The sequence below is a fragment of the Patiria miniata genome, unplaced genomic scaffold, assembly GCF_015706575.1.
Source record: "Patiria miniata isolate m_02_andy unplaced genomic scaffold, ASM1570657v1 HiC_scaffold_14, whole genome shotgun sequence".
Taxonomy (NCBI): Eukaryota; Metazoa; Echinodermata; class Asteroidea; order Valvatida; family Asterinidae; genus Patiria; species Patiria miniata.
The window spans coordinates 3,002,707-3,291,064 of record NW_024037052.1 but is presented as its reverse complement, the minus strand read 5'-3'; the positions used below and the strand labels follow the sequence as shown (position 1 = coordinate 3,291,064).

General features: G+C 40.9%; 16 protein-coding genes, 5 long non-coding RNA genes and 2 pseudogenes across 23 annotated transcripts; 10 read left to right on the top strand and 13 right to left on the bottom strand.

Annotated features, from left to right (window-relative positions):
* Positions 1-3,385: 3,385 nt before the first annotated feature.
* Positions 3,386-4,528, bottom strand: LOC119722215 (neuropeptides capa receptor-like). Its single transcript, XM_038192261.1, has one exon. The coding sequence runs from the start codon at positions 4,526-4,528 to the stop codon at positions 3,386-3,388; it is 1,143 nt and encodes a 380-aa protein (XP_038048189.1).
* Positions 4,529-9,127: 4,599 nt separating this feature from the next.
* On the bottom strand, positions 9,128-10,270 carry LOC119722214 (neuromedin-U receptor 2-like). The gene has a single exon (XM_038192260.1). It carries the CDS (start codon positions 10,268-10,270, stop codon positions 9,128-9,130), a length of 1,143 nt encoding a protein of 380 aa, XP_038048188.1.
* Positions 10,271-18,232: 7,962 nt separating this feature from the next.
* LOC119722213 (neuropeptides capa receptor-like) lies at positions 18,233-19,375 on the bottom strand. The gene has a single exon (XM_038192259.1). It carries the CDS (start codon positions 19,373-19,375, stop codon positions 18,233-18,235), a length of 1,143 nt encoding a protein of 380 aa, XP_038048187.1.
* A 1,158-nt stretch (positions 19,376-20,533) lies between these two features.
* LOC119722212 (neuropeptides capa receptor-like) lies at positions 20,534-21,682 on the bottom strand. Its single transcript, XM_038192258.1, has one exon. The coding sequence runs from the start codon at positions 21,680-21,682 to the stop codon at positions 20,534-20,536; it is 1,149 nt and encodes a 382-aa protein (XP_038048186.1).
* Positions 21,683-39,694: 18,012 nt separating this feature from the next.
* Positions 39,695-40,834, bottom strand: LOC119722211 (delta-type opioid receptor-like). Its single transcript, XM_038192257.1, has one exon. It carries the CDS (start codon positions 40,832-40,834, stop codon positions 39,695-39,697), a length of 1,140 nt encoding a protein of 379 aa, XP_038048185.1.
* Positions 40,835-46,771: 5,937 nt separating this feature from the next.
* On the bottom strand, positions 46,772-47,914 carry LOC119722210 (neuropeptides capa receptor-like). Its single transcript, XM_038192256.1, has one exon. The coding sequence runs from the start codon at positions 47,912-47,914 to the stop codon at positions 46,772-46,774; it is 1,143 nt and encodes a 380-aa protein (XP_038048184.1).
* An 8,243-nt stretch (positions 47,915-56,157) lies between these two features.
* LOC119721756 lies at positions 56,158-57,888 on the bottom strand (annotated as a pseudogene).
* Positions 57,889-62,270: 4,382 nt separating this feature from the next.
* Positions 62,271-63,413, top strand: LOC119722209 (neuropeptides capa receptor-like). Its single transcript, XM_038192255.1, has one exon. The coding sequence runs from the start codon at positions 62,271-62,273 to the stop codon at positions 63,411-63,413; it is 1,143 nt and encodes a 380-aa protein (XP_038048183.1).
* Positions 63,414-65,519: 2,106 nt separating this feature from the next.
* On the top strand, positions 65,520-66,662 carry LOC119722208 (neuropeptides capa receptor-like). Its single transcript, XM_038192253.1, has one exon. The coding sequence runs from the start codon at positions 65,520-65,522 to the stop codon at positions 66,660-66,662; it is 1,143 nt and encodes a 380-aa protein (XP_038048181.1).
* Positions 66,663-75,853: 9,191 nt separating this feature from the next.
* LOC119722207 (neuropeptides capa receptor-like) lies at positions 75,854-76,993 on the top strand. The gene has a single exon (XM_038192252.1). It carries the CDS (start codon positions 75,854-75,856, stop codon positions 76,991-76,993), a length of 1,140 nt encoding a protein of 379 aa, XP_038048180.1.
* Positions 76,994-82,846: 5,853 nt separating this feature from the next.
* On the top strand, positions 82,847-83,986 carry LOC119722178 (neuropeptides capa receptor-like). Its single transcript, XM_038192225.1, has one exon. The coding sequence runs from the start codon at positions 82,847-82,849 to the stop codon at positions 83,984-83,986; it is 1,140 nt and encodes a 379-aa protein (XP_038048153.1).
* Positions 83,987-87,560: 3,574 nt separating this feature from the next.
* Positions 87,561-88,717, top strand: LOC119721777 (neuropeptides capa receptor-like). The gene has a single exon (XM_038191735.1). The coding sequence runs from the start codon at positions 87,561-87,563 to the stop codon at positions 88,686-88,688; it is 1,128 nt and encodes a 375-aa protein (XP_038047663.1). The 3' UTR covers positions 88,689-88,717.
* An 8,810-nt stretch (positions 88,718-97,527) lies between these two features.
* Positions 97,528-112,901, top strand: LOC119721902 (cyclic nucleotide-binding domain-containing protein 2-like). The gene is made up of 17 exons (XM_038191841.1): positions 97,528-98,812; positions 99,380-99,465; positions 99,673-99,766; positions 100,085-100,159; positions 100,780-100,942; positions 102,427-102,503; positions 102,740-102,823; positions 103,429-103,499; positions 105,992-106,069; positions 106,342-106,402; positions 107,189-107,264; positions 107,703-108,049; positions 108,440-108,461; positions 108,630-108,697; positions 109,100-109,180; positions 109,339-109,473; positions 112,147-112,901. The coding sequence occupies exons 1-17, from the start codon at positions 98,408-98,410 to the stop codon at positions 112,294-112,296; spliced, it is 2,073 nt and encodes a 690-aa protein (XP_038047769.1). The 5' UTR covers positions 97,528-98,407; the 3' UTR covers positions 112,297-112,901.
* Positions 112,902-115,101: 2,200 nt separating this feature from the next.
* Positions 115,102-118,857, bottom strand: LOC119721901. Of its 2 annotated transcripts, XR_005270344.1 has the most exons (4): positions 118,803-118,857; positions 116,603-116,841; positions 116,262-116,396; positions 115,102-116,107 (listed from the first exon to the last, which is right to left on the bottom strand). It is a non-coding gene; the product is annotated as an uncharacterized LOC119721901 (long non-coding RNA). The 2 variants fall into 2 exon arrangements; XR_005270343.1 differs by lacking the exon at positions 118,803-118,857 and having other exon boundaries at positions 116,603-118,694.
* Positions 118,858-118,949: 92 nt separating this feature from the next.
* On the bottom strand, positions 118,950-124,693 carry LOC119721900. Of its 2 annotated transcripts, XR_005270341.1 has the most exons (11): positions 124,634-124,693; positions 124,237-124,417; positions 123,841-124,021; positions 123,440-123,620; positions 121,854-122,035; positions 121,460-121,633; positions 121,063-121,243; positions 119,876-120,056; positions 119,475-119,655; positions 119,167-119,254; positions 118,950-118,986 (listed from the first exon to the last, which is right to left on the bottom strand). It is a non-coding gene; the product is annotated as an uncharacterized LOC119721900 (long non-coding RNA). The 2 variants fall into 2 exon arrangements; XR_005270342.1 differs by lacking the exons at positions 118,950-118,986; positions 121,854-122,035; positions 123,440-123,620; ... (1 more) ...; positions 124,237-124,417; positions 124,634-124,693 and adding an exon at positions 122,652-122,670 and having other exon boundaries at positions 119,114-119,254.
* An 8,000-nt stretch (positions 124,694-132,693) lies between these two features.
* Positions 132,694-152,259, top strand: LOC119721899 (serine/threonine-protein phosphatase 4 regulatory subunit 2-A-like). Its single transcript, XM_038191839.1, has 7 exons — positions 132,694-132,897; positions 140,061-140,142; positions 141,219-141,389; positions 141,994-142,087; positions 142,416-142,887; positions 145,982-146,134; positions 147,362-152,259. The coding sequence occupies exons 1-7, from the start codon at positions 132,834-132,836 to the stop codon at positions 147,712-147,714; spliced, it is 1,389 nt and encodes a 462-aa protein (XP_038047767.1). The 5' UTR covers positions 132,694-132,833; the 3' UTR covers positions 147,715-152,259.
* A 1,325-nt stretch (positions 152,260-153,584) lies between these two features.
* LOC119721898 lies at positions 153,585-204,316 on the top strand (annotated as a pseudogene).
* An 8,319-nt stretch (positions 204,317-212,635) lies between these two features.
* LOC119722206 lies at positions 212,636-213,712 on the top strand. Its single transcript, XM_038192251.1, has 2 exons — positions 212,636-212,647; positions 212,770-213,712. Exons 1-2 carry the CDS (start codon positions 212,636-212,638, stop codon positions 213,559-213,561), a joined length of 804 nt encoding a protein of 267 aa, XP_038048179.1. The 3' UTR covers positions 213,562-213,712.
* A 4,835-nt stretch (positions 213,713-218,547) lies between these two features.
* Positions 218,548-230,984, bottom strand: LOC119721897 (mitochondrial substrate carrier family protein ucpB-like). Its single transcript, XM_038191838.1, has 6 exons — positions 230,798-230,984; positions 225,999-226,164; positions 223,584-223,723; positions 222,486-222,691; positions 220,114-220,279; positions 218,548-218,947 (listed from the first exon to the last, which is right to left on the bottom strand). Exons 1-6 carry the CDS (start codon positions 230,868-230,870, stop codon positions 218,760-218,762), a joined length of 939 nt encoding a protein of 312 aa, XP_038047766.1. The 5' UTR covers positions 230,871-230,984; the 3' UTR covers positions 218,548-218,759.
* Positions 230,985-232,285: 1,301 nt separating this feature from the next.
* LOC119721894 lies at positions 232,286-233,179 on the bottom strand. Its single transcript, XR_005270338.1, has 3 exons — positions 232,857-233,179; positions 232,528-232,662; positions 232,286-232,369 (listed from the first exon to the last, which is right to left on the bottom strand). It is a non-coding gene; the product is annotated as an uncharacterized LOC119721894 (long non-coding RNA).
* Positions 233,180-235,447: 2,268 nt separating this feature from the next.
* LOC119721896 lies at positions 235,448-236,240 on the bottom strand. The gene is made up of 2 exons (XR_005270340.1): positions 236,121-236,240; positions 235,448-235,968 (listed from the first exon to the last, which is right to left on the bottom strand). It is a non-coding gene; the product is annotated as an uncharacterized LOC119721896 (long non-coding RNA).
* Positions 236,241-236,962: 722 nt separating this feature from the next.
* LOC119721895 lies at positions 236,963-239,249 on the bottom strand. The gene is made up of 3 exons (XR_005270339.1): positions 238,824-239,249; positions 238,038-238,218; positions 236,963-237,051 (listed from the first exon to the last, which is right to left on the bottom strand). It is a non-coding gene; the product is annotated as an uncharacterized LOC119721895 (long non-coding RNA).
* An 11,244-nt stretch (positions 239,250-250,493) lies between these two features.
* LOC119721893 (cadherin EGF LAG seven-pass G-type receptor 2-like) lies at positions 250,494-260,780 on the top strand. Its single transcript, XM_038191837.1, is given in 3 exon segments — positions 250,494-250,863; positions 250,866-252,863; positions 259,975-260,780. Coding segments are annotated over 3 exon segments (3,036 nt in total). The 5' UTR covers positions 250,494-250,616; the 3' UTR covers positions 260,766-260,780.
* Positions 260,781-288,358: the final 27,578 nt, after the last annotated feature.

The window sequence follows — 288,358 nt, the reverse complement described above, 5'->3', positions numbered from 1 at the left end:
AGTATAGTTATGAATGTACTTGTTTTGCCATCGGTTGTGGTAATGGCCAGCTGTTGCATTAGATAACCCTTAGGACAATGGACTGTTATTGGCGCATGTTGTCCAGAAGCGATCATTGTGTTTTGCAGTGGGTCCGATAATCCCTTGGACAATGGGCTGTAATTGGCAGCGCACTCGTGAGTCCGTGTGTGGTCCGGAAGTGATCAGGGGCCGATAATCCTTCCGACAAATTAGGGCAGTGCAGCACGGCGGTAAAGGTTGTGCCCCGCACCTTTTTTCACCCCTCTCGACCAATCAGTAGCCAGCATTTTGGGGGAGTGTGAGGCGAAATATGGAGAAATGAGGATCCGTGTGGAGGGAAGTCAGAAGACAAGTTGATTACCGGATGTATTGTGAAGGGATTATGAAAGAGGTTGTTGTCATTATCGTGTTGATGAACGTCAATACTAAAGGCCCTTAAATTGATGAACAAAAGGAGTTAGGCAAAACCATGCATGCTGTCAATCACTCCACTGTATTTTTTGTCTGTATAATGTACGTATACTGTAAATGATTATATAATTCATTGATTGGTTTGTACAAAGATATTTTTTTTGTAACGGACGGTACCCGCTTTGCTTTCCACATGGTTGGGACAAACATGGAATTTCCTTTCTGGAGCTTTGTGTGTTCGTCAATATCCGGAGCGATCCCTGGTTTCTTGTGACCAGCGAAATGAGCAAATGAGCAACACAAAGAGCTACGAATGAGTAAATGAGTAGTTATATATTAAACGATTTCTTCCGTTTCTTGTCATTCAGAGATTAAACATCAAAGATTCGACATAAATGTTATTTCCGCAGTTATACCCAATGCTTGTCACCAGTGTGACAAAAGCTTTGGACGGAGATATTACCTATGGAGGCATGCAGAATATGTACATAATGAAGAGGAGTCTAAAATGGATGAAATTGACGATGATTTTGAAATTGAAGCTATGGGGGTGAGGTTAGTTTGGTGTATCCCAGCCCCAGATATTATGAATCCGGTTTCTGAAGCACATATAAACATTAACAATACACGTACTAAATGACGGGCAAGCATTTTAAAAATAAAAGCTAAGAGTTTTAATGACTCGAATCAAGACTTGACTCTACTGAGAGTCAATGACTTGACTGGAGTCGAGTCAAAGGCTAATAACATGACTTACGGTACAAAGTTATTAATGTTGGCACACGTACTTGGCGTTACCGTTAAGCTGTGGCCGCTTATCGCATACGAATATACGCCGTATCATAGACTCTTGAGTCCCACCTCGTGGTTATAAAATGTAGCGCACAAAGGAATATCCAGGAACCCGACTTTATTATGTTTTTTATATCTTCGGACAAAAATTTAAAATCTTTTTAAAAAAGACAGATTGTCCTGGTCAAGATAAAAGTTTTTAAAACTGTCCCTAAAGATGTGTCAGACAAAAGAAGATTATTATACATTATAAATAATTCATTACAATAAGATATATCAAATTAAAAGTATCTCCAAATTTGTGTTTTCATCATCGGCTTTGAACGGTTCTCTCTTTTCTGAAATGTATTAGATGATATTCAAATGTTAGTGACTCGAATTGACTTGAGCATAAATTTTACTCGACCCAACTCGATTCGACTCGACCATACGCTGTGACTCGCTCGACCACACGCTGTGACTCGACTCGACTTGACCAGACAATTTTTCACCCAATGACGTCGTGGGGAAGAGGTTGCTTTATACAAAACTCTGCTCACTTGCCCTGGGAATTAGCGTGAAGTTATTGCAGTAGAGTGTCTTGCTCATACTTTCGCGTAAAAGAAAATTAGGGGTGGCGTGGGTGGCTTGTGCGTAAAGCGCTCGCCTCTCAACAATGTGACCACGGTTCGAATCCTGGCCTGCGGATCACATGTGAGTAGAGTTGTGCGTTGGTTCTCTCCTGTGTGCCACGAGGTTTTTTTCCGGAAAAATCAAACACTTTCGATCTCAGGCTGTGCTCCGTGGTCATATATGGGTCAATGTGGCCGGCAGCCATAGGCGCCTTTACATGCCAGCGGCCCGACCACGTTGTCGCCGCGTTCTTAAGGCGAGTAAGGATGATTAGCCTCCCAAATTATTATTATTATTATTATATTATTCCTTTACAGTGCATAAACTTCCCAATGCCCTTAAACCATTATTTATATACGTTGTTCTGCTTGACACAATCATTATACTATTCATAAAATGATTTGCGTCGAAGTGATGGAAATCAATATTAATTTTGCCCTATTCTTATGGGTAGTTTAATTGCGGTACGCGCTGCTACATGTACATCAGATTCGAGCCAGCCAACCGATCTCGGTGGTCAAGTGGTAAGACGTCTTCACTGAGAAGCAGGAGGTCATGGTTACAAGTCCAACCCGAATGGGTTTTTTTTTCAAATTTCATTCAGGAGGTATAAATACAGTGCTATAGTAGGGCAAAACCTAATACTGTTTTACAATTATTATAGTTAGAAAGAGCCCGAATAAAAAAAGGACCCAAGAGTAGTACTTTTGGTGGTACTCTATTCAGCCTTATAAAGCCCGCCGCACACGAGAGCTACGTGCCGAGCAACAACTAATTCGAGGCCATTTGCTCAGCACGTAGCTCACTAAATATGCCCGTATGCGGTGAAGTTTTTGCTGAGTTTTCTGCCTCGCGAGGCCGTGAGGCATTATTATCTCCCCTGTTTGATTGCTTTCGCATCGGGAGGCGAAGAACTCACCGTGTTTGGACAGCCCGAGCTACGTACTGAGCTAAAAGAATTAACCAGCCAATGTAATCACGTACGCTGTACACGTGATTTTAAGATATTTTTGTGCAAATCTTCTAAAGCCCGCTGACGTTTGTACCCATATTTAAATCACACGACCGACAGTTGGCATGTTAATCTTTTTTTGCTCAGCACATAGCTCAGGCTGACCGCACACGGTGAGTTTTTTCGCCTCGCGAGGCAACAGAAATCAAGCAGGATCGATATTTACCTGACGGCCTCGAGAATCGGAAAGATAAAATTCCTGTATTTTTCTTCTATGTAAAGCTTCAAATCATACTTAATATATTCCATTACATACTAAAATTGTTACACCGGAACTTAATGTCAAATGACTTGAACCGAGATTTTCCGTTTAAATATACTGTAAATGCACCTATCGTATAATAACCACCATCCTAAAAAAAACAACGTTTCACCATATTAAGGCATATTGTACAGGTCAATAATGAAAATTCCTCCTTCATACACAAATCGACTGTAGTTTAGTAGGCGTGTAGTTGAAGAACCTAGTTAGGTAGGTAATTACAAAGTTTGTTCCCAATAGCACATGTTGATTTTTTCAATAAATGACCTCAGAAATCACAGTCTAGTTTCGATGTCCTCGTCAGTGGCTAAGGCTGTTGTCTTATTCTGTTCTGGTCCTCGCACTACAGAGACAGATGTATTTTGCCTTCTAGCTTGGCCTTTGCACTTGAACGCCACTTTGAACTCAGAACGGTACTCTGGGTTCACGGCACTGTAGATTAACGGATTAATCATTGCATTGATGTTCTGGGGAACAACGGATATCCATATGGTTCCTGATCCTAATGCAGCCCGAAATGGATCAGGAATCTGAGCAAGAAGACAGATCCATCCAGACAGGCTGAAGATACGATATGGGACCTGGCATAAGAAGAACACAGTGCCGTTTGCGACCAGCATTTTGCCAACGTGATTTCGGATATGAGTTGCATCATGATCTGTGTTTACTGTAATATTTTGGTTGGAGGTGCGTTTGTTGAGCATTTGTAAGATTCTTACATACGCGAAAACGTTAGCCACCATTGGCATAATCCAGGGAACATTAAGTAGGGGCGGAATGAAATAGTCTACCCAAGGTGACACAGGACCACAGTATGCATAGCTGGATGGGTAGTCCACAAAGGCGTCGACATCGGGCCATTGGAGACAGAGTACGTTGAGAACAAAAACTCTCGGAACTGTTGAAGTGGAAAACAATAATCCCACCAGCCAGCAGATTGCAATCATTCTATGGGTGCGTCTTATTCGTCCACGGATTTTGAGATGTTTCATGGGATGGCACAGGGCGAGGAATCTCTCAAAAGATACCATGGTAACAAAAGCAATGGATGCAAAGTAGCCAGTATTTATCACGGTGAAGAAAATGACACACTGGGCAGAATTCGCGAATTCGTGAAATGCTACGACGGATGCAGTGTACCTCCTTATGTCGTATATGGACCCCAGACACAAGTAGAGAAGATCAGCAAGTGACAAGTGTGCCAAGTATATGTTGGTATCTGATCTCAGTTTGCGAACGCGGACAATGACAAATAGAAAAGTCAAGTTAGTGATGAAACCAAGGCACCAGATGATAGGTTCGACGATGGTCAAAATAGAGACATCCAAAGCAGTATGTAGCCACGAAGAAACTGCCTCCTGACTGATATTGACAGCATCCTGTTCACTGCACTCACCTGATGTTATTCCTGCTCCCATGGCTATATGTGTAGTTTCTACAGGCACAGTTTCAAGAAAAGATCATCAATCTATCTTATTAGTAATTCAGTTCATCAAAACATGAACATCTTTACGACATTCTTCTGGTATATGGACTTGCTGACATTTATAAAAAGAAATCCTTCTTTAACAGGAATTGCATGTTGAGCATGAAGGTTCGAGCCACCTAGTGTGTTTGCTCGATATTTTATGTTCGCTTCTAAATTCAAGGCGTTGTACCCTCCTTGCATTGTGTCATATGAAACAGCCTGTAGCAGGATTTATTATCTGGAAAGTACTTGTTTGCATTTATCAAATTGCAGTCACTGTCGTGATTGACGTATGTTCCATCGCGGAACGGTGAACATAATCGTTCCCATGTCAGCGAATACTCTTGCTTGAATTGGATTGTTGATCATGATCAGTGGTTGGTTAAAATTGCACTATTTGTCTGTCACAAGATCCCCCTCAATCAGGAGGACCCCGGAATGGTACTTTAGATCAAACTCTGATGGTAAAGACTCAACTCCGACAAAATGAAAGAAGGACAGATCTGTATATAATTTCAAGATTAATTTAATTCACAATATCACCAATATTAACATACACTTAAATTTCATCCTACAAAGAAACTATGTCCTACAAAGATGTCTATCTCACTGTGCGGAGTTCCCAAAACCAGACGTTGCGTCCCAAAAACCCTGGTTTAGATTTAAGTACAAGTTGTCACCATGCATCTCTCTTACACAAGATTATTACATGCAACATCCATAGCAGTTTAAGCTCATTTAACATAGCATAAAATGCAATGTACATTTTATACACAAAACCCAAACAATGTGTTATTGCCAAGGCACATTTCCAATGTTTTACAACAGTTATACAAATACAAATTTTCACTTTTTAAATTCAGATTGAAAATTGTAATGCAATAATACTTACAGGTTATGGCGAATAACCTGGTCTACATTGTATTGACTTTGACGAGGAGATGAGGACGGCCGCAGCCTACCGACTCTGTGGGACTCATTCCCAACGGCGCAAATAATTGCAAACTCAGTTCACTAGGAACCTACAACTCCCCAATGTGGGTACACATGAGCATAACATGCCCTGACGTAGTGTCGGTCCTGGTCTCGCTTCCAAGTGCCTAGCCAACGCCCCAATCTGGATTTTATACCCAAGACTGATGGTCTAAAAGTATTTCAAAACCTCAGAACATGTTAAGTTAATCTACTGACAGGCACTGACTGCTCAGTTAAATCCCACCATTGTTAAATACTTATAGGATTAACAGCTTATACATTGTAATGCCAAAGTGTTCAACTGGAGTCAACTCATGATAAGATTACCCCAATTCCAACTTCGTGGACTTCTAATACATCAAAAAATTTAGGTTGTGTCTTTCCCTTAATACAATCACACAACAAAGTTTCACAGTATGTGAATTAGGTTGAGGTCTCTCCCGTAATACAATCACAAAAAGTTTCACAGCATATATATCAATTAGGTTGATGTCGCTCCCCCGTAATACAATCACAAAAAGAAAAAGCTATACAGTATAAGTCTGGAAATTAAATATTCACAAGACCTTTTAAAATCAACTTGTGACAGTGTCTGGACTCGGCATGCACTTTATTACTGTAGTGCGCAGATATAAGCCAGACATTTAATCAAAATAGACACATCCAAGGGAGTTTGTAGCCACGAAGAAACTGCCTCCTGACTGATATTGACAGTATCCTGTTCACTGCACTCCCCTGATGTTATTCCTGCTCCCATGATGGCTGTACGTACTTGTAGATTTAATATACAGGCACAGTTTCTAGACAGATCATGAATCTGTGTTATCAGTAATTCAGTTCATCAAAAGACATCTTGGGAAATGAAGATCTTTACGACATTCTACTGATATAGAGATACAGAGACTTGTTGACATTAAAAGAATCCCTTCTTTAACAGTACATGTAGTTGCATGTTGAGCATGAAGGTTCGAGCCACCCAGTGTGTTTTGCTCGTTATTTTCTGTTCGAGTCTAAATTCAAGGCGTTGATTATACACTCCTTGCATTGCCTGTCAAGTGGAAAAGTCTGCAGTACTTACTATCTTATAAGTATTTGTTTGCATTGAACTAATTGCAGTCACTGTCATCTTTGACGTGTTTTCCATCGCGGAACGGTGAACGTAATGGTGTCCATGTCAGCGAAAGCTCTTCTTTAATATGGAGTGCTTGGTTAAAATTGAGCTATTTGTCTAAACTCGTAATGGACTTATCATAAAACCAAAACAAATGCATGCTCTTAATTACTGTAGTGCGCAGATATAAGCCAGACATTTGATCGGTTTGTTTGTTCGTGGGAGTGTATTAAACTGGTCAATCACCCAGCTATATTAAAAGTGGGTGATGACACGAATTCATCAATCTGTGCTTTGTTAAAGCAAACTGAAAGAATCCCTCAAAATAATAAGATTATTCAAACAGGAGTGTGGTCATATTTTTGTCCCGTGAAATTCGACAGCAAGGGTCATACAGCACTTCTCTTTATCATTTGATGCATTGGGCCTAACGATTACTAACGATCTGACTGATGCTGATGAGAAAAAAAAGATACATCGGGAATGACGGTACCCTTCACCAAAATTTGTCAATGGTTGATCAGCAATGATTCGTAGCAATTATGCATACCGCGGGGAAAACATATATGTGTATTAAAAGCAACTTTAAATTTGCATAAGGGGCCTATGATTACAAGCTTTGCTTCTTAGTATAGGTTCCTCTACACTTTCACCATTTGTCTATAAAGTACATGTTTGTATTGATTATTATAACTAAAATATGTGACACTGGAAATAAATGAACAATGAATAAATGAACAATGAACAACATCAATTCGCCGCATCGTCCGCTCCACGGGGGGCGGGGGACAAACCTCTTAAATCGGCACACTTATATCCCCACACATGAAACCGGTAAGCCTGGTTTGCATTAAAAAAAAAAACGGCCGGCGAACAACTTGTGAACGCACAAAAAATACTAACACTTTAATATATACTTTCGAGGGCCAATACTGTTCCCTTCTTTTGTTCCTATTTTTGTTCCTTTTTGCTTTCTTATAGGTCCCATATGGCTTGTACATGAAAACTGCGCAGAACTTTCGCTGTGGTTCTTAGGGTTATTGTTATCACAGGCAACACTGTGGTCCAGACTAGCGCTCAGTCGTAAAGGAAAACAAACCTGCTTTCTAGTATAAGCATATAACTATTGGGGGCACGGGGTCAACTTGGGGGCGCTCGAGGCTTGTCCCCTTCCTTGTGTCAGGAATCAGAATTTAGGGGAAGATAAAAAAGAGCTTTTCGTTGTTAAAAATGAGTGCCGGCTCCCTCCACACAATGACCCCAATTAGCGACCCCACATATTGAACCCTCAGTTACGCAAAGGGACAGCAAGATGATACGCCCATGGTGCAATCCTCCGCATTTCTGTATTATGTCTACTATGACAAGCTTCAAATCGTACTTACATTCCGTTCCTGTTACTAAAATAGTTACATCAAATGTTATGTAAAATAACGGAAACCGAGATTCTCTGTTTAAATATACATTCATGAATGCCTCAGACAGTTTACCCATTCTTATTTGTCGAGAGCCGTTATGTGGGTGGTTTTAAACGGTTGATAAAAAACCGGATGTGTAGTTTTAAACACCTTTTCGGTTTCCATGAATTTTTGACTCCTATGAAATCTGGTCCCTTTATTGGTTGAACGTTCACAATCTTCACTTAGGCATGTGCAATACTACCAATGAGTCCATATTTTTTATAGCTAGAGGGGTTTTTCAAGAAACAGGAAGTAAAATCGTTGAACAAGATCGTTGGAAATTTATCATTTTGGACTTGCTTTTACTTTTGACCCAAATGTTGGAATAAATATGTGATTGGCCGGTATTAAACAAGTGTACGTTTAAAACTAGCTTGGAGCCTGGTCGCCGATAATGCCCCTCACCTTCGGCTCGGGCATTATCAAGGTCCGGGTCCCAATCCGGTTTTAAACGTACTTGTTTTAAACTGACCAAGCACACATTTAGTAAATATTGCACCATTTTTTCACCTTTAGGCCTATTGAAATTACAAGTAAAGCTTTTGAAATGTAGGCTACATCTCAATATGATAATTCCTCCTTCTTACACAAATCAACCAAGTGCTACCCAGTTTAGTAGGCATGTGGTTGAAAATCCTTTAGTTTTGTACACTCATTCACTCACAAAGTCGGCCACAGCCGAGCCCTGGCACGGATCCTCCATTCGTCACGATTCCTCATCTATGCATCTAGCTCATGTCTCTTCCACCCCTGTGTCCCTCTTAAGTGCATTGATGTATGTTGTCTTTGGTCTACCTCTGTGTCTTCGTCCATGTGTAGACTCCCAGAGTATTAGCTGGCTCGTGGGTAGCTATTAAGGATGACGGTGGCAATGTCCTGCTAATTCCATCCTTCTGCAGGCATTTTTTTAAGTTTTGTACATCATGGTATTTAGTTTTGCACATCATGGTATTTACAAAGTTTGCTCGCCTTCACATATTGATTTTTCAACTGACCTCATTGATCACAGTCTAGTTTCGATGTCCTCGCCAATGGCTGAGGCTGTTGTGTTATTCTGTTCTGGTCCTCGCACTACAAAGAGAGAGGTTTTTCGCCTTCTGACATGGCCTTTGCACTTGAACGCCACTCTGATCGCAGAACGGTACGCTGGGTTCACGGCACCGTAGATCAACGGATTAATCATTGCATTGATGAACTGGGGAACAGAGGATATCCATCTGATTTCTGATCCTAATGCAAGCAAAAATGGATCAGGAATCTGAGCAAGAAGACAGATCCATTTAGACAGGCTGAAGATGCGATATGGGGCCTGGCATAAGAAGAACACAGTGCCGTTAGCGACCAGCATTTTTGCAACTTGATTTCGGATATGAGTTGCATTATGATCTTTCCTTACCGTAATGTTTTTGTTGGAGGTGCGTTTGTTGAGCATTTGTAAGATTCTTACATACATGAAAACGTTGGCTACCATTGCCATGATCCAGGGGAGATTCAGTAGGGGCGGAATGAAGTAGTCTACCCAAGGTGACACAGGACCACAGTATGCGTAGCTGGATGGGTAGTCCAGAAAGGCGTCCACATCGGGCCATTGGAGACAAAGTACGTTGAGAACAAAAACTCTCGGAACTGTTGAAGCGGAAAACAGTAATCCCACCAGCCAGCAGATTGCAATCATTCTATGTGTGCGTCTTCGTCCGCCGATTTTGAGATGTTTCATAGGATGGCATAGGGCGAGGAATCTCTCGAAAGATACCATGGTAACTAAAGCAATGGATGCAAAGTAGCCAGTATTTACCACGGTGAAAAAACTGACACACTGGGCAGAATTCACAAAGGGACCGTGACGTGCCACGACAGATGCAGTGTATCTCCTTATGTCGTATGCGGTCACCAGACTCAGAAAGAGAAGATCAGCAATTGCTAAGTGTGCCAAGTATATGTTGGTATCTGATCTCAGTTTGCGAACGCGGACAATGACAAATAGAAAAGTCAAGTTAGTGATGATACCCAGGCACCAGATGATAGGTACGACGATGGCCTTAAAACAGACATCCAAGGGAGTGTGTAGCCACGACGAAACTGCCTCCTGACTGATATTGACAGTATCCTGTTTACTGCACTCACCTGATGTTATTCCTGCTCCCATGATGGCTGTACGTACGTGAAGTTTATACAGGCACAATTCAGAACGATCGTTAATCTATCTTATCAGTAATTCAGTTCATCAAAAGACATCCTGGGAAATGAAGATCTTTACGACATTCTACTGACATAGAGATACAGAGACTTGTTGACATTAAAAGAATCCCTTCTTTTAGGGTACATGTAGTTGCATGTTGAGCAGGAAGGTTCAAACCACCCAGTGTGTTTGCTCGTTATTTTCTGTTCGAGTCTAAATTCACGGCGTTGTTAATTCACTCCTTGCATTGCCTGTCATGTGGAAAAGCCGGCAGTATTTATCAGGCCAAAAAGTCTCCGGTTCTGGTATGGAGCTTGCCCCAAATAAAAGGTGGTGGGGCGACGCGAGTTTTTCCCCCTTTTTTATCTTCAATGTCAGCTGATGTTGCAGATGACGCTTTGGTCCCTTAAAATCCAGCTTTCAATCGATCGTAACCCTATCTTAAAACACGTTACAATTATTTAGCAGCAGGATTCTAGTCAAATCAGTGAGTTTGGCGGTTTTGAGACATCATCTGAGATTGATTTTCTGTTTTAATTTTGCCGACGCGCATGGCCACGATGATGTGCGCACAGACCGAGAGCTGGAGACTTTTGTCCTTGGCCTTATCTGGAAAGTCCTTGTCTGCATTGAGCTGATTGCAGTCACTGTCATCTTTGACGTATCTGCCATCGCGGAACGGTGAACGTAATGGTCTCCATGTCAGCAAAAACTCTTGTTCAATATGGATTGTTGATCTTGAACTACGTGTCCATACAATGGACCTTCCATTTAAAAAAATGCACCAGGCACTTAATTGCTGTAGTTTGCAGAAATAAGCCAGACATTTGCAGAGTTTTAGTCGAGTACTTTCCGAGTACCACTGAAGTTGTTTGTTTGTTGTTAGGTATTACAGGTCATTGACCTTAAACACATGGTTACACCATTGGGGTATTTCCGAAATTTCAAAGTAAAGGAAGGGTCGCAGTTTAGGTACAACATTGTCTTCAGGAATTAAGATTTTGTTTTAAATTTGTTCGATAGTTTACACTACTTTTAGTCAACTCCAACTTGAAAGAAGTCCATCTCCCACCGTACTATTTAGCTACTCAGAGAGAAAAAAAGCATTTTGTTCATCATCCCTCTGTATCCAACTGCCTGAACCAATTTGCTAACACTCTCATCTTAAGTTCTACTGGGATCTGACTTTGGTCCATATCCCGTTCAACGCACTCACATCTTGCACCGACAAAAAAGGTCTAATCTGATGGACAAGGCATTAACGGCGTCTTATCTCACACGATTAAAGTAAAGCAATCAACTTTCGACCAATATGGAATAATGATTTAGATTTGCGATCTGCCAAAACAGGAACTTTCCTACACGAGGACAGACGGCAGAAAGCTTTAGGGGCCCCAGTTATTCGAAGAGGTATTTGTTCGTTTTTCTTGGGAAAAAAATCCCGATGGGATAGTCCCTTTAATGTTACGCGTAATTGGGTCGTTTGTATAAAAACTAGCATTTGCTTTTACTTCCCATTTTTAAGTGTTTACTTGCATTTTTATGAATAAATTGAAGCAAATGCTTTAGCTTGGAAGCATTTGCTAAAAGCGAAAAGTATTTACTTTTACTTTTAAGCTTTTGCTAGACTTTGAGTCTTTACTTTATTTCGTATGAATAAAAAGGAGTTTAATGCTTCAGATTTCAAGCATTTACTGGTAATTTTTCAAGGCTGGGTATAGGAGATACCTTGAAAAAATCAAGCAAATACTTCTGCGCCAAAAACTGCTGTATTTATTAATATAAATTGCGTCAAAAATAACACTAAACAAAAATAGACTTCATATAATACTATAGACTTTACTTATGCGAAATTTAAATATATTTGTTTCATTATTAATTCCATTACTAGAAGAAACGATAATTTCGCATTTTGTTCACGATATGCGAAGAGTTAGTGTAAAGATCAGTGCGGCATAGAATGATTAAGGAGAAATTGTATGCAATGGCACCCTGGGGACAAAACGAAATAAAAGCATTGTTTAGTTTATTAGGTCACCCATCTTATTGTTTGTTTTAATATTTCAATAAACGAAAACCTTTGTGTATTGAATTTCGGTATGATTTTACCTGCTTTAACACGTCTGTGATTTTTTTTAATGCAATTGTGACGTCTACAGAACACTGTGGACCTTTACAATTTTCACGAATGATGAAAGTATACTTTCTTTATTCTGCAACTGGCGAAAAATGTCTTAATCATTTTTGTTTCCTAGCACTCACTTCCTAGCATTACTAGTTTTATACATACGACCCATTGTGTGACTTTACGCCAATTAGTCTGTGCCCTGTGGGCAAGACGGAATCACGTCTCATGAATTTTGCATCGTTGTTTAGTTTGGCTGAAGCCGTGGAGATGGTACGTGTTTAAGGTTGCAGGCCAGTAAATCGGTCCGAAATTGCCTGCGCCGGCAAAATCACGATTTGCATGCCCTCAAAATCTTCAGTATTTGAGCATGCTGTGGGCCATTAACTTGAGGGTTTGTAAAAAAATATGGATGGAAGCCGTGCACAGGACTGTGAGCTTGTAGTTCCGTTAAATATGGATGAAATTGGGGCCCTTAAAGCGCTCTATTTTGCAATGGAGTGTAGGCATCGTTTTTCAACATGGCGATGGGCTTCAGAACTATTTTCAGGGGTGATCATCTTCGGATGGAAATTTCTCCTAAAAGTCGTCAGTAAACCACCCAAAAATTGAAAAGAAAATGAAAGATGATGAAATAAGCTTTAATTGGATGTGTGTCTCGAACACCTTGAAGAGTTGTGAGTATCTTTCCCATATTTCTGAAGTGTGAGCATTTACCATTGGGGTCTACGGAAGTTTATTTACTGGTCTGCTGCCTCTAAATGAAGAAGGAAGGGATGGCTTGAACGTAGTCACCCAAGTGGTAGTCTATTGGAAGTTTATTTACTGGTCTGCTACCTTTAAGCCTCTATATAATGTGGGGTGCAATGACGACAGTAAACAGGATAGACTTGTCGCAGCCAGATCAGGATTGTCCACATTTGACTTGATAGAAATGTTAAATCGGAAATGGTTGGCAATGCCGTGTAATTGGAAGGGTCATTTTGCTCCAAAATTATCATACAACTTTGCAAAGGTTAGCTTAAAAGCATATGGTATCGAACGTCATCTCTTTAAAGTTTTAATGCTTTTTGACCTGGGGCTGCAGTGTCGACACAAAATTGGCCCACTGTCGACCTGCAGTTGGCCCGTTGCCAAAATTGAGTTAAGCCAATGTCAAGATGGGAGTGGCCTTTTGTACACCGGTGTCGATATACAGTCGGCCCGATTGAATTCGAACTAAAATTGTCCGTTGTCACCCTGAACGGTCTCAACCGGTCAGGGTTATGACTTGAATGAAAACAAGAAGTTTACTCTATTCAGATTGAACGAAACCTTCCAAAACCTCCCCAAACAAACGCATCCAGTCTCAATTTTCGAGAACACGTTAGTTTTAACAGAGGTTTAGAAGACATTCGAGCTGAAAAAGTACCAAAATAATACAAAATATTATCGTTATCACTCCATTATCGTGTTTACTTTATATTTGAAATTCAGCTGTCGTACAAGTATAAACTCCTGCGACAAACGTGTCACCATCTATTGTAATCCATGTTTACGGAACGGTAGCGCCAATTCGGGCGTTACATTATTGAATTGTGAAGACAGGTGTAAATTGACGCCTTCGCTCTCATTATTTGTGAAATTGCAGAATTATTTCTCTTTTCTCCTTCGTCCACGCGGTAATTTCTCGCGAAATGGGGCGCCGTTTTGTGAAGGCCGTCGGTATGTCAACCCCGTACGCCAATGTCTGTAAATTGGAAAACAACGCCGCTCTCGGCTCGGCTCCTGTCCCTGAATTATCGCCCCGAAATGGGTCGTGAGATTGTAATTTACCCGACGACGCACGTTTGTCTCGCTCTCTGCCTTGATCGGGCCCCGTGACTCGCCGTAATGGGTCGTGTGTATGAAAACTAGCATTTGCCTTTACTACCTATTCTTAAGGATTTACTTGCATTTGTATGAATAACAATGGAGCAAATGCTTTTATTGGAAAGCATTTGTTAAAAGCTTTTTACTTTTGAGAGCTTTTGCTAGAAAGGAAGTGTTTACTTCATTTCGTATGAATAAAAAGGAGCAAATGCTTCAGATTTCAAGTATTTACTAGTCATTTTTCAAGGCTGGGTTGGGGCTACCTAGAGACATGTAATACCATACACTTTATTTTGAATAACATTTATGCGAAATCTAAAGATTTTTCATTAGTAATTCAATTACCAGAAGAAACGATTCTTTTGCATTTTGTTCACGATATGTGAAGTGTGAGCGTAAAATCCAGTGCGGCATAGAATGATTGAGGAGAAATTTTGTCCAACTGAACCAAACAAACAAAATGAAATCATTGTTTAGTTTATTAGGTCACCAATCTTTGCAAACTATTATTTTTTTTGATATGTCAATTAACAAAAGCCTTTGTGTATTGAATTTTGGTATGATTTTACCCGCTTTAACACGTGTCTGTGACGCCATTGGATAAGATTTCTCCATTCGATCCCGAATTGAATTTTACGGTTACACTTCGCATATCATGAACAAAATGCGAAATTATCGTTTCTTCTAGTAAGGGAATTAATTATAAAAAATACGTAAATTTCGCATCAATGTTATTCAAAATAAAGTGTATGGTATTATAAGTATAATTTCTTAACGTTTTGTGTTAATTTTGGCGCGATTAATACGAATAAATTCAGCAATTTTTAGGCAGAAGTAATAGCTGTATATTCTCAAGGTAGCGCCAACCAAGCCTTGAAAAATTACCAGTAATTACTTAAAATCTGAAGCATTTACTCCTTTTTTTCATTTTAGTTTTTAGTAAATGCTTTCCAGTAAAAGCATTTGGTTCATTTGTATTCATACAAATGCAAGTAAATGCTTAACAAGTACCAAGTGGTACAACCCACGGCGGTTCCACGAACCGTACAACTGTGAATTTTGCAATGCAATGGGGTGTGATCTAATATGCAAATTAGACGCATGCGCATCTGTGTCACCAACCTGCAGGTATTCCATAGAAATTCACTGGCAAAGCTGTGATAAACGCGTGGCATGAAAACAGTATAACGGGCCGAGTATTAAAAGCGTCCACCAACCAACCCACCCACTCACCAACCAACCAACCAACCAGTTCACCGACCAACCAAATCACCAACCAACCAACATATTGCAGCTCAAGCCCACGGCGTGTTTCACACCGCCATAGGAAAATAGGTAGTAAAAGCAAATGCTTGTTTTTATACATACGACCCAATATTCTGCAAGGCTGCTCTAATTGTCCGAAATTCAATAAATTGTCCTTGTCTCATCTTCTGCCCCAGAAGTAGGAATTGACTCTTTCATGTAGTTTTACAAAAACGGCAATTCCGGGTAACAAAGGCCTTCTTTTATTAACGTTCTCCCGTCCCTGTTCTTTGCTATGTCTGTCAACAGACATTTCAAGCTGTAAACGGGCTGCCTCATTTGACATGATTAAAAAAAAAATACATGTCTGTCCCCGAAAACTGACCAAAATAAGCCCCCTTAGTTTCCAATAAAATATAACTACCAAATTGAAAATAAATTTCAAAAACAGGAAACAAAATCAATTTGATAATTAGCAAAATTGTTTGTAGACAATTCGCTAAGATATTTGTGAATAGTTTGTAAATGGAGGCAAATAATTATGTGCAGTAATTAAAGTTATAGGCAGGTGGTCTATAGCGCAGCATGATATTCGTGTGGAACGGCGGCCGGGCTTGTACGCACAATCTCCGGGCAACGTTACCGTCCGTTGCGCGGTGAAATCATTTGTGCCGTCGTGGATGGAACCCAGAAGCACTTGTGCATGTGCATGGTCTCGTCTTTCCATCTTGCCAGCCAGATATCACTGCCATATTGCGGAACCAGTATAATATCGTCGGGAATCGATCGCAAGATGACCGCAGCCACGCTCAGTAGGCTCCGTAAGTGGTGTGTACCAGCTCAGCTGAGATTAAGATGGTTTGGTATGGATAAAGCTGCATAATACAGACACTGGAAGTACTGAATCCCCATCAAAAGAAATGAAACATTTAAGACAATCAGAATCTTGTCCGAACTAAGCTTTTACTATAAGTTTTTACTATAATTAAGATATGTCACACTGTGGAAATAAATGAACAATATAATGAACAACATAAATTCTCCGTATCGTCCGCTCCACGGAGGGCTGGGGGCAAACCTTTTTTATCGTCACACTTATATCCCCACATATGAAACCGGTCAGACGGGTTTGCATAAAACAACAACCGGCCGGCGAACACCTGGTAAACACACAAATAATACTAAGATATTACATTTACTTCCGAGAGCCAAAAGTGTTCCCTTCTTTTGTTCCGATTTTTGTTTACTTTGTTGTATGTCCCGTACGGCTTATACATGAAAACTTGCGCTGTGGTTCTTAGGGTTATTGTTATCACAGGTAACACTGTGGTCCAGACTAGTGCTCAGTCGTAAAGGAAAACAAACCTGCTTTCTAGTATTAGCATATAACTCCGGGAACACGGCGTCGACGTGGGGGCGCTCGAGGCTTGTCCCCTTCCTTGTGTCAGGAATCAGAATTTGGGAGAAGGTAAAAATGATCTTTTCATTGTTAAATTTTTGTGCCCCCTCCACACAATGACCCCATAGCGACCCCACATATTGAACCCTCAGTTACGCAAAGGGACAGCAAGATGATACGCACATGGTGCAATCCTCCGCATTCCGGTATTCTGTCTACTATGACAAGCTTCAAATCATACTTACATTCTGTTACTATTATTAAAAAAGATACATCAAATGTTATGTAAAATGACGGAAACCGAGATTATCCGTTTAAATATACATTCATGAATGCCTCAGACAGTTTACCCATTCTTATTGGAAGAGAGCCCGTCATGTGGGTGGTTACAAACGGTTGATACAAAAAAACATCGGCTGTCTATTTTGAAACACCTTTCTGGTGTCAAAGTGTTTTTGACTCCTATGAAATCTGGTCCCTTTTGCCCTTTTATTGGTTGAACGTTCTCAATCTTCACTTAGGCATGCGCAATACTACCAAAGAGTCCATATTTTCATAGCAAGATGGGTGTTTTAAAAAACATAAAGTAAAATTGTTGAGCAAAATCGATGTAAATTTAAAATGTTTGACTTGCTCTGACTTTTTGACCCAAATGTGGGAATAGATATGTGATTGGCCGGTATTTAACAAGTATACGTTTAAAACCAGCCTGGAGTGGTGCTCGTATCCCCCCCCCCCCCGCAACCCCGTCCTGCAAACAGGGCGCTGTGAAGGGCTGATGAGCTTCACAGAATCTTTTGAAGGAAGTGGGGATGGCATTCTGGTTAGCTTATGAAGACCCTAGATAAAGACATCCAGCTGCAGCTGTTTAAGACCGCAGTTAGGTAATGCGCGCAAATGCTTTCCGAAAACGGTCTCATAGAAATGCATACATTCCATACCGGATGTGATTTCTTTTTTAATTGGGGACCATGTGGACGAATTTGAGAGTCGCAAATATGCAATTTGACCCTTCGTGAATTCGAAATGGAGCCTGAGCAAGTATCCGGGTCCAGATCCTAATCTAGTTTTAAAGGTACTTGTTTTTAAACTGGCCAAGCGCATATTTGGTCCCTTAACAAATAATGCACAATTTGTTCACCTTTAGGCTTATTTAAATTGTAGGCTACATGTAAATATGATAATTCCTCCTCCTTACACAAATCGACCAAGCGCTACCCAGTTTAGTGGGCATGTGCTTGAAAATCACATCATGGTATTTACAAAGTTTGCTCGCATTCACACATTGATTTTCAAATGACGTCAGAAATCACAATCTTGTTTCAATGTCCTCGTCCATGGCTAAGGATGTTGCTTTATTTTGTTCTGGCCCACGCACTACAGGGAGAGATGCGTTTTGCCTTCTGGCTTGGCCTTTGCACTTGAACGCCACTCTGATCGTAGAACGATACGCCGGGTTCACGGCACCATAGATCAAGGGATTAATCATTGCATTGATGTTCTGGGGAACAGAGGATATCCATATGGTTCCTGATCCTAATGCAGCCCGAAATGGATCTGGAATCTGAGCCAGAAGACAGATCCATCCAGACAGGCTGAAGATGCGATATGGGGCCTGGCATAAGAAGAACACAGTGCCGTTAGCGACCAGCATTTTCGCCACATGATTTCGGATATGAGTTGCATCATGATCTGTGTTTACTGTAATATTTTGGTTGGAGGTGCGTTTGTTGAGCATTTGTAAGATTCTCACATACATGAAAACGTTAGCTACCATAGCCATGATCCAGGGGAGATTAAGTAGGGGCGGAATGAAGTAGTTTACACGAGGTGACACAGGACCACAGTATGCATAGCTGGATGGGTATTCCACGAAGGCGTCGGCATCGGGCCATTGTAGACAGACTACGTTGAGAGCTAGAACTCTCGGAACTGTTGAAGCGGAAAACAGTAATCCCACCAGCCAGCAGATTGCAATCATTCTATGGGTGCGTCCTCGTCCGCGGATTTTGAGATGTTTCATAGGATGGCATAGGGCGAGGAATCTCTCGAAAGATACCATGGTAATTAAAGCAACGGATGCAAAGTAGCCAGTATTGATCACGGTGAAAAAGCTGACACACTCGGCAGAATTCACAAAGGGACCGTGACGTGCCACGACGGATGCAGTGTATCTCCTGATGTCGTATGCGGACCCCAGACTCAGATAGAGAAGATCAGCAAGTGACAAGTGTGCCAAGTATATGTTGGTATCTGATCTCAGTTTGCGAACGCGGACAATGACAAATAGAAAAGTCAAGTTAGTGATGATACCAAGGCACCAGATGATAGGAACGACGATGGTCGAAATAGACACATCCATGGGAGTGTGTAGCCACGAAGAAACTGCCTCCTGACTGATATTGACGGTATCCTGTTCACTGCACTCACCTGATATTATACCTGCTCCCATGATGGCTGTACGTACTTGCAGTTTTAATATAAAGGCACAGTTTCTAGACAGACCATGAATCTATGTTATCAGTAATTCAGTTCATCAAAAGACATCCTGGGAAATGAAGATCTTTACGACATTCTACTGATATAGAGATACAGAGACTTGTTGACATTAAAATAATCCCTTCTTTAACAGTACATGTAGTTGCATGTTGAGCATGAAGGTTCGAGCCACCCAGTGTGTTTTGCTCGTTATTTTCTGTTCGAGTCTAAATTCAAGGCGTTGATTATACACTCCTTGCATTGCCTGTCAAGTGGAAAAGTCTGCAGTACTTACTATCTTGTAAGTACTTGTTTGCATTGAGTAAATTGCAGTCACTGTCATCTTTGACGTATTTTCCATCGCGGAACGGTGAACGTAATGGTTTCCATGTCAGCGAAAGCTCTTCTTTAATATGGAGTGCTTAGTTAAAATTGAGCTATTTGTCTAAACTCGTAATGGACTTATCATAAAACCAAAAAAAATGCATGCTCTTAATTACTGTAGTGCGCAGATATAAGCCAGACATTTGATCGGTTTGTTTTTCGTGGGAGTGTATAAAATGGTCAATCACCCAGCTATATTAAAAGTGGGTGATGACACGAATTCATCAACCTGTGCGTTGTTAAAGCAAACTGAAAGAATCCCTCAAAATAATAAGATTATGCAAACAGGAGTGTGGTCATATTTTTGTCCGGTGAAATTCGACAGCAAGGGTCATACAGCACTTCTCTTTATTATTTGATGCATTGGGCCTAACGATTACTAACGATCTGACTGATGCTGATGAGAAAAAAAGATACATCAGGAATGACGGTACCCTTCACCGAAATTTGTCAACGGTCGATCAGCAATGATTCGTAGCAATGCATACAGCGGTGAAAACATATATGTGTATTAAAAGAAACTTTAAATTTGTATAAGGGGTCCTACGATTTCAAGCTTTGCTTCTTAGGGCCTAGTATTGGTTCCTCTATAGTTTCACCATTTGGCTATAAAGTACATGTTTGTATCGATTATTAAAATTAAAATATGTGACACTGGAAATACATGAACAATGAATAAATGAACAATAAACAACATAAATTTGCCGCATCGTCCGCTCCATATTGATTTTTCAACTGACCTCATTGATCACAGTCTAGTTTCGATGTCCTCGCCAATGGCTAAGGCTGATGTGTTATTCTGTTCTGGTCCTCGCACTACAAAGAGAGAGGTTTTTCGCCTTCTGACATGGCCTTTGCACTTAAACGCCACTCTGATCGCAGAACGATACACTGGGTTCACGGCACCGTAGATCAACGGATTAATCATTGCATTGATGAACTGGGGAACAGAGGATATCCATCTGATTCCTGATCCTAATGCAACCAAAAATGGATCAGGAATCTGAGCCAGAAGACAGATCCATTGAGACACGCTGAAGATGCGATATGGGGCCTGGCATAAGAAGAACACAGTGCCGTTAGCGACCAGCATTTTTGCCACTTGTTTTCGGATATGAGTTGAATTATGATCTTTCTTTACCGTAGGCCTAATGTTTTTGTTGGGGGTGCGTTTGTTGAGCATTTGTAAGATTCTTACGTACATGAAAACGTTGGCTACCATTGCCGTAATCCAGGGAAGATTCAGTAGGGGCGGAATGAAGTAGTTTACCCAAGGTGACACAGGACCACAGTATGCATAGCTGGATGGGTAGTCGACAAAGGCGTCGACATCGGGCCACTGGAGACAGACTACGTTGAGAACTAGAACTCTCGGAACTGTTGAAGCGGAAAACAGTAATCCCACCAGCCAGCAGATTACAATCATTCTATGGGTGCGTCTTCGTCCGCGGATTTTGAGATGTTTAATGGGATGGCACAGGGCGAGAAATCTCTCGAAAGATACCATGGTAACTAAAGCAATGGATGCAAAGTAGCCAGTATTTATCACGGTAAAAAAACTGACACACTGGGCAGAATTCACGAAGGGACCGTGACGTGCCACGACCGATGCAGTGTAACTCCTTATGCCGTATGCGGACCCCATACTCAGGTAGAGAAGATCAGCAAGTGACAAGTGTGCCAAGTATATGTTGGTATCTGATCTCAGTTTGCGAACGCAGACAATGACAAATAAAAAAGTCAGGTTAGTGATGATACCAAGGCACCAGATGATAGGTACGACGATGGCCTTAAAACAGACATCCAAGGGAGTGTGTAGCCACGAAGAAACTGCCTCCTGACTGATATTGACAGTATCCTGTTCACTGCACTCACCTGGTGTTATTCCTGCTCCCATGATGGCTGTACGTACGTGTAGTTTATACAGGTACAATTCAGAACGACCATTAATCTATCTTATCGGTAATCTAGCTCATCAAAAGATATTTTGGAACATAAACATCTTTACGACATTCTTCTGATATAGGGACTTGTTGACATTAAAATAATCCCTTCTTTAACAGTACATGTAGTTGCATGTTGAGCATGAAGGTTCGAGCCACCCAGTGTGTTTGCTCGTTATTTTGTGTTCGAGTCTAAATTCACGGCGTTGTTTATACACTCCTTGCATTGTCTGTCAAGTGGAAAAATCTGCAGTACTAGTAGTAGGGATAGTGGTGGTACGGGATCAAAATGGAAAATCTGTGGCAAGCCTGAACACGTCGCTCTCGTTTTAAAAATCCCCAGCGTCAAATTTTTACAAAAAATCTGATCAAAATCTCCCGATCCAAATTTTAAGAAATCTGATCAAAATCTCCCGATCCAAATTTTTACAAAAAATCTGATCAAAATCTCCCGATCCAAATTTTTAGAAAATCTGACGTCGGGTACCGGATCAAAATCTCCCGATCCCAATTTTTAGAAAATCTGACGTCGGGTACCGGATCAAAATCTCCCGATCCCAATTTTTAGAAAATCTGACGTCGGGTACCGGATCAAAATCCCTCGCGGCAAACGCCAGGTACCAGCCTTTACCCCTCCCCAATGACTCTCCGCCCCCTCCCCACCCCTTCCCTCTCCCAATATATCCCCCTCTCAATATCTCATTCTCGAAATCAGGCCAGGCTCTTCATATTTACACAACACAGACTCACAGCGACTGGTGCGCGAGCCTACAGTCACTTATAAATAAATAAACAAACAACGTTTTTTTTTTGGTTTACAAATCAAAGTTTCAACTTTTATTAAAAAACCGCAGTACTTTAACAAAACATTGTAATTCAAATTAGCTCATTTAAATAGCTCTCACATCCTAATATATACAGTAAAAAGCCACTCGGAGTGGCATTATGACATCATCGTTATATTTAGACGAAAGCCACTCAGAGCGGCATTATGACATCATCGTTATATTTAGACGAGAGCCACTCTCAGTGGCATTATGACATCATCGTTATATTAAGACGAGAGCCACTCTCAGTGGCATTATGACATCATCGTTATAGTGAGTAAGCGTTTTGGTCAAATTTTGGTACAATTCTGATCGAGGTTTTTAAGTGTATTAGCGGTATTTCAAAAATCTTGCTTGTGTGGTAAACCCGACGCAAAGTTATAAAGCAGCCTATCTTCTTTTTCACAGGTTGCGATGGGTGCATGGTCATCATCTGAAACAGAGGAAATATAAGCATTTACACTCAATGTTTGATCAAAAACATCACACACACACTAATGGGTGGCTAGACTTTTAGTGATTGTGTAGTATAGGTTGTTTTTTAAGAGAACAAAATCAATATGAAAACCTACATTATTGCCTTACCTTTTGGTTGGTGACTGCACGTTGAGCGTAGACGTCTGTACCGATCGACATATCATGTTGAAATGACGCAGCTTTCACTGAATTGCACAACAGACAGAAATTAATTGCGAAATATTTTTTCTGGAAATTTCCAAAGTGAATGAGTCACTGTGTTATACGTTTTGGTTTTGTAATTTATTCTGACGTCAATGACAAATGTGCGGGTACAATTACTCTACTGGGAATTTTCACTACAGTCAAGCTCTCATCGATTATGAAATAATTGATCGCACTCTAAAAAAATGAAAAAAAAAAAAAAAAATATTATATTTTTTATAATAAAAATGGAGAGTAATAATATGTTCAGACCGTCCGTCAAAGGATATTCTAAATGGAACAAAGCCACACTGCGTGATTACGTGCAGCGGTATCATATACCGCACAATAGAAATATTTATCTTAGTCGTAAAGTCTACATCAACGGGATAAAGAATTATGAAAGTCAATTTAAAAACTTGAGAAAACAGAGACTAGATGAGCTCAAACAGATTGTAGACAAACACAATCTAAAATACGTACCGACGGGTTATAAAGGACGATTTTTGAAAAAAGATTTAATCTCGGCGATTAAAACATACAGACAACCCGAAGACTTTACAGAGTCAGCTTTTAGAGAAACGAGAAGGTTTAAAAATTACTACAGAAACTGTGAATTAAATCCTAGACTTTATAACCACGATTTAATCAAGTTTTTTGATTCGCACAAGGAACAAATAGTCAATAAAATCAAGTCTGAATTGAGAGAGCTCAGAGGTTTAAAAGTAGAGCTTGTGATAAAAATAAGGTATCGAAAAATCAAACCGAACGATATCATCGAAACGACCGAAGCTTTTCATTATAGCAAGCCGAAAGCCGTTTTAAATCAAAGTCAAATAAAACGGGTTTTAAAAGAAGAGATCGATGAGCTATTTAAAAAGGATGAAAGGTATACAAATAAAGGATCGGGTTGGGTAGTCGATACAATACTCGCGTTATACATCAACATCAACAGATATAATCCAGCGAGAGGTAGTTCTTACATAAACCTACCCGAAAAACTTAAAATTAAACAGGCGATGATAAACATACAAAACAAAGACGACGAGTGTTTGAGATGGTGTTTGAGATCTGCCTTGGGGTTATACACGGACAAAGTAAAAAATCAAATAAGAAATAATCCTAAATATAAAATCAACGAAAGCAGACCGTCGATTTATATCAAAGACGACGGACTCAGTTTTAAAGGCGTTGACTTTCCGACACCGGTCGATCAGATACCCAAGATTGAAAGACAAAATAATTTATCGATAAACGTATACGGTTATGAGGGTGAGATATATCCATTATTCGTGTCTAAACATTTCGAAGCAGGGTCACGAGAGATTGATCTGCTTTTGATTTCTAAAGGTGACAAGCATCACTATTGTTGGATAAAATATTTTACGAGGTTGATGTATGACGTTACGAAACATAAATGTAAGAAATATTTTTGTCGAAGGTGTCTATGTCATTTTACCAATCAAAACAAATTAGACAGACATATCGCTGATTGTAAGGGTATAGATGCACATCCATCAAAGATTGTATTTCCGACAGGTAAACCAATCTTTGACGGGCAACCAGGCGAAAGAGACGTACCGATATTAGAATTTAAAAACTATAGCCACAAACAAAAAGCACCATTTGTCATTTATGCTGACTTTGAATCCATATTACAAACAACAACACCCACACAGACACTAACATCTAAACCTACTCATTTAGACAAAGAGACAAACACAAAAAAGATTAACGTTCACAAAGCAAGCGGTTATTCGCTAGTTGTCGTCCGATGCGACGGTAAAAATGTGTATCAAGAGACTTATAGAGGCAAAGATGCTGCATCAAAGTTTGTAAAAACTGTGTTAGAATTACAGTCAGACATCAATGCTATATTTAATCTTTGTGAACCCATGAAATTTAACGAGCGAGCTAAAGAACATCATGATAAAACAAACACGTGTTGGATTTGTGAAAAACCAATTTATCCCAATTACTCAAGCAACTGTCAGTGCCAGAAACCCAGAGAACCGAAGACGATAAAACAAAAGAAAGAATATCAGTACAAAAATAGTAAGGGATTTATCGAGTCTAAATGTCTCGACTGCGAAAAGAAGATTAATAAATTTAGGAAGGTGAGAGATCACTGCCACGTAACTGGTAAATATAGAGGTGCCGCACACGCTTATTGTAACCTCAAACTACAAATTAAACCCGGTTGTACACCGATACCGGTCTTTTTTCACAATTTACAAAATTACGACGCTCACCTGATCATGCAGGGAATGACAGAATACGATGACGAAAACGAAATACAAGTGATCGCTAAAAATTCAGAAAAGTATATTTCGTTTTCGATAGGAAATCTACGATTTTTAGACTCGTTTAGTTTTATGGCATCATCGTTGGATAAATTAGTGAAAGCTTGTCCAAAAGAGTCGTTTCATCTACTCAAAAAGCATTTTAAACATCCTGACTTGCTATTACATAAAGGAATTTATCCCTACGAATATATGAACTCGTTTGATAAGTTTCAAGAGACCAGCCTACCACCCATCGACAAGTTTTACAGCAGACTAAAAGACGAACGTGTGTCGCAACAAGACTACGACAGAGCTCAACGCGTGTGGAACGAGTTTAATATACAAAATCTAGGAGAATATCACGACTTGTACGTGACTACCGATACGTTATTACTTGCAGGCGTATTTGAAAACTTTAGAAGAACGTGCATAGAAAACTACGGGTTAGATCCAGCTAATTATTACACCGCACCCGGATTGTCCTGGGATGCTCTATTGAAACACTCAAAAGCTAAACTCGAACTGTTACAAGACGTCGACAAACACTTATTTTTTGAAAAAGCAAAACGAGGAGGCATATCTAGCGTAGGTGGAATGAGACATCACAAAGCCAATAATCAATATCTTGATGACTACGATTCAAACAAGCCCTCGAGTTATATCGCTTATCTGGATGCCAACAATCTGTACGGTTGGGCTATGAGTCAATATCTACCGTACAGCGATTTTAAATGGACACCCTCGAAACCGTTTACCGAAGAAAGGATATTAACGCTTAAGAAAACGTGCAACACCGGCTACTTTTTTGAAGTAGACCTCGATTACCCGCACGATCTACACGTCAAGCATAACGATTATCCCCTAGCACCCGAAAATATGGTCGTACCCCAAGCTTGGATGTCTGATTATCAAAACGAGTTATTGGATACCGAACCTAGTAGCAACGTACACAAATTAACGTGTACGCTTAATTCAAAACAAAAATACGTGTTGCACTACGTTACGTTGCAGTTATACCTCGATCTCGGTTTGAAACTAAAAAAGGTACATCGCGTGTTAAGATTTAAACAAGCGCCTTGGATGAAATCTTACATCGATAAAAACACGCAACTCCGAACAAAAGCAACCTCTGATTTTGAGAAAGACTTTTTTAAACTCATGAATAACAGCGTGTTTGGTAAGACGATGGAAAACGTTAGAAATCGAATAGACGGTTACCTACTGAGAGACAATAACGAGAGCGATCAAAAAAAATATCAAAAAATCATTAAAAAACCGAGCTATAAAACAACAACACCGTTTCCAGAATGTGGCCTGTCATTTGTCGAAAAGTACAAGACTAAAACCGTGTTAAACAAACCCATTTACTGCGGAGTGAGTATCTTAGATCTATCGAAGACGCTGATGTACGATTTTTATTACAACCGATTAAAAGACAAGTACAAAGATAAAATCAGGTTGATGTATACGGATACGGACAGTCTGTTGATTGTCGTTTACACTGACGACGTATACAAAGACATGCGATCTCACGGGCAACACTACGACTTTTCGAATTACAATGTGGATCACGAGTTATACGACTCAACTAATAAGAAAGTGATCGGTAAATTTAAAGACGAATTTGGAGGTAAGGTCATTCAAGAAGCCGTTTGCGTAAGACCTAAGATGTACTCGATTTTAGCAGGCGATAACATCACTCTTAAAAAAGCCAAGGGGGTCACAAAATTGGTCACTGATAAAAAATTAAAACACCGACACTACTACGACTGCATCTTTAAAAATAAATCTAAAACAGAAACGATGACTCACATTAGATCAGAAAATCACATCCTTTATACCTTATCGCTAGATAAATTGTCGTTGAGTCCGTTGGATACCAAGAGGTACATTTTATCGGACGGTATAAACACGCTCGCTTATGGTCACCGTAATCTTCTCAATTAGGCGGTAATTGCGTGTCTTCGGGTACGACTTGAAGCTCTTGTCTCACAAAACTCCTTTTTGGGCCGTCTTGCAGGTAATAAAGAGTAGGACCCGTCGTGACTTTTTTACCGTTAATCATTTTAAATTGACTCGTTCTTTTTTCAACGTTGAAGATGTCTACGCTCCAAATGGGATCTGTGGCTCTTCTCGAAGTTCCACCCTCTTGCTCGCCCGGGTAATATAAATATCTAACCATTGCGTCTTGCGGTAATTGTTGCTCTTTTGTTTTAACGGGGTTAGCCGGCGATTGCCGGACCTGTTCTAGTTTAACCGCCTCTGACGGTGCTTTAGCTATTAATCTCGTCGTTTCGTCATTTATTGCCTTGATCACGCTGGGTAATCGCTCGACCCATTGTGTGTTTCTACTCTCGGGATTTAACATTTCTTGAGCGTACTGATGACCAAACAGTCTCTCAGCTAGCGTTCGATTAAATCTTTCTACGATACCCTGCGATCGGTGGTTTCCGGGTTCGCCTACGATAATCTCAACGTTTTTTGAGGCCATCCATTTTTTAAATGGGCCTTTAAATTCGGTACCGGCGTCTACTCTCAACGTTTTAGGGTAACTCAAAGGCGACCTCGCGGAAATATTGACGATAGCATCCTGGGTCTCACCCGCCGTTTTAGAAACCAAAGGTTCTGCTTCGTGGTATCGACTCGCTACGTCAACAACCGTCAAAGCGTATTTATAAGTCTTGCGTTTTACTTTATCCCAGGGTAGGTATAGCACATCCATTTGGTGAAAGTCGTTTGGTGTTTCAAACTCTCGCGAAGTACTCATAGGCCTGGGTACATACGCAGGACCCGGTAGATAAATTTGCCAGATCGCTTGTTTTTTAAGCCAATCTCTGATTACCTTTTTATCGAGTTTTGTTTTATCGTGCAAATGATCGACGGCACTTTCACCTCTCCAATAACCACTCGGGCTATAATACAGTTTAGATAATGTTTGCATAATTTATAAAAGACGTTTATAATAATATGTCTGGCTTTGCTATGATGATAGGAGGCGCGATCGTCAACGCCTTAGCTTTTACTGGTTCAAACTTTTTATTTTCAAATCTGAAACAGAGTGATGCTGACGAGGAGCGTAAGAGACACGATTTAGCGATAGAACAACTCTCAGCCGCCAAAGATAAGTGGCAACGAGAACGAACGGAGTATCTAGATTTTCTCAACGAACGTATCAGAAAACAAAATGTCTCTAAAGAAACATTTTCCAACGTAGACCGAGCGTTGCGTTACTACAACGAGGTGAGTGGACAGTCTACCGAACTACCCGTAGGACTGCAACGCGAACCCAAACTCGAAGATTTTTACGAGCCTAGCGACCAACAAATAGAAAAAGAACTGGCGTTTATCGCGGGAGGAACGCTATTGGTGGGCTTCTTGGCTTACAGATACCTTTAAATTTAAATTTAAATTAACTTCTATAAATAAAATGAATGCGTATGGAAAAAAGCTCAATCCCAGCAGGCTATTAAAAGTACCCAGATCTATCAAGGGTGAAAGAAAAGAGGTGGTCATTACCCACAATCCTAGTAGTATATCGGCGGGGCAAACGCTGAGGGTCAAGTTTCCTCAATTGGGTGTAGACGACGTGATCGTACCCGGCACTTGTAAACTAGCTTTCAATTTAGAACTCGACGGTGGAAGCGACAACAATAGAACCATTTTTAGCAATTTAGCCAGAAATTTAGTCAGCGAAATCAGCGTCAGGCTTCAAGGTCACGAAATCGTGAGTTATCGTAACGCCGACGTGTATCACAACTTTAAAGATAATTGGCTCAACAGCTCGGCAACTCGAAACATGGCGTACTCGGGCATAGAAAAAGAAAACGTGTCTAAACTAAGAATTGGGGCTCAAGATGCTAACGCAGGCGCCAACAGCGGTAAAGATCAGGCTATCGCGGATGCCTATGGTAACAGATATTGTATTCCCCTAGACATTGACATACTGACTTCGCATTACCCTTTTTACCCCAGCGGTTTAAAACAACCTCTGACGTACGAGATAAAGTTTAACGATCACGATAAAGTAGTCAACAGTTCAGATACGGCGGCGATGTACAGTGTCTCAGACTTGTCTCTCGAATACGAAGTGGTGACCAACAGAGACCTAGCTATCACCATCAGAAATAAACACAAGGGGTTAATGCAATATCTGTTTGATAAAATCCACTCGCTAGAAGTTAGATCCGTCAACAAATCGGACACGCTTTGGAACGTCAGCGTCAATCAACCCATCAGGAGTCTCAAGGGTATTTTGTTTTTGTTTAAAGATCCCACGGAAAAAAGCCCGCAGCGATTTTATAATCCAAAAATAACCAAAACATCGGTGACTGTAGAAGGTAAACCCAATCAACTCTACAGTCAAGGCATGTTTCAATATCAACACTGGAACGAGGTTGGCAAGTTCTTTGGAGACAGCGATACCGAAAGCGGGCGCGGAGTAGCCAAAGACTTAAATTTGACGGGTTTTGACCTCGGAGATTATCTAAAAAACAAGTACGGTCTGTGGCTCGATTTTAGAAGTAACGACGACAATTCCGCTCACGGATCCGGTAGGAAACTTGGAGACGGAGGAGGCATCAACATTCAATTTAACAGAGAAGCCGAAAGTCAAGGTGACCTCACGATGTACGTATTTTTGGTCATGGATGCTCAATTGAACTTGGAAGACGGGAATTTTAAATCTCTGTTAAGTTAAAATGACACAACCGCATTGCGCTTTAATCGTCGGCAAAACAAATTCGGGTAAAACAAAATGGATTTTAGATCTGTTAGAGTCAGACTATAAAAACGTATTTGAAGCGATAGTCATCATTTGCCCTACCGTTTTTAAAAACAAAACGTACATCGAAAGAAAGTGGATTCAAGCAGATCCCGAGGTATACCTCTGCGATCCGGAATTGTACAAGATGACGCTCAACGAAGCGATCGATTTTTACAGGAAGGTATTCGAAGGTGTTGCCACGCTGTTTATCGTGGACGATTGCTCTTCAGATCAAGAGATTAAATATCGTAAAAAGACGTGCGCGCTAAGCAAGATGGCATTTAGCGGAAGACACTTAAATCACAGCTGTTGGTTATTGACTCAAAAGTACAACACCGTTTTAAAAGATTATAGAGAAAATACGGCTTGGTTGGCGTTATTTTATTGCAAAGATAAAACATCGTTTGATCAAGCGTTAGACGAAAATGACGTCGTACCCATTGAACAACGAAATTATATAAAACGACGTTTGAGAGATGTGAAATATAGTAAATTGGTCGTATACACCGAACCTCCGGTTAGTTACGAGCTACTTGAGTAGGGGTAAACAATAAATTAACGCAAAATGCTCTTCATAACGTTTTATTGTTATGAAGAGCATTTTGCGTTGAGATTAAAAAAGTGTTAGTTTTTGTTTGATTTTCTTTTAACGTTGCAACTTTTACAAGCCAACACACAATTACTTTTAACGTGCCCGATTGAGTTATCTAAGCGTTCTATCGTTGCCATATCGTCTCCAAAACTATCGTATTGTAAAACGACTCGGCAATCATCGTAATAACAATGTATGTAGTCTTCTGTAAGACCTCTTAAAAAATCGGTATCGATGAAAAGTTCTGGATTAAATCTATTTTTATCTTTATCCTTTTTCCGACAACCCAAGATCCATCTCGAAATAGTAAAGTCTATGGCTTTACCTTTGTTACTCATACATTCTCGACAACTATTACAAACAAGACCGTGCGTGCAGATACTAGAACCACCGCAATCTTTACATAAGCAGCGTTGTCGACCGTGTATACATATACTAGAACCACCGCAATCTTTACATAAGTAGCGTTGTCGACCGTGCGTGCAGATACCAGAACCACCGCAATCTTTACATAAGTAGCGTTGTCGACCGTGTAGACAGATACCAGAACCACCGCAATCTTTACATAAGTAGCGTTGTCGACCATGCGTGCAGATACTAGAACCACCGCAATCTTTACATAAGTAGCGTTGTCGACCGTGTGGACATTGTCGTTGTTGTTTCATTTTACTTCTACACTCAGCGCAGATTTTGTATTTTTCACCGTTTGGTTTGATGCTTAGATCGTCACTTTTACAAAACTTACAAACGTTTGATTTTGAGTAATATTTTTGTTTAATTTTATCCCTACACTCATCACACGTCTTATAAGTTTCACCGTTTGATTTTATACCAAATTGTTCAAGCTTGCAGGATTTATGGCACTGAACACAAACTTTTAACATTGTCATTCCTTCCATTTATTATGCGATAATAAAAAAAAAATTATAATTTTTTTATTAGCGATTTTGTTGTAACACAACTCAGCAAAAATAATAGCAAACTACTCAGTTGATTACAACTAACTACTCAGTTGATTACAGCAAACTACTCAGTTGATTACAGCTAGCTACTCAGTTGATTACAGCTAGCTACTCAGTTGATTACAGCTAGCTTTATAACTAGCTTTATAGTAAATGATAGCAATATTAGAGTATTTGCAGTTTTTAGCTATTATCGTCATATCGATTAATTTATCGTTTTACACATACGAATACCTTCGCTTTTGTAACAAAGTTGCAAAAGCTACAACAAAATTTAATTCGTTTCTAATTAAATGGAGGACCTAAAACTTACTTTAACGAACGAACAAGATCACAACGCAGAACATAAAGATCGTTTGTGCGGTGTCATAGCAGCCGGAAACTCTAGAAAGTACTTGGGAAAGGAATATACCGTTAAACATATCGAAGCTCTTGACAGTAAAGAACTCGAAAAGCTGTATCATCTGTACGAAACTAAATTTGGAAATGAAATTGTTCAAACAGTTGGTAAATATACTTTAAGTATATTTTCGAGAGTGTTAGCTGTTGTTACACCCGTACAAGTTTTAGGATATAACGTCACTATAGATTCTGAAGAAGAACTCACCAACGACTTGAGTTCTGATCCTATTATAAGCGCGAGTATGGCTGGTATGTTGAGCGACGTTTGTTACAAGTACGGAACTTTAATATCACCCCTAGTTGCTACGATAATCACAACAAAACATTTAAAATTTAACAAGAGTATAATAAATGGAAGATCAGAAAGCAGCGACAGCAACGCCAGCGGTTCAACCAGCAGAGACAGAGACAGAGACGCCTCAACCGATAAAAACAACGTCATCACCGACGGTAACGAGAGTGACCAAGACTAAAAATCCTAAACGAATACAGCAGGGTAAAGCTTTAGCCGAGCACAATAGACAGATGAAATTAAAATTAGCAAAAATGGTGGCATCAGACGAAGCTACGAGCACACCAGGCTACAACTCTTGGGCGCGCTGGGTGGAGTGGGGAGCTATAGCGTCGATAATAGGAGTGGGGTTGCTGATATTAAAAAGCAAGGCAACTGCGCCTGTAGTACAGCCAGTGCCGGTAGTAACGCAACCCACTACACCCAGCGCACCTAAAACTCTAGACATGGAATAAAAACAACAATTTTTAAAAATATTATATTAAAAACGATGAGTAACTTTGACACCAACGGAATAGCTAATACGATTTATCATGGAGCCGTCATATCGGGTCTTTCGATGGGATACGCCATGGTAGGAAATAAACTACTCAAAATGAAAGCGCCGGATTTAAGCAAACTAAGCGTAGAAGATGCGGGTAAATTGACGGGTATTATAAGTGGAGCTCTGGCCACGCAAAATTGGTTGGTGGCCCAGGGTATACTACCAGGCAGTATAATGAAAACGGTATAATTTAAATAGGTTTATTAAATAAATGGCTGAAGGAGGATTTGACCTTGACCCCGTTGATGATCACGATTACGATGATTATGAAGATGACGATGTAGCAGAGACCAATGTAGATGACGACTTTGAAACTCCTGATACACCCGTTACCGACATAAGTGTCGTTTTAGATCAAGGAAGAAGCGTGTTCACTAATGTTAGCGTTGATGAGTTTTACGAAACTTATAACATATACAATAAACCAATATCTCCGAGATACGAAAAATTTATTCTCAAAAAAGACGGTTTATTTTATGACACTGGTAAAGGCTTACTAAGGTTAACTGATCAAAGAAAACCAGACAGATTCTTGACTCTGAGGACTATAGAGATAAATGTAAGAAAGATGGGTCTAAACGGTAGAGATTTTATTAGAAAAGAATTAGGCTTTACGCATTACGCACGTAAGTCACTCAGTGACGATCAAAGTCAAAAATTGCAATCGATACAACCCGAGAGTATCCCCATGACAGAACTACCCAGAGTCACCGATGAGGTAATCGAGATTATAGACGATTTACAACGCGACACCGGCGCTCAAACGGAAGGATTGAATTACAGAGAACTCCAGGGTTTAGATAAAACGTTGAGAGGTAACCTAGAACTGAATTTAGCTCGTCTCACAGAACTAGACCAAGAGATAGCAGCCACGAGACAAGAACACGACGAATCTCACAGCGAAGAGGGTCGACGAGATTTAAACGATAAATTGAGCGACTTGAACGTTGAAAGATCCGCCAGATTAGAAGCCGCAAAAACCAACGAACGAGGGCTCAAAAGTCAGATCGCTAGAATCAAAGAAACGGTTGGTAAAATATTAGGCGACGACACGACTCTGGCGGAAAAGATTAGAACTCTGTTTAGAGAACAAGGTGTGACCGTAGTGAGTATTTTAGTCGCTTTTAGTTTAGCCATCAGCACCATAGTGAGCAGCATCGTCGCTAGCGTGAGAGGTGCGGGTGCCCCACCCGCGCCATCGCCAACACCTGCACCAACACCAACACCAAAAGGCGGTATCAAAGAGTGGATTTCAAAACAACTCGCTAATTTTGCATCTGCTCTTCAAAAACTCGGAGTGAGCGCGTTGGGTGCTCTGCCTGGTATCATAGGCAGCGTACTCAGTTGGATATTTAACGTGTTGAGTAAGTCCGTATCGTGGTTGGCCGAACACGTGTGGGCTTTGTTTTTGGGTGTGGGAGCCTTGGTGTTTGCATACCTGCAAAAACGATGGTAGTTGTAATCAAGTTTAAACACAAAAAAATAAGCCTTACCAACTCTTTAGTTGGTAAGGCTTATTTTTTGGTGAGATTAGAGTGTGACTTATTGCGTTGCCTCGTAAGCCAAAATACCCATGCCAACGATAGCTAACATTCCTACCGTCAACGATAATTTTTCGTCTTGGTGAGTTTGTAGTTTCGTGGGTTCTTGAGTTAAAACTGTAGGTGCTTGTGTTGGTGAGGGTGTAGGTGCTGGTGCTGGTGTAAGTGTTGGTGCTGGTGGTTCTATATCGTTCGTCATAGGCTCTGGGGGTGTAGGTGGCGCGACGGCATCGGTGTCATCAAAAGAGTCGTCCGGTTGAGGTTGTGAGTTTAAATCTGGCACCAAACCAGTTTTCATAATCTGGGTAGCGATTTGAAGATTGTTGTTATAGCCGTCGTGCGTTCCAACCCTCAAGTTCATATCCGATGGAATTAAATACAACCCCGGTTTCACGACAAAATTTAAAGGCGTTCTGGCATACTGCAAAGAGTCTTGAAATTGATTGATACTCGTTTCCATGTCGTCTACTGCATTGATGATATCTTCAACGATGACGTTAAATTGTCTCTGAGCGTCTAATCCGGTGCCCGGTGATAATACGCTCGTTTTTGTTTGAGCCTGCGCACCGAGTAAAGCGTACACGTAAGATCTGATCGATTCGTTGATCTTTATGATTCCCGCGGGGGTAAACGAACTCGTGTCGGGTATAAAATCTAACCAAGCCTTTTGTACCGATTCATTTTGTTCTATAAAGGCTACGGTATAATCGCTGTAACGCCCCGAACCCTTGGGTGGATCGTCCAAACCAAACCCCATTTTAGTTCCACCCATCATATCTTTACGATACCGACTATACTCGAGATTAAGGTCGGTTGTATCATAATCGTTTCCGGGTACGGGTACGTAAGACGTGTTCCAATAATAAGCTGTACCTAAACCGTTAGAGTTTGTGTCTCTCGTCTGTTTAAAAGACTTGTTTTGATCTATGCCAAACAACAAACAGGTATCGGTAAAAGCTCTGAGATTATAACTGTTGTCTAGAGCTTTAAATGCGCCATCTCCCGGTAAAGGAGCGGCAAAGTCGTACAGGATCTTTCTAACCGTAAAATATAAATGAAAGTTAAAGATGGCCCAAACGTAACGGTTACTCGCGTTTAAAAGATCAAATCCAACACCGCAGCCCGTAGTAGCGCAGTATATCGCAAAATTTAACTGATTTTGATAAAACGACATGGGGTGTGATTTCCAACGATCTACATCCTCATCCGTTTTGATGCGAGGCAATTTATAGTCTGAGGTTAAGTCGGAAAACAAGGTTAAAAACCCTTTGGTATTATTAACTATAACTTCCAGTTCACTGGGTTTAGTGCTGTTTAAAAACTTTGCTTGACTCATTATTTTAGTTTCCAGTTTTAATATAAAAAGACTTTAAAATAAATGCATTCGTTTCACTTGTTTCAAAATGAGCAGACGTTTAAATTAGAAGACGTTGTAGATAATCTAAACGGTCAAAAATCTGTACGCGTAAAAAGGGTGACGTTTAACCCCGGATATTTTAATATTTCCAGCGCCACGGAGATTGATTGGTATACGCATATAGACGGGAGACCAGCTGAAAGAGAACCTGTTGTTGGAGTGCATAGGTATAATTTAGACCCCGACGCACTAATAAGAAGAGATAGAGATTTTGTCAAATCGTTGATAGGTGATTTACCCTACGACTTTTTTTTTAACGACAAAAATACTTTCAATAGAGTTATAAACGATCTTATAGAAGCATATGGAGAAGAGAGACTAGACTCTGCTTTAGAATTACTCAAAGAAGAAGAAAAACAAATTTCTATAAAACAAGCACTTTTAATCGATAAATTGCAAATAAGACCAATTACAGGTGTACAACGCAATACGCTTAAGTTTTTGGCAAACATCTTATATGACAGATGGGGATACATCAATGAAGGTAGAAGGATAGCGCTAGAATATATCGAAGGTACAATAAGCAAACCTAGAGCGAGAGAAATTAGACAAGCTGGGGTGACAATACGGGGAAGTCTTATCGTGTCTGGTGATGATTTAGATTTTATTTCTCCGAGTCATCTAGTGCCGTTACCAGCCGGAGTCACCGGTTCGGTCACCATACCACCGGGGTGGTACGACGTCGATTGGTTCGATTTCATTTTAAACTCTATACCCGGGGTAAGTTTTCGAATATTTAGAGAATCTAAAAATGTGACGTTGGTGGTAACCGACGTAAATCTCAAATTGCGCTTGAACAGAGAAGTCTCTCGATTACTCAATTTACCCAAAGGAAGACTGGTACCCAAAGTGGTATATACGGGGTCTTACAACGTTAATCCGTTTAAATTTTTGTTTATTCGCTGCCCGCAATTAAGTACGAGTGAAAACTTTTTTGATGGTCGTCCGTCTGACATATTAAAAATCATACCCGTGGCTACGCGCAAACCCGAGCCTGATAGAGTCGAAGATTTCAAGAAACTTAAAAACGGTATAATCGACAAACTTACATTTTCAATCATAGGTGAAAAAGGACAGATCATCAACAACAAGGGTGTGAGTATAATGATAGAGTTGGAGATCTTTTAATTTTAAAATCTTTTTATATTAAAACATGAGTATAGATAGTAAGGCTTTATACCCCGATATTTCTGGAGATGTACTCCGATTAAATAGTAACGAAGAAACAAAAGTGTACAGACTTAAAAAGATTGAAGAGATTCGATCTTTAATCTTGAAAGAGAGAGACCATCGAGAGCGCACCTATAAAAAAAATAAAGAGAGTAATCGACACGATTAATTACGTAGAGCTAGGATTAGAAGGATTGGGGGCTATAGCGGGGGCTGTTGGTATTCCCGCTCTCTTGGGTGTTATATCAACCCCCGTTGGATTGGTGCTAGAAGGAACGTTTATAGGCGCTTTTGGTGTAGATATTTTGCTTAGAATCGCGTCTAGGCGATTATCCGCCAAGCTAAAAAAGCACGACCAGATTAAAATATTAGCGGACTCCAAACTTAACACGATTGAAGAATACGTGTCTCAAGCCATCAACGACGGAGATATATCGCACGAAGAGTTCTTATTGATTACGAGAGAGCTCGCAAAATTTAACGAGCTTAAGCAAAAAATTAGAACAAAGACCAGCACAAAGCTTCAAAAGATTAAAAACGATACAGACTTTGAAAAAGAAGTTAAAAAACGGGTAGACGAACGGCTGGCAAAGGAAAAAAAATCTCTTATCGAAAAACTTACAAGTTCAAATTCTCAGTAAATAAACATTATGAAGACGATCCACCGAGTTATACCTTTCCTCTTAGAGTGCCACCCTCAGCCCCACCTTTATTGTAGCGATCATCTGAACGTTTATCACTCAACCTTACAGATACGTTAGGTTAAAACATTAGTTGCTGGTACCTGGCGTTTGCCGCGAGGGATTTTGATCCTGTATCCGACGTCAGATTTCTTAAAATTGGGATCGGGAGATTTTGATCCGGTACCCGACGTCAGATTTTCTAAAAATTGGGATCGGGAGATTTTGATCCGGTACCCGACGTCAGATTTTCTAAAAATTTGGATCGGGAGATTTTGATCAGATTTTTTGTAAAAATTTGGATCGGGAGATTTTGATCAGATTTCTTAAAATTTGGATCGGGAGATTTTGATCAGATTTTTTGTAAAAATTTGACGCTGGGGATTTTTAAAACGAGAGCGACGTGTTCAGGCTTGCCACAGATTTTCCATTTTGATCCCGTACCACCACTATCCCTACTACTGTACTAATCACCTTGTAAGTACTTTTATGCATTTAACTAATTGCAGTCACTGTCATCTTTGACGGAACAGTGAACGTAATGGTTTCCATGTCAGCAAAAGCTCTTCTTTAATATGGAGTGCTTGGTTAAAATTCAGCTATGTGTTTAAACTCGTAATGGACTTGTCATAAAACCAAAAAAATACATGCACTTAATTACTGTAGTGCGCAGATATAAGCCAGACATTTGATCGGTTTGTTTGTTCGTGGGAGTATATTCAAATGGTCAATCAGCCAGCTAGGCCTATATTTAAAGTGGGTGATGACGATTTCATCAATCTGTGCGTCGTTAGTATAGGTTCCTCTAAAGTTTCACCATTTGGCTATAAAGTACATGTTTGTATTGATTATTAAAATTAAAATATGTGACACTGGAAATAAATGAACAATGAAAAAATTAACAAAGAACAACATAAATTCGCCGCATCGTCCGCTCCACGGGGGACGGGGGACAAACCTCTTAAATCGGCACACTGAAACCGGTAAGCCTGGTTTGCATTTTAAAAAAATGGCCGGCGAGCAACTTGTGACCGCACAAATAATACTAACATTTATATTGTCTTTCGAGGGCCAATACTGTTCCCTTCTTTTGTTCCTATTTTTGTTCCTTTTTACTTTGTTATAGGTCCCATATGGCTTGTAACATGAAAACTGTGCAGAACTTGCGCTGTGGTTCTTAGGGTTATTGTTATCACAGGTAACACTGTGGTCCAGACTAATGCACCTCACCTTCGGCTGGGGACATTATCCAGGTCCGGGTCCCAATCCAGTTTTAAATGTACATGTCCTTGTTTTAAACTGACCAAGCACATATTTAGTAAATATTGCACCATTTTTTTACATTTAGGCCTATTGAAATTACAAGTAAAGCTTTTAATATGAAGGCTACATCTCAATATGATAATTCCTGCTTCTTACAGAAATCGACCAAGTGCTACCCAGTTCAGTAGGCATGTGGTTGAAAATCCTTTAGTTTTGTACAACCACTCACTCACTAAGTCGGCCACAGCCGAGCCCGGCCACGGATCCTCCATTCGTCACAATTCCTCAGTATGCATCTAGCTCATTTGTCTCTTCCACCCCTGTGTCCCTCTTCAGTACATTGATGTATGTTGCCTTTGCTTACCTCTGTGCCTTCGTCCATGTGCCGGCTCCCAGAGTATTAGCTGGCTCGTGGGTAGTTAAGGATGACGGTGGCATTGTCCTGCTAATTCCATCCTTCTGAAGGCATTTTTTTTAGTTTTGTACATCATGGTATGTAGTTTTGCACATCATGGTATTTACAAAGTTTGCTCGCATTCACATATTGATTTTTCAACTGACCTCATTGATCACAGTCTAGTTTCGATGTCCTCGCCAATGGCTGAGGCTGTTGTGTTATTCTGTTCTGGTCCTCGCACTACAAAGAGAGAGGTTTTTCGCCTTCTGACATGGCCTTTGCACTTGAACGCCACTCTGATCGCAGAACGGTACGCTGGGTTCACGGCACCGTAGATTAACGGATTAATCATTGCATTGATGAACTGGGGAACAGAGGATATCCATCTGATTCCTGATCCTAATGCAGCCAAAAAGGGATCAGGAATCTGAGCAAGAAGACAGATCCATCCAGACAGGCTGAAGATGCGGTATGGGGCCTGGCATAAGAAGAACACAGTGCCGTTTGCGACCAGCATTTTTGCTACTTGATTTCGGATATGAGTTGCATTATGATCTTTAGGCCTAATGTTTTTGTTTGAGGTGCGTTTGTTGAGCATTTGTAAGATTCTTACATACATGAAAACGTTGGCTACCATTGCCATGATCCAGGGGAGATTCAGTAGGGGTGGGATGAAGTAGTTTACCCAAGGTGACACAGGTCCACAGTATCCATAGCTGGATGGGTAGTCCACAAAGGCGTCGACATCGGGCCATTGGAGACAAACTACGTTGAGAACTAGAACTCTCGGAACGGTGGAAACGGAAAACAATAATCCCACCAGCCAACAGATTGCAATCATTCTATGGGTGCGTCTTCGTCCGCGGATTTTGAGATGTTTAATGGGATGGCACAGGGCGAGGAATCTCTCGAAAGATACCATGGTAATTAAAGCAATGGATGCAAAGTAGCCAGTATTTATCACGGTAAAGAAACTGACACACTGGGCAGAATTCACGAAGGGACCGTGACGTGCCACGACCGATGCAGTGTAAGTCCTTATGCCGTAGGCGGACCCCATACTCAGGAAGAGAAGATCAGCAAGTGACAAGTGTGCCAAGTATATGTTGGTATCTGATCTCAGTTTGCGAACTCGGACAATGACAAAAAGAAAAGTCAAATTAGTGATGATACCAAGGCCCCAGATTATAGGTACGACGATGGCCTTAAAACAGACATCTAAGGGAGTATGTAGCCACGACGAAACTGCCTCTTGACTGATATTGACAGTATCCTGTTCACTGCACGCACCCGATGTTATTCCTGCTCCCATGCTTATACAGGCACAGTTACTAGCAAACTCACACATCTACCTTATCAGTAAATCAGTTCATCAAAAGAAATCCCAGAACATGAACATCTTCACGATATTCTCCTGGTTCTTGGACTTCTTGCCATTATAAGAATCCTTTCTTTAATAATAGTTGCATGTTGAGCATGAAGGTTCGAGCTACCCAGTGTGTTTGCTCGTTATTTTCCGTTCAAGTTTAAATTCATGGCGTTGTTAATACACTCCTTTCATTGACTGCCATGCGGAGTACTTGTCAAGTACTTACTTGTATCTATTGAAACTAATTGCAGTCACTGTCATCTTTGACGTATCTTCCGTCGCGGAACGGTGAACGTAATGGTTTCCATGTCAACGAAAGCTCTTGTTTAATATAGATTGTTGATCTTGTTCGGTGGTTGGTTGAAATTGTGTCTATACAAAATGGACTCGTAGTGCGCAGATTTAAGCCAGACATTTGATCGGTTTGTTCAGTTGTAGAAGTGTGTTATTTTGATCAATCACGAGCTATATTGTTGGTGATGACACGAATTCATCAACCTGGAGTACGTTGAAAGAGTAAATATGAAAGAATATGGAATTAATCAGATTATGCAAACAGCAGTGGTCATATCTGTCTCCAGTAAAATTCCACAGCAAGATTAATACAGCACTTCTCGTTATTATCAGAGAAAAAACTGACAATAACGATACATCAGGAAAGACGGTACCCTTCACCGAAATTTGTCTATGGGTTGATCACCCATTTATGATTCGTAGTAATGCAAATATAGGCAATAATCCACTCAACAGACATTTGCCGCCTCCTCCGCCTCACGGGGGAAACCTCTTTCATCGGCACACTTATATCCCTACACATGAAATCTGCCCCTCACGCGGAGATAAATGTACCTCCATATATGAAAACAAAAGTGACCCTCAAACGCAAACGTATAAAATCATATGATCGTGTTACAAATAAAATTGTCTCCTCTTTTACGCAAAACTGTCCCTTAAAATCACAAGATTGTGCAGCTTTCTCGAGATGGAAACCTGCCCCTTGAAAAAACCAAAACTCCTCTCGCATTAATAAAATTGCGCCCCTTAGAGATGGAAAATTGTCCTTCAAAAAAACGCTCTCCTCTCATGATATCTTCTCGAGATGAAACACTGCCCTTCGAATGCGCAATTATTGCTTCACTCACAACATTCAAATGTCGCCTCCTCTAAAGTTGGAAAAACTGTCCCCTTAATAATGATAATGCTCTCACGCGAGTGAAATGGTCACTGAAATGGCCATCGAAAGCAACACTGCCCCTCTCGCGATAAAAAAAAATGGTATTTCAAAAAAAGTAGGTAAAAGAAACACAAAGAGTAACATGGACAACTTTTCACCATTTGTTCATCGTCATATTATTTGTTCTCCTCGTCATATTCTTTTCCACAGCTTTCACACGGACGGAAGGTGCCCCTTTTTATGAGCAAGTTCCCCTTTTTGGTGTTGCCCCCCCCCCCCCGGTTGAAAAGCGTTCCGCTGCCCCTGCATTATTATTTATAATTGTCGTCAGTTGATCCAATTAGTATGTAACAATGGTAGATATTTAAATAATCAGAAGTAGGCCCTATGCCACTCAGTAGATTAACTTAACATTTTCGGAGTTTTCGAAATACGACCGATTAGTCCTTGGTATAAATCAGTGGTACGTTGATTAGGCACTTGGCGAGACAAGGACCGACGCTATGTCAGGGCATTTTGTAATCTATTTGCACCACCAATTTGTTCGGGATGCAGAGCCTAGGCATTAAGGACTGGGGAGAGAGATTCTCGCTCGTAATTCAGACAACGAATCCCCGTGACCCTTCCACCAAACCATCCAAATAACCCCATATTTCACCCATATCTCGTCCGCCCTTTATAGCCGTATCGTCAGTTGGAATGGATAGGTACAGTGTTGGTGTAAAGGGTATCGCCTGTCTATATTGATGCTTTTACAGCTCTCAAAAGACAGGTTATTGATATGTGTCAACTCGAAAACTCCATTGAGAAAATCTATAAGAACGCCTTTACTGTTTTATGGGGCATATTAACATGCGAGATTCTGATTGGGAGTCAAACAGCATGTTGCCTGGCGGAAGATACGCTGGTCATAGTAAAGTTATGGTTGACTTCACCTTGATTTCTCCCAATCTACGGTGGAAAAAGTATTCTCGACCTTTGTTTCATAAACAACCCAGCATTTGTTTGTAGAATAGAAGTGAAAGTTGGCACTTTAGAACTACGACGTCATTTCGATCAGACACAATTATGGACTTAGCTGTAGACTGGATTTCTTTCGTAATACAACGGCGGGGGTTAGTAGTGTAGGTAGTCTTTATTGCCCACTTTGACCTTTTCTAAAGATAAATGAAAACCTGACAGGACTATGTCTGGTATGATATGAAAATTAAACTATGGGGTTTCAAAATTGAGCACCTTTTGTATGGATGAGAATGAATATAAAAAAGGTTAGGGTAAAACAGTTTAAGTACAGTTTGACCCAATGTATGAAAAGATTGCATTACGTATGGTATAATTTTAATACAGTGTAGTTATGAATGTACTTGTTTTGCCATCGGTTGTGGTAATGGCCAGCTGTTGCATTAGATAACCCTTAGGACAATGGACTGTTATTGGCGCATGTTGTCCGGAAGCGATTGTTGTGTTTTGTATCGGGTCCGATAATCCCTTGGACAATGGGCTGTAATTGGCAGCGCACTCGTGAGTCCATGTGTGGTCCGAAAGTGATCAGGGGCCGATAATCCTTCGGACAAATTAGGGCAGTGCAGCACGGCGGTAAAGGTAGTGCCCCGCACCTTTTTTCACCCCTCTCGACCAATCAGTAGCCAGCATTTTGGGGGTGTGTGAGGCGAAATATGGAGAAATGAGGATCCGTGTGGAGGGAAGTCAGCAGACAAGTTGATTACCGGATGTATTGTGAAGGGATTATGTAAGAGGTTGTTGTCATTATCATGTTGATGAACGTCAATACCAAAGGCCCTTAAATTGATGAACAAAAGGAGTTAGGCAAAACCATGCATGCTTTCAATCACTCCACTGTATTTTTTGTCTGTATAATGTACGTATACTGTAAATGATTATATAATTCATTGATTAGTTTGTACAAAGATTTTTTTTGTAACGGACGGTACCCAATTTGCTTTCCACATGGTGTGAACAAACATGGAATTTTCTTTTCTGGAGCTTTGTGTGTTCGTCAATATCCGTAGCGATCCCTGGTTTCTTGTGACCAGCGAAATGAGCAAATGAGCAACACAAAGAGTTACGAATGAGTAAATGAGTAGTTATGTATTAAACGATTTCTTCCGTTTCTTGTCATTAGGAGATTAAGCATCAAAGATTCGACATAAATGTTATTTCCGCAGTTATACCCAATGCTTGTCACCAGTGTGACAAACGCTTTGGACGGAGATATTACCTATGGAGGCATGCACATAATGAAGAGGAATCTAAAATGGATGAAATTGACGATAATTTTGAAATTGAAGCTATGGGGGCGAGGTTAGTTTGGTGTATCCCAGCCCCAGATATTATGAATCCGGTTTTTGAAGCACATATTAACATTAACAATACACGTACTAAATGACGGGCAAGCATTTTTAAAATAAAAGCTAAGAGATTTAATGACTCAAATCAAAGACTCGACTTTACTGAGAGTAAATGACTTGACTGGAGTCGAGTCAAAGGCTAATAACAGTCCCAAAACTGTGACTTACGGTACAAAGTTATTAATGTTGGCACACGTACTTGGCGTTACCATGAAGCTGTGGCCGCTTATCGCATACAAATATACGCCGTATCACAGACTCTTGAGTCCCACCTCGTGGTTATAAAATGTAGCGCACAAAGGAATATCCAGGAACTTGACTTTATTTTTTTTTAAACTTATATCTTCGGACAATGATTAAAACATCTTTTTAAAAAAGACAGATTGTCCTGGTCTAGTTAAAAAGTTGTAAAACTGTCATCAAAGATAAGTCATACAAAAGAAGATTATTTTACAGTGACAATAATTCATTACTGTTAGATCAATCAAATTAAAAGTATCTCCAAATTTGTGGTTTCATCATCGCCTTTGAACGGTTCTCTCTTTTCTGAAATGTATTAGATGATAATCAAATGTCAGTGACTCGAATTGACTTGAGCACAAATTTTACTCGACCCCACTCGACTCGCCTCGACCATACGCTGTGACTCGCTCGACCACACGCTGTGACTCGACTTGACCAGACCTTTTTCACCCAATGACGCCGTGGGGAAGAGGTTGCTTTTTACCGAACTCTTCTCACTTGCCCTGGGAATTAGCGTGAAGTTATTGCTGTAGAGTGTCTTGCTCATACTTTCTCGAATTCCTGTACAGTGCATAAACTTCCCAATGCCCTTAAACCATTATTAATATACATTGAATAAAGATTATACAAATACGTTGTTCTGCTTTACACAATCATTATACTATTCATAAAATGATTTGCGTCGAAGTGATGAAAATCAATATTAATTTTGCCCTATTCTTATTGGTAGTTTAATTGCGGCACGCACTGCTACATGTACATCACATTCGAACCAGCACACCGATATCGGTGGTCAAGTGTTAAGACTGTGCATTTAGAAGCAGGAGGTCATGATTACAAGTCCAACCTGAGTGTTTTTTTTTCAAATTTCATTCAGGAGGTATAAATACAGTGCTATAGTAGGGCAAAACCTGACACTTTTTTTACAATTATTGTAGTTAGAGAGAGCCCGAATAATAAAAGGACCCCGGAATAGTACTTTTGGTGGTACTCCATACAGCTCTATAAAGCCAGCCGCACACGAGAGCTACGTAACAAGCAAAAACTAATTCGAGGCCGTTTGCTCAGCACGTCGCTCACTAATATGCCCGTATGGGGAGAATTTTTTGCTGGGTTTTCTGCCTCGCGAGGCCGGGAGGCAATTATTTCCCCTAATTGATTGCTTTCACCTCGTGAGGCGAAAAACTTACCATGTGCGGGCAACCTAAGCTACTTGCTGAGCTAAAACTAGCCAAGGTAATCACGTACGCTGTACACGTGATTTTAAAGAGGTTGTGGCATGCTTGAAGACATTTCCGTCATTTTTCGGGTATATGTAGCCTAAGGTGTGATGAAATAAAAACCACTATTGTGTCTGTCATGAAATGAGTACAAAAGGTACTTTTGAGAGCTGCTTTTCAGGTCAAGTTGCGACCCGAACGTGCAATTTGTGTAAAAGTTGTCGTTGGGGGCAGCAAACAAAACATAGTAAATCGTGAAGTAAAAAAAACAGGACTCGTTTATCCTACGCTGCATCGGGAGTCCTGTTCACCTCTTTAAGATATTTTTGTGCGAATCTTCTAAAGCCCGCTGACATTTATCCCCATATTTTAAATCATGCGACCGACCGTTGGCATGTTAATCTTTTAGCTCAAAACATAGCTCAGGCTATCCGCACACGGTGAGTTTTTCGCCGCGCGAGGCAACAGAAATCAAACAGGATAAATATTTACCTGACGGCTTCGAGAATCGGAAAGATAAAATTCTTGTATTTTTCTACTATGTAAAGCTTCAAATCATACTTAATATATTCCGTTACATACTAAAATGGTTACACCAGAACTTAATGTCAAATGACTTGAATCGAGATTTTCCGTTTAAATATACTGTAAATGCACCTATTGTATAATATCCACCATCCTAGACAAAAAAACCCGCTTCACCATATTAAGGCATATTGTACAGGTCACTAATGATAATTCCTCCTTCATGCACAAATCGACTATTGTTTAGTAGGCGTGTAGTTGGAAATCCTAGTTTTGTACTTCGGGCTAGGTAATTACAAAGTTTGTTCCCAATAGCACACGTTGATTTTTCAATAAATGACCTCAGAAATCACAGTCTAGTTTCGATGTCTTCGTCTATGGCTAAGGCTGTTGTGTTATTCTGTTCTGGTCCACGCACTACAGAGACAGATGTATTATGCCTTCTGGCTTGGCCTTTGCACTTGAACGCCACTTTGAACGCAGAACGGTACGCTGGGTTCACGGTACCGTAGATCAACGGATTAATCATTGCATTGATGTACTGGGGAATAACGGATATCCATATGGTTCCTGATCCTAATGCAGTCCAAAAGGGATCAGGAATCTGAGCCAGAAGACATATCCATCCTGACAGGCTGAAGATGCGATATGGGGCCTGGCATAAGAAGAACACAGTGCCGTTAGCGACCAGCATTTTCGCCACTTGATTTCGGATATGAGTTGCATTATGATCTTTCTTTACTGTCATGTTTTTGTTGGAGGTGCGTTTGTTGAGCATTTGTAAGATTCTTGCAAACATGAAAGCGTTAGCGACCATTGCCATAATCCAGGGAACATTCAATAGGGGCGGAATGAAGTAGTCTACCCAAGGTGACACAGGACCACAGTATGCAAGGCTGGATGGGTAGTCCAGAAAGGCGTCAACATCGGGCCATTGGAGACAGACTACGTTGAGAACTAGAATACCCGGAGATGTTGAAGCGGAAAACAACAATCCAACCAGCCAGCAGATTGCAATCATTCTATGGGTGCGTCTTCGTCCGCGGATTTTGAGATGTTTAATGGGATGGCACAGGGCGAGGAATCTCTCGAACGATACCATGGTAACCAAAGCAATGGATGCAAAGTAGCCAGTATTTACAACGGTGAAAAAAATGAAACACTGGGCAGAATTCACGAAGGGATCGTGAAATGCCACGACGGATGCAGTGTAACTCCTTATGTCGTATATGGACCCCAGACTCAAGTAGAGAAGATCAGCAAGTGACAAGTGTGCCAAGTATATGTTGGTATCTGATCTCAGCTTGCGAACGCGGACAATAACAAATAGAAAAGTCAAGTTAGTGATGATACCAAGGCACCAAATCATAGGTACGACGATGGTCAAAATAGACACATCCAAAGCAGTATGTGGCCACGATGAAACTGCCTCCTGACTGATATTGACAGTTTCCTGTTCACTGCACTCACCTGATGTTATTCCTGCTCCCATGATGGCTGTACGTACTTGTAGTTTATACAGGCACAGTTTCTAGAAAGATCATAAATCTATGTTATCAGTAATTCAGTTCATCAAAAGAGATCATGGAAAATCTTTACGATATTCTTCTGGTACAGAGACTTTTTGAAATTAAAAGTATCCTTTCTTCAATAAATGTTGAGCAGGAAGGTTCGAGCAACCCAGCGTACGTTCTTTCTCACTTATGTTGCGTTCGAATCTAAATTCACGGCGTTGTTAATACACTCCTTCCATTGACTGTCACGTGCAAAAGCCTGCAGTATTTGTTATATCTGGAAACTACTTGTTTGCATTCAGCTCATTGCCATCACTGTCATCTTTGACGTATCTTCCATCGCGGAACGATGAACGTGATTGTTTCAACGTCAGCGGAAGCTCTTTGATATGGATTGTTGATCTTGTTGAGTGGTAGGTTAATCAAAATTGGTGGGTATAGCCTAATCATAATGGACTCGATAATAAGCCACACATTTGATTGGGTTGTTTGGTCGCAGGAGTATATTAAAGTGACAAATCACCAGCTTTATTGTGGGTGATGATGACACGAATTCTGAAAAGAAAAACTAACGAAACGACACATCAGGAATGACGGTACCCGGCTTCACTGAAATTTGTCAATGGTTGCTTATCGATCTATGATTCGTAGTAATGCATATAAAGGCAACAGATATTCGCCGCCTCGTCCGCTGCACGCCCGGTGAACAACTGCTGAACACCCACATAGTTTTACATTTACTTCCGACGGCGGACCCGTATTGTCCCCTTCTTTTGTTCCTTTTTTTATTGTTTACTTGTTTGATATGTCCCCTATGGCCTGTACATGAAAATTGCCCTGGATTTGCGCTTAGGTCCTTTGGAGTTATTGTTATCACCGATAACACTGTGTTCTATCAGCCTGGTCCTCAGTCGTGAAGGGAAAAAATGCTTAATATTATTAACATTTATTTGTGTTGCTTCACATGTATGAGTATATAAAAAAGGCGACATCTTGAGACCGATTTAACATCTTGGCATTGTTATGTAAAATAGTAAGCTGTTATTAATCCAATAAGTATTTGTATCAAATGTAAAGATTTTACTAATCAGAAGTAGGCCCTTTGCCACTCAGTGGATAAGCTTAACATTTTCAAAATACTTTTGCCCCATCCGTCTTTGGTATAAAATCAGATGGACGTTGACTAGGCATTTTGAGGCGAGACAAGGGCCGACACTACGTCAGGGCATTTTGTAATCTATTTGCACCCCCAATTTGTTCGGGATGTAGAGTCTATGCTATGGACTGGGGAGAGAGATTCTCGCTCAAAATTTAGACAACAAATGCCACCCTTCCCCCAAATTCCATCCAAATACCCCCATAATCTCTCCCGTATCTTGTCCGCCCCTTATAGCCGTATAGCTTATAAAAAAATCATCAATTCCCCCCCCCCCCCCTCAGTGCAGAAGGCGGCACACTGGTAACTGACAAAGAGCAGATTCTGGAGCGTTGGGCTGAGCAATTCGCTCTTTTCACACTCCGCCATTGGGCATGCAGAGCCTCGATCTGGCAACTTTACGCAATAAAAATAGCCGGTTAAGTGATCTGAACCCTGACACGGGAATCGCTGAACCGGCTATATGTATTGTGTAAAGTTGCCAGATCGAGGCTCTGCATGCCGATGGCGGAAGTGTGCACGTCAGTGCAATGCCAGATGCCAGATGTGGCATGTGGCATGACAGATAAGCGCTGGTCAAAGACACTGCTCTTTGGCAAACTGTGTCACGGAAAGCGCTCGCAAGGTGGCCAGATGAAGCGTTACAAAGACAACCTAAAGGCCTCCCTCAAAAGTTGCAGCATAGATCTAGAGACGTGGAAGGTTGTTTCGCAACACCGTTCAGACTGGCTCAGTAATGTTGCGTTCGAATCTAAATTCACGGCGTTGTTAATACACTCCTTCCATTGACTGTCACGTGCAAAAGCCCGCAGTATTTGTTATATCTGGAAAGTACTTGTTTGCATTTAGCTCATTGCCATCACTGTCATCTCTGACGTATCTTCAATCGCAGACCGGTGAACTTAATTGTTTCAATGTCAACGGAAGCCTTTTGATATGGATTGTTGATCTTGTTGAGTGGTTGGTTAATTAAAATTGTGTGTGTAGCTTAATCATAATGGACTCGATAATAAGCCACACATTTGCTCGGGTTGTTTGGTCGCAGGAGTGTATTAAAGTGACAAATCACCAGCTATATTGTGGGTGATGATGACACGTATTCTGAAACGAAAAACTAACGAAACGACACATCAGGAATGACGGTACCCGGCTTCACCGAAATTTGTCAATGGTTGCTCATCGATCTTTGTTTCGTAGTAATGCATATAAAGGCAATAATCTACTCAACAGATATTCGCCGCCTCGTCCGCTGCACGCCCGGTTAACAACTGCTGAACACATAAACATAGTTTTGCATTTACTTCCGACGGCGGACCCGTATTGTTCCCTTCTTTTGTTCCTTTTTTTATTGTTTACTTTTTTGTATATGTCCCCTATGGCCTGTACATGAAAATTGCCCTGGATTTGCGCTTAGGTCCCTTAGGGTTATTGTTATCACCGATAACACTGTGTTCCATCAGCCTGGTCCTCAGCCGTGAAGGGGAAAAAATGCTGAATAGTATTAACATTTATTTGTGTTGCTTCACATGACTAAGTATATAAAAAGGCGATATCTTGGCATTGTTTTGTAAGATAGTAAGCTGTTAATCCAATAAGTATTTTTATCAATATTGCAGAGATTTTACTTATCAGAAGTAGGTCCTTTGCCAGTCAGTGGATAAGCTTAACATTTTCAAAATACTTTTGCCCCATCCGTCTTTGGTATAAAATCGGTAGGATGTTGGCTAGGCACTTGGAGGCGAGACAAGGGCCGACACTACGTCAGGGCATTTTATAATCTATTTGCGCCCCCAATTTGTTCGGGATGTAGAGTCTATGCATTAGGGACTGGGGAGAGAGATTCTCGCTCGAAATTAGACAATAAATGCCACCCTTCTAAATTCCATCCAAATACCCCCCCCCCCCCATAATCTCTCCCGTTCTCGTCCGCCCCTTATGGCTGTGTAGCTTATAAAACATCGATAAGTTCACCACCCCCCCCCCCCCCCTCCTCAGTGAAGACGGCGTCACACTGGTAACTGACAAAGAGCATATTCTGGAGCGTTGGGCTGAGCAATTCGTCACCGACACCACGAACTGACACCCGGTGGTCAGCGTTGCAGAAATACAAATCGGAGAAAAACGCTTTTAAAGGTTTGACACGAATTTACTCAGTAAAATATTCCATTTATCTTAGAGGTTTTAGTATCACTCAACGTAAAAATGCTTTCACTACTCAATTATAAACGTTACATTGTAAAAATCTGCTTAGTTAATTAGCAATAAAATGATTAAGATGGGTGTCAGTTCGTGAAAACCAAAATTTACGTGTTTTCGGAGAGTGCGCGCATGCAATAGCGTTAATGAGTGTCAGTTCGTGAAAACCAAAATTGACCCGTTTTGGGAGAGTGCGCGCACACACTGCGCATGCGTGCGCGCACTCTTCCATAACGCGTCAATTCTGGTTTTCACGAACTGACACTCACTAACGCTATTGCATGCGCGCACTCTCCGAAAACACGTAAATTTTGGTTTTCACGAACTGACACCCTGTGCAGTATCACTTCGTGGTAACCAAAAATACCAGAATTGACAAATTTCTTGAAAATTCATTAGTAAAATTCGCTTATTTTAGATGATTTCAGCAATTTTAACCTCGTCCTGTTAAACTTCATGATACAAACTGCTAATATGTGCAAAAAAAGAAAATTTGAATTTCTATTTTTTTGTGTACACATGTGATGCAGAGGGTGTCAGTTCGTGGTGTCGGTGACGAAATCAACAACGTTCTCAACCGCCCCTCAGTTATCAACGACGAAGCCATTGCACGTCAGTGCAATGCCAGATGCCAGATGTGGCATGCCAAATAAGCGCCGGTCAAAGACACTGCTCTTTGGCGAACTGTGTCACGGAAAGCGCTCGCAAGGTGGCCAAATGAAGCGTTACAAAGACAACCTAAAGGCCTCTCTCAAAAGTTGCAGCATAGATCTAGGGCCGTAGAAGGTTGTTTCGCAGCACCGTTCAGACTGGCTCAGTTATGTTGCGTTCGAATCTAAATTCACGGCGTTGTTAATACACTCCTTCCATTGACTGTCACGGGCAAAAGCCTGCAGTATTTGTTATATCTGGAAAGTACTTGTTTGCATTTAGCTAATTGCCATCACTGTCATCTCTGACGTATCTTCAATTGCGGACCGGTGAACTTAATTGTTTCAATGTCAGCGGAAGCTCTTTGATATGGATTGTTGATCTTGTTCAGTGGTTGGTGAATTAAAAGTGTGTGTGTAGCCTAATCATAATGGACTCGATAATAAGCCACACATTTGCTCGGGTCGTTTGATCGCAGGAGTATATTAAAGTGACAAATCACCAGCTATATTGTGGGTGATGACACGTATTCTGAAACGAAAAACTAACGAAACGACACGTCAGGAATGACGGTACCCTTCACCGAAATTTGTCAACGGTTGCTCATGGATGTATGATTCGTAGTAATGCATATAGAGGCAATAATCTATAGAGTCTATGCATTAGGGACTGGTGAGAGAGATTCTCGCTCGAAATTTAGACAACAAATGCAACCTTCCCCCAAATTCCATCCAAATACCCCCATAATCTCTCCCGTATCTCGTCCGCCCCTTATAGCTGTATAGCTTATAGAACATCATCAAGTTCCCCCCTCCCCCCCCCCCCCCCCCCCCCCCCCCCCTCAGTGCAGACGGCATCACACTGGTAACTGACAAAGAGCAGATTCTGGAGCATTGGGCTGAGCAATTCAACAACGTTCTCAACCGCCCCTCGGTTATCAACGACGAAGCCATTGCACGTCAGTGCAATGCCAGATGCCAGATGTGGCATGCCAAATAAGCGTCTGTCAAAGACACTGCTCTATGGCGAACTGTGTCACGGAAAGCGCTCGCAAGGTGGCCAGATGAAGCGTTACAAAGACACCCTAAACGTCTCCCTCAAACGTTGCAGTATAGATCTAGGGACGTAGAAGGTTGTTTCGCAGCACCGCTCTAACTGGCGTAACTTGGTCAAGCATGGCGTAAAGAACTATGAGAAGGGTCGCATCTGTGAAACCGAACAGAAACGACAGCTCCGCAAGAACAGATCAAGTTCCTCCTTCACATCTGGGAAGCCCCCAACTAACACTTGCCCTCACTGCATGTGGTTTAATATTGCGCGCGAGGATCGGCCTTATCAGCTATCTTCACACACAAGACTTTGTGAGGTCGTTGGTCAGCTTCGCATGTAAACCTCGTGATTACAGTTGGAAGCGTGCTTGAGTCTCAGGTATATAATAGGAGTACATAGACGTTGACTTACATTTGCAGACTTGTTATGCCGCCGAGTTTTTTATGTTTTTATGTAAAAACAAATCTGTCAATATAGGTTTTCCTGGCCATTTTCAGCAAACTTTCATTTAATTTAACGCCTGGCTTATTACCTCCGCCAAGGAGGTGATGTTTTCATCGGCGTTGGTTTGTTGGTTGGTTTGTCTGTTAACAAGATTTTTATCAAACATGGATGGATTTTTCATGAAAATTGTTTTTAAGGGTGGTCTTTGGTACAGGTTCAAATCGATTTGATTTTTGTGGATCTACTTCTAGAAGTAAAACACACCCCGTGTGCTAGACCCATGAACATGGCTATGCACATAGCCACGGATCGCTATCAATCAGTGGACTCGCGACGTATTTTGAAATACCCGGTTTCAACGAACTCATATGCCCAAATTGAGCCCATATGCACACGTACAACGTCTTTCGATATGGCAGCCATTTAGCATGTAAAAAGCATAACCCCAAAGCTGTGACGTCGTGTTATGCAAATCAATCTTGTCGTTTCTCGCTTATGATGCGGCCATAGCACAGGCGCGGTGCCCTTCACGAGTGTACGTTAAATTTAAGGAATGGGATGGAAGTCCAATGGATATGCAAGTATTTCTTTACATTGAAATTTAAAGATGACGCAGATCGTCATTCGACAATCCATCAATTTCACTACCCGAGCATTCTGTCGTCTTTTACCTTCACTAAAAGTATATTCACTCTATACTAGGGAACGTTACACTCTTGATGTATTGTTAAATAGCTGTTGAAAGTGAACCGATACCATTACGCCATGGGCCTAACTTTGTGATTTGGAAGAACCACTTTGCTTTAACACAAATGTGCACTGGTTCAAATTCAGCCATTGACCGTCCAAATTTCCACTACCTAACTATTGACTGCACAGTCAGTACACTTTCCCTATTCTATGTCGATTACCTCTTCTTTATGTGCAATAAAAGGGGTTAAAGTGCAACGGATGAAGAGGGGGTTCCCCACCCCGTTCAGCCACCGACTTATGTGCTACTAGTAAAATGGGACCAAACATAATAAATGGAATGTTTAAGTTCCTAAATTTATTCTCAAATTGCCTTATAATGCAAGAGGAGTTCCCCAGGGTATTTCCCTGGACCTCCCAAGAGGTCCTGCTTTCGGTACGTCTTCATCAACCTAATACACCCCCCCCTTCATATCACCCCCCCCCCCCTCCCCGCCTTCCTCATCCTCCACACGGATCCATACTTACCAACTTTCTTCTGATTGATCCAGGGGGTTGAAAAAGGAGCTGGGCACTACCTATACCGCCGTGCTGCACTACTAACGGTAAGGCGCCCGCGGAATGTTCAGAATTTCGAGGTCAAGATAGCATTTTTTTGCATAATTAATCGCCAAATAGTCGCTACTCGCAAAGCATAGACCCAATTTTTTTAATTGTTTGTGGATATGCAACTTGTTGAATAGCCTAGCGGAAGGGCATGGTAGCGCACTGTTCGAACGTCATGGGGGCCAATCCGGTTTCTGAAGCTCATACATTAAACAATACACCCAGTAAAATTTGGGCAAGCATTTTAAAGATAAAAGCTAAGGACAAATTAATTATTTGCATTTTAATGAACACAATAATCGCCATCTGTCATTTTCTTGAGTAATGTGCCCTCTAGTATAACATTATTCATAATGATAGTAATGTCATATGTATTATTCAACGTATATTATCCGCCCTCATTATCCCAAGGATAATAACGGTTCGAAGAATTAATTATTATGTGGTATTACCCTCGATATCAACCTGTAGGCCTATACGATTTTTTTCTGGAGTGCAATTAAGACAACAGAACTTGCATATGCTAAACAATAATGTCCATTACATTTATATAAATTTGAAATCTAATGGCTGCAAAGTTGATACTCGATCAACTGCATAAACAATATTCTGCACTAGGCCTATATGCTTAATTCCACAAATCAGGTTTTTCAAGCCTACGCCTCGACAAATTGCTTCAGTCCTGTAATTCCTGTAACAGGGCATAATTCCCCATGCCCTAAAACCATTATTTTTTGGTCAAATATAATGTGAAAAAGAGGCATACTATCGTTTTATACACACACGTTGTTCTGCTCTTTATTTTAATAATAATTCTTATTATTATTAGTTGTTACAGTACCTCCCGAGTGGTACCCCGGAAGAGTACTTTTGGTAGGACTCTATAGGACGGTCTCAACTCAGATAAATTTGAAGGAAGGAAGCCATCAAAAGTGCAATTCAACAAATAATTTAATCCACAATATCACCAAAATGTTTACATACACACAGAAATTATACCCCAAGATGGAATAAATAGATTGATTAATAATTACAAATCCTTCATTAGTTCTTAATCTGATTGCAACGAGGGTGAGCGGTAATTGAAGCAGTCCGGAACCCATAGACTGTGGAGCTCGAACAAAGTGCATGGTGATGCAAATTGATTACTATACACTCACACCCAACCCTTCAATGGAGAAGCCACCTTGCACCTTGTTGTGTGAAGCAACTGCCCTGTGATGTGACGGATTGTGTGGATAGCCGGCTTAATGCTTTCGCCATTGAAGGGGGCCTTCGTGATAGAAGTGACCGCGTGCCTAGATTGGTTGGCGGCACGGGGTGGAAATGGGGGAGCTCGAGGCTTGTCCCCTTCTTTGTGTCGGGAATCAGAATTGAGGGGAAGATAAAAAATGAACTTTTCATTTTTTGATCCCAAGCGATCCGCAAATGGACAGCAAGATGGATACGCACGTGATGCAATCCCCAAACATTCCTGTATTCTTTCTATTATTAAAGACTTTAAATCAAACACTTACAACAGAAATACTTAACAAAATATTATACCAAAACTTTATGTTTAAATGTACAGTAGATGCTCCTATCAAACAATAAATTGCAACAATCCTACGGTAAAAATTCACCACCTTTTTCACCTTAGTGAGCCTATTGAAATTACAAGTAAAGCTTTGAATCGTACAGGCCAATATGATAACTCCTTCATAACAAAATTCAACCAAATGCTACCCAGCTTAGTAGCATGTGGTTGAAAACCCTAGTTTTGTACATAGGTAATTTACAATTTGAACGCATCAGTATATGTAGGCCTACAAGTTGATTTTTCAAATGACCTCAGAAATCACAGTCTAGTTTCGATGTCCTCGTCAGTGGCTAAGGCTGTTGTCTTATTCTGTTCTGTTCCACGCACTACAGAGACAGATGTATGTTGCCTTCTAGCTTGGCCTTTGCACTTGAACGCCACTTTGAACGCAGAACGGTACGCTGGGTTCACGGCACCGTAGATCAACGGATTAATCATTGCATTGATGTACTGGGGAACAAGGGATATCCATCTGATTCCTGATCCTAATGCAGCCCAAAAGGGATCAGGAATCTGAGCCAGAAGACAGATCCATCCAGACAGGCTGAAGATGCGATATGGGGCCTGGCATAAGAAGAACACAGTGCCGTTAGCGACCAGCATTTTGGCCACTTGATTTCGTACGTGAGTTGCATTATGGTCTTTCTTTACTGTCATGTTTTTGTTGGAGGTGCGTTTGTTGAGCATTTGTAAGATTCTTACATACATGAAAACGTTAACCATCATTGCCACAATCCAGGGAATATTCAGTAGGGGCGGAATGAAATAGTTTACCCAAGGTGACACAGGACCACAGTATGCAAGGCTGGATGGGTAGTCCACAAAGGCGTCGACATCGGGCCATTGGAGACAAAGTACGTTTAGAACAAGGATACCGGGAATTGTTGAAAAGGAAAGCAACACCCCCATCAGCCAGCAGATTGCAATCATTCTATGGGTGCGTCTTCGTCCGCGGATTTTGAGATGTTTAATGGGATGGCACAGGGCGAGGAATCTCTCGAAAGATACCATGGTAACTATAGCAATGGATGCAAAGTAGCAAGTATTTGCTACTGTGAAAAAATGACACACTGTGCAGAATTAACGAAGGGATCGTGAAATGCCACAACGGATGCAGTGTAACTCCTTATGTCGTATATGGACCCCAGACTCAAGTAGAGAAGATCAGCAAGTGACAAGTGTGCCAAGTATATGTTGGTATCTGATCTCATTTTGCGAACGCGGACAATGACAAATAGAAAAGTCAAGTTAGTGACGATACCAAGGCACCAGATGATAGGTACGACGATGGCCTTAAAACAGACATCCAAGGGAGTGTGTAGCCACGAAGAAACTGCCTCCTGACTGATATTGACGGTATCCTGTTCATTACACTGACCTGATGTTATGCCTGATCCCATAATGGATGTACGTACGTGTAGTTTATACAGGCAGAGTTTCTAGAACGATCGTCAATCTATGTTATCAGTAATCCGGTTCATCAAAAGAAATCCTGGCATATGAACATCTTGTACCACATTCTTCTGGTATAGAGACTTGTGCCATTAAAATAATCCTCCTCTAACAGAAGTGGCATGTTGAGCATGAATGTTCGTTTTGTTGGAGTCAGTGAACTGATGAACACTCAGGTTTGTCATGGTGCATATATGCATTATTTAATGTGCTACCTGCTTTTTTTGTAGGAACAAAGGACGACGTAATTGATTTGGGCGTTAAAAAGCGCCTAAATGGCTACAGGGGTTAAAGAAACGGCGTAATATCGAGAAAAAAAGCAGTTTCTTCAAAGATGGCACATGTAGCAGAATAAAGAAAAATCCTGTCCCACTTGTTGGCTTGTTCAAATTTAAATTTGTAATGTATTTGTGTACACGTCCAATCACTCGTCAAGTTTTGACAATTTCGAGCCACCCAGTGTGTTGCTCTTTTTTTTTTGTCTGTTTGAGCCTTAATTCGCGGCGTTGTTATTGCACTCCTTGCATGTTGCCATGCCAAAAAGCCTGCAGTATTTATTATCTGTAATTCACCTGCTGGAATGTGTTTCCCTCTTGTCGTGTTCGGTCTTTCCGGTGAGGTTGGTGGTCATTATGATAAGACGGTCTATGCTGTGGAATCGTGGTGGATCTTCACGTCGAGGGTGACGTGAGCTTGGTTGCAATTTTTCACGCCGGGATGCCGCTTGTTTCAAGAGAATCACACGATTTCTCAGTTTTGTGACCTGAGCATTATTTTTTTCTGCTTGATGCCGACGGTTCTGTCGTGGAGTAAGCAAATCGCGGGTCGACCTGAGGCCGGCTTTAGGCTGCAGCTTTAAGTAACTTCTGTACAAGGTCCAGGTCTCACATACACACAGGAGACTGGTGAGAACAATGGCCTTGTATACTTTGAGTTTTGTGGACTGCCGGGTGTTGTGTTGGTTCAACACACTTTATCGTAGGCTACCAAGGGCCTGGCTGGCTTTGCAAATCCTGGCATTGATGTCCTTATCCAGGGAGCCGTCTCTTGAGATGATGCTGCCGAGGTATGTGAATTATAAGTCCTCTACTGGGGCGATACTCTGTTCATTCGATAGAAATTGACGAGGGTAGAGCAGGGGATGCAGGGCACAGTGCAGCATTACTTCTGTTTTGCCTAGGCTGATGGTGAGCCCAAAGAGGCAAAAGACTTCGGCAAATTTGTCGACAATTAGCTGGGGGTTGGACTCCTCATGTGTCATAAGGGCACAGTCATTCGCAAAGAGAGCTTTCAGTATTAGCCTCTCGACCGTCTTTGATTTGGCTCTCAGACAACAAAGATCGACGAGTGACCCATTAAGCACTTCAGGTACACTCCGTGTTATATCTTACTGACGGCGTGGCTGAGCACGCAGGTGAACAGCTTAAAAAGAACAGTAGCCAGCACACACTTTTGCTTAATCACACCATTTGAGATCTGAAAAGGCTCAGACCTTCTCCGTCAGAAGTCATCATCGAAGAGGCAGATCAGGTTCACAAAGTTTCTTGGGCCTTCGAAATATGACAGCATTGTCCAGAGGGCATCTCTATTGTCTGTATCGAACGCCTTGGCAAGGTTTTTGAAGAGGACATACAAGTACAAGTTTTGCTTAATACATTTCTCTTGAAACCTGACGAACAACAAAGATCACGCCGATGGTACTACGCCCTGGACTAAGCCAGATTTTTGCCCCGGGTAAACTCTCCTCTGAAATGCTGGTTATCAAGCGGTTAAGGCTGAGGAAAATGCCCCGGTTGTAGCCTCAGTCAGTCTTGCTTCCCTTATTTTTGAAGAGCGAGGCGATTGTGTCTTTCTAAACAAATTTGGTCCTGTTTTCTTTCTTTCAGATGCTGATAAGTAAACTGAGGAAGGCTTCGAGTGTCACTGTCCCTGCTGAGTTGAAGATTTCCTTAGGAATTACATCCATCGCAGTGGCTACCAGAGCTTGTCTGACTGATGGTTTTCTTGACCTCATCCAAAAACGGAGGAACGTCAAGACTGTCCACAATGGGCCTCTTAAGAATCTGGTCCAGGACAGCATTGTCGACAGTAGAGGGCCTGTTGAGAAGATAACTGAAATGCTCTGTCCATCTCTCGTTGATTACTATTCTTCTCCTTTAACAAAGTTGTTTCATCTCCTAAAAGAATTAAAAGAGGTGTGGTGCTTTAGTTTGGATGGCACGCAGACTGCCTCGATATCATTGAACATTTTGAGGTTTTGGTGTCGGCATATAGCGCTGGACATCATCTGCTTTTTTTTTCTTTCAACACTCAAACTGCATTCTTCGCAGTTCAGTCTGTGTCTGTTCCTGTAGATAGTGGTCGCGTGAAGAGGTGGAGGACATGTCGTTCTGCCATGCTAACATTCCGTTCTGCTTTTGTACTGGGAGTTTTGCGATGCTGTCATCATTCTCGTCGAACCAGTCCTAGGCCTGGTGGACTCTCTTCTTCAGTTCGATTGTAGACTGTAATGACTCCTTCACCAATGATTTAAACTGGTCCCACATTTGTATTTTACTCCTTGTCGGAGATCCATCAGACGTCGACTTGTCATCCAAGCTGGCTGCGATTTGATCAAGATGTCATGTACAATGTGCAGTGTGGGGGTAAACCTGACCAAACGGTGGTCGGTACAGCACTCCACGCCGCGCACGTCTTTGATGATCTATTGCCGAGCTAGCCTTGGTCAAGGCGTTCGTATTATATCCGTCCGTTCGGTCGGTGGCATTTCCTTGCTATGCAGTGCATTAAAATTACTGCGCGAACAGCGACCTCATGCGGCCACTAATTATGCAAATCATTGTGATCCGATCGAACGCCTTGGTCCAATTGTTGGCAAAAGTTTATTTTTTTTCTATATTTTACGCTAGATTTCTAGCGCACGACCTCATATGCGAATACAGATAAGTGTGGGCGGGGCTAATATGTTGAGTGTCCAATCACACCTAGGTAAATCCCGACGTCATCAAATTATTTGCAGCTATTCGCCTTTGAGGATGTTTATAAAGCACATTTTTTGTGCCTTGGTGCTGTGTGTAATGAGAGACATTGACACACAACGTGTGTGTGTGTATGTATCATGTACAGTACATGTCTCGCCACACCGCTCGCTAAGTATTATGCAAGTTTCCACGCAACGATTGACCAATAAGAAAACGACTTTTAAGGTCAGCTTAGGCCAATAGCATAATGAGCACCGAAACCTCACATGGACGATTGGACCAAGGCGTTCCTTCGGATCCAAACAATTTCCATAAATTGTTGCCGCATGAGGTCGCTGTTCACGCTGTATTTTTAATGCACTGCATAGCAAGGAAATGCCGCCGACCGAACGGTCGGATATAATGACGAACGCTTTGACCAAGGCTACTGCCGAGCCAGTCTTGGTGATGGACATTGAAATCACCCACAAGTATCACAGGTTGTGCTCCGAACTCGCTCATCTCGGGGACGACACCTGTATATAAACATGCAAGCTTATCATTGTTGGCACTGGGTGGTATATTAATGGCACCAATTTACAGTTTCTAAGACCAGAGAGAAATCGTGAACCACATGAATTCAAGGCCTTTTGGATCTCTCCTGCGGTTGTACCATTTATGGTTAAATTAACAACAACGCCCATACAAGAACTTTCAGAGTGCCTTCAATCCCCTCCCCCACACAAAAAAATAGCGAGGTGTTTAGATAATTTTCGCTTTGCTAATGAGTAGGGGAAAAGCGCCACCGCTATCACAATGACCACCAACTTCACTGGAAAGAGCGAACGACAAGATGGACAAAAATCCGGCAAGTGAATTACAGAATAAATTCTGCAGGCTTTTCGAGATGACACTTTGCCAGTATATACACACGGCCGTGACGTTAATAGACTCGAACTGGAAATAACGAGCAAACACAGGGCGTTTCGAAATATTGAACGTTTGATGAGTGATTGGAAGTGTACACAGATAACATCACTAATTTCAATTTGACTAAGCCAGTTTGAGGGGCAGAATTTCTTTCTTTTTTCAGCTACATCTGAAGTCTTTGAAAGAACCTCGTTTTTCGGGATAATTATATTACGAAGTTTGTTTAATTCTGCGAGACACCGAGGCGCTTTTTAAAGCCCAAATCAATCACGTCGTATTTGTGTCCCTCCCCCAAAAAGCAGGTCGCACATTATTATATTGCACAGAGTCTATTTATGCACAATTACAACGCATGAGTACGAATAGAAAACGCACGGGAAGGCTCAGTTTCCATCAGTTCACTGCCGCCAACACGGCAACAAACCTTCATGCTCAACATGACACGTGAGTTAGAGGAAGGATTGTATTCACGACAAATCTCTATACCAGAAGAATGTCGTAACTTAGATGTACATGTATATACGTTCGCCGGGATCTCTTTGATGAGCTGGATCGCTACACCAAATTGATGATCTTTTTTAAAATTATTCTCTTATACACTACACGTACGTACATCCATCATGGGAGCAGGAATAACATCAGGTGAGTGCAGTGAACAGGATACTGTCAATATCAGTCAGGAGGCAGTTTCTTTGTGGCTTTATACTCCCTTGGATGCCTCCATTACGACCATCGTTTTACCCAGCATCTGGTGTCTTGGTGTCGTCACTAACTTGACTTTTCTATTTGTCATTGTCCGCGTTCCCAAACTGAGATCAGATACCAATATATACTTAGCACACTTGTCACTTGCTGATCTTCTGTACTTGAGTATGGCGTCCGCAAACCACATAAGGCGATACACTGCATCCGTCGTGGCATTTCACGATATCTTTGTAAATTCTGCACAGTGTTTCAGCTTTTTCACTGTAACAAATACTGGCTACTTTGCGTCTATTGCACTGGTTACCATGGTATCTTTCGAGAGATTCCTCGCCCTGTGCCATCCCATTAAACATCTCAAAATCCGCGGACGAAGACGCACCCATAGAATGATTGCAATCTGCTGGCTGGTGGGGTTTTTGTTTTCCGCTTCAACATCTCCGGGTATTCTAGTTCTCAACGTACTCTGTCTCCAATGGCCCGATGTCGACGCCTTTCAGGACTACCCATCCAGCTATGCATACTGTGGACCTGTGTCACCTTGGGTAAACTCCTTCATTCCGCCCCTACTGAATCTCCCCTGGATAATGGCAATGGTAGCTAACGTTTTCATGTATGTAAGAATCTTACAAATGCTCAACAAACGCAACTCCAATAAAAAGATGACAGTAAAGAAAGATCATAATGCAACTCATATCCGAAATCAAGTGGCAAAAATGCTGGTCGCTAACGGCACTGTGTTCTTCTTATGCCAGGCCCCATATCGCATCTTCAGCCTGTCTAGATGGATCTGTCTTCTGGCTCAGATTCCTGATCCCTTTTGGGTTGCATTAGGATCAGGAACCATATGGATATCCCTTGTTCCCCAGTACATCAATACAATGATTAATCCGTTGATCTACGGTGCCGTGAACCCCGCGTACCGTTCTGCGATCAGAGTGGCGTTCAAGTGCAAAGGCCAAGCCAGAAGGAGAAATACATCTGCCACTGCAGTGAGTGGAGCAGAACAGAATAACACAACAGCCTTAGCCACGGACGAGAACATCGAAACAAGACTGTGATTTCTGGGGTCATTTGAGAAATAAAATTGTAGGGCGTACATGTACTAACGCGTACACCCATGTACAAAGGATTTTCTAACGCATGCCTACTAAGGCCAAAAAAAAAAGTCTCCGGTTTCTGGTATGCGCGCGAGTCGCCAGAGCCATGCGCGTCGGCGAAATGAAAAATTTTTTTTTCAATGAAAGATGATGTCTCAAAACCGCCAAACTCACTGGTTTGACTTGTCATCCAAGCTGGCTGCGATTTGATCAAGATTTGAGAGTAAACTTGACCAAACGGTGGTCGGTTCAGCACTTCACGCCGCGCATGTCTTTGATTATCTATTGCAGCGCTAGCCTTGGTCAAGGCGTTCGTATCATATCCGTCTGTTCGGTCGGTGGCATTTCCTTGCTATGCAGTGCATTAAAATTACTGCGCGAACAGCGACCTCATGCGGCCACTATTTATGCGAATCATTTGGATCCGATCGAACGCCTTGGGCTAATTGTTTGCAAAAGTTAATACTTTTTTCTATATTTTGCGCTAGATTTCTAGCGCACGACCTCATATGCGAATACAGATAAGTGTGGGAGGGGCTAATATGTTGAGTGTCCAATCACACCTCGGTAAATCCCGACGTCATCAAATTATTTACAGCTATTCGCCTTTTGAGGACGTTTATAAACCCCGTTTTTTGTGCATTGGTGCTGTGTGTAATGTGAGACATTGACACACAACGTGTGTGTATGTATCATATACAGTTCATGTCTCGCCACACCGCTCGCTAACTATTATGCAAGTTTCCACGCAACGATTGACCAATAAGAAAACGACTTTTAAGGTCAGCTTAGGCCAATAGCATAATGAGCAACGAAACCTCACATGGACGATTGGACCAAGGCGTTCCTTCGGATCCAAACAATTTGCATAAATTGTTGCCGCATGAGGTCGCTGTTCACGCTGTATTTTTAATGCACTGCATAGCAAGGAAATGCCGCCGACCGAACGGTCGGATATAATGACGAACGCTTTGACCAAGGCTACCGCCGAGCCAGTCTTGGTGATGGACATTGCAATCACACACAAGCATCACCGGTTGTGCTCCGAACTCGCTCATCTCAGGGGCGACACCTGTTTCTAGACATTCAAGTTTATCATTGTTGACACCGGGTGGTATATTAATGGCACCAATTAACAGTTTCTAAGACCAGAGAGAAAATGTGAACCACATGAAATCAACGTATATTGGATCACTCCTGTGGTTGTGCCATTCATGGTAAAATTAACAACAACGCCCATACAAAGAACTTTCAGAGTGCCTTCAATCCCCTCCCCCTCACAAAAAAAATAGCAAGGGGTTTAGATAATTTTCGATTTGCTAATGAGAAGGGGAAAAGCGCAACCGCTATCACAATGACCCCAACTTCACTGGAAAGAGCGAACACGACAAGATGGAAACAGAAATCCGGCAAATGAATTACAGAATAAATTCTGCAGGCTTTTCGAGATGACACTTTGCCAGTCTTGACACACGGCCGTGACGTTAATAGACTCGAACTGGAAATAACGAGCAAACACACAGGGCGTTTCGAAATATTGAACGTTTAATGAGTGACTGGAAGTGTACACAGATAACATCACGAATTTCAATTTGACTAAGTATGAGGGGCAGAATTTCTTCTTTTTTTCAGCTACGTCTGAGGTCTTTGAAGGAACATCTTTTTTGGGGATAATTATATTACGCAGTTTGTTTAATTCTGCGAGACACCGAGGCGCTTTTTAAAGCCCAATTCAATCACTTTGTATTTGTGTCCCTCCCCAAAAAGCAGGTCGCACATTATTATATTGCACGGAGTCTATTTATGCAACGCATGAGTACGAAAACAAAACGAACGGGAAGGCTCAGTTTCCATCAGTTCACGGCCACCAACAAAACAAACCTTTATGCTCAATGACACGTCAGTTAGAGAAAGGATTCTACTCACGACAACTCTCTATACCAGAAGAATATCGTAACTTAGATTTAAGTTCGCCGGGATCTCTTTGATGAGCTGGATCACTTAACACCAAATTGATAATCTTTTACAAGACTGTGCTTTTATATACTACACGTACGTACAGCCATCATGGGAGCAGGAATAACATCAGTTGAGTGCAGTGAACAGGATACTGTCAATATCAGTCAGGAGGCAGTTTCTTCGTGGCTATACACTCCCTTGGATGTCTCCATTAAGACCATCGTCTTACCTATCATCTGGTGTCTTGGTATCATCACTAACTTGACTTTTCTATTTGTCATTGTCCGTGTTCCCAAACTGAGATCAGATACCAACATATACTTGGCACACTTGTCACTTGCTGATCTTCTCTACTCGAGTATGGCGTCCGCATACCACATAAGGAGTTACACTGCATCCGTCGTGGCATTTCACGATCCCTTCGTGAATTCTGCCCAGTGTGTCAGTTTTTTTACCGTGATGAATACTGGCTACTTTGCATCCATTGCTTTAGTTACCATGGTATCTTTCGAGAGATTCCTCGCCCTGTGCCATCCCATTAAACATCTCAAAATCCGCGGAAGAAGACGCACCCGTAGAATGATTGCAATCTGCTGGCTGGTGGGGTTTTTGTTTTCCGCTTCAACATCTCCGGACATTCTAGTTCTCAACGTACGTTGTCTCCAATGGCCCGATGTGGACGCCTTTCTAGACTACCCATCCAGCTATTTGTACTGTGGACCTGTATCACCTCGGGTAAACTACTTCATTCCGCCCCTACTGAATCTCCCCTGGATCATGGCAATGGTGGCTAACGTTTCCATGTATGTAAGAATCTTACAAATGCTCAACAAACGCACCTCCAACCAAAATATTACAGTAAACACAGATCATGATGCAACTCGTATCCGAAATCATGTGGCGAAAATGCTGGTCGCTAACGGCACTGTGTTCTTCTTATGTCAGGCCCCATATCGCATCTTCAGCCTGTCTAGATGGATCTGTCTTCTGGCTCAGATTCCTGATCCATTTCGGGCTGCATTAGGATCAGAAATCACATGGATATCCCTTGTTCCCCAGTACATCAATGCAATGGTTAATCCGTTGATCTACGGTGCCGTGAACCCCGCGTACCGTTCTGCGATCAGAGTGGCGTTCAAGTGCAAAGGCCAAGCCAGAAGGCAAAACGCATCTCTCTCTGTAATGCGTGCACCAAAACAGAATAACACAACAGCCTTAGCCATAGACGAGAACATCGAAACCAGACTGTGATTTCTGAGGTAATTTGAGAAATAAAATTGTAGGGCGTACATGTACTAATGCATACACCCATGTACAAAGGATTTTTAACGCATGCCTACTAAGCTGGGTAGCACTTGGTCGATTTGTGTACGAAGGATGAATTAGCATAATATGACATGTACATAAACATCCTAAAACGTACAGTGGAACGTCGCTATACCGAACACCGCTATACCGAACATTCGGCTATACCAATATCGTCCTTGGCTCCCGATGTTTGTGTACAAAATGTACGAACATTGATGTTGAAAATTGTCAACATAAGAGTGACAAGTGGCTATTATTTCCCCAAGGAATAGAAGGGTAAAGCCACCCATTGCTGTAAGTAGTAAGCTTAAAACTGTTTAATTACATAGTTCAATAGTCGGCACGTGTTTTAAGTCGTCTTTCAGCAACTACCAGGGCGTGTAGGGTGAAGGTATGAAGGGCGCTATTTGTTGAAAGTGAGTTCCGGAGCACCGGCAGCTTAAAATCCTTATACCGAACGATCGCTATTACGAACAAGTTCTGTGGATCTTGTGATGTTCGTTATAGCAGCGTTTCACTGCCCTTGTAATTTAAATGAAGGCAAAAAAAATGGAAATGTTACTGTTTATAATATTCATGATTACTTAAGACATTTTACCCGTTCATATGGGACGAAAGCCCATTGGTTTGGTTATTCGATTTTGTACGGTTGATAAAACACTATTCCTGCACCGTTGCATTCCACGCCACATACCAGTATACGCGCCGCGCACATACCATAGACCTGGTAAGAGGGGCGTTTCACAAAACACGAGGTAAAATTTTTGTTGAACAAGAACGTTGGAAAATTGTGAATGTTTGACTTTTTGACCGACAGGTATTTATGAATGTAAAAAACATGTGCTTGACCGGTATTAAACCAGTATGTCTAAAACCGGCTATGTGTCTGCTGGTCGCAGTTTTGAACGGTTTTGAACGCCGTTTTTAAAACCAGCCAAGTACATAGTTATTCCCTTATTTAAATGGCGAATTAATATCTCAGCTCCCGTCATTTTACATGTAAATATGATTTAAAGCTTTTCATAGTAGAAAGAACACAGGAATGCGGGGCATTGCACCATGTGCGTATCAATCTTGCTGTCCATTTGCATAACTGGGGGTGCAATTTATGGGGTCGTTTGGGGTCATTTCCTGGAGGGGCACTCCAAAATTCTGTTTCCCGACAAAAGGAATTCGAACCAAATTTGACCCCGTTCCCCCCTGTTAAAGACCAATCCAAGCACGCGGTCACTTCTATCACGGAGGCCCCCTTCAATGGCGAAAGCATTATGCCGGCTAACCAGATAATCTGTCACTGGGCAGTCGCTTCGCAATGGTTATTCCATTGAAGAGAGCCTTGTGAGTCTGTAGTGATCACACGCTTCTGTGAAAAGGTGAAGAAATGAGAACATGATCTCGATGTTTCAGACAGTCTGAATTCTCCTGCAAGATTTGGCACCGTCCAAAATGTCGAGAATATACCAAGCAACTGGAATTTCAAAACTAACTCTTCCTGAAGAGAGACTGACGGTCACACGGTATCATCCGCAAGCTTCATTCTAAGACACCAAGCCTTTGTTTGAACAAACAATTTTGGTCTGTTATGTGTTCTCTTAGATAACTAGATAGGCCCTTAATGTTATTTTCAGTAAGCATTGTTGATAGGTTTACTTCGTGTTGCTGTCGTTAAAGAAAAGAATAGTCACTCAGAATTTGTACGAGAAAATCGACAACCCTGCTTAGAAAATTTGTTGGACAATGTACTTGCCCAAACCCATTTGAGAGAATCATCCCTTGTTTGGGGGAATTTCAAAACCAACATTTACATGCATTGCGAAAACGTTCATTGATCAACGCCTAAAGGCTTTTAAAAATCTCCCATAATCGATTAGTACTGTGCTTTATTGTACTTACCAAAGAAATCAAGCAGTTCGCATTTTTTGTCTTAATTGGTGATATTAAAAAGCAATATGGGACTCTTGTGGCATGCATTTTAAGAGCGGTTTAGGATTTCTGATGTAAACTCGTGTGATGTCTCTCACTCTCCGATTATCACGTATCAATTATACGTCCTGACCTGGTACCACACGATGATGTACGCAATACCGAATAATTGTGGTAAACTAAACGTCGCCATTTTCAGGAAATAAAAGTCAGGTGTGCTAACATTTTCAAGAAAAGTGGTTATTTTTTTATCAATTTCCAACGCTGGTCGGCCGACCATGCCAACATTGAAAAAAAATGACATTTTTTCAATTACTGCACCAAACGTAGTCCATATTTTCTTTGCAGTCGATTACATCTATGAACGAACGCGTACAAGCCAGCTAGATTGACTCCCTGACCTTACCCGGCGTCTATAAATTGCTCCGTTTCATAGCAAGTGGGGTCGGGCAACAAGTGCATGATTGTTTTGGGGCTAGGGGCTAGGGGGTTGGGATAAGGGTTAGAATTCAACTTACATGTATTTGTTTCCTGTATGGTTTTGCACGATTGCACAAGTTCATTCACAAACAGTAATGAGGTGCATGGTATATAGTATGAATATATATATTTTTTTTTAATGCAAACAAAATATAGGCCTAACGGAATGCCAGACGTAGAATGTGTAACCAACATCAATAATATAGGTATGGTTTGAAAGATACTCCTTTCCACTTTAAAATTAGATATCAAACGCTTGGCCCAATAATCCAACCTCGTCCCAAGTGCTTACCTTATTTCCAACCTCGTTTCCAAAAGTAAGTCCTGGACAGGAAACTTTATTCCTGTATCCTGATTCGATACCACAATTGGCTAGAAATTGATTTATATTGTGTACTTGGTGTTGTTATTCACAACGTGCAGTACGTGTTTTCGCGATCATTCGTCCACGCCTTCTTGAAAATATTCATTTACTTTCCAATGTGTTCATGTTAATGTGAAATGTGATACTGCATGTTGTCTCATTCAGATCGTAACAGTTTAATTAAAATAACATCGTGTTTTCGTAACTAACGCCATGCTTGCACTGTTACGAATTGATTCTGTTTTTACCTCAGACACCGCTTATAATAACAAACGAAATATAATGCACAGCCAGGCACCAGACTATACCTCATTTGCATACGTGTTCAAAAATCTTGCACATGCGAATGATCCAATACCAGGGGGAGAGAGCAGGTAGTGGTTGGCGCGTACTACTCGACACCCTGGGTACAAGGTTGCCAATAATCCGACTGGATTATTTTCGTCTACTTGCAGTTGGTATATAGCGCGCGCGCTGGCAACAGTAGAGGGCACTATCGGCGAGACAAAGCCGGTCTTGGGCCAAGACTACCTGGCGTGCGGCGTGCCGCGCCGCGTGACCATAGCGGATAAAGAGCCGCACAATGAATTAATTTGACGCCGTATAGACCGCTTGCAGACGCGTTCGATAATTGACGCGCGAAGGTGCGCGACGCCATGTTGTGGGACAAAATGTGCATGGATAGATATGCGCTTGTCCCACAACATGGCGTCGCGCGCCTTCGCGCGTCGATTATCGAACGCGTCTGCAAGCGGTCTATTGGTGAGACCGGTGAGACCGGCTGGTGATCTACAAAGGACAAGTTGCCATCTTTATATACAGCATGATTACTTTTGTAACATCGGGGTTCACTTGACTTATAATTTGACCACCACCACTGACCACGGTTTACAATTTCTCTAACGTCGTTGTTTACTTTTTTTTTAATACCGCAGTTCACTTTTTCGGTGTTTTGGAATAATAATCACTACGGAAATGTGTCCTTTTTACGAAATCATAATACGTGTACGTGACGTGACCAAAACGCGCGTCAACTCTTGATACAGAGCGCGCTGTATATACGCGTTGAACGTTCGTAAAATACGCGGCCATCTTCGTGAGACCGGGGGCGAGTTGGTCAATATGCAAATTCTACTGTGTGACTGGTGTATGGATATCCGCTATCCAGTCTTTATATAGAGTTCAGTGCGCGTGACTGACAGGTGAACGATCCATGTATCCCATCAGTTACTGGGCGAGAGTGGTGTTCAGTTGGAACATGGTTCAAGTGAGTTACACACGAACGGATGCCAAGAAGCCTCCTAAAGGAGTTGGAAATGACACCAAAACTGGGGAGTTGAACGCTTTCGCATCATTTTTTTATTTGTTATTGACAAGGGGAGTGTTTTTTTAACAACTATGCACGCAGTCTGAATGTGAAAATAAGTTTGGTAACAAATGCTAACGTTGTGAGTAAATCTTATTTACGGAGGTGGTCGAGTAAATAGGCCACATTAATTTTATGGGGCTAGGATGAAGGTAACCAATTGCCTCAGAGTATGGATAATTGCATGGCCTACATGGCGAATAAACACAAGTGTAAACACTTCCTAATTGCTATCAGTTTGTAAACATGTTTACATGCTGAACATTTTTAGCAATTAGGCTACCTTTGTCCCAATGCCTAAAATTGAAAACTTGGTCCTATGATCAATTTGGCCTCTCTTGGAAAATTACTCATAACTCTGTCAAAACGCAGCTGGGCTGGTGTAGTGAGAATTTCGGAACATGAAATACTGATTCGCTTGTAGTACATTGCGCATGCATACGTGAGGAATGTGAACGTTCAACCATGTGACAGTGGTCAATAAATTAATAAATTAATTATTTACTTGGCATAATAGTAGAAAAACTGAAGGAAATTGAAATATACATGTACTAAATTACAATATAACATTTGATTATGATGGAGTGTGACTTATACAAATGTGAATTATGGGTGCACGTCTTATATAATACCAGAAATAAGTACGTTTTTTTAGATATCTTTTGAATTTATGCACAGTCCGAAAGAAGGGTATAGGGGTAAGCTGATTCCAAAGAAGAGGGCCTTGGTGTCTAACTGTTTTCATGAATGATGCGGTCCTAGCCTTGCCAATGTGAATTTTTTTGGCTGATCTTGTGTTATGTAAATGGACATCTAGATTCCTCACAAACATGGACCTGATATTTATAGGTAGTAGTTTGCCTTCAAATTTAAACATTAGGATTCCTAGATGGTATTTGTACAGTTCAAAAACATTCAGTGTTTTTATATTGGCTAAAAAGGGGCGCAGAGTGTTCTCTGAAACCGGAGTTTGTGATGACTCTCATCAGCTTCTTCTGTACTATTAATAATTTATTCAAATAAGTACTATGGGTATTTCCCCATGCTAGAATTCCATATTGAAGATTGGGTAATGCAAGTGTATTATAAATAGAGAAGAGGACATGTCTAGGTAGTGTATGTCGAAGCTTACGTAGTACACCCAATAACTGGGAAATTGATGTGTGAACCTTTTGGCACTGTAATTTCCATGAAAGGTTACAGTCAATTATGACACCTAAAAATTTGAAATGATCTACTTGGCTTATCTTAGATTTATTAATATAAATATTAATTTCAACATCAATGTGCTTTTTTGAAAATAACATAAAACATGTTTTCTTTTTATTTACCGACAATTTGTTACATTCAAACCACATGGATCATGGAGACATTCTTAAGTTCTTTGTTTATAATTAAAACAAGCTCATTTAAATTAGAGTGACTAAGGAAACGGTTGTGTCATCCGCAAATAAAATAAAAGATAACAATTTCGAAGAGTTACAAATATCGTTTACATATATAAGGAAGAATAGTGGACCTAAGATTGAGCCTTGTGGTACGCCACAAGTAACTGACTGAAGGGTTGATTTATTATTTTTCCATTCAACAAACTGTGTCCTGCCACAAAGATAATTTCTAAACCAGTCCAGGGTCTTCCCCCTAACACCATATCTATTAAGTTTTAAAAGTAAATTGTCATGGTTAATAGTGTCAAAGGCCTTTGAAAGGTCTCAGAACAAGCCTATGGTGTGATTTGATTTGTCTATATATGAGCTGATTTTGTCAACAAGGTCAATAAGGGCCATCTGAGTTGAGAAATTAGCACGGAAACCGTACTGAGAGTCACATAGAATATTGTACTTAGTTATAAAGATTTCGAGGCGATTTGCAACTGCTCCGTTTAGAGCATGTGATTGGACTTGTCTTAACAAGTCCTTTGGTGACTGCAAAATTGTATCCGTATATTTTGTGATTGGCTGGCTGGTGTTTCCGGAGGGCTCGGTTGATCTGCAGGTGGACCTTGCCAGCGATTGAAATAGACTGAGCTTGGTGCACTGAATGATCTCTTTGACTTAGAGGAATGGGGCAACGTTAACCTAAGCACAGGACCCTGGTCTCTTTAGGAGACAAATATGTGACTCTGCTGTCTTGGGGTGGAATTCAGGCTTGTGGTACCAAAAGCAACCAAGTTATTATTAATGTCAGTTCGGCTAGTGGCGTAGGCACGCGCTCTGTCCATTTTGGGGGTCGTCTTATTGAATGAATAGTGCTACGGTCAATGCGTGCGTGGTATATACCGGACCACGCACGCATTTAATTTATTACTGTGCACACGTACATGTGTATCGTGGTCTCCACTGTCAATACCCCAAACGTGATGATACAATTGGAGGATTAATTTGCTGGATTCAACTCAAGCATTAAGGAGACAATCCAGGGTAAATCAAAGCCAATTAGTGCAATAAATCATGTGTGCAAAAGACCATTCATGTAAGCCGGCAAAATGACGACTTGGTTACGTGGTACGAAAAGTGTCCCTATACATGAATATTTCAAAGTTTAATTGACGTTGCCATGACAGTGAATTTATCCCTTCATTCATTGTGTTTTCTTTTACTATTACATGTTCGTATAGTAGATCAAGAGGCACGAAATGAGTGATAACACTGTTAGAAATGGTGGCGCCTTACCTTATCCATCACCTTCGGTATTAAACCGTAGATTGTGCTCTTTCTGTTTCCCATCGGAAAGATGCAAAAAACGTTATCTTTGCATGTCACGGCTTTCAGTGCTTCAGCCTGCTTTTCTTTTATCCCATAAGGGAAATTCAACTCAGCCAGGACAGCCAAAAGCGCTTTTTCAAACTTCATTTTCCGTTCTGAACTCAAAATGATCGACCACTAACAGCTATGCTTTCATGCGCCAGTTATAATAGGCCCCTAGACTGTAGGTCCAGTAAGAATATGCCAATTAAAATAGTTTCAAGTCTTGCATAGTCGACAAAATTGGCATCAATGTTTGCCATCGCTTTCCAAGAACATTTATCCCCGAGGCTATTGTCATATGCGCCAGGTATATGCACTATTTGGGGAAGTTCGACCATGTACAAATTAAGGATTCAATAAGATGTAAATTAGCATGACGATCTGTTGTGCTGTATGTTTATCCGTTCATTAATTATCCATTTCTATGATTAGTTTCCAAGACAACCAAAGATATTTTTAAAAGAGCTAATCATGAAAACTGACTTTGCTTTGCGGGATTAAGATCAGTCGATGTGTGCTCAGTGCTCAGGTTGTGGCGTTTTGTTTTTGCCCTTCCAATCCTAGTGTTCAGAAAATGCATTCAATAAGTGTCCTCCTGAGAGTACGCATCCCTAAATGCTCACTGTTACTATTTTTATTCCTATTGGAGTCTTGCCAAAGAATTAATAAATACCGGTGGCGGTAGGGAATGGGCTACACTGCAACCTCATCCCCATTGCTCACTTTATTTCCAATAATAAGCCCTGGATAAGACACTTTCTTCCTGTATCCTGATTGAATACCGCGATTGGCTAGTAATTGATTTTTATTGTGTACTTGGTGCTATTATTCACAACGTGCAATACGTGCTTTTGTGATCATTCGATCATTCGAAAACCCTCATTTCCTTTCCAAATTGCTCATATTAATATGAAATATGATACTGCATGTTTGTCTTGATAAGATCGTAACAGTTTAATTGTACAAATTCGCGTTTTCGTTACTCACGCCGTTTTCACGCTGCGACGAATTGACTGTGTTTACCCTAGACACCACATACAGAAACAAACGCTAATGTAACGCATATCCATGGCACCAGACTGTTCTTCATTTGCATACGTGTTCAAAAATCTTGCACATGCAAATGATCCAATACCAGGGTGAGAGGAGCAGGTAGTGATGGGCGCGTACTGTTCCACACCCTGGGGACCAGGTTGGCTACACGGGACCCCCCGTAGCCCACAGACTACTACATGCATGTAATTTTTTTCACCACACACCGGCTTCACTTTTGCATGCCCTGTGACATATGGGATCTGTACACGACGGATTCAGCGAGCCGTACTTTGACGTGTCTTTCAAGAACCAATACACAAAAATCGCACAAGTTAGATGGCCCATATCCGCCATTAATTACTAAGTCTTAAATCGGTCGATTTCATAAAATTACTACAGAAGTAAATGTTAACTTTAATACCAATCATTCACGGAGCTTGTCAACCATTGTTACATTTTGTAAATGTTTGGCAAAAGGGCAATTTCCGATGTGTCGTTCAATCATGTTTCTTGCAATAAAGGGTAGTGCTGGCCCAACCTTGCTCCAGAATTTCCCTAGAGAAAAATGAGACTGCTAACGTTTGCGCAATCTTGTTTTTGAGATTCTTTCATTCTGTCAGACGCTACAAAAACTCCAATTGGTTTAATCACGTGCAGGCTGCTGAATTCGTGTGTCAGTATAGCTGGTGATTGATCATGTTGGTACTCTCTCACGACCAAACAAACCGATCAGATGTCTGGCTTCCACGGTTACTGGGAACTACAGTAATTAATTGCATATACATTGATTGCATATGATAAGTCCATTACGAGTATAGATACACAGTTCAGTTTTAACCAACCACTGAAGAACAACAATCCGTTTTAAACAAGAGTTTTCATTGACACGGACATGATTACGTTTACCGTTCCACAAAGGAAGATACATGAAAGACGATGGTGACTGCAATTGGTTTACATGGCTACAAGTATCAAGAGTAAGAAAACCCACGAGAAGACTCAGTTCACATCAGATCACTGACTCCAACAAACCAACCTGCCCGCTCAACATGCAACTTCTGTTGGAGAAGGGATTATTTTAATGGCAAAGAGTTTCTATCAACCAGGAGAATGTCGTACAACATGCTAATGTGCTAGGATCTCTTTTGATGAGCTGGATTACTGATAAGATAGATTAACAATCTTTCTAGAAACCGTGCCTGCATAAACTACAGTCATCATGGGAGCAGGTATAACATCAGGTGAGTGCAGTGAACAGGATACTTTCAATATCAGTCAGGAGGCAGTTTCTTCGTGGCTACATACTCCCTTGGATATTTCTATTGCGACAATCGTCGTACCTATTATCTGGTGCTTTGGTATCATCACTAACTTCACTTTTTTATTTGTCATTGTCCGCATCCCCAAACTGAGATCAGATACCAACATATATTTGGCACACTTGGCACTTGCTGATCTTCTTTACTTGAGTCTGGGGTCCGCATACAACATAAGGAGATACACTGCCTCCGTCGTGGCATTTCACCGTCCCTTCGTGAATTCTGCACAGTGTGTCAGCTTTTCTACTGTAGCAAATACTGGCTACTTTGCGTCAATTGCACTAATAACCATGGTGTCTTTCGAGAGATTCCTCGCCCTGTGCCATCCCATTAAACATCTCAAAATCCGCGGACGAAGACGCACCCGTAGAATGATTGCAATCTGCTGGCTGGTGGGGTTTTTGTTTTCCGCTTCAACATCTCCGGGTATTCTAGTTCTCAACGTAGTTTGTCTCCAATGGCCCGATGTCGACGCCTTTCTGGACTACCCATCCAGCTATGCATACTGTGGGCCTGTGTCACCTTGGGTAAACTACTTCATCCCACCCCTACTGAATCTCCCCTGGATCATGGCAATGGTAGCCAACGTTTTCATGTATGTAAGAATCTTACAAATACTCAACAAACGCACCTCCAACAAACAGATTACAGTAAACAAATATCACAATGCGACTCGTATCCGAAATCACGTTGCCAAAATGCTGGTCGCTAACGGCACTGTGTTCTTCTTATGCCAGGCCCCATATCGCATCTTCAGCCTGTCTGGATGGATCTGTCTTCTGGCTCAGATTCCTGATCCATTTCGGGCTGCATTAGGATCAGGAACCAAATGGATATCCGTTGTTCCCCAGAACATCAATGCAATGATTAATCCGTTAGTCTACGGAGCCGTGAACCCAGCGTACCGTTCTGCGATCAGAGTGGCGTTCAAGTGCAAAGGCCAAGCCAGGAGGCAAAACACATCTCTCTCTGTAATGCGTGTACCAGAACAGAATATCACAACAGCCTCCATTGACGAAGACATCGAGACTAGACTGTGATTTCCGAGGTAATTGGAAAATCAACATGTGCTAATGCGAACAAACTTTGTAAATTATGTACACTAACGAGGATTTCGACACACGCCTAATAGCTGGGTGGCTTTGGGTCGATTAGTGTATGAAGGAAGAATTATCATATTGACTTATGGAGGGAGGTCGCTGAAAAATTTGCAATCATCAAGCCGAAGGACCAGATAAGATTCCGACTCGTGCACTTGAGGAGTGTGCTTCTAGTCTAGCTCAAATTCTCCGAAGCATGTATCAGAAGTCCTTATCCACTGGAATCCTCCCAAATCACAGGCGCAAAGCTTATGTCACACCAATCCATAAAAGAGGGACATCCGTGTAAATAGCATCCACTGTCACTCACTTGCATCGCATGTGAGCCGCTGGAACCTATCATACATAGCAATGATGTGAGTCACTAGGGAGATTCTCACTTCTCTGTGACAGACAAGGTAAGTTCAGGAGCGGACGGTCCTGTGAAACCCAGCTTGCTGGACTTGTCAACGACTTGACTCAGATCCTGGATGCCAAGATACAGATTGGACCTTAACTGCATCGTGGACTTCATCAAAGACTTTGATGTTGTGCCGCATCATTGCCTTCTGGCTGAACTTGTTTGGCAGGCTTCCTGGCCCAGACGGTGTCAAAAGGTTATAATTGATTGGTAGTCCTCATCAAGCCCCTCAGTAATCACTGGGGCAATATTCTGGCCACAGTTGTTTTTAGCTCAATTAATTAATCCAACATGATAATCTCATTCTCTACCGGGTTGTTGATTCAACAAAATGACTGTAACAAAAATCATGTTCAGGTCACAAAAATGAGAAATTGTGTGATTCTCGTGGAACAAGCGGCATATCTGCACATAATAATCGCAACCATGCTGTCAACCACGACGCGACGACGATTCCGCGGCTTATCATGTGACGTCTTCAAAATGGTCGTGCGCGTGTTGATATCAATCAAACGATCTTTCACGGCCACGTCTGTTCATTCGGCCGCCTTGATTGCTATAAAACTACACATTTGCCGCGTGCCGACTGCTACATATTGAACAGACGTGGCCGTGGAAGACCATTTGATTGTTATCAACACCCTCAATGCCATTTTGAAGAATCACGTCTTGGCTGCGATTATTATGTGGAGAATTGCCGCTTGTTTCGCGATAATCGCATGATTTCTCAGTTTTGTGACCTGGGCACGACCTTTGTGCTTCATGCCGATGGTTCCGTCGCTGCGCAAGCAAATCGCAGGTCGACCCCGGGGCGGATTTACACATCATGTGTGTGTCAGATATCAGTTTCAATATTGATGATAAGCGCAATCGACAAAAAACCAATGTTATACAACAATGTACATGTACAGTGATTGCTTTGATGTGTCTTTTGTTTAACAGGCCGGAATACCATGAGTAGATCTCTTGTGCATCTACTGTTAATGAATTTGCAGAACGAAACAGACCTCAAAGACGGCTTCTCAATGCAATTGATCTATATTGAGAACGATTATGTGTTAAGTTTATAAAAAGCCGCGGCATACTCCCTGTGGGATATCCCTCAGGGATTGTGCTATGACTTTGTACGTACGAAGCACGTACGGTGTGAAACGCTTGTATCGTTGTTACCCAAGCTATTTCCACCATGTTTTCACACATGAGTGGGAGCAGCGAACTAGCAGACGAGCACGCGACATGCCCGTGAGCTGCCGTTAGTTTGTCAAGATTATTGTGTTTACTGCCATTTGTTTTTGTTAGTTTTACATCAAAATCCAAGGAATCTAAGACAGAGGTATTACAAAACAATTGTCGACTGCTGTGATGTGGGATTTTCGCCTAGGGTGCTATGCGCCCCTCGGGTGTTCAAAACGTCATATATGCCACATCACAGCAGTCAACCATTGTTAATTGATTTTTGTCGATTGCGCTTATACCGCCGCATTCCTGGGTGTACAAGTTATCGTTTTACTGAAGACTTGGATCACCATGGTACCTTATAACAATAACCCCTAGGACCTGTGCTCAATTCGGTTCCTGTAAAAGCATTATGGGACCGTTAAAAACAACAGAAGGGAACTGTACGTGTCGTCCTTGGTAATGAAACAGTGGTAATATAAAACAATACTATATATGTTTGTGTTCACCAGTTGTTCACCGGCAATTGCTCATGTAAATGGAGTGCCGCGAAGTGGGACAAGGTAGCGAACACTCTGTGGATAAAATATTGTTCCCTTTATGTCTATAGGGAGCTGGAGAAATGAAATTGTCAGATTACTGTGACATAGCCTACTTAATTAAAAGCAAATTGCTGTACGAAACCACATGTTAACCCTAAAAGGGCCGGGTTATTTTGACCATCTCACAGCCGGGGGGGGGGCGGATTCCGCCCTAGATCTGGGCCATCGAGTGACAAAATTTTTTGAAAACTCGGTACATGCATAGAGCAACTCTTCATAAACATACCCAAGAAATTTCATGACTAAAGACCAAACGGTTTGGAATTATGGCTAATTAATTATTCGTATGTACGAATGGCAATTCTGCTCTGTGTATACGACGTAAACGGGAAAATTCAGTTTTCACGGCGCGTAGCGCCGGACATTTTTTTTCGATTTTTATGTTTTTGGTATCAAAATATGCGCAAGGCTCGAGGCTAAAAAGTCATAACAGCTCGGGTCGCGGACAAATTTTTTTCAAGGTTAACGCGGAAAAAGTTGAGGGATTCCGCCCCCGGCCCTTTTAGGGTTAAATCACAGCGCCTGGCAGGCTGTGATTCTTTTTAGAAAAAAGAATAACACTTCCAACGATCACCCGTATGTTGTTTTTTTCATTGAATAACATCCGTTCAGCGGCGCTTGCCGACTATTGACTTCTTTAATGCGTTCGATTACTTCCCCCGCGCTTACTCGTGCAAGCGTGACAGCGTTCGATTTACCTCTCACGTGACTTCTCGCGCTTACTCGAGCCTGGCCCAAGTAGCCGTCTCGCTGAGCCGGTTACTTGGGTAAGTATCCCATAAGGCCATGCAACATCCGGCGGGCGCCTCAGGCCGTTTCCGAAACGGGCTTCCACGGAGCATAGAGCTACAGACCCTATGTAGCTCTATGCACGGAGCTACGGCTACGAATTATTGTTGGCGCGTCCCCGCGTTTTTTTCAATGGGCGTGGACGTGCTCAATAGACAGTTAATTGATTTGGATGCGGCCTAGCCCGGGAAAAAAATGTTGCAACCTGACGCCACTTCCGCGATTGTGTACAAAGTCTATGGAGAGTCAAGAAAATTTTCTAAGTATTTCCTCACAAAATTGGAAATATTTCTCAGTCCCAGATTCATGTCTTATCGTAATTTTTGCAATGAATGGCCCTTCATTGAGATGATATATGAAGAAAAAAGTGGCGCCTGGAAAAGCAAAAAAAAAGGAAGAATAAAAGAGAGAAAAAAAAGAGGCGAGAAGTCATATTGGTTTAAATTTAATGGGGGCAAAATGTCCCTGCCCCCCTCTAAAACTGATAAATCGAGAATATGTTGAGAAATACAGGACGCCCATGTTTCCAGCTCTTGCACGAAACCTTACCCGAAACCGTTCGTTTATTTAGTTCCACTGCGCATGTCTGTTCTCAAGCGAGGAGCCAGGCGCGAGTAAGCTGAGGGAAGTATAGTAATCGAACGCTCTCCTTGCGTACGTTCGGTTTTAGGTTAGGTACATTATGTGATTTTTTTGCACGTCACAGCCGGCAAGCTCTCATGCTTGCCCTGTAACCAATGGGTTTTGTGCATGACAGATTCAGCGAGCGAGCTGCACTTCTGCGTGTTTTTCCAGCACCAAAGACACAAAAATTGAACAGGCTAGTAGGCCGATATCTGCTAATAATTACTAGTAGTCCTAAACTCGGTCCATTATAATATTGCAAATGTTACCAACTACATGTATCTTTAAATTAAACGAATCTTTCATCAGACTTGTCAACTATTGGCAAATTTCGTTACTACATGTTTGGCGAAAGGGTAATATCTGATGTATCATGTCTGTTTTTTGTAATACAGAAAAGTACTGCCTCAACTTTGTTCCAGAATTTAGAGAAAAGTGAGACGGTTTATGTTTGCACAATCTTGGGGGGGGGGTTGAGATTTTTGAAACGTAACAAAAGCACCAATTGGTTTAATAACGTACAGGCTGCCAAATTCGTGTGTCAGTGATCGATCATACTTGTACTCTCCCACGACCAAACAAAATGATCAGATGTCTGGCTTCCACGGTTACTGAGCAGTAATTGATTGCATGTACTTACGTCCATTAATAGACACATACACTGTAGTTCCATTTTAACCAACCACTGAAGAAGAACAGCAATCCGTATTAAACACGAGCTTTTGCTGACATGAAACGATTACGTTTACCTTTCCAAGATAGAATATATGAAAGACGATCGTGCCTGCAATTAGCTAAATGTAAACATGTACGTTCCTAAATTATGTCAAGTAAATATAAGCCACGACTTGCTCATAGTGTTAAAGTATCAAAAGGCCAGCACAAGATGCGTTCTATGCTCAATGACTGAGTTACCCCAAAATAGCGCAGGTTAAATTAACAACCACGCCCATACACAGAACTTTCAGAGTACCTTCGGCCACCCCCCAACTCCCAACCCCTAGTCTATGTAATGGACCATGGCATATGGCATGGTCTATGATATGTGAGCAGATTCGCTGATTAATTAGGCAAAAGACAACCGCCTCTTGACCTCTAGATTTTAACCATTCGGCGGACGCTTTCTAGATCGGGTCTTTGGTCATACACCCGTTGCGCGTCATAGACAATGGATTTAAAAAAAACCTGTCTCACGCACTCTGTTTCATGTTACGCGATAAGCGCCCGGCTGTTGTTGTATTACAAAACACTGCATTCGAATTGACCAATCAAACCATTTAGTCCTGATTTAGGAATGAAATGACGTCACGATCTAGTAAAAGCGACTCCGATTGGCTGGCGCGCGGCTTGCATATCTCTGCATGTCTAAACATATCAGACGTCATACTTGGCTCCGTGGAAAACGGGTCATACTCCGACTACCCTCCCTCTCCCCCTCCCCCTAAAAAAATAGAGCATGCATTCAAATAATTTTCAATTTGCTAACGAATAGAGGGAAAGCGCCACCACTTTCACAATGACCATCAACTTGACCGGAAAGAGAGAACACGGCAAGACGGGGAATAATCCGGCTGCAGGCTATTCGGCATGACACCATGTCAGGAGTGTTTTTACAAGCACGTGAGTTTAGACCCGAACTGGAAATGAAGAGCAAACACACTGGGCCTTTCAAAATATTGAACGTTTGATGAGTGACTGGAAGTGTACACAAATTCATCACAAAATTCAATTTGACCAAGCCAGTATGTGGGGCAGGATTTATTCCATTTTTTTCAGCTACACGTGCACTCTTTGAAGGAACAGCTTTTTTGGATAATTATATTACGCAGTTCGTTTATTTTTTCCAAGCCACCGAGGCGCTTTTTTAAAGCCCAAATCAATCACGTCGTGTTGTGTTCCTCCCCCGAAAAAGCAGGTCGTACATTAATATCGTACAGAGTCCATTTATGCACAATAACAACACACGTATACAAAAAAAGAAACGCGCGAGAAGGCTCAGTTCTCATCAGTTCACTCACTGACTCCAACAAAACGAGCCTTCATGCTTAACATACAACTTCTTTTAGAGAAGGGATTCTTTTAATGGCTGCAGCTCTCTGTACTGGAATAATGTCGTAACGATGTTCATGTCCCAGGAACTTTAAATGATGATCTTTTAAAAACAAACTGTGCCTGTATAAACAACACGTACGTATAGCCATCATGGGAGCAGGTATAACATCAGCTGAGTGCAGTGAACAGGATACTGTCAATATCAGTCAGGAGGCAGTTTCTTCGTGGCTCAGTACTGCCTTGGATGTTTCTATTTCGACCATCGTCTTACCCATCATCTGGTGCCTTGGTATCATCACTAACTTCACTTTTCTATCCGTCATTGTCCGCGTTCCCAAACTGAGATCAGATACCAACATATACTTGACACATTTGTCACTTGCTGATCTCCTTTACTTGAGTCTTGCGTCAGCATACAACATAAGGAGATACACTGCATCCGTCGTGGCACGTCACTATCCCTTTGTGAATTCTGCCCAGTGTTTCAGCTTTTTCACTGTAGCAAATACTGGCTACTTTGCATCCATTGCTTTAGTTACCATGGTATCGTTCGAGAGATTCCTCGCCCTGTGCCACCCCATTAAACATCTCGAAATCCGCGGACGAAGACGCACCCATAGAATAATTGCAATCTGCTGGCTGATGGGTTTTTTGTTTTCCGCTTCAACATCTCCGGGTATTCTAGTTCTCCACGTACGTTGTCTCCAATGGCCCGATGTTGACGCCTTTGTGGACTACCCATCCAGCTATGCATACTGTGGTCCTGTGTCACCTTGGGTAGACTACTTCATTCCGCCCCTACTGAATATTCCCTGGATTATGGCAATGGTGGCTAACGTTTTCATGTATGCAAGAATTTTACAAATGCTCAACAAACGCACCTCCAACAAAAAGATTACAGTAAAGAAATATCATTATGCAACTCATATCAGAAATCAAGTGGCGAAAATGTTGGTCGCTAACGGCACTGTGTTCTTCTTATGCCAGGCCCCATATCGCATCTTCAGCCTGTCTGGATGGATCTGTCTTCTGGCTCAGATTCCTGATCCATTTTTGGCTGCATTAGGATCGGGAACCAAATGGATATCCGTTGTTCCCCAGCACATCAATGCAATGATTAATCCGTTGATCTACGGAGCCGTGAACCCGGCGTACCGTTCTGCGATCAGAGTGGCGTTCAAGTGTACTGGCCAAGCCAGAAGGCAACATGCATCTACCAGTGCAGTGAATGGAGCAGAACAGAATAACACAACGATTGTAGCTGTAGACGACATCGACACCAGACTGTGATTTCTGAGGTCCTTTGAAAAGTCAACTTGTACATGTAATAATGCGTACAAAATATGTGTACCCCTGTACACAGCTGCGATTTTCAACCACAGGCCAACCGCTGCTGCCACCAGTTGTAACACTTGGATATTTCAAGGGGTAGTAGACGATGCCGGGGCTAGAGTCGCGGTTTCGGTTCCAGATAGATCCGATATACAAAGTGTATACACGTAGCCGGAGCGGACTAAAGAAATCTTCTGCTTTCGTATGATTTCTGGACCAGGGTGAACATCATAGTTACATTGGTAATGTGGTTACTTAAAGCCATTTGACGGTTTTCTCGTCTAGGGCTGTATGAGTTCCTGCTCGCCTTTTGGTGATCTGAAGTCAGGGCAGTCATGAATGATGTGGTTGATGGTTTGTGGTTTGCCGCACTGACACAGAATTCAGCTGGTAGCTCCGATGCTGTGGAGGAATGAGGCACTACGGCCCCAACCAATTCTTAGTCGATTGAGTTGGACCCAGGCCTCAAGAGGAATATCTCAGCCTGTGGGTCTGAAGGATGGAGTTTGAGTAAAGTCACGTAGTCTTGTTGAGGATGTTGACCAGGCATCCTTCCACCGATTCAAGGTCCATTATGGGGAGATAGTAAGAATGGCGATGATGCAGAGTGCTTTTGAAGAAGAATATAACCACTGTACAATGATAATCTACAATGTTTATTTGGGAAAAAACGGACATATATCTTTGACAGAGAGTTGGATTATGCTGGTAGCCGTTGAGAAGAGAGACTCAAGACATTTGGGGAGAGAGGGTGATCAAATACAATAATGAAGCACATGAGTTGTGCGTTACCTCATTAAACATATGGCGGTAAAAACTAGAAATCTAGGATATGGTTTATAATGGTTTCCAAGGTTCCATGATCAGGCCCCGTTTCATCACCAAACCAATGCAGACAACTGGGGGGAACTGTTTGGGTGAACCACAAAGTAAAATTTAAGTATCTTACATTGTGTCATCAGGGGAAGCTCGATATAGGGGCTTAATTGAAGAGAATGTAAATAGTATGTATAACCAGAACTGAGTGATTAAAAGAGATATTAGATCTAGGCATACATTACCGGTTGGTCGAATTGTGTTGGAAGGTGGAATTATCATATTGACCTGTAAATATATAAACCTTTACATGTTCTTGTAATTCAATTAAGGAGAACAATTTTGGCAAATTCTGCTGTAGGATAGTCTTCATGTTGTACATTAGGTGTATTTACTGCATAAATGTAATGGAAGAAACTCGGTTCCCATCACTTGAAATAACAATTTGTTGTAAATATTTTAGTAAGTAACGGAATATAAATATGATTTGACGCCTTTCTCAGTAGAAAGAATACAGGAATGCGGAGGATTATGTCATGTGGTAAATATATGTTCACATGCCCGTAAGTCTGACAGCAGTTGCAGTCGCGGATCCGGGAATGGAACACCCCCAGCTCTGGCTTATTTTTTCCCATAAAAAATTATAACAAATAATGTGAGCCCCTTCCCCCCGGCTCTGACACCCAAAAATCAATTACGAGAATTATACTGGTAATAATGTCCGCCTGTGCACAGCATTTGGACAGAGCCTGCTGGGGTACGGAGGTATTTTTTACACTAGCGTTCATGATCGTCGGATATGAACATTGCTTAAATTGAAAGTATGGTACGAGCCCCCCTCCCCCCCCCCCCCCCATTAATTTTACGGAGGCCAAGTGTCCGGAGCAAAATCTGTCTACCTAAGCATTGATTTGTATGATGAAAAGCCCCTCCCCTGCACAAATTCCTGGATCCTCTCCTGAGTTGCTGAACAATATCCACCCAGTACATACAAAATGTCCGTGGACATTGTTGAGATCATCGCCATGTCTTTTAAAATACATAGACAATTGTTAATTTTGGTAAACGTTGTCAGCAGGCCTGTTTACTTGGTGTACTGCTGTCGTTAAAGACAAGAATCGTCACTGACTCTAATTTTTTGCGAGAATTTCGACAACCCTTCTTAAAAATTGTGCAGTACTTGTCCAAACCCATTTGAGAGAAACATCCATGGTTTTGAGGAAATTGCAAAACCAACACTTTACTTGCATTGCCAAAACGTTGATGGATCTATTTGTCAAACCCAGAACGTTGATGCAGCTGCGTGGCCCATACTCTCTCATTTTCATCTATGACTGTCACAGTTTCTGCGCCCTACTTAGGTCAATAAATATTTTAACAGTGCATTTAGTTTAAACAACAACCTCATTCTGGCAAGTTCTGTTTGATGAAAAATAATCAAGCTGCTGCAAACTGCTCACTGACTGGATTGACCTGAAATATACACATCGTTCAATCACCATAGCACCATTGGCTTAAAAACACCTTAAACGATTCATACTGGGTTTTTATTTAAGAAATTGAGCTGTACATATTTTGAATTGGTAATAATAAGAAATGTGTGACTCCTGTTGTTTCTGCAAGTTAGCACTGATGAATTTTTTTCAGCGGTTTAGGATTTCTAATGTAGAGTTGTGTGATGTCCTTCACTTTCCGATCATCGCGTATCCAAATATGCTTTGACCCGATACCACACAATGCCGTGCTCATTAAGGAATTGTTGGAAACATCTTCACGAAGAAATGTCACGGTTTCAAAGAGTATGAATATTCATTATATGTAAATAAACTATGACGACACCGTCGTTTTAAAAGGGGTATATGTTGTTACAAATCGGGGTCCAAGTGAATTGTAGTTTTCGTGTGAAAACCTTATTTGTCAAATACATACGGTTACAATAACAACTTACTGCATAAGTTTCATATGTGTTTAAGGAATCTCCCATGCTTTCCAGCCCATATTGGAATCCGACGAACTTATGATTGGCCTGTATTGGCTAAGCATAGTTCCAATCGGGCAAGTGTAATTAGGGCGAAATACATTTCAAGTGCAGAAATTGGCCTGTTTGAGAGCTGAAAATTATTTTTAACCTCAACAAACAAAGTTGGTTGAAAATGTTTGTTGGTTCATGGCAATCATAAAACGGTTTCTGCATAGTAATTGACTAAAAGTACATTGACTACTTTATACAAATACGCTTAATGTATGAATGTTTTCTAGTAGGCCCATATGGTGGGAGGGTGGATTTTCTGCCTTGCTTTTTGTTGCATAACATTAATTCACTGACGAGGACTGTTTAATACTGATGTCCCTACTACCAGCAAGTTATCGAATTGTTGAATAGTAATGTAGTTTGCTTCATAAAAAGTGCTGTGCATGTCCCACTTGACAATGATTCTCACTCGATGACACCTACCATGGACAAGTGTATTCAGCCAACCAGACACCGTTTCATGAGAAAGTGTTAGCGTCCTTTAAAATCGAGCTAACGATTTTCTTCCCTTCTCATACCTCCAACCTGTGCATCACTTCCAAACTATGTGGAAACTCGGAACAATGACCTAACTTACACCATGAATTGATGTATCTCTTCATTCACATGCAGAGCTGTGCATGCACTTGCTGAAATTTCAGATTTAGAATTTTGTTTAGTAAATGTAGCCGTGCAAATTCCAGCATGGGATCAGGTATAACATCAGGCGAGTGTAGCGAACGAGATACTGTCAATATAAGCCAGTGGGCAGTTTCTGCGTGGCTGTACACTCCCTTGGATACCTCTATTACTACTATCGTCATACCCATCCTCTGGAGCCTTGGTATCATCACTAACCTGACTTTTCTGTTTGTCATCGTCCGCGTTCCCAAACTGAGATCAGATACCAACATATATTTGGCACACCTGTCTCTTGCTGATCTTCTGTTTTTGAATTTGACATCTACGTACTCAGTGTGGCGTTACGTAGATTCCCCAGTGGCCTACCATTTCCCCTTCGTGAGTACCGCCCAATGCATTTCCTATTTCACTTTCACCAATACCGGCTACTATGCATCCATTGCACTTGTGACTGTGGTCTCACTTGAGAGATACCTCGCCCTGTGCCATCCCATGAAACATCTCGCCATTCGCGGACGAAGACGCACCTATAGAATGATTGGCATCTGCTGGCTGGTAGGGCTACTGTTTGCTGTGTTCACATCGTTGAGCCAGGCAATTCTTCATGTGCAGTGTTTGCGGTGGCCGGATGATGACGCCTATCAAGACTACCCATCGAGCAGAGCATACTGTGCTTCGGTAGCACCATGGGTAAGCTACTACAATCCACCAGTGCTGAATATTCCTTGGCTCATTGCAATGGTGGCCAACAGTTACATGTATGTGCGCATCGTACACATGCTCAACAAACGTAGCGGTCAAAACTTGGTCAGTAATGGCCCCAACGCAATTAAGATCCGAAATCAAGTGGCCAAAATGCTGGTTGTTAACGGCGTAGTTTTCTTCCTTTGCCAGACCCCATATCGTATCTACAGCTTATCTGGATGGATCTGTTCATTGGTTGGTATTCGTAATCCTCTCTGGTTACCGGGGATCAGTGCCTGGATTGCCAATATTCCCCAATTCATCAACACGCTCATTAATCCGCTGATCTATGGCGCTGTCAATAGGCAATATCGCATTGCTTTCGTGCAGGCCTTTCGTTGCAAAAGTCATCACTCCACCGGACAACACTCGCCGTCACAGCCCACTTTTACAACGCGTGCAGCTAGTTCCAAACCCTCAACCGTTGAGGAGGATACCAAACTGTGAATGCTGTACTATAATTGTTTCATTCATGTTACAGTCATGGTTTTGGTAAAGTTGCTCTACCCGTGCTATTTAACATTCGATTTTTTTCCTCTTAACGAATTTTCAATATGTATGTTTCATTTAACTCGACGTTTTTCACCCTCTGAGAATACGCTTCTATTTTGGGTTACTTTGTGCCAATAAAAAACAAAAAACATACGCCTGAATTATTGTCTAGCTGCAAATCAATATTTCATAAACTAAAGTGGGCGGATTTGTTTCATTCAATGTTTCATTCAAAAGTGGATAACTTTGTATTGCTAGAACAAAAATGGCGATTTAAAAACAAAATCTATAGCACAGGGAGAGCATTTTTAAGCCATAACTAGTTTGAGATAATTACTTAAGATACAATTCGTAGCATAGAGTTTCATTTGGAAGGTTCAAATACAATTAACTTTCTTAAGTTTTCGTTTTTATAGAAGAGCTTCGGCTTTCGGTTATCCAAACAAATGGTACCTCTATTTGTTTGTGTGTACATCTAAAATTGGTATAGTTAGTGTTATATAAGGTTCCATTAGATTTTCAATTGGAATCGGTATAGGATGATCACTATCTTCTTTTTCTAAATGCGATTCGTAGTTTGCCATGATATTATTTGATTTGTATTTGACTCGGTACTGTAAATAATTCTTAGATATTTAGTGTATATAAACATAGAATATATTATAAAAAAAATTGTAATTTGTGCTAACCAACGAATCGTTTGGGGAGGGATGTTCGGGGTTGTTTTTTGTTTTTTGGGGGTTTTTTTTGGGGGGGGGGGTTGGCCGCACAATTTGTATTTCGTATTAAGAAGAGAAATAGTGCATTTATACATGAAACTCTCTCTATATATTAAACCTCACGACGGTTTAAGGTTAGATGGATTGTTAAGTTCAGATAAACTTTTTTTTCATTCCATTGACGTGGAATTTCCAATTCGATTGATGTCATTGATTTCTTTGAAAGTGATTCTTGTATGAGTATGATAACATTTTGAAACTATATGCTCATGTTATCCATTGTTTGACAAAATAATGTCCAATTTGATGACATCACAGCAATTGGCTCCCTAATATCGGAAAATGTGGAATAGGCCTATAGAGTGCTGTTACCATCAAACGTTGTTTGATATGAATCCCTTTAATATGTACAAAGTAATTTGTTACAGTCAAAACGGACTGCTTTGGTACACATTCTGACTCGTGGATTTCAATATTGACCACAGTTATAGCATCATGACTCAAAGGGCGCCCAGTAACGGCAAGGAGGAGAAAGTTCAAAATGGTTCAATTGAAAATTCAACCAATTTTTTGAAATGTGTGCAGAGAAACAATGTCCTTGACGGTATCAGACCGCAGTTACTGTTGAAGAATTTGAAATTGATTATTTCCACTTAATTGTACAGACTTACAATCGTTTAATATGTAACAGACAGGTCCATCTTTTTGTTAACTAATTAATATATCAATTCGAATTTCAAAACTAAGTTTCTAAGTGCTGTGACGTATCGTACTGCGTCAGTTATGGGTAAAACTCGATAATCTGTAACATCAAGTAATTCCGATTTACGCTCGCTTCCTTTATTTCATTTTGCATGTAATACAACAATAACAAATATACTATCTTCATTTGGCATATATTTAAATCCATGCCGATATCCAACCGGTATTCGTGTAAAGCATAACCTGTCAAACGAACAGCAGTCCGTTTCTGGTTGACAGTTAATTCAGAAGGCGGCAATTCGAATTTCTTATTTGTCACTGTAAAACGAAATACTGCTAGGCAAACATACCTAGCATTTTCAACCAAAACAAATACAAATCTGTCTGAGGTTTCCTCTGTTTTGTCTACTTCGTCCCCTCAAATTGAAAAGCGTTGTTTATAACTGCGATCGTGTCTACCACCGAAGCGTACGTGCAAGATAAGTCAGGTAGACCTTGTTCAATTGACTTGCAAATTACATCGAAATGAAGGGCAGAAATGCAGCATCCGGGTTTTAATTAATGGTGGATATAAACTACGAGAGTAAAACAAAGACGACAAGGCAGATATGAATATTATGTGCTCATTGTATTAAGACGGCAAGCTGCTTTAGGAAACATTATGCGTGTCCAAGAACTTTTTAAAAAACATGAGGAGATCTATGAATTAGACTTTCCAATTGACTGGACCAAAAAACAGCTGCAGTGGCTGTCCTCACATTGCGAAAACAATAGACCTAAAAGATAATGACGTCACGCTTTCTCTACATGTGCGGTTTTGTTAACTTGGTGATTCTCGTCGCTATACATGGCTCTCATAGGAAAGCGCACATTGAAACAAAACGTAATTATATCACTGGACTATTGCAAGACATGTTAGGCCTTTGGACTTTCGTTTGGTATGCACTTTAACATTGAGAACTACCACAGGACATCGTCACACCTCTTGCATATTTGAATGTGGTTGTAACCTGTAATGTTAGTAGTTCTCGACAAGTGCCTTCTTCAAAGTTAAGCACTTTAAATTAACGCGTGACGATGTCACGTTGGCGGTTCCCCAACAGTGCCTTCCCTTAGCGACGGAGTGTGGTGTGGTCGTTGGGGGCCATATCATAAGTCCGACTCCTCATAGGTCCAACGCTTCATAAGTCCGAAATGTCGGTCTTATGATGCGTCGAACTTATTAGGCATAAATTCCGTCTCATAGGTCCGACGCCTCATAAGTCCGACAATGGACAAACGCTGTTTCTGAATTATGAGGCGTAGGAGCTGTGAGACGTCGGACTTATGGGGCGTTGGAGCTATGAGGCGGAATCAATCAATTGTATGCCTCATACGTCCGACGCCTCTTAAGTCCGAAATTTCGGACTTATGAGGCGTCGGACCTATGAGGCGCGGACTTATGAGCGGACCCCTGTTCGTTTTATTTACATAAGGTTGTGATTCATTTAATACTGCTCATAACTAGTAACCATACGGTGGCTTCGCACAAGGACGCAATATTGTGTCTAATTTGTTGGAAGGCGCTGTTGCATGCATGCATATAATGACTCACTTTTAAGCATGAATGCGATGCCAAACTTCTCAATGGTATTGTTGACTACTTTGGTCCTATTGTATCCCGTTATAATGACTCCTAATGTTGAAAGGTCAAATATTTAATGTCGGAAATTAAGCCGAACATTCAGTGAATGCAGACCTAACTCGAGATCACTGTTGGCCGCGATCTTTGATCTTGCAACGTTCAACATGGACGTGAACATGTTTGTAATAATCTAAACAAGAACGAGTACCAATCACAAAGCATTTGTTTCAAAACAGCCTGTCTTTCGTTTTGAAGTTTTATCTTTGCAAAACCACCTTTAAAAAAAACTTACATTGCATGTTATATTTATCGCTCATTCTTCTTTTGCATACCGATTGTGCTTGATTTAAAGGTGTTTTTAACCTTGAATGTGTTTTGAACTAATTGAACCAGTCAACTTTAACCATAACCACTGTTTTTCCAAAAGTGGTTATGAAATAAACTGATGGATTTTTAAAAGACGTTCACAGAACACCTTGTTCTTAAGAAAGGTGTACCTGTTTTATTTTATTTTTGCGTATAACGTTATTTTGAAGAACTCCATTCAAAAAATGAGTTTTGTTATACTGTTTTACAGTATGATCTGAAATTACATATAAGTGAAGCTTTATTTAGTTTCTTTATTATAAAAAGACAGGCTGTGGTGTCTGGACAGTAAAAGGGTTTAACATGCATTGCTAGAATGAATGAAGAACAGTCATTTTCAAGCACTTTACATTGGACGGCCTGCTCAGCCTTTCTGCTGTCATTATTATGAAGAGATCACTTGCATTCAATCCTCTTCAGTGTGCAGAAACTAGATAGTTATTACAAGTGGTGTAACATGTAGAATAAATATGTTTGCTTACATAGTTGGGCCAGTTTTAAGTTTTAGCTTTTTGTGTATTTGTCTTGTTTAGTGATGTAACATGTACAATAAACTTCAAAACATTACCAGTGGGAAAATGTATTTGTTTACATAGCTAGGGAAAATGTATTTGTTTACATAGATTTGTGTGGATTTTGTTCTTGTTTTGTAATGTTGATAGAACGGAAGCTGTACATACATGTAATTTGTATTGTTTCATTAAGGTTTTAAAATGTTGGTATTTGGTTCTTTGGTGATTTGGAAATTGTGCTTAGCTCTTAAATATGTCAAAATAAACTTGTGCGGAAACGAATGAACTTCCTTGCTCGTTTGCAGGAGAGCTTGTTCATGTCATGGGGAGTCAGGTTGGCGTAGCGGTACTTTCCTCGCCTTCCACCGCTGTGACCCGGGTTCGAATCCCACCTAGGCCAATATGTGGATTGGGTTTTTAGTCCCTACCTGATTCCGTGGGTTTTCTCCAGAATATTCTTCTGGGCTTTTCCTCCCACCAATAAAACTGTAATTCATTTTCATTGTCTCCTCTCCACAGGTTTCTTGCGAGCTACAGTGCCTAGGGCACTTTTGAGGAATCCTTGGTTTCATTACCAGAAAGTACGAAAGCCCTGTAGTGCAATCAAGTATATATTTTGAAAAAGTGAAGCATATTTTTTCCAAGTTCGTTTTTACGAGATATATTTTTTCAAAGTTCATTTTTAAGAGATATATTTTTTCCAAAGTTCGTTTTTACGACATATATTTTTTCCAAGTTCGTTTTTATGAGATTTTCTTGTGTGCAAATTGTCACGTGCGCGTTGGCGTTCATCACTTGTAATTCTGTGAGGACATGCCAGTTCTGGATCGATCCTAGGCCTAGCCCACAGTACAGGCCCCTGAGGCACGCGGGAATGAAGCAAAGTTTAATTTGCTGTATATTCAGATATCCTGTGTCGCCCTGCTGTACTGACTGGAGGCAGCCCTGCGCTTTCCGAACTTTGGAAAAAATATATCTCGTAAAAACGAACTTGGAAAAAATATATCTCATAAAAACGAACTTTGGGAAAAATATATCTCTTAAAAACGAACTTGGAAAAAATATATCTCGTAAAAACGAACTTGAAAAAAATATACTTCACTTTTTTCAAAATATATACTTGATGGCACTACAGGGCTTTCGTAAGAAAGAAATAAAATAAAAAAATAAAATAAATTTCCATTTAGTGTATGTATAGTAATCTCGGCATACCGGAATCGCTCGCCAAGTGTACTATTCATTTCTAAACAAGACAAGGCAAGCCTGGTAAAGCTGGTCCCAGAGCGCACAACATTCTATTCAATTTATCTGAAATTGCTAGAATGTTCATTGAATAAGCTGTAGTTATAACGTGATGTAAATACGTAACCAGTCTAATTCACAAGTGACAATCAAGAAGTGTTATACGGGGTGGGTAAATAAAAAGTGACCGAATTTGACAAATATTTTTAAAATATTTTGATTGCTCCATTTGTAAGAAAAACATAGGAATAAAGTACATCTTATTGACTTTTAAGCGTGAAAATTTCACGCAATTTGCATAGTTTATTCCCAATATCTGTCTATTTCAATATTAAAGATCACTAAACTCGGCTGTCCACCACTGATCATTTACCGTGGTTCTACGATCTGATGAATACCCATCATCGAGTACAATGAAACATAGACGTTTTCCCACCTCGATGAATAAACGAGAACTTGCAAATGTAACGTACAAAAATTGCCGTCAATATTTCAGAACAAAAGTTGACTTGTTCCACATACTCAAAACACAAAATCTGGCAATAAAAATAATGTTTCATTCTTGATTTCAATCATGTATCAAATTTGATTGCTTTAATAAGAAGATTTTTAATCTTGGTCACTTTCTTTTTGACTTCAGCAAGTCTTTTTCACAAGTCAGTCAGTCAGTTAGTCAGTCTGGTGCAAAGAAGACAATAGGCTGGCCCCTACGGTGACCAGGAGAAATGTGACACTATTAGCAAAGTCTTGAAGGCCTGTTACACACTCCCAGTAGGGTCATTGGCGTTACCAGACATAGTCATTACTTGTGCGTGTGTGGATGACTTCAAATTGCCGAAAGATCACAGATTCGGAAAGCGAGGAGAGGGGGATGAGGTAGACTGGTAAAGCTTTTGATTGGATCACCTCTGCGCGTGCGCAGGACAGTTGAACATGTGTCTCCACGAAGGCAATTTTCAAGCATTTCAACTGCATAGCTTTCAAATACTGTTGCCAGACACACTTCCGAATTCAGAGAAAATCAAAACTCATCACCACACAAACTGCGCATTGGTGGTAGCCTTGTTGGCATTTTCACTAGCCTGGTTCCGCGCCTAAACTGTCGTTGTGATTTTGTATCCAGGGGGCGGGATTCAGACCTAGGCTAATTTACATACTCCTGAAGGAATTCCTCCAGGATTCATTGCCCGCTACCGGTCCTTACATTTGAAGTCCGTAGGACAATGGAGGGGCCGGGAACCAGCCTAGGGGGTGAGGAGGACATCATGCGACACAAGGGGGCGCTATTTAGGGTAGAGGGACACTGACGCTAGGTGGCGGTCTCTTTTGCTGCAAGGAACGAAAGAGGGCACCATACACCTACAACCCCTGGCCCTTTCAAATGACGCCCCTGAATCGATTCTTTAGGGCAGAAAACTCGAATCGAGGTTTAACCGTTTCAGTGGAGTCAAGTCATTTACAGCAATTACGTGCAACGGTGACATCAAATCGTGACTCACCTCTGAAAAGAAATAGAGTCATTTACACCCACACCCATCCATCCGCTCAGAATTTGGGGGAAGTCAATAACGAGCCTATCATAGACCTGAGACATAACGATGTCACACTTGTTGGGAGCTTAAAGGGAAAATACAACATTTGCAAACATAAAAAAATAAAACTACCAAATCATTTTGAAATACCTTGCTGAACTGTTAGTGAATGACAGTGTAAAGCATCCTGTAAAATCATGGCACCTGGTATACTGTCATTTTCAAGAAAAGTGGTATTTTTGTATCAATTTCCAACGCTGATCGGCCGATCAGCGTTGGAAAAACTGGCTTTTTTTTCAAATACTGGCCCCAGTTGACCATCGCACTTGTTTGCAATCGATTGCACACCTATGAACGGGTACAAGCCAGCTAGACTGGTTCCCTGACCTTACAATTCCCCAATGTATGTAAACTGCTCTGTTTCTTCTTAAATGGAGTCAGGGAACCAGACTACAGGAAAATGATTGTTTTTCTTGGTTTTTATTGCATTTTCGAACCCAAAACCTCAAAAAAGTCAGTGTAACTATATTTGCTATATATTTCCAACCCCCCAATTCCATCCATTTCTGAAAATTACAGCAAAAGCAAATGATGTATATTCCCTTTAATGTTAGCTTTCATCCCCACTTGGCTCCCACAAGGCCAAAAAGTCTCCGGTTTCTGGTCTGCGCGCGCGTCGCCGTATCCATGCGCCTCGGCAAAATTAAAAAGTTTTTTTTTATTGTAAGATGATGTCTCAAAACCTTTAAATTCACTGGTTTGATTAGAATCCTGCTGCTGCACTATTTTAACGTGTTTTCAGATGGGGTTACGATCAGTGGCGTCGCCAAGGGGGGGCCAGGGGGGGCACGTGCCCCCCCTGGAAAACCTAGTGCCCCCCCGAGTGCCCCCCCATCTGAGATTTGGGTTGGTAAAAAAAAATTCTGCGCGTTGTTAAAATCATTACCTCGAAAATAGCAATTTCTGGAGATATCTTCAGATCGAATTTAGCATCAAATGTGGCACCATTTTGCATCTAGCCCATCCTCCGTATGCGAAAATTTTCCAAAGGGGAGGGGGGCACCCCCTCCCCTTAGACCCCTCCCGCAGGACGGCGATCCGTATCCACCTAAGTGCCCCCCCCCCATCAAATGCTGGTGCCCCCCTGTGCCCCCCCAGACTGAAAAGTCTGGTGACGCCACTGGTTACGATCGACTATAAGCTTTATATGGCCTCGCTGTGCTCCCATATAATTTGCAATAAATTTAGTCGGGCACCGTTTGCAGACGGTGTTGTAATTTTGTAATTGTGAGTTTGGAAGCCAGACTGAGGGAGCGATGGTCGTGTATCTGGAACCTTTATACGTTTTTTAATTAGCGCAATATGTAAGGGAGCAGACTGATGACCAGCCTGGCGGCTCATGCACGATTTCGATGTCGCTGCATAGTCTGACGTTACCGTTTTTCTGATTTTTGTCTTGACTATCCAAATTTCCCTAAGAATGTTCGTGTCGGTCGAGATCATACGCGGGTGCAGAATTTTCAAGCCTTATGGCCTTACTGAGGTCACCTCCAGCTCCACTCTGATCTGAAGGATATTTTTGAGAGTTTTAAGGGGATCGAAGCGTCATCTGCAACATACATCAGCCGACATTAGAAGAAAAAAAAAGTTGGGTAAAAAAAACACGTCGCTGCACCACTTTTGGGGCAAGCTCCATGCCAGAAACCGGAGACTTTTATTTGAACAAAGTGTGACGTCATTATGTTTCAGGCCTTTTGTGAGGCCTTTCCAGAGTGTCATCTCCAGAAAATGGGGCCCCTAAATGCCGGCCCCGCCTACGTTGCTAAAATGATATTAAGCTATTGAGATTGAGGTTGAAATGAAGAAAGGAGTTGTTGTAGCCGTATATTCCAGGTTGACCCCAGACCCCGGGTCACAGTTCAATTACCGTGAAATGAAATATGTTTAACGATTAATTGGAGTTCCGACCTAATGAGCCCAGACAACGTAAATACGTAATCAAAGCAAGTTCTCTTAAAATGTTGGTTGCATGCGTGCACAATCCAAGAGGTCACCGGCTGTGTGCGTTGGATGGAGTATGTTGGGACATGGAGGCAATGTGGGTTAAAGGATGTAGCGTGGCAGTGCTGAGAACGGGAGGGCATGTAGACCGTTTGCACTGCAACCATCTTTGAGATGCGTGCTTTAGTTCAACAGTGATAAACATGTAGAGAGGTTACCCCAGAGTAGACCTCTTATGCCCTCATTAATGAATTGACATAACAAAACATACTTCAAAAATAGGACTGCTAAAAGCAATCAATCTTTACACGCTAATCGCTTAATTGGTTTTTTTTTAATGTCTTTAAGGCATGCGTTTCTTCCATAAAATGTAATTGCTATTTAAATTCCGATTATTGTGACGACATGGTTGTAAATTTACAAGGCACTCCCGGAGACAAAGACTGTGTTGAGACCATTGATGTCAAAACTTGTTTCGCCCCAAATATTTATGAGCTGGTCATTTCTTGCAAACGGTCATAAAAGTTGGACTTCGATCATGTATATTTCTGTGCAACGATAATTTGGGGGTAATAAGTAAACATGCACAACCCCCTTATCGCTTATAGTGGCAGATATCAATGGCTACATCCACAAAGTTACGCCAGCCCACTGACAGATTATCTCCGTTGTTATTAGCATTTGTGACTTATCTTGGAATAAAATACCACAACCGTTTGCCTTTCATCAGCTTTCTTTGGAACTAAACAATAAATAAAAGCACATTACGAGTGAAGAAACATTTACGGATACATACACTAAGTAACAGTGCATGGGAATGGATTTTTAGCGAAGGAAATTTTGTGACGAACAGCTACAAACTGTGAATGACAACACCACATCTGATAGTTGAACTTCATAAACGAATCGTTGAAGTTGGCATCAATTCTCTACTGTAGTTATCGGGTAAAAAGCACAACTGACATAAAGCAACGCAATGGAATCCATTCGCGAACCGGTACCCTCTTGTCTCGACCCGCAACGACGATACCAAAGTATGTTGGCAACGGTCAGTCTTCTCAATCAGGCGCGGAAGAGAAGACGAAGAAATCTAGCAACTTCCCTTCAACTTCCCAACCCGCTCGATACGTCATCATCATCATCCATAATTACGCCATCCCAGGACAAAAGACCATCTCTCGACAGCAGAAACCCTACCGAAAATGCTAAAACCAAATGGCAGACGGCAGTGGGTAAAATCAGGAGCAACTCCAACGGTTTTGAGCAAGAAGGTGCTGATGGACTGAGAACTCCTGCCAAAGACGCAACAGCCGTCGGCATGACGACAGCCGACATGGCCTTGAGAAGACAAAACTTTAGGAAGTGGAGAAATGACAGAAAGGTTCGTTTAAAATAGGCAATATTTCTGAAAGTGTGGGGGCATATTGTGTCTGTATATATAGCTTTCAGTTTCAAACGAGGAACGGAGGCAGAATTCATGAAATCCTTTTTTTATTGGACTAAATGCAACATTTCTGAAAGTGTGGGGGCATATTGTGTCTGTATATATAGCTTTCAGTTTCAAACGAGGATCGGAGGCAGAATTTATGAAATCTTTTTATTGGACTAAATGTCCTTTTGACCCCCTCCTCCACCTTCGATTTTTCCGTTTCAATTCTAACTAACACAATGATAAATAACTCAGTTATTAGAAGGTGATCGTGCGAATTTCTGAAGTCGTGTCGTCGGTAAATTGAATTATCACTTCAAAAACTGATGTTGCCATTAACCTGAGTACATTGCTTAATAAATATGTCAATTACCGTCTCCAAGATCAATCATTTTAAATGCCGTATGCCTAACCAAAAGGGTTTTTGTTTACCTTAGGAGGTTACACCGTTATAACCATAAGGACTACACGCAAATAGAGGCTTTGAATGAGAACGTACGTGCTTTCTTCTCTTTTCAGAAAGCACTCTACCACACGTTCCGTCGAGTTGCTTGGCTTGCTATCTTGGTCCGACGTATATGCCGTATGCACTACATCGAAGCCAGGTCTGTTCGAATGAGTTCGTTTCACCGTGAACAAAACAATCCTAAGATGATTCATTAACAACAAAAAACTGTTCATAGTACGGTATATCTTTGCCTTGTTACATTTTCAGTTTCACAGGTAATAGAAATCAGTGCAAAATGACATGATATAATATGAAGAAAAAAGATAAACCGTGTGTTCTTTCCCTCTGTTTGTTTTTAATTCAGCGACACGGCTGACCTTTCATTCGCCCAGGTATCTTCGTCACGTGACAGCATTGACGTCATGTTTGACGTCACACAATTCAAAGCAAAGAAACAGGTAAATTGGGATTGAACTGGAATTTGCCGCTGGAAAATTTGAATAAAATATAATTGTAAAATGTCAGCGCTGTTGGATGGTGATTAAGAAAAATAATTATTAAATGACCTTGATTAGGGTGGAATCTGATCCTGGATTTCAAAGTTGTGCAAGGATACCGTAGGGCCTACACATATTCATTTTATTTCCAATTGATATTACAATCAAAAGTGCGAGTCAATACAGCTCGGTGTTCAATCCAACCTTTGCTTTTAACATTGTGCGTTCTCTTCACCTGGGATGAGGCTGTAATAAGCATAGTCTCCTATTTTACATTAGAAACTGCTCTCTCAAGAGGCCAGGAGAATACTTCAGACCCCGCCCGAGGAACGAACTCCACAAGATATACATTACGTGAGTATAGGTCTGCACAGTATAAGATTCTCCATGTCATTGATTGTGATTTAGCATCAATTCACCATTATAATCACCGTTCGGAAAGTGGAAATCATGCATTACTGATTATTTATAGAGCAATTTGGGCACGTTGCCACTTATATCACGGAGGCCCCCTTCAATGGCGAAAGCATTGTGCTATAGCTGTTGTTCAGGATAACTGTCATGGAACAGTTTCTATGTACAATAGCTAGAACAATGCCTTTGCAATTAAAGGGGCTTGGTGAGTGTATAGTGATCATTAAGGTGCCCGGATTCGTCTGTTCTTTACGATTAATTGTATCTTTGTAACAGTTTTCTCCTTTATTAATATTAACTTGATAGGCAAAAAGATATCTTGATATATATTTTAAACTTTCTGAAATTTCCATTAAAGTGATAAGTTTTCGGTGTTGACAATTCTTTTCGAACCAATGGTTCTTGTCAGAACCACCCTTCATCACAGAAGAAATTGGATCCACGGTACAATCGCAATTTTACCACTTTACTGTACCATTCCACCATGCACAGTTTCAAAGCATGTTCATGTTTTGCCGTTCTTTTTCCAAACACTTGTTGCGGGGAATCCTCTATCCCAGTTGCAAATTGCAATCCGTGCGTTGAAAGCTATTGCAGCATACCCTGTACGCATGCAGAAGAGTCTGGCAGCGGTGAGTTGGTGTGAGGCCTACGGACCAACCCGCGTCATTGTAAGGGAAGGACATAAACCACGATCGTTCTACTTCATATATTCTGGTTCAGGTACGTAGGAGTATTAAATGGGTACTTGTGAAGGTACAGTCCAAATTGTGCTGATCTCGAGTTACTACAGAAAAATGGTCTCACTCCTGATGAACATAGATAACAATTGTAAAGTGCTTTGACACCTTAGGTATAAGGCACTTTATAAGCACCACATTATCAAGTAAGAAAACTTTATGATTAACCCTATCAGATCAGGGGTTTGGGGGGGGGGGTCTTCTCGGCACCGTATATTTGTATTCTTTTGCCAAATGTTCCCTTGATTTCGCAGAAATGTTTGCTTGTCGGTAAAAAAACTTTTTTATCGATTTCCATTTCAATGCTTCCAAATAAAGAACATTTTTTTTTTGAGTTATAATACATTTATGAGATATATTCGAAACTGGAGATCACCGCGGTGAAGTCATTAAATCTTTGTGTGAAAAAAGGTACCGGTGTAGTAAAAAGGGGAGCAATATATTTGTATATGTACATGTATATGTTGGTAAAAATTAAAGATTTCGATTGATTGATGACTAGATATGGATTTGTGCGTCGCGGTCGGTGGCGGCCATTGTGGATTCCTAGACTTCATGAGCAATTGGTTAGAATACCATATTTGATTTGTTTCTCAAGTGATTTTGAGAGGATTGGGGAGAATCTTTTGACAAACAAACATTATGTATTAATAAAAAATACTTAAAACAAATTACTACCGAGTGTGAGTTGGTTGACATGGCAGGCGAGGACATTCCGGAAAATTGGTCTCAACTTTCTTGCCCATCGACCGAGAAAATAAACACAAATTCATACAGGGTCACATAATGATGCTCATGTCCTGAAAGGGTCAAATCCGTTTTCCGGTTGTATGCATGGAAACTTGCGAAGGTAAGAACTTTGCCTATAGACCAATCTGGGCACGCGGGCATTTCTTTCACGAAGGCCCCCTTCAATGGCGAAACCATTGTGCTAGCTATTGTTCAGATTTTCCGTCCATAGGGAAGTTGCTTTGCGCAACAGCTTGCACAGTGCTTTCTCCATTGAAGGGAGTCTCGTGTGTGAGCGGTGATCACGTGCCTGGATTCGTCTATAGACCTTATGTCTAGCGACCATCTTAGAGGGCATCTTTTGTCATTTTAATTCAGTAACAAAGAAGATACAAAAGATTCACTCATGCATAACCCAACAAAACAAAGGCACTGCCCTCTACGATGGCTGCTATACGCATAAGGGGTATACATAGAGAGAACTGAACATGCAAAAATGTCAGGTACAAGCTTTCAGCCCATGTCTGCAATCTTTACATTCTGTGCCTTTTGCTAGAGTGTAGGCTACAATGATTATCCCTTATTCCAACAAGCTAATTAGGTGGCAGTGGGTTTCTTTTGGTGATCGCCCCCTCTTGCGAGTTGCGGATAATTTTCGCAGAGGATGATTAGTAATAAGTAACTCAATAAGATTAATTTATTGGATGAAACATGATACTCAATCTTTATTTATTGCAGTCGTGGTAACAGTGATGGAACCGGGCAGATTAACACAACGCACCGTAGCCATCTTGAAAAGAGGAGACAGCTTTGGTGTAAGTTTTCAAAAATTCCTTCGCGATAAATTTAGGTATAAATACTGGTGCTGTAGCAATGTCATGCTCAAACGTAATTTGCCCAATTACAGGCTTTAAAAACGCCAAATTCCCAAATAGATTATAAGATGAGAATATCAGGAACCATATCCACATCTAGTATTTACAATTAGGTATAGTTTACTATATAGCTTAGACAAAATGACAAGGGTATCTCAACTGTGGTGTTATCTTAGGAGTTGGCGATATTAAATGATGGCAAACGAACTTCTACCGTCACAGCCCGCGAAGATCTACAACTTCTCGTCATTTCAGCTCAGGTAAAACTGGAGTGCTTAATCTTGTAAAATAAAACGCAATTAGCAAGCCAGAATCTGCTAGTGTACTGCGGATTATTTCGGCAAAAATATACCTGTTCGAGCCGGAACACCTACCCTACAAGTGTATGGGAAAACTCGTGAAAACTGGAGCCTGAAATCGGTGACCCGGCAGGAGACGATATCTTCCATCGTTATTTTTCATGGTGAAATGCGTGCTTGGTAATTACATAAGCACGTTTTCAGCCTGTTTCATATCCGTTTCGTATCTAAGCCTAGCTAAACTGTAAGCCTAGGCAATATACACGAAAGGGATACAAATATGCAAAGGTTGTTTTGAACTACAAATCGTCATTATACTGTGAAGCGCCACTTGGAAAACTAAGAAGGGCGTTCGTCGTCCTATTATTTTATGTAGATCGAAAGCGGCTTGTCAGTTCAACCTTTCAAAAGGCCAAGACATCACGCTCGGTAGTCGAGTGGTTCTAAGGCTGTTTACATACTCGAATCTCACACCTTTTTTTAAAGCGTTTCATCTGTGACGTGTCCTTGGGTACGATAAAATTGTGACTAAATAAATACAGAGTTCGTGTCATCTTTTCACACAGGATTTTATGAAGATCTTTATGTCAGGAGGAGTGAAAAGACTTACCGACCCGGACCATTTAGCCTTCATAAGGTAACATTATCATAGATTAGTCTTCAAAGGTAAGAAAGACAACATTATTTACAATATAACTTCTTCGATTTAGATATAGGCAAGTTTAACCGTCTGCATACATATGTTCCCAAATACCTATCTTCCCCAACCCTAACCCTAACCCTAACCCTAAGGATTTGGGGAGCATAGGTATTTGGGAACATAGGTATTGGGGAACATCGGGTAGACCCCAGTTTTCATTCATTCATTCATTCATATTTATTTCCACTTAATCATTTTGAAGGGAAACGGTTTAAACAATAATTTAGATAACAGGATAAGATTAAGCGGTGGGCTTCTCCAAAAAGCAAGCTTGTCAAGTGGAGAAGTCCATTATGTGTAGAAAAAATATATATTAAATACATTTGTACCTTTAACTTAACTACACAATGAAGTTTAAGTTACACAAACACACATATACAAGGGACCAACACAAACAGGACAAGACAAAACAAATCAAGTACAATCAGAACCTACATGGGAAATTATTAGAAGAATATGTTCACAGCAAATAATAAGTAAAACTAAAATTAAGCATTAAGCATTATTGTAACTTTCCATAAGCAGAGACTTTAGCTTCTTCTTAAATAAAGGCCTACTGTTGACAATTCTAAGAGTTTGATTTAATGAGTTCCAGAATTTGGGGCCCTGATAATGAATGAACTTTTTAGCTTTAGCAGTACGTATGTATGGGATATGGAAATCCCTAGACTGTCTGGTATGATGACGATGAATAACGGTATTAGTCTTAAACATTCGTTCAAAAGAATTAGGTAAATCTTGGGCAACGAGCTGATGCATAAACATTCCAAGCTGGAGAAAATAAATGTCAGTGACTTTAAGGGTATTGTGATTAAAGAATAAAGGATCAGAATGAGCCCTGAAGTCTACACGGTCTATAATTCGCAATGCTTTTTTTCTGTAGAACAAGAATTCTGTTTAAAAGACAACTACTTGTGTTGCCCCAAGCAAGAATACCATAGGAGATATACGGCAAAATCAAAGCGTTGTAGATGCTATTTAGAATTTGGGCGGAAAAAAATATTTCAATTTGCTAATAATACCTACATTTCTGGAAATTAATTTACAAATATGATTTACATGATAATTCCAAGACAATTTGTCATCAATAAATAGACCAAGAAATTTAATACAATTTGTTTGATTGATTGTTAAATTATCAAATAATATGTCAGTAGGAATCGAATCAACTGTGTTACTAAATAACATAAAACAAGTCTTATCAATGTTGAGAGATAATTTGTTGGCTTTGATCCATTTAGAAACAGAAATGAGCTCTAAATTAACCGTATTAACAAGTGTGGTCAGATTACCATGAGTATAAAATAAGTTGGAATCATCTGCGAATAAAATAAATGACAGCATCCTAGAGGATTTATCAAAATCATTTATGTAAATAGAAAAAAGCAAAGGTCCTAATAGAGATCCTTGTGGAACTCCACATAGTAGATCTTTAGTAGAAGACTGATTGTCATTAAAATAAACAAATTGTTTACGGTTAGTGAGATAATTCCTGAACCACTCCAAGGCAATTCCTCTAATTCCATAAAAAGAAAGTTTAGCCAAAAGGATGTCGTGATTGATTGTGTCGAATGCCTTGGAGAGGTCCAGAAAGATTCCCAAAGTATGTGAAGACTGTTCCTGACCAGCGATAATTGTATCTAACAATTGTAAGATGGCATGAGTGGTTTAACCCACGGCTTGGCCAGAATCCCCCGGGGTTTTTTTTCGGTGCTGAGCTGAATGTCTGGCGATATTGTTAGTTGTTACACCAATTTTAAAGAATCGTTTGAGCAAAACTTTCCAATATTCAACTTGTGGTATTGAAAATCTGTGTTTTCTATTGACCGTGTATGGCAAAACCATAAAGAAAACTCATTCATTTGTCGGAAGCGTTATATGTTAATCAGAAGTACAAAAAGTACAAAAACGCTAATAGTCTAATTTAGCTAAAACTTGCATCTGAACCCAGGCTGGGTATTTCCCATCAACTTCTGATTGTGTTCCGAGATCAAAAGGTAAAGGTAAAGGGGATGAACCTGTGTTCACAGGAACGGAGTGCCCATCTCTCTTTCGAAGCGATTTAGCCAGACTCAATGTAAATGCTGCTGCTGTGGGGGGGGGGGGGGATTGCCACACCTCCTCCACAGTGAGTCTGTTACTTCCAAGCATTGAATAATGCCGGTACCCATTTAACACCTGGGTTGAGAGGAGTATAATTAAGGTAAAGCACCATACTCAAGGGCACAACACGCATGGCCATGGCGGGGCTCGAACCCACAATCCCACGATCATGGGGCCTGTGCTCTACCGCTGGACCACATCTCTCTCTCTCTCCCCCCCCCCCCCCCTCCAACTTGAAGATAACCCCAAAACAAACAAACTTTATCCATCATTTTGAGGGCTGTTTCTGCATACCCTTTACCCGTAATTATATTCTCTCCACGCAGAAGCATTGATTTCTTGAAAGGGTGGCCGATACAAATGTTGGATCTACATCCAAAACAATGCGTCTTCAATTTCTTCAGGTAAACAATATTCACTGTGATTATGACTTTTGGTAAAGATTTGTAATTTTCATGATTCAAATAAGAGGACCATAATGATTTCTCCCTGTGTATTGAAATAGGTAACTGATTGCTAAACTAAGCCGGAAAAAAAATCACTTGTAATTCTCATCCAATTTTAGCTTGATGTTTAAGAAATATGGGAATTATTTTATTACAAAACAAAACAGGGATACTCTTGATTAATCTTATTAATGAATCTGAATAATTATTATCATTAATTTGGTTTTCAGGAGAGACACAGTTCTGGTGAGGGACAGCAAATATTCCGACTGGATCTACATAGTGAAATCGGTTGGTCAAATTCTTCTTTTGCTTCTTTTGGAGAGAAAGGAAGAGTGACACCCTGATTAATTAAATAGAATGCGCCATATTGTGTTCAAGCTAGAAGTTTATGACATTACATCATATTTTGTTTATAAAATCAGGTTTGGTCAATAACAATAAAACCAGAAGCAAGCGATAAGAAGCACGCACAACAACGGAACAATAGTTTCTTTGCGCCGCACTGACAGATGGTGCTTAGCCTTTAAACACAACGCGTAACTTTGTGGTGCGACAGATGAATTTATTGCATGCAGTATTCAGAAATACCTGAGATAGTTTACCCATACCTATTGGCAAAGTTGTAACGAGTCACTGATTTTTATGACTCGAGTCGAGTAGAGTCATTTTGAAGAAGTGTCTCGAGTCGAGTCGAGTCGAGTCATTAGATCAAGAAGGTCATGTCTACGCGCGCGAGGCTCATACCATAGACATGGCCAGAGGGGCGTTTCACAAAACATGAAGAAAAATTTGTTGAACAAAATCGTTGCAACTTTGTCAATTTTTGAATATTTTGAATGTTTGACCGAAAATGTATTTGTGAATGGGAATAAATATAAGCTTGGCCGATTTGAAACAAGGAAGTTTAAAACCGGCTAGGGGCCTGGTTGCGGATAATGTCACTCGCCTTCGGCTTGGGCCCCCCCCCCCGGGGCCCCTACTTGTTTAAAACAGGCCAAGCACATATGTATTCCCTTAGTAATTCTTTCCAAGGTTTTCGTTGCTGATTAAAATAATATAAACTTACTTTGACAGGGAAGTTGTTCGGTCGTGATGAGACTCAGCAAGGCCAACGCCGATAAGAATTCCTCTAGGCATGTAACAAAGACAGGTAAACTTAATAAAAATATTTGATATTCGCAATGCACCTTCGCTTTGGATGACAAACCAATTAGGCAATTTGTGTATAAACCTATAGGGTATTGGGCTGTGAACCAATATTTTGCTGTCTTAAGTTGTCTTTTCTGTGGTGATTTGTTGTTGGGTCAGTACATAAAAGTAAGCCCATGAGCAAACTTTTCTCGCAAATTTTTGAGTTTACCCATTGAACAGAAAAACCCTAAACTGAACAGTACCCTCCTGAAATGACGTCACAGCAACAGCGCCCTCAGGTGTCAGAAAATACATGGGAGATTTTAAATGTCTATAGAGGTGCACGTTTTAATAAAATTAACCAAAAGAGGATGTCAAATAGTTTTCATACATTTAACAGGAGTAGAAAGTCGTACAAAATATGTTCCTAAATAATATTCCTGTCATGTGAACCTAGAAGCAAAACTGAGTGCAGTCCTGAGCAGCTGCGAGCATGGCGCCCATTACGTTACACCATCCCGTCACGAAGCTAGGCTCGTCAGGAAGGAGAACTCGTTCCTTCGCAAGAAGGTGCGCCTCCTACAAAGGACCAGACCATCCCTGGTTCACCGTGGGCTGGACCTGCCGCTACTGAGGCAACCAGACGGGGAGCACGGCCACGCGGACGTGGAGACGACTGAGATGGAGACTAAAGTGTTAAGGAGAATCATGCAGGCATCAATAACGGAAGATGGAGGAGATTTGAGAGGAAGAAATGAAAAGAGGAGCATCAAAGATGAGACGGAGACAGCACTTGAAATAGAGGTTAGAGAGACAGTGAAAACCAAATTTGTGCAGATAATTTATGTCTGTTCCTTGATAATGTGCAACCTCAGTATGATATCTTAGTTTTGTGTTGTTTTAATTTGGATTCCACACCCTCGATTGGGATAGAAATATTTCATTCCTAAAAAGATAATCAAATGGCATTGTGCCAAAAAATACGATATCTACAAATCAAGCAGTTACTGAGTGGGAATAAGACATCTCAATGAACAATTTTTATTAAATATTTTATTCAGTGTCATCCCACAAATTAGTGTCTTGCCTTTCGTAAACGTGATATTTTGTTTATGAATCAAATCACACTTTAAAACACAATAACCATAACGGAGTGTTTGCTCGTTTCTCATGGATTTCCTTTTATCATTTCAGAAAGATGCAACAGATGATGTAGGTAAGGGATTTTTTTTGGATTAAGGAGTTTCTTTCTACTTGAAAAGCCAATACATGCCATAAACTTTTATTATTGCAGGATTTTGTGCCTATTTAATAGGGAGATTCAATCGATATTGCCGAGTTGTTTTTGCATTGAAAGGTTGTTTTTCTTATCAATTCTTTGCAGAAGATGAACACCAGAGGGCGCTCTACGGACCTCGTCGCACATTTGCAGATGATCTGAACGCCCATCTAGTACGTAAAACTGTAAATCTTTGTTGCTGCCCTCTCTTGTCTATATAACCGCCTAAGCTTCCTTCTAAGCTTCCTTCTAAGCTTCCTTCTAGGCTTCCTAAACTTCTATCCTGCCCTAAGACCTTCCAATTGTCATTATTCCCCTCAATTGTTCTAACTCCCAGCCATGCCCAGTCACGCCCAGCCACACCTAACAACCCTTAGCCACAAGCAACACCCAGTTATTTCGATCCGTCAATGCCATAGACATTCGTGAACTTTAACGCTGCAAAGACGCATTGAAAATGATATTCTCTGTATTTTTCTATCAATTTATTTACCGAAAGGAAAGGGATAAGAATCATTATATTCAATCTGTGATGACTTTTTTTTTTTTCATTCAAAATTTCCCGCTCTATGCAGGTTAAGCCAGTTTCGAGCTACGATTCAGATGCATCGCCTGTATTTGTCTGTGTCCGAATACTGGTCAAAGGAGGCGCTTTCGTACGTAAATACCATTATAATATCATTGGAATTCAATGCATGAAGTAATTAACTCCAGTGTATGAGAACATGACATTGTACACTTTTATCCAATATTGATGCTGAAACTAATTTTATTTCCGAAGTAGAATCAATGTGAAGATTGCTTTTATCGACAGGGATTGTCGGAGCTTATGTTCAGTGATCAACCCAGTGTGAGTCTGATAAGTAATGGAGCGGAATGTGTGGTCATCTCCAAGCAGTTTTTTCTTGAACACGCGCCAGAGCACCTCATCCATCAAACCAGACTAAAGGTTTGTTGCTGGATAATATTGTTCCTTTTTCATTTAACATTTGAAAGGAATGTTAACAAGCTGGAGGGGTGTCGTGAAAAGGGGAATAGTCGGTGGTTGGTTAAAGGGAATGTACAACATTTGGTTTTGCTGCAATTTTCAGAAATAAATGAAAATTGGAGGATTAGTGTATTATGGCAGATATTGTTAAACTGACTTGCTTCACGTTTTGAGCTTGTAGATGCTGGCAAAAACCAAAAAAAAAAAATCATGTTCTTGTAGTCTGGTTCCCTGACCCAACTCAACATGAAACGGAATAATTAATATACTTTGGGAATTTTAAGGTTCGAGAATCAGTCTAGCAGGCGTGTACCCCTTCACAGGTGTGTAATCAATTGCAAAGAAAATGCAGAATAACTCAATTTGAAGTCTTAGGAAAAGTTTTTTATAACATAGTTTTTCCAACGCTGGTCGGCCGGTTATACAATTTTCTTGAAAATGTCAGCACCGCTGACCAGGATCCACGATTTTGCAGGATGCTTTTAGACTGTCATTCCCAAACATGCAGTAGGTATTTCGTGATAATTCGATCATTCGGGTTTGTTTTATGTTTGCAAATGTTGTATCTTCCCTTCAACCGCAACACCGATAACGAAGCTTTTTGGTAATGGCGGTGACTCTTGATGACGAGAATGACGAGGACAGTACGGGGATGACAATGACGACAGTGAGGACGCAATAATTATCGATGATGACAATGACGTTGACCGTGATTGGCAACAACATTAATGATAAGTAAGATTTAAAACTGTTCGTGTAAAGTCTAAGCTTGTGAGGGGTGGGCGGTAACACCGTGTGGAAATATCTCTTTTGAGAAGTCGTGTGGTTCTAAAAAGAACCGGTTGGTTTCGAAACTCGACGTTGACAAGTGACGATAGTTGGGGATGATAACGATGACAGCTGTGTCGATGGTACTGAAGATAATTAAAACGATTCGCAGTTTGCTTGCGGGGAAGAGAAAAAAATACATTTGCGTCCCTGACCTATTTTCGCGTTTCATCCCGGAAAAAAAATATTTTTTTCTAAATTGCCATTTTCTAGCAATACAACAGGTGATCACTTGAGACATCGACCGGAAAAAAAAACATCTGCTCAATGTTCAGTTATTGGCCTTACTAAATAATTGTAAATATATTTACAACTTCGAATTATTGGCTGCAAGACAATGATGGAGACTTATAAGACGCTTGGTGGCAGCAAACACACTGGACCTTTTCAATTGGCCTTATTCTTGAGCCAGGACGCTGAAAATATCTCGTTTATTACTGGAGTTAAGTAACTTTACTTCAATCTAAAGTTTAATATTGTAAAAAAATGTACTTTTGAATTGAAGCAAAGAATTGATGTCTATAAAATTGGATTGCATTGCGACAGCGCCCTCATTCGTTCCCGATTGGGAATAAGGCCAATTGTTTGCAGACCTGTAAATCGGCCCCCATACACCTCAGTGATAGCTTTAATTTGATGGGTGTCTCACACGGAAGTATACTTCGAAATATTATTTTAAACATTCTCACAACTCTCCAATGAGTGTGAGACACCCATCAAATTAAAGCTTATTTCATCATCTTTTGTTTTCTGTTCAATTTTTGAGTCGTATTCCGATGGCGTTAGGGGAAATTCCATGATCACCCCTAAAGTAGTCCTGTGGCCCATCGCCATTTTGAAAAATGATGCCTTAGCTCCACTGCAAATTAGAACAATTGCAGGGCCTAATTTCATCCGAATTTCACAGAAATAAAAGGAACTTGCATTCCTTTGCATGGCTTACACCCATCTTGTTTAAAAACCTTCAAGATCATGGTCCACATAATGCTCTAATGCAAAGAAATAGAGGGCGTAAACATTGGGATTTGGCCCGCTGGCCTACTTACAGTTCTGCATCCTTAACCTAATTTGCGCATGATCGGAATGATGTAAACAATAGAAAAGTACCGGTGTGTTTGCTGCCACCAAGCGTCTCAAAAGACTCCCACTCCAAACTCGCGCCGGGCCGTAGGCTGGTTCCCTCCTTCGCCCCCCCCCCCCTCCCCTGCAAACAGGACGCTGACAAGGGCTGATCTCTTCGAGCTTTCATTGGATGGATTTTGCGAGACCTGTGACGTAGCATGCAACATGCACAGCTGATGTTTATCTTACATAGCGCGCTAGCTGCTTGCGAAGGCTATTTTTTACAAACCCTGAAGTTCATGGCCCACATCATGCTCAAATACTGAAGATTTTGAGGGCATGCAAATCGTGATTTTGCCGGCGTAGGCAATTTTGGACCGATTTACTGGTCTGCAACCACCAGCTCTCCCTAGCGCCTTGTTTGCAGGGCGGGGAGTGAGAGTGAAGTTCCGTCCCCACAGTCGGTATCGATAATGTACGGACGGGGAGCCAAAGTGGATACGTTTCCAAAATAAGAATCTTCTTTTCAGAGGGTTTTAGACGTCCAAACAAGGGGGGGGGGTGTTGGGTTGTAACCTGGCAGTTGAACATTTATTAACTGAAGAAAAAACTGGAATTTGTTGAAGAGCATGGGAACGCTACTTAAATATACCTAAATGAAAATGTACTCGTACTCCGGTTTATCTTTGCCAGTAGTGTGTGCATGTCATAATTTAGTTTATACCGTGTCATTCTTTGCGACAGGTTACACCGTATGGCAGCGTAGACGAACTCCAGGGCAACTTCGAGAAAGAGCTCACATGGAAACATTATCGGGACGCCACGCTGCGAAAAACAGTCAACAAACTTCGGTCAGAGAGGGCGGCATTGAATAAACTAAGTCACTCGTTCTAGCATTATTTAACTTGCATGGGAGAACTTCCAATAATCAGTGTTCATACTCCTCTCGGTTTAGCTCGATGTTGGCAAGAGTCCACACCGACATGTTAATGTTTTGTTATTGGTCATTGGTTGAGCGTTTTCGTGACTTCGGTTGGCTGGAGTGACGTCACTGTTCCGACCAAAACCGAACCAAGGCCAAGTGTCGGTTACGGAGTGCATTTCAAGATGGCGGAAAGATAAATACACGATATCAACCTCGTCTTCAGTGTTTACTTTATTTCCAACCTCGTTTCCAATAGTAAGCCCTGGATATAGGAAACTTTCTTCCTGTATCCTGATTCGATACTGCAATTTGCTATTAATGCATTTATATCGTGTAGGCTACTTGGTGTTGTTATTTTCAACGTGTACTACGTGTTTTCACGATCAATGTAATTATAACGTCCACGCCTTATCAAAAATACTCTTTTCTTTTCCAATTTGCTCATATTAATATAAAATGCGACACTTTAGAATTTTTACTTTGAAAACAATCGTGTTTTCGTAACTCAGCTCACGGCGCGAAGAATGGATGCTGTTTTTACCCCAGACACCGCATACAAAAACAAACGCCAATGTAACGCACACGCAGGCACCAGACTATTCCTCATTTGCATACGTGTTCAAAAATCTTGCACATGCAAATGATCCAATAAATCATGCTGCCACCATTTCAGTCATGTTTCCCGTATATAATAACAGTACTGAATAGAATTTTGTTGTGAAAAGGAACCAGACTATTTTTCCTTCCAGCCTCGCTTTGGTTACGTTGATTTTAATGAGAAAAATCCAAGATAGTTGCAACATGATAGTGGTCTACACACCAGGGTGAGAGAGCAGGTAGTGGTGGGCGCGTACTGCTAGCTCGATACCCTGGGGACGAGGTTGACACGACCCGTAACAAAACAGTGTTTTGGGAAAATAAGCTTGTAATGCTTATATTTATGTTTGTACCTTTTAAGTGGCCTGTAATAAAATGTCTATACAACTTACACGCCCACGCCTGGAATGGCAGCGAACACCTAAAAATTATCAATGTTGTCCGAAATGTCCGCCATGTTTGTTTACAACTTTTTGACACGGTTTTCAGTTCAGCGCTTTTGGAGCGCATGTGTAGACATGTTTCTGGTTATCAATTTGACGTCACAAACATGTTTCTGGTCGTGGTCGCGAAAACACGCCCCGGGTTCATGAGCTTGTCGACACATCAAGAGCGCCTTGTTGTAACCAGAATTTTGTATTAACAGAGTTTGTACTAACGAGAGTTGACTGTAATACCTTTTTAATTAAACTCATGACCTAGAATATGGATGCAGAGTCCATGCGCCATTTTTGGTTTTTCTGACGTAAACTCAATCCAAGTCTTTGCAAACATGTCGAGAATATGATGAGATGTCGGGAATGATTAACTAGGAACTTAGAAAAAGATCGCTTAATATAGGTTTTCCCGGATAATTTTAACAAAAACTGGTTTCATACATTAGAGACACACTCTTGGAAAAGATGGTCCGGTTAACTTATTCCTTATGATGGGACTTGCGTTTTGGCAAAGTCAATTTAGCGTGATGGGCCGACTGATAAGGTTTACGCACAAAACCCCGATCAAACGAGGTTTTTGTATAGAAAGCTGCCGAACCACATTTTGCGAGAATGTGTTCGTGATGGGGTTGAAGCCTGCCGGTAATGCTAAGCCTGCATACTGCCAAAGTTACCAAAAGCTAGGGAGATGATCCTCGGTTACTCGCAAGATTCCACATTTTTTAACTAGACGTTCTCGTTTTTTACCAAAAATTGTGGGGGCACTTTTTATGCAAATTAACGACTCGCGTAAATTGTTGAAACCCTTATCAAAATTATTTCGCCCGCTGTCGGTTTTATTGCGCCACTTCTGATATATCTTCTGTCTACACCCCCCCCCCCCCCCAGCCACCCCCTCCCCACCACCACATCGAAAAAATAATAGTAATTAAATACTGTTTAAAAATGTGCTCGTTTATTCAGAAATTCATGAAGCATATTCAAACTGATTGGATGTTTCCAAAGTGTCTTTTCCATTTGCAAAAGTTCTTTTTAAAAGCCCTTTATAGGGGCATGGAAATTGTGATTTGGCCGGCGTATGCAAATTCGGGTCTTTTTATTGGACAATCTTAAAAGGTAGAACCTAGGAGCCTAGGAGATTTTTTTAATTTCCATTCAAGAGTAAAGATTTCCCTTACAAAAACACCTAATTATTTTATATTCCCTGACGTGCCTTTATGTGCGCACCCCGCCCCTAATCGCCCATACATAATAAAACGTCATTTCAGCTGGGTTTTGTTACTTTTGTAGTAGCTTGACCTCCCCCGCCAACAACTAAAACAAAAATTGGCAAAATACTGACAACTTTCCAAGGATATCAAGTGTCTCACATCTTTCAAGTTTTATTTATTTTGTTTAATTCCTTAGTTTTATTGACATACAAATATTTAAACCAATTCATACAAACAAATACAAAAGATTCCAAATGAGGAAAAAAAGTTGGGCAGAAGGCCAATAAATTTGAGAAATTAACAATCACTTTATAATATCATAGATGATTTTTACATAAGCAACGACTACATGACTGTACACGGTAAAGCCAGGTTTTTGTATTTCGCCATTTTGTGAATAACATTTTAAAAAGGGAAGATAAAACTTGGGAATGCCCCCCCCCCCTCCAAAAAAAATCTTAGATGATTTTGAAACATTTCAGGACTATATTTCGTCTAATTTAGCGATTATGTGAAAAAAATATTTGATGCGAGGCAAGTTCAACACTCGATATATATTGCGTTTATCCTTTTGTGGGGTTAGTTAATTATTAATAAGAAAATGAAAAGACATGCAAAACCACCAAGAAAAACAATTGTGCATATGAAGTAAAAAATATAACAAGTGAAAAAGTGCAATGAAATAAATTACAAAAGGACAAACACAAATGTAATTTGAGTGTCACTTATACCTGTTGCAATGCATTTTGATGGATAGAAGTTCCTGAACAGTTTATTCTTTAAATTTGCCTAAACATTAAACGTTCTTGTGTTTTCTAATAAATATACAATGGATAGAAAGTCACGTTTAAGGTAAACCGACGTCTTGTTAAAGACGTTAAATTTAAATAAAGTTTGTTACATTTCTTCAGTTTTTAAACAATAAATTATATCCTTTTTGAAATCTTTTAAAACTCTTATGATTTAAATTGGTTTTCTTAAAAGTGCACTTTCAATATCAAATTAAATTTATAGAGCAAAGTTCTCCATTGTCAACTGAACAAAAAGCAAATAGAAAGCCTGAGGCGAGACCTCGTTTATAATTTACCGAGAAGATCCAATTGAATGTATTAAAGGTAAGGAGTATGAAATTATTAACTTATTGATGCAATAATGTTGGATGACCCAGGACAGATCAAGGAACATCCCTTCTACCAGACATGTCACTGCTAAAAAGCCAGTGACAAATCATTATCCTTACAATAATTTGTCAGCAAGTTTCCATTATTGTCCAATGTTAACTGTCTGATGCAGTATCCGGTTTAAGATTATTTTAGAGGCATAAATAATTTAATGAAACCAAATTACTTTTCATTTTATTTTAGTGTTATTGACTTAGTGTATAACATTAATGTCGTTGCATTATGCAGTCTGATTTATCATTTCATATTGTGCAAGCTAGTTTTTTTAACTCAAGTTTCTGATGAAGGCATCCTTGTCCAGTAGAGCAGCTTCGTCATTGTCCAGTCTCGTCCAAGCTTGGTGGTCCTCATGTCCTAAACATGACAAAATAAGCAAGCAAATTTAAAAAAAATACATAATAGGAAATCAAGCACTGTGGATTTTGTAGGAGGGACAAACTACAATCAGAGGAATAACAAATTATAATCCTCATACCCTGGTCTCTTTTCGTTTTCAAAGTAAACACACCTCAAGAATCAGTAATGGCCAGGCCAGTAGGCAGTATCAGTCCATCGTCGGTCCTCCCAGCTTACGATGGCTTGAGGCAGGCTCATCCTCATCTCAGTAAGACAATTCCCTCATCAGTCAGTGGTCCTCATTTCTCTACAAGGATTCAAATGACGAAGAAAAAGAATAAAAAAGAATCTGAAATATTATTAAGAAATATGTGCAAGGAGAAAGAAAACTTCGATATTTACCCCCCAAAGCAACACAACGCTATACCAGCACTCGTTGTGGAAGAACACAGAAAAGCGCCAATCACCAATTTTGAGTTCTGTGACTAAGAGGAAGCATACATGTAAACTAACTTCAAGAATCAGTAATGGGAAGCCCAGCAAGCAGGTCATCCGTTCATCTGTCGGTCCTCTTTCCTGCTTCCAGCTCCTCGAGTTTCTGTGTGATGAGGCTGTTGGAGCCTTGTAGGGTTCATTTTCGTCCAGACAAAGCAGCCTAGCTCATCCAGTCTGTCTCAACTTTTAGATCATCAGTTTCTTTGATGAAAGCTGCAACTCCTTCCTAAGTGGACAGGGGTACGAAAACACTGGGCCTAGCCCATTTGCTACTGAAGTGAAACATTGCAAATGTAGCCAATAATTATGTCTAAGCCTACCTATAACCAGGTCATGGGTAGGACCCGATGGAAACCAAACGATTCTACCCATGTTTCCATTATTTCCTTTTTAAAACAGACACGATTACTTTGTCATAATGTGCCGACGCCGATAATGGCAGGTTGCTTTGGAAACTGCATATAACTCGCACACTATAAACAACCATTAAAAGAAATTCACGTGACATTAAGATGACAAAATGCCATCTTAATCCTTGCCAATCCCTTCCAAATCGGACTTACATTGAACATAGTACTATACGGAAGGATGGTTACACGTAGGCTAAAATCAACAAGGAAATAGTAGTTTTCTATGTTACTCTAAACCTGTCGCATATCTTGAAATTCTTTCTTTTGAAATTTACGTTAAGTACGGTATACTCGTAGCCCACAAAGATTTGATCGTGAAAGTCTATATTAGACCGATCTCTTTAACTACTGCAACGCTTTTTTCCGTTATGGTTTTCGTGTTCTCCCCTTCAATAAAACAGCACTGTCGGCCTTATACGTTATCAAAAGGTCAAAGTAAGACAACCAAATAAGTAACTCAAAGGAGAAATATATACTTGATGAAAACATGTATCCCTGCCTATCTTTCCAAATCGGACTCACATAAATGATGTAGATTAAGTTTAAACCTTTACAAATACACAAAGAAATGTCGCATGCGATAGTAAATAATGTCGCATGTCTTATACAGCCATTTTCCCTATCGCTTTGTTGATTACACTTAAGTTGTACCCTTTCACATGTATAACATGGCTATTTCTGGCCTTTTTGAAGGCAAACTTCTTGACAATGTCACAAATTGCAGTTATTTTCGCTGACGAATAATACTTAAAGATGTGGTGTAGGCCTAGAACTTGGGGGAATGACTTTAACATGCTGCTTTAATTGAAATTCAGTCATTTTCTTTACATCGATATAATGGAGTTTTTCCTTAATTTCCGTATTTTTTTTACCTTTTTTTCTGCCGTCATTTTCCCCACCGTTTACCAAAATTCGCTTTCCAACTTTTTTAAGCAGTGTAGTACCGTACCGGAAGTGGCTGCCGATTATAATTTGAAATTTTTTTGTTGCCATTATTTCGGTCATTTTTCCTTAGCAAATTTTTGCATGGCATGATTTTCAAATATTTATTTCCTTCGCTGCCGCTGTTAATCTTTTTACCGTAATTTTCTTCTCTTTAATTTCGTTCTTCCGCAATCGATTTTTTTTTACTTTGTAGGTAAGAAAAATAACACTGATATCAAGTATTATTTCTCTCACTAACGCTGCGATTTTTTAGCCGTGTAAACTATGTTTCGTCACTTCACTTATATGCCGCGTTGATTTTCGGTGTAATTTTCGTAATTTTCCTGTAGCTACCTGTAGAAACAGAGTGCCGTGCTGCGAGAAGAAACTCTACGTACTATGTGATTTTCGTTGTAATTTAATTTGGACCGATTTGATTTTTGTTTCCACGTTTCGTCACACGCGTTTAGTCCAATATTTCGGGTAGGTATCGCAGTAAAGGTAAAAACAACACAGATTTCAGTTATTTTCTGCGCAAATTTCATCATTTTCTCAGCCACTTGTTGGAAACGGTGAAGCATTTCTGTGAGAAGAAAATCCGCTCATGATTTGATTTTCACTGCAATGTTATTTTTTACACACATTTGACTTTATTGCTTCAATTTTCGTTATATTCGTTGTCATATATTCAGGTATAGGTATTTCAGTAAATTTAACAAGTAACAGAGCAAGAGGGGGGGAGAGAAATGTTCGAATTAACCCCACAAAGCAGTGCCCCACTACCAGCACTCTTTATTTGTGGGAGAACATAGAAGAGCGCCAAATCACCCATTTTGATTACTTGTTTCTGCTTATTCTTTAGGTACATGTAACTACAAACTAACCTCAAGAATTAGTAATGGGAAGCCCAGCAAGCAAGACATCTGTTCATCTGTCGGTCCTCCTCCCTGCTTTCGGTTCCTCGGGTTTCTGTTTAATGAGGCTGTTGGAGCCCTGACGATGTCTTGAGGCAGGCTCATCCTCATCTCAGAAGAGCAATTCCCTCATCAGTCAGTGGTCCTCACTTTGCTGAAAGGATTCAAATAACGAAAGGAAACATTTGAATTATAGAGCTGTATTCGTGCCACGGCTCAAAAGGGGAAAGAAAACATTGAATTAACACCACAAAGCAAAGCCCTGCTACCAGAACTCGTTTGTGGACGGACATAATAACAGAGTCAGATCGCCCATTTAAATTAGTTCTGTGACTTGATTGTTCCTGTTAAGACGATGTCTTGAGGTAGGTTCATCAATCCCAGTAGAGCAATTCCCTCATCAGTCAGTGGTCCTCATTTTTCTGAAAGGATTCAATGACGAAAGAAAACATTTGAATTATTGAGCTGTATTCGTGCCACGGCTCGAAAGTGGAAAGAAAACATTGAATTAACCCCACAAAACAAAGCCCTGCGACCAAAATTCGTTTGTGGACGGACATAATAACAGAGTCCGATCGCCCATTTAAATAAGTTCTGTGACTTGATTGTTCCTGTTAAGAGGAGACCTACATGTAAACTAACCTAATAATCAGGAATGGGAAGCCCAGCAAGTAGGTCATCCGTTCATCTGTCGGTCCTCCTCCCTGCTTCCGGTTCCTCATGTTTCTGTTTGGTGAAGCTGTTAGAGCCCTGGCGATGTCTTGAGGCAGGTTCATCAATCCCAGTAGAGCAATTCCCTCATCAGTCAGTGGTCCTCATTTTTCTAAAAGGATTCAATGACAAAAGAAAACATTTGAATTATTGAGCTGTATTCGTGCCACGGCTCGAAAGTGGAAAGAAAACATTGAATTAACCCCACAAAGCAAAGCCCTGCTACCAGAACTCGTTTGTGGACGGACATAATAACAGAGTCAGATCGCCCATTTAAATAAGTTCTGTGACTTGATTGTTCCTGTTAAGAGGAGACCTACATGTAAACTAACCTAATAATCAGGAATGGGAAGCCTGGCAAGCAGGTCATCCGTTCATCTGTTGGTCCTCCTCCCTGCTTCCGGTTCCTCATGTTTCTGTTTGGTGAAGCTGTTGGAGCCCTGGCGATGTCTTGAGGCAGGCTCATCAATCCCAGTAGAGCAATTCCCTCATCAGTCAGTGGTCCTCATTTTTCTGAAAGGATTCAATGAGGAAAGAAAACGTTTGATTTATTGAGCTGTAATTGGGCCAGGGCTAGAAAGTGGAAAGACAACATTGAATAACCCCACAAAGCAAAGCCCCGCTACCAGAACTCATTGTTTGTGGAAGAGCATATAGAAGAGCGCCAGATCGCCCATTTTGATTAGTTCTTGATTGTTTCTGTTTAAGTAGGCTTCATGTACACAAACCTGATAGTCAGTAATGGGAAGCCCAGCAAGCAGGTCATCCGTTCATCTGTCGGTCCTCCTCCCCGCTTCCGGTTCCTCGAGTTTCTGTGTGATAAGGCTGTTGGAGCCCTGACGATGTCTTGAGGTAGGCTCATCAATCTCAGCAAAGCAATTCCCTCATCAGTCAGTGGTCCTCATTTTTCTGAAAGGATACGAAAGAAAACATTTGAATTATTGAGCTGTATTCGTGCCACGGCTCGAAAGGGGAAAGAAAACATTGAATTAACCCCACAAAGCAAAGCCCTGCGACCAAAACTCGTTTGTGGACGGACATAATAACAGAGTCAGATCGCCCATTTAAATTAGTTCTGTGACTTGATTGTTCCTGTTAAGAGGAGACCTACATGTAAACTAACCTAATAATCAGGAATGGGAAGCCCGGCAAGCAGGTCATCCGTTCATCTGTCGGTCCTCCTCCCTGCTTCCGGTTCCTCGTGTTTCTGTTTGATAAGGCTGTTGGAGCCCTGGCGATGTCTTGAGGCAGGCTCATCAATCCCAGTAGAGCAATTCCCTCATCAGTCAGTGGTCCTCATTTTTCTGAAAGGATTCAATGACGAAAGAAAACATTTGATTTATTGAGCTGTAATTGTGCCAGGGCTAGAAAGGGGAAAGACAACATTGAATAACCCCACAAAGCAAAGCCCCGCTATCAGAACTCGTTTTTTGTGGAAGAACATATAGAAGAGCGCCAGATCGCCCATTTTGATTGGTTCTTGATTATTTCTGTTTAAGTAGGCTACATGTACACAAACCTGATAGTCAGTAATGGGAAGCCCAGCAAGCAGGTCATCCGTTCATCTGTCGGTCCTCCTCCCCGCTTCCGGTTCCTCAAGTTTCTGTGTGATAAGGCTGTTGGAGCCCTGACGATGTATTGAGGTAGGCTCATCAATCTCAGTAAAGCAATTCCCTCATCAGTCAGTGGTCCTCATTTTTCTGAAAGGATACGAAAGAAAACATTTGAATTATTGAGCTGTATTCGTGCCAGGGCTAGAAAGGGGAAAGAAAACATTGAATTAACCCCACAAAGCAAAGCCCGCTACCAGAACTCGTTGTTTGAGGAAAAACATTATAACAGAGTCAGATCGCCCATTTTGATGAGTTCTGTGACTTGATTGATTCCGCGAAGAGGAGGCCAACATGTAAACTAACCTCAAGAATCAGTAATGGGTGGCCCAGCAAGCAGGTCATCTGTCGGTCCTCCTCCCTGCTTCCGGTTCCTTATGTTTCTGTTTGGTGAAGCTGTTGGAGCCCTGGCGATGTCTTGAGGCAGGTTCATCAATCCCAGTAGAGCAATTCCCTCATCAATCAGTGGTCCTCATTTTTCTGAAAGGATTCAATGACGAAAGAAAACATTTGAATTATTGAGCTGTATTCGTGCCACGGCTCGAAAGTGGAAAGAAAACATTGAATTAACCCCACAAAGCAAAGCCCTGCGACCAAAACTCGTTTGTGGACAGACATAGTAACAGAGTCAGATCGCCCATTTAAATTAGTTCTGTGACTTGATTGTTCCTGTTAAGAGGAGACCTACATGTAAACTAACCTAATAATCAGGAATGGGAAGCCCGGCAAGCAGGTCATCCGTTCATCTGTCGGTCCTTCTCCCTGCTTCCGGTTCCTCATGTTTCTGTTTGATGAGGCTGTTGAAGCCCTGGCGATGTCTTGAGTCAGGTTCATCAATCCCAGTAGAGCAATTCCCTCATCAGTCAGTGGTCCTCATTTTTTCTGAAAAGATTCAATGACGAAAGAAAACATTTGAATTATTGAGCTGTATTCGTGCCACGGCTCGAAAGTGGAAAGAAAACATTGAATTAACCCCACAAAGCAAAGCCCTGCCACCAGAACTCGTTTGTGGACGGATATAATAACAGAGTCAGATCGCCAATTTAAATTAGTTCTGTGACTTGATTGTTCCTGTTAAGAGGAGGCCTACATGTAAACTAACCTAATAATCAGGAATGGGAAGCCCAGCAAGTAGGTCATCCGTTCATCTGTCGGTCCTCCTCCCTGCTTCCGGTTCCTCATGTTTCTGTTTGATGAGGCTGTTGGAGCCCTGGCGATGTCTTGAGGCAGGCTCATCAATCCCAGTAGAGCAATTCCCTCATCAGTCAGTGGTCCTCATTTTTCTGAAAGGATTCAATGAGGAAAGAAAACATTTGATTTATTGAGCTGTAATTGTGCCAAGGCTAGAAAGGGGAAAGACAACATTGAATAACCCCACAAAGCAAAGCCCCGCTACCAGAACTCGTTGTTTGTGGAAGAACATATAGAAGAGCGCCAGATCGCCCATTTTGATTAGTTCTTGATTGTTTCTGTTTAAGTAGGCTACATGTACACAAACCTGATAGTCAGTAATGGGAAGCCCAGCAAGCAGGTCATCCGTTCATCTGTCGGTCCTCCTCCCCGCTTCCGGTTCCTCGAGTTTCTGTGTGATAAGGCTGTTGGAGCCCTGACGATGTCTTGAGGTAGGCTCATCAATCTCAGTAAAGCAATTCCCTCATCAGTAAGTGGTCCTTATTTTTCTGAAAGGATACGAAAGAAAACATTTGAATTATTGAGCTGTATTCGTGCCACGGCTCGAAAGTGGAAAGAAAACATTGAATTAACCCCACAAAGCAAAGCCCTGCCACCAGAACTCGTTTGTGGACGGATATAATAACAGAGTCAGATCGCCCATTTAAATTAGTTCTGTGACTTGATTGTTCCTGTTAAGAGGAGGCCTACATGTAAACTAACCTAATAATCAGGAATGGGAAGCCCAGCAAGCAGGTCATCCGTTCATCTGTCGGTCCTCCTCCCTGCTTCCGGTTCCTCGGGTTTCTGTTTGGTGAAGCTGTTGGAGCCCTGGCGATGTCTTGAGGCAGGCTCATCAATCCCAGTAGAGCAATTCCCTCATCAGTCAGTGGTCCTTATTTTTCTGAAAGGATTCAATGAGGAAAGAAAACATTTGATTAATTGAGCTGTAATTGTGCCAGGACTAGAAAGGAGAAAGAAAACATTGAATTAACCCCACAAAGCAAAGCCCTGCGACCAAAACTCGTTTGTGGACGGACATAATAACAGAGTCAGATCGCCCATTTTGATTAGTTCTTGATTGTTTCTGTTTAAGTAGGCTACATGTACACAAACCTAATAATCAGGAATGGGAAGCCCAGCAAGCAGGTCATCCGTTCATCTGTCGGTCCTCCTCCCTGCTTCCGGTTCCTCGGGTTTCTGTTTGGTGAAGCTGTTGGAGCCCTGGCGATGTCTTGAGGCAGGCTCATCAATCCCAGTAGAGCAATTCCCTCATCAGTCAGTGGTCCTCATTTTTCTGAAAGGATTCAATGACGAAAGAAAACATTTGATTTATTGAGCTGTATTCGTGCCACGGCTCGAAAGGGGAAAGAAAACATTGAATTAACCCCACAAAGCAAAGCCCTGCTACCAGAACTCGTTTGTGGACGGACATAATAACAGAGTCAGATCGCCCATTTAAATTAGTTCTGTGACTTGATTGTTCCTGTTAAGAGGAGACCTACATGTAAACTAACCTAATAATCAGGAATAGGAAGCCCGGCAAGCAGGTCATCCGTTCATCTGTCGGTCCTCCTCCCTGCTTCCGGTTCCTCGGGTTTCTGTTTGGTGAAGCTGTTGGAGCCCTGGCGATGTCTTGAGGCAGGCTCATCAATCCAAGTAGAGCAATTCCCTCATCAGTCAGTGGTCCTCATTTTTCTGAAAGGATTCAATGACGAAAGAAAACATTTGATTTATTGAGCTGTAATTGTGCCAGGGCTAGAAAGGGGAAAGACAACATTGAATAACCCCACAAAGCAAAGCCCCGCTACCAGAACTCGTTGTTTGTGGAAGAACATATAGAAGAGCTCCAGATCGCCCATTTTGATTAGTTCTTGATTGTTTCTGTTGAAGTAGGCTACATGTACACAAACCTGATAGTCAGTAATGGGAAGCCCAGCAAGCAGGTCATCCGTTCATCTGTCGGTCCTCCTCCCCGCTTCCGGTTCCTCGAGTTTCTGTGTGATAAGGCTGTTGGAGCCCTGACGATGTATTGAGGTAGGCTCATCAATCTCAGTAAAGCAATTCCCTCATCGGTCAGTGGTCCTCATTTTTCTGAAAGGATACTAAAGAAAACATTTGAATTATTGAGCAGTATTAGTGCCAGGACTAGAAAGGGGAAAGAAAACATTGAATTAACCCCACAAAGCAAAGCCCACTACCAGAACTCGTTGTTTGAGGAAGAACATTATAACAGAGTCAGATCGCCCATTTTGATGAGTTCTGTGACTTGATTGATTCCGCGAAGAGGAGGCCATCATGTAAACTAACCTCAAGAATCAATAATGGGAAGCCCAGCAAGCAGGTCATCCGTTCATCTGTCGGTCCTCCTCCCTGCTTCCGGTTCCTCGACTTTCTGTGTGATGAGGCTGTTGAAGCCTCGGAGGGTTGATTTTCGTCCAGACAAAGCAGCCTAGCTCATCCATGCAGTCTCAACTTTTAGATCATCAGTTTCTTTGATGAAAGCTGCAACTCTTTCCTAAGTGAACAGGGTTACGAAAACACTGGGCCTAGCCCATTTGTTACTGAAGGGAAACATTCCAAAGCATTATGTCTAAGCCTACCTGTAATAAGGCCACTGTTACCAAATAAAAACTAAACGATTCTACCCATGTTTCCACTATTTACTTTTAAAAACAGACATGATCTTTTTTTGTCATAATGCACACGAACATGTGCCGACGCCGATAATGGCAGGTTGCCAATAAGTTGTACCTTTCACAATGTACTTTTTGAGGGGGGGGGGGCGCAATTAGGTCTTTTTGAAGGTACTTCTCGACAATGCCAACAATTTTGATATTTTCGAAATGCCGCTGTATATAACTGAAATTCAGTCATTTTCTTAAACAGATATTTTGTTCATTATGGTGTGATTTTTTTTCTCGTAATTTCGTCAATTTCATTTTCTTTTGCTGCCGTCATTTTCCCACCGTTTGCCAAAATTCGCTTTCCGACTTTTTGAGGCAATGTAGAACCGGTATTTTTTCTGTGGCCAAATTTTGAAAGGCATCGAAGTTTAGAAATTAGCACCAATTTGCAAGTACATGTACATGTATTTACTTCTCTCGTTGAAGATGATTAATTTCTATGCCGTTATTTTCGTAATTTTTATTTGTAATTTCCATAACACATTTTGTTTACTTTGTTATTTTCGTAATTTTTATTTGTAATTTCCATAACACATTTTGTTTACTTTGTGGCAAGACAAATAATACTGATTTCGGGTATTTTTACTCTCACTAACGCTGTGATGTTTTCCTCGCGTTATTTTCATCATTTTCCTAGCGTGTAGGCCTACACGTAGAAAGCGGAGTGATTTTTTTTCGGAAAAAAATTCGCTTACGATTTGGTGTTCGCTACAATTTATTTTGGACCGATTTGAATTTTGTTTTCAGTTTTCGTCATACGCGTAGTCAAGTAAATATCCGGGTAGGTATTGCAGTAAAAAGGTAAAAAAAAATAAAAACATTTAATTTTGTCTATTGTCAGAGACAACAGACGGATACCATTAAAAATAATCACACCACACAGAGAGCAATGCACACTAAGGCAAAAAATCAAACATGCAACATTTACAATGAAACAAAATACAATCTACTTTTGAGTTTTTTCTCCCAAAAGTCATTCTCTCTGTAAGCATTTTTTTAACTCACAGAAAAGTTTATCTTTAAATACTTAATAATCAACCGAGCTTAAAAGCTCTTCACAGAATAAAAATGTCTTTTATATAAATTTATGCAAAGTATAATCAACCAAAGTTATGACTTTGGATTTTACTACGATCATTAAAATATGGTCAACTGTCAACTGTGCCCTCACTGCTCACAGACTAGCGAAGTATAGACAATGCGGCGCTTTTACAGACGCTGTTAATCCCAGATTTTTTGACCTTTTAGTGTTACTATAAGAGCGTGTATGTCACCTTAACAGAGAGCTCATTTAGGAATTAGCGTTAATTATTAACCAACAGTTTTCTCTGTATGGCTATTTAAGTAGTAACGTCCTTCCGTGTTTTTGTTAAATGGTTTAAGTTTTAATGTTCAAGTTCTTCTTAAGGAAGGGGCCTCTTGGAATTTGGCGCTACTAATGTGCACCGAAGAGGGTATCCCTTACAAGTGACACTGCACCAGGCATGGTCATTGTCAATTGCCGATGGCCTAGAATTTATGAATCTTGTTTGCTCTTAAACATTTTAGACAGTCATAAAGAAATTATATCGTCGTTGGTGGACAACGCACCAGGCATTGCCACTTTCTGTAGTTGTTTTACTAACTTTGTTTAATTATTGTTTTGAGTTGAGCAAAGTACCAGCCCATGTCCGTATAGAGGGCAGCATTCCAGTTGATCGATAGAACATCACAAAATGACTATCAATCAATTACAAAATCGACTTTAAATTTGCGAGTGAAGTTTCTTAATAGATAAAATAAAATAAACTACACCAGTACTTTCAAGTTTAGGGGACAGTGTTATTAATTAGACTGATTTTCGTTTGCATTAAGTTAGTGTTATACTTTCTTTTCTTTTTTGTAGAAAACTTCTAAAACTCCCCATTGCACTGCCTGCAGGCTCAATGTGCGCATGCTCGCAGCGGGCTTTGCTTGCTCCCTAATTTTCGTTTGCTTCATTTTCCCTAACACTGTTCATTGCACTTTGCTAAACAGTTCCCTAGATTTTATCACTCCGAAGTATGGTACACGAAATCGCGCGATTACGCAGGTTCGCGGATATGCAGATATGCGGGTACGTGGGTACGAAGACCAAGAGGAGATGAACATATTGTTCTTATTTAGGGCCTACTACTATACATATGACAATCACAACGTACGTACGTGATACATTTAATTTATCACATACGTACGTGATAACATAATATTACGTACTAACGCAATATTAGTATTATTTTGGCGTACATACCTGATAAATAAGTACATATTATGTACGTACATGTATTGCATAGGTAAGTGATAATACGTGTATCCTTAAACGAGTATACGTTGTGTATACGTACTTAATATTTATCACGTGGGCCCTACGTACGTAATAATTATCACGTGGGCCCTACGTGATAATATTACCTACGTACGTGATAATATTCAAGTACGTGCGTGAGTTACGTACGTACGTGACAATAACACATACGTAATTGTATTATGAAAAAAAACTAAATAACTCCCATGTCCCTTCACGGTCTTCGTACCAAACCGTCTCCGCTCTAAAAACAAACACGAGTTTGCCGAACATTACGCATGAATATGCCCTATTGTGGAACAGAAAAGCGATAGAACGCGGTGCGGATGTTTCTAAACGCGTATGAGAACATTTCGCCGAATTTAAATGCATATAACATTATCCTAACACTCCTACAGATCCAGCAGCTGCTTTGCTTTGCGGATGCTGCATAATGCACGCCTGCAGCGTCTGCACTCCTCCCAACTTGACCTACAAAAACCCTAATTGTTTGCATCACTTGCACCAACGTTTTGCCCAGAATGTTGATTAGGTTTTATATGGTTTCAATTTATTTTTTAGTTTCTGAGACTGAGGTGGAAAACGTCTTTTAACCTTCTCCAAAAAGGGAGTCACATAAGACCTGCAAGTCAATGTGACAATGAAGGAGACACTGTCACAGGTTTATCATTGAAAATACTGGTGAAAATTAGAGAGTTTAATTATTCAGGGACAACAATTTGAAAAAAAAAACTTCCACTGGAATGCTACCCTTCAACTGTTCCACGTGCGAACGCAATGTCAATGCACTTATAATTCCTACGCAAATTAACTCACGTGCGAACACAATGTCAATGCACGTATTTTATAAATTCCTATGTGCAAATTAACACACGTGCGAACACAATGTCACTGCACGTGATAAATTCCTATTGGCATTGCATTATTATTGAATAAAATAATCATTTTCGTTCAACCTGAATTCTGCTGTAATTTATCTTCCATGTAAACTTTTTTTAACATCCAATGAAATTTAAGGAGTTCTCTGTTTCAGGTGACAAAACTCTCTACTTTTACCAGAGCTTATACACGCTATACGCAATCATGTACATTAATCAGAGACATGTAACGTACCTCTTTCCGGCTCTTGAAGACATTGCCCCTTTTGGTGTTGATCTTGGAGTAAATGGTAACGATGTCTTTGTTAATATAATATAAATTGGACACAATGTGCACGTTCAATTAGAATAACAATTTTATACACAGCCAAAATGATAATTTTGAACAGTGTAATGAGTTGCATGCATGCAGTGAGCGTGAGGAGCACAACGACAGTAATGAAGGCCTAGCCCAGCACCGAAACAACAGCCCGTGCACGCTAGGTCGCTGTACCATGGTGATCAGCGAGGCATGAATGTAACAATAGGGCTGGAGTATGAGTGGAAATCTTCTAAACACGTTATTTGCATAATGTGCATTCAGCACAAGCCTGGGTTAGAAATGAGAGTCCGATAGAATGCTAATGACGTAATCCCAATGGGCGATTACATTTTGGTCACGAGACTTACTTAGAGGGGTGGCACAGTTTCATACTGATCAACTTGAGTTGAAAACAATTGCCTGTTTAAATAAATTTGTGAAGGACGAAAACAAAATGTACTGCACCCACTTTTGGGGGTTGAATTTTTGGACTGAACGGTTACAGTCGCATCACCGGGGCACTTGCTCAATACAAGGCATCTTCCGTTGGTGTAGCAGCGCATCCAGCTTTTTTTTGGGGGGGGGGGCACATCCGTGCTGAACTTGATGTCGACATGTTTTTTTTCACCGGACACTTGGCCTCCGTAAAATTAAATGGGGGGGGGGGGCTGGGCTGGTACCGTTTGTCGTTTTATAAAACTGTAAAACGACAAAACGGTCAATGGTTCGTTTACTGTTTTGTTTTTGAGAAAATCCAAAACGGTAAAACGAAATAACGGTATGTCCCGGGATTCTATGCAATATGTAGTCCCTATACTTTTATACAGAGCAAATGACCTTCACTGCCCACACACAAGTCTTTGGTCACTAAATCAAGTTACTTTCAAGATCATTGTTTTAAGGAACTTACTCATTCCTAGTCATTTTTCTGAGACTCAAGGAAACCACGATAAGACTAAGTTTCCCCATTCTTAAGTATTTCTTATTCTCAAGACTTCCTGTTTCCACCAGTATATAAGTGCTGCTCCACCAGAAGTATCTCATTCTGTTTCATTCTGTTTCCATTCCAATTCTGTTCCATTTCTATTCTAGTCTATGTCAGTTCACCCATTCATCTTTGTTTCAGTTCACTGTAACCAGTTCAATCAATCAATGTGTATTATTAAAATATTGTTGTTGAATAAACAGTCACGGTAAACACAGTCCTCAGCCAAATTGTGTATCGACCTATCCATTCCCCAACAAAGTGGGCCCCTGATGATGTCATCTATGTTAAGAGACAGAAATTCTGACTTGAAAATTCCAATGCTTGGTGCTTGACGTATTTCCGGTTGAAATCTATAATGTGCCCATTTTCAAGGCCCATTGTAGAGGTTTTAGGGCTCGGGTTTTCATATTCCCCGCTTATATCAGAACTCTCAGGCTATACCATTTTGGGAAAACAAATTATCCTAGATTTTAGAGCCAGTTTTGTTTTTATATATCTCGAGGGGGCCGGCACATTTTATGCTCAAGGGGGGCACATTTATGTCTGCAGGAGGGGCACTTGGGAAAATCTAAGGGGGGGGGGGAGTGCCACCCCGGTTTCGCTGCCCCTGGGCCCGAACTAGGGACAACTAAGACGTACTAAATAATTTATTTCACGACGCTGTCGATGATCGCAATTTTTTTCTAGACACTAGTTGAAGTTCTACAACATCTTTTTTTTTCCGCGACATGAAATTCACGATAAATGTATGGTGGTGTACGATAATGATCTTCGGGAATGCAACGAAATAAACGGAGTTTTTTCCTAATAAAGGTATACGGTGTGTGGGTGGACTATGATTGACTGATCCAGTAAGCACCGCCCCATGGTGTTCTGACCAATCACAGCCCTGACTTATATGTCCGACGTGCTCGCACAAAAGTCACGCGCGTATGATGCGCGCGGCAGGAAAATGCAGTGTGGCATTGGTAGGAGCACGTGTTAATTTGCCCAGTGCGCAGTGGGCGGGGTTTACTCATAGAGAGAGCGCACTCATCACGTGACCCCGTGCTGGCAAGGACATTTTGTAAGTGGGCAAAGCACATGCGCACAACACATAACGTTAGGCAAAACAGCACGGTAAAACAAGGCATCGTCGGGGGGGGGGGATTTATAAGTGGAACCAACAGTAAAACAACAAGATACGCATTGCAGTCAATCCTGAAGTGTGCACATCCGAGTATTTTTTGCCCACTTACAAAATGGCGGTGAGGTGTACAGGTTGGCACGTCTGCATTGTGCGTGCGGTATAGTGAATGCGCGCTCTAGTTTTTATAATATAACTCTATGGGTTTACTGGATCGGTCCATTAATCCGGTTTGCCTAAAACGTCAAAAGTGACGTCAAAAGTGTGCCCGTAATGTAAGTGCTTTATTTCACGCAGTTTTCAACATGCAGATCACAATAAGGTTTTTTTTATTATTACCTTCAATTTCTTAACCCTCGAGTTTGTTTTAGGGATCAGTTTCCGTTCATACTTTTGTAGCTTTTCGAGATTGCGTGTTAATAATCCTTTAGCCTATTTGTACATATAATTGGTGCAATAAAATTAAGTTTTCAGATATTGGAACCAGTTGGACTGATGATGTCGAATTTTTGCTTCACTGAATTATTCTCTAGCGTTTTAAAGTGTTCTTTTTGTATAAATTGATTCAATACTAAATCCATGAAAACGAATATCACGAAATAAATGCTTGGTAAAGTTGACACGTGATGTTGACCAGCAGACAAAAGCAAATGGATCGGAGAATCTTGTGTGTATACATAGGGTTAACATATTATTTCTTTTTTTTTTTAATACGATTCTGGTTCATACCCCTGAATGCTTTTCAATACTGCTGAAAGTGCCTTGCGATAATAACTATATAATGGAAGCGTAATGCCGCCACATCAGGAAAAGTTGCTCGACTAGAAGTTTCGTTATATTCATAATTTTTGATTGTTCGTTATAACCGTCACGCTGGCGCTATGCCTAAACGATCTTTGGTTAGTGTTAGGGTTAGGGTTAAACATTTGTTTCGTAAGGGTTTGGGTTAAACATTTTTCGTTACTACGAAACGTTTTCTCGTTATTATTAACCAAACGTTGTTTTGTTTTTGTTATATTCAACCAGAATTTCTTTTTCGTTATAACCGAAACCGTGGTATTTGTTGTTATTTGTTCGTAAACCAACAAGCTTTGGTTCAGCTTACACAGCTTAAAGTTTATGGCAACTCTTTTTTCTTATATGGAGCAGCATTCCGTACGATCATTATGTAAATCAATGCAAAAATGTGAATATTTTTTTCGGGGGGGGGGGGGCGGAACAGAGCACATCATTTCGGCCTAACGTTAACTAATTACAATGCCCGCCGTAAAGTTCTACGAAAAAAATCGCGGTGTAGCTAACTGAAAAAGAGATATTTACAATCGACTCAAGCACAAGTCAGTTTACAAGTCAGGTCAATTAGAGATGAAGCCAAATTGCCAAATTTGTGATGGTTCATGGCCTAGTAGTAGTATGACAAAATTAACTTGTGATGACTTGTGGCGATCCATGATCCAATTTGAACTTGGAACTCGCTGATTTTGAGTCAAGTCTCGCGTGCACCCGGGTGACCGTAAGGTCATAGCCAAATTCTGCTAAATGCACTAAAAAATCTGTTGATTTATCAAAAATCTGCCAAATTCCCCAGAATTACTCGCAATGCACTCTACACACTTCAAATCACATGCAAGTGCAAATCACATCATAAATAATCTATGGTCTATGGAAAAATGCGATTGCGTCACGACGACTGAGTCCGATTCCCAGTAAACCTCATCACAGGCCTAGACCAGCCAACCTGTCCCATTATGCAAGGGTTTGTTTGCAAAGACTGAAGCTGTACCATTTTTTTCAAATTTGCTATGTTTTTCTGTCAAATAACCAATTTTTGCAGAATTCTGCTAGAAATCTGCCAAAAAAATCCATTCCGTCAAATTTTCTGTCAAACCCTATTTTTACCAAAAAATCTGTCAAAGTTAGCCGAAAATCGGCTAAAACGGTCACCCTAGTGTTCACCATTCAACGTGCATGTCAGCCGACCTTGGATAATCGTTGGTCCCTCATCGTGTTATAGCTATTGCGAATACCAGCTGTTATGTCTAATTCCCGCCGCCGAAATTCCGATAAGTTCCATTGATTACGTACGGCGTACGGACGTGCGTACGAGCCGGTGCGGATATTTGTACATACATGTAGTCGTCATTTGATGGTGGTTTGTGGTAATTTTATAACGTTTGTACCCGTTTTTCACATTCATATTTCGAGCTATGTTAGCCAAAATGCCGGAGGAGAAGGAGGAGAATACTGAGACCTTCCTGGATGCTCTAAATGGTAAGGATTAATACATTTTTTTTTTAACTTACACAGTGTGAAGAAAATGAGTCGAGAAGACTAGTTTAGTTGAACTTGAGGGCGCCCTACGTGCCCAATGCAATGAATCAGGCAGTGGGAAATATATGCATGATGTTCCATTTTCTTTAGTAATATTAGTATATTATAATATAGATAGTGGATATTTTGCCGGCGGTTATCCCAGCAAGCTAACCTTTAGGCCCGCATTTTGGGGTCGTCTAATATTGAATGACTAGTGCTGCAGTCAATGCTAGCCCAGGTGGACTCCCTCCCTTTCCTCCCTACGGCCTACGCTACGGAGGGAGTCCAGGATATGAAGTGCTCAAAACCGGGCGAAAACATGCATGACCAATATTTTCAATATTTTTACCTTGTTGGAGAAGCGAATTTTTACATCGTAGTATTCTATGTGTCCTTATCTATTAGGCCGCTGGGTTCAGGAATTCCATATGCGATGCTGACCGACCTTAATCAGGAAAATAAACTCTAAAGCAACCTTAAACTTGTACGTTGTTGTAGAATCTTTTCATCAGTTTCTCACCGCCGAGTCTAGTCTAGTCGTACATGCATGACGTACGTCCGTGGCGTGCAGCGTGAACTCGCAGTGTGCACGCGTGATTTGCTTAGTAACCACTAGTCTGGTTGCCAGACCTGACAATTATTCCCGACGCTCATGTCTAAGACTAAATGGAACCAGACTAAGTAACCACCCTCAAACGCATGCGCACTAACTTGTAAGCGCGGTCGCCTATCCAATGACAGGGTAGTCCGAGTAACTTGGACCCAACTTATCGCCTTTTTTAACATTTGGACATGGTCTGGCGATAGTAAGGTCCAAGCTAATACCGCGAGCTGGACAACACCGTCCCAAAATCCCACATTTTCCAACAAAAAACATCAGATTTCACCTTCAAAACGCCCTCCAAATTACTAGATATGCCACCTGAGGTACAAGTAGACATCGATGATTAAGATGGTTGTACTGAAGTTTACTTACGATCCGGAAAAAAAGTGAAATTTTCCGTTCATTTCGGAGAGCTCCCCTCGCGATCTTGAACACGTTAAATTTCCGATCGTGTTTAATGTTTGAACGATTTCTTCTTCATGCCCAGCGTACATTCGATGGTCCCCGTATCCTGAGTGCGATTCCGTTACCGAGCGCGCGTGGACTAATGACAGGGCATGTTTTAGCGACCATGACCAGAAACATGTTTCGGCTTTGGTCATTGGTGGAGTGTTTTCATGACTTCGGTTGGCTGGAGTGACGTCACTGCACGTTCCCACCAAAACCAACCAAGGAGGGCGCTAGCGTGTGCGCTTTCGTACGACGCGGTACGGTGATGAGAAACTGATGAAAAGAGTCTACAAACACGTACAAGTTTAACATTGCTTTAGAGTTTATTTTCCTGCTTAACGTCGGTCAGCATCACATATGGAATTCCTTAACCCCCTGGACCAATAGATAAGGACACATAGAGTATGTAGGCGTGAAATAAGCTTCTATAACGAGGTAAAACATAACAAAACTCTGGTCAAAATTTTGGGTGGTCTTATGTAGAGATTTGTCATCCTGGAGACCTGGACGTCAGTCGTAATGCAATGAAGACTTCGTCCAACCTGGGCTACAGTCAACGCATGCTTGGTATACCGGACCATGCATGCATTTGATTCATTACTGTGCATGTACATAGTATCGTGGTCTCTACTATCAATTCCCCAAATGTGATGATACAATTCGAGGATTAATTTGCTGGATTCAACTCGAGCATTAACTTTAAGGAGATAATCCAGGGTAAATCAAAGCCAATTAGTGCAATGAATCATGTGTGCAAAAGACCATTCATGTAAGTCGGCAAAATGACGTCTTACAGGAGATATAGGCATTCGCGTAAGTCGTCATAAATTCTTCGGTTCCCAAGAGTGCCGGTTTAGCCAAAGTTTACTGTATTTACTTACTGAACATCCATGGAACTTTCATTATTAAACACACCAGTCTACACCGCTCGGTCAAGAGCACTTGTTGCCAATGTTGAAATCATTTGATACATGTAGATTAACCCTAGTCTGAGTAACTTGGACCCAACTTATCGCCTTTTTAACATTCGGACATGGTCTGGCGATAGTGGGGTCCAAGCTAATAGTGCGAGCTGGACAACACAATTCTGTCCCAAAAACCAACATTTTCCAACAAAAACATCAGATTTCACCTTCAAAACGGCCTCCAAATTACTAGATACGCCAACTGAGGTACAAGTAGACATCGATACTTAAGATGGTTGTACTGAAGTTTACTTATGATCCAGATGGATAGTGAAATTTCCCGTTCAATTCCGAAAGCTCCCCTCGCGATCGTGAACACGTTAAATTTCCGATTCGTGTTAATGTTTGAACGACGCGATGTGATCCTCATTCCAGCTTACATTCGATGGTCCCCGTATCCCGAGTGCGATTCCGTTACCGAGCGTGCGCGATGCACATATGATAATGAGTAGACTGGATCGCATTAGTAAACACAGGTGCATTTCGAACGATATTAATAGGTAGTCGGGAACTAGGGCAGCTTTTATGGATGGATACCAGTTCAAGCTGGTTCCCGCTTCCCTTTTACCGTTCGAAATGCACCTGTGTTTACTAATGCGAGCCAGTCTACTCATTAGGCCAAAAAAAAGGAATAGTTCTGCTTCCGATTACATGCCTTTCAAAAATAGGGTCGGTCGGTCGGAATTTTTTTTTTTTTTGCCAATTTTTTTTATGCAGATTGAATGGGGTATTCAATTATATGCGAAGTTTTAGCCTGAACTATTTCCATTGCACCACAAAAGCTATACACAAAATGGCCACAAAAAGTGAATAAAACCTACCTTAATTATTGTCAATTTATTTACGTTCGATAATTCGTAAAAAAAATTGTGGAAAATTCAGGTCGTTCGCACCATATGCACAACGCTAGTCAAGAAGGGGAGCTGGCCAAAACTCTGAAGTGTGTGATGCACTGTACATGTACATGTGTGGCCCGCGGCCAACGGGTCGAAAATTTCGGGAAACACGCTGCATTGTATCACTCCAAATACGAGTAGTGCGATCTCAAAATGAACTCTTGAACACGGAAAATACATACACAAACAAGCTAGATCAAATCTGTGAATTAACTTGCAAAAATGTTCTTTCTCCATCGGTGTTTTCTTGGCATTTTTACGATGTCTTTCTTGGCATTTTTACGATGTCGAATCTGACCAGTTGACAGAGCACGTGCCTGCGCCTGCATAGCCATGCTAGCGCTATCGATCGCATAGCAGTGCACAGACTAGTTACCGCATTTTCATCATTGGACCCTGCTTGGCGCGGCGGGAACCAGTCGTCGCCGCATTGCGCTTATTACGCACGTGATTATAGACATCGAATTGCGAAGTAGTTGAATCGCAAAGCGAATATTTGTAAAAATAACGGAGGTTTCTTTTGAAAAAAATAGCGAATGTAAGTAAGAAAACAATAAATACAAGCATTTTTTTATGCAAAAGGGTTGTTGAGAGGTATTTTGTGAAGACAGACAAGACATAAGGTTTTTATTTTTATTTATTCAATCTTTTTTTTTTTTTTTTTTGTGGAATTGCCGATAAAATTTTTAGGGTCGCAGCCTAAAAATAGGGTCGGTCGGGTAACCGGAAGCAGAAGTATTCTTTTTTTTGGCCTTATCATAATCGATGCATCACGCCCGCTCGGTAACGGAATCGCACTCGGTATACGGGGACCATCGAATGTACGCTGGGAATGAGGACCACATCGCGTCGTTCAAACATTAACACGAATCGGAAATTTAACGTGTTCACGATCGCGAGGGGAGCTTTCGGAATTGAACGGGAAATTTCACTTTTCATCCGGATCGTAAGTAAACTTCAGTACAACCATCTTAATTATCGATGTCTACTTGTACCTCAGTTGGCGTATCTAGTAATTTGGAGGCCGTTTTGAAGGTGAAATCGGATGTTTTTTGTTGGAAACTGTTGGTTTTTGGGACAGTGACAGAATTGTGTTGTCCAGCTCGCACTATTAGCTTGGACCCCACTATCGCCAGACCATGTCCGAATGTTAAAAAGGCAATAAGTTGGGTCCAAGTTACTCAGACTAGATTAACCCTAGCTCCATGGGCATATTTGGTAGGATGCAGCCTCAATCCTGCAAAATCCTCCAACTGCCTCCATGCAAATATTGCATACAGCCTCAATCCTGCAAAATCCTCAGTTATTTCTTGAATGTGGTCCTTGGAGGGGTGACCACTGCCTCAATCCTGCAGAATCACTGTCAATACGTTGAGGCAGAGCCAGTGTCATCCTGGAGCAGTGCGGAGGATTTCAAGTATGATCTAGACCTAAATGTATGCACAGCTGAGCATAAACAACACAAGGTCCCACCCAAGACCTTTACACAGAGCATCCTTCAAAAACAGCCACACATTTTTGCCATATAGTCTCAATCCTGCAAAATATTCCATTTTGGAAAGAGAATTTCAGAGGATTTGGGAAGGTTGGGGTTAAAGGTGTCTGTTGAAGTAAGACTAAAGACTATTCAGTTATTTTACATGTACTAAATTCACAATCTTTATTCAAAAACCTATAAGCAGTGTTGTTCTCAAATGGGTGATGCAATGTAAATGCCATTTGACAAATATACATGTAATTACATGTAGTAAAGCACCCTTCCACTCTGGCAAAATACACACAAACGTCCATTGTAAAACATTTCTTTTCACGTTGCATACATGTACATTTGTATAAATGTACCATACCCTGTTTCTGTGTGTCTGCATTGAAAGTAAACAGTTCAGGTTTTTGTGAAAGAAATTGTTAGGGTGTTACAAATGTCTAGATGTAATGTAGGCTATACAAATGTATATACATGTACACTGTATCACTATTTATGAATAATGTGAAAAGCTTTGAAACCTTTATGTGTTTGTGGTCCCTTTGTCGTGATGCCAAGGGAAAACGTGTGCGGAGGTTCTACTCTATTGAATCTTTTGTGAATTGGATCTTTTGTGCATTTTACTGCCAGTTCATGTACATGTACCATACGTACCAGTACAGTACTCTAAGTATCAGAAATAAATTCCGCAGAATCCAAAAACTTTTAGAACTTCAACTTTAAAAACGTTACTTGTCCCATTCTATTTATGTCAAGTTATGATTAACTAACCCTAACCCCCTTGAGTGAGTTACTAGGAACCTTCCTCACTCTTGCAAAGTCCAACACCATATGGTAAACTCTACACCCAAACTGTTGGACTCTGATTATGGTGGTATGCCTGACCCCATGTAAAGTATAATCAGTTTTTACTAATGCAGTACCCACTCCAACAGAATCAAACAGTTGGATTTTGAAGGTTGGGGCGGTTAGGATTAATTAAGGTATGGGCCTCACTCAGACATTGTGTGTTTCACATTAAACAATGGGTTAATTAGCATATCTGCATCACAAGCCTTTAGTTGTAGAATTTGATAAACTTAAGTGTACTTTCGTCTATCTGCCAATCAAAGATGATACATTATGTGGAAATCATACTTGTTCTTTTTGCTGGTCACAGGGTAGTCTTGAATTTGTATTCCCTTTTTTTGCAGCCAGTCCGTGATAAATGTGGTTAAGTTGCCGCTGCGGTGGAGGTCTCTATCAAGATGAATCAAATCCAGTCTTTGCAATATTGGCAGCGCTTCCCAGGAAATTCTGAGTATACATGTACTTCACACGCGCTGTAGTCAAAGTTTCAAACTATCTGACTATGGGGATTTTCGAAACCTTTGCTTCGGTTTCGGCTTTGCCTGCTACTTCTGAATCACTGAGAGGCAAACTAAACAAAAATATTCCAACTTTTGGCTTCATATCGACCGATGGAATGCTCCTGAAGCGTAACAGGCACCAAAATGTAGCTGGAGTTCCAGAAGTTGGGGGTTTAAAATGTCATTAAAGGGAATATACATCATTTACTTTTGCTGTAATTTTCAGAAATGGATGGAATTGGGGGGTTGGAAATATATAGCAAATATAGTTACACTGACTTTTTTGAGGTTCTGGGTTCAAAAATGCCATAAAAACCAAGAAAAACAATCATTTTCCTGTAGTCTGATTCCCTGACTCCATTGAAGAAGAAACAGAGCAGTTTACATACATTGGGGAATTGTAAGGTCAGGGAACCAGTCTAGCTGGCTTGTACCCGTTCATACTATCATAGTGTGTGTAATCGATTGCAAACAAGTGCGATGGTCAATTGGGGCCAGTATTTGAAAAAAAGCCAGTTTTTTTTCCAACGCTGATCGGCCGACCAGCGTTGGAAATTGATACAAAAATAGCACTTTTCTTGAAAATGGCAGTATACCAGGTGCCATGATTTTACAGGATGCTTTACACTGTCATTCACTAACACTAACAGTCCAGCAAGGTATTTCAAAATGATTTGGTAGTTTTATTTTTGATGTTTGCAAATGTATTTTCCCTTTAAGCCGAAAACGAAGCCAAAGCCAGTCATTTCGAAAACGCTCTAATAATGCATGCACGTGAGGTATGCTGAGAATTTCCTGGGTAGCGCTGCCAATATTGCCAAGACTGGATTTGATTCATCTTGTTGATAGGGACCGCCCTTGCCACGGACTGGCCGTCAATGGGAAATAAAATCCAAATGTACCAAGGTCACTAGATGTACTAAAATCCGGTCCATTGTGCACACCATATGCATGAAAAGATGCTTTGAGTGAACAGCCATTCTGAGTCAAGTCAAAACATTTGGTGTGCTCTGGACCTGGGCCCAATTTCACGGCCCTGCTAAGCACAAAAATTTGCTTAGCACAAAAAAAGTCTGGCTTATAAAAGCAGGTTACCAGCCAAAACTCCATGTGATTTTCATGCTAAGCAAACAAGAGCTGAATGCTAATCACGAGCAGTATACATCACGTAGAGTTTTGGTTGGTAACCTGCTTTTATAAGCCAGACTATTTTTGTGCTAAGCAAATTTTTGTGCTTAGCAGCGCCATGAAATTGGGCCCAGCTCTGCTGGGCTTGCCTTGTCTTGTTTAAATTTACGTGTAGCACTGACATTGCTTGCAAGTTGTGACTATTCTGAGCTAATTCAATCATTGTCTTTGGTACATTGTCTACAGCATTTGAACGGAAACCATCGCGTGAGATTCCATCTGAGCTTGAACAACTACTGTGCAGAATAGCTCGCAATGGAGAACCACTGTAAGTATTGGATTACACACCCACCAATACACGTACTAAACTGATAGGGGGACATAAATGGGTCAGCAAACAAAACATAGTCAATCGTGACGTAATAAACAGGACTCCCGATGCAGCGTAGTATAAACGAGTCCTGTTTATTACGTCACGATTTACTATGTTTTGTTTGCTGCCCCCAACGATGACTTTTACACAAATTGCACGTTCGGGTCGAAACAGGACCCGAAAAACAGCTCTCAAAAGTACCTTTTGTACTCATTTCATGACAGACACAATAGTCGTTTTTATTTCATCACACCTTAGGCTACATATACCCGAAAAATGACGGAAATGTCTTCAAGCATTCCACAACCTCTTTAACCCAATATTCATATGTGTGCAATTTTTTTTTTTTTTTTTTTCCCCGTTCAATTCAGCCCCTACCGGTCGCTGGGAGATGATGAAAAACATCCAAAATATTATTTTAATCACATAAGTTGGGTGCTTTTATTTGTCAAATGCCACTATTTACATGCATGATTTAAAGCTTCTGTGGGAAAATTAGCTGAAATTTCTTCTGTAAAATCTGTTAAACATCAGCCATTGCGCTACCTTGAAATACATACATTTGTAAACATGATGTTCTTTGTATGATTTTAATAACCTCTCTGTCAATTTTTTACAGCGCATTTGCACACAAATCCCATCGCATTTCAAAAATGGGCATATTTGATGAAGTCCAAGCTAGAATAATGAAATTCAAAATTATTTGAAAAAGCACAGCACAACTTTAAAGTGGTTTTTAACCCTAACTCCCTAGGCATTTCTGTTAGGATGTAACCTCAATCCCGCAAAATTCTCCATTTTATAAAGAAGATTTTGAAGGATTTGGGAAGTTTAGGGTTAATCCTAAAACTGTGTACGTCCCTAGCAACTCGCTTTTATGTTCAGATTTACTGCTAAACCTGAATTGAACCATAGTTCAGATAAAAAAATATCCAAACCGAAATCGACCCAAACTGGATTTGGAGCACGACCTGCAACAATACTTCCTTGGCTTATTACATTTGTTTGTTTATTTTATTTTATTTTTCCAGATTTCCTTGGAGTAAGCTCAAGCCCCTCGTTGTCACCAAACTAGAGAACGTAATCCAAGAGTACATCCAGTCCAACCCATGTGAAGAGGTGCCCATGTTGCCCAACGTAGAGAACGTCAAGTTTGATGATATGAGGGAACGTTTACTACGTGCACTCAACGCATTCAATAGGTACATTCACAGTTCATACGCTGTTCTCCATTGTCCTTGAACCTGCTATAAAGCAGAATAAAGTTTGGGGGTGGTTTGTTTTTTAACTTACTGACAAATTAGAAGTAATAACGGTAGTGGATCTAGAGGGGGTCGGAACCCCCCTCCCCCATCCCCCCTCCCCCCCCCCACCCCCCCCCCCCCACCCCCCTCCGTTCAGCTGCTGACTAATGTTATGAAAATAGTAAAATGTGCAGAAAAAATATGGAATGCTAAGTTCCTAAATATGTTTTGAATTGCCCTAATAGAAGGCAGGAGAAATCATCGCAGATTTCAAAATTTTCTGGGGGGGCCTTACCTGCAGACCCCCCTAGCAGGATGTGCCCTCAGCACGCCTTGGACTCAACTCCCCCCCCCCCCCCCTCCACCATGTCAAATCCCAACCCCCCTTGTTTCCTGAAAGTTAGATCAGCCCCTGAAAACATTTTTAGCCTGCAAATTTTGACTTAATCGCAGCACCTATTACTACGTATATCAACTTCTACTCGATAAAAGCATTCCACTTTGTCTTTTTTTTGTTTTTGGAGACCTTTTGTTTAATTGCATTTCTCAATATTGTTTGCAGTGCGCCATTCACCATGCAACGTCTGTGTGAATTGCTAACACATCCAAAGCGTTACTACCAGAGAAGCGACAAGTTCATGCGAGGAGTTGAAAAGGTGAGAAGACCCAAAAATCTGAGTCTAGATTACAACGGTCACTTGATAGATTTTGACAGATAGGGTACCTCTCTCTATTTTATCACCAAGAGAGGGAGGGTTAGGCCTTGATAAAGTAAGAGAACATTTTAAAGTAACAGACACCTTTTAAATCCTAGACTATAATTGGCATCTTTTTACATATTTTACTTCTGAGTTGTAGAGGTGGTTTTTTTACGTCAAAAAAAATTATGGGATAACAGATCATAGGTAGTTTTCAGAAAGGATAGAAAAATCTCTACACATTACTCACTTGAAATTTTTACTTTGTGACATTGTGACATTGCAGAACGTACAGGTTGTGAGCACAGTAACGCCGACCGGAAAGCGCATCACCCATTCCTGCGAGGTTCGAAACCGCAACCTTATGGTGAACGGTGTCCTGTCCGATATCCACACGCAAACAAGTACTCCCTCTAGTGACTCCCAGGCGTCGGGTGATGTTACCCCCTCAGACGAGGCGACCCACACCAACGGAGCTGAAGCCACTGCTACCCCGCCGCTCGGCGATGCGGTTACGCCCGCCCAGGAGCAGACCGTCGATTCCACGAGGCAAAACGCCGAGGGTACGACATCGGAACTTGAAATGGATCAAAGCAATGAAAGAACTACCAGCGGTGATAATGAGTCACCACCGACTGATAGTGATAGTCAGGAAAGCGCAGCGTCGACGACCAATAATGAAGCTGAGGCGTGTAAACCAACGGAAGCGTCAGATCCTCCAGCTTCAGGAGATTCGGATGACAGTGACGGAAACAAGGGTTTGTATTTTCATTCTTAGTGATAAACATTGGCCAGCAGTGATGATTTCGTCTGTTTTCATAAACCTTCCGAACTTTTGCAGCTCTTCAGGAATTTTGATTTTGATGGGGTATAGCCAGAGAAGCAATACTGTGCTTCTGCATAGATAGAAACTGTCACAATGGTTTCCACGGAAGTGCATCGGTGTTTCAAACACAATTCAATATTCATTACAAGTGTCTTTTAGAAAATAAGTGCCATTGGCCAAAGAGTGAGGTCAGAATTATGCAATGTTGATCGCTGATATTTATGTTGTCAGTGGATTTTTATAGCATCTAATGAATCTGGCAACATTACTAAAATGCTTTATGGCTCCCCACTATTAACTCTAACCGGCCTGAATCCTCCAAAATCCTTTTTGCAAATTGGAGGAATTTTCAGGATTGATGTTACATGGTGAAAGTGTGTTGCTGATTTCGGAGTACGCACTGTGTCAAGGTCTTGGGCCAGACTTTGTGTTGTTTATGCTCAGCTGTGCATAAATTTAGTCCTTGATTATACTTGACATCCTCCGCACTGCTCCAGAATGTCACTGCCTCTGCCTCAGCCTATTGACAGTGATTGCCGGAGGATTTTGCAGGATTCAGGCAGTGGTCACCCCTCCTTGGTCCATATTCAAGAAATAACGGAGGATTTTGCAGAATTGAGGCTACATCCTAGCAAAAGGCCTAGGGAGTTAGGGTTAAGGAGTTTCAGATCACTGTGGTGTAACTGTTCAATCAAATAGATGTCCACACAAAGTGAGAGAATCCAACTAACAAAAATATGTTGGCCAGTTTAACCCTCCGACGCAGAAACTAGCCCTTTTGGGGACCCAATTTGGTTAATTACCTTAATTAAAAAAAAAAATTCTAACCAATTCTGGTGATCGTCCATCTAATCCTAGCAAGAGACACCCTCTACGGATATATGCAGTCACCTTTAGTGTGTGACCCCGGGTCAGGCATATCTGAGCATGACAACCTGGGCTAAGGACCGACACAATTTCTGCCCACCCGGGGACCCACCATATACACGTGCACAAACAAGGTCACTTGCGGGTAGACAGTGCACGGCTTGACCACAGACTATGTATACAAATACACCTCCTTAGTCTACAGACATGGCAAGATTGTGTTCATGTGGATACAGTGTTGTGTAGCCTCAAACCGTGGCGCTAAATATTTGGGTCCCCGGGGGACCCCTTACTGTAAGTGTGTTACTAAATGGGCTTTCTGCGTCCGTCGGAGGGTTAAAGAAAAGTGTGAGTCAAAAAGAATCTGGGCTGTCTGCAATTGTTCCAAAAGTAGTACAAATGTATAAAGGTCTAAATTTGGAAGAAATCCAAGTGCAAACTGTACACGTATGCCTTTGTTACGGAGAGCAGGCGGTACACTTAAAATGAAGTTGTGTAATTGGCAGGCTTTAGTTTGCCTGCGCCGCCGTGTACCATGCACCGCATACCGTTCCAGGGTTACGTTTAGTGTGCAGTATGGCACTTTGTGGGAATGATTCGTGCATCCTCGGCCCCAATATGGCTGTACGTGGTTCCAATTAATGACTTGAATAATCTGTACCTGGCTTTGTACACAATGTATTGGACTTGCCACCAGATTTAGATGGAGATCTCTGATTGGCCAAGAGTCAGGAGGATATGAATTGTTTTATATGACACCTGGCATGTATGCGTCTTGGTATGGAGAACTCTGATTGGCCAAGAATCAGGAGGATATAAATATTGTTCTTCAAGCAAACTTGCATCCTCGATCCTGATTGGTCGATCCATGCCATCAACAGTGTGATATGAGGCTGTATTGCACGGTCCATATCGCATCTTGCGTTTTGTGCTATTCCAAGATGTGAGCGACATTCCAGCTGCATGCGTAAACCGCTAAAAGGTACGTGTAAAGCGATGGTCCAACTTTACTGCGCGTCAAGTTTGCTTGAAGATAAATTCGTTATCACGCTCACGCTCGTGGAACACGGAAAATGTAGTGCATCTGTGTCCCACATACACAGACGCACTACATTATTCCGTGTTCCACTCGCGCTCGAAGGATAGCTAATATTATATGACACCTGGCATGTACGGTGCACATAGTGACATGTTATATTTTGTAATTTACCACGGAGTATGTAATATTTCGTTCGAAAACAAAAAGTGAAAGAAAGAAGCGTCCATTGATCAAGGGAAAGATATCCCTTCTGTCCCTTACTCTTATAATGGATGCTTCCCCAGAGGATGGGCTATCATTTGCCCTCTCTGTGAAAACGTAAGGCATAAATGATAACCCTCCGAATTCATATTAGTCAAGTTGTTAGACATGTTGAGGCCAGCAATTAATGATCAACACGATACACAGCGCTGTGCTAATAATATTGCGGGCCCTGGCAGACAGAAAAAAACACGACTGTCTAGTGACTTGTCCACAAGTCTAAGCAGGCAGTTACATGTACACCACAGTTGTGGTTCTGTGGCCACATATAGCAACTTAAGTACTTAAAGAGGTTGTGGAATGCTCAAAGACATTTCCGTCATTTTTCGGGTATATGTAGCCTAAGGTGTGATGAAATAAAAACGACTATTGTTTCTGTCATAAAATGAGTACAAAAGGTATTTTTGAGAGCTGTTTTTCAAGTCCTGTCATGCCTGTTTCGACCCGAATGTGCACTTTGTGTAAAAGTCGTCGTTGCGGGCAGCAAACAAAAACAGTAAATCGTGACGTAATAAACAGGACTCCCGACGCAGAGTAGCATACACGAGTCCTGTTTATTACGTCACGATTTACTGTGTTTTGTTTGCTGCCCGCAACGACGACTTTTACACAAATTGCACGTTCGGGTCGAAACAGGACCTGAAAAATAGCTCTCAAAAGTACCCTTTGTACTCATTTCATGACAGAAACAATAGTCGTTTTTATTTCATCACACCTTAGGCTACATATACCAAAAAAATGACGGAAATGTCTTCGAGCATTCCACAACCTCTTGAACTGTAATAATCATTATCTAGATACTGATCTCTGTAAGATATGAAAAATATGATTATCCTAATAATGATGATGTTGATTGTAGGTGACGGTGATCAGGATAGTTGTTCCTCGATGGACAGTGCAGACAGCGGCGACAGCTCACCAGATTCAGCCTTACCCCCTCGCTCTGGATACTTTGATACCTCACCTCCAAAGGACAACAATGCTGCAACCGATCCATCGCCAGACCCAAAAGGTGTGTGTAAGACCATCTTTCTAGCTTGATTCATTTTGGGGGGAGGGGAGAGTATGTCTCAAAATACTGCTCCGACACAATAGAGTAAATTTGAGCTTTCAAGTGCAGTGTCAATTGTCTTCATGAGCATAGAACGAGGCTTGGCCTCACCCACTTTGTGGGGGAGTCGGCTTCACAGGCGAGTCGCCCGCTTCGCAGGCAGTTGAGTGCTTTGCGCGAGCAACTCATGAATATACACACGTTCACCCTCTGCACTTTATAGTATGAGCATAGAACGAGGTTTGGCCTCACCCACTTTGTGGGGGAGGCGGCTTCACAGGCGAGTTGCCCGCTTCGCAGGCAGTTGAGTGCTTTGCGCGAGCAACTCATGAATATACACACGTTCACTCTCTGCACTTAATAGTACAGTGGAACGTCGCTGTACCGAACACTGCTCTACCGAACTGTCGGCTATACCGACACATCGTCCTTGGCTCCCAATTTTTGTGTAGAATACATACCAAACATTGTTGTTAAAAAATGTCAACAGAAGAGTGACAAGTGGCTGTTATTGCCTCACGGAATAGAAGGGGAAATCCACCAATTACTGCGTGTAGTAAGCTCAAAAACTGTGGAATTACATAATTCAGTAGTCGGCACGTGTTCAAAGTCGTCTTTCAGTAACTACCAGGGCGCTATTTATCGAAGGGCGCTATTTATTGAAAAGTGAGTACCGGAACACCAGCAGTTTAAAATTGATATACCAAACAATTGCTATTACGAACAATTTATGTGGATTCCGTGATGTTCGTTATAGCAGCATTCCTACTGTATAGCATTGATTGGTACACTCACAGTACATTTGAATGAGATCATCCTTCATTGTTAAGACAAATATGATGCATATTATAAGATAATCAAAAAAAGTACAGTCGAAAAAAAAAGTTAATCAGATAATATTGATTTACACAAGTATATGTACTGTATACTTCTAACTGCCTTAGACTTTCTGGGGAAAAAAATCAAAAAATTTCTCTAGTGGAACTCGAACCCATATCCTCCAGCTAACCAATGCAAATGTCTTCACAACTCAACCACCAAGCTTGCTAGGGTTGGCTGTGCAGTCAGATGTGAAAGTGCAGTGGTTACCACAATGAATATCTCATATGGTGGAAAAATTCAGTCATAGATATGCCCTTTATAGTCACATGCAGTGAACGTGTGTATGTTTCTGTTTCTTTACAACAGTTACAGAGCCTGAGCTAGTAAAGTCTTCTACTGACATGGAAGAAACACAAACTGCAGATGAATCAAGCTCAGAAGCCACCTCAGCCCCCCAACCAGACCAACCAGACCAAAGTCATTCCAGTATTACCCCTCCACCGCCAGAAGAACAGGCCTCCTCATTGGCTGCCACAGACACTACAGACACAACGGACCAATCAGAAGAAGTCAAAGAGCCATCAGACAAAGTAGAACCCTCAGTGGAGGAACCGGCCAATCAGCCAGAGGCCTCAACAGAGGAGATTAGCCAATCAGGAAACTCGTCAGAAGAGACCACTGTCACAGTACAGGCAGAAGTGCCCATGGATCAGGAATGAACTTAAATTTGTATTTATTTTTTCCCCGAAAAAAAAAGGACACAATTTCAGAATGGAGATGCATCAAGGATCGGAATCTCAAAAAGGTTGCTGCCTAAAAAAGAAGTGATTCCATGCAGAGCTGATAAGGTTATCCTGTACAAAATTGTGCCATAAAGCACCGAGGTTTAAATGTTTGGATACAGTAAGTACTTGCACTTTGTGCATCTCTATTTGTGTCAATCACTTCACAAAATTCCACTCAGGGCATATACACGTACATGTAACTTGGACGGTCCCAAAACTACCTTGCAACTAAAGGCAGCTGCGTTTGCTTCATACTTATGATCACTGCCACGCCAAGGTGCCAGTTGCATTTACATGGAACCTTAGTCTGCCTGTGTTTATGGCTAAAACAACGGCCTTGTTTAATATCCCAACCACACTTCATAACACCTGCTTGGTCTCTAGTCAACCCTGATTCATTTGTGGACCAGCTTTGCTTCACCACATATCAACATGATTCACTTTACACACCGTTGAATTTCAACGTGGTTCACAGGTTATTTGGGATTTTCCTTCCAGGGGGAACTTTCCCTAGTCCAGTCGAGGGTAGTTCCGATAGTTCCGGCTGTGCATCGGCATCGGGTACCCGAGTACCCGACCGCTGATGTCAGGAACCGGTTCCAGATTATGGAATTGAGTACCCGTAACCAACTTTACATATTACTAAGTAACTTCTCAGACAATGAAAAAGAAAGGTTTGGAATGTCATTTATGTGGAGAATTTTGGAAATGAAAACCAAGCTACACGGAAAAACAATAGATTCACGTTTAGGACACTTACGAAAATGCAATTGACACCGCAAAGCTACGTGAATTGAGCTCCATGTACCCACTTGCATCTTGCTGTATTGACGCAACGATGTGGTAGTGTTATCTTGCAGACCTTTGTAAACAATCTGAACAGCAACTTCCGAGATTAAAATTTTGGGTTTGGTTTCTTTAACGGGTACCCAGGTTCCTGTGGGTTTTTTTCAATCGATAATCCGATTCCTGTACTACTCATAAATGCACACCCATAAGGTAAATACAAAAGAAGGATGATATATGACTGAAAACTTCAAAGTTGCTGTTTGACACTAATCGATTGCAAAATGTTGAATAGTGCAACAGAATCTGATGTTAAATGGGAATTGGTAAACTCCTACAAAAACCTTCCACTTGCTGAATATTGACTTGTTTTTGTTTTCCTGAGGGAATTCCAGTGTTAATACAGCAAAAACTCTTTGTTTTTTGGCAGACGACAAACGCTCTGTAAATGTGCCCTCGGGTCGGCCTGCGATTTGCTTGTGCCGCAGTGGAACTGTCGGCATCAAGCAGAAAAGTAATGCTCGGGTCACAAACTTGAGAAATCGTGTAATTCTCATGGAATAATTGTGCTTATATAGCGCTTTCCATCGTTACTCAATAATCTCAAAGCACTTTACAATTATTACCCCGTTCATCAGGCCATGGGATCACGCGGCAGCCGATATCAGCGCTCAATCGGTCCTCGACCCTCACAGGTACCCTCCTGGGTGGAGAGAGGCAATTGTAGTTAAGTGTCTTGCCCAAGGGCACAAACACCACGTTCCTGGCAGGGTTCGAACCCACGCACCTTCGTACATGAGTCAAACACCATAACCACTGGACCATGGAGAACAAGCAGCATCTCGACACAAAATAATCACAACCATGCTCATGTCGCCCACGACGATTCCACGCCATAGACGATCATGTGACTCTCTAACAATAGTGGTTAAAGCATGTAACAATCAAATGGCCTTCCATGGTCACATCTGTTCATTTGGCTGTTTTTGACGCACTCTGATTGGCTACACAATGAAATAAGATCTTGATGCGCACACGACACCGTAACTTCACACAGGTCGACTGCGATTGATTCCCGCCTATCGGGAACACGTCGCAGCAGTCATAATTGTTCTACTCTTGTGACCGTTGATGCTTTTTTTTAGCGCCGACTGATGCCGTTCGTCGTCGTTACACTCAGTTCAAAAATAAAATTGGCTACTAATTTGTTCCGGACAGTCGTATCGCAGGCGTCTCTTGATCCTGAAAAGTCAGTCGCCCACTGTTCTGTGTCGTCACAAAGTCAACTTGAGGGCGGCTTAACTGTCAAAATAGACATCTATAAAACCAATGATGTTTTGACCATTCGCAGCCTTGATGACATTTACAAATATCCAACAAAAGTTGAACAAATTTTCATGGACGTAACATGACGCTTACAGCCAGAATATGATGTGAGGCATTGGAAAGGCACAAGTGTTGTTGCCCATTGTGTGCAGTGAAGCTTAAACGGATCAGTTAGTTTTCTTTTTAGCACACAGTATTCACGTCTGTATAAAAAAAATCACATGTAAATCTTTGTAGATTTATCGATTTGTTGTCGTCTGGGTTAGCTGTATATGTTGCTTTCTCAGTGTCAATGGTGATTTCAAATTTCCCAGTCATGTTACAGGTTGTTTGTGAGGCATAAGTTTTATGCATTTTATTTTGAAGAAAAAAAACCAAGAGTTGTGGAAACATGTGTTTTGACGTTGTTGACTAATTGAGCTCACTAAATTTGTTTTCTCCTTGTTGAATTTATGTGAATTGTGCTCGAATAGAACGCAAAGTGTGACCGTTCAGTTAAGGAGAATCTGTTTTGTGTAACAAAGCTTAGGGCCTTGTGTACCATACTTCCACTGTAATTTATCTGTAAATAATTAGAACGGCATTTGTAACCAAAACGGGGAAGGAAAATGTAATGCTAGACAGATTATTGTAATTCTGCCTAAAAAGGGTGCTTTTATGTGAAGTCATAGACATATTTTAATCAGTAAATAAGAATTATTTTGCCATAGTGAGATAAGTAGTTGTGCTCAAAGTCCATGGTACGCAAAGCGCACTGCTCTCGTGAAATGTAAATGTCTGAAATTCATTCTTGATTCTGCCATGTAAATTGTATGCATAGTACTTTTGTTAAGAGCTGTTTGATGTATCAAGGGCATTGTCCTTTTGACGGCAAGTTACCGAAAATTGTTAAATCCCTTGAGTTAGAAGGCCCATGTGGTCGCTGGAGTGTGTACCTTAGAATGAAGATTGACTGGCAAATAACTGAATTCACTGAGTTTTGGTAACGCTGAGGTGGGTTGACTTTAAAAATGTTTCCGCCATCGTCAACTTTATCTCCCCCACCCCCAACTAACCCTTCCCCCACTCACTGAAAATTACCCTCAGGCATTGAATCGGAGATTATCCGTTTTTTAATAATGGAAGAAGTCACATTTTTCTTTTCTTTTTTCTTGGATAGCCAGCTCCATATACTGAACATGGATGAATGATGTTTAGGTGATAGCTTAATGAAAATCAGTGCCATACAAGTTGAACCATGTGTGAAATTTAATCCCTGTGTTTCATTTTTGGTGACGCAGTAAGGAAAATACTGGTGACTGGAAGATGGACATCATGTCGGCCATGATGTGTATACATGTACCTTGCAAAAAAAATCGCTATGAACATTGCTCTTTTCGGTCATGTGATACCGGTGGTCAGAAGCTGATAGCCTAGTGGCACATCTGAAAGTTCCACATCTAAAAGGATGTACTTGCTCTGTTTTAAGACTGAACTGTTTCTTTGAATTTTTAATGTCAAAATAGCACGTTCTTAATTACACTTTGCAAAGTTCAACAACGAAATGCCGTGCCAAATTTTTTATAGGAAAATCACCCCCCCCCCCCTTTATTCCGATGAAACACCCCCCCCCCCCTTTTTTATTTCTAGCATATAACTCAGGTTTACAGCATCACAAAAGAAGGGGCTAGATACTAGAGCTAAACCTCATCCCTTCCCCTCAGTATTTTTCACTTCAAGAAGTAACATACTTTTCCGCATTAACCAAAAACCAGCTCTTTCAATGACATTTTGGTAACTTTTTTTTTTCAACTTTCTGGAATTTTGATGGGATTGCAGAAGCTGTTAGAATGTATTTCTTGTATGTGTGTAATGGCATCAGATCACCAACACCAATGTGCAGTGCATATAAACTTGACCTGGCAAAAACAGCCCATCAAGTTAGATTTGTAATATTTTATGTCCGGTTTTCAAGCAAAATGTTTTGACCTCTGTGTGAATCTGTACGCTACCTCCTGTCGAATTGCTAGCGGTCAATGTGTGCACATGTAAAGTCCAAGTTTAATTTGGCAAAACGGTTGAGTCGTATGACCAAATTGTATCTATTTATTGTACAGGCGATTTTGCTGAAGAACAGAATTTTACCGAATTATTTTGAGAAAAAAAAGGGTGGCACCTTGATTCGCTTCAAAAGGTCAAGATGATTATTTGGGAGGTCTGTTTTAAGTTTAAAAAATGTCGAAAATATATTAGATGAGGTAAAGCCTTGAGTAAAATGGGTGCAAGGCTTTTTATTCAGTATTTAATGCGAAGTAGTTGTTGATTTGTTTTTATAGTGTAATTGTTTAGATGATTAAAGGAAGAAACTGTGTTTGTAGGAAAGATAAACCGAGAACTCTTGTCATTTTTTTTTTGGGGGGGGGGGCTGTTGTAGTATTTGTAGCTTGGATCACAAGAAAGTTAACGGTTTGGTACCTCATGCCAGATGAGACCAAAAAAGAAAGTCCCCCCCATACTTTTTTGCCTAACTTAAAAACTACTGCGCATAGCTTGCTCAAATTATGACTTATCAGTACAGAAATTCCTTAGCAATCCAGCCATACTCTTTGTTTGGCCCAAAAACAGTGATAACGTGTGCAAAATTATGCAGTTTGTGACAAATGCTACCAAAAAAAGTTGCACTTTTGTATATTCACAGGGTGAGTGTGAACCACAACTTGTATGTATACAAAAATGCAACTGTTTTCGGTATTGGTCATAAATTGCATATAATTCCATACACATCACTGTTTCGGACCAAATAAAGAGTATGGCTGGAATTTCTGTTCTGATTAGTCGTTATTTGAGCGAGAGATGCTCAGTAGTTTGTGAGTTAGACAAGAAGAATTGGTAGGGGGAGGGGACTTTCTTTTTTTGGTTGAGTGTATGAAATATGAATCTGAACTACCTGCTGATGACATTTGTGTGTGACACCACATGGGAAATTTTCTGAGGCCCATAACGGGTACAAATTTCACCTTTAACTTCGTTTACATCTCCCATTCTGACATCTCTATATAATTTGACATTTTCAGGGATTATCAAATCATCAAATTTAAACACCTCTTTGAAAAAGATGATCTAACGGTCCACAAAAGATATTTTAATCACTTGACACATACAAAATAAGGCATGCCTAACCCAGTACTGTTAATCCCCCTTTAAGGCTTCTGCGCCACGCGTATACATAACCCAAATAGATTTTAACCCTAAATGAATTTTAAAAAAAGATAATAACAAGCTGGAAAGAATAATTAAAAAGGACAGAAAGTGACTGGGTGGTAGGTTGTCTGGGATGCTCTTTTCAAACTTTTTGAGAAAGTATTTAATGAGAAGAAGTCTTCTTTCTTTTAGTTTTAGAAAGAGAAGTCCGAACTATGGATTTTTCAGACAAATCGTGAACAAGCTAGTGGGCAGTACTGCACGATCTCAGAAACCGCTTGCGTAACACAATACATTCGTTGTTAATCAACAACGTTAAACCAGAAAGGACGCAAATGATCTTCTTTTGTAATGTTTGCAGGGTGGATATAAAAAACGGTGATATTCCAAGTCGCTAATTGTGTAAATCTCCGCGCCGCGCGGCGCGGCCACCTTGAAAAAAGGATCGGAAAGTTTTGAAAACTGCGCCCTCTTGTGCCGAAAAAAACTTTTCTTGGCAGATTTCTTTTCAGGACCCAGAAAAATGGCCGCTGTTCGGAGCATCAGGTTTTCCTCGCTGCAGGAAAATACACTGTTTACCGGCCACTGCGCAGAAGTATTCTTACATTAATTTGTCAAGCAGAGCTTTAAAGATTTCTCAGTGTGCTCAAGGTAAGCTTTAGGTGCCGTAAGGACTCGCAGAATGAAATTCATTTGGGCCAAGTATAACGTGATCCTATTTGTAAAGTCATGAAAGTTGGCAGTTATGGCAGCACCAAAGTGACCCAGGTTTTTTTTGTAGGCCCTAATTTAACTCCAGTCGAGTGAGGGGGTTGTTTGAAAAGCTGTGATTTCTTACTCAGTCGGTAGGTTGTGAGTCAGGCGCTATATCAATTATCATGGGAAAGTGTTGCACGACATGAATCATTTGTAGTTCAGGAAAGAGAATAGAGGGAACATTACCGGTTCCCTTCCTGTAGGCCTATGTCGATGTTCAATTCTAAAACAAACTAGCCTACGGTGACACTTTTTAGCCAAAAAAGTTTTTTCCTAGCCCCAAAATTAAGCCAAACACAGTCATGACAGTGTCACACGTCACACTATCATCAGTTATGTGGACCTGCATGCTAAACTAGAAGTTCCTGAAGTGGAGGAAAATTTGGAGAAAGTTTTTCTGAAATGACTGAAGTGAAGGCTCGTACTGTCGTAGTCTCGTAGAACTAGAACAAAGGCACGCGGCCATGCGCCTTCTAAGTTCTAGTTCTAGAACTAAGTAGGCCTAGCATGCCTAGGTTAACTACAGGATTTTTTTTTTACTTGTTTTTTTTGGTGTAAATTATCCTTTTTTATTTGGTTCACTTTCGTGTAAATTATGGTATTGTTTGGTAGGCCTATGTCTTTTGATCCACGCATCATCAAATTTCATAAAACGAATTGGCTATCGTTACGGCAGTCGTTGTTTAGCGCCCTCTACGATACTTTTTGGATATGCACGCAGGTATATAATTATTTGATTCCACACATTTTAGCGAGCAGTGCGACAGCTCAGGCGATAGAGGGTAGGATTTTGCACCGCGAGGTTGCGGGTTCGAATCTCAGTTTTGCACTCGATTTTTTTTCTTTTTCTAACCTGAGGCTTTGAAGGATTTTTTTAAAAAGGGAAATAAAGTCCGAATTTCATAACGTTCAAATTCACTTTTTTCCTTCTAATTTTATATTTTCTTGTCATGTTTTTATAAAAGTTGCAGTCTACCGTAACGATAGAAAATGGGAAATGCGTTACGGCTGCCGTAACAATAGCCACTGCGTTTTCTGAAATGACTGAAGTGAAGGCTCGTACTGTCGTAGTCTCATAGAACTAGAACAAAGGCACGCGGCCATGCGCCTTCTAAGTTCTAGTTCTAGAACTAAGTAGGGCCTAGCATACCTAGGTTAACTACAGGATTTTTGTTTTACTTGTTGTTTTTTTTGTAAATTATCCTTTTTTATTTGGTTCACTTTTGTGTAAATTATGGTATTGTTTGGTAGGCCTATGTCTTCTGATCCACGCATCATTCAAATTTCATAAAAATCCACTGGACTGGACCACAGGGCCAGTACTTCTTAAAATTTACTGGACCGGAACACATTCTTATAGACCAATGCAAATTGCAGTAACAACAATAGGAGAGTTTTGCGGGAAAAAAAAGATACCACGCGCTACTCCTAGAACTATGATGCTCCGAGCGCGGAGCGCGCCGCGGGGGGTATGGTGTAGAGCGGAACGATAGTATGCGCATGCGTACAAGTGCAAGTACGTACCCCCCGCGGCGCGCTCCGAGCGATCGAACAGAAAATGACTGCGATCATTCTGCGCGCGTGCTCGTTTCAAGTGTTAGGTTGGCTCAGTGCGGAAAGGGCATATTTTTCATCATTTTTGCCGAAAACAGACAGAATCCACCGATGTTTGTTGGGTGCACATAACGTGAGTATGTCATGAGGTATTGTTAGAAGTTTAGGGGCAATCTGTGCAGCGGTTCTGTGGGAAATGTCTCTGTTTTGATGGACGTTTTTGTACTTAATTGGTGTTTTGTGCTGCAAACAATTTTGCGGAGTTCTGTGTCTATGAGGCTCCGCTCACTCGGAGCATCATAGTTCTAGGAGTAACCACGCGCATGATTGCAAACATCCTCTGTTGGTCACTGACTGAATAATTTTCATTTACGACACGAAAGCTATCGAAACTGACCAGCAAAAGTAATCAAACTTATTTCAATTTTCATTTGAAAATATATTTAAGGTTGATGATTGTTCAAAATAACAGAGAATTCAAGTTGTTCGCATATGCACAACGCTAAATTTTCTTTCTTCATCAATGTTTGTGAGGTATGACGATTGACGATGTCAAATTCGCCTTTTTTTGCATGCTGCTCGCGTGCACATCCACCATACATACGCAACAGATCAAACTGGACCATTAGTCTTTGCCATAGTGTCCATTGTTATGTTTCCATTCAACAATGGAATCAGCGCGCGCGTCGATTTTAATCATGCGCGTCAATCTTCTTTTTTTTCCCAAAATGTTCTGCGGTAGCTCCAACAGCGCCCTCTATTGCCGCACCTCCTCAATTTTTTTTTACCAAAGAGCACCAAGGAATGGGAAATTGCACCAAGGCAAATGATCGAGAGCACCAAGGCAAATTATGGAGGACACCAATGTTCATGAGGACACCAAAAAAGCAAAATAGTACCCCACCTTGTCTGTACAATCCAAGATTGAAGAAAAAAAAAAAAAAAAAAAAGCGTCCCCGCGTCCCCGCGGAACTTTGGTCCGACAAGAGACCGAATATTTTTTGGGGGCGCCTAATATGTGCCATCTTGCCCAAGGGGCAAGTTTACATGCGTTGCTGTGCATGCATCGTCATTGGAAAACTTTGTTGCTTCCAAGTCATCATGCGTTCATTACAAAATGCGCCCGCGTATACATGTAGCAACGCATGTTCTTTTTGCCCCGCGAACAAGTTGGCGCATATTACCATGAAACAGCTTATTGGGAATGACTCTATCACCATTGCTTCCCACAGGACATGCCAATTATTAGCTAGTATTACATGTATGTAAGTAATGACGTACCGTATCATGCAAAACTATGTCAACTTTACTCATTTTGATTCCAAAATTTGTAGCATTCAAAGAGGAGGCCCTGAGTATTTTGCCAGCCAAGTTGAATAACTAAGTTTTTTTAATGGTTTTCTTCAACTTTTTGCACTACAAGAATGAACCCCAAGTGAAAAAAAGTGTTGGACTCTATACATTTGTGAGGTTCTCAGCTTTTTGGACAAGATTGACAAGTATTCCATGACCCATTTTGATGCAATTTTTTCTCCGCTACAGATGGCCTGTTCATCCCGGCGTATCGCCTCACGAATCAACTCTAGTATTTCAGGCTCCCACCTGTTGGATTTAACTGATGAGGAATTTGATGCCATTCTGCAAATACTGGGCCCAAGGGTACGTGACAAAATAATATAACTGTTTCCTGATGTGTTTCACAAATACCCTTTTCACACTGGACAAATATCGGGGTTGACGCGGGGTTGACAAAGGGTTGAAAAAATGTGGCATTTCACACTTGAAATCTCTTGAAATCGTCAACCCTGGTTGAAACTCTCACCAGGGTTCAAAACAGTAGTAACCGAGCAAAATAAGCTTGGTTTGCACAAGACAAGTGTGAAACAATGCAGGATTGAGCATGGTTGAAAAATTAAAAAAAAACCCAGTGGTACTGGGTTTGCCTAGGGTTGAGTTCAACCCGGGTCGAGAGGCTCAAGTGTAAAAAGGTCTTTAACCCTAACCGCCCTGAATCCTCCAAAATCCTTTTTGCAAATTGGAGGAATTTGCAGGATTGAGGTTACATGGCAAAAGTGCGTTGCTGATTTCGGAGTACGCACTGTGTCAAGGTCTTGGGCCGGACCTTGTGTTGTTTATGCTCAGCCTTGCATAAATTTAGTCCTTGATTATACTTGACATCCTCCGCACTGCTCCAGGATGTCACTGCCTCTGCCTCAGCCTATTGACAGACATAGCCGGAGGATTTTGCAGGATTCAGGCAGTGGTCATCCCTCCATGGACCATATTCAAGAAATAACGGAGGAATTTGCAGGATTGAGGCTATATGCTATTTTTCCATGAGGCCAATTGGAGGATTTTGCAGGATTGAGGCTACATCCTAGCAAAAAGGCCTAGGGAGTTAGGGTTTTAATGTTAAGATGTAAGTCAGCCCAGTCGCTGCCTCCGGGCATTAGGGGACCACAGTACCAGCTGGGGGAGGGGGGCACACCACAAGAATTTTGTAGACACTTTTTACGCTTATGGTTTAATAGCATAACATAATTTGTTACGATATCATGGAGCGAGAATGTTACTTTTTGTTAGATGACAGAGAATTAGTTGTGCGCAGCTGCAGTTGAACAATGTGTCAAGTTTCCAGCACATGTTTTTGTATTTAGGCCTAATTAGTTATTTTATTTCTTTTTGGTAATGAAACCAAGGATTCCTCAAAAGTGCTCTAGACACTGTACAATGTAGCTCACAAGCCTGAAGAAACCTGTGGAGAGAAGACAATGGGAAGAAATTACAGTTTAAGAGGTGGGAGGAAAACCCCAGAAGAATATTCTGGGTAAAAAAACCCACGGAATCAGGCAGGGACTGAAAACCCAATCCACATGGGGTCCAGGCTGGAATCGAACCTGGGCCATAGCGGTGGAAGGCGAGGGAAGTAACCCCAGCACCAACATTTAGTCATTCACTTGCTCACAGATTTGAGCAATATATATATTAAAATAATCAGACTTTACATCTGAACGAAAAATCTTGCAAAGCTCTTTAATTTGTCATGTCTTTGAAATCAAATGCATATATATTTTTAATGTTTAGTACCGGTACTCTTCTTTTTCCTTTTTTATAGAAACCAATAGGCCTAAGTCATTGTGTTTTGAAGAAACCAGGATATGAATAATAAAATGAATGACAGCATTCATGTGTACTTCCCCGCTTGGAGGTCTACTAGCTACACTGTACAAGTACATGATATGGTATTTTCCCGTTTATTTTTCCCCCCAAACAGTAATTACAATTTACAGTACACTTCCCATCTGAGTCACAGTTTTGGTTTCAGATATGAATGAAAAGAATGATTTAAACATTCAGCCTAGAATATCAAAATCACCCCTAGAAAAGTCTAGTTTGGATAGAACACGGCACATATTTTCAAATTGGATTACTAACTCCCTAGCGTCTTTTACCAGGAACTGGACCAATTCCATCTAAATCCATCAATCACTGTGCGTCTATGACATAATGGAATCTACCACTGGCGCACTGGTTGACATTCATGGAATGTTACACATGGCTTTTATCACAATAGTAGTACAGGAAGCTAGGCAAAATCAATCGGATACCCCTAGCACTGCTTCAGGCAATTAGGCCCAAGTCCATCATAATGTACTCCATCAATATTTAGTCGTGCCGGGCCTTCTGGACCAAGTCCACCAAAATCCATAAAAATGGGGGGATGGATTTTGATGGAGTTGGGGTGGTTAGGGTTAAGGCAGGGTTAACATTATCCCTTACGCACCTCTCCCCCCCAAAGAAAAGCAATTTCGGTTCAGTGACAGCTGTTGACAGTTGTGGTGTTTGAAATTTGTTAAAATCGGCTGCATAAAATATTCAGTGGCTTACCAATTGGCTAGCTTCCGGTATTAAAATATAATTCCTCCTAAAAATGGATTTCTAAATATAATGATCCTAATTCCGCAGGGTTAGTGAGTGAAATGGACGTTTCGTTATCTGAAAATAGAGGCCAGAAAGGAAGGTACTTTGTAGTGCATAAACAATAGGAAATGGTGGCTTAACACCCCTCCCTATTTGTATTAAACACCCCCCCCCCCAAAAAAAAAACAGAAAAGAAGGGTGCTGAGTTTTGCAGGAAAGTCAGCAAAAGTGTAAGGTCACAATATTGGCAAACAAAAAGTCTACTTAATAATGAAAAAAACCTACATGTACTTCTCCCCAAGCTTTTTTCCACAATTTGATTTTAATACACGATAAGAAATGGATACCTTGACAAGACTACAAGAAGCCCACAATTGCCTTGTTTGATACGGTACAGGTGGAAAGTGGACACCATGTAACCAACATTAACTGTCCAAAAATACCAAATGTGATATAATCTGCCTGGCAGTGAAAGATATTTGGCCTATTATCTTTTCAATGTTGTTTTCCACTTAAGGATGTCTCTCTCAACAGTTTAAGAGAAAAGTAACAGCATGCAGCTTTCATCTTGCTTCAGACTCAGTTCGCTAATGTCCCACTTTTGGTCACCAATATTGTGACCTTACACACAAGCACAAAAATATACTACATGTAGGCCTATATTTTTTGTTGTTGTACAGCCAACTGCAGGCTCCTTACCAAAGGTTGCGCTGTGAGTTAGTTAAGACAAATTGAAAAAGTCTTGTTGGCAAACTTGAATTCCTAAAGTCAAAACTACAGACTGCATTTTGTACATTGTGGGATGTAGTTAACACATGTGTCATCGTTATATAGTCATGTGCAGTACATGTAATTTTGACAGCTTTGTCAAAATGGCATAAACTCATGCATTTACGTATTCATTCATTGAGCATATTATACTAGTAGGCATGTACATCATTTAGTTCTGAACTTGATTTGTGGCATTTGTATGAAGAGCAGACCAAATCCTGTATTCCTGTCAACATGTTATTGTGAAGTGAGTTGCCCTAAAGCAAACACCGGTCGTTGAAACAGACAATTTTCTGAATGACTAATATCCTTTTTAGCACACGTCGGCCGACTGAATGGGATGGGCCAGACAGGGGGTTTGTCTCTCCTAACAGGGTCAAAATCATTCTGTTTTGCTTCATTGTTGAGAACATGTGGTGTGATGAATAATGATACAAGGGCCAGTACATGAGAAGATGGACCCAGAAATGTTTTTTTGCAAAGGAGAGGGGGTAGGACCATATAATGTACATTTATTTTGGGGTGAGGAAGGTTTCGAGGAAGAAAGTAGATGTATTGTACATGTAAAAGTTTCTCTTCAAACATGTGAGACCTGGTATTAAGATTGCACAAGCACAAGACATTGCACTTTTCGAAACCAAAGGTGTTTAAAATGTAAATCCAGAGCCCCACCAACCATCCCACCCGTTCCCAACCCCAACTCCCCCCCCCCAAAAAAAAACCCACCAAAATCTGCCTATATATGTACAAATGTTTCCACTTTGTATCGTAGTACTTACAAAAACGACAGAATTTTACTGTGCTTCCCTTTTTGAAATGTCAGCCTCTTCTAAGGCAAACCTTACAATTACATTTTGTGTGTATTTGGAAGGCACTAGCAAATTGAAATATTCTGTACTAATTTGTTGATTTTTTATATTAGATTCAGTATCAATGTCGTCAGTAAGCATGGCAAGTATTCTATCTGTTGTCAGTTGACACTACTTGATGTACAAGATAAAATATGAAATTTTGCTTTAATATCCTAATGTTTGAAAACTTAATTGATCTGAAATGGAGAGTAGGCCTACATTGAGAAAGTACACATGTTGTTCTGATGCCATATTACATGTAGTTCTACACTATTCCTGAGTTAAGTACTAACAACCAAGCCTAGCTGTGCAAAGTGACATGTTCCTTATCAAGGAAGGAAATAAAAATTCTGTTGAGCAGAATTGGAACAGCGATCCCATTGCTTTTAACATGTCTGGTTCTGCAGACATGTTGATCTGCACCTGTTGCTGTATGTATACAAGTACACAATCATGTAAACATTTAATTGATCTAAGTGTACATGTTTTATGTATACGTGTACATCAGCCTGTCATCATGGGATTACGCTTAATGCCACCCAGCTATACTTAACAACATTCACTGGAATTCCTCCCAAGGTTGAGCTTATGTTCTCAAGTAAGATATGCCTGTAATGTCACAAGCTGACTTACCCGATCATGATCGGGTATATAGGGCGAAGGCCTATTTGTGTTGGGGTTGAAAATGTGGGGAGTAATGTAAAGGGAGGATTTAGTTGAGAAGACATTTAAGCAAAAGATACCGGTACAAAATAAGAAACTAATAGCCTTATTATTAGGCTATTATCAATATCATGAACAGTAATTCAAATTCAAATTAAAGCTTCAGAAATTCAGTTCAAAGCTTAATTTGCTGGGAAGTGTAGACATCTGGGAAGATTAGTGTTGGAAGAGTGACTGGCCAGTATTAAAAATAAAATCTCAAGAAAGAACCACCATACCTGGTATATTTAAAGCAGCCCCCCCCCCCAAAAAAGAAATAAACTGGAACCACATGTACATACATTATGAACTCATTCTCGTAAAAGTTGGTTCGGTTAACTTATTTTTTATGATGAGGCTTGCGGTTTTTGCCGAAGTCACTTGAGCATGATAGGGAATCTGATAAAATTTGTGCACAAAACCCCCGGCGCTTGGTGTGTTGTATAAAATGATTGGAGGACCATTTTTTACGGCAATGTGCTAGTAATGGCCAAGCCTGCGTGCAGCTAAATTTACAAATGGCATCCCTACATTGTACATATGAAAAATCGACAAAACTGATCCCCTGTCGGAATTGGGCGTCGCAGGAGCCGGTGGTCTTGGAGCCTTTAAGGCACAAACATTTTGTGGAGGCCGAGTACATTGTAAATCTTCCTCTTATAACATGTATGTAGTGTCACTATTGTTTCTAAAAAAGAAATCTTGTTAAATTCAATTAAGCAACTTGGTTTGTTACATTACTTTGAAGAGATTAACCTGTGTGTTTTGAAAGTTGAGTCTCTTCTAAAGATTTAGTAATTTATGACCTTTGTGGTTTAGCACTTTTGGAGAAGTATGAGATTCCTGATTTGATGCCGATATGCTGCATGGACACAATGTAAGTTATGATAGGGCTGTGGATTTTCAAGATTTGTGTTTCCTTCGTTGCTGTGTGGATCTGAGGAGCTAAGGGTTCAAAATGATGCACCAAAATAAATCAATGTCCTTTTCTTGATAGTGTAAATGAGTGACAAACATCTTGAAGAAAATGGATTGTTTCTTTAGCAAGACTGGGATATGATAGTGGCGATGGTGGCCAGAAATGTGAAGGAGATGAACATTGTAAATAAACTTTCAACTGCTGTAAATTAATTAATCCTAGTATATTTATACAATGTATACAATTGATATTTGCATAAAGCCAGCGTTTAGACTGTGGTACATGGTAGCCTGTCTGACAGTGATACGGTGTGACGCAGTATGTCAGGGGGCGTGTCCACTTCATTGGCCACACCTATAAACACTCCCTTCTGTTTCCACTGACACGGCATGTAATTGTTAGCATGAGGAACAAAGATTGCACTGTGAATAGGCTTACGATGGATTGCAGCCTGTTCAGTCCGAAATGACAGCCCGGCCCCACTGCTTATTATTTAGCCGTGACTCACATCCCAGTCTCGCCCGTGTCCGTGTTGCGCTAACGTAAAAGGGCCCTTCCTCTGCACGGAAATTTGTCAGCAAAAACATACCTATATAGTGCCGTGTTTTTGTGGCGAGCGGCAAAGCATGACCCTAGCTCTGCCACTCAATCGGGGCTGAGGTTTCACGGATTTAAGTGAACACTAACAGTGTGTCATTGTGTTTGGGCTGAGAAAGAATTCTTTGAGGAGTTCAATCCCAAGACTCTGTTGTGCTTGTTGAAAAGCCGAGCCTTAGGAGCGATTTGACAGTGTGAGTTTTAGAGTCTACGGTGTGAATCATTGTTTGGATCTTTACTGGTGGTTAGCATTTAAAACTCTCACTATGGTTCTAAATGAGGACCAAGAAACGGTAAGAAAAAGATATTAATTACTAACTGTACTATTCTCCAAATTCAGAGTTCACTTTTAATTCTAGCTCAGTACTTGGTTTGTTAAGTTAAGGCTGAAAAAATAACAAATTGTGTGTTTATGGTATCGTCCTCAAAATCATCTGCTAGTTATTTTGTATTGTTTGACTGTTGGTCTTTCATACTTTGTTTCCTTTAAGGTTCCTTTAAAAGTTTTCTTTAATTAGCTTGTTTAATTAACATTTACCACACAAACTTGCACATGTACAGTTAAAAAATGAAATGGCCAAATATTGCAATATAAAGTTTGAGGTTGGCAATTTGGCTGCAATTTTTTTTTTTTTTACCCAATTTAAGTGAAGTTTACTCTTAACCACTGTAAGGATAAGAACAATTTCCTAAGAGAATCAGAACTCAGAATCTCACTTGTGTTTGTGAACAAGCTGCACTCGGGGGTATTTTACATTGTACAACTGCAGTCTAGTGTAAGTTTAGGTTGTTCTAATCATTGTTGTTTTAAACCGCTCGGCTACGGAGGGGCCTCGTAGCCGAGCGGTTAGAGCGTGGAGCTACAGAGTGGAAGGTTGGCGGTTTGAATCCCATTCGGACCAAAAACTGGAAAACTCTCTCTGACGACACAACAGTAAAATGGGTACCTGATTCGTTCAGGGAAGGTAAGACGGCAAGAGGAGAGGACTGAGCCCTGCCACTCATATGCCGCGCCCAAGAAACAGTGGACCTCTAACATCCCACTGCCCCTACGGCCAGTAATGGCTATGGGATCTTTACCTTTACCTAATCATTGTTTTAAGAGAGAACAACAAAATGGTAAACACATTGCAAGAAACAGTGGACCTCTAACATCCCACTGCCCCTAGGCCAGTAATGGCTATGGGATCTTTACCTTTACCTAATCATTGTTTTAAGAGAGAACCACAAAATGGTAAACACATTGTAGCACATTGCCATTAGTTTTGCCTTTACAGTGAATTTTGATCCAAAATTTTAATATTATTTTACTTTTTCAAACTTTTTATTGTTTTCCCCCTATTTTTATCTCTTGAATGCAGTATGAAAACATTCTGGTATTTATAACTGAAAACAGGTTTTTAAACCGTTTGTTTCTGTGCGAATTGTTTTAAATTTATACAGTAGATTTGCATGCAGATGTGAAATAAACGGTTTCTATGTATAGTTTCTGTTTGTCTAACTGCTCTCATCAATCGTCATTGTGGAAAACATTGATAATCAGAGATTAAAACCCTCGGATGGCAAAGTCTATTTGGGGTTTAATTTGTATTCCTAATTAACACTGTGGATAAGTTTTCTGATTTTGGGGGGCATCAGCTGAGTTCTTAGTTATTTTTAAAACAACACATGCTTAATTTTAAGTAATTATAAATAATGCATCCAATGAACTTATAAATTATTTAACTAAATACCGGCAGTAAAGATGAATTAAAACACGCAAGAACAATGTGGTCGCGCACTGATCCGACGAATCATAGCAACCGTGCTCGCGTGTGCGTCGTGTCAACGCTTGCGCGTGCTTCGCCGAATAAAAAAAACCAAACTACTGACGGAAATTTCCAACAGTGCGTCTTAAGACGCACCTTGGAAAGGCCTTCTTTCATTTATTTCTTTAAAATGACAGCTTGCCAGAAAGAAGAATTCACAGGCAGTTTAGTCCTCTTACTATCGTTCAACCAAGTATGTTTTTCAACAATAATTATGCCAGTTACTTTTTGGATGGCTGCAAATGATGGACTATAGCTTCAACTCTTGTCAGCACGATAACTTGAGAACTACTTTACTTAGGAACTTGAAATTTGGTTTGGGGGTTGTTCTTGATAATGTTAAGAAGCCTATTGCTTTTGGGGCTGAAAAGTCAAAGGTCTATGTCACTATTTGCTAAAACAATAGAAATCTTCCATTCTGTGGTTAGGAACACTGAAAAGTATCCATACTAAGTGACTTTATAAAAACTGCCAGCATGCCAGGGGGGTCCCACAAGTCACTTGCAGTATTTTTTTAAAATTGCCTCTTCCTTTTTTATAATTGCCACAGAATAAGATTTATAGCCCCCAAGGGAGGGATTGAGGTGTGTGTATTATGTCTGGGGCCAGCCTGTACTATTTCTTTACTGGGGGGGGGGGGGGGGAGAGGGGTGTCATGTTCGGACAGGGGCGGATCCAGGGGGTGGGGTTTGGCTGTCCAAAAAAAACAACCCAGCTCTGTCACAAAAATTGTGTTTTTTTTCATAGAAATTCCATAAAAAAAATCCAAAGCACCCCCCCCCCCTGTTGTGACATCCAAACCAAATATAACCAGCTTTTTTTAGTGGTATTTGTAAACTATTTCGTAATAATAGAGTTAATAAGCGTCAAATTTGAACAGCGCCCCCAATTTAAGTATGGTACCCCCTCCCTCACTATTGATTGAAAAAACTTGTCTACATTTAAAAAAAAAAATTTGGATGAAACCCCCCCCCCCCTTCTGCTAAAATTCATGGATCCGCCCCTGTTGGATGTTCAATACAAATGGGTACAACTAAGTGCATGGGCCAACTCAGTGTTCCCCCATATGTTTACACACAAAAAGTTGTAGACTCAGATTCAGAACAAGGACACAGGACCCAGGACCTTTGCGGTATAGGAAAACTAAAAAAAAACCTAAAGAAAATCAGAATATTTTGTATACGCCTCTGGCTGCACGCAGGACAAGCATGGCTATCTACATACATTAAATGTTGGCTTTGTTGTTCAAAGCCTGGAACATACAACCCATATCTCTTCAAAGCAGCCCAAGTTTCAAGTGGAAATAACTGGAGGGGGGACGTTTCTAGGTTTTCTGTCTCTGTTTTTTTTTTTTTGTGATATCGGAAACAGAGATAACATTGTGGCTGAATACATTCATTTCCCCAAAAGTGCAGTGGCAGATAAAGAGAAGGCACAAAACACACTGATAACCTATCTGACCCCAGACATTTGTCGATTGGCATTGACAGATTAAAAACATAAAAACAATTTGCTGCATAAATAGTTTGCGGTCAAAATACATGAAGATGCACCATTGGAATTTTCAAGTAAATTCCAAATTTATTTTTTTTTAGTAGCTCTGGTCAAAGCTGAGTCCAGTCTTGTCTTTGATGTCCATCAATGTCTTGGCTGGTCTTGCCCCATCAGTTCCTCACTGTAGCCTGATGCAGTGTTGTAGTCTCGGTCTCGGGAGCTGTGGTCTCGGTCTTGGTCTCGGTCTCGGTCCCCTTTGGTCTCGATATTTTGGCCAGTCTCAGGTTGAGACCGGCAATATGTAGCATTTACAGCTCGATCGATTACTTTGTGTTCACTTTGTTCAGTACCTTTGATAGTTAAAACATTTGCTAGCCCGTAGTTCATGTTGTCAAGCTTTTTACCGTATCGTTATATATCGTGGTTGATTTGGACTGCATGTTGGAAAGTCCCCAGTTGTGGGTCTACATGTACAAGTCCATATTCCATGACGGAAATTTAGAAAATAGTTCGACATTTTCTAGCTCCCATTTTTTCAAAATCAAGTACACAAGTCTTGGTAGAAGTTAAGTCCTATATTTATTTTAGAAAAAAAAAGAAGCCCAATGTAAAATTAAAGTTGCATCTTTAATATCTGTTAGAAGTCATAGCTGAAACCAGGGGGTGACATGTGGAGTTTAGGATCCGAGTTCCTATAACAGATGAAACATCTACCTTTAACTTTTTACTTCTGTCAAGATTGGGTGCAGACAACATATCAAAGCCCATTTTTCTTACGTGTAACTACTTCTTGCTCAAGTAAGATGTACATGTACCGGTAATGTATCAGTTTGTCAACACTGCCACTGGTAAAAATTGTGTCTGTAAATCTTCGTGAATAGAATGGTTACAAGTTTAAAACAACTTAATTATGTGTCTTGTAGTTTATTTTGATTATTGTTATTTATTATCAGCGGTCTCGGTCTCGGACCATATTGGTCTCGGTCTCGGTCCGCCTTGAAGGGGCTGGTCTCGGTCTCGGTCTCGAAACTTCAGGTCTCGGTCTTTTTCTCGGTCTCGGACTTTCCGGTCTCAACAACTGGTCTGTAGCTACCGTATATGCTTTATTTCCACCAGACTTCCTATATCCCTATCAAAAACTTTTTGATTACGACATCTCCACATCCCTTTCTCTTCTCATCTAGGAGCTTGAGGATACAGCCCATGTCTTACAAGACGCCATCAGCAAACTCCAGCACGAGTACAAGCGTCTCAGCAACGTGCAGTATTCTGATGAGGAGGATGATCACACCCAGTTTGCCTCCTCTGAGCAGAAGCTAGCCAAGCTGTGTCTGCGTAACCGCAAGTGCTTATCAAGGGTAGGTCTCACCATCACCCTACGGTACTGGCAGTTGACTGAGTGCGGACAATAGGCATTTTCTTACTGTATTCCTGTCTCCCATTTTGAAATTAAGAATTTAAGAATTATGGTCTTGCTCACCCATTTTGAAATTAACGTGGGACCATCTGGAGAAGAACTATGGTCTAACCTGCCCATGTTGAAATTAAAGTGGGTCCACGCTGAGCAGAACTATGGTCTTGCCTACCCATGTTGAAATTAACGTGGGTCCACCCTGAGCAGAATTTTGATCTTGCCTACGCATGTTTAAATCAACATGGGTCCACCCAGAGCAGCACTATTGTCTTGCCTACCGATGTTGAAATTTATGTGGGTCCACCCTGAGCAGAACTATTGTCTTGCCTACTGGTACCCACATTGAAATTAATGTGGGTCCACCCTGAGCAGACTATGGTCTTGCCTACCAATGTTGAAATTAACGTGGGTCCACCCAGAGCAGAACTATTGTCTTGCCTACCGATGTTGAAATTTAAGTGGGTCCACCCTGAGCAGAACTATTGTCTTGCCTACTGGAACCCACATCGAAATTAATGTGGGTCCACCCTGAGCAGACTATGGTCTTGCCTACCAATGTTGAAATTTACGTGGGTTCACCCTGAGCAGAATTATGGTCTGGCCTGCCCATGTTGAAATTAACGTGGGTCCAAGCTGAGCAGAACTATGGTCTGGCCTGCCCATGTTGAAATGAATGTGGGTCCACCCAGAGCAGAACTGCACGTATGGTCTTGTCTACCCAAGTTGAAATTAACATGGGTCCACCCTGAGCAGACTATTGTCTTGTCTACCAAAGTTGAAATTAACGTTGGTTCACCCTGAGCAGACTATGGTGTTGCCTATCCATGTTGAAATAAGCGTGGGTCTACCGTAAGCAGAATGGGTACACTGGTCAACAAGGCTATAGTCCCAACCAGAGTAGGATTTTACCTGCATAGAGAGACCCATGTAAAAGCCAGCGTTGTTGATGCCATGAAATGTTTTAATTACATGTTTTGGGTAATGACAAACATCTCAAGCCAAGTTGTAATCACACACTCAAAAGACCATTTCAGGGATTTGTTCATGTACATGTACTGTTGACCATCAATAGGCTTGTTCTAAAATTGTTGCTACATAACAACAATTTTGTAAAAAGTCTATTTTCACTGTCTTAGTACTCAAGCATCCATATACACGTAGCTGAAATAAGGATTTTAGTGTACATTAGTATTCAGATTTGAGTGTTATTGTAATTTTTTAAAAATGTACATGTATAATATGAAACGCAACAGTTATGGCCCTGTGCAGGAGCATATGAAATCCTAGTTGAAGAATTTGCCGAACGTAAAGGTCCTTGACTTGACGTCACAATGGACCGATCCAGATCCAGTAAGCACCGCCCCATGGTGTTCTGACCAATCACAGCCATGATTTATGTCCGACATGCGTGCACTAAAGTCGGACATGCGTGCATGCGCATATGATGCGCGCGGAAGGAAAATGCAGCGTGGCATTGGAGAGGAGCACGTGTTAATTTGCCCACGTGCGCAGTGGGCGGTGTTTACTGGATCGGTCCATTGCCCACACAACCTTCAGGTAAAATATGACACACGTCACCTTTGTCTCTCTGTATGAGCTTGAGTCAACCCAAGTCAAACAGGTGCCATCATGGCTGTTGAATCCACTTAAGACTCTGGTGGGTCATCTTGACCGGGTGATTCACCAGGATTTAGTGCAAGTGAAGGGGACTACATGTACATGTACAGTGTAGGTGGAAAGGAAAGACAGAAATGGCCCGAAGGAAAGGTGCTTAAAGGCCAGTTTATAATCCGTCACGCGATCGTGAACGTCCGGTGATAATGGTTGCTGGACACAATGCCTTTTTGAAAAAAGTTATCGTCAAGCGATGGTTGTAAACATACAAACATGCATGCTGACCTCACAAAATTTGACTTGACGTGGGACAATTAAGCATCACTACTAGCCACACAAAGCTTATACATGTACTTGATCGTAACCCCATCTAAAAACACGTCTAAATTGTGCAGCAGCAGGATTCCAGTCAAACCAGTAAGTTTGGCTGTTTTGAGACATCGTCTTACATTGAAAACAACTTTTTAATTTTGCCGACGTGCATGGCTATGGCGACGCGCGCGCAAACCAGAAACTGGAGCCTGTTTTTTTTGGCCTAAGTAATAGCCTTTGACTAGACACTGGACAGGATGACTTTGCAGTTGAGCTGGGATCGACAGACTTTGATGACGTCATTACTAATCTGGCACTATTCAAAATCACATTTTAACCCTACATATAACCGAACTCAACCCATCAAAGCCCAAACAGCAGGTTCTGTTGAAATATTTTGGGATAGGTACAGTACCCCTAAGCTGATGGTCTTTTACATTGGGTTTGGCATACCTCCAGAAACTAAGTCCAATAGTGTGTGTGTACGACTTCCCATGTGGGTGTTGGAATTTGCCAGAATGGGTATGGTTCCTAGTAAATTATTAGGGTTAATGTTTATTCCCTGTCTGTTCATAAATTTCAAATGTTTACCCCCCCCCCCCCCACATGTCAAATATTTTGAAAGGATGGAGGTTTCTTGTAATCTTAAGATTGCTTGTAAATGCTACAGTACCTGTAACTTGGCTATGAATATCCTTTGGTATGGACTCCTTAAAGAGGTTGTGGAATGCTGAAAGTCGTTTTGTTTTTTATATTTTTATATTGTAGAGTAGACCTATATATATCAAAATGACAAAGTCCCATTCTTTTGTAATGTGCGTTTATATGTTTATAAAACTGAAATTCATCGAGTAATTTTTGGTCGGCGAGCGCATAATTGAAATTAACAGTCGTCGGGTTCTTCGTAAAATGAGAAAAATCGTGACGTAATAAACAGGACTCGTTTATACTACGCTGCATGGGGAGTCCTGTTTATTACGTCCCGATTTACACATGTATGTACTATGTTTTGTTTGCTGCCCCCAACGACGACTTTTACACAAATTGCACGTTCGGGTCGAAACAGGACCTGAAAAACAGCTCCCAAAAATACCTTTTGTACTCATTTCATGACAGACATAATAGTCGTTTTTATTTCATCACACCTTAGGCTACATATACCCGAAAAATGACGGAAATGTCTTCGAGCATTCCACAACCTCTTTAAACATACATGTACTTTGTTACAATAAATATCTTACAAGGTACTCAGACACACTGCTGCCATACATGTATGCAGGGGGCTCATGTGAAGACAAAGGTTTGTGAGCATTTAGTATAAACTTAATAAAGTGCTTACATTGTGCTTCATGTCATGTACGCGTACTTGCGCAAACCATTGCCTGGATGCAGTGTGTCTGGCACACAGCTCTACCTCTCACAAGTGGTCATGAAGTGTTATCTGCATGTACTGTTCTCAGAGTCAGGATGTCCTTATTACAGGTTTGAAATTGGAGCCGGAGGACTACAGTGCGTGGTCGTGTGATTACAACAACTACCGGTACTAGGATTAAATGGGTGGATATTAGGCCTAATAAGTGGATAAGCTTGAGTGGATATTAATAAACACTGAAATCGCTGCCGATCCAAACCACCTAGAAAAATAATGGATCAGAAATTATATGTTGCCATTGATTAAGGGATATAAGACCAAGAATGGCAAGATTATTCTGTGACTGACAGTGCAATGCTAATGTCCTCTGATATCGTTCTTGTTTCAGTTAATGACAGTCGAATGGGAAAGCGAGAAAAAGTCTGAAACCAGTTCTGAGCTGAGCTCCGAGGTGAGCTCTGATGAACTGACAGACCAGCAGGACTCAGACTACTCTGAGAACTCCTCAGAGTGCTCCAGCTGCGTGGGCCACAAGAGAGACACGCAGACCTTTGCTGAGCTAGAATCCATCAGTGAGGAGGTGGTGCCGGAGGGACCCAGACCCACCGATCTGGAAGCCTGCCGAGACTTTGTCCAGAGCCTGGCCGCCCAAGTGGAAGCCATGCAAGAAGCCATCCGCAAGAGCAAGGAGGACCTCCTGAGTGATATTGAGGCACCCCAGGAGAAACAAGAAAGTAATCACGAGGAGAAGGCAGCCTCCAAGGAGATATTTCGCATCGGAAGCGGCGACTACTCGGATGTCCCAGAGGAAGATCCTCTGATCGCAGAACCAGAGTACATGTACAGTCTGAATGGCTCTGGGGTGGAGGACGACGGCAGCTATGAAACACCAATGAGATGCAGGGACAGGCAGGTCAAAGGTCAGAATGGCCCCACCACCGCCAACCTCCGCACTAACTCTCACCTCCACAACAGTCACCTGACACACAGCCTTGACCAATCAGAATACGAGGAAGTTTTGCGCGTGCCTCGACGCCACCAGAACAGACCCGAGTCCGGTCAGAACTACATGGCGGTCTCCTCCATGTACATAAACACAGAGCACCGCCTCAACTCGGCCAGGCTGGATGAGAACAGCACCAACCACATTTTGAGTGCCTCGCTTCCCGCCATGGATGATACGGCAATCTACGAGTTCCCACCCGCAGATGACTGTTTCGATCCTGATGAGATTCTGGAGGGTAGCATCAGGGGAAGTCTGTCCTCCAACCATCACGATGAGGTCGTGTACAAATATGATGGGCCCATCGTATTCGGTGCCAATGACACCAGCGAGATTATTCACTTTGAAGAGCGGGATAATGTCAAGAAATGGGATCCGGTAAGCAAAATAAGTTCTTGAATAAAACAAAAATCTTCAAATGCCATCCATTTGAGAGGTGTAAAATGTATGGCGAGAGTCTTTATTTCAGAAATGTTAATACACCCAGGCACCCAGCAGAGTTACATGTACCATTGGGGTTAAATTTTGATCATCCTTTGACTTTACCATTGTAAATGGATTCAAAGTATGATGTTATTTATGATAATCCCCCTTATCCCAGAGTACAGCGTAACTGACTAATTGCTAGTACATGTATTTATACTACCGTACGTGTAAAAAAAAAATTCCAAATTGTTAACAGGATACATGCATGACTTGGTACCCTGCGTATGTTCTTGCGTTTTGCTGATCAGATTCCCATAGTCCAGGACCTGTACGCCAACATCCAGCGGCACCAGCCTGATGGCGAGAGTCCCCTTTGCCGGGCTGGGGAGGTCAGCATGGAAGGATACATGGAGAAGCTGCCCATGGGCAGACGACGAGCTTCCTTCATCAAGAAGTGGAAGAAACGTTACTTCAGATCCAAACAGGGAAACCTCTTCTATTATGAGGTTTGTACCTAAGGATTCGATTTAAAGGCATCTAGGATCATTTGCATTTATCTCAAAAGCAACCTATCGGCATATATCGGCTTTCGCGTAAGTCGTCACAAAATCTCGGGTCTCGAGAGTACCGACTTAGCCGGAGTTTACTGTAATTACTTTGCTTTTGCTGCTCCAAGCCCATCTGGAAGTAAAGTAGTGTTTTGTATTGGTGTTCCATATTGTTGTTTTCGTTTGCAATGGCTTAATAAATAATAATAATAACAAATAATAAATAATTTTTGTTATTGGTAGAAAAACATCAATTTGAAGAGTAGAAACATTCTGGTTGAAACTTGCACATGGCACAGACAGTTCATCTTTAAAGGGAAGATACAGCATTTGCAAACATCAAAAAAATGAAACGATCAAATTATCATGAAATACCTTACTGAATTGCTAGGGATTGACAGTCTAAAGCATCCTGTAAAATGGTGGCTCCTGGTGTGCTGACATTTTAAAGAAAATCTGTATTTTTCCAACGCTGGTCGGCCGACCAGCGTTGGAGAAAACTGGCTTTTTTTTTCTCAAACACTGCTCCTATTTTTTCATATTTAGTTATTCCGCATTTTCTTTGCAATGATTACACACTTGTGAAGGGGTACAAGCCTGCTAGACTGATTCTTTCTCCTTACAATTCCTTAAAGTCTTTACATTTCTCCGTTTCATCTTAAGTAGGGTCATGGAACCAGACTACCAGAACATGATTTGTTGTCTTGGTTTTTCCAGCATCTACAAGCCCAAAACGTGAAACAAGTCAGTTTAACAATATTCGCTATAACATGCTAATCCTCCAAATTGATTTCTTTCTGAAAAGTGCACCAAAAGCAAATGTTGTACATGTACCCGTACATTCCCTTCAAGATCACAGCAACCCTGGCTAAGCTTCTCCTTGACTAATCCCTTACAGGACCACAAAGCCAAGAAATCTCTGGGCTACATCCAGCTTGTCGGCGGCCGTATTACGGAGATCAGCAACAAATGCATTGAGGTTACAGACATGGTGAGTCACTCAACAAGCGCATGCAGACATGCCAAAAACCCTACCTACATATGACATGCCATCATGGCCCAATCTGTCACTAGAAATGGTATACTATGAGTGATACCTTAAAGGAACACTTCCTGGATGCCAGAATTTTGCGCAAAATATGTGTAGCAGACGTATCAAATATCAACAAAATCGGAAAATTGAAAAAAGAAATTACCCCATTTGTTTGTTTGGCAATTTTTTTCATTTTTCTCCACCACTGTGCCCAGTTGTGTCTCATTTTGCCAGAATGCTTCACATTAAGCAAACACTAAACAATCAAAAACACTATTTTTAGTGGAAGGCATTATCAAGGATGGCAGTTTTTCCAGATATATAGCTGGAATGCCTACTTTTTCATGTTTTGGAAAAAATCCGACATTCCATCCCTTCGCACAATGTAGCTGGAAAAAATGCGTCCTCAAGTTCCCGGTTACATGTCGTCATTCGACCAAAAGGAAAATCTGTGTTAGATCGTCACTCATGAGCCAATAAGAAAATTGATCGTGCACTACATGTTGTCAGCAAACTAGACTTGTACCGAGTTCGCTTCATCAAACTTAGGTTTAATGCATCTAGGCACATGCAATTTGCACTTTCAATGTTGACAAACACATGTGTGGTATTGGGATATGTGAGTATGTGCGGTGTATTCTGATCTTGTCAAATTCTTTAAGGTCCACTAAATTTTAAGGAGGGAAAAACCCACTGACATCCCTAATTATGTTGATTTTCCAAGACCCAGACATCAGTCCTGATTTGAGGCGTGCGATTGCATCCCCATGCCATCGCACGCCTAAAAGCTTCCCGAGAAGTGTGATTAATTGCACGCCTGAATCGCCCTGGACCACGAAATCACACACCTAGAAAATCACACACTTAGAAAAACCACACGCCTAGAAACATCCAAGTGTGCCTTTTTCCATACACCTGTGATTTTCAAATCAGGAGGACTGAGACATTTGAAATATGGTAGTGAACAACACTAAATCTGGTCATCTCGGGACGAAATTGCACCTTTAAGCAACCACCGCATTGCTGCCGTGTTAGTTGTTAAGGAGTGGATTTCCTGTCACTGTCACTGGGGTCGGAACTCATTTGACACCGTCCTGTTAGCCTAGGTTCCTGACTCCCTAGGCAGGGGGGAAGGGGGAAAGGAATGACAAGCTGTTATAAAGGCTGTCCTTGCTGAACACTTCACTCTTCCTGGATGTGATCCAGTAGACTAGGGAGAATCGAGAGGGGTGGGGGTAACAGCCAAGATGGAACATTACATGTAACTTACTGAGCTGGACAGTCCCGGAAGATTGGCCTGTTGTCAGGTTCTTGAAGGGCAATTCCATAAATTTGGACGCACATGTCAGACACTTTAATGAGCTGCTGTTGGAAAAGTGAATGTGATGCATCACTAATAATGTGACATCTACTGAGTAGAAAACAATTACTGACCAAACTAAGGTACCGGTACCACCACCTTTGACGACCTTATACATGTATACACATCATGTCGTTGGAAGTACATTTGGATTTTACAGAATTGCCCTAGAGCACACTTTCAACAGGCCATTTTAGTTCCTTTACAGTACTAACATGAAATAAAGAAGTGATTGCTCTTTTTTTTTCAAAGTAGATACACGACTGTGATAGTAACTTCACTTTTGACAATAAAATGCACGAACTTCAATTTGTAAATTAATGAAGTGTCCAATAGACAATCAATTTTTAGGAACATCTTTGTGGTAGTTAAGTTACGACCACAAATTCTACAGCCTGTCTAAAAAAAAATGGTACAATCGAAAAATATTGTTTTTTCAATATTAAATCTCAACATAAGTAAGTCCTTTTGAGCATCACATTAAAGAAAAAAGACCAGGCTTTCCAATACTTTTTGTTTGATCTCATTTGCTTTTGTCAATCCAGAGATAACTCCAGTTTACTGCGGAACACAAAAATCGAGTTTGTTTCTTTTGCCAAGTTGCAATCTTTTGTGAGCTTCAAGACAGCATGGCACAGTACTCGAAACAACTCTGCCCATGCATAAAAGTGGCACAAAATTGATTTTGGTGTATTGCACTAAATTGATTATATCTCTGAATTGACAAAAGCAAATAAGATCAAACAAACACTATTGGAAAGTCCAGTCTTTGTTCTTTAATATTATGCCAAGTAAGAATGACTTATTTTGAAATTTCATATTTAACCAATTTTTTTTCTGATAATACCATATTTTTTTTAGACAGGCATGACAGGCTGTAGTTGTTCTTATCTTTCTTTGTTAATTTACTTGTTTTGTGTTACCGTATCTTTAGTAGCTGGTGTGTGTCTACATGTTTTCTCTGCAAAATAATAAATGAAATGAAATGTACATGTAGTGTGATTTTATACTTCAATACATGTATATACCAGTTACATGTGTGCCACTATACAGTACTGTAAATTTATACACACAAAAAATATTGGCAAACATTTGACTGTTTTTGCCGAAATGTCGTGATTAGCAAGTTGAGTGTTTGTTTAAATAATGCTACCTGGTACATGAACATGTAGTAGACATTTCATTATTCCTTTTCTTTGGACTTACATGTAGGAGCTGTATTTTCATATTATGTTTACTATACGGTAATTGTTCTGATGAATTGGGGAGCGCGGATTCCTTTTTTGTAACCCCAGATTCATCTTTTAAAGTTCAAATTATCAATGCTAGATATGCAATCAAGCATTTGGAATACTGAGCTGGGTTAGCGCCATTTAGATGATGCCTTTGTGGTCAAACTAGTGATTGCCCGCTTAAGATCATGCACAGATGCCTTCAACCAGTCTGGACTTCTCTTTGATCGTAGAGGGGCCGAGTTCTATTGCTTCGCTGTAGCAGCCGAATGGAGTTTGAGGATTGGAAGATTATACTGAATGCCGAGAGTGGTGTGTACAACATGACGCCCAAATCACCTACGTGTACTGTGCCACCTACCATCAGAAAGGTCAGTCTTAGAATGATGATCTGACTTCATGTTATACACTCATATCGACGATGTTTTCACGAAGTTTTTGAGTTTTGCTGGCCAATTTATTGCACTTGAAAACAAGAAGAATTTGGCCGAGTTTCAAAGCGAAATATTGTTTACTTTTGTAATTATCGTAAACAAACTTTTGACAAAATGCCTGAAATCCGTGTTTTTCTGTTTTCACGAAGTGACAGAAACTTACCTCGTTAGAAGGGCCAGAGGAATAATGCATTTCTCTACACACGCGTTAGGATGGAGTGGACGCGCACGCCGTGAACGATGTCGACAAAGAACAGACTTGCGCGCTGCAGTGACGTCAGATGCGCAAATGTAACAATTTAGAACGTTTTTGTTTTCACGAAGAGTGTGTACATGCAACTTAATGGGACAAAATAGTGAGGCCTCTGTGTTTTGCTGTTTTCATGAAGTGACAAAAACCTTAATTGATCTTTATAAATGAATTACAGCTTAATTAAGAGAGATTTCTAATAAACAACTTTGAATTAGCAAAGAACAAAGCATACGTTACTTGACAATGCAAGAATTTCCTAAATCCATAGCTAAAAACTAGTCGAAAAGGTGTTTTGAAAAAAATGATATTGAGGTTTTTGTCACTTCGTGAAAACACCAACGATATAAGGACTAGGTTCTACCTTAGTATTAGTTGCCGAATTATGCCTTAGTGCTATTTTCCCTACAGTTTGATAATTGCAACAGGCATTGTTAACCAGTTAACGCCGGCTTATTTTGGCATTGACCGGACCCAGGCAAGGGATTGTTTTGCACAAACCTCGATGCCAGACGGGTTCAGGCCGTCATCAGCATGTAGCACACCCGGATATTTCTGGTCACGCTCATTGTGTGTTTATCCGTCATCCTTTTCGAATACACACATACTGAAATTTGTATCCTTGTGGAGACATTTCTTTGTTCTCGTGTACTAAAGTTTTCGAGTTTGAAAGTATAGTTTCAAAATTATTTTAACCAGAATTAATTTCCTTGGCTGAAATTCGGACTTAATATCCCTTTTCTAAAACTCTACCATTCGCAACAGTTCAACATACCTTGGAAATTCCTAGTTTTTGAGTAAAATCCATCTATTTCGTGAAAACCTTGTAGAGACGTATTCGTCTATAGAAATTGCCCTGTGGAGACGTATACAATCTTTTGTTTCCTATTGTGTGCATGTCTCGAGAGGGCACGGTGTATCAGATCTGCAAAACCTTTGCGTGTATGTATATCACCCAACGTGAATTGGTTAAGAGTGGGGATGTGGGAGGGAGTATTTGTGACACTACCCTTAATCATTTTCGTTGGCAAAGTGTGTGTCCTGCGGCAAATATGCCACACTGAAAAGTGCCATCTATGTCAGATACTTTGTAATGTCAAATGTCCGATTTGAACAGTGCCCCAAATTGGTAGGATGGTGTCTAGGCCCTCTAACCCCCCCCCCCTTCCTTACTTGATTTTGATTTTAGTTATCAGTAACTTCTCTACTGAAAGTGCATGCACGTGTTGGTGACTATTTGGATAAGTTGGCCCCATGTCAACTTATCATTAAGGAAATGATGCGTCGGGGTGATATAAATCGAATTAGGTTTTGCCCTTCACCGACGTTTTTTATAATAGTTTATGCGGTACCCGCTGCTATGTACATCAGATTCGAACCGGCCAACCGATCCCATTAGCTCAGTGGTCGAGTGGTAAGACATCTGCACTAGAAAGCAGGAGGTCATGGGTTCGAGTCCCACCCGAGTGATTTTTTCCAACTTTCACTCGGGAGGTAACACACTGAGTATACAGTGTTTAAAAAAAATGTCGGTGAAGGGCAAAACCTAATTTGATTTATATCACCCCGACGCAAAATTCCATCTTATAATAGTTTATGCGGTACCCGCTGCTATGTACATCAGATTCGAACCGGCCAACCGATCCCGTTAGCTCGGTGGTCGAGTGGTAAGACATCTGCACTAGAAAGCAGGAGGTCGTGGGTTCGAGTCCCACCCGAGTGATTTTTTCCAACTTTCACTCGGGAGGTAACACACTGAGTATACAGTGTTTAAAAAACGTCGGTGAAGGGCAAAACCTAATTTGAATTAATAATCTTATACAACAATAACAAGCACTCTTATCCAATTATAAGGACTAAACGTATACAATCATAATCATAATCAAATAGATCCCACAAAATAATTAATTAATTTCTCAAATATATTGACTGTTTGTGACACTTCCCCATGCTAAGAAGATACATTTTAATAGATCTTTTTATAACTGTCACCAAATCAAATTCAATATTACATATCCTTTGAATTAATTACTCCTCTATTTGACATCTACTTAAGAAATCAGCTCCATGGTTCTCTGAACCCTTGACAACTCTGACCATATACTTGTATGGCTGTAGGGCAAGTGCCCATCTCATCACTCTGTCGTTATTCAATTTTGCCTTTGCAAGGTAGGCCAGTGGATAGTGATCAGTTTCTATCAGTTTCCAAATAAGTACACATAGAACTTTTTCACCGCCCAAACTATAGCGAGACATTCCCACTCGATCACGGAGTATGCTTGTTCCCTGGCTAACAATTTTTTGCTTGCATAACAGACGGGGAAATTTTGCCCCTCAATTTCTTGCATCAACACCGCCCCGATTCCTTTATCGGAGGCATCAGTCCTCAGAATATAGGTCAACTCAGGATTTGGCAAATGTAAGATTGGTGATGTTGCCAATCTTGTCTTCAGGGTTACAAAAGCATGTTCCTGTGCTTCATTCCATTCTACTTGATTAGATTTGCCTTTCTTCACCGAGTCAGATATCGGTGCTACAATTGCAGAGAAGTTTGGGATGAATCTAGAATAATATCCTACTAAACCCAAAAATGACCGTACTTCTTTCTTAGTTTGTGGTCTCTCAGCTTTCATAATTGCTTCAACTTTAGCAGGCACTGGCTTCAACACTCCCTCTCCTACAACATGGCCTAGAAATTCTAGTGAAGTGTACGCAACAAAGCATTTACTTGGTCTTACTGTTAAGCCAACTTCACGCAAGCGTGCTAACACCAACTGAACATCTTTCAAGTGGTTTTTGAATGTGTCTGAAAATATCAAACAGTCATCTGTGTAATTGACCACATTGTCAAAACCCTCTTTTAAACAAAGAACGCATCATACGGGTGAAAACCGCAGGAGCATTGACCATGCCAAACGGCAATACAGTGAATTGGAAAAGACCTCCTTCAGATGTAATAAATGCTGTCTTATCTCTATCACTCTCTTTTACTGGGATTTGCCAATACCCCTTTGACAGATCGAGTTTTGTGAACCATGTACCGGTACCCTTCGATATCTTCAAAAATAAATCCTCAATGTTCGGGATTGGCTCTGGGTCAAATATTGTGACAGAATTAAATTGTCTGTAATCTATGCAGAATCTCAATGATCCATCACTTTTTGGTACAAGAACAATAGGAGATGCATGGTGAAGTGGATTTTTCAATCACTCTCATTTGCAACATTTCATCAATTTCATGTTTCAATGAATCTCTTCTAGCATGAGGTACAGCATATGGTTTGGATTGCACTGGGTCTGAAGTAGTAAGTTTCATAGTGTACTCTACAAGATTTGTTTTCCCTGGCACATCAGTTAATACATCATGGAATTCATCCAACAGTTCTTTAACCTGACCTACTTCATTCTTATCACATTTGTCACTGATATGAACATCATGCACAGTTTCTTTTGGTTTCACAGGGGGAAATTCAACTTCCTCTAATACTTCATAGTCATGATCATTTAGTATACCTGCACCTACAGTTTCTAGGCAAGCACTTGCATGTGTTATTTCATCATTCTGTCTAGAGCTCTACATATTTCTTCAACAAATTCGCATGATAAATCTTGTCCTTTCCCTGTTTGTCTATCACATAATCATTTGTGCCAACCTTTTTAGTCACTTCAAACGGGCCTTGCCATTGCACTAACAATTTGTTTGAATCAGTAGGCAAAAGCACTAGCACCTTATCACCTTCAGTGAACTTTCTGTCCCTAGTTCGCACATCGTAATACTTCTTGTATCTCTTGGCTGACTTAGCAAGTTCATCCTGGGCTAACTGACAAGTTCTTTCTAGCCTATTTCTTAACTCTACAACATACTCATATGTGGTCTTAACTTCCTCTTCATCATTTTCCTTTGACCAAAGTTCTCTTAGTATGGCTAGAGGACCCCTAACTGTACGTCCATATAGTAATTCGAAAGGGGAAAACCCTAGGCTTTCTTGGGGTGCTTCTCTATATGAGAACAAAAGTGCGGGAAGATACCTATCCCAGTCCTTTAGATGCTCTACACACATGCGGCGTAACATGCGTTTCAATGTACCATTAAATCTCTCACAAAGACCATTACATATTGGGTGATATGGAGTTGTGTGAAGCTGTTTCATGGAAATTAATCTACTAACTTCTTTCATTACTTCAGCTGTAAATTGTGTACCTAAGTCAGTCAGAATTTCTTGTGGTACCCCAACTCGAGAGAAAATTGTAAGTAACGCCTCGGCTACACGTTCTGCTTCAATTTTTGGAAGCGCAACTGCCTCTGGGTAGCGTGTAGCATAGTCTACAACTGTTAAGATATATCGACTACCTTTATCTGTTATAGGTTCAGACTACGTGTACAATGTAGTTAACTCCTTATTGCGATGAGTGATCACTAAATTTGAATTTTTTATGAAGACAGTCGGCAATTTTTCTAATTTGAAAATGTGTATTGTTTCATGCTACAATAATGTTTTCCTGTTCAGCCATTAAACTAGAAAACATTTTTCCATCATTCTAAAATCAATGTTACTCTCCATAAGTTGGATGAGCAACCTTTTTTTTAATATAAAGATTCAACAATTTTGCCATTGCTCATAGGGGATAGTCTGACCTAGTTTACAATTGACACATCCTACTGCAGACTGCTCGGGTAATCCTAAGAAGCATTTCTTGTCTCCAGATCCTTAACGAGAGATATCCTGGGCTGATATGGATGTGGTCTCTGAGTGTAAGGTATCTGACAACTAACGCAGTGCTAAAAGCATAAAGGATCTTGTGCATTTGTCTTAATTTCATGAAATGGACCGATTTAAGGGCTATTTGGTAGCACACATCGTTCCACTGAGCTGTTCAATGTTTAGTGTCCATTGGTACTGGACAAATATGAAGAAGAAAAAAACAATGTTCTTTTTCAACCATCAAAGTTCAGTTCGCGAAATATGTCTTGCATAAAACCCATGGGTCACAGGGAGTACACTAGTGCTGGCTCTGTGGTGGGAAAGTAATATACCAGGGCTGTGAAATCTCAGCTTTAAAGCTGATTTCAGCTTTTTTTGTTTTGGATTTCAGCTATTTTCCCTCACTTACTGTGTACAAAAGTATAGGAGATTTCCATAGTTCAGCTTTTTTTTACACCTTTTTCAGCTGTTTTCAGCTATTTTCAGCTATTTTTGTCAGAGGTCACTCACACCCCTGATATACCTAGCGTACCCGAGCGTAGGCATGAAGTCAACAGCTGGCTCGCGGCCATTTAACGGATGTAGGATTCCTCTTTTCATGACAGCATACCAGGCTCATTTCACAGGATGTTTCATACTATTATTTGTGACGTGTTCTGTCAAAACCAGACAGAACTGGGCAGGAAATCAATTTGTCTAAAATCTAAAATCTTAAGCTTTCTAATGAAACCTTTGCTGTCATTTGAGGAGCGACAAAGTAGGTATTTTGTGGCTTCATTAAATGCAACAACATTTGGAAAAACAGCGAAATCTTTGAAGTGACAAGCCTCCAAAATATCACCACAAATACATTTTGTGGATGGAATTTCAATCTAAAATTTCAGCAGGATCTTCATGAGGTTTTGAGGAATAAGAAATAACCAAAGATCTACAGGTCTCTCTGGGTTTTGACATTACACGTCACAATTACTTACAATCAAGTGGGTTTTCTTCTTTTGGCTTTATCTTTTGGCAATTTACTTTTCTGACTGTTTGCAAATGATCCTTAATATATGCCTTTACAGCAAATGAAAATCAAAGGGTTATTGCATGAAGATTGCAGCCTCGACTCCATGGCCGCGTGCGCATTCCTTCACTAAGCCCTGGCTGTGATGAACACGTAATCGATGATGATTAGCTGTTTAGAGTGTACTGCGCGCACATTTCGAAGACTGCACACCCTATAATGCACTCGCGTGCTACCGTATGCACGTCACGTCGCGAATGCGATGCCTGTACGATATGGATTATGGTAACCTCGTTTTTCAAACCCCCCCCCCAAAAAAAAACCTGTATCTTTGGTTGTAAAGGGACGAAAGAGGTACGTACATTTAATACAAATCCTTGCTTAATAACGCGACGTCGAAACCTCATGTTTGAAAGGATTAATTCTACCCAAAATTTTTTTTGAAAATTTTCAACATGGCGTCGCACATTAGATACATCGACTACAGTCCTAATTTAAATGTTTCATATTTTGACACATTGAAATTGGACAAATCCAGGGGTTAAGATCGCGCAAGGCATGACGGGAAACAACATGGCGCAGCAAGATCGTACCCATGGAAACAAGGTTGTGAAGATTGTACCTGGAATTGAAATGATGTACCGGTATTCATACACATTTTATTGAGCACTAAATCGACACAGTACAGATCTACACTGCTTATCCATTAAAACAAAAATGATTATTATTTTTATTTCTACACCCTTAGCATGTGGCTATCATTGATGTGGGTGGCTGCTCAGTCCGTGCCGGTGTCCTGTCAGACAGCGATTCCCCAACCCACAAGTCTTCTTCCCGTGTGTCGTGGCTACTAACACTAAGCACAAGGATCGCGTCACCTACGGTTACGAAGCCCTGACCCCGGAGGTCCGCTGTGTGTCACGGCTGTCGTCACCCTTCAGAAACCCCTCTCTGCAAGAACAAGTCAAGGTGCGACGAACCAAGGTTATTTTTCCATGTTAACTAGATGGCATTAAAGCAACTTTTTCAAATGTAATTTTTTTTCCAGAAATCTGGAAAATGTTACTTGTTATTTTCCAATTTGGTATGATTTGTGTTTTGTTAATTAATGATAATTAATAACAAGAGTTAATCCCTCAAAATTGTATGAAATTCAAATAATCAGATTTTGTCAGATTTCTTTTAAAAATTGGATTATGACTATATTAAGTTCTTGAAACAAGTGAGGTTTCTGATTTTCATTGAATTTGGTTTTGGCGGCAATGTTCAAATGCCTAAGTTTGGTCAAATTACTTCAAAGAGATGTTATGGATTCTGTGCACAAGTACATGTAATCTCTTAGCATTGTGAGAGAGTAAAGGCCAGTTTATAACTCATGTGAATGCAATGCGAATTTGATGTCACGAAGCATTCGCTGCAAAATTCGCCGGAGTTGAAACATGCTCAACTTTTGCGAATTTGCAGTGCGAAAACTCACCGTGATGTCACAAATTTTGAGTTTGCATTTGCTTTCGCGAATGAGGCACATTTCTATATGTAAGGCCAAAAAAAAAATATTCGGTCTCTGGTCAGACCAAAGTTCCGGAATTGACGCGGCCACGCGGCTTTTTTTTTTTTTTTTTTGGCTTTTTTTTTTTCCTTCAAGCTTGGATTGTACAGACAAGGTGGGTACTATTTTGTTTTTTTGGTGTCCTCATGTACATTGGTGTCCTCCATAATTTGCCTTGGTGCTTTCGATCATTTGCTTTGGTGCAATTTCCCATTCCTTGGTGCTCTTTGGTAACAAAAATTGAGGAGGTGTGGAAAAAGAGGGTGCTGTTAGAGCTACCGCGGAACATTTTGGAGAAAAAAAAAGACCGACGCACATGGTTAAAATCGACGCTCGCGCTGACCAGAGACCGACTTATTTTTTTTTTTGGCCTAATGTATGTTGTTGCTGTATGCCTGGTGCTCATTCAAAGATTGTACCGGTTAATTTTGTGCATATAAAAAATAACTGATCCATACTTTGCTCAATATTGATGCTAATCAGTCTTTGTAGGCAGTATACTCCTCACATTCACTCATCTCCACTGCCCTATCCAGGGACATAGTAACCTCTACATTCTTGAAGCTCTAATTAGACAGATTTTGCTTACTCAATACCCGAGGTCAACACGTCTGCATACGCATGAGAGGTTGTACATTGATAATGGCAATGAACCTATCCTCAGTGCTTGGCAATGTATGCGTTTCCTCAACAAGGAGCAAGTTCAGGCACAAATCGTAGTTAAAACGAAGGCTGGTTGGGATACTCAAGTTCGCTATTAGGAACCGGACCACAGAGCACGGTTGCATTGCTGGTTACCAAAAGCTGTGGGGATCATAAAGCACAACGGGGAGCCAGGACCAAAAGTTTTGTGCTGACGTTTTGACCATCGTTTGACTAGAGGCGCTTGCACATTGTTATTAGTGCGCAGGTGTAAGTAATGTCCCAATTAGACCACTAGACGACTAATGGTCCTCGGCCGAACTTGCTCAAGATTTTGTGAAAGGGATTATCGATCACCAGCACCGTTGCATGATGGGCATGAGCGTATCCCACACACAGAGCTCTTCGTTAATGGTCATCGAGCCCAATATATTCATGCACATAGCTCATACCATAAGTCAACTTCTTATCTTCATTGCTTCCTACAGTTCAAGCTGAGTATGCAGACCATGGAAGGCCTCTTAGACACAGCATTCACTGAGCTAGGCATCGATCCCATCGCATACCAACTCATGGTCATTGTGCCCTTCAACCTGGGACCAAAACTTACAGTAAGTTTAATCATTATCTCCACTGCCACATTATCGATAGAATATAAAGATGCGTTCCTCATGCGCTTCAACCAAGTCGATTGTTTGTAAATTAATAAATTTTCAACTTGTATGTTTTATTCCGACCAAAAACCCTTCTTTGTACTTTTTTTGGCAAATCTGCAACCCTCTGAAAATAGGGTTTTGTTTTGGGCACAAACCGAGCAGACTGGCTCCCGGTCTGTACATTATCAATACTGATTGTGGGGCGGGAACCAGCCTACCCCGCGGGAATAGAATCATTGTCTGGCAGCCAATAATTCGAAACTGTAAAGTAATAATTCAATAACTAAACATGGGCTGATTTTTTTGGTCGCATCTCATTCAAAATTTAATAACTGTTGTATTGCTAGAAAAATATCTATTTTAAAAAGGAATCTGTTTTTCATGATGAAATTCAAAAATTCAAAGCTTACAATTGTCTTTTTTTATGTTAGTTAATACCTGTTAATGACACTGGCACCTTTAAGAGACATTTTGTCGTCATTCATTATTATACATGTTCCTTAGGGAGACACCGGGCATTTCAATGTCTCGCTAATGTCACAGCCCCTATTTAGAGGCAAAATGTTATTGCCGCAAATAGGCTAGATCGATTGCTCGTGTTCCAAAACGTAAATATACCAGAATTTGTGGGGGTAGGATTTATAAGGGAAATTGGGGTTAGGGATCATTAAAGTTTGACAAATTTTGTGCTCAACCCTATGGGAATGTAGTCTATGTAATAGACATTCACCATGGGTCTATGATATGTGAGCAGATTCACTGATTAATTAGGCAAGACCCCGCCTCTTGACCTCCTAGATTTTGACCAATCAGCAGGCGCTTTCTATATCGGGTCTTTGGTCATTCACCCGTTGCGCGTCATAGACAATGGATTAAAAAGTCCTGCGTCGTGTGCTGTGTATCATGTTACACGATAACGCGCCCGGCTGTTGTTGCATTACAAAACACTGCATTCGAATTGATCATCAAACGTTTAGTCCTGATTTGGGAATGAAATGACGTCACGATTTGGTAAAGTCGACTCCGATTGGCTGAGGCGCGAGATCGCATAAATCTGCATTCTTTGATATATCAGACGTTAGACAGGAGTCTGGGCTCCGTGGATAACGGGTGATACTCAGACTAATGGGAATGTCCCCCTAAGGCAAAAAAAAATACTTCCATTTCTGATTACATGGCATTTGAGAATAAGGTAGGTGGGTAGGGAATTCATTTATTGTTTTTTGTGCACGATCATATGGAGGCATCTGTGTGTAGTCACGGGTAAAGGGTAGTAATGGATGGTTTTGGGTGTTTTTCCTTCATTTTTTCCCTAAAAAAATTATGGTAGGGGCTGTCAGAATAGGGTAGGTAGGGAAACCGGAAGCAGAACTATTTTTCGTTTTTGGTGTCATTCCCCGTCATAATAATTATTATTAATTAATAATGAATAATGTTTTCAGGCTGAGGTAGTACTTCTTTCAGTAATTTATGTATGCCACTTTAACATGAGGTGATCTCAGCTTTGACGCATATAGCTTTCAATGTACTAATCTGATTTCAGACTTGCCAGACATTTTGGATCCATTTCAAGAATGTATATTTGCCTCTGACGTGACCTTTTATTTTTAGAAACCAGAAGCATGACTCATTCTGACAGTCCATGACACTGGCTAGCACATTCTCTGTCAACACAGTGTCATGATAACCTTCTCAGCAAAAAGTTCAGATAACAGCTATGATTCAAGAAAGATCACTTCCGAAATTCAATAGAAATGTTCTTGTTGATATTTCAGGAAATTAGGCAAGGTGCAAATCTCTAGTCTAGGGCTACCGGTACGTCTACGACAGTTACAACTGCTGAAAAGAGACAAACATGCCTGCACTTCATTTTTGGACATGTTGGACATACCGGTAGCCTACACACACAGGAAAAATCGTTTTCCAGAATCAAGCATTAGCAGAATTTGGATTATTTGCTGATAAATGTTTTTGATGCCATTCAGCAGTTTGCTTGTCAATAAACTACACATATCCCTCATTGCAACTCCCAAGAATGTCACCAGATAACACATTAATTATCATCTTTTTTGGTGCTATACCATAAATGTATAGGCAAGGTTGGACAGCTTTTGCTTTGTCAGGCCTGTTACGTTGTCCCGCCCCCTATTCCAATGAAAAGTTGTCCAAAAAATTATACATAAATGTAAGCTAACTAATACAAAAACAAAAGAGTATTAAAGTTCACAAGAAAACGAAAGTTTATAAAATGTAAATGAACAAAAATTATTTTATAAAGTATATTACAACATGGATTAAAACACAGGATTATATCTTACCGTACCAACTGTTAAAAGTAGGTGGACTTAAGACCATAGTTAAACTTAAAAGAAAATCTAAACCGCTTGGAGTTATTTTTAATTTTTTAGAAATGTATAAGTTAAAAGAGTGCCCTTTTTCATAAAAAGCTCAGGCTCTGTTGTCTATTTGTAGCTTTAGGGCAAATCCCTAGCAAGATTATAGCGTGCAAAAGATCACTGTGAACGTATTTACACTAACGTGAGTCATGCCTCTTTCCTTGCAGTGTTCCTTTTATAAACTTGACTTTTCCTCTTCGTTATTTTCTTGTAGAGTCTTCTGTAAATAGGCCTCTGGGGGACCGCCCACACAATATGAGTGTATACCCCTTAAGTGCCATTCTCAGTTGCTGATATAGTCGTGTTCCCTAACGTGGCCTACTTCGAAGCTTACCCGACTTTCTTCGTGTAGTGTTGCCAAACCTCTTTGTTGACAAACCTCAAATTCATGCAGTAAAATACTAGTACTTTTACCTAATTAATGTTTGCTATTTAACCTCTGTGAACAATTTCAGTTTCATAAAATTTAATCCGAAATTCAAAAACGGTGGCGTCCGGAAATTGGGCACAAATTGGCGGAGTGTTTTCTAACGTGGCGCACTTGAATAAATCTCGGGAAATTCCAAATTAACATTTAAGAATTTCTGTAAACTTGATAAATTCTGATAAATCATTATTATCTCTACTTACATACCCAGCCAGATGTTTGTCAGAAAATTATTTTCTTATTTTTCGAGGCATTTTCAAAGGGTTCACTTTGCACTTGAAAATAAAATCGGAAAATCACGCCAAAATAACTTTTTCTTCTAACTTTGTTACGGGTAAATAAACTCGCGATTTATGAACAGCAGTGTTTAGAACTTAGAAATTTCACTTTCTGTGAACATGATGAAATTTCAGTTAAAAGTTTTGCTCTAGGTAGGCGCTACAGGCGAAAAATCAAAGTGAGCCACGTTGGGGGCCGCGCCACGTTAGGGTACATCAACAATATTCACTCAAGAATTCACATAAACTATACCAAACATTTTTTTCTCAAATATTTTTATGAAGTTCAGGGTTCCCACAGTTGTGGAAAAAAAGCCCGGAATCTAAAACTATTATTGAAAGTCATGGACATTTCATGGAAATGTGTTATTTTACAAGAAGTCATGGAAAGTTAATATTCCAAGAAAAATTCACAGAATTCACAGTTAGCAGGGCCTGACTTTTTATTTCCTCTCAGCATACACATTTTCAAATTCTGAAAAGAAATACTACTTTGATCAATATATCAAGACTTTCTAAGTCATTCATTCATTTTGGGTCATTTCAGATAACAAGCAGTTTGCAACATATTTTTCAAGATAGTGGTTTTATCAAAAGAAATGTATTTTGTGAAGAGATCAGTTTTGATGGAATTATTTTGCAAGATGGAATTTGGCTTCAGGGAGACATATATTTTGCAGTGGGGAGATGGAATTTTGAAGGTTATCCAAATGTAATATTAGAATTTAATATAAAACTACATGTCCCAGTTGCAAACTTCCATCATACAAGATATTGATCGCAGTACCCACTGCGATATCAGATTTGAACCAGTCAGCTGACCCAACAAGCTCAGTGGTCAAGTTGTAGGATGTCTGCACTAGTAAGCAGGAGGTCGTGGGTTCAAGTCCCACCCGAGTATTGTGAATTTTTTTCTCACAATTACTTGAACAATACTAGGTATACAGTGTTTATAAAATGACGTCGGTGAAGGAAAAAACCCAACATGAAATTATATTGTTTTTAAGACGAGATAAGTTTTCGGTAGCACCATGTGAATAAATCTCTTTTGTGGGTATGTGTGGTTCTGAAAAGAACCAGAGGGATTCAACGTTTCGAACAGTATGCTCTGCCCGTCGTCAGGAGAATGAGGGATTCCAACGATGATGCGATGTTATATTGTTTAACAGGTTTTATCTCACTGCAGCATTTTGCCCCCTCAATCAGACATCACATCAGTGACAGTGAGATGAATTTACCGTAACCGTGTTCAAGGATTTATTTTGTGCTTTGATTTGGAATATATTTTTGATAGGAGAAGGTAGTGGAGATGATATTTGATCGTTTCAACCCGGAAGGCGTGTATGTCCAAGAGCAGGCACTGATGGCTCTCTATTCCTACAAGGCTACATCTGGAATAGTAGGTAGGTCTCTACAACTGTGGCCCAGACCTGGGGCCAATTTCAAGGCGCTGCTAAGCACAAACATTTGCTAAGCACAAAAAAAGTCTGGCTTATAAAACCAGGTTACCAGCCAAAACTCATTGTGATGTATATTGCTCGTGATTGGTATTCGGCTTTTGTTTGCTTAGCATGAAAATCACATTGACTTTTGGCTGGTAACCTGCTTTTATAAGCCAGACTTTTTTGTGCTAAGCAAATTTTTGTGCTTAGCAGCTGCGTGAAATTGGGCGCTGGACTGTTAATGATAGTGATTGGTGTTATGATGGAGCCTGTAGTGTGCCAGATTGTGTCCATAAGCACGGCTGTTTGCAGAGGTATTTATTTTGACATAGAGTAAGTGGAGCACGTTGTTCCTAATGGTCTCCATTTTGGATGATGACAAGAAACACAATAAAGGGGACACTTTGCTACCGTCTAGCAGTTTTACTACTACTACGTTAGCAGTTTTTCCAATGGTTATGATTAAATACACATGTACCTGAAACCACCAAAGAAGAATTTCAACACGTGAATGGACATGCAGCCTTTTGCGAAAGATGATTTGAGTTGATTATTTATATTATATTGCTTTTTGTCATTATCCTCAAATTTCCATCAAATAGTGGACAGAAAACTTAGGTAACTTAATTTTTCGGTCCAATTTTGATGGAAATTTGAGGGTGATTTTAAAATTAAAAAAGAAATAAGTAATGATTCAACACATATTATACGTTATGTAAGCCTTCATGTCCATTCGCATATCAAAAACTTTTTCAGTGGTTTCAGGTACTGTAAAAAAAAAAAAAGTACAACCATTGGAAAAAATGCTAATGTGACGGATGCAACGTGGTCCCCTTTAGTGTGTTTCTTGTCTTATGTGTTCTAAGTCTGTGTGATGATTGGACAAATAAATCCATGGTGATTGTGTCCTTGGGCAAGACACTTTATTCTATTCTCGGGTCATTGCAACATTTTCCAAAAATACAAACACGATACTGGCCATGTGGTATTGACTCAATCTGTGGGGAGGAAATGGTTTATGATTTGGGTACATGTACATGCAGTTCAGAAGTAGTGTTTTACTTTGTCATGACCAAATTGTATGCACGACGAGATTCCTAAATGCTAAAAGGGGTTTTTAAAAACTTTTCTTTCTGGGAACTGTGCATTTCTGTTTCTTGAGTATGATGTATGGGACTGTCAGCTTTGACAACGCTGCTTCTTCCTGTGCAGCTTGTACCAGGCCCGTCATCAGGGGGGGGGGGGGGGGGCCTGGTTGGGCCGGGCCCCCCTTGGCGAGCAATTGGCCCTCCCAACGGCAAAAGCTGTACATGTGTAATTTAGTATTTTTATGGTAGTGGGCCCACCTAGTTAGTGCTTTGGCCCCCCTGACGCTCTGGGCTGGCGACGGGCCTGGCTTGTACATCTAGACCCATTTGATTACCCATTTGCAGGCCCATCTTTAAGGCTACATGTGGATTTGCTTCTCATGCATTGTCATGTTGTAGTCGAGTCCATCACAAGTCCAGTCACAAGACTGGTCATGAGTCAATTAACAAGTCAGGTTACAAGTTACAAGCGATGAACAATAACAGAAGAATGCCTCTGTCAAAGTTCATTTGAAAAGACTGGATGATGTACTGGAGACCTGTGATAGTTTCTTGAAGGACTCAGCTTTTCTCCTCAGTGAAACTTGTTTGCAAAGGACATATTTAGGGCCCCACCATGCAGACAAAGCAATATCAACTTTTTGGCCCTTTTAGTTTAAAGATTCAGCTCTGTCCATTTAAGCTGGTTTATACTTCACATGAATTTCCACAAAGGGTCAAAATCAGCTTCACCATACAATTACTGACATCATGAAGTTCTCATGTTAAATGTGTGCCAACCTTTCAGTGACCACACCTAACATGACTAATGTCGCTCGTCACCCGTTTCTTCAAAAAATAACCCTTTCCTCACTTCGCACAATGCAGTTAACATCGGGGAGAGAATCGATGTAGTTCCCATCGTGGACGGATACATCATTCAGAAGGGGGTGTACAGGCTGCCGTTTGGCGGACGACAGATCACGGAGCACTTACGATGCCTGATGACGGAGGGTGGCAATCGGTGAGTCAACATCAAATGTTTGCAGTCTTCACATCAATCAATAAATTTAGACACTCTCAGAGGTGGTAGCAAGTCATTTTTTGCTAGTCCAAGTCAAGTCACAAGTCATTGTTTGCAAGTCCAAGTCAAGTCACAAGTCATTAGGTCCAGTCACAAGTCAAGTCACAAGTCATTAGGTCCAGTCACAAGTCAAGTCAAAAGTCATTTGGTCTAAAAACAAGTCAAGTCACAAGTATCTTTGTCCAAGAACACGTCAAGTTGCACATTATTTTGTCCAGCTGTAATAAGCTAAAAGAATTAACCTGGCGTCAACTTACGAGTTATTTTGAACATGCCTCCTTAATTCCCCCTTTTCAATGTGTTGCAATTACTATTCTTGTAGTTTATCACATATCTGTTGGATATTAGCCCTTTGTATACTTTAATAAATTTACTTTACATTGTAGAAATAAATGTTGAGATGACCGTGAAAAAAAAGACTTCACTCACTCGATTACATGTAGTATACTAACACTTTATTGTTCAATTTTCATGTATACTAAACGCCTACTGGTCAATGGGTTAGGCTATCCGGTATTTTACATGCAATTGACAAAGGCCTGCTTTCTTTTCATGAAAGGTTCCTTTCAAAGTTTGTTCAACCAATACATTAAGCAAGAGACAATTGGTCATTGAAAACTGTAGTTTGTTGTGACAGTCTTATTGAAAACTTTTGAAACTAGTGGGAACTATTCATTTTACTGGATTCAGTCACTGAGGTCTATTTTTTGGAATGAAATAGCTAATTAAAAGTATAATAGCTTAATTAAAGTGTATTGGGTCGCTCGAGTAGCGTCTGACTTGGGTTTTGGTTGGTAACAAGTCATTTTTTGCAATCCCAAGTCAAGTCACAAGTCATTGTTTGCAAGTCCAAGTCAAGTCACAAGTCAAAGCTGGTATTTACAAGTCAAGTCACAAGTCACAAAAATAGCGACTCGAGTCCGACTCGAGTCCAAGTCACATGACTCGAGTCAGCAACTCTGGACACTCTCTCTGTCAAAAGGCAGATCCTGCTAATTACAAAGTGCACTGAGATGTACTTATTAATAACGGATACTCATCAATCTACTGAAACATGGAAAGATCACTTCAAACAAGAACAGGCTGCCTGGTCAAACTGACCAAAATGTCTCAGTTTTGGACTAACAATTGTTGACTGCTGTGATGTGGAATATTGAGTTTTTAACACCCAAGGGGCGTGTAGCACCCAAGACGAAGCCGAGGGTGCTATGCGCCCGAAGGGGGTTAAAAGATATAGTCCATCATTTGTAATTTGTGCATTTTGTTCGTTTGAAGCAACAAAAGTGTTCAAAATCTAATGAAGGATACTGAACAACTAACCTGATGATGTTTCAGTTCAGCTTCAGCTGTATATTTCGAGAAAAACAGCATTCTAGGATCTCTATTTCAAATCAAAAGTTGCTGAATCATGTTTTGAATTGTTTTGAATTGCAGCTACATGTATACGCGATGTCGCGCACTGATCCGACGAATTATAGCAACCGCGCTCGCCTGTGCGTTGTGCCAATGCTTGCGCACGCTGCGCCGAATAACAAAACGAACTACTAATGTTAATTTTCCTACGGTGCGTCTTAAGACGCACCGTTGGAAAGGCCTTCTTTCATTGATTACTTCAAAATGATAGCTTGCCAGAAAGATTAATTTCACAGGGAGTTTAGTCCACTTACTATCATTCAACCAAGTATGTTTTTCAACAATAATACTCCAGTTACTTTTTCGGATGGCTGCAAATGATGGACTATAGCTTTAAGGACAACATGCATGTATCCCACATCACAGCAGTTAACAATTGTTTTGTTATATCTTGCCAATAAATCAAAACATAAAGGGTTGTAACTTACTATGTCACGGTGTAACCTTTGATAAGGTGTAACCTTTGATAAGTGCAAGCTTTCCTGCCGGACATGAGACTGAGCATTTGCGGTTCTCAGTTCTCAGAGAGGCACAGGCCGACCCTATGTGCACATGCAATGCAGAGGCAATATATATGCAACGCAGTAAATATAGAATGAACGGAATTTTTTACAGACTGATCACGTGGCCGTTCTAGACCAATGAAATTACAATATCCAAGACACGATATAACAATATTATTTATACTCGCTCACTGAATCAGTCAGTCAGTGACTCAGTCAGAGGCAGGCGGCTGGTCCTTTTAGTTAAGCAAAATACCCATTACACCTATTTGCATGCAGTATTAGTTACACTTGGGAACGCTGTGCATGTTTCATTTCCACCTTCAACAGTAATTACTCTATTTACTTTGTGGTCACTGAAAGGTGTGGTCGCTGGTTTGACTTTTTTTAGGAATTTTTCAAAGATGCTGGAAAAGAAATCAATGAAAACAATAGTCTTGGGTGAAGACGTTGTTGTTGTATGGTGCAGGCATGCAACTTTTCCTCGGATCTGCTGATTACCTTGTTTTTTTACTTCTCATGAATACCATTACAAATTGAAAAACACTGTACAAAGTCTTGTGTAGTTCGGAATTTCCCCTTTTTTTTGTCAGGTCCCAGTTGCATGCCTGATAGTGGATATATCAAAATGACCCGCTTATCAAAATGAACCGCTGTCACCCACGAATCGCAATCACAACAACGTCTCGGGAATCTTGTAGCGTTCATGTCTTGCGCGCTTCCTGTTCTGCCTTTAAACGTATGTAGCACGCGTTCAACACCTTACATATTAGCCTCGAACCCTACTCCGAAATTTCTGCTAGTAGCATTCAAGATGCTTCAAGACTTTTGTGCAACCTCATGACAATTCTGTTGTCACGTGCGACCGAAAATGGACGGTTTTTGCCTGCAGAAATAGCGCATGCGCACTAGTTTCCCTTATTTTTCAGGGGGAAATTTGACAAGATTCCCAAAACGTTGTTGTGATAGCTGTTGCCAGGTGATAATGATGGTGATATGGCCCACTTGCGGCAGATTTTCCTGTATACAAATACAACATGGTTTGTCGGAAAATAGTGAAAACTACCAGTAATGACCCCGAGGTGTTGGATAGGGAGATAGTCCCAATCATCCAACACCGAGGGGTCATTTGTTTTCACTATTTCCCCGCAAAAACATGTATTTGTTTTACTATACCTCATAAATACCGTATTATCAGGCAGCCTACGGTATTTCAGTCGTCCATTCCACCATGTTTTTGATCGTGCAGTATTTGGATAAAGTGAAACATTATTTTAATTTAAGGAGACAGACAGAATAGAAAGTTAATTTTGTGTCATTTAATAACTTTAACTTTCACGCAAAGCACTGCATTTATTTTTATTGAAAAATTTCACCCACTTCCTCCTCGGTTAAAATAGCAAAGCAAACACCACCGGTCGCCCTTTTGATGTATACCATAATAGACTGGCACATGCAACTGTCCTCACTGGTGTTGTCCATGGTACGCACGTAAAGCACATGCGTCGTTTGTAAAGAGATAACACAGTACTGGAACAAATCTAAACGCTGTGACCCAGGTGTGTGATAGTACCTCCCTGGTTTTTGCGCGTCACACGCACGTACGAAGACACGGGGTGATAGTAAAAACTTTCACACGGTGGAGTAGATGGATTGGACCAATGAAATGCCGCGGTTCCTGATGAATATTTATTAGGTACCGGTATAGTAATATCCAATATTTAATAACATCTTGATCCAAGACTATGAAAACAATTGAAGTGCACAATGGTAGGTCATTTTGAAAATTTGAAGTTGTTCTATTTCATAATATGCAATTAGTACCATTGGCTTAGCAGCTTTTCCAGCTTGAAATAATGTAACAAGTTACCAAACCTGTATTTTCCAAGGTATATTTTCATTTCCGGACGCTGGATTTGTTTCATAGTCAAGTACAAATTACTTTTCTGAGGCAGGACAACAAAATTACTTCTTTTTTCCCCAATGCAGCCATAATTTGTATAGTGACTTTTTTATGCGTACCCAGTACATGTAAGACATGCTTCCTATTTTCACAAGATTTTGTTAATCATTTCCTTATGACGTGAAGAAAGTCTCTCGTAATTCAAACCACCTCTTGCTAAAGGTTAAGCAGCGGATGAGACATTTCCAGAGGGAAGTTGTAATATTTCCGGGCTGTTGCCACGTTAAAGGAGGACGGGTGTCAAATGTCACTTGTCGACACACATTTGGAGCCCCATCTTTTGTAGTGTCCGTGGTTGTACTAGACTCTAGTCAATCACAAGTCAGATCTTAATACAGTCAGAAGTCAAGTCAGTAGTCAATCAAAAGTCAAATAACAAGTCAATCACAAGTCAAATCATAAGTCAATCACCAGTCAATCACAAGTCAAATCACAAGTCAATCACAAGTCAAATCACAAGTTCTATCTCAAGTCAAATCTCAAGTTAGTCACAAGTCAAAGCACAAGTCTGTCAAAAATCAGTCACAAGCCAAATCACAAGACAATCACAGGTCAATCACAGGTCAAATCACAGGTCAAATCACAAGCCAATCACAAGTCAAATCACAAGTCAATCACAAGTCAAATCACAAGCCAGGTCACAGTTATGTCACAAGTGACTGGTAATGATCAGTGATTCGCTCGTACCCCCCGCCCTGCAAACAGGACGCTGGGATACTCTGATGAGCTTTACAGAATCTTGTGAAGGAAGTGGCCTATGACCTATGTATGAAAGCATCTGGCTGCAGCTGTTCAAGACCGCATTTAGACAATGTGCGCAAATGCTATCCGAAAACCTCCTATAGAATTGCGCACATTCAATACCGGATGTGATTTCTGTTTCATTGCGGACCATGTGGACATAATTTTGCGCGTCGCATAATGCAATCCGACCGTTCGTGATTCGAAACGGAGCCTGAGCGAGTGACAGAAATTGTAAATTTACAACACAGATAAGTTTTACAGAATTTCCTACATTATTACGCTTTTCAACGAGAAATAAAACATCTCTAAACTGGAATAAATGGGTAATGAATCAGTCTTAACGGCCGTTTCAAACCTTGCAGAGTCATGACCTTGATGACGCGTAGGTCACTGGTCACGCAAAATCCAACCAATCAGAGCGAGGGGGTACGAGCGAATGATCAGTGACTGGTAATGATCAGTGACACCGTTGTAACAGTTCATCTGACAAACGTGCAACGTGGCCTATGAATGGATGACTTGTGCAATTTTGCCAGACCCCCCGCCCCCCAAAAAAGGTCACATCAAAAACACATATTGCCAGTCCCTTCAAAATTGTAACCTACATCTAACCAAATCCTTGCCTCTCTGAAGTTGATGTTTACTTTGTACATCACAGTTCTTCCTTGTGTCATCATGTGAGGCAAAAGTTAATTTTTTTTTCATTACAGCTTTAATACCTGAACAGGATACAAATTTACTATATTCTTTTTTCTAATCGTACCCACAACTTTTTTTCTGAATAGTCATCAAACCCACAATATGATTCAGAATTGTTTTTCTTTCCTTTTCTTGATACAGGTTCTTTACAGAGATTGAGATGTACATTGCGAGATATCTAAAGGAAAGGGTAAGATTTTCTACAATGAGCATCTTCGCAGTAATATTCACCATTTTGCTTACTGGGCACATTTACATGCATTGCAATGTGCGCATAGTTGATCAAGTACTTTCCTGGTTCAAAGAAATCCTGCACTCATGGAAATATTTACTCACACCAAGAAAATAGTATTTTTTGTGAAACAAGTTGTGCTATGATCAAGATGATGCTGACCATAAAGGTCCAATTGTTACCAGTATGGACCACTTTGAACTCCTCATAACTGCGTAACACGTATTAAAGTGTTGATTTTCACCTTTGTGTCTGTTAATTTATTAATTCGTCTAGGTTGATTGAAAGAGGATGAATTGCTTAACATACTGGTACCGGTATATGTGCCATTTTTGCTGTGATTCATTTTTCTATGGCCGTATATTCATGTATCAGACTCTAATCAGAAGCTGCCATTTTGGATTGCTAATCCAATTGGTAATGTTAACACAGTACAAAGCAATGGAAAAGCAGATTACGGCTTTGAAAAGTGAAACATAATCACACGCGTCTCCATTCACAAGCGAAAACTCTCTAATGATGCCATAATGTCGGCATCTTGAGCCAATTAAGTCTGTCATGGCTACTTTGAATTAACCTCAAGAATGATGCAAGAGCTACTCAAACAGCAAGCGGCTATGGGTTGACCCAGGGATGCTAATCAAATGCACCAAATAACAAGGATTCTTGTTATAACTACTGTTGTTATTTGCCACCAGGCTTGCTTCGTAGCTCAGGACTACCAAGCCGAACTCAAGTTCTGCTCCCTGGACCCTGAACTCTGCAGCACCTACATTGACGTGGAGAAGTACGACATTCCTAATGGGTCAGCGTAAGTGTCAAATGGCATGTTAAGGTCAAAGGTCAGCAAAACCTAAGCCTACAAAAAAACCAAAGTAAAGGGGACGAACCTGTTCAGAGGAACAGAGTGCCCATCTCTCTTTCATTAAGGATTGGGCCAGACTCATATGCTGCTGTGGAGGGATCGCCACACCTTCTCCACAGCGAGTCTGTTACCTTCCCAGCATTGAATAATGCCGGTACCCATTTAAAACCTGGGTTGAGAGGAGTAATTGAGGTAAAGCGCCTTACTCAAGGTCACAACACGCATGGCCACGGCGGGGCTCGAACCCACAACCTCACGATCATGAATCTTGTGGTCTGCCTCTAGACCACACATACCCACAGCATTGAAGAAATCTGCCCGATTTTATTGAGAACCAGTGACGACATCCCTTGTTGCTCTTCCTAGCTATGTACAGAAGCATGTAGGTACAGGAAACATCCTACACGTACGTGTTGGTGCATTGACATCATTTCCTGTCTTATTCTCCGGAGTTTTGGCCAAGTCTCTCACTAGTCATCACAAGTCATTCAGTCTCAAGTCGAATCACAAGCTGTTCAAGTGAACTTTGACAACGGATGTCCTTAGTCATTGTCCATCCAATGTTTCTTGTGACCTGGGCCTAATTTCACAGCGTTGCTTAACAGTAAGCAGAAAAGTTATGCTTACTATAGCAGAAAATCATGCTGATGCTTAAGCACTATTTCATGCTAACGGTTTGCGTGCATGGAGATTTCTATTGTTACGTCACTGATTTAAGCAAAGTTTTCTTCCGGGGTTAAGCCTGCTTTTGCTGTGCTTACTGCTTAACGGTCCCTATGAAATAGATGGAGGCTCAGTAAGCACAAAGTCGGCTGTTAAACAGCGCTATGAAATTGGGCTTGATGTTTGAACTGGTTTGTGCTTTCGATTGACTCTGATTTAATCTTAATCGTGTCTGATTACTTTGACTACAAGTTGGTTTTTAGATGATCGGGTAGAAATCTCTGCAGGTTTTCTTCTAAATGGTTTACAGTATAAACTTGTAACTTTGCACCAACATCATCCCTGATCCGAAGGTGTGCATATTACTCTGACGTCATGATGACGTCATCAGGTATCAAATTACAAGCGATTTTAGTTGAAAAAGTGACCATCTTTATTCACTTATAACTGTTGAACAATATGATCAATGATGTTCATATTTTGTAATCAGACACACCATTAATTGATAAACAGTTATTGTCTTGTATGCGAAGTCCCTCAACCTTTACTTCCTGGGCTACCGGAAGGTCAAAGTTATTTTAATTCAAAATATGGACATGAGACTAAAATCAAAACAAATTGACATTTCTTAACGGTTAAAGCTATAGTCCATCATTTGCAGCCATCCCAAAAAGTAACTGGCGTATTATTGTTGAAAAACATACTTGGTTGAAAGATACTAAGTGGACTAAACTCCCTGTGAAATTAATCTTTCTGGCAAGCTATCATTTTGAAGTAATCAACGAAAGAAGGCCTTTGACGCACCGTAGGAAAATTTAAATTAGTAGTTCGTTTTGTTATTCGGCGCAGCGTGCGCAAGCATTGGCACGACGCACAGGCGCGCGCGGTTGCTATAATTCGTCGGATCAGTGCGCGACATCGCGTATAGCTGCAATTCAAAACAATTCAAAACATGATTCAGCAAGTTTTGATTTGAAATTGAGATCCCAGAATGCTGTTTTTCTCGGAATATACAGCTGAAGCTGAGCTGAAACTTCATCAGGTTAGTTGTTCACTATCCTTCATTAGATTTTGAACACTTTTGTTGCTTCAAACGAACAAAATGCACAAATTACAATTAATGATGGACTATATCTTTAACAGGATTCCAGAGATGCCAATTTTTAGGTGTTAACCTGAATTCAGGTTGTTGTTGTTGTTTTTTAAAGTGACAAATTAAAAGTGCTGGATTTGGTCTGAAACATCCAGAAAGCACATTTTTGAAAGGGGTCAGTGTGTTTCAGGTTTTTTAGTAGTGTTTCAGGCTTTATATTGATTTAATTGGTGGCATCTCTGCAGGATGACAACACAACCTGGTATTAACTTGAACCCTCGTCCGATGATGTGAATAATGCTGTGACCTCATCATGGTGTTCTGTCTTATTTTGTTTGTCCCTCCTCAGATCTATCAAGTTAGACTACTCTCGGTTCCGTAGCACGGAGGGTTTGTTCCATCCAGAGGTCTGGGGTAAAGATCATCCTGGTTTGCATACATTGGTCTACAATGCCATCCAGGCTTGCAGTAATGATATACGCAAACAGATGTGCAGGTAAGCGCTAAGGCCAAAAAAAAAGTCTCTGGTTTCTGGTATGGAGCTTGCCCAAAAAGTGGTGCGGCGACGCGGCTTCTTTTTTTTTTTTTTTTCCCGTTTTTTTTTCTTCAAATGTCGGTTGATAACTGCAAATGGTGCCCGACTAAACTTGGTGCAAATATATGGGAGTCCAGAGAGGCCACATAAAGCTTATTCTCGATCATAACCCCATCTAAAAACACGTTAAAATTGTGCAGCAGCAGGAATCCAGTCAAACCAGTGAGATTGGCGGTTTTGAGGCATCATCTTTCATTGAGAAAAAAACTTTTTAATTTTGCTGACACGCATGGCTACGGCGACGCGCGCACATACCAGAAACCGGAGACTTTTTTTTTTTGGCCTAAGAACATCATGAACAATAGATGAAGCATTGTGACCACTTCCATGAGCCCTGAGTGCATGCACTGGTTCGCGTGCTTATACCGCGCAAAGTACACGTGACTAGTTATATTCTCAGTGTGTACATAGCCATAGCGTCATCACTGTAGCGTCAGGCGTTGTCAGCAGTGAGTTCAAATGTCTCTCCCAGTGGTTTCTCCCAACTCTCCCTTTCTTACCATCGAGGGGGTACTTGTGCACGGGCCCATAAAAGCATTTGTGAGCTATAGACCGCTTGCAGACGCGATCGATAATTGACGCGCTAAGGTGAGCGACGCCATGTTCTGGGACAAAATGTGCGTGGATAGATATACGCCTGTCCCACAACATGGCGTCGCGCGCCTTCGCGCTCCGATCATCGAACGTGTCTGCAAGCGGTCTATTGTGCCTAAGGTTTGGCTCAGGGAGCCTACACATGTAGCTTAATCCCCATTTTTACTTTGCGTCACCATGCATTATATGTTTTCATTTATTTATCATATTTCATGTTTTAACCATTTAACCAGTTCGCGCCAGGATTATTTTGGCATTGGCCGGACCCAGGCGCGGAATTGTTTTTCACGAACCTCGATGTCAGGCCGTCATCTGCGGGTAGCACACCCTGATATTTCTGGCCTTGCTTGCTGCCAGCGGGTTGCAGACAGATATTTCCGGTCTCGCTCGTTGCGTGTTTATCTGTCATCTGTTCCGAATACCACAAAACCTTTGCGTGTTTACACGTCATCCGACATGAACTGGTTACAAAAAGGTCTTAGATTTTGTCGCATTCTCTATCAATAAGCAAATCATGTAGTTATGTGGAAACAAAGTGAGCAAAGACTGATATTATGTTTTAAATGGTTTGGAAATTTAGTAGTTTGGATTTTTGTATTGTGACATTGTCAGTTTGTAGACAGGGCTTGTGTAGAAGCCCATGGCTTTCCTCTGTCTCATTACAATATTGTACTGCAGGATTATAAACAACTAAAGAAATAAATGATTGAATGAACGTTTGCAGGTCCGTGTATCTATGTGGAGGGACAACCTTGTTGCCAGGCCTGGCTGAGAGACTTAGAAGTGAGCTCGTCAGAATGTTACCCAAGAGCTCCCCAGTCAAGGTGGGTCTGCTTCCTTGCCTATTAACCACCCCCCTATTCTCCTCCCCTTTTTCACTGATCCCAATTTCGATACAAGCTCAAAAAGTACTCAAACTGACAGAACACAACAATTTGGGGGAAACAATGAAAGTTAAATAATGATTCTTGTAGTGTTAAGTCTGATAGGCTTTATACATTGCGGGTATTGGAGAGAGCGTTCCATGTAATTCAAACATTTGTAACAATTAATGCACAAAGGGTTTACTCAGTTTGCCTGGCAAAATGTTTGCCCTCTAACTCAAATTGTAATGCATAAGGTCTCCCGATGAGTCAAGCAAATTTGTTAAGGTTACGACTGTAGCTCCAGTTGTTGCCGTCATTCAGTTGGCTTTGCTATCACTTTTGATTTCATATGATTTATGAACTGACCGGTATATTTGGTATTGTCACTACCCTGGTCTGGAGCACAGCAATCTAAAAGTTGTCTAAGACAAGATAAGTTTGCGTTAGCACCATGTGAATAAATCTCTTTTACGACGGGCAGAGCATACTGTTCGAAACGTTGAGTCCCTCCGGTTCTTTTCAGAACCACACATACTCACAAAAGAGATTTATTCACATGGTGCTACCGCAAACTTATCTTGTCTTAAGTATCTTTCCACCATGCAAACCTTCAAATCTCATATAAGTTGTCTGTCGATAAAGTTACCAAAAACAAGACAAGAGAAAAACTAAAGAGGAACACATCTGAAATACCAGTTGGACTGCAGGAGTGGTTCCATTGAGCGATCTAGACCAGTGGTTTTTGAAATATTATTTAACAACAAAAAAAAGTCCCATTCGACTAGAGACTTGAAGTATTTATATATACTCAATGTAAAAATGTACAAATTATTTCATATGGTTATTTGTGTGTATGCCGTCTTGTTTCACAGGTCCACGCATCACCAGAGCGCTACCATTCAGCGTATTACGGAGGAACAGTACTCGGCACCTTGTCAGCCTTCGACAACTTGTGCATCACCAAAGACGATTGGAAACAGCTCGGCCAGACCAGCCTCACAAAGTGGCAGAACACGTAGTTGGTGACTTGAACACATTTGCAGAGCAACGTGTAGTTGATGTAACCAAGGCTAGCCGCAGTTTTGCCTGGAGCCAGTTTTAAGGCCCGATTTTTTTTCGTATAGACTTGGTGCTTACTCACACGGATAATGCACGCTTAAGATGAATGTATTTCTGTTCTTGTGCTTTACTCTTTCGTTCTGTTGGCAGTAGGCTCATTGGCTTCACAAGTGAGGTTCAGAAGTACGCCATCCAGCTTTAGTAGAGCCTAAAAGTACGCCATTTTGTCTTTGAGCTTCCAGAACCCTTCGGGACCCTCCTATGGGCATTTTACACTGGGTTGGCCTTTCTCTTGCTATAATTGTTGACAGAATGATTTCTAACAGTAATCACCCCGAGAAACATTCATGTTGGAATTTTATCTTGGCATTCCAATGATGTAGCGCCTTGAGCACCAATACTGGTGGATATGTGCGCTTTATAAATACACATTATTATTAAGGGAATAAATGTGTGCTTGGCTGGTTTTAAACACCCTGTTTAAGACCGGTTGAGTCTTGATGCTGATAATTACCCAGTCCAAAAGTCAAAACAAGTCAAAAATTATACTTTTTCAACGTTTTGTTCAACAATTTTACTTCATGTTTTCCTAAACAACCCTCTAGCTACCGGGTACATGTATATTATGGAATGTCCATCTCGCAAAATGTGGTAAACAACTCCTTATATGGAGATTGGCGCGCGATGTGGCACAGAATGCAGCTGTGCCAGTGTAGTGTGAATTTAGGACAATGAAATACTGACTCACTGGTAGTGTTGTGCAAGCCTACATGAGGATTGTAAACGTTCAACAAATGAAACGGTAAAAGGCACCGGATTTCATAGGAGTCCAAATTTCACGTGACACTGGAAAAGTGTTCAAGACCAGCCAGCCATGTTTTTATCAACCGTTTCAATCTGGCCATGTGACGGGCTCTTTTCCAATAAGGTAGCCTTTCGGAAACCAAGATCTTGTGGGGTTGACCACCACTCTGAAATCGGTGTTAGTCTTACGAGAGATTGTTTGAAAATTGGGTGAATTGTGTGCAGTATAGTATTCAGGAGTATTGTATAGAGACCAAGATGTTTGAAATCTGTAAAAGAAAGCTGAGAAATGTGCTCAATATTCTGAAACAGAAATGTGCAATTATGACTTCGTGCATTCAGAGGATCCCGTAGCAATCACAGTGCTCAATTATGAGCAATAACTGAAATGTAATTTTTAAAATACAAACATGTGTTTCACTGCAGTGATGAAATGTAGAGTTCATTGGGAATCCTTTAGTTTCGTTTTGCATTTTCTCGGAGTTGTGAGCTGAACTCATGGTTTTCATTTGGATTTTTTTGTGTAGTCTTTTTGTATGGATATTAAAACTACTGAAAATTCCACAAAATTGCAATATACGCCATAAAGTGCCAAATGAAAATAATTCAGTAATTATTACAATTGTGCAATTTTTAAGTGGATTTATGTTTTTTTGTATACATGTATATCGTGAAAAATACTCATTTTAAAATCATACATACTGATTTGAAAATGCTGAGATATATGTACCAGTAAACAGGAGGGTGTGGATTCTTACCTTGGCAGACGAAGACTTGGTTGCCAAAAAAACCCATGAAAGTCGTGCTGTTATGATTCGCTTATCCTTGTTAATTTGAAATATGTACATGTGACTTGGACTGAGAAAACTGGGCTAAAAGTCAACATCAGGATGACCAAATGAGTTTTCAATAAATAAGAATTGAAGGAATACAGTCATCTGTTAACAATTTGAATTTTGGTCTGATTTCTGAGACCAAGTCTCAAATACGCATTCCCTGATGTAAGTGTAACTGGTTTATTGATAATTGAATTTAAAACATCTGAAAATGCCACAAAAGGCTTTTGTATTTTAGCAATTGTCTTGATCAGAAGATAAATGCTGGTCAATCATATTTTGAAATCACTTCCGCTTGTGCAATTTGTGGTTTTTGTTTCGATTTGTTTTTTTGTTTACTTGTGAGAACATATGCGCCATGTGCAATATTTTGTAAAAAGTGTATATATCTTAGAAGGTCATGTACAGCAATTATCAAATGTATATACTTACTTCAGAGAGAATGGCAAATTTCAACCCGGAGGGTAAAAGGCCTAATTCTATTTACATAATGAAGAGCTGAAATGTACACTTGAAAAGATTTTAAATTCATAATTGTATAACGGATAACAAAAGAAATGTAATCAAGTTTCCATAGGAATTTTGAAATAAATTTTATTTTTCAGTTATTCAGGTGCCATTTTCATTCAAAGAATATATAAGTTTTTAAAATAACAGAACAATATTTTTTTTTACAATTATAAAAAGGACACTACATTTAAATCCAACCGTTCAATTTTAATATTCAAATCTACATTGCATGATTGTGTCTTACATATTGTTTTTAAAAAATACAATTTTTTCTCTTTTACAAAATGTACATGTAAGTTCCATCTATATCAGCCATTAAAGTTACATTATTACAATGATAAAGACAAATTCAATTTACAGTCATGGTGCTAACTATTTCATATATGGAAGTGATAGAATACTCTGTCAGCTGTAACATATTAAATTGCAATATGAGAGAAATTTTAGAGAGTCCTGAGTCCAGAGTGTTCAGTTTTGTATTCCCCGGTGTTGTAGTTGAGTCTATCGCGAGTCCTTCACGAGTCAGGTCCAAAGAAAAGGACTAGTCCTTACACTACATTTGTATTCACAAGTAACACGTGGTGACCAACACCAACACAGATATGTTTTTGTAGCATACAGTTGAATACTGTGACTTGACTTGAGATTGTGGTAGTGGTGGGAGAAATTGGAGATTTAAAAATCCAGATATCCCAGGGTTTTTTCAAACTGAATAATGGATATCTGATTTCAACAGAAGCTCCCATCCAGCTCACAGTCATGCACAACAAAAAAGTGACGAGTGAGGTGCCACATGCAATGTCTTCCCAAGTTTGTAGAATTTAATGACCAAGGGGCCTTATAAAGACACTCCAGGGCCCAATGTCATAGCACTGCTTAACAGTTGGCAGAAAATCGTGCTGCTGCTTAAGCACTATTTCATGCCGTGAATGTGCTTACGGCTGCACATGCGTGGAGATTTCTATTGTCACGTCACTGATTTAAGCAAAGTTTTCTTCTGGGGTTAAGCATGTTTTTGCTGTGCTTACTGCTTAACGGTCCCTATGAAATAGATGGAGGCTCGGTAAGCACAAAGTGGGCTGTTAAGCAGTGAAATTGGGCCCACAGCTGTAACGTTGAAAGAAATGGATGGGAACTCTCTGATCAGTCGAATGGGCAGGCTATTTTGTACCAAGAAGACCACTAGCAAGTGAATAAGAGACCATGGGGCAAATTGGGAGATGTTCCAGTTGTTTTCTTTAGCTTGTGTCACAAAAAAATTGGAAGGCTTGATTTTCCTAAATTGAAACCGAAAGTGGAATTCAACCGAATGTTAAAAAAGCTGGATTTAAATCCCACCACTAGACTGTAGGACTTGTGATTAGCTCAACTACAACACCAGCCTTAACTGACATCTTCAACAACTTCAAGCTGCTAAGTGTACAACCCTGCAAGTCTCAACAACCAAAAGGTCACCTGATAATAAACCCTGAAACATTGCCATCATGCGTTGTTTCCATGTGTGCTTTCCTATGGGAGCCACCCAGCTCCCATAAGCCACGCACGTATGTAAACAAGACGTGACATTATTACTTCAGCCCTGTCTACTTCAATAAATACAAAATAATATAGGTTTTCCCGGCTATTTTAAAACATTTTTCATTCAAATTCACCAAATCTAACATTCACTTTCGTCCGAGACAAATTTTGAACACTTTTAACAAAACCAATTTAGTCATGTACCATTCAATTTTAAAGTTTGGTCACCCTTTTTAGTCACCGGGTTGAGAATTTTCGTCATTAAAGATCAAATTCGTCCAAGCTGTTGCTGAATGGCAGCCTTCAGAGATCGAATTTTTCTGATATAAATCAATTAGACGAATTTGATTTCTGAATAACAAGGTTTGGCACAGACGAGACAGAATCAAATACTCCCAAGACGAAGAAAGTATGCTCATTGTTTGAATTTGCTTAAATTGAATTCGAAGTTGTCTGACAAAAGACGAAAATTAAACATTGGAAGTGCACTAAATCGATGTTGATGGACGAATTTGAATATTAGAAACGATGAATTTGAATGGTAAACATTTTAAAATAGCTGGGAAAACAAATATAAAAAATACATATATTAGTTACAGCTGCATGACATTGAATATAAAATCACCAGAAACAGAGGTACCCTTTCATACAGTTGTACTGGTAAGTACATATAAGTCATCAAAAGTCGTCATAAGTCAGCACAAGTCAATAGGGGCAAGTTCAATCAAGGACTGATGGTTAACTAGTGATGACGTACATAGCACATGCGCGCACTGAAGTTAAAGTGCAAATGACCTTGGTCAAACTATTGTCATGTCAAGGACCGTGAGAAAATGGATGCCGCACATCCGTTAAAGAATTTGCAACACTTGATGTTTCTGTTTATATTATTTCCACAAGTAATAGTGATTGCGTAGTTTAGGACACCTAATCGCCATTATTATTGTACTATGGTGACAAAAGTGACAGAATCTTAAACTAGCCAAAAAACTATGCACTCACAGTTTTAATATTTTCTGCCATTTTTGTTTATACATGTAGTTGGTTTCTTGCTATTTTTGCTAGGTTTGTGATGATCTTTGTATTTTATTTATGCTCATTGTCAATTTTCAACAGACGCATGCCAATCTTGATCAGTGGCACATTTAATTCTCAACAGGCCTTTATCATGCTGCCACCATTTCAGTCATACTCCCTGTATCCAATAACAGTACTGAATGATAATGTTTTTGTGCAAAAAGGAACCAGACTATTTTCTTTCCAGCTATCACATACCGTAATTTTCGGAATATAAGCCGCGCGGAGTATAAATTGCAGCATGCAAAAATCTGCAAATTAAGATTTGAAGTCGACGTATAAGCCGCACTGACCGCAGCGGTTTCAATTTTGTATTAAGGCCTCGTGTACATGTATGTCACTTTAAGGCACCCGTCCATGTACCGATATGCTGTGTACGCAAGTTGTAATAAAGCATTGCTTCAGAACCCACACGTGAATACACGAGTACATTACATGGTGTCAGAAGTTTTGGTCCCCAAAACTCATTAAAACGGGGAAAGCAATCAACCGGAACTTGACTAGCAGTACAGAAAAGCATCTAAAAGACATCCAATGAGCGAGTAACAGAAACTGTAGTTAAAACTCACAAAATAAAACGTCCGAACTTTTACACATCAACGGCACCTCGTGCGTAGCGTTGCAGGAGTACTGGATCAGTTGCGTGATAAAATTTCACACATCGTTTACAGTGCAACGAATCATTGTCAGAATGTTTCAAACAGAAAAAGGAACTGAAACTGAGAATCTCTCAAAGAATAGTGAACTTATTTTAAAGAGATTAACTGCTACGCTGTTCAAATCTGTCTGCAAAATAGAGCACTACCTACCTCGTGGCCGAAAACAAAACTACGAAGGCCGATAGCAGACATGTCAAAGTCAACAGAAAACCCCTGCATGAACTGGTCGGCACGTGATCTGCCCAAAGAATGGAAGAGATTCAAACAGCATAGCACATTCACATTCAAGGGACCCCTAGCTCAAAGTTGGAGGTTGAAAGGGTCAACTACCTTATGAGCTACGTTGGAGATAAAGGAAGGGATGTCTACACAACCTTCCAGTGGGTCACAGCAGATGAATGCGACAAGCTGGATGCAGTTTATGCCAACTTTGACAAATATGTGGATCCATGGAAAAACCACATCTGCGCCACCGTCAACTTCAACAAGCGAAAGCAAATTGAAGGGGAGAAATTTGACAGCTTCATCACTGACCTGCGGGTACTAGTCAGTAGTCAAAGACTGTGGCTATGACGACGAAGAACGCATGATACAAGATGCCATAGCTCTCCGCGCATTCAATCATGCAGTTAAAAGAGAAATGCCTGGAGAAAGGAGATGAACTGACACTTGCTTTGGCCATCAAAACTGGTCAAAACTATGAGACATGTCAAGAGAGCTTGTGAGAAATCAACAAGGATGAGGGGCGTAGTAATTCAAGGCCATAAGATCAGCACATCGCTCCTAAAAATCCAGTCGCACCAAGTCCCTCCCCCAGCAAAATCCACACCCCCAAAAAGGCAGTCGCAACCCCAGGAGGTCCAGCAAAGCTGAGGCAAAAACTGTGAAAAAGTGCCACAATTGCGGGCACGAGGCAGACCAAGCTGAATCACTTAACATCGATGTGCAGAAAACGGCTTGCAGCACATGGGATGGAAAGCCCAAGGCACTTCAGAAAGTGATGACTTTTCTGCAGATGTAGAATGGTACGAGAAAATCTGGATCAACAACAAATAGATCTAGGTGCAGATCAACACTGGAGCAGCGCAGTCCATAATGCTTCTCCACATATACCAGACACTCGGGAACACCAAAGAGCTGTGCCCTAGTGACCAAAACAATGAGTCATAGTTGAGCAACAAGCTGACGGTGGAAGGGCGCACCACGTTGCCTTCTGTAGTATCCTTACATGATAGCTATGTATAGGCACCACGTGCTCTGAAACCACACACCCAAACCCAGACATTACCTCATCCACATTGGAATGCATGAACCCCAACTTACTAAATGAATAATGAATAAGGCCCCAACTTGGATCAGATTGAACCCTAGAACAATGTAGCCCTTTGATAAGCATAGAACCTCATGTGATGTACTGAGATGTACTGAGACACAATAAACCAAGCAAGCATCGAAGCAACAACTACTATCCATGTGCTAGTGACAAGCTCACTACATTACATTGGCGACGAGGATTCAGGAACAAAAGTTGGGGGATATATCAACATATCAACTTCCCAAGATGGCACGAGGCACCAAAGCTGCACCAGACCACCTCTAGACATGGCAGATCACAACCTTGCCGTAAATATTCTCGGGATCGCGGATCAAAGCATCCCGCAAAAAAATGCCTGCTACAAGATCCAGTCATGAGCCTCGTGATCACCATTCTGAGCAACACCAACTGCACCTTCTAACCACTTCGCAAAATTCAGCCGGAGCAGGAAAGCAGACCAGCACAGACGGGCACCAAACATGTCCAACGCCATCATCAGCAACGACCCACCAAGCTCTCCGGATAGCAACTCCGAAGACGAATACGTGTTCTAAATCGAACAGGATTCAACCAACAACCAAACGTGTTATCAACAACGCACAACCAAGCGTGTTATCAACAACACCAAAGAACAAACAAGCGTGTTATCAACAACACCAAAGAACAACAAGCGTAACAACAACACCGAAGAACAACAAGCATGTTAACAACAACACCGAAGAACAACCGAGCATGTTCACAACGACACCAAAGAAAAGCCAAGCGTGTTAACAACAACACCGAGAAAACAAACAAGCGTGTTAATTGCAACGACACCACCAAAGAACAAACAAGCGACTGTTAATCACAACACCAAGAAGTGAACAAGCGTCAAGTCTGACCAACAAACAAATGAGCGTCAACTCTGACCAACAAACAAACGAACTTCATATCTGACCAACAAGCGTCAACTCCAACCAAAAACGTCAACTAACCAAAAACGTCAACTCGGACAATCATGGAAGAGAGTGCAGAATTTCGAACACTGATCATCGGAAACAACTGAACTGAACTGTATATACCGCGATGAATCTCTTTAAGTCTACCCTGTGCATGATCATACTTTCTTTTAAACTATAAACCAGTCTAACTTGATCTACTGCTTCATCATGTTCATGAACTTTGAACATCGAACAATGAACATTTCTCTACTAATTAACTGTATAAAATTGGAGTTAGATTTGCATTGATCAACTGTATTTCAAAAATTAGATTTAGATTTAAATCGCCATTCTATTTTTCATTGCTAAGATCTCACTCGCTGTTTATTAGCCAGTTCCATTCTAAGGTGAGGAGGGATCCTCACCTTACATGATAGCTATGTATAGGCACCACGTGCTCTGAAACCACACACCCAAACCCAGACAATACCTCATCCACATTGGAATGCATGAACCCCAACTTACTAAATGAATAATGAATAAGGCCCCAACTTAGATCGGATTGCACCCTAGAACAATGTAGCCCTTTGATAAGCATAGAACCCCATGTGATGTACAGTACTGTGATGTACTGAGACACAATAAACCAAGCAAGCATCGAAGCAACAACTACTATCCATGTGCTAGTGGCAAGCTCACTACATTACACCTTCATGTCACAAAAATGTGTACATTGATTTGCCACAGTCAAGCAGAACAAAACCCACTACTCCTCAGCAGAGATGGCAGCAAGCAACTTGGACTCGTAAAAGCATTTCCGGTGCCCAGTTTCGGTTTTGCAGCACTGCGACTCCTTCCGTTTTGGATGTCATCAGGAACATCTTCATCCTTCTAATCCCGGTGCAGATGTCCAAGTCAAGGTGAAGAGGGATGTGAAAATGATGGCAAGGGCCAACATATTCCATTCCGCTGATACCATTGTTGAGGGTGTGTTCACGGAAGTTGCGGCTGCTGATGTCTCCACTTGTCCCAAGCCATGCAACCTCATCCGCATTTGCAACCGGGCTCGCCAAAGCCAGCGTCCACCAGACCCCACCAACCTGAGCTTTGACATCGTCTCCTTAAGTGTGCCTGTTGGCTTCCTCTAGGCTGACATCCGGGTGGGAAACTCTCGGCACATCTTGTACTACCTAGAGGATCAGCTGGCAGTCTTGGACAGAGCCAACACATGGTACCTGGACAGCACCTTCAAGATTACCAAGCGTCCCTTCCAGCAGTTGTTCAGTGTCCACGCATTCGTTAAGGGGGACAGCGGCCAGCAGAAACAAGTTCCTTTGGCATTTTTCATGATGTCTAGTCGCACCAAACGTGACTACAAGAAGGTCTTGAAGCGCCTGAAGAAGACGCTACCATCCAGCGGGTCCAGGGTGGAAGAGATGGTTGTTGACTTCGAATCAGGGATGTGGTCGGCCATCCGTCTTGTCTTTCCTGAGGTGCATGTGAGAGGGTGCCTGTTTCATTGGAATCAAGCGGTTTGGCGCCATTGTCAACAATTTGGTCTCGTCATCCCGTTCAACACCGATGTCTCCTTCAGGCAGTATATCAAGAAATTGATGGCCCTGCCGTTCTTGCCTCACGAACATATCCCCAGGGCGTTTTACAAGTTGCAGGAACGAACAAACTCACCACCCTTGATCCAGCTGTGTGAGTACATCGAGTCAACATGGATCATCAGCACCAAGTGGGCACCCTCCAGCTGGACCGTCTTCCTGCAAAGTACGCGCACCAACAACGACGTCGAAGGGTGGCACCGGCGCATCAACTTCAAGGCCGGCCGACACGGACTCCACTTCTACAAGCTTGTTCACCTGCTCCACCGAGAGGCGTCACTAGTCAGCGTTCAGATGAAGCTCATCAAGGAATCCAAGCTAGCAAGATAACAGCGCAAGCAATACGTAAGAACTCAAGACAAGGCGTTCAAGTTATGTGACGCCTACCAAGGCGGACGACTTACAACATCCAGCCTCCTGTCTGCTTGCAGTCATCTCAACAGTCCATCTGCCTGAACCCGGTAAAGACAAGTCACCCCCCCCCCAAAAAAAAAACGAACGGCTCTTTTCAGAGCCACTGGCCCTAATGGGCCAAACATGTTCAAAAAAGATATAGAATCCTGCTGTTAAAATTAAATAAATAAAATTCCCACAGACTGGGTGAGCTCTATGGTTGTGATTGTGAAGAATGGGAAGGTGAGACTCTGTTCCCACCCAAAGGATGTGACAGGTCTTTTTGTTATCCAACGACGTGTATGCTCAATTGAGCACTTACCTAATCCCATTATTTCGCTGTATTTTCTATTGCAATACCTATAACGCATCACAATATAACTCACAATGAGCGTCGTAGACCAAGCTTCTAACCAGGAGATTTTGGCAGCTATCCAGCCCCTTCAGTAGAAGTTTGCTGCAACCCAAAAAAAGCAAAAACTCTCAGAAACCTCCGCTCCTCTCAAGACCGACGGTAATTGAGAGCAGTACGACCATTCTGAAAAAGTCAAGGATCTGCTCGAGCCAGCATTAGATTATTTTGAGTCTGCAGACGTCGCAGCTGTTAAGGCCAACCTACAGGAGGCATTAGAAAAATCAGCAGCAACAAAGAAGGCCTAAACAGCAAAGAAAAACAAGAACAAAACCAAGTACACCAGTCCTTTGCCACGCCTTCCGCCTGGACTGCCTACTCATCAGCGCAATTTTCATCGCTTCTCCAACACTTTGTCATCCTTCAACATCGATAGCAGAGTCTGCTTCCTCCAAAACATGTCCGCGCCAATTGCCCAGCACTTCGAGCTATACGAAGTGCACAGCAACAGCCCAAAAACCTTTGGGTTTCCTCCGCCTGAGTCGACAATTAGAAACTGGGAGACCACAGAGCAAGCCGCACAGGCCCCACCAGGAGTAAAAGGTAAACTGAAACCTTGTCTGCAATTCTGGACCAAAGAACTCAAAGCAAACGCCCTAGTCATTGACACCATTGCCCACGGTTATAAAATCCCATTCTGGCATACGCCCCCACCCTTCTATGCTAAAGACAACAAATCACACAGAACGGCCTACTGAGACACTTAAACCCACAAAGGTACCAGATCGCCCTTGGATCAAGCTGGGATCTGACATATTCCAGTTTGAAGGCTATCAGTACCTACTGACCATCTAATATTTCTTCAAATTCATTGAAGTTGACAAGCTCACAGACACAACCAGCGCAACAGTCATTGACACCCTAAGTAGTACACACAGTTTAGCTGTCACAGCATCCCTGAGAAGTTGCGGTCTGACAATGGTCCACAACACTCATCCACCGAGTTTGACACCTTCTGCAAAGAGTACCAGATCATCCATGTCACCTCTGCTCCTCATCACCCTCAGTCCAACAGGGAAGCTGAGCATGCCGTTCAGACAGTGAAGTGCTTGTGGAAGAAGTGCAATGATAAACACCTCGCGGTGCTTGACTATCCCACTACCTCACTAGCAAGCTGTGACCTCTCACCTGCTCAGCTGCTCAGGAGACGCAGACCTTGAAACAAGCTACCTGTTGCACTCTACTTCGTCCCAAGGTGCAGAAGACATCTGACATAAAACAGCGACTCACCCAAGACAAGGATAAACAACAATACTACTTCAACAAAAAAGGACATGACTTACCACCACTTAAGTCCGGAGACCCATTTCCTCGCTTTGGTTAAGTTGATTTGAATGGGGAAAGCATGAAGATGGCCGCAACATGATAATAGTCTATTGGTCTATGCAAGTTTCAACTGGCATGCATGTACGCAGTTCCTGACCGGCATTTGCAAATCCATTTTAGGGCACACAATTTACGCTGGTGCACGTAAAAAGTGATCAGCATGTTTCATATTAGTCCAATATATGATCAAATTCAAGTTTGAATAATCAATTACTGAACTATTTAAAAAAGCAAAGCTCTACAAGCCACTAACGAGTCATGTTATCTTCAGTGGCACGTTATTCAAATGATACTGGGACAAAAGCGTTCCTTTTTCATGGTTCAACTTGTCAAGTTCACTTTGTGACTTATGATAACTTACCGGTACCCTATTACAACTCAGAAATTAAGTAAAAAAAAATTTTCACAGTGTTTTTAACATTTATTTTATAAAAAGGCAAATATCAGTAAAACCAAAATAAGTCTAATAGTGCAGCCAATGTATGAAATAAAATATGCAGCCATTCAATAAAAATACATATAATACTTTGCATTAAAAAGGGTCCCATTTTCTTATCTAATTCTGTGTATGTACATGAAGAAATACATGAAAATCGCTAGCTCTAGCCTCTTGTGTGCGTTGTTCATAGCAAAACTCAGTGGATATATGGGCTTTGCGTATATGGTGGCTTTATGATGATCAGAATTTACTGTGATTTGAGTATAGTCTGTTATGCATTCATTCATCTGGTACAATCATTGGGGACCGGTTAATAAAAACAGTGAAAGCTAGGGCGAGATGCAGTTTTTTTCAACTTATCATTATTCCTTAAAAGGCATGAAAAAATCAATATTCTTTGCTTACTCCTTACACACACGGGCGTCAATCAGTGGGGGGACACCCCACCCCACACTTTTTAAAGTGGCGGGGATACCATATCGGTTGTCCCCCCCCCCCCTTTTTCACCCCTGAATGAAAATTTTAGCCAATGTAATGTTTCTATAGCTCAGAAAAGCTGATTCAATGACTCCAACCTCGAAAATAATATTTAAATGATGATCTTTTGCTAACAAATATTTGTTTTAAGTGATCTGAAATTACCTCAGATCACACCAAAGAGCGTCTACAATCAAAACAAAAAATAAACACCGTTAGGGCTTTGCACTCGCATTTGTGCTGATCAAGGTATGTCCCCCCCCCCCACCCCACTTTTGAGAAGCGATCGATGCCCTTGCTTACACAATCCATTGGCAAAGCGTTATCTGGTATATAGTTTGCAGAGATTTTCCGCTTATCGTAAGCACAGTCATTAACATGCCAGTAATAATTGAAGAAATTAAACAGATCTATTTTGAGTATGAATAAAGAGGTCAAGTGGTCTTTGTGCGTACATTATCAGCTGACATTAAAAAAAACCGTGTGCATAGTACTATTAAAACAAATATATTGAAATATACATGTAAGAATATGTGAAAGGTTTGGAGAGACCCACTTTTGTTGGACTGAATGGAAATTTACAGCCACAAAACAGAGAGCTCAAGAATACTATTTGAGTGATGTGCAGTTGGGGCTTAGCCTGAAAAATCCATATGTCCATGTTTGCAGTTAATATTACAAATTGCACAAATTTGTTCTTAAAATCCATGTTTACTTATTTATACTCTTGGTGACCAGGACCCAAACCGGTTTTAAACATCACACTTATAACTACTCCATCAAACTGTTATCCCCAATCATAAATACCTTTTTGGTTAAAAACCATTAAAAGTCAAAAAGTTGACATACTTCCAACAATTTTTGTTCTACCATCTCACTCTATGTTTCTATGGTGCACATGACGCATGCAGTGCGCTAATCTCTTCCTGTATGGAGATCATATCAGTGGCTCTCAAGCCAGCACAGGGCGTGGCGCATACTGCGTGCATGTGGCACAGAGGGAGTTTGCTCACGGCCGGTTTTATACACGGTTTTAAACACTGAGCAGTTTAGAACACCCATGTGTCAGGTTCTCAACCAATAGGAATAGGTAAACTGTCTCAGGTATTTATGAATGAATGTTTCAGTGTATTTGGAGTACCGGGTACTTTGAATGTTTTACTAATTCCAGAAACCAGTCTGAGCCCTGACAACAGTGACTGGGAGCAAATTTGTCCGCATCTTTTACACAATGGATTTTGAATGGCATTTGTGGAGAATATTCAAAATTAAAACCAGGGAACATAGAACCAAACAGATTTCATGATATGCGTATTTTAACACGCAACAGATGACACTCGTAACAGTTGCATTTTACACCCGAAAGCTATATTACATCCAGACAACTTCTGGGTTTTGAATTTTGGGGCATTTGGATTTTATCCCCATCATACAGCCGCTCCCTGACAAGCCCGGTAAAGCCGCCAAGGCAGCACAGATCGCTTTCAACAGGATGAATCAAAACCAGTCTTGAGAAGTTTGACAGCGCTAGCCAGGAACTTCCCAGCACACCTCATGCGCCTACATTAGCTTGAATACAGTGTGCATGGGGTATGCTCAGAATGTTCTGGGTAGCCCTGCCGAAGTTCCCAAGACTAGGTCCAATTCATCTTTGTGAGAGTGACCTGAACCGCCGCAGCAGACTGAAAGTGCTTGTCAAGTACCAGCCATTTAAAGCTATAGTCCATCATTTGCAGCCATCCAAAAAGTAACTGGCATACCGGTAATTATTGTTGAAAAACAAACTTGGTTGAAAGATACCGGTAGTAAGGGAACTAAACTCCCTGTGAAATTATTCTTTCTGGGAACCTGTCACTTTGAAGTAATCAACGAAAGAAGGCCTTAAGACGCACCGTAGGAAAATTTAAATTAATAGTTTGTTTTGTTTTTCGGCAAAGTGCACGCAAGCATTGGCACGACGCACACGTGCGCGCGGTTGCTATAATTCGTCGGATCAGTGCACGACGTCCCGTATAGCTGCAATTCAAAACAATTCAAGACATGATTCAGTAACTTTTGATTTAAAATTGAGATCCTAGAATGCTGTTTTTCTCGGAATATACAGGCATGCAACTGGGAAATCACAAAAAAAAAGGAAATTTAAATTGTTTCCAGACTTTGTACAGTGTTTTTCTATTTTCAATGGCACACATGGGAAGTAAAAAAAGAGGAAATCAGCTGCTCCGAGGAAAAGTTGCATGCCTGAATATACAGCTGAAGCTTAGCTGAAACTTCATCAGGTTAGTTGTTCAGTATCCTTCATTAGATTTTGAACGCTTTTGTTGTTTCAAACGAACAAAATGCACAAATTACAAATGATGGACTATATCTTTAAGGATATCCGCAGCCTACATCGAAATCAGACAATGAAGGATTAGTCAAATTTGCCTTATTTCTCCTCAAACCATGTTGTATCAGTACCCAAGTCGTAAAAGTGGTCCATCAAATAGGATTAATACCTGCCTTCTTTCTGAGGTATTCGAAGAGGAAGAAGCTAATGATAGTATGGGGACCTATGCGCAGCCAGTTTGGCATGAAGCCCTTGTATAAACCTACCCAACCTTCAGATTTCACTGTCTTGAGTAGGCAGTCCAGACCGTTCCTGTACATCCTCTCATTTTTCGGAATGCCTGCATAAAAAAAATCATTTGAAACTCATTGTTACTGTATTCATAAAAGACAGTTTAGCCATTCCTATTGGTCGAGAGCCCGTCACGTGGCCGGTCTTAAACGGATGATAAAGACATGGCTAGCTGGTCTTAAACACTTTTCCAGTGTCACATCAAATGTGGACTCCTAAAAATCCAGTGTCTCTTGCCGTTTTATTGGTTGAACGTTCACAGTCCTCATGTAGGCATGCGCAACACTACCAGTGAGTCAGAATTTTATACATGTAGTTCTAAATTCAAAACGCAACGTCCCAGGTGCGTTCTGCGCGACATTGCACAGAACATGCCACGCGCGCATCAATCTCCATAAAAGGGTTGTTTACATCTTAATCGCCAGCTGAACACTCCATTATTTAGCTAGAGGGATGTTTCAAAAAGCATGAAGTGAACTTGTTGAACAAAATCTGGATTTTTTGAAAGAAAAATTATATGTTATTGACCGAAAAGGTACTTATGAATGGGAATAAATGTGTGCTCGGTCGGTATTAATCACTCTGTTTAAGACCGCTTAGAGTCTGGGTGCTGATAATTACCCCTCGCCTCCGGCTCGGGTAATTATCAGCACCAAGACTCTAATCAATCTTAAACAGAGTGATGAAAACCTCTCGAGCACACATTTATTCCCTTATAACTGTCCAATTAGAAAGTGCAATGTGCATGCTTTTATGAAGCAGTACTGAGTTGAGTGCATATATTTCAACAAGGGAAAAATTTTCAAATTTGTTAACTGATTTTAAATTCAAATAGAAACCTTTATTTTTGTATCTGTTTTATGGTTAGGTATTAAGGCAAGAAAAAAAAAAAGTGTTCCCCCAACAACAAAAAACGAGCCACCGATCCTCATATGTTTCTTCATGTGAGGACACCAAAACTATTTTTTTTTTGGTCAAACATATCTCTGACCTATGCCAAGTCTGCGGTGTTATAAACAAAATACCTATTCTTTTTAACTCGTACAGCAAAACTTAACCTCCCTAAATAACAAACAAAGGGTTTTGTTTCCTTTTAATTTGACTCCGGAAAATAGAAAACTCCATAGAGCACCTAAGGAGACTTATTTTATAGTTCCCCCCCCCCCCCCCCCCCCCCGGAAAAAAGACAACACAGATTTCATTTCAAACGCTAACCTTTGATTCGCTGGTTCATGACCCGTGTTTTAATGAGGTCAACTGGTGAGGTAGTGACGGCACACATGAAGCCTGCAGTCATGGCAGATACTATATGCAATGCTGGACCTTCAACCATCCAGCCAAGGTTGAGTATAGTGTGCTTAGTATGGTCATACGTAGGAACCTGCAATCAGGGCCAAAAAAGTTACAATATTTGTATTTTTCATGGACAGTGCAGTTGCTTCGGACATGCAGTGCAGCATGGTATGACTTCTAAGTCCCGGGGCAAAGATCGGTAGTCACAGAGCAACTGCTAGTCTCGGCATAATGGAATGAATAGTCACGGCATAATGATTAGTCGCGGCAAAACGACTAGCGGCGGCATAACGACTAGCGGCGGCATAACGACTAGCGACGGCAAAACGACTAGTGGCGGCATAACGACTAGTGGCTGCAAATGATTAGTGGCGGCATAACAACTAGTGGCGGCAAAACGACTAGTGGCTGCAAAATGATAAGTGGCGGCAAAACGACTAGCGGCGGCAAAACGACTAGCGGCGGCAAAACGACTAGCGGCGGCATAATGACTAGCGTCAGCAAAACGCCTACTGGCGGCAAAACGCCTAGTGGCGGCATAACGACTAGTGGCGGCATAACGACTAGTGGCGGCATAACGACTAGTGGCTGCAAATGATTAGTGGCGGCATAACAACTAGTGGCGGCAAAACGACTAGTGGCTGCAAAATGATAAGTGGCGGCAAAACGACTAGCGGCGGCAAAACGACTAGTGGCGGCAAAACGACTAGCGGCGGCATAATGACTAGCGTCAGCAAAACGCCTACTGGCGGCAAAACGCCTAGTGGCGGCATAACGACTAGTGGCGGCATAACGACTAGTGGGGGCATAACATCTTGCGGCGGCATAACGACTAGCGGCGGCATAACGACTAGTGGCGGCATAACGACTAGTGGCGGCAAAACGACTAGTGGGGGCAAAACGACTAGCGGCGGCATAACGACTAGCGGCGGCAAAACGACTAGTGGCGGCATAACGACTAGTGGCGGCATAATGACTAGTGGCGGCATAATGACTAGAGGCGGCATAACGACTAGTGGCGGCATAATGACTAGAGGCGGCATAACGACTAGTGGGGGCATAACATCTTGCGGCGGCATAACGACTAGTGGCGGCATAATGACTAGTGGCGGCATAATGACTAGAGGCGGCATAATGACTAGTGGCGGCATAATGACTAGAGGCGGCATAATGACTAGTGGCGGCATAATGACTAGTGGCGGCATAATGACTAGAGGCGGCATAACGACTAGTGGCGGCATAATGACTAGTGGCGGCATAATGACTAGCGGCGGCATAACGACTAGTGGCGGCATAATGACTAGAGGCGGCATAACGACTAGTGGGGGCATAACATCTTGCGGCGGCATAACGACTAGTGGCGGCATAATGACTAGTGGCGGCATAATGACTAGAGGCGGCATAATGACTAGTGGCGGCATAATGACTAGAGGCGGCATAATGACTAGTGGCGGCATAATGACTAGTGGCGGCATAACGACTAGTGGCGGCATAATGACTAGTGGCGGCATAACGACTAGTGGCAGCATAATGACTAGAGGCGGCATAATGACTAGAGGCGGCATAATGACTAGAGGCGGCATAATGACTAGAGGCGGCATAATGACTAGAGGCGGCATAATGACTAGAGGCGGCATAATGACTAGTGGCGGCATAATGACTAGTGGCGGCATAATGACTAGCGGCGGCATAACGACTAGTGGCAGCATAATGACTAGAGGCGGCATAACGACTAGTGGCGGCATAATGACTAGAGGCGGCATAACGACTAGTGGCGGCAAAACGACTGGCGGCATAATGACTAGCGGCGGCATAACGACTAGTGGGGGCATAACGACTAGCGGCGGCATAACGACTAGCGGCGGCATAACGACTAGCGTCGGCATAACGACTAGTGGCGGCAAAAATACTAGTGGCGGCATAATGACTAGCGGCGGCATAACGACTAGTGGCGGCATAACGACTAGTTGCGGCATAACGACTAGTGGCAGCATAATGACTAGTGGCGGCAAAACGACTAGCGTCGGCATAACAACTAGTGGCGGCAAAAATACTAGTGGCGGCATAATGACTAGCGGTGGCATAACGACTAGTGGCGGCATAACGACTAGTGGCGGCATAACGACTAGTGGCGGCATATGATTAGTTCCGGCATAATGACTAGTCAACTGTTTAGAAATTGATAGTCATGACTACCAATGCTTTTAGCTTTTTAGTCATGAATGCCTAATTGATTCATCCTGTTCATAATAATGGCTACATTAGAAGAACAAATTGCCTAGGTTAAACCCTACCTGTGTTCCAGTCAATAAGATTGCTCTCTGCACCGTGGGTGCTGTGCCCCTATATAACCCCCAGAAGCCTTCCTTTGTCAGGATATCAGTGAAAGCGTGGATGAATCCCCTGTATTTAGGCTGCTCTCCGGCGCTCAGACGACCCTGGGCTTGAAGGCGGACACGGATTAGATCGGTGGGTACGGCTACCGTGCTGCCTATAGCACCTGTGGACAGAGTGGTGCATAAAGAGTAAAATGCTTAAAGAATGAAACAAGAGTGTCACTGTCCAGCACAATGCATTGTTCATTTGCATTAACCCCCAAAAAGCCAAGGGGGAGGGGAGGGGGGGTTGGTGGCAGAGTTGTAACGAGTCACTGATTTTTGTGACTCGAGTCGAGTCAAATCATTTTAAAAAAGTGACTCGAGTCATGTGGAGTCATTTTAAAGAAGTGACTCGAGTCGAGTCATTTTAAAGAAGTGACTCGAGTCGAGTCATTAGGTCAAAAGGTCGAGTCGAGTCGAGTCGAGTCAAATATTTAGCTCGAGTCAATTCGAGTCACGAATATTTGAACACTATATACCAAAATTTATAAAAGGAGGCCATAAGTTTAACCAGCGTTCGAATCCAATAGCTTTATAAGAAATCGCCCAAAGCCAATGATGAAACAGCGAATAAGAAAATGTGTTTTAAAATCTGGTTCCTGGATAGTATTTTGTGCGTTCTAGAACCATGAGGTGGGAGTCTGTGACACATTGTATATTTATACATGACTGCCATTCGCAAAGCTAAGAGAGCATAGATTTTGCAAGGTAAGTCATTGCAAATACTTTTCGCAAAGTTGTGCTTTTATTTTTGGGACTCGAGTCTTATTAGTCTTCGCTGGAGTCGAGTCGAGTCTTCTGATGAGGGACTCGAGTCGAGTCGAGTCAATTGCTAGCAGTGACTCAAGTCGAGTCGAGTCATTTACCCTTAGGGACTCGAGTCGAGTCAAATCACCAAAAAATGTGACTCGAGTCGGACTCGAGTCGAGTCATTGACTCGAGTTATTACAGCTCTGTTTGGTGGGGGGGGGGGGGGGGCTTTCAAGATGAACAAAGCAAATATGGCATGAATACCTGAGGTAGCACCAGCTGCAAGTTTCTTGAAGAGAGGTGTGTGATGACGGTCTGTGGCTCCAAACAACACTTTGATTGGTTCATAGGCTCCGATGCGTATGGTGCTGTACGTAGCCTCACGCACCAGGGCAGGGGTCAAGCTACGGAGTGCAAATGATGCAAAAACAAGAAAATTAAAAAGTAGGGCCTAAAACTCGAGTATACTGAACTTTCTCTTTGAACCCCCTCAACGAGAGAGTTGGAAGAGACCATAGAGCTATATTAAATTACTAGAGGGCTAACTCGTCATTCTGCGCGCGGAGACACTTTGACGCCATCCTGGGCGCAGACATTTTGATTTCATGTGCGTGTTTGTAGAACATAATGAAATTAGATGGATGGAATTTAAAAGTGTACTCTACATGCAACGCGCAGGTAGAACATACGCAAACAACTTAAGCGCGTCATTGACGGTTCAAAAAAACGTGACGGCAAAAGGCATCTGCAGCGAATTCGATCTTTTCACACTTCCGCCATGGGCATGCAGAGCCTCGATCTGGCAACTTTACACAATAAATACAGCCGGTTCAGTGGTTCCCGTGTCGGGGTTCAGATCACTGAACCTGCTATCTTCATTGTGTACAGTTGCCAGATCGAGGCTGTGCATGCCCAATGGCGGAGTGTGAAAAGAGCGAATAGGCGCACGCGTTGCGCTGTTTGCGTAGAGCAAAATGACACGCTCATTTGCTGATCGTGCATTTCGGTTTTGGGCGTATTGGCTTCGATAACGCACCGGTATGGAATACAAACGCAGATATGCAAATAGCCGTACAAAAGCCATACAAAATTTCTAGGTCTCCATAGGTTTGTGCACAAACATGGATGCGCCCAGCAGGTATTACTTTGTACACAAAGTTAGCGCTCTAGGAATTTAATATAGCTCTATGGAAAAGATCTACATTGTAAGTAACCACAATTTATGCCCATACAGAGTATAATTGGTAGTGCATACTTGGCGGCATATCAGCAAAGCAGTGCATGAATGCAGCCCGTCTCTCAGACGGGAACCCTCACAAGTGTTGACGGGGCACCAACTACTGATCATACATGTACAACGAGTCCGTTCCTACGTCCCGCACATCCACAGCATCTGATGTGCTGGTGGAACATGTGCAACTGGAATAATGACTAGCACCCAAACAGCTCGATTTTTGCGAGTCAAAATTTTGACCCCAAAATTCGTTCTCACACGAATAACACAAAAAAGGCGAATTTTTAAAGGATGGTTGTGTGGACATTTGTAATGCGATCAAGCTACATGAGTCGTTTGTCGGGAATTTTCATTTGGAGATACAGGCCAAAATAGGGCCACTTCATCACATCATTTAATCATGTCTCTTGGTGTTCCGACTTCCATAATTTTTGAACTAAAGATGGTATCAGCATGCGATTTTAACAGCAGTAATGCTGAGATTGTGCTCTTTTAAAATCTGTAAGAAAAGATTTTTTGACCGGGGTCGACAAACGACTCATTTAGCTTGATCGCATCACATTTATATTCTACTTTTATATGTTCTTTCCAATTTATATCATTTCATTTAAAACGCATTTGTAGGCTAATTTGGCACTTTCCAGGACACAATTCCCCTTAACATGGGCCAAGTTCGGGCAAGGACCATTAGTCGACTAGTGGTTGATTTGTGACGTACCTTACGCCTGCGCACTGATAGCAACGTGCGAACGTCTCTAGTCAAACGCTGGTCAAAATTTCATCGCAAAACTTCTGGATCCTGGCTCTCTGCTAGCGTTATGAATGCGCGCGGCTATTGGTTACCAGCGAAGCAACCAACCCCAATAGGCTGGTTCCAAATAGTCGGCTAGCGTAGTCAACCACCGTCGACTAGACAGAGTTCGGGCAAACGTTAGTTAACAATTGGTCAACTATAGTCCTTGCGCGAACTTGGCCTTAGATTGAGGCCTTGTATTTTAAACTAGCAAGCAGATCATAATAAGTACATGATTCCCTTTTTCATTTTAAGCATGTAAATGTCACATCCATAAGGCCAAAAAAAAAAAGTATCCGGTTTCTGGTATGCGCGCGCGTGGCTGTAGCCATGCGCGTCGGCAAAATGAAAGATGATGTCTCAAAACCGCCAAACTCACTGGTTTGACTGGAATCCTGCTGCTGCACAACTTTAACGTGTTTTTAGATGGGGTTATGATCTAGAATAAGCTTTATGTGGCCTCTCTGGACTCCCATATATTTGCACTAAGTTTAGTCGGGCACCATTTCCAGTCATCAGCCGACATTTGAAGCAAAAAAGTCAGGTAAAAAAAAAAAAAAAGCCGCGTCGCCGCACCACTTTTTGGACAAGCTCCATACCAGAAACCGGAGACTTTTCTTTTGTGGCCTGATGCTTTACCATGCAACTTTACCCTTTATATAGAGCCAAGATTCCCTCCTCTCTTGCGATAGTTACAGCGCCCCTAATGATGCCCTTGTAGTGGCGTTCCTTGTACGCTTGTCCTAGCCGACCTCTCTGATTGGCTAACTCACCGTCCAATTGCATGCGGACCTTGGTCACATCCACTGGATTGGTTGCTGTGGAAAGTGCAGCAAAATATCTCATTCATTTGTTTTGTTTTTATTAATTGCAATAACCGTACATTCGATGGTCCCCGCATCCAGAGAGCGATTCCGTTACCGAGCTGGGAAACCAGTTCAAGCTAGTTCCCGACTCCCATTTATCGTTCGAAATGCACTTGTGTTTACAAATGTGATCCAGTCTACTCATTATCATAATCAATGCATTGCGCACGCTCAGTAACGGAATCGCTCTTGGGATACGGGGACCATCGAATGTATGCTGGGCATGAAGACCACATCGCATCGTTCAAACACAAATCGAAAATTTAACGTCTTCACAATCGCGAGGGGAGCTCTTGAAATTGAACGGGAAATTTCAGTTTTCATCCAGATCGTAAGTAAACTTCAGTACAACCATCTTTTTTTATCATTCAATGTCTACTTGTTCCTCAGGTGGCGTATCTAATAATTTGGTAGCCCCATAAATGTGGCCAATTTACTGGACTACCTCCGTAAATAAAGGCCACACTTCCACCATGTACAAAAACATGTCTAACTTTGTCAAATTTTGATTTTCACATTTAGGCTTAGTTTGTAGTTTATTTTTGCTTTAGAAGCATACTCACCCTCTTTATACTTTATAGGCTAATCAGAAAGTGCTGCCTTTTTCAGATGTCGATTTTTTGTCAAAATTTCAACATGAAATTTCACGAAAATTAGACATCTGAAAAAGGCAGCACTTTCTGATTAGTCTATAAAGAGGGTGAGTATGCTTCTAGAGCAAAAATAAACTACAATTTGTAGTACAAACTAAGCCTAAATGTGAAAATCAAAATTTGACAAAGTTTGACATGTTTTTGTACATGGTGGAAGTGTGGCCTTTATACGGAGGTAGTCCAGTAAATTGGCCACATTTATGGGGCTAGTGTAGTAATTTGGAGGCCGTTTTGAGTAGCCCCACTAGTGTGGCTGCGGTATGCTGCGCTGAACCTCTGGCCACACACCGTCGTACCGCGCACTACTGAGGGCGTTTTCATAAAAATTACGGTCCGTTTCTTACATACGGTTGTATTCTATGATGTCCCATCTATCACTTCTGAGATGCTTAGGTGTAATGATGTTCAATTTTCCGAGATATTCTTGAATCTTTCTGGAGCCCATATGCTCTCGTGAAACGTCTGGTGATGGCAGCCATTTTCAATGTTACAAGAGATGACCTCAAGCTGTGACGTCGCGTTTATGCAAATTGCTTGTCGAGCGAGGGCGCGAGTTGCAAATGCGACGGCTGTTTCCTGTACCATGCATTTATCGTCTGGGGGCCACGTGCACTGATCTCTATTCAGGATCAACGGCACAGGAAACAGCCGACTCGTGTTAATGTTAGAACAACGTGATTTCTTCTTCATGCCCAGCGTACATTCGATGGTCCCCGTACAAATGCCGTATCCCGAGTACGATTCCGTTACCGAGCGCGCGCGATGCATCGATTATGATAATGAGTCACGTTTGTAAACCCAAGTGCATTTCCAACTGTAATAGTGAATCGGGAACCAGCTTGAACTGGTATCCGCCATAAAAGCTGCGCCCGACTCCCTATTATCGTCCGAAATGCACATGTGTTTACAAACGTGATCCAGTCTACTCATTATCATAATCGATGCGTCGCGCGCGCTCGGTAACGGAATCGCACTCGGGATACGGGGACCATTGAATGTACGCTGGGCATGAAGAAGAAATCGCGTCGTTCAAACATTATTAAACACGAGTCAGAAATTTAACGTGTTCAAGATCGCGAGGGGAGCTCTCAGAATTGAACGGGAAATTTCACTTTTCTTCCGGATCGGTAAGTAAACTTCAGTACAACCATCTTAAAGGGAATTTACATCATTTGCTTTTGCTGTAATTTTCAGAAATGGATGGAATTGGGGGGTTGGAAATATATTGCAAATATAGTTTACACTGACTTTTTTGAGGTTTTGGGTTCAAAAATGCTATAAAAACCAAGAAAAACAATCATTTTCCTGTAGTCTGGTTCCCTGACTCCATTTAAGAAGAAACAGAGCAGTTTACATACATTGGGGAATTGTAAGGTCAGGGAACCAGTCTAGCTGGCTTGTACCCGTTCATAGGTGTGTAATCGATTGCAAACAAGTGCGATGGTCAACTGGGGCCAGTATTTGAAAAAAAGCCATTTTTTTCCAACACTGATCGGCCGATCAGCGTTGGAAATTGATACAAAAATACCACTTTTCTTGAAAATGACAGTATACCAGGTGCCATGATTTTACAGGATGCTTTACACTGTCATTCACTAAGGCCAAAAAAAAAAAGTCTCCGGTTTCTGGTATGGAGCTTGCCCAAAAAGTGGTGCGGCGACGCGTTTTTTTTTTTTTTTTTACCTGATTTTTTTGCTTCAAATGTCGGCTGATGACTGCAAATGGTGCCCGACTAAACTTAGTGCAAATATATTGGAGTCCAGAGAGGCCACATAAAGCTTATTCTCGACCATAACCCAGTCTAAAAACACATTAAAATTGTGCAGCAGCAGAATTCCAGTCAAACCAGTGAGTTTGGCGGTTTTGAGACATCATCTTTCATTGAAAAAAAAACTTTTTCATTTTGCCGACGCGCATGGCTACGGCAACGCGCGCGCATACCAGAAACCGGAGACTTTTTTTTTTTGGCCCAACAGTCCAAAAGGTTTTTCAAAATGATTTGGTAGTTTCATTTTTGATGTTTGCAAATGTTGTATTTTCCCTTTAATCATCGATATCTACTTAAATACCTCAGGTGGCATATCTAGTAATTTGGAGGCCGTTTTGAGGGTGAAATCTATTAGCTTGGACCTTACTATCGCCAAACCATGTCCGAATGTTAAAAAGGCGATAAGTTTGGTCCAAGTTACTCGGACTAACAACTGCCACACTAGTGGGGCTAGTTTTGAGGGTAAAATCTGATGTTTTTTGTTGGGCAATGTTGGTTTTTTGGGGTCAATGACAGAATTGTGTTGCTCGGAATATATAAGGATTAGCTTGGACCCTACTAGCGCTAGACCATGTCCGAATGTTAAAAAGGCGATAAGTTGGGTCCAAGTTTAACTCGGCCTAGCCTACATTCAACTTCTCAAACTCGGCTTCCGGTGTCACATGAAAATCCGACTCCTATGAAAATCGGACCCCTATTTCCCTATTATTGGTTGATCCCTCACACGTGACAGGTCACTCTCCCGAAACGATTCTAAAAAGTGACCTGTTCTGTCAAAAGCAGACGCTTCTGGGCAGAGGTTGAAATTGAGATAAGCCCAAAAAACGCCGTGGGGGTGATTTTTATCGATTTTTTAATTTTTGCATATTTGTAATCCTGAACATGTCTAAAATATTTTATAAAAGTTTGAAACCCTAATTTGAACTCTACATATACTATTTTTGATGATTTTGATAAGGTATATCAGTTAAAGAAATAACTGTTTTGTGACATTCGTGGCCATTTTCTCCGTTTTCTACTTTTCGACACAATGAACTTCAAAATACCTCTGCCCAGGAATGACCGGTTTCAAAAATTAAACCACCTATTAAAAGGAAAAAGAACATATGTTAACAATATGTAAAAATATCATTTTCGACCTTATGCCCAGAAAAGTCTGATTTTGACAGAACAGGTTACACAATAGCATAGTATCGTACTCACGCGTGCGCAGTACTACCAATGAGTCCACATTTCATGGAGTCTGATATTCACGTTACACCTTAGCCCCATAAATGTGGCCTATTTACTGGACTGCCTCCGTAAACATAGACCACACATCCACATGTACAACTACAAAAACATGTCGCACTTTGCCAAATGTCGTAGATGGCACAGGAAACAGCCGTCGCATTTGCAACTCGCGCCCTCGCTCGACAAGCAATTTGCATAAACGCGACGTCACAGCTTGAGGTCATCTCTTGTCACATTCAAAATGGCTGCCATCACCGGACGTTTCACGAATGCATATGGGCTCCAGAAAGATTCAAGAATATCTCGGAAAATTGAACATCATTACACCTAAGCATCCCAGAAGTGATAGATGGGACATCGTAGAATACAACCATATGTAAGAAATTCCCTGCAAATTTTATGAAAACGTCCTCAGTAGTGCGCGGACCACGGTGTGTGGCCTTAGCCTAGGTTCAGCGCAGCATACCGACGGCCACACTAGTGGGGCTACCCAGAAGTGATAGATTGGACATCATAGAATACAACCATATGTAAGAAACTGCCTGTAATTTTTATGAAAACACCCTCAGTAGTGCGCGGTACCATGGTGTGTGGCCAGAGGTTCAGCGCAGCATACCGCGGCCACACTAGTGCCAGTGGGGCTAACGTTAGCCGTTTGCATATCAAAATTTCAACATGAAATTTCACAAAAATTAGCCATCTGAAAAAGGGAGCAGTTTCTGATTAGCCTATAAAGAGGGTGAGTATGCTTCTAAAGCAAAAAAAAACCTACAAACTAAGTCTAAATGTGAAAATCAAAATTTGGCAAAGTGCGACACGTTTTTGTACATGTGGATGTGTGGCCCATGTTTACGGAGGCAGTCCAGTCGGGCCACATTTATGGGGCTAGCTACACCTGAACAAAGTTACCATCGTTTTCAAACATTCATACCAAAGGCACCGCACATGCCGCCGATGCCAGCGAAACAATACCGTAGCGCATGATCTCTTGAAGAAGTTGGCATGGTGATAATCAGGCCTAACCGCCGAAAACACTAATTTTGAGGCTTTCTTTGCAACCCAACCCAAGCCTTCAGAGTACCGGAGGCCTCAAGGAGTACCGCACGACATGACATGAATGATATAACGCAGCGCGCGTGCTAAGAAACAGGGTACAAGACTAGTAATATGCAGACTGAACATTAACGAGACACTCCCCTTTTTTTTAAATGCTGCCCTCAATCTTTTGAATCATTTTCAGCACTGTTCATGCTGTTGTATCAGCTCATCAATCTTCACAAAAGCTTGAAGATGAATTTCAAACCATTGGCCTCTTCAACTTTGATACGATTGGGAGTCAAATTCCATACATTTTTTGCAAACATTGTTTAATGTCTGTAGATATTGGATTGCAGGTCGACTCGCCCCCCGGCCGACTCGCCCCCCCCCCGGCCGACTCGCCCCCCCCCCGGCCGACTCGCCCCCCCCCCCCCGGCCGACTCGCCCCCCCCCCCCGGCCGACTCGCCCGTCTTGTTAAAGACGTTAAATTTAAATAAAGTTTGTTACATTTCTTCAGTTTTTAAACAATAAATTAATCCTTTTTGAAATCTAACTCTTATGACTTAAATTAGTTTTCTTAAAAATGCACTTTCAATATCAAATTAAATTTATACAGCAAAATTCTCCATTGTCAACTGAACAAAAAGCAAATAGAAAGCCTGAGGCGAGACCTCGTTTATAAATCACCGAGAAGATCCAATTGAATACATTAAGGAGTAAGGTAAGGAGTATGAAATTATTAACTTATTGATGCAATAATTTTGGATGACCCAGGACAGATCAAAGGAACATCCCTTCTCCCAGACATGTCACTGCTAAAAAGCCAGTGACAAATCATTACCCTTACAATAATTTTTCAGCAAGTTTCCAATATTGTCCATTGTTAACTGTCTGTTGCAGTATCCGGTTTAAGATTATTTTAGAGGCATAAATAATTTAATGGAATCAAAATTACTTTTCATTTTATTTTAGTGTTGTTGCCTTAGTGTATACAAGGGCGGATCCAGAGCACAATTTTGGGGGGGGGGCCAAAAAAAATTTTGGTCCCCCCAAAAAGTGGGTCTAAAAAATTACGGCGTGGGGTTCGGGGCCCGCGAGGGCCCCGAAAATTTTTTGGATTCTAGATGCTCTGTGGTGCGATCTGAGGCAATTTCTTACCACTTTAACCAATTTTTTTTGAGGAAAAGATGGTGATGTACTCATTGCCTGCCTTTATTGCGATGTCACATTAAAAAAAAAAAAATTGGTTTCGTTTTGGGGGGGGCCATGGCCCCCTTTGGCCCCCCCCCCCTGGATCCGCCCTTGAGTGTATAACATTAATGACGTTGCATTATGCAGTCGATTTATCATTTCATATTGTGCGAGCCAGTTTTTTTTAACTCAAGTTTCCGATGAGGGCATCCTTGTCCAGTAGAGCAGCTTCGTCATTGTCCAGTCTCGTCCAAGCTTGGTGGTCCTCATGTCCTAAACACGACAAAATAAGCAAGCAAATTAAAAAAAAAAATACATATATAAGGAAATCAAGTACTGTGGATTTTGTAGGAGGGACAAAATACAATCAGAGGAATAACAAATTATAATCCTCATAACCTGGTCTTTTTTCGTTTTCAAAGTAAACTCACCTCAAGAATCAGTAATGGTCAGGCCAGCAGGTGGTGTCAGTCCATCGTCGGTCCTCCCAGCTTACGATGGCTTGAGGCAGGCTCATCCTCATCTCAGTAAGACAATTCCCTCATCAGTCAGTGGTCTTCATTTCTCTACAAGGATTCAAATGACGAAAAAAAAAATCTGAAATATTATTAAGAAATATGTGCAAGAAGAAAGAAAACTTCGATTTTTACCCCACAAAGCAACACAACGCTATACCAGCACTCGTTTTTGAAGAACACAGAAAAGCGCCAATCACCAATTTTAGTTCTGTGACTAAGAGGAAGCCTACATGTAAACTAACTTCAAGAATCAGTAATTGGAAGCCCAGCAAGAAGGTCATCCGTTCATCTGTCGGTCCTCCTTCCTGCTTCCGGTTCCTCGAGTTTCTGTGTGATGAGGCTGTTGGAGCCTTGGAGGGTTCATTTTCGTCCAGACAAAGCAGCCTAGCTCATCCATGCAGTCTCAACTTTTAGATCATCAGTTTCTTTGATGAAAGCTGCAACTCTTTCCTAAGTGAACAGGGTTACGAAAACACTGGGCCTAGCCCATTTGTTACTGAAGGGAAACATTCCAAAGCATTATGTCTAAGCCTACCTGTAATAAGGCCACTTGTTGCTAAAAACTAAACGATTCTACCCATGTTTCCACTATTTACTTTTAAAAACAGACATGATCTTTTTTGTCATAATGCACACGAACATGTGCCGACGCCGATAATGGCAGGTTGCCAATAAGTTGTACCTTTCACAATGTACTTTTTTGAGGGGGGGGGGGCGCAATTAGGTCTTTTTGAAGGCACTTCTCGACAATGCCAACAATTTTGATGTTTTTGAAATGCCGCTGTATATAACTGAAATTCAGTCATTTTCTTAAACAGATATTTTGTTCATTATGGTGTGATTGTTTTTCTCGTAATCTCGTCAATTTCATTTTTTTTTGCTGCCGTCATTTTCCCACCGTTTGCCAAAATTCGCTTTCCGACTTTTTGAGGCAATGTAGAACCGGTATTTTTTCTGTGGCCAAATTTTGAAAGGCATCGAAGTTTAGAAATTAGCACCAATTTGCAAGTACATGTACATGTATTTACTTCTCTCGTTGCAGATGATTAATTTCTATGCCGTTATTTTCGTCATTTTGATTTGTTATTTCCATAACACATTTTGTTTACTTTGTGGCCAAAAAAAATGTTACTGATTTCGGGTATTTTTACTCTCACTAACGCTGTGATGTTTTCCTCGCGTTATTTTCATCATTTTCCTAGCGTGTAGGCCTACACGTAGAAAGCGGAGTAGAAAGCGGAGTTCCTCGAGTTTCTGTGTGATGAGGCTGTTGGAGCCTTGGAGTGTTCATTTTCGTCCAGACAAAGCAGCCTAGCTCATCCATGCAGTCTCAACTTTTAGATCATCAGTTTCTTTGATGAAAGCTGCAACTTTTTCCACGGGTGGACAGGGGTACGAAAACACTGGGCCTAGCCCATTTGTTACTGAAGTGAAACATTGCAAATGCAGCCAATAATTATGTCTAAGCCTACCTATAACCAGGTCATGGGTAGGACCCGATGGAAACCAAACGATTCTACCCTTGTTTCCATTATTTCCTTTTTAAAACAGACACGATTACTTTGTCATAATGTGCCGACGCTGATAATGGCAGGTTGCTTTGGAAACTGCATGACTCGCACACTATAAACAACCATTAAAAAAAATTCACATGACATTAAGATTACAAAATGCCATCTTAATCCTTGCCAATCCCTTCCAAATCGGACTTACATTGAACATAGTACTGTACAGAGGGAGGGTTACACGTAGGCTAAATTCAACAAGGAAATAGTAGTTTTCTATGCAACTCTAAACCTGTCGCATATCTTGAAATGCTTTCTTTTGAAATTTACGTTAAGTACGGTATACTCGTAGCACAAATATTTGATCGTGAAAGTCTATATTAGACCGATCTCTTTAACTACTGCAACGCTTTTTTCGTTATGGTTTTCGTGTTCTCCCCTTCAATAAAAAAGGTCAAAGTAAGACAACCAAATGAGTAACTCAAAGGAGAAATATATACTTGATGAAAACATGTATCCCTGCCGATCTTTCCAAATCGGACTCACATAAATGATGTAGATTAAGTTTAAACCTTTACAAAAACACGAAGAAATGTCGCATGCGATAGTAAATATGTCGCATGTCTTATACAGCCATTTTCCCTATCGCTTTGCTGATTACACTTATTTCTGGCCTTTTTGAAGGCAAACTTCTTGACAATGTCACAAATTGCAGTTATTTTCGCTGACGAATAATACTTAAAAGATGTGGTGTAGGCCTATAACTTGGGGGAATGCCTTTAACATGCTTCTTTAATTGAAATTCAGTCATTTTCTTACATCAATATAATGGAGTTATTCCTTTATTTCCGTCATTTTTTAATCTTTTTTTTTCTGCCGTCATTTTCCCTACCGTTTACCAAAATTCGGTTTCCGACTTTTTTAAGCAGTGTCGTACCGTACCGGAAGTGGCTGCCGATTATAATTTGTTTTTTTTTTGTTAACATTATTTTGGTCATTTTTCATGCAAATTTTTGCATGGCATAGGGCCTTAGAAGTTTAGAAAATTACCGATTTTCAAATATTTATTTCTTTCGCTTACCGTAATTTTCGTCTCTTTAATTTGGTTCTTCCGCAATCGATTTTTTTTTCACTTTGTAGGTAAGAAAAATAACACTGATATCAAGTATTATTTCTCTCACTAACGCTGTGATTTTTTAGCCGTGTAAACTATGTTTCGTCACTTCGCATTGATTTTCGGTGTAATTTTCGTAATTTTCCTGTTACCTGTAGAAACAGAGTGCCGTGCTTCGATAAGAACTCCAAGTACTATGTGATTTTCGTTGTAATTTAATTTGGACCGATTTGATTTTTGTTTCCACGTTTCGTCACACGCGTTTAGTCAAATATTTCCTGTAGGTATCGCAGTAAAGGTAAAAACAACACTGATTTCAGTTATTTTCGGCGTAAATTTCATCATTTTCTCAGCCACTTGTTGGAAGCGGAGAAACATTTCTGTGAGAAGAAGATCCGCTCATGATTTGATTTTCACTGCAATGTATTTAACACACATTTGACTTTTTTCTTCAATTTTCGTCATATTCGTTGTCAAATATTTCAGGTATAGGTATCTCAGTAAAGTTAACAAGTAACAGTGATTTAAGCTTTTATTTCTTCCAATTATAGCGGTAACTTTGGAGTAAGAATTCGTATTTTCGTCGTTTTTATGTTTTATAATATTGCAAAATAATATGCAGTCTGATTTTTGATCAAATATTCCGCAAATTGGAAAGTGTCTGATGAGGGCATCCTTGTCCAGATAGAGCTTCGTAATTTTCCAGTCTCATCCAAGCTTGGCGGTCCTCCTTTTCTAAAACATGACAAAAAGAGTAAACTAACAAAATTGAGAATTAATATTTAAAGAGGAAATCAAGCATCGTAAGAGGTGACATAGTATTGACAAGGAATAACAAATTTAAGTGTAGGCCTACATATCCCTGGTCTCTTTTCAAGTAAACATACCTTAAGAATCGGTAATGGCCAACCAAGCAGGCAGTGTCAGTCAACCGTCGGTCCTCCCAGCTTATGGCAGCTTGAGGCAGGCCCATCCATCATAGGGCAATTCCCTCACCAGTCAGTGGTCCTCTGTCTGTAAAAAGATTCAAATGAAAGAAAATATCCGAATTATTATTAAGAAATATCTGAAAGGTAGAGCAAGAGGGGGGGGGGGGGGAGAAATGTTCGAATTAACCCCACAAAGCAGTGCCCCACAACCAGCACTCTTTATTTGTTGGAGAACATAGAAGAGCGCCAGATCACCCATTTTGATTACTTGTTTCTGCTTATTCTTTAGGTACATGTAACTAAAAACTAACCTCAAGAATTAGTAATGGGAAGCGCAGCAAGCAGGTCATCCGTCGGTCCTCCTCCCTGCTTCCGGTTCCTCGAGTTTCTGTTTGATGAGGCTGTCGGAGCCCTGACGATGTCTTGAGGCAGGCTCATCCTCATCTCAGTAGAGCAATTCCCTCATCAGTCAGTGGTCCTCACTTTGCTGAAAGGATTCAAATAACGAAAGGAAACATTTGAATTATTGAGCTGTATTCGTGCCACGGCTCGAAAGGGGAAAGAAAACATTGAATTAACCCCACAAAGCAAAGCCCTGCTACCAGAACTCGTTTGTTGACGAACATAATAACAGAGTCAGATCGCCCATTTAAATTAGCTCTGTGACTTGATTGTTCCTGTTAAGAGGGGGCCTACATGTAAACTAACCTAATAATCAGGAATGGGAAGCCCAACAAGCAGGTCATCCGTTCATCTGTCGGTCCTCCTCCCTGCTTCCAGTTCCTCGAGTTTCTGTTTGATAAGGCTGATGGAGCCCTGACGATGTCTTGAGGCAGGCTCATCAATCTCAGTAAAGCAATTCCGTCATCAGTCAGTAGTCCTCATTTTTCTGAAAGGATACGAAAGAAAACTTTGAATTATTGAGCTGTATTCGTGCCAGGGCTAGAAAGGGGAAACAAAACATTGAATTAACCCCACAAAGCAAAGCCCCGCTACCAGAACTCGCTGTTTGTGGACGAACATAGAAGAGCGCCAGATCGCCCATTTTGATTAGTTCTTAATTGTTTCTGTTTAAGAAGGCTACATGTACACAAACCGGATAGTCAGTAATGGGAAGCCCAGCAAGCAGGTCATCCGTTCATCTGTCGGTCCTCCTCCCTGCTTCCGGTTCCTCGAGTTTCTTTGCGATAAGGCTGATGGAGCCCTGACGATGTCTTGAGGCAGGCTCATCAATCTCAGTAAAGCAATTCCGTCATCAGTCAGTGGTCCTCATTTTTCTGAAAGGATACGAAAGAAAACATTTGAATTATTGAGCTGTATTTGTTCCAGGGCTAGAAAGGGGAAAGAAAACATTGAATTAACCCCACTAAGCAAAGCCCGCTACCAAGAACTCGTTCTTTGTTGAAGAACATTATCACAGAGTCAAATCGCCCATTTTGATGAGTTCTGTGACTTGATTGATCCTGCAAAGAGGAGGTCAACATGTAAACTAACCTCAAGAATCAGTAATGGGTAGCCCAGCAAGCAGGTCATCCGTTCATCTGTCGGTCCTCCTCCCTGCTTCCGGTTCCTCGAGTTTCTGTTTGATAAGGCTGTCTTGAGGCAGGCTCATCAATCTCAGTAAAGCAATTCCGTCATCAGTCAGTGGTCCTCATTTTTCTGAAAGGATACGAAAGAAAACTTTGAATTATTGAGCTGTATTCGTGCCACGGCTCGAAAGGGGAAAGAAAACATTGAATTAACCCCACAAAGCAAAGCCCCGCTACCAGAACTCGTTGTTTGTGGACGAACATAATAACAGAGTCAGATCGCTCATTTAAATTAGTTCTGTGACTTGATTGTTCCTGTTAAGAGGGGGCCTACATGTAAACTAACCTAATAATCAGGAATGGGAAGCCCAACAAGCAGGTCATCCGTTCATCTGTCGGTCCTCCTCCCTGCTTCCGGTTCCTCGAGTTTCTGTTTGATAAGGCTGATGGAGCCCTGACGATGTCTCGAGGCAGGCTCGTCAATCTCAGTAAAGCAATTCCGTCATCAGTCAGTGGTCCTCATTTTTCTGAAAGGATACGAAAGAAAACTTTGAATTATTGAGCTGTATTCGTGCCAGGGCTAGAAAGGGGAAACAAAACATTGAATTAACCCCACAAAGCAAAGCCCCGCTACCAGAACTCGTTGTTTGTGGACGAACATAGAAGAGCGCCAGATCGCCCATTTTGATTAGTTCTTAATTGTTTCTGTTTAAGAAGGCTACATGTACACAAACCGGATAGTCAGTAATGGGAAGCCCAGCAAGCAGGTCATCCGCTCATCTGTCGGTCCTCCTCCCTGCTTCCGGTTCCTCGAGTTTCTTTGTGATAAGGTTGATGGAGCCCTGATGATGTCTTGAGGCAGGCTCATCAATCTCAGTAAAGCAATTCCCTCATCAGTCAGTGGTCCTCATATTTCTGAAAGGATACGAAAGAAAACATTTAAATTATTGAGCTGTATTTGTTCCAGGGCTAGAAAGGGGAAAGAAAACATTGAATTAACCCCACTAAGCAAAGCCCGCTACCAAGAACTCATTCTTTGTTGAAGAACATTATAACAGAGTCAAATCGCCCATTTTGATGAGTTCTGTGACTTGATTGATCCTGCAAAGAGGAGGCCAACATGTAAACTAACCTCAAGAATCAGTAATGGGTAGCCCAGCAAGCAGGTCATCCGTTCATCTGTCGGTCCTCCTCCCTGCTTCCGGTTCCTCGAGTTTCTGTGTGATGAGGCTGTAGGAGCCTTGGAGGGTTCATTTTCGTCCAGACAAAGCAGCCTAGGTCATCCATGCAGTCTCAACTTTTAGATCATCAGTTTCTTTGATGAAAGCTGCAACTCTTTCTTAAGTGAACAGGGTTACAAAAACACTGGGCCTAGCCCATTTGTTACTGAAGGGAAACATTCCAAAGCATTATGTCTAAGCCTACCTGTAATAAGGCCACTGTTACCAAATAAAAACTAAACGATTCTACCCATGTTTCCACTATTTACTTTTAAAAACAGACATGATCTTTTTTGTCATAATGCACACGAACATGTGCCGACGCCGATAATGGCAGGTTGCCGGTTGCCAATAAGTTGTACCTTTCACAATGTACTTTTTTGAGGTGGGGGGGGGCGCAGTTAGGTCTTTTTGAAGGCACTTCTCGACAATGCCAACAATTTTGATATTTTTGAAATGCCGCTGTATATAACTGAAATTCAGTCATTTTCTTAAACAGATATTTTGTTCATTATGGTGTGATTTTTTTTCTCGTTATTTCGTCAATTTCATTTTCTTTTGCTGCCGTCATTTTCCCACCGTTTGCCAAAATTCGCTTTCCGACTTTTTAAGGCAATGTAGAACCGGTATTTTTTCTGTGGCCAAATTTTGAAAGGCATCGAAGTTTAGAAATTAGCACCAATTTGCAAGTACATGTACATGTATTTACTTCTCTCGTTGAAGATGATTAATTTCTATGCCGTTATTTTCGTAATTTTTATTTGTTATTTCCATAACACATTTTGTTTACTTTGTTATTTTCGTAATTTTTATTTGTTATTTCCATAACACATTTTGTTTACTTTGTGGCAAGAAAAATAATACTTGATTTCGGGTATTTTTACTCTCACTAACGCTGTGATGTTTTCCTCGCGTTATTTTCATCATTTTCCTAGCGTGTAGGCCTACACGTAGAAAGCGGAGTGATTTTTTTTTCGGAAAAAAATTCGCTTACGATGTGGTTTTCGCTACAATTTATTTTGGACCGATTTGAATTTTGTTTTCAGTTTTCGTCATACGCCTAGTCAAGTAAATATCCGGGTAGGTATTGCAGTAAAAGGTAAAAAAAATTAAAAACATTTAGTTTTGTCTATTGTCAGAGACAACAGACGGATACCATTAAAAATAATCACACCACACAGAGAGCAATGCACACTAAGGCAAAAAATCAAACATGCAACATTTACAATGAAACAAAATACAATCTACTTTTGAGTTTTTTCTCCCAAAAGTCATTCTCTCTGTAAGCATTTTTTTAACTCACAGAAAAGTTTATCTTTAAATACTTAATAATGAACCGAGCTTAAAAGCTCTTCACAGAATAGAAATGACTTTTATATAAATGTATGCAAAGTATAATTAACCAAAGTTATGACTTTTGATTTTACTACGATCATTAAAATATGGTCAACTGTCAACTGTGCCCTCACTGCTCACAGACTAGCGAAGTATAGACAATGCGGCGCTTTTACAGACGCTGTTTATCCCAGATTTTTTGACCTTTTAGTGTTACTATAAGAGCGTGTATGTCACCTTAACAGAGAGCTCATTTAGGAATTAGCGTTAAATTATTAACCAACAGTTTTCTCTGTATGGCTATTTAAGTACTAACGTCCTTCCGTGTTTTTGTTAAATGGTTTAAGTTTTAATGTTCAAGTTCTTCTGACGGAAGGGGCCTCTTGGAAATCGGCGCTACTAATGTGCACCGAAGAGGGTATCCCTTACAAGTGACACTGCACCAGGCATGGTCACTGTCAATTGCCAATGGCCTAGAATTTATGAATCTTGTTTGCTCTTAAACATTTTAGACAGTCATAAAGAAATTATATCGTCGTTGGTGGACAACGCGCCATGCATTGCCACTTTCTGTAGTTGTTTGACTAACTTTGTTTAATTATTGTTTTGAGTTGAGCAAAGTACCAGCCAATGTCCGTATATAGGGCAGCATTCCAGTTGATCGATAGAACATCACAAAATGACTCTCAATCAATTACAAAACCGCCTTTAAATTTGCGAGTGAAGTTTCTTACTAGATAAAATAAAATAAACTACACCAGTACTTTCAAGTTTAGGGGACAGTGTTATTCATTAGACTGATTTTCGTTTGCATTAAGTTAGTGTTATACTTTTTTTTTTTTTTTTTTTTTTAGAAAACTTCTAAAACTCCCCATTGCACTGCCTGCAGGCTCAATGTGCGCATGCTCGCAGCGGGCTATGCTTGCTCCCTAATTTTCGTTTGCTTCATTTTCCCTAACACTGTTCATTGCACTTTGCTAAACAGCTCCTAGATTTTCGAAGTATGGTACACGAAATCGCGCGATTACGCAGGTACGCGGATATGCGGATATGCGGATACGCGGGTACCGGGTACGAAGGTACGAAGACCAAGAGGAGATGAACATTATTGTTCTTATTTAGGGCCTACTACTTTACATATGACAATCACAACGTACGTACGTGATACATTTAATTTATCACATACGTGCGAGTGATAATATAATATTACGTACTAGCGCAATATTAGTATTATTATTGCGTACATACCTGATAAATAAGTACATATTACGTACGTACATGTATTGCATATTATGTAAGTGATAATACGTGTATCCTTAAACGAGTATACGTTGTGTATACGTACTTAATAATTATCACGTGGGCCCTACGTACGTAATAATTATCACGTGGGCCCTACGTGACAATATTACCTACGTACGTGATAATATTCAAGTACGTGCGTGAGTTACGTACGTACGTGACAATAACACATACGTAATAGTATAATGAAAATGAAAAAAAATAATAATAACTCCCATGTCCCTTCACGGTCTTCGTACCAAACCGTCTCCGGTCTAGCCAAAAAAACAAAAACAAACAAACACGAGTTTGCCGAACATTATGCATGAATATGCCTTATTGTCGAACGGAAAAGCGATAGAACGCGGCGCGGATGTTTCTTAACGCGTATGAGAATATTTCGCCGAATTTAAATGCCTATAACATTATCCTAACACTCCTACAGATCCAGCAGCTGCTTTGCTTTGCGGATGCTGCATAATGCACGCCTGCAGCGTCTGCACTCCTCCCAACTTGACCTACAAAAACAACTAATTAATTGTTTGCATCACTTGCACCAACGTTTTGCCCAGAATGTTGATTAGGTTTTAAATTGTTTCAATTTATTTTTTAGTTTCTGAGACTGAGGTGGAGAACGTCTTTTAACCTTCTCCAGAAAGGGAGTTACAGAAGACCTGCAAGTCAATGTGACAATGAAGGAGACACTGTCACAGGTTTATCATTGAAAATACTGGTGTAAATTAGCGAGTTTAATTATTCAGGGACAACAATTTGAAAAAAAAATCCACTGGAATGCTACCCTTCAACTGTTCCACGTGCGAATGCAATGTCACTGCACGTATCAAATTCCTATGCAAATTAACTCACGTGCGAACACAATGTCACTGCACGTGTCTGACGAATTCTTTCGAAATTTTCTCCCCACGTGCAAATACAATGTCACTGCATATTTCAGACGAATTTCTATGCAAATGTTATACTCAACGTGCGAACGCAATGTCACTGCACGTATTTTATAAATTCCTATATGCAAATTAACACACGTGGGAACACAATGTCAATGCACGTGACAAATTCCTATTGGCATTGCATTATTATTGAATAAAATAATCATTTCCGTTCAACCTTAATTCTGCTGTAATTTATCTTCCATGTAAACTTTTTTTTTAACATCCAATGAAATTTAAGGAGTTCTCTGTTTCAGGTGACAAAACTCTCTACTTTTACCAGAGCTTATACACGCTATACGCAATCATGTACATTAATCAGAGACATGTAACGTACCTCTTTCTACTCTTGAAGACATTGCCCCTCTTGGTGTTGATCTTGGAATTTTATACACAGCCAAAATGATAATTTTGAACAGTGTAATGAGTTGCATGCAGTGAGCGTGAGGAGCACAACGACAGTAATGAAGGCCTAGCCCAGCACCGAAACAACAGCTTAAGATAAAGCCCGTGCACGCTAGGTCGCTGTACCATGGTGATCAGCGAGGCATGAATGTAACAATAGGGCTGGAGTCTGAGTGGAAATCTTCTAAACACGTTATTTGCATAATGTGCATTCAGCACAAGCCTGGGTTAGAAATGAGAATCGGATAGAATGCTAATGACGTAATCCCGATGGGCGATTACATTTTGGTCACGAGACTTACTTAGAGGGGTGGCACAGTTTCATAATATACTGATCAACTTGAGTTGAAAACAATTGCCTGTTTAAATACAGTTGTGAAGGACGAAAACGAAATGTACTGCACCCACTTTTGGGGGTTGAATTTTTGGACTGACGGTTACAGTAGCATCACCGGGGCACTTGCTCAATAAAACGCATCTTCCGTTGGTGTAGCAGCGTATCCAGCTTTTTTTTTGGGGGGGGGGGGCACATCCGTGCTGAACTTGATGTCGACATGTTTTTTTCACTGGACACTTGGCTTCCGTAAAATCAAATGGTAGGGGGGGGGGGCTGGGCTGGGCTGGTACCAAGTTTAAAAAAATTGGAGCGCTCTTCGAAACCGGCCATTTTATTCTGGTTCTGTATCTGGTGGAATATACTGCGTGCATAATCTCATCACAAGGATATCTTAAAGAAGAAAAAAGGACAGTGCGGGAACACATTTCCCGATCGTAGCATTAAAACCAATGGAGCCAAATTATTCAAACGCCACTTTTGAAGGATTTCCGGTACAAATGCAAGAAACTATTGATCTTTTATGAAGAATTTGGGTTGGAAACACATTAGCACAGCTGTACCGGTATTCGCGGAGTGCCCGGGGCCTATCGCGCGTAGCAGCCGGTCTATTTCGCGGTCCGTTCATGGTGACTGCGGGCGCGCGGCATGTACCGCGTTCACCGTTTGTAAATCTCAACTTTAGGTCCTCAGTTTCATTAAAAAGTATTTTAAGAATTTAAGGACCGGATGTATATTGCGAAAATAAATAAACAGTTATTTGTTTGGTGTTCTTAAAATGTTATAGGAGGAGCTGAGGCTCAACTTTGAGAATCAAAACCGAAACTCAGATAACGAAGCTTATTTGAACGTGATTTACCCTCTTCTCTTGCGGAAAGGGATTGTTTTATTTTCATGTGTGACCTTTTTATTATTGGTTATTATTACTATTTATTATAATAATTATTGTTATTGTACCAGAAATCATTTGAAATGGCGTTTGAATAATTTGGCTCCATTGAGATTCACGACACGACCGGGCATGCAATGTGCAAGTCGGTCAGGGGGCGAGTAGGTCAGGGGGCGAGTCGGCAAGTTGGCGAGGGGGCGAGTCGGCTAGGAGGCGAGCTTGTAAGGGGCGAGTCGGTCAGGGTGCGAGTCGGTAAGAGGCAGGTCTGCCAGGGGGCGAGTTGACCTGACACCCTAAGATGTTATGCAGACTGAACAAGACACTCCACTTTTTTTAAATGCCGCCCTCAATCATTTTCAGCACTGTTGTATCAGCCGCTCCACAATCTTCACAAACGCTTGAACTTGAAGATGAATTTCGGTTAAATCATTGGCCTCTTCAACTTTGATGCGATTGGGAGTCAAATTCCAAATTTGACAAATTAAAAGAATAAGGTTGAGAAATAATATTATATTGTTACTAAGCTGCACGGCCATTAATTTCATTTCTGCAACAAAATTGGTGTAGTAATTGCAAAACGTATGGGCTAAGAGCGGGCTCATCATTACCAGAAGACGATGTGTGTATGGTTATAAATGCATACTTCAAATAAACTGAAGCCAGTATGACCGAACTATGAATGGAAATTTTATTTACAAATCCCCCCCCCAAAAAAAAGTATTTATTTATGCGCTCACACACCCGTAACCGTGCTGTTTGGTAAATAAAAATAATTTCATTTTTACTACTCGCAAAGATTTGTCTATTTGATAGCTTATTAATTAAATGATTTTATTTCACTAAGTCATAGCTTTAGGTGTGTTGGCTGTCCCTCGATGTCGAGGAAGACTAGCTTTAGGTAAAGGCTCGAAAATGTGGGCTTTTTCTGGGGTTGCCAAGGCTTCCACAAAAGAAGTGCGGGTAGCCATTTTCTGTGGTGGGTGACCCTGCCGCGAAGATAGCTACATCAGAACTTGAATATTCCTTTCTCCCTTTTATTTTGCCATGAAAAGATAACACAGGAAATCCAAAGTCCTACTTATCGTGCACATTCGGACTATCGTCTTAAGAAAATTGGAAAGAATAATTTTTTTTTTTAAAGGGACAAATACGCCTTGCTTTGTTGTATTTTTTTTGCGACAGAAATAAAAAATCTTGGGCGGCACCATGCGTGTCTCCAATCCCGCAATATCCAAAACGAGTGTTAATTTGCTTGATCACCAGAACAGTTTGAACTATGACTTGAAGCTTTGCATGGCGGATGAGATAAAGTAGAAAGATTGCGGGTAACACCCTGTTGAAAGTAATCTCTTCTTGGAAGACGTGTGGTTTTGAAAAGAACCGGTTGTAGAACTCGACGTTTCGAACAGTGTGCTCTGTCCGTCCTCATCGGAGTGTGAACCACACTTCTTCCAATAAGAGATCCAATCCCGTGACATGGTGTTACCTGCAATCAACCCTTACCAGGAAACCAGGCGAGGTACAGGTTGCTATGCAAACCACTTTTACAGCAACTCGTTTTGTAGAATTTGGGGATGGGAGGCGCAATAGAAAAATAGGCCCAACACTTTTGAAACCTCAAGGGGCCTTGAGGTTTCAATGGAGGGGCGCCCAAAAATTGTGCTGAAAGGTAGACATTTCTTTCTTTTTTTCACAGGACACGCGCCCTCCGTAAAATCAAATAGTGCGGGGAGGGGCACCATCTCACCATGGGGGCGCTGTTTAAAGCGCGCTACATGAGACCATGGTGCATTACACCATGGTTAGACAATAGCTACCGCTATTTGCTTTTCAAGGGACGTTACAATAAAAATTAAAAAAAAAAACACTCACGAAAAAAAAACAGAATTAAAAAAAAAAAAGCACACAATCGCGGAAAACGGGGGACTTTTTGTTCTTCAAGCTAGTCATGGTAGCTCATACGGATGTGCTTTTCTCGGATGCCCAATTTTCAGTTGGACGGAGGCGACTGGGGGCGCAAACTTTTTATGGGGGGTACGCCCCCACGGCGCCCCCCCCCCCCCGTAGATACGTCGCTGGTTCCCGCATGCCTTAACCTATCGGACTGATTGTCAAGTTTGTCATCCTTTTATCGACCAAGGGTGGATTCAAGGGGGGGGGGTGGAAGGGGTGGCCAACCATCCCTCTCCCTATTGTTAATTACTGACATCATTGAATCCCTCGTTCTAATCTTCGAGCCAGCCGGTCGTATGTGTTCTGCAACGCCTCCGGAGCCGTCGAATCATCCTACGTTTAATTACCCCCAAAAAGATTTCAATATCCCAGCCATCCCTTTAAAAAATTTTGGATCCGCCTCTGCTGTTATCGATTCAACATCTCAACAGCGGGGATGGGGTGGGTTACCCGGGTACGAACGTTAGTCTTCACACCCCCTCCCCCCCCCCCCCCCCAAAAAAATGAATTACAACTGGAAGGGAAAAACTCAATCGTCATGCAGCCAGTACCACGACTTCCGAAATATTTGTTATGGCGAGGGGAACATCAGTAGCGGATGGTGGGGGGGGGGGGGTCGCAACCCCCCCAATCCCCTCGTTCAGCCGCCGACTAACGTTATAAAAGTATAGTAAAATGGGCCCCCAAAAAATAAATGGAATCTAAAATTCCTAAATTTTCTCTCAAGTTGCCTTAGAATGCAGGACCATCAAAGCATCGTAGATTTCCAAACATTTTCCGGGGGGTCAGCCCCCGGACCCCAAGCAAGGCGTGCCCTCGGCACTCCCCCACCTTAATATCACACCCCACCCTTTCCTGAAGTCCGCCTCTGAAAATAATCAACATATTAATGTTCTAGCAGGAGCCATTAATTAGGACACAAATCAAAAATATAAATTTACTCCCACAGGAAAATTAAAAAGGTATCTTTGTTTATCACTTAGTTTCAAATAAATTGGAAATCTTCTATTTTTCCCTTTGGTGTTCGTTTTCGAGGCCTCGAGGCTACAAATTTAAATAGAATTAATTGTGGGGTGTCATTTTAATCAATAAGTCGTGTCCCTCCCTTTAAATATGGTGAGCGGCCTTTTCTATGAAGAACGATACAGCTTTAACATAACCTTCCAGATAGTTGATCGAAATTTCATTGCGTTTTGAAATCGTGTGTCCACAGTTACCTTTCAAAAGGTCCCCTATTTCGTCCCCCATTATAGCCAGCAATTGTTCAGCCCAGTTCGCAAGCCCCTAAGGGTACACACCTGTAAATCGATCCGCCAAGCTCATGAATAAAAGTTATACCCTCAAAATATTCTATATTAGAGAGTTCTGAGCGCCGTAAAATTGGGGAATGGAAGGGATATGGTAGTGAACCTCTGGCCCGGACTTGGGGCTTCCAATTCTGAGCATTTTGGATGCTATTGGGCTCGAAAGTGGCGCTATTTTGCCATGTTGTGGAGGGATCGTTTTTCAAGATGGCTACTTTTCCGCTTTGGGGAAAACAGGGGTCGTCTTCTTTGCGTGAAAATATTTCGAAAAGTCAATGGTCAACCCACCATAAATTGAAAAGAAAATGAAAGATGACACATTGATCATCATTTTTCTGTGCAGCTTGAATACCTGTGAGAGTTTTGAGTATTTTTAAAAGAATTTTGAAGTACGGGCATTTAGCACTAGTGTCTATGGGAGTTTATTTGCAGGTATGCACCCTATAAAGAATCACAAAGATGGCCGTTTCGCGCATGCGCTGTGCCGCGGCAGTGGTCTTTTCAGTGGGCGGAACCTACGGGGAGGGGGAAAAAGTGTTTTAAAGGTATCAACAAGGTTTTTTTGCCGTAACGGATGCTTCCAAATCATAAGGGAGCAGTAGGCTATCACCCGATTACAACAATTGATACTTGAAAAGGGGGGGGGGGGGGCATTTTGAGCTTAAAAGTAGCTGGAACTCAATTTATTGTCGCTGGGGGCGCTCTACAGCTTAGCAGGGGCAAAACAATCACTATTTTCGGGCTTAATATCTACCTCGGATAATATTTTTCTTTCATTTTTTTTTTCAAAATATTGACTTTGGAGATATTCTGCTTGTCCTGAATGTGATTTTGTGTTAAAATTTAAAAGTTGCCTGCTATTATAAAGAATCACAAAGATGGCCGTTTCGCGCATGCGCTGTGCCGCGGCAGTGGTCTTTTCAGTGGGCGGAACCTACGGGGAGGGGGAAAAAGTGTTTTAAAGGTATCAACAAGGTTTTTTTGCCGTAACGGATGCTTCCAAATCATAAGGGAGCAGTAGGCTATCACCCGATTACAACAATTGATACTTGAAAAGGGGGGGGGGGGGCATTTTGAGCTTAAAAGTAGCTGGAACTCAATTTATTGTCGCTGGGGGCGCTCTACAGCTTAGCAGGGGCAAAACAATCACTATTTTCGGGCTTAATATCTACCTCGGATAATATTTTTCTTTCATTTTTTTTTTCAAAATATTGACTTTGGAGATATTCTGCTTGTCCTGAATGTGATTTTGTGTTAAAATTTAAAAGTTGCCTGCTATTATAGGGTACACACCTGTAAATCGATCCGCCAAGCTCATGAATAAAAGTTATACCCTCAAAATATTCTATATTAGAGAGTTCTGAGCGCCGTAAAATTGGGGAATGGAAGGGATATGGTAGTGAACCTCTGGCCCGGACTTGGGGCTTCCAATTCTGAGCATTTTGGATGCTATTGGGCTCGAAAGTGGCGCTATTTTGCCATGTTGTGGAGGGATCGTTTTTCAAGATGGCTACTTTTCCGTTTTGGGGAAAACAGGGGTCGTCTTCTTTGCGTGAAAATATTTCGAAAAGTCAATGGTCAACCCACCATAAATTGAAAAGAAAATGAAAGATGACACATTGATCATCATTTTTCTGTGCAGCTTGAATACCTGTGAGAGTTTTGAGTATTTTTAAAAGAATTTTGAAGTACGGGCATTTAGCACTAGTGTCTATGGGAGTTTATTTGCAGGTATGCACCCCTAACTCACACTAGTGCAAAAGAGCGCCCTCATTAGCTTGTAAAAAAAAGAACGGGATCATTCAAAAATATACCCCAAATATCCTTCTGTCTTAAAAACAAAAAAAGAGAGATGTAGAAATTGAGAAACAGCGGTCAGAGGATGGGGACTTTCTTTTGTGCTACTTACTTTGTCGTGAAACCACAAAGCAAAACCTCACGACAGGTGAGGACAGGTGGGCGGAGACCAAATTCTTGTGGAAACGGTGTTCATCTTTTGCGCAACTTGATTGGTCCAAACTCCTCGATGCGACATTCTATTTACTAAACTTACATAGCAGGATTTCAGTATCGGTGCCATCGCAGTTCATATAATAACCAGTTGAAAGATTATATTTGGGAGATATACAATTTATCAATATATTATTTAACTGAAATACATCAAAGTGTTGCTAAGATATATTTTTGAATATTAAATGATGCAAAAACTCTATATTCCAGAGGGGCAAAGAACAGCTGAACGCATGTCAGTCAATTGAGATCCAAGTGCAGCCGAAACGCAGCCATTTTGAACAACACAATAGCGAAAGCATCGACGGGTAGAAACTACCGGCAGCCATACTCGGGGATTTGGGACGATTATTTCCACCATGTAAAGAATTAATCTTCTGAAAATGGACATAACGACGTAAAAAGACTACTTTCGGAGGACAGTCCATCGAATTTGGTTTGTAATCGTGTAGAAATTTTGTAAAACATTCTCTAAAGCTCGTCGGTTTGGCCGGTTGTCCGCGCCGTGTGTTGCGACACACGTACGGCGGGCAATACATTGTGTGAATGGATCATGAATAGACTGAGTGTACACTGGCGTAGCCGTGTTTTAAACCAACGGACGATGGCACACTTTGTATTATTGTGGTGTTTGGTGTTTGCCATCTTTCCTGGGTGTCTTGGGGCTACTTTTAATGCCCACATTTCCCACATGACATTGCCGGGAACGCCGATATTTAACCTGAGCCTTCCGAGTGATGGACAGCGTTGGCTGTACAGCATTTCTCAGACCAGTGCCTCAAAGCAAGCAAGTCATCTCGTCGGGCTCGACCAAAACACTGGAATTCTTACTTTGCGCAGAGATATCAACTGCACAACTTTGCACGAAAATCCATTCCTTTTGCATATTGAAGCAAGGACCAGCAGGACTAGTTATATTTCAAGTTTTGACGATGGTCAGTCCAGCATTTTCGTCCAGGTCCCTGTCGCGGTTCACATTCATGGTGGGCACTGTAAATTGAAACATGCCAAAAAGGAGAAAACTAAACAACATTCAAAAGGACAGGAACACGCCAATCAGAAGCTAGTTTCAGATCATGATAAGCAGTTTATTGTCATGGATATCCCTACTGGCTCATGTTGGAACTCAGAGGAAGTAATACTTTCAATGAATGACTTCCTTCCTAGTTCTGCTTCACACTGTCCGGTGAATTACACTCTGAACAAGCAGAAGACAGAACACCCCATGTTGTCGGTGAAACCGAACAATGGGGAAGTTATTTCTCCAAAGAGTTCCTTCTGCATGCACAGGCCGGACGAGAAACATTTATCAGTCGTTATGGAGTTTGCCCCACCGTGCATGCATTACTACCACCATCAACACCATAACCCTGACACAGGCGTGCGGATTCACGTACAACTTGATCTCCGAGCTATTGGAACAAGTATGTTTCCCAGAGCAGCTGCAGCAGAATCACCTGAGCCTGGTGTTAGTGCTGCCCGAGCTCGAAGACAGGCACGGCGTAATCGCAGTCCAAACTTCCCGCAAGGAATGTACATTGTGAATATTCCCGAGGAACAAGCTGTTGGATATATCGTCATGACCATCACAGCCTCAGATTCCGATAGTGGGGATGCAGGGCGAATTACCTACTCAATGATTGCTGAGCGTGATGCTAGAAGTCAGAACATGTTCAGTATCGACCCAGAAAGTGGAATCATCACGACGACCCAACGGCTTGACAGAGAAAGCATCGAAGAGCACTACTTTCAGATCACTGCCACTGACCATGGATCACCACAGCGGAGTACAGACGCCTTCCTGCAAATAATGGTGGATGATTTGAATGATCATAGGCCGGAGTTTGAACTGACCGAGTACCACATTGAGATTGAGGAAAATGAGCCTGCTGGCACAACCTTGCATGAGTTACATGCAAGTGATGGTGATTCTGGATCTAATGCAGAGGTTCGTTACAGTATCATCAACCCAGAACCTCCTAATGATGCATTTAACATCAACAGCCGGACAGGAATCATTACCACCCGTGCAAGGCTGGACCGTGAGGTCGTTGCCAATTATGAACTGATAGTCCTTGCTCAGGATCTTGGTACAAATCCCGGTGCTCTGAATACAACCGCCCGAGTCTTGGTAACTGTCTTAGATGAGAACGACAACTACCCACAGTTTTCAAGGCGTACGTTTGAAGTCAACATTCCTGAAGATTCCCCACGAAATGTCATCATTCACACGATAACAGCCACTGACAGAGATGAGGGATCAAATGCTGAGATACGTTATAGCATGGTTGGTGGTCAGGGTCATTTTGTTATTGATGCATATAACGGACAAATTATGCTGACTTCAGAATTAGATTACGAAAATACACAATCCTATCAGTTGGTTGTGCGTGCACAGGACAGTGGGCGCTCGGCACGCTCCAACTCTACACGTGTCATAGTCAATGTGCAAGACGTCAATGACAACTCGCCACGCTTCCCTACTACCCTGTATCAAACATCGGTACGAGAAGATGTTCGCGTTGATACATCTGTTATCACATTGAATGCGTTTGATGGCGACTCTGGTGAGTTCGCTCGCATCACCTACAGCATTCAGGATTCTGATGCTGCACTTCCATTCACTATCAATCCAGAAAGTGGACAGATAACAACTTCCATGCTGCTGGACAGAGAAACATCTGACTTGTTTGAGTTTACCGTTGTGGCAAGTGATCAAGGTGACCCACCCCGAACAGCGACAACTGAAGTGTCTGTGCGAATTACTGATGTTAATGACAATGCGCCAGTTTTTACACAGAATGAGTACTTTGGTCGCGTAGATGAGGATGCTTCTCCAGGACTGACTGTGGTGACTGTCTCTGCCGATGATCCTGATGTAGGAAATAGTGTTTCCTACCAGATCACGGCAGGCAACAGTAGAAACCGCTTCAGCATCATCAGCCAGAACAATCGAGGAATGATTTCAGTTGCTTTGCCCTTAGACTACAAGCAGGAGCCACGCTTTGTGCTGACGGTAACGGCGTCTGACAATGAACAATCAAGCATGTGTCTGGTGTACATCAATGTCACAGACGCCAACACCTACAGGCCTGTGTTTGACCAGTCACCATACAGAGCCGAGGTGGCTGAAAATGTCGCTGTCGGATATGTCGTTGTCCAAGTTCATGCAACGGATGGTGATGTTGGCGAGAATGCCCGCATCACATACTCCATGGATAGCATACCAAACTTTGAAATTGACCCTAACAGCGGTGAGATCAAAACCAGGGCTGCACTGGACCGCGAGACTACGTCAAGTTACACTATTCATGTGACGGCGACTGATCATGGAGTAGAACCACAGATAGACACAACAGAAGTGGAAATCTTCTTGACGGATATCAATGACAACCCGCCAATCTTCACAGAGAATGCATACTCCGCTGAGATCAGTGAGAGTGCGAGTCCTCAATCCATGGTCATACAGATTGAAGCAGAAGATGCTGATGAAGGTGAGTGTCAGACTTCTCTAAAGAATGCACTATACAACCACTATCATTTCAAATGTAATCAACATACATTGCAACATGTAGGCCTATAAATTCAGGAATGACAACTTGAAATTCATCATAAACCATTGAAAATGCAAAATACTGCAAGTTGAACAAAGAAATTAGCTGGAGCAGGGTTTGAACCCGGGACTTGTGGATTATTGTACTGGCACTCTACAAACTGAGCTATCCAGCCCTACATGTATGTTGGCAGCTCACCACCTACATGTACATTGTGTAGTCAATCTCTTTGTTCAACTTCAAGGGTGCTAGTTAGAAGCCATAAACGTACATGTAGCTCTAGAGGATCACGCCCTATTTACCAAGTGAAAGATGCTGTCTGTGATCGGCCCAATAATTGTCATAGGCCCACAAATAAATTGTCTATCTTTGAACAGAAATGTATAAACTTTGCCTTGCTTTGCTATTTAATGACAGATGATTTCCACTTTAGTCATTGTAGTGACTGCACAGTTACGTGATCATATTCTCTTTGACCTTTTTCTGACTTTACTCACAAATGCCTAATTTTTATGTCGCATCATTGAATGTGGAATATTCCGTCACTGAGTCAGTGGTTGACTACTTCATCTCTTACATTGTACATCTTTCACCATGTATGTAGGCCTATAGTCGGTAAATGTGTGCTCTTACTTTGCCAAATTGCACTGAAACTATCCTATTTCATGAAAGCCTGCCAGTTTTGCATTTATTAGCAAAAGTCAGCATCATATTTATATCATATACGCACACGTATAGGCCTACTTTTTCTGTGGCATTGTCTACCCCTCTTATCATCGGTCCCCCATGTAAACCTATCCCCAACGTACTGACTGGCGGCCCAAGCCTAAACCCCAAACCCTGAAATCCAATCCAAGTCCGGAATACTCCACCACCCAAAAAAAAGGGAGAAAACAAAAGACAAGCTATCCTGCACCTACAACATGTACATCGGTAGTTCCCATTCTCATTCCCACTCCAGAATGCATGAAGATTTAATAATATTGTTTTGACACTCGGGGCAGAAATCAAAGCAGACTAGACAGCGAACTGGTGTGCTGCCTTATTAGAATGGACAGGAGTGTCACATTTTATGCGTTCGTTCTTTGTCCAGATTAAACCATTGTTCAACAGTTATGTCAGGATTTGAAATTTGATTCTGTTGGCATAACCAGAGGCATTACCACTGAGAAATGTTCGGTGAGTTACAAGTGCCGTTTTCCTGACAGCTGTAACAGTACACTGAAAATGTTGGATATTTTTTCAGTACACATTTACATTTCAGTTAGTGCGGAACCAACGTTTGATGCGTAATATTTCAAAATGTTTTCATGTCAAGATAATTTGAGATATTCTATTTCACGCCCTTAAACCTAACCGCCCTGAATCCTCCAAAATCCTTTTTGCAAATTGGAGGAATTTGCAGGATTAAGGTTACATGGCAAAAGTGCGTTGCTAATTTCGGAGTACGCACTGTGTCAAGGTCTTGGGCCGGACCTTGTGTTGTTTATGCTCAGCCGTGCATAAATTTAGTCCTTGATTATACTTGACATCCTCCGCACTGCTCCAGGATGTCACTGCCTCTGCCTCAGCCTAATGACAGACATAGCCGGAGGATTTTGCAGGATTCAGGCAGTGGTCATCCCTCCATGGACCATATTCAAGAAATAATGGAGGAATTTGCAGGATTGAGGCTATATGCTATTTTTCCATGAGGCCAATTGGAGGATTTTGCAGGATTGAGGCTACATCCTAGCAAAAAGGCCTAGGGAGTCAGGGTTAATGTTTCTCTGCATTTTGAAGACTTATTTTGCAGTACGCTTCACACCATTAGTTGCCCTTTTAATAGCAATAACCAATACTCTTGCAAATAATATAAAGGAAAAAAACCAAATGGATCAAGAAATTTCATTCAAATTCAATTGATTTTGGTTTCAACCAATTCCTTTAGTAAAGCAAGGGACAAAACATTCAGTTTCCAATATTGGATTTTGCACCCTTCTAATGAGTTACATGCTGAGAAGAAAGTGACAGGTAATGTCAACCGGAATTAACTTGATTATGCCTGTGTTGCCTTTAATTGGGATGTGAAATTAAACTCTACACTACAGGGAGCTGTCAGACACAAGGCAACAGACTTAAATTCACTGGTCATGTGAAAGAGACAGGTCTACAATGTACACACTCATGCGACATAGTTTTATGTATGAAGAGTGAACTTTTAAGCAAGAGCAAATCGTTTTTTTTTTGGTTTTTTTTTGGTCGCAATAGCAAAACAAAATATAAAAAAAAGGAAAATGTACGTTGACGGAAAAATGTTGTTGTCCGATTGTAATTTTAACATCTGTTAAAAGGCAGTTAGCAGAACCGTGAGTGTCCATTAGGCTGATGAAATAATCTGTGGGCAATTTAACAAATTATTAATGACCAAAACGTACTTCATGAACAAAGCCTGAAATTGATACAAAGTGTCATATTTAACTATTTACTACATTTGTAGTAAATTCCAGTTGTTTGTTGCTTGTCTTTGTTCAAACGAACAAATAGGCTTACCATGTACCAGTATAGTGCTGTGCAATAGAAAGAAACCTGCTATAATCATCTTTAAATCACAGTGATTACATACACATTGTACTATGTAAAATGGTAGATTTTATTCAATAAAATCAGAATTCAGATTGGTTATCAATATGATCAGTCAATGTGACCATGATATGCCTGGCATCATGAATGCACATACTGACTGGATGGCAAGGCTAAGCTCCAGGGAGCCCTGCTAACATTCCTTAGAATTGTCTGAAGAATTCAAGGCGATTGACCCAGCCGCAATGTAAACCAGTACCATAAGTTAAAAGCTATGTACTCCCTCGGGTAATGCATTGTACTTCTTGCCTTGAACATGGGAGATAGTGATTTTTCCTGCAAAATGTTGGCCTCTCTCTTCAGTAGTGTGGTAGATTGTTTATTACTGCTGTTGCATTCAGTGCGATCTTCCTTATAACATCCCCCTAAATCAATTACATGCACCTGTTGTATCGCAGCAGGCAGGTGATGGTGTCATCTTATAATAATACTAGCTCATTCGATACTTGGATGAGTAGGCCAGAGGAAGAGAAATTATGCACAGTGTTAAATTTTGCACTAGGCAGTAAATTGTGCCACCTAGAAATTGAAAAGCCTGCAAGTCCAACAGGTTTTTTTTTTTGGTAAGGTTCCTAGCCAAATTTTTTGTGTGGAAGTATATTTCGGACACGATAATTTTTTTTTTAATGTACATGTACTACTTCGTATATTTCTTACATACAACTTTCTATTTCACACATGTGACTTACTATTTCGTACATGGTAATTTCTATTTCGCACACAAATATGATTTACTATTTTACATACATTGTGTTCAAATTACTTTGTATACAAACATGTGTATGGGTGTGTATACGAAATAAAAAATCAGGTGTGCAAATTTAAGCACATTGTATGCAATGCGAAATAGCAATTAAATAGCAATTTGCACGAAACAGTCAAAGTGGGCTACTAAGAAATAGTATTCTCTTTACCTGGATGTCCTAAATTCACTTCCATAGTGTTGTATACAGTAAGCTTAGATTTTTTTATTTTGAATTGCATGTTAGAACTGTACAAAAATGTGTACATTGTACAGTACATCTTATACAGGGTACATCCATACATAATGTACAAACTGCAGTGTATTCAGTAAAAGATGAAAATAAGTGTGATGACATATATACGATCCGTCAAAATAAAATGCCCTTTTGAATGCTAAACACCCGTATACAAAAAAATGACAAATAAACGAAAATGAAAAAATAGCTTCTTTTTTTCAATTTAGACATGATGTACCTGTACACTGTACAATATGTATGTAAATCTTGGCATGTAGAAAATGTGGATATATGTCACAATGTACACTGTACAGTACATGATAGCAGTGTGCATACAGGTACTCTGCACATACCATCTATTGTTATACAACTTACTTACATTGTATTTCAAAGTGAAGAAGGAACAAAGGAAATGGACTTTGTAAAACCAGCAGACTTTGAATACATTGATCAATAGCCAGGCAACAGAGGGACTTGTCCATGTTGATTTTTATGTAAAATGATGCCCAAACTGTGTACATATTGGGTACATTATGTACATGTACCGGTAGGCCTACATATTTTTATGATTTAAACATTTGTTTTATAAATACACTGTACATGTACATGTTTCTATGTTCTTACATACATGTCCATCATACATGAGTTTTTCGTACATGTATACCGGTAGTACATGTACATTTTTTGTTTTGAAGTGCCCCTACATGTATACAGCTGTAGTTACCAATAACAACAAAAGGAAATTTTGTTTCCACTATACACGCACACATGTACATGTATGCCGGTACATGTAGCCAGGCCATTTTGTCAGTGTAATAAACATCTAGACTTGGCACAAAAGTGGTATTACATGTACATGCATTTGTTGCATACTCCTGCATGAGCCTTTGTATTATGGGCAGCAGTGTAAAGTATTCAACAGTAAATAAGACTTTGGACCAAGTTTCAACTCCTCATATCAAACTTGAACACATATACATGTAGTCAGGTATCCTGTAGTTGTGGCAGGGCCAAATTTAAAACTAAAACTGGGCCCTGCCACATAGTCACGTATTCCCCAATCCCAAAAGGCACAATACATTGGCAAACAAAGCACAAAGATTTATCACATCCCCGGCTTTTACCCATCCCCAAGATTCTTCATTACATATTAAGTGTGATCAAATAACAGCATGCAGCACAATAGCATGCGCACAATAGGGTACACTTCACAAGCAGCTTTATGTACATGGGTCAAATTCTGATAAGATTTGAGATAATGTAGTGTGTACATACTTTAGTTGAGGTTAGTGTTGTGCAAGGGGTGATACAGGGTTGTCATAGGGTGAGCACAGTCATAGTTTTTCCAGGAACAATTTTACGTGCATTCTATTAACTGAAGTAGGGTTCATGCACATAAAATGAAAAAAGTAAAAAATTAAAAAATTAATGACTAGGCCTATGTGCAAACATGTACTATGCGTACACGTGTATGTTCTTATTCCTCCAGTCCATGATACATTGTACATGTACATTTTACCAGTACTTTACAACTCTTTTAAAATGTACAAAAGTAACATGTACTGTACTTGAAAGTCAAGAGTCCCTGTACAGCCCTAAACTGCCATGGGTACCGGTACATGCATTACACCTTGAACTGTCCCAAACCACTCCCTGGTTTTCTAAAATCATCAGTGAATAAATACATTGTAATACAATGTTGTACAATTTAATACAGTGTTATATAGGTGCTACTGTTTTAAATTCATCAAAAAAGCAAGGTTGAATGAAACTGACAACTTTTCATTTTTTTCACTTTTTAAAAGCTGAATTTTGAGTTTAAAAAAATACCCCAAAAAGCCACACAGAAAACACCATGACTGAACATAGACACTGGAAACTGGAAAGACATACTTTTTTTTGCTTAACCTTATATTTAATGTTTAAATACATGTAGATACTTTAATACAGTATTATGAATGCAGCCTCATAAATTGTATCAAAAGAAACAATGGATATGAAACTTTCCATTTGCTGGTACACGTATACTTATTATGTACAAAGTTAAAAAGGGCTAAAATATGTTGTGCAATTTTTTTAAATCAGAATTTATTTACAATGTAGTTGTACCGGTAAGACCTGTTCATTTGGCAAACTTGTACATAAAATTGCATAAAAAGCAGATGGGGAATTGATTCCTAAATGGCCAGACATAAACCAACAAAAAATTAATTATCAAACTAAACTGTCTGCATGGTGGAGACATGCATTCATTTCCTTGTAATGTACGTACTTGTAGACACGTTTGTTTATGGTGTAAATCGAGGATTTTCTTTTGTTCCACGTTTTCCGATCAAGGAGTGCTCGATTCGGTTTCTGTCCTCGATTTATCGATGATTTTGCATACATGTGTGTGTCTTCCATGTACACCATTAACACACGCATACATTTGTAGGTGTGTACATGTTCCAATCAGTCTGCTACACATGCACATGTAGCTGCCAATCCTTTGTTGATAACAACAACAGCAGATAAATCCCCTTGAGGTTTGACCTAGTAATGGGGACGCACAATGTAAAATGACCCTTTACTACATGGCCCATTTAAACCCTGCCCATGGGCATCCTCTCCAGCTTTCCATCTGCAAGTGCAAAACACTTTAACCCTGGTTGTCAACTGGGCACCAGAGGTTTTCATTTTAGTTATTCTTTCCTTTTTAAATCCTACCCAGAGGCACAGCCCTGATTTTTTATCAAACAAATTCACATCCATGCAGTGGCAGAATGATTAAGGTTCTGCATTAAAAAAAAACCCATAAAAGTGTTGGGTTTCTTCTGTGATATCTCATTATGACAACAACAGTTGCAGAAATTCAGCCCCCCCCCCCACCTACCCTTCGGGCTTTTTTCTTTCGCCTGCCATCCAAATATCGTTCCACACACACTTCCATGCACAAATTAATCTGGTTGAGAGGGAGTCTGCGATAATAATTGGACTGTGCCTGTTTCTCTCTTTGAGTTTGATTGATGGATGAGGCTTTCCGTGTAGTCATCGCTGGGTTGGCTAGGGGAGATTGGGCCCATGGTACATCATGTAGCTCCATGGTGGGACCCAGCCTGCCAGCCAGCCTGGCCCTAAATTGATTGTGTGTTTGCTCTGCTGACACTGTTCCCTGATGGAATTGTCAAATTAAATTACTTATTGGGGGTGGTAGAAGACTAGACAAAAAGAAAAAAACGAAAGATGGTACAACAGTGGGGGTTATTCCCATTTCTGTAAATCTGAACTCTGCTGAATCTACCAAGATCTAACATTTTGTTGGATTTGACAGAATTTACGCAGCTGATTTTAGCTTTTAATGCATTCAGTAGAGTTTTAATATGTGAATCAAGATACATTTTAATGGTTCTGTATATAATAATTATGTTATTTTATAGTGTTTCTGGATTTTTTTTCCTTTCTAAATGCAGGTACCAACAGCCAGATTTCCTACACATTCAACAATGGCAATGATGGTAACGGCGCCTTCGTCATTGACGAAACCTCTGGCATCATCCGTACTGCCCTCCGTCTTGACCGCGAGGCCAAAGCCGAATATAACCTGGTCGCATTTGCCGTTGACGGTGGCCGTCCCACCCACCGCGAATCCGTGGCAATCACCGTCCGGCTACGGGACGAGAACGACAACCCGCCAGAGTTTCCCCGAGACGAAATGGACGTGTACATCGAGGAGAACCGCAACCCGGGCGAACTGGTCTCCACCATCGTCGCCAACGACCCGGACGAGGGCTACAATGCTTTGATCCACTACTCCCTGATCGAAGGCGACCTGGACTTCTTTGAGATTGACAGCCGGTCCGGGGAACTGACCACCCTAATTGAGCTGGACTATGAAGCCAGGAGTGAGTACAGCGTCACCGTCAAGGCGACCTCCACTCCCTTCTTCAACGTGGCCACAGTCAACATCCACGTCCTGGACCAGAACGACAACAGTCCCATCCTAGAAGACTTTGACATCTACTTCAACAACTACGAAGGCTTCTTCCCCGATGGTGACATTGGACAGGTTCCTGCTCATGATCCTGATGTGTCGGACACGCTCCAGTATGTCATCATCAGAGGCAATGCCAACAACCACCTAATCCTGAATGGTACCACAGGAGGTATCAGACTGAATTCCAGGTTGAAGGGTACTGACATCCCGCAGACAATTGAGATGGGAATACAGGTCTCAGGTGAGTTCTTTGAAATCATGATTTAAAAACAAACAACACTTACCCCCCAAAAAACCCCCAAAATATCCAAAACCGGATAAATTCAATATTAAACATAGAGATTTTGGATCTAGTGTAAAAGGAAATTGTAAACATGTAATCAGGAATAATTTATTGATGTCTGGGCTTGCTAAAAGTTTACAGAGCTTTTCAACAGAAGTGCTTTTTTGAAAAAAGAGCCTCTACAAAGCTAATCGTAGCTAATCATAAGATCTTTTCAAGCAGTGTATAAAAGTGGCAGTGTAAACAAGTTTTAATAAATCTGAGGGGAAGTCTGAATGTTTATACAGCACAGAGATGTACCTGGGTAGCCTGCATAATAGCCTACATAAAGTGAGATATGACTGCAAGCACAAACCACTGAATTCATCTGCCGAAATCAAAACAGCGTCGGGATACAGCTTAGGAGCCTAGTGTCAACACAGACAGACTCGGTACACCCTCTCCCCCCAGTTTAGATTACCAATTGGAGGGTGAAATGAAGCCCCTCGTGCTATTCAAAAGGGTCACGCAGTCTTGCGCTCGGTTGGGTCTATTCAGCGCGCCAACACTGAACTTTGCCAGGAGAACAAAAAGCAATGGCTGCTCGGTGTACGTGCGCCCGATACCAATTGGTATTACCCTTGCAGTCATGCTACATGTATTCCATATCATGAAAAAAAATTGTGGAATGTTTGAGGGAAACGGCTCAGCCAAGGTGAAAATAAATAAAGGCAGTATAGGAGAATACACATCAGGACAGGTGTGACAAATACCTTTTGACAAGTAACTAGAAACAACAGTTCTACCGCCGTTGAACTTTAGATGCCCCTGTCAGTGTTTTTCTGTGTACTTTCTTTTGTGGAAAATGGCTAATCCAAGTAGTTTTTGGTCCTTTACTTCCACATTTAAACCAAGATTCTAATTTGTCCTGCTTTTTTTTTACTGACCCTATTTTCTTTTTGGCCAAACACTACACCCTAGAAACAGATTGGTTGAAATAACCAATAGATTGTTAGGATTGGTACAGATGTATGTACATTTACATGTATGTGTCCAACCAAACCGAGATTGGTTGGACACATATCTACCAATCTATTGGTTATTTCAACCAATCTGTTTTTAGGGTGTAGTTTTGCAAAGTAGATTACTCATGTAACATTGAAACCAATGACTCAAATATATGTCCAGTTTTCTTTTTAATAATGTCACCAATACACTGTTCAGTCTCACTATACATGTAATTCATGATCCCAGCAAAGCGATAATCCTGACAAGTTTTAAATCTCTCCCACTTTACTCATTCAATACACAATTTGCAAATAACAGACCACATTCACAGCAGGGCCGAAACATGTGTGAATATATTTAGCTGGCATTAGAATTGCCCAATGGTCTGAAAAGCCACAATTAAATCCAATTTAGTGTGATAACCCTAAATGCAGGCCCAATTACTGCAAGCATTTAAACCCTTTGACCACTCACAACACCAGCAGTTCTTGGTTCTGAAATCCTTGCCGGTAATCCCTGTTGAAATTTCTACAAAGAGACTGACGACACCTCGCAAGGCACATGTTGAGATGGAGGTTATTGTCACAATATTTTCTCAGAGATTTAGTACCCTACATACTCTGAATATCTGCATTGTTGTCAGGATTTATAAGGAAGATATCGTGAAAGTGTGCTTTGGTCAGTCTAAAAGTATAGGATACAATGCTGTAAGTACATGTATACTGGTAGTATAAAGGTGACAAGTGGATCATCATTACTAAACAAAACAATTGACAAAACCATATATAATTATAAACAATTTTGAAATATAAAATAGTTATCTTTTTCCACAAGCTGTACAGTTTGAAGCGGTAGGAAGTTTCTTTGTCAATTTATTCATGCTGCAGATTTTATTTGGAAAAGGTACATGTGTAAGTATTTAGTAAGATAACTTTGTCATGAATAGTAAAGTTTGAACACGCGCATCTTCGTTTCGGTTAGGCACCACTTGAAACAGCATAAATGTTTTAGGATTAGACCTAATGTTTGAACAGCCTGGCACAAAGCCAGTTTGTGCAGTCCTATGTGAAGCTTGCAGCCAATGTGTTGAGGGAAGAGAAAGTGTCACAACAAGGCACAGACTTTGAAAAGAAGTGACCAACATGCAAATATTGATTCTTGGCAGTCTAGCATCACACGGGCTAATCCTGATGCAACAGCACCTTCTCAAGAATACACGGGCCAGTCAGGGAGGGACCAAGTGGTCCGTGGCCGCAGGGGGAGGGGTGGGGGAAGAGGCAGATTCTGTACAGGGATATACGTACATGTAGTATGTTGATGTACCACTTTTTTGTTGATGTACATGTACCACATTTACTTATTGTCTTCTTTTGCGGTGTTGCCGTACATTGTACGAAATGCTGATCAATGCTTTGTCAAGAAATTTGGGGAATACAAATTTGAATTGTTCTTTGGAAATCTCTCTGGGATTGTAGAAATGGCAACATTTCAGAAACATTGGAAGTTAGACGCCCAAAGCTTTCCCTGAAACACCAAATGTTCTTTCTGTTTAATTCTAAATGAAAGGATGATACATGTAGTTTTTCCCTTAAAAAAAAAATAAGTCGGATTTTGGCTTTCGTACATTTATTTGAATGAGAATGCGCACCCTTCAGATTTAGGCATACTGCTTGTTTTTTTTTTCCTATGAAGTACATACACATGTATCTACCGGTACTATACAGAAGACCATTCTGTCTTTTACATAATTATAAGGATAATCTGAATTATAACTTGGTTACATCTCAATAACGCATGCGTCAATGGGAGTGGTTTCAGCTGCTTCCAGAGACACGTGTGTTACCGGTACTTATACATTATAGTCTGTTATTCATACATGTACTCAGCTCGAGTGGTTGTGTGCATTCAACATAGTATTGAATTTTCCTTTTATCTTCCATTCTATGGTTCCAGTTCTGAGAGATGATTCCAAGGCCTTGCATTCAAAAATTTCCATCCTCATTGATAATGACCAGATCATAATCATAATGTCCAGGTGCAGATCAGAAAACCTACAAAGACGTAAAATGGGAAATTGTGAAGCATGGCCACCAGGATTTGAATTGTTGACAAAAATGTCCATTAAATCACGACAAAGGTCACTCAAGGTTAAACTGTGTAATCCCCCTGCTTGAATCTTTGAAAATGAAAGCAGACACAAAGGGTGCCAGCTGTCTGAACGAGGAGGCAGCTCTGTAAGTACAGAGCTACAACACCGGTAGCTTCTGAAGATGACACTCTCTATTTGCAAAACTTATCCATAGAGTCTAAAGGTGTAGTAAATACTCTACACAATAGACTTTATTCCGTCTCATTTGGACACCCCAGTCTAGAGATACAGCTAATTAAATGAAAGGACTAGAATTCCATGTTGGGCCACTTTTCAGATTGTAAAGGGCATTCACATACCAAGAAGGTGTTGTGAACAATTTATAAGAAAGTGGTCAAAACATAGTTTGACAGTCTGGTTTGCTATAACTTTTAAACAAAAAGTCCAAATCACACAGAACAAAAGTCCTGTCAAGGGAAAGAAATACTCCATCATCTCATGGTATTTTTTTGGTAATTTTTTGTGTGTGTAGACACTGTAGTTTTAAAATTTCTAAAACTAAAAATGTTGGTCTTTTTGGACTCCCTCCGCTAACAGTGCCCAGTTATAGGCCTACAATAGACATTTTTTCGAGATTATTCTTCACCTTGCCTGTGGGATTTTAACTAGAGCAATGAGATGGATCTCATTTGCTGTTTATGTTGTCTCAAGCTTCAAGGATACTGTTTACACAATCTGGATTTTTTCCTTGTGTTTGCGTGTCACCATGCTCAAGGATACCTGTGAATGCTGTACATTTCCTCTGTAGATGTTCTCTAGAGAAATGACCGCATTGCTTGGTGTAGTGGGGAATATTGAGGTAGTGTGCACATTGTTTAAATTTTAAAATACAGGTTTGGCCAACAGGGTATCCTTTTCATTTGATGGAAAAACATCTTTTAGGGTCACTGTTAAACATCACATAATTAACACTTAAATAAGTAATGCACTTTCCGTACATGAAGGCTAAACATTGAAGTACATTACATCTCTGGGCACTCCTCAGAGAAATTTATCTTTGCTTTTCGGTAAAAATTTGTCCAAGATGCTACCAATGAGCCTTAAGCAATCTCCAGGAATTTGCACCCAAATTGAAACGTGATCTTGGCCGTAGGGAGAACCCTGATAGAGTACAAGAGAGGTGGCTTGTTTGTCAGCTATCTGGCTCCATCCCCCACCCAGGGGAGTTTGGAGATGATCACCCTTCACTGTGATCCCATTGTGTCCAGGGATTTGTTGGCTGTTTGTATGCTAACAGAGTACGGGATGTGGGACTTTTACAAAACACACTTACAGTTACACACACACTGTGCAGCTTGAGAGAATGTACTGGGGTATGTATGTTACATGTCTCTGTATCCAGAGTACTCTAGGCCCATAAGCATGGTACATGTACATAATTATAAAGGATGAGTCAAAAAGAAAGTGAATGGGATTAAGGATTTTTATTCCTTAAAAGCAGTCAAATTTGATACACCAATGAAGTATGTATAATGTATGTCTTTAAAAAAACAACAGTTTCTTCCACTCATCTGTGAAAAATAATTACTGAAATTGATCCATGGTATCAGAAGTTAAATGCAAGTTTTACTACGACTTACATGGTAGCTGTTCATGGAATGCCATTGGAAGCTACAAATGAATTACATGTACTGGGCTGAGTGAGAATTACAGACTACACGTTTTAATCATTTAAGTCAAGACAAACATTATTTAATGTCAAATTTTGTGCTTCGAATATATGAGGAACGAGTGGACTTTTTTTCCTAAACTATTGATGGCGATTTTTGTCTGTTTACTTTTATAAGTTTTCGTTCATTCATGGAGGTGGGAAAATGTTTATGTTTCATTGTATTTAATGGGTATTCACCAACTCGTAGAAATGATCAGTGGTGGACGGCTCAATTTTGTGGTATTTTTATTAAAAAAGACATAACATTGGAAAAGAGTATACGTTGGCAAATTACATGTACATGTACGTAAAATTTTAAGAATTAACTAGTCAATAACATGTACTTAATCCCTTCATTCTTTTTATGAAATGGAGCAATCCACATACATGTATTTAAAAAAAAAAGTTTTCCTAATTTGGTCACTTTCTTTTTGACTTGCCCAGTATGGACATTTGTCAAATGTTACAAATATTTTGAAAAGAAAACAAAATTGAATAGACAATTTAGCAAATTTACTTTTATGCCAAAAATTACCCGATACCACTCATATCTAGTATATATGTGACATTTGATATCCGTATGGTATTAAAAAAAACCTCAATCATATCATAAATCCGGCCATAGTTTTGTGTGTATTCCTCAACTGAGCACAAATACAGTTTGAGAATACTATAGTTGACATGCATTTTGGGACGGCAGTACTGCTTTAATTTCCTACATGTACCGGTACATGTACATGTATACAATTTAATTTCAGTGCACATCAATGTACAAGCATACGTACATTGCAATTTCCCTGTGGATATTTTCTAGACTAGTTTGGGTAAGGGCTAAATTCATCAATATAGATTGTACGTACAATAATATGGACACATACCGATACGCAGAATTATCCTTTTTACTACCGGTATGAAAAGCCACCTGTGAGATTGCTTATAATGATCTTTACAAAACGAAATTGCCAATTCCTCAGTTGGATTGTGTTATGTGTGTATACATATGAGAGAAAAAAAGTGTGAAATTGCATGTCAGTAACAGACACAATTGTTGGAATTCGTCATTCTGGACTGCTGGATATCTGTTGACTGTGGCCCCATACATCTCATTAGTCAAATGGACTTTAACCGGCTACAGTGCCGGAACCCAGTACGCAGGCTTGGTACCGTAACCAAATTACGCTGTTTGTCGGCTGATGATGTCATTGTTTACTGTGCTCTGATAACTGTCAGGCTGGGCTGTGTTCCAATGATTCGTCCGGCGCCATCCAAAGCGATGTAATTTGGCATGGCGGCTGTTGTATTTGTGATAGACATTTACAACAGAGTCAATTTCTGTGGCTTTATCCCACATACTGTACATGTCCATGTTCGCTGATTGCTAAACTCACTCTTTGCAACTGTAGTCTTTGGTTGACTCAAAAGACATTTTGGTTCAGTTGTGCTCCAGATTTTGCAGGTCATACATCTGTGACTTTGGGTTTCAATAATATCAAAGAAAAGAATGCCTAATTTGAAGAAGAGTGCCTAAGGTACTGACTGTAGAATTAAGCTTCTAAATTTAAAAATGGTAATTACTTTTTTCTTCTTTTTTTAAATGGAATATACATGTATTACCGGTACATGTACAAATTTGTTAATCCGTGGAACAATCCTGCTTGGTGTATACTGAAGCTGTAGGGTGTGCTGAAATGATAAAACATAAACCTCAGGATAACGAGATCATTCGCTTTTGGTTTGCGAGAAATTAATTTAGAACTAGGGCATGTCAGACTTCTGGTGCGGGATCATACCTTAGGCTACGGATAGACACCAAGGACAGAATCTGGTGTTAATGGTCGTAAAAGGAACCTTGATGTCCATAGATGTGACAGCCAATACCGACTGCCTCGTCTTTATTCATGAGGCAAGTTTTAAGGGGGCGATCATCAGAACACTGTGTGTGAGTCATCCACCCTACCCTCCTCTTACAGCCACTGCCATTGGCCGTCCTCGCCAAGCCTTCATAAATAATTCATGAGTTATGTCCTCCAAGCTGGAAGCGGTACAGAAGGAAGAGCGCTTTATACGGGAAGATCAAAGTCAGGGAAAGGCTGCTGTAATACAAGCTAATTTGGTCTAATGAAAATGACTCTCGGCGGCTGATCGGATTGATAAAAAAATGGGATTGCTTTGAAATGTCCGTAGTTATTGTGTCATGTCTGGGAGGGCTAAGTCCCTTGGGTGGGCCAAGTGTCAGCAGAAATGTAGAGATATAATCCCTTGATGACTGACAAATGTTGGTTGTATTGTCAGAAATGCTCAGAGCAAAGAGACTAACACAGCTACATGACAATGTTGTATGCAAAAAAGCCTGCATCTACATTTAATTAGACCTTTTCTTCATTTTAGAATGGATGTGATTACTACATAGATGTCTTAAGCACAGTTTTCCTTTTTTTTCAGTTTCTATGTTTCACACAAAATTAGTGTAATAAAAAACAAATTTTTTTTTTTAAATTTCAATTTCTGATAGGCCTATTGCTGTATTCCTTAGTGCAAACAAACTAAAATTCTAGCGACATTTTGCAGTCCTCTTTACAAACTAATGCTCCCTTATTTAAATTCAACTTTCTCGGTCCTTGTGCTTAACGCTGTTCAGCACTTCTAGAGTGAATCTGTCTACATAAAACACAAAACCTATGTTTGTAAGGTAAACACGAAAAGAACATCCAATGGACCTCAAATCAAATCGGACTTGATTTTCCTTGTCTAAATAATGAAGTGCACCGTGATCAATAATGCTTCAATAATTTATCAGGCAATCTAATAGGGTCCCAGCCATTTTGAGTAAATATTACAGAATACTCCGGGCACACAGATCGATACCGTACACTTGTGGTCCAAGCTATGGTTTCCAATTCTTACTCCCATTTTTCTTCTCCCATTTTTTCTGGTCATATGTATTCCAAAGGAGCATCCTAGGAGGTTACCGTATAGCCAAATATCGACCATCCCCCATCATCAAACGCTGTCCCTACATATTGACAGAGCTCTCAGCCAAAAGTTTTCAAGTTCTCATGCCCTTACCCCGACTACATGTAGCCTACACTTTCCCGTGGCGGAACTCGCGTGCACCGCTTGGAAAATATTTTTTCTGACTTGACTTTTTGGGGCTCTACCTTTCGGTCTTTCTGTGGGCATCTCGGTTTTGCTTGAAACGGATATGATTTTACGCAAATGCATCCTTTTTGTTTCGTATTTGTCATGCTCTTCAGGTAGGGAAGGCTATTGATCAGGGTTCGTAGCTTGACGAAATGCGATAGGGACTCCACTGGTTCTGGTTGAATGGTGGCCATGCCTTGTGAATAGGAAATTTTCGCCCCTTTCAGAAAGCCCCAAAAGAGATCTGAAAGAAAAAAAAAAGCTGGAGGTTTGCATTCAGCTACGTGAACATGTTACTGAAAGGAAATTTAATACGAGCTCTATGTCAGTCTTATGAATGATATGAGAGTTGGAATAGGCTGGAATGGGTTTGAATGGGCGCTCTTGATTTTTAAGACAAAATGAATGAGGATTGATGAATATTCCAGTGTAGTGCATTAGCTAATGGCAAGTTTATGACAAGCTTTTGAGTCATCCACAAAATTCTACATATATACTGAACATGAGAAGTCCAAGCTTCTGATGGAGTGCTTTCGTCTATTTCTTTTGAAATTGGGAGAGTGGATCAGGTTGCAGAAATCCAATCTCTTAAGCTGGATAACTAGTTATTTATGTGAAAGTTACTATTGGGTTTTCCAGCAAGGAGAAGATCATACTGGCACCTTATGGTATTGTATTGAAGACCATTTTTCCTAGTAAACACTTTTAATGCTAAACAAATATCACAAGTCAAAATACATTTTCTTTAAAGCAAATCGAATTCCCAAAAAATTAATAACCCTGAACCGGAATAGCTTTCATTTGAAAAATACAATATTTGATTCTTGGTTTTAGAAAAGCAGCAAAAAAAAATTGCTGTAATTTCACTTGGGTGAATTGGTTTGGAATATCCCACGTCACTATAGATAGCTCGACATTTTGCAGTCTTGGATTGAAAGGGACAGATATGAGTTAATTTTGAGTGTGTGGGACAACCAGTGGAGTAGCTCTGTTACATGTCGCTGGGGATTTCTGGATTCCTTGATTAAAGAGTCCATCATCGCCTAGCAACTGGTTAAACATTCTCCCACAATCCTCCAGATTAGACAACTGTAAATGAAGACGTCGTAAAAGCCGGGACATCCAGCGTCATTTATCATTCCGGCAGTGTCTGAATGAATCCTTGTACTTTTTCGCTGTGTCAGTTGGCTTTGGAAACATGCTAAGATTTATTTCCCAACAAATTGCCTTCGGTGGTGAAAGTAAACATCATAAACATGGTCAAGAGAACTCACAAAATTGCTCATCTGAAGACAAAAAAACAAGTTGTTTTCAGGAAGATTACATTCGTAGAATTAGGGGCCTACTGTACTCTAAAATTATCAAATCTGAAGTACTTGTAGATTTGTGAGATGATGTAACATGTAAAATGATGGTACCAAGAGCCTGAGGTTCCCAGAGACCAGCCTGAAATGCTCTCTGTTCCCGACTGACTCACTGACTGACTCACCGACTCTTGTGAGCGGGGCAGTGCTATTGTATAGGATTACCTCATAATGCTAGTGAATAGGCTAAAGATCCGGGCTAGACTGTAGACTGATGCTTGAAAAGACCTCCAATGAACAGCCATTCTGAATCAATTGAATACAAGTATGCTCTCTGGGACCAGCTTGCCTTGTCTTGTTATTAAAACAATTGCAACATTACGCATACATTTCATATGTTATTGTGGCTGTTTGCTGGTTTTTTTTTTTGGCTGTCTGCTGAAACAAGCATATTTAGTCGCGCCTTTTTTTTTTCTTATTCAATTTTTTAAAAATCTCCATCAATGTGCCCAGTCATTGGTTACCACAAGCTAGACTGGTTCCCGGTCCCTCCGTTGTCCTTAAGACTTTGATTGTAGGGACAGGTACTGGTACATGTACGGTATCTAGCAATGAATCCTGAATGGAGGTTTTCCTCCTAATGTATGCAAAATATAAGAAGGACTTGTATGAGGTCAGATTTCCGCCCCCGAATTCAAAATCACATCGATAACGTTTGCGCCGAACCAGCCTATTGCAATATGGCAACAAGGCAACGTGTGTGCAGTTTCTGTGGTGATGAGCTTCATTTTTTCGCTGCATTCAGAAAGTTTCTCTTGCAACTATCGATAAAGAGAGGGGCACTACTTTGCAGTATTTGAAACCTATGCAGTTTAAATGCTTGAAATCTGCTTTCGTGGAGACACTAGCGATATTACATGTACCTGCTGATTGTTGTAAGACTAAGACTAGAGTCAGTGCTTAGATAACCATGTGTTCACGTTATCGTCCATGCAGAGTACCGGTAAATGGGAGCTACATGTATAGCAACATGAACCAGTCCCCATATTTTATTGGGGGGGGGGGGGGGGACACCAGTCAAACCACATGTAGGACCGTTGCACAGTCACCTTGCATGGTTGAATCACAACAGCTTCTTATAAACCCACAACCTCTGACATCACAGTGACAAAGCACGACTCACCCTTTCGCCCAAATCAAGACCCTAAAAAACACCACAAAGCATTTGACTTGCGCACATGACACAATATTTGCAGGACACTCAGAAGTGTAACTGTTGTGGGGATGGCTGCTTGCTATTGAAATCGGAATGGAACAGTTGACAAATTGGAGAAGACAGTTGGCCTGGAATGAGTCTGGCCAATTTGTCATTGCGCAGCTCCCTGTCTGCTAGGAAGGGAGGAGGGGATGAAGCAAGGCCAAAGCAATCTTCTGTAGGGACTGGGGCGGATGGTAAAACACACATTGTACATCCACACAATAGGAGTATACTTTTTCAAATTACATGTGCATTTAAGATACATTGCAACTTGTATCGGTATCTTGCTTAATATGGGGAAGAACATTCAAATACTTCAAATGGGTGTTGCCAAATTAAATTACATGTAAAAGACAAGGGTTTGGGTTGTGCTAAAGGTATCCTTGAAAAGCCCAACTCCCTAGGCATTTTTGCTAGGATGCAACCTCAATCCTGCAAAATCCTCCAACTGCCTCCATGTAAAAATTGCATACGGCCTCAATCCTGCAAAATACTCCGTTATTTCTTGAATGTGGTCCTCGAAGGGATGACCACTGCCTCAATCCAGCAAAATCCTCCAGCAATCACTGTCAATATGTTGCACAAGGCAGAGCCAGTGACATCCTGGAGCAGTGCAGAGGATTTCAAGTACACTGTATAATCTGCCACACATTTATGCCATTGCCTCAATCCTTCATAATCCTTCATTTTGCAAAGAGGATTTGGGAAGGTTAGGGTCAATGATTGGATAAAATTACGAATGTATAGAGTGATTATAGACATAATGGAAGCAGTTTCCGTTTTTGCTTCAAACGGCCCTGTGAAATGAATGAGGCTCCTGCCAGTCAGCAATGTGCATAAGGCATATCCATTAGGCCGGTTTGAGCCATAATCAGAAATGGTTTGTTGACAACCAATGCAAACTGAAATGTGCATTAAACGGTGATGAAAGGAAAAGTACTTAGTGTATTCCCAGGGGCAGACCCAGTAATCAGACAAGAGGAAGCTTAACAAGACATTGAGATTAATCAAGTCGGCATTCTAAAGTACAATTTTTGCATACAGTTTGTGGGAGCGTAAGACTAAGAGGGTCTGGGCTAATCAAGCAAAAACGGAGGGCTTTGGTCCCTATAGGCATGCCTTCTGTGTCCAGCATCGATGCCTCATTCATGACATGTGTAGATCTATCCCAATCTGATTCAGCGTTTTACATGTAAACAGCCTTCACCAACTTTTTCCTTGTACGGTATTTCTGTGGTTTACATGTTTGAAGACCTGTAAGTTGGAGATCATGGCATGCAGTGCAGTCAGTAGATGCTTTTGGGGAGTCAGGTTGGTGCAGCTTAAAAATACTTTCCTCGTCTTCCACCACTGTGACCCAGGTTCGAATCCCACCTGGGCCAACATGTGATTGGGTTTTTAGTCCCTGCCTGATTCTGTGGGTTTTCCCCAGAACATTCTTCTGGGGTTTTCCTCCCACCTCAAAGACTGTATTTCTTTTCATTGTCTCCTCTCTACAAGACTTTCTTCTGGCTTGCGAGCTTCCGGTACAGTGTCTAGGGCGCTTTTTCGGAATCCTTGGTTTCATTACCAGAAATAAATAATAAATAACCACCTGCTCCCGTGTGTTGAAATTATTCATGGTATTCATGTCAAGTAGCACATGATTCGTTGCTTCCGGCTCATCTCGACCACCTTAACCCCACTGACATCGAGGTAACTTTCTTATCACTGACCCTAAGACACTCAAAATGGCTTGTTGGAATTGTGTACCGTCCCCCAAACTCAGATGTAACATTTTTCGATAAACTTCAAGATGTCTGTGACAACCTCCAATCAGATCTTCGTAACTTTGAAGGAATGATACTGCTAGGCGACTTCAATATAAACTGGTGTACAGAATCTTCCTCACTGACGAATTTGCAAGGAGTAATCAACTCGATAGGCCTCATTCAACTGGTTGATGAAGTGACCCGCCCATCAAATAATTCTTCATCGTCTGGGACTATCATCGATCTTATTTTCACAAACCGGCAGGAGAAATTCCGTTCAGTAGAAACAGTAGCAAATCCAGTCAGCAGCGATCACCACGCAGTGTTTTTCTCATTTGTTGCAAACAGAACTCCCCCTGAACCCAAAATCCTCCGCTCATTTATGCAATACAAGAAAGCCGACTTCTCACATTTGGAGACACTTTTACATCTTGCGCCATGGACTGCATTCATGAAGGACAGTGATCCCACGGAGTCATGGGAGGGGTTCATGGACATACTGGATGCAGCAATTCGAGACAGCATCCCCAGGAAGACATGCAATCGTCGCATGTCCCCATGGATAACACCTGCACTGAAACGCCTCATCAAACAAAAACAAAAGCTCTTCGTCAAGGCCAAATCGAACGGTGACAGCAGTGACTGGAGCAGGTATAAACTTATCCGTAATGAGGTGAAAAACAAAACTAAGAAGGAGTACTGGAAATACATCAATGACTTGTTTGCTCTGCCGGACAACAAACGTAGCTTTTGGAGCTTTGTTAAGGACCAAAGGAAATCCAAATGCCCACCTGCGTTCAGGACAGCCGAGACACAGCTCCACAAGCCTGCCGATATTTGTCATGCATTCAACAAGTTCTTCACCTCTGTCCATACTCCAACAGGGGTTCCTGCAGAGACCCCACCATCTTGTGACTTCCCAATTCCAGAGATTCACCCCACATCAGTGAACCTTGGCTGGCTTGTTAAGTCGCTGTCCAACTTAAATCCTCATAAAGCACCAGGTCACGACGCTATACCACCAAGGATTTTAAAAGCGACTGCATCATCAATTGCTCCGCCTCTGATGCGATTGATGAACTCGTCCCTAACTACTGGCGTTGTCCCAGCAGATTGGAAACTCTCACAAATAACTCCGGTTTTCAAGTCTGGCAGTCGTACCGATATCAAGAATTACCGTCCAGTAGCGTTGACATCAATCATCTGCAAGTTGTTGGAGAGGGCTGTCGCTGACAACATCAACGACCATGTAACATCACTCTGCCTCGGCAACCCCCAGCAACATGGTTTCACTGCCTCCAAATCATGTGTCACCCAGCTTGCAAACACAATCCATGATTGGGCAACTATCTTGGATAAACCGCACCCTCCTCGACTCGATGTAATTTTCCTCGATTTCAGTAAGGCTTTTGATGTTATGCCTCACCATATGGTACTTAACAAACTTGCCAGCAACTTCAATATTCGTGGATCGACATGGACCTGGATAAAGTCCTTTCTAATAGGTCGTCAACAACGAGTTGCGTATCGGGGATGCTTCTCCGAGTGGGCACCAGTTACTTCAGGTGTTCCTCAGGGCAGTGTCCTTGGCCCCCTCCTGTTTAATTTGTTTATTAATGACATTTCTCATGACTTACCCACAAACTGTGCACTCTTTGCGGATGATACACTCCTCTATCAGCCAATCCACTCACCCCAAGATGAACTCGCCCTCCAGTTGGACCTGACTGCACTTGAACAATGGAGTAATCTCAATGGTATGCAGCTGAATATCAAGAAAACCAAGGTCATGCACATATCCAGATCCCGGAAACCAGCAGTTCTTCCAAGTTACATTCTTCACGGACAATCGCTCAATGTTACACCTACATTCAAATATCTTGGGGTAATCATCAACGATTCACTGAACTGGAACGATCACGTCGATGCCACTGTCTCAAAGGCCAATAAGACATTAGGCTTTATCTGGCATATTGCGGGTGGTGCTTCGACCAAGGCCTTGACATCCCTCTATCGTTCACTTGTTTTGCCCGTACTGGAATACGGGTTGCCAGCTTGGTTCCCATACACAGCATCCAATGCAGCCAAACTTGAGAGAGTGCAGAGAAGGGCAAGTAGAATGTGCCTCAAACAGCCCAAAGGTGCAATGTCATATGAAGACAGATTGCATGCTTTGAATTGGATGACTCTAGATACACGTAGACAGAAGCACATAGTTTCCTTCACAGTTAAAGTCCTGTTTAACTTAGTTGACTGCCAATCAGTGAAGGCCAACACAGTAGTGAACACTCGTCACCAGGATTGTCTCACATTTAGTCACCACTATGCTAGAACTCAAACCCTGAAAAACACACCTAGTCATGTCTTCCCCCGAATCTGGAGTAGTTTGCCATCGCATGTAAGGGACTCTCTATTAATTGATTCATTCACACTGTTTAACACCCGATTATCCGCCCATTATTATGAGTGTTAAAACCTTGAGCTGGAAATAGCCCCCCCCCCCCAAGTGTTTAACTCTTTTGATCTACTTTAATCTTTTTAAAGTAATTTCATGTGTATATTTTTCCACTGTAAACTGCCATCATTCTTTTATTTCATTGTTATTTTATTTTATATTATTTTCCTCTTTTGTGGTTAAGTTTGTTTATTTATTCATTTATTTATGTCTGAAATAATGTTGGTTTTCAGGCCTATTTTTCCGGTTGCTTATCATTTATTATTACTTGTATTTATTTTGTTATTGATACTTTTGTTGTTGCTTTTCTTGTTCATTGGATGGAAATTTTTTTTGACGTAGTTTTTCTCGCATGTCAACTGTATTTTTTACTTTTCTCTATCAGGTTTTTATTGCTTATTATTATTATTTATTTTTATTTCATTGTAAATTATTTTGTTTACTGTATCAATCTTTCGTTCTGTGTTTTTAAGTTGTTGTGTGGTTGTTGTTGTCTTGTCTTGTCTTGTTTGTTTGTTTGTTTTTTGTTTGGTTGCGTCTTGTCTTGTTTTGTTTCGTTTTGTCTTGTCTTGTCTTGTCTCTTTGTCTTGTCTCTTGTCTTGACTTGTTTTGTTACATTTTGTTTAGTCTTATCCTGTCTTGTTTTGTTTCTTAGTTTGTTGGGGTGTTTGTTAGTTTTGTTTTGGCTTGTTTGTCTGTTTTTCCCCAGTCTTGTATAATCTGCAGTTGTTAGGTTTTTATGCCAGCTATTCTTGCCTTGAGAAAACTGTTGTAACTGTAATCTTTTAAATCTATTTATCTTTTTAAGTATTATTTTTAAGGCGGTCTTATTTTTCATTGAATTTTATACCTAATTTTTAATATATTTTGTATGTTACATGTACCATTCAAGTTAGGATTGACAGGCTTTCGAGTCACAGTGTTTTATTATACTTTTGTCAATCCTGGCCAGCTTGGATAGGATTGTTTTTGTTTACTTTTGTGAATTGCTTGTTGTACCTTGTAATTTGGCCGAATAAATAATAATAATAATAATAATGATGTAGTACATACAAACATGTACAACCATAGAGCAAGGAGCAGAATTTCCCCACAACATTCGTGTAAGGTTTGTCCTGAATAAAGATTACACAAGGTCTATAGCCATAGATAAGTCTGGACATCTTTTGGATCCAAACGTATGCAAACATAAACCACTCAAGGCCCTTTGTGAATATGTTGCCTTTCCCAGTTCTTAGAAGCAATTCCTACCTCCGATATGCCAAGCCTTAATGGTACAATTTGCCTGCTACGTGTACTATTCATAGCATTCAGTGATTCAACCAGTACTCCTTCCCACACATCCAACCCCCCCTCTTTTTCTTCTCCTAACCGCCTTCACAAGCAAAAACCTCCCGGGATGCTCGGATCTTAAAAGCACTCGGTGATCACATCTTCTGCTCCTTGCTCTGGGAGTCTGTCTTAAGATTCATGCTGTCTTGGATGAAGCATCGGGATGAGTCTGGGGGCTGCGGTTTAAATCGGGAGAAATTGATCGTGAAAGGAGTGGGAATCGGGGGAAAATGATGTCATTTGTACTTGAGGTTGGGGGACCCAGAAACTGAAACGTTGCTGTTTCTTCTGCATGAATTGAAGTGGGCTGTGTTGCGAAAAAATAATTACATGTACATGGTTTCAATAGAAGACATGTTAGAAGTATTATATCAAGCATGTGGTATACATACATACATGTTCGTACAGTACATGGAAACAAGCAGGTTGGATATTTTTCTACACTACCAGTATATTTGGGATTTTTAACATTTTTTTTTTTTTTTTAAAGAATATCAAAATTTCATTCGGTGTACAAAAATGTAACTTCCTAAAAGAAAATTGAAAGCATTTGTATGCAGATGATCTGAAATGAGTTTTAACCCTGTGAAAATAAATATTCATCCGTGTAGGCTTACACACATGAAGCAGTCAGTGAAAGCCAACAAACCTTAACATGATTGGCCAATTGGTTCAAATTTTTAAATTAAACCAACCTTGATATTAAGCTTAAAGGGAAGTTAAGATGTGTGTATTTTTTTTAATTCAAAAATATATTTGTAATGTGAAAACTAAAAAAGTTTTAGAACTTTGCTGGCACGTGTTAAAGAGAGATTTCTTCACTTGTCAAAGTGATTTCTTGGCATGCCAATGACCTGTTCAGTAAATTTTGATTGAGTACGCAGAGTCGACTTTAACAAATTGATTGTCTTTCAAGAAAGCCAATTACAGTAAGAGTAGAGCGTAAATGCATTTGTCATCACAAAACACCTGGTTTCGCAGGCCGTCTATGTGTTTCCATACTTCAAGATCATCTGATTAATCTTCCCTTTAGGCTCTTGAAATAAATACATGCCAGGTAGGGTATCCCTGATATTTATCGGTGACATTTTACAGTGTGGGCAAAGACACAATGTATTTCTTCATTTTGGGTGGTGGGGGTTTTCAGTTTGAAATTGAAGTAAAGATCTTCAGTACTCAGATTCAGATTAATTGGCTGACCGCCCTTAGAAATTGATCCAAATATTCCACTAGTCTTGAAAATGACAGCACACCAGGTGCCATGATTTCACAGGATGCATGAGACCGTTATTCACTTACAGTCAAGTAAGGTATTTCATAATACCGGTAATTTGGTAGTTTTGGTATTTGATGTTTGCAAATGCTGTCTATTACCTTTCAGTTTAATTGAATCATTCAGTATTGTATTTTTCTATACATGTTCTTGCTAGTCCTGTGTAGCAACACCCAACACCATGTCTCCTAACACCTTACACAGACTCATCTCAGGGAAAACAAAGACTGTTTGGCGACAAACCCACTAACCCAGTCTGTGCTTGAGCTGGATAGCGGGCAGTCACGTTTGATAACGCCGCCAGATGAATATGTATCCAGGACAACCCAGGATAGATTTACAGGCCGTTGATAGTTGGAATGGTGGGAGCTGGGCACCAATCAGGAATCCCTAATGATTCAGAGTCCATTTAATGGAAAGGGGGGGGGAGGAGAAACAGAAGGCGAATGTGCTCAACATGGTTTGTCTGGCTTTTTGTCTTCATGTCTGGTCCCATGTTATCTTGAGGGTGTGAGTGCTGTGTGTTGGGGGTGGGGGTTGAGGCTAAATTTTGTCAATCAGGTAATTGAGATACATACCGGTACTGGTACACTACCGGTAAATGTTCTGATTCACAAGTAATTTTTTTTCTCCCCTGTCTTTCCTTTTATTTTGGTCAAGCCTGGAGGCAATCTTTCCAGGACTGATTTTCTGTTTAATCTTAAATGACAGTACATTATTTTACATTTGGCCTATTCAAAATGTTAATCTCCAAAATTGGGTAATTTAGCTCAGTTCTACCTACATGTACATCATACATGTATGTGCATTAGCCTAATGTGCATGTACTATGCAAGCATATGTTCTGTGCCAAGTAGTCCTTTTAGTCAAAATCAATCAAGTGACTGTTTTCAACAGTTAAGACTTTCCAGCCCGTTCTTTGTTCTTTGTATAAAGCAAGAGTGACTGGCTGTGACTGTTTATGTAACAAGATACAGCTTTGCTTTGGCTCTGCATATAGAACTAAGCCCAGGTCAATTTGCCTGCTTTGTCTGTTCATGGTCTGTTGACTGAGTTTGACTAGTCACAGTGCTTGCTGGACATTATGATCTGACTGCTGGTGACTAGCCTGTTAAAAAAGTATTCCGGTAGCAGGGGAAGTGGTGGAAATTTTGACTGTCTGCAACTGTTTAAATAACAAGAGGGTTAAAGAAAAATCTGTTGATATACAGTAGCTGGCACATTTCATTGTTATTCATGCAACAAAACTAAACTTGTAACAGTTGAAATATACATGGACCTGTAGTTCTATGTGTACTTTGTTGTGAAATATCATTGTTTACCCCAACCAGCCCTCTCCACTTTGTGACTGAAGTATTTGCCCAAGTTCATTTTATCACCTTTGATCGGCCGACATTTACAGCTTTGAAAAGGAAAAAGCGACTGGGCCCACACCAGAGGAGTGCCCATAATTCACCCGAGCGGAAAGATACTCAAGTGTGTATAAAACGGGCGGGTACTGAGACAGGGCCAGACTAGAGCACCATAAACATGGCATGGGCACATTAAATCAACGGTGTGAAACGACATCGTGAAAGGCCTTGAATGGTGTCGTCCATGTTTGCATGGTTTAGGGTTCATTAAAGTGTTTTCCAGCTCCTTGAACTCAAGTGGAAATTAAGTGAGTCTATGCATGGAGCTATCCTTTTTATAAGCTCCATGGTCTATGTCACACCAGGTCATGCTGACCACTCCACCCTTCCCCATTGAGTGCACCATTGGAACACCAGAAGCCAGTGTCTTTACAGAGTTTCAGTCAGAAATCAGGCCATGTCCGAAACGGGCTTCCAGAAGTATGGCTATGTCTAGAGTCAGCTTGTACCCACATAATAGTTGTAATGAGCAGAGACATAGACAGTAGTTCTAGACTAGCGATTCGGACTGGACTTCACTCTTATGTTTCTTCTTTTGACTTGTATTTCAAATTTTCCCATTTATGTGATCTATATTGACACTGGGAAAATTGTAATCACGGTGAATTTTCAGCCAATATCAACCAGCTGAAGACAGGCTGTACAATGTACATGTATCCAGGCAAAATGTAGGACATCTGGCACTGCCAAGTTGATTGGCCGAAGATAAAACCTGCCTGACATTTGCAGTTAACCTCTCCCATGAATCACCCCCAGTTACACAATTCTCAAGCATGCTCCTATTAAAAAAAAACAGGATACTGAGATTCAGTTAAAAAAAAGTTGGCAAGTAACGACACAGTCCCCTCAACCATACCGGATAAGGACACAATGCCACTGATTCTGGCTCTCGGTAGTCTGGCAAAAAGTTGGAGTGTTTGCACAAGTACACGTGTGCGGTGTGCGTGCCACTCCTGAAACAAAGCCTTTTCACGTGGACATTAGGCCCGCGCGATGTGATGTTGAACATGACTGATTGGCCTCACAGGATGTGACTGTTTATTTTGTTTCTCTCCAGTCAGGTGTTTGTCCAGAACCTCTAATTTGTTATAGTGATATTTTGGAGCAGGGTTTTCTAGGCTGACAACCTCCTATGAACTCCTATGGCATTTTGTTCTCCACCTTCAAGAAAAGAACATTTACAAACCCACCTGGAGGATTTTGAAGATTGAGGAAGGTTAGGGTTTTCCATCTCAAGTCCTGTCACAAGTATAAGGGGATGAACAATAACAAAAGAATGCCTTTACATACATGTGGTTCATTTGAATAACTTATTGTGTTTTGATCTTGGACTGAATAACTTTTGATGGACTTGTGGGGCCTTGCAAGGATCAGTGATGGACTCGACTTGAAACTACATCCGCCATCTACATCTATTTTCGTCCTGCTATCTTCTTCATTACACTACCGGTAGTAGTTTTCTCATGTTACTTTTTGTAGACAGCCATCTTTTTCATTCACCAGAAAGCAATAATGTTTTAGCCTCTGAAACTGATGCTATACGTACATACTTCACTGATGGCTAGACTTCTGACTAGACAGACATTGGGTGCCTGTACACTGAATACTGTGTTTATTGACATACTTAAGGTCATGTCATGACTACAAATATTCTTCTTAGTTTAAAGCTTTATCAACGGTGCTTGATGAGAAACAAATGTTTTAAATGGTGAATAAAGGGTTTTCAAATGACTTTGTCATTAGGCCCCTTAACTTTTCAGTAAAGTTTTTCCGTCATTCCATTTTGATAAATTTCATTTGTTTAGTCAAAGAGTCATTTTCACACATACATGTATACATATAGGAAGAGTGGGTGCATCATACATAATGTATACAGTCCCAAATGGTCTCATTTTCTGTGCGGGAATTTTTTATTTAATATTGATAACAAATTTTTACGAATGAAGCTGCAAATGTCTTGTCTTTTTTTTTGAGAAAGGCAGCGAATATTTCATTTTATCTGCTCAAGTAACATTGTATGGTACAGTACTAAGGCATTATTCAAAAGAAATATGACTTTAGCAAACTTTGTAAACAGTTATTTTTTTACATACCAGTACATGTAAAATGACGTCATTCATGTGAAAGAAATGGAGTAACGCTAATGCTATGAAAAGTGCAAAGTATGTTTCATGTCTGCACTTGTATAATTTCAATTATTAATCCACTTTTATCAGTTGATCCAATGAAGAAATGGTGCGTACAAGGATGCGCCCCTCTGTATGCATGGCCTGTTCCCCATGCCGATCTTGGCCGACTTTCACTGAAAACAGAATTATATCCTCGGCGAAAAACATCGAGTGTCGAAACAAAATAATTGCCTGGGCATTGGTTTTAAGTAGATTATAGGCCTTTTGCGGGGGAAAGCAAACCCCTGATCATTCTGCAAATTGGTTATGTTAAGAGGTTAAGAAGCTTAAGTGAGTATCGTTGAGACTGGATAAGTTAATTTAGTAATTGGGAAATAATGGGATTGCGGAAGTTGCTGAGAGGCGGAACCAGTCTACCGATCCACATTTGCATTCTGTCGCAGTTGAACAAAACACGTAGTGTTTGATATTTAGGGAACAAGAACATATTTGTGGTCAAAAATATAAGGAAACAGCTTGACTTTTATGCAGTGTAGAAGTTAATCTGTGTTTGATCTCGCTGCATTTCATATTTAAATTTCATTAAAGTGTTGAAATCGGATGTTTTTTATTAAGCAAACTTTTTACTGACAGATGAAACAACTTTTTCATGACAAATAGGTCTGTTTAAAGAATTGACATAAATGGCTTTGAATGATTCTGAATTCAGGGAAAGCAGTAATATACATGCACGTACCGGTACATGTATGCAAACAAACTTGGCAAACTGAACTGCGTAGGCCGGGCCCACTGCCATGCAGTCGCCACAGCAACCCACATCTTCCTAATCCAGCCTGCTGCTGCTAGCCAGCGCATCTGATGAGTAACGAGTAACTAGCGAGGGGGGATCAATGGCTCTACACAAGGTGTTTGCGGAGGTGTGGCATCCTAATATCCCCGATACAATTTTCTTGTAACACTCTGCCACCCTGCGCTGTTATCTTAAGCTGCGTTGATGGGAGTTTGATTAAAGTTAGCACTGCGTTAGTGTAGCTACAGTGTATGTCTGTCTTCAAGGCACCACTGTCCAAACAGCAATTTGGCTTTGCGGCATTTTCCCCCTTTTTTTTTCCATCGTTGGGGCAAGAAGTGAATTCCATTGCCAGATGATTCCAGATGATTAAATTACTTTCATGTGACTGATCTCTGACTCGCCAGAGATTCTGGCTTAATAAGCCTCAATTCTCTGCAAGTATTTGCTACATTGTATGCCGTCACTAGAGATCTGGAGATACAGTTTCACTCATCATCCGCCGAATTCATGTCCGTAGTCCTTTGAGATTTTGAACTTGATTGCATGTCAAGTTGGTTAAAGTACCAGATTAAATAGCATTGCATTAAAGTTACACAGTGCATGTACATTTTGTACATGTACCGATAAGCATTAAAAATCCCCCCCCCCCCAATTCTGTGACGTGGGTGTAGATAACATTTGCAATAGTCATAAAATACACCAACATGAATATTTAATAGAAACAGCTGCTTGATATTTTTCTTGAACATTCCAGAAAAAAACCCTCAAACAACTGTACTCCTGACCTCCTTGTTCAGGTTGGGTTTGAGTAGGTACATGTACATTGTACCTTACCATTGTTATGGACATTGTACAACTGGCATCGAAGGGCAGTTTTCCCTTCATGTAAACATATTCAAATTGGCGTATTTGTTGCATGTACCGATATGTATTGTAAGTTTGATTTATGTGTATTTCTGACAATGAGAGTTTTATGAGGTAAGCATCAGAACCAGTGAAATTGTTGCTGTTTGTATGCATTTATCATATTTAGAGGAATGACAATGAAGACAAGTTTAGCACTTACATGTAAAGAACCCCAAAACAAAACACAACACACAAAAAAATCAGCACTATGTCAAAAAGATGCATAGAACAAAATGACAGATCTCTAATCCAGAAATCGTATTCCATCAGGTCCGTCTTGAAACAGTAATAAGTTTTGCCGCTGGTTACAAGACCACATTAGCGATGTCATCAGGGACTTTGGTCATGTTTCATTACATCGCCCATCTTCTGTTTCAACCCGAATCACACCGGACAAAACCTGCTCCCATCTCGAGACGACATCTCATCGGCAGACGGCGTCAGTGATAGCTCCGGTTATGTCTGTGCAATACGTGGGATGGTTTCCTGTGCAGAGGCAAAGTAATCACAAGGGGGGACATTTAGTTGGCTCGTCTTAACCCGAAATTGGTCATTCTGTGTTCTCATTTCTCTCTTTTTTTCAGTTGCAATACAGTTTCTGCTGTAGGTATTTAGAGACTCATATTTAGTCAGGACAGACATTTGTCAGTGCAGTCAGGAAGTAGTGATTTGACATTTGAGCCCAGTGTTTAGCTTTCTGTGTTTATCGTAATGAAAGATCGGTCATTCCAAGACGGCTGCCACGGAAATAGGTTTCGTCCCAGAAGTTTTAAAGAGAAGTCATATTCCATTTTGGTTAAGCGTGTCAACATCATTTTGATAGAAATGACACTTGGGGGTTCGGGATTTGCTTATTTTGTTCCAATGTCAGTGAACAGTTTGCTTTGGAAGATTGGGGAATCAAGACCTCTTGTTCCAGTTTGTAAAGGGCCAACCCTCTTGTACAAACATGAGCTAACCATTTGTTTTAAAAAGAAACAAACCAAATTTTAATTGAATACTTTAAACAGAGTCAACTTTACCATAGATATATACTCTGCTGTTCTGAATGAACGGCGAGGTTGAGAATTACCAACTCACGCTTGATAACACACAAGTCACAGCTGTTTCAACATCGCGCCTGAGAATTATTCTCAATTGAAAGGAGTGAACAGAGAAGAGTATACATACATGTAGAGACAGCGGTACAGCTGCATCAGCTTCCAGAAGATACAGCTTTGCAATAAATAAAATCAACATAAAAGAACAATCTGTTGACAGATTCAAGTGAGGGCAATATCATAACTCATCTTCATGTCTCCACCAAGTTCATCCAACATACGGCTCCCCAGATAGTACAGAACTAGCTTGCCTTTGAAAAATGGTGTTCCATTAGAGTTCTCGGTGCATATCGTAAATTTATAAGAATTGAATGGATGTGGATACAGACCAGGGTTAATTATTCCAGGCTGTGCATAAATCACTGCTAGGGCCCCAGATCATAATTTGCTGTGGTGTAATATTTCTTAGACGGCCTGGGGACGTTGGGATACTGATATCCAGTATCTGTACAGGTTGTGGGGGAAGGGGAGCAAGTCTTTGCCAAAGTTTTGATATATTGAAATCTTGGCTTTAATTGCATTTCGATCAACTGGGGCACCATTTCATTCAGCATACTAAGCAGGCACTCGTACACTGTTCAGTGTGCTCGGCATAAAAAACTTATCCGAGCAGGAAAAAAAGTAAGATAAGGTTTTCAAGTCTAAATGCTGTGGGAGACCATGTCGTCTGGTTTTGCAATTTCCTTTTAAAATTACCCTGCATTAGGCTGTACTTGAACCTCCATACATCAAGGACATGGGAAAGGCTCATAAATTTTACCCTTCATTGATGGGGACTACCCTGTCACCTAATGCCCTCCAAATCTCATATTAATTCCTTTTTAACTTTTCATTCGTATTCCACCTGCTTCTCTGGAGTTCCTTTTTTTTTTCCTGGGATGTAAATTTATCCAGCCATACTCGATGGAGTACAGGTACATGTGGTGGAATGTCGATTTCCGAATTAGCAAACACTAGATTTTCCCTCCCTCCCTGCCCTTTTATTTTTTGTGAGTATTTTTCCATCAGGGCTGAGTATGGTTAGCAATTTAACGCCGCTTGACGAGACATTCTCATATTTCGCCGGGATTAAGAGCCCCGGCCACATTTAGCCGAGATAGGGTTTCAGAACGGGAATGGAAGATGACTGCAATACGAGTGAGTATGGCCACGCTCGCTGGGAATGAAGAGTAATGGTTCAACAACTTGACTGGCTAAAGGCTGCGCTTTTTTTTATACCTCGTCTGACACCTTTGGCCCTGTTATAGTAGACTCTTTCACCACAGCAATCCTCTAGATGTGGAATGTAAGCCAAACATGTAGCTTTGAGTACACCTTGTTCTGTGCCTTGAGATCTATAGATTATTTGTTAAGGATTTCAGGGGTGTAGGGAAGGTATTCTCTTGGAGGGGGGGTGGTATTGAAGCCAATTCTTCGTCTGACATCAAGCCTGATATGATTCAGTCTGAAGTGGACTGAAAAACCGGGCAGCAAACCACCCACTGAATATTTGACATGCTGGACACCATGTGACCTTTTTGGGCGTTCTTCAATGTGATATTACTTGACACTGTCTAACACTACGTAGGTGGCGCATTTCATGACTGCATATTTGCCTGAAAATATGAATGTGTGCGTAATTTCTTGGCAAGATTCATTTAGTCAAAATGGCAAAGGGGGATACGGCCATGCGTGTTGTGCCCTTGAGCAAGGCGCTTTACCTCAATTACCCATCTCAACCCAGGTGTTCAATGGGCACCGGCATTATTCAATGCTGGGAAGGTAACTTGCTCGCTGTGGAGAAGGTGTGGCAATCCCCCCACAGTAGCGGCATTACATTGAGTCTTGCCCAATCGCTTCGAAAGAGAGATGGGCAGAGATGGGTTCCTGTGAACACAGGTTCGTCCCCTTTACCTTTTTTTTTTCTACTGTGAAAATAACAACCTCTAGATTTTATCATCATGCCTTTCCTTGATACTGATAACAATCGGATGGACTTGAGCCTTCTAGCATCCCGCATTTTGTGTGGCCCCGGATTCATCCGTTCAGGGATACATGAAATCGATCATAGTCGACCTTGTGCCCGTCATACTTCCCAGTGTGAAACATAATGCGCTCAACTATCGGCACAGCTAAAATCCAGAGAGGTCCATGTCTAATGCAGTCCAAACAGCCACTTCAACGGGGGAATGTTAGTTTATGAAATGACGACATGCCGCGGGGGTCAAAGCAAAGCCTTGGAGAGGCACTCCTTACAATGTCTTGAATTTTGCATGGATCCTTCCTATCCGTAGTGTGAAGCACATTCTCATCCGCTCTGCGTATAGGGACTGGTTAAAGACTCCATTGCTGTATTATTAAATATTTTCATCAGTCCATCCAATAACACAAAAAAGAGAATATTTTCTGGTTATACATGTATTTCTAAAACGTTTAAGGGAGGAGGTGAAATCTTTTTATTTTGTGGAAACTGATTGGTGATTGTCAAAAGATGAGCTACCTTGCAAACTTAGTTTTAAATTGCAGTTGAGCAAACAGGTTCCTGATATTTCTAAAATTCAGGACAAATTTTTCCCTGATTCTGTCAGAAAATCCAAATTGAAATTGAAAGCTGATTAAATTAAGTATTAAGTAACACATTAGTCTATAATCCTATAAAGCAGGAGGTCGTGAGTTGGAGTCCAACCCGAGTGATTTTTACCAACTTTCACTCGGGAGGTAACACACTGACTATACAGTGTTTATATGTCGGTGAAGGGCAAAACCTAATATTGAAATACATATTGCTCTAAAACTGTTAGAAATACTTAGGGTTTCTTTCATAAAAATAAAACTATCAAAATGCACTCAAAACATCTCAATACAGCACATTTTCATTATAAAAATACAGTTTAACAGCACGCAGGTTTATAATGTAGAAAAGATTATTGACAATTCCCCAACAGCCTACATCTACATGAATTTTTTATCTTTTGCTTTATGAGGCCACATCATCTGCATTACTATGCAATATAACACTGACTCATCACATTATTAGGACATAGCTACCAGCCTATACATGCCCGTATAGCCCGAGGTGGTTTATCCGATGCACACCGATTCCAACCATTATTACCAGCGAACATCTTTTTTCTGTCTGCCCTAATAAGCAGGTGTGTCTCTTGCCGTAGGGGCTGGGGGAAAGGGAATATTGAGGGATGGATGTGCCAATAAGCGATAACAAAATGTTGGTTGATTATCAGCAAAATCTAGGAGAGTTTCTGAAAAGAAGGTTTTGTTTCGCATTAGATGATTCACCTCTTGGCTTAACACAGTGGATTAGTTTTTGTTTGTTGTTTTAGAATGTAAAGAGTAGGATCTGGTGTCTAAAGTGGGAGATGTACAGGCATCTGCGCTCAGGAATATTTTTCAAAACATTCCCAAAGCCTCCCAAATCCTCTTTGCGAAATGGAGGATTTTCAAAGGATTGGGAGTCTTTGAAAATTGAAGCATAGGAGGATATTGCAGGATTGAGGTGATAAGTGGATTTTGTCTCTGGAGGATAATGGAGGATCCAGGTCATAAGTCCCAATCTCATGTTCGATGAATTTTGGAGGATAGAGGCTCTGGCTGGTTTTGCCCCAAAAAAATGAGAGGATTCAGGCTGTTAGTTGCTTTATGCCTGAATACTTGGGCAGGCATCCAACATATACCACTGTTTATTGTGCAGCCTCTTTACTCCAACTATTTGGGGCCTTGGCATTGTCAATCCATACAAGCTAACAATGGAGGATTTCAATAAGTTACACAGGCAAATGAACTCATGAGAGCATTGAAATCTAATTATGTGATAACGTGCCAGCAAACCCAGTGGAGCATTTTGAAAGATCCAGACAGAGGCCTCCAGCAACAAAAAGTGGATGATTCAGGTGCTTCTAGTTTTTGCAACTCTTTGTCATTGGAGAATATTGGAGGATT

Coding starts and splice junctions, on each gene's coding strand:
- LOC119722211 (XM_038192257.1), bottom strand. CDS start 40,834: ATGGGAGCAGGAATAACATCGGGTGCGTGCAGTGAACAGGATACTGTC.
- LOC119722212 (XM_038192258.1), bottom strand. CDS start 21,682: ATGGGAGCAGGAATAACACCAGGTGAGTGCAGTGAACAGGATACTGTC.
- LOC119722214 (XM_038192260.1), bottom strand. CDS start 10,270: ATGGGAGCAGGAATAACATCAGGTGAGTGCAGTAAACAGGATACTGTC.
- LOC119721902 (XM_038191841.1), top strand. CDS start 98,408: ATGGAATCCATTCGCGAACCGGTACCCTCTTGTCTCGACCCGCAACGA. Junction 100,160..100,779: donor CTCCACAAGATATACATTAC/GTGAGTATAGGT, acceptor CCTCTATCCCAG/TTGCAAATTGCAATCCGTGC. Junction 109,474..112,146: donor TCCATCAAACCAGACTAAAG/GTTTGTTGCTGG, acceptor TCTTTGCGACAG/GTTACACCGTATGGCAGCGT.
- LOC119721897 (XM_038191838.1), bottom strand. CDS start 230,870: ATGCCAACTTCTTCAAGAGATCATGCGCTACGGTATTGTTTCGCTGGC. Junction 226,165..230,797: donor CGGCATGTGCGGTGCCTTTG/GTATGAATGTTT, acceptor CACTTTCCACAG/CAACCAATCCAGTGGATGTG. Junction 223,724..225,998: donor ATCTTGGCTCTATATAAAGG/GTAAAGTTGCAT, acceptor TGCACTCCGTAG/CTTGACCCCTGCCCTGGTGC.
- LOC119722215 (XM_038192261.1), bottom strand. CDS start 4,528: ATGGGAGCAGGAATAACATCAGGTGAGTGCAGTGAACAGGATGCTGTC.
- LOC119722213 (XM_038192259.1), bottom strand. CDS start 19,375: ATGGGAGCAGGTATAATATCAGGTGAGTGCAGTGAACAGGATACCGTC.
- LOC119722209 (XM_038192255.1), top strand. CDS start 62,271: ATGGGAGCAGGAATAACATCAGGTGAGTGCAGTGAACAGGATACTGTC.
- LOC119721899 (XM_038191839.1), top strand. CDS start 132,834: ATGTTAGCCAAAATGCCGGAGGAGAAGGAGGAGAATACTGAGACCTTC. Junction 132,898..140,060: donor CTTCCTGGATGCTCTAAATG/GTAAGGATTAAT, acceptor CATTGTCTACAG/CATTTGAACGGAAACCATCG. Junction 142,888..145,981: donor TGACAGTGACGGAAACAAGG/GTTTGTATTTTC, acceptor TGTTGATTGTAG/GTGACGGTGATCAGGATAGT.
- LOC119722210 (XM_038192256.1), bottom strand. CDS start 47,914: ATGGGAGCAGGAATAACATCAGGTGAGTGCAGTGAACAGGAAACTGTC.
- LOC119721777 (XM_038191735.1), top strand. CDS start 87,561: ATGGGATCAGGTATAACATCAGGCGAGTGTAGCGAACGAGATACTGTC.
- LOC119722207 (XM_038192252.1), top strand. CDS start 75,854: ATGGGAGCAGGTATAACATCAGGTGAGTGCAGTGAACAGGATACTTTC.
- LOC119722208 (XM_038192253.1), top strand. CDS start 65,520: ATGGGAGCAGGAATAACATCAGTTGAGTGCAGTGAACAGGATACTGTC.
- LOC119722178 (XM_038192225.1), top strand. CDS start 82,847: ATGGGAGCAGGTATAACATCAGCTGAGTGCAGTGAACAGGATACTGTC.